The sequence below is a fragment of the Coregonus clupeaformis genome, chromosome 14, assembly GCF_020615455.1.
Source record: "Coregonus clupeaformis isolate EN_2021a chromosome 14, ASM2061545v1, whole genome shotgun sequence".
Taxonomy (NCBI): Eukaryota; Metazoa; Chordata; class Actinopteri; order Salmoniformes; family Salmonidae; genus Coregonus; species Coregonus clupeaformis.
The window spans coordinates 24,849,145-25,137,502 of NC_059205.1; the positions used below are offsets into that span (position 1 = coordinate 24,849,145).

A 288,358-nucleotide genomic window follows, 5' to 3' on the forward strand; every position below is an offset into this window, starting at 1 on the left:
ACAGAGATCCAGAGTTCTTCTGTGGAGATGGGAGAACCTTCCAGAAGGACAACCATCTCTGCAGCACCCCACCAATCAGGCCTTTATGGTAGAGTGGCCAGACGGAAGCCACTCCTCAGTAAAAGGCAAATGACAGCCCGCTTGGAGTTTGCCAAAAGGCACCTAAAGGACTCTCAGACCATGAGAAACAAGATTTCCTGGTCTGATGAAACCAAGATTCAACTATTTGGCCTGAATGCCAAGCATCACATCTGGAGGAAACCAGGCACCGCTCAACACCTGGCCAATACCATCCCATGCTGTGTGGATGTTTTTCAGTGGCAGGGACTGCGAGACTAATCTGGATTGAGGGAAAGATGAACGGAGCAAAATACAGAGAGATCCTTGATGAAAACCTGCTCCAGAGCGCTCAGGACCTCAGACTGGGCCGAAGGTTCACCTTACAACAGGACAACGACCCTAAGCACACAGCCAAGACAACGCAGGAGTGGCTTCGGGACAAGTCTGTGAATGTCCTTTAGTGGCCCAGCCAGAGCCCGGACATTAACCTGATCGAACATCTCTGGAGAGACCTGAAAATAGCTGAGCCGTGTCGCTCCCCATCCAACCTCACAGAGCTTGAGAGGATCTGCATAGAAGAATGGGAGAAACTCCCCAAATACAGGTGAGCCAAGCTTGTAACGTCATACCCAATAAGACTCGAGGCTGTAATTGCTGCCAAACGTGCTTCAACAAAGTACTGAGTAAAGGGTTTGAATTCTTATGTAAATGTGATAGTTAATTAAGCAATTAATATCCCATCATGCTTAGGGTCATCTATAAAAAAGCTGGGCAGGCCATTATTCTGGCGACCATGGCTATGCCCCCATAGGATGACAATGCCCCAATCCACATTGCATGAGTGGTCACTGAATGGTTTGATGAGCATGAAAACGATGTAACCATATGCAAGGTATTCAACACCCCTTGGCATTTTTCCTATTTTGTTGCCTTACAAATTTTATTTACACAACATGCCTACCACTTTGAAGATGCAAAATATTTTTTCTTGAGAAACAAACAACAAATAAACACAGAAAAACAGAAAACTTGAGCGTGAATAACTATTCACCCATCCATCATTCCTTCAATTCTGACCAGTTTTCCAGTCCCTGCTGATGAAAAATATCCACACAGCATGATGCTGCCACCACCATGCTTCACTGTGGGGATGGTGTTCTCGGGGTGATGAGAGGTGTTGGGTTTGCGCCAGACATAGCGTTTTCCTTGATGGCCAAAAAGCTCAGTTTTAGTCTCATCTGACCAGAGTACCTTCTTCCATTTGTTTGGGGAGTCTCCCACATGCCTTTTGGCGAACACCAAATGTGTTTGCTTATTCTTCTGTAAAGCCCAGCTCTGTGGAGTGTACGGCTTAAAGTGGTCCTATGGACAGATAATCCAATCTCCGCTGTGGAGCTTTGCAGCTCCTTCAGGGTTATCTTTGGTCTCTTTGTTGCCTCTCTGATTAATGCCCTTCTTGCCTGGTCCGTGAGTTTTGGTGGGCGGCCCTCTCTTGGCAGGTTTGTTGTGGTGCCATATTCTTTCCATTTTTAAATAATGGATTTAATGGTGCTCCGTGGGATGTTCAACATTTTGGATAATTTTTTATAACCCAACCCTGATCTGTACTTCTCCACAACTTTGTCCCTGACCTGTTTGGAGAGCTCCTTGGTCTTCATGGTGCCGCTTGCTTGGTGGTGCCCCTTGCTTATTGGTGCCCCTTGCTTAGTGGTGTTGCAGACTCTGGCACCTTTCAGAACAGGTGTATATATACTGAGATCATGTGACAGATCATGTGACACTTAGATTGCACACTGGTGGACTTTATTTAACTAATTATGTGACTTCTGAAGGTAATTGGTTGCACCAGATCTTATTTAGGGGCTTCATAGCAAAGGGGGTGAATACATATGTACACAACACTTGTCTGTTATTACTTTTTTATAATTTTTTGAAACAAGTTATTTTAAAAATATCACTTCACCAATTTGGACTATTTTGTGTATGTCCATTACATGAAATCCAAATAAAAATCCATTTAAATTACAGGTTGTAATGCAACAAAATAGGAAAAACGCCAAGGGGGATGAATACTTTTACAAGGCACTGTATGCAAGCTTTTGGAGCGGCGCCTGAGGTAGCGTTTTCCACCACCATCAACAAAATTATGGAATTTCTCATGGAAGAATGATGTCGCATCCCTCCAATAAAGTTCCAGGCACTTGTAGAATATATGCCAAGGTGCATTGAAGCTTTTCTGCCTTCTGGTGGCCCAACACCCTATTAAGACACTTTATGTTGGTGTTTCCTTTATTTTGGCAGGTACCTGTACATACACAGTGAATAAACAACAGTATCTGAACAGAATATGAGGTGACCAGCGTTCAATGTCTCTATATAATTTACATGGGGCATTTGTTTCAAGGTGCAGTGCAGAGTACCGGGCAAGTAGCCTGTTAGTGATGGCTGTTCAACAGTCTGATGGCCTGGAGATAGAAGCTGTTTCTCAGTCCCGCCTTAGATGCACCTGTACAGTAACTGTCTGCTAGACGGTAGCAGAGTGAACAAACCGTGGCTCGAGTGGCTGATGTCGTTGATCATCTTCTTGGCCTTCCTTTGACACTGAGTGCTGTAAATGTTAATTAACTGCCAGAGGGGGACTGATGGTGGAGTGGCCCTATCAAGGACAGTTCTGGGAGATGCAGGATGGCATTTACATTGGAGAGGTGTGTTGGTTCGATGTGGTGAACACCGGCCATATGAGTTTGTCATCATTTGTGGTTGCATCCTCCCCATACGCCATAATGTCATCAAATCAACACGTAAGGTAACTCCAGGGCAGACTGGGAGATTCAGGATGGCATTGACATTGGATAGGCACAATTCCTATGACATGTGAAGGACCACTAAGTTGATGGCATTTCTTGTCAATGAGGTTCAGGTTGTGTCGGTTTATTGTAGTGAACACCTGCCTTATGCGCTCCCCATATTTCCCTCATTAAAATGCAAATCAATTTATAAAATTTTTGACATGCGTTTTTCTGGATTATTTTGTTGTTATTCTGTATCTCACTGTTCAAATAAACCTACCATTAACATTATAGACTGATCATGTCTTTGTCAGTGGGCAAACGTACAAAATCAGCAAGGGATCAAATACTTTTTTCCCTCACTGTATGTCCCCTATCCTCCCGGCCGGCTCGGTCCTCCCATCCTGCTCCGTGGCTTGACGACTCATTGTGAGCTCACAGAACAGGGCTCCGGGCAGCCGAGCGGAAATTGAGGAAAACTAGACTCCCTGCGGACCTGTCATCTTTTCACTCCCTCCTCTCTACTTTTTCTTCCTCTATTTCTGCTGCTAAAGCCACTTTCTACCACTCTAAATGTCAAGCCTCTGCCTCTAACCCTAGGAATCTCTTTGCCACCTTCTCCTCCCTGCTGAATCCTCTTCCTCCTCCCCCTCCCTCCTCCCTCTCTGTGGATGACTTCGTCAACCATTTTGAAAAGAAGGTTGACGACATCCGATCCTCATTTATTAAGTCAAATGACACCGCTGGTCCTGCTCACACTGCCCTACCCTATGCTTTGACTTCTTTCTCCCCTCTCTCTCCAGATGAAATATTGCGCCTTGTGACGGCTGGCCGCCCAACAACCTGCCCGCTTGACCCTATCCCCTCCTCTCTTCTCCAGACCATTTCCGGAGACCTTCTCCCTTACCTCACCTCGCTCATCAACTCATCCTTGACCACTGGCTATGTCCCTTCCATCTTCAAGAGGGCGAGAGTTGCACCCCTCCTCAAAAAACCTACACTCGATCCCTCCGATGTCAACAACTACAGACCAGTATCCCTTCTTTCTTTTCTCTCCAAAACTCTTGAGCATGCCGTCTCTAGCCAACTCTCCTGCTATCTCTCTCAGAATGACCTTGATCCTAACCAGTCAGGTTTCAAGACTGGTCATTCAACTGAGACTGCTCTTCTCTGTGTCACGGAGGCTCTCCGCACTGCCAAAGCTAACTCTCTCTCCTCTGCTCTTATCCTTCTAGACCGATCTACTGCCTTTGATACTGTGAACCATCAGATCCTCCTCTCCACCTTCTCCGAGTTGGGCATCTCCGGCGCTGCTCACTCTTGAATTGCGTCCTACCTGACAGGTCGCTCCTACCAATGGCTTGGCAAGAATCTGTCTCCGCACCACGTGCTCTCACCACTGGTGTCCCCCAGGGCTTAGTTCTAGGCCCTCTCCTATTCTCTCTATACACCAAGTCACTTGGCTCTGTCATATCCTCACATGTTCACTCCTATCATTGCTACACAGACGACACACAATAAATCGCATCTCTGCATGTCTGGCAGACATATCAGTGTGGATGTCGGATCACCACCTCAAGCTGAACCTCGGCAAGACGGAGCTGCTCTTCCTCCCGGGGAAGGACTGCCCGTTCCATGATCTCGCCATCACGGTTGACAACTTCATTGTGTCCTCCTCCCAGAGTGCAAAGAACCTTGGCGTGACCCTGGACAACACCCTGTCGTTCTCTGCTAACATCAAAGCGGTGACCTGATCCTGCAGGTTCATGCTCTACAACATTCGCAGAGTATGACCCTACCTTACACAGAAAGCGGCACATGTCCTAATCCAGGCACTTGTCATCTCCCGTCTGGATTACTGCAACTCGCTGTTGGCTGGGCTCTCTGCCTGTGCCATTAAACCCCTACAACTCATCCAGAACGCCGCAGCCTGTCTGGTGTTCAACCTTCCCAAGTTCTCTCACGTCACCCCGCTCCTTCGCACACTCCACTGGCTTCCAGTTGAAGCTCGCATCTAATACAAAACCATGGTACTTGCCTACGGAGCTGTGAGGGGAACGGCACCTCCTTACCTTCAGGCTCTGATCAGACCCTACACCCAAACGAGGGCACTACGTTCATCCACCTCTGGCCTGCTAGCCCCCCTACCTCAACGGAAGCACAGTTCCCGCTCAGCCCAGTCAAAGCTATTCGCTGCTCTGGCACCCCAATGGTGGAACAAGCTCCCCCACGACGCCAGGACAGCGGAGTCACTGACCACCTTCCGGAGACACTTGAAACCCTACCTCTTTAAGGAATACCTGGAATAGTATAATATTAATCCTTCTACCCCCCCTTTACTACCACTGTCTTTTATCTAAACTAACACCTGACTTATTTCACCTGCTAGCACTGACTTGTTTAAAGAAATGTACTTATTGTGATCGAGATGTAGTTGTCCCTGATTGCACTGACTTTGCTCACAGCTGCTTGTTTGAAGAAGTGTACTTACTGTGATCAAGATGTGGTTGTCCCACTGGCTATCCTAAGTTGAATGCACCAATTTGTAAGTCGCTCTTTATAAGAGCGTCTGCTAAATGACTTAAATGTTAAATGTAGCAATATCAGAGCTTGCAGTATTAATTTACATGAGCTTATGTGGCCTATCCCCCTCCAGCCAGGCATTATTCTGCAATTATTGAGTTTAGGGAGTGTTTTCTTTAGAGCTGATTACAATAGCCACAATATCAAATAAAGGTGTAACTGTTTGTATTTTTGTCAGGCAGGACCACATTTGCACATTTTGAGGTTAGTGGGTGTGTCACAATATCTACAAATGTAACAACTTTTGCAGTAAAATATTGGTTGTGTTTTGTTCTACATCAGGTAGGGTTATCTCAAAAACGTAAGCCCTTTTTGAGGATTGGCCACTAGCCAAATATCCCTTAAAAGTATTTGAGAATGTTCTCAACCTTTTAAACTATAAACAGTTTAATATTTACCAAACATTTCTGACCACATTTCTGCAGTCAAGATGGCTTCCCTTTTCTTGACACACCTACTTCCTGTTTCACTCAAACCAGAAAGTCACTATGGATGTGGCTGGGAGTGACCGTGGCGGAGCCCACAGTCTATACACATCTCTAAGAAAGATTCTCAGTGGTCGAGGAGCATGTCATTTCGTTAGTAGGAAAACGGATTTGTCTTCCCGTCCTTGATAGCCACCTTTTTTATATCTGCCATGCCTCCATTGAATCAGCTGTTTTGTAGGAGGAGAAAAGCTTTAAAAATGATATGCAACTTGTTTTATCTATAAAATGTCTGCCACAACTAGCTAAATTAATTTTACCACTTTACACATATTTTGGGATTCCTCCTCTGAGGGAAGAACGGCTCATAATAATGTCCGGAATGGAGTAAATGGAATGGCATCAAACACCTGGAAAACATGTGTTTGATGTATTTGATACCATTCCACCAATTTTGCTCCAATCATTACCACGAGCCAGTTCTCGCCAATTAAGATGCCACCAACCTCCTGTGCCTCCTCTGTAAACGTAATTTGCCTGATGTGCTAGTGGACAAGGAGAGTCTCATTTCATGCAAGCACATTTGTTTCCACATTTCCTCTCCTCGCCTCCTCTCCTCAATCACTTTTGATATTTTAAAAAAAGAGGCGAGGAGAGGACGGAGGTAGGAGGAGTTAGCAAAACCAATTGAGAATCTCTTAATGAACCATGGGACTTGATGTGTTACATATTTACCTAAGGACGATTCTCTATGTTTTACTGTATACTTTTGGAGCGTTCCACATTGCAGCCGACTTTAAAGGTGAGTCAAGACTGACTGATCTAGAAATCACCTTGCATCATTAATACCTACTCAATAATATTTGTAGATCAGTCAGTCACAATTTACCCATGATACATCATGGATTTGATGCTCTCGAACACAGCCTTTATGTACGTACAGTATATACAAAAAAGGAAGTGTATGATATACAGCAGTCTGTGGCTTGGGTTTTAGGATCTCACCCCACAAGGGTTGCTTGTTGGAACCCAGGTAGAGCTCTGGAGCATGGTTACACACAAAGGTATAGTCAGCAAGTGAAGGCCATGTATGAAAAAGTAACAAATTATTAATAAATGTGGAGCAGAAAAGTGAATGGAAAAGTACATCTGTGCCCCACTTTCCGTGACATCAATACGCGGTAGCTCTTTTCCACGTTTCATTGTCTACACGAGTCAGAGTTCAATAGCTCCTCTGCATCAGTGTTCCTCATGCAGTGTGTCTCTGCTCTTAATAAGAATGAAGCACCTCTAGAAACATGCCTCTTCTCAGTCTGAAGTGTGTGTATGAGTGTGTGTGTGTGTGAGCACCGCTGTATGAATCAGGCCTTGCGCAAGCTTGACCGAGTACCACAGCAATATAACTATCTAGCTAATTCTGTTTCATTACCTTGAAGTGGGTATAAGGGGATATACAGAAGATAGCCCTATTAGGTAAAAGACCAAGTCCATATTATGGCAAGCTCAAATAAGCAAAGAGAAATGACAGTCCATCATTACTTTAAGACAACACTTTTTGGTTACTATATACAGTATGAAATATGTATGCACTCACTAACTGTAAGTCGCTCTGGATAAGAGCGTCTGTTAAATGACTCAAATGTAAAAATGTATATGATTCCATATGTGTTATTTCATAGTTTTGATGTCTTCACTTTTATTCTACAATGTAGAAAATGGTAAAAAATAAAGAAAAACCCTTAAATGAGTAGGTGTTCTAAAACTTTTGAACTGTAGTGTACATTTTTATCAGAGAGATGATTTACCCTTCACCTTCATATGAATGCATAATATAGTATGTGTGTGTGTGTGTGTGTGTGTGTGTTGTAAATCAGCTGAATAATGACTGTACTGACTCAGGGTTGAAATGCTGAGAAGTTTTTTTTACATTTCAGCATTGATTTAGTCCTACTGTACACACACAGACACACACACCACTCAACGATGCTATGAACAAAACACATGATCCTAAATGGTTGCTGACGGTGTGTATTAGTTTCATACTGATGGTATTCATAGTGATGGAATCTGTTCGGTGCCAAATCTGATCTTCTCTTACACAATTTAGACTGCAAACCAATTTGAAGGGCAACAAATGCTTAGACTTCTATCACTACAAAATGCAAATAGACCTATGTCTATGTGCTTGATGTAAAGGCATGTGGGTAAACTGAGCTCCTCTCGATCAGTGGGTTTATATTAAGATTGAAGTATCTGATCCTGTGGGAGTGTGTCCTCAGCTGTGCTACATGTAGGATACATGGTTTTGTCAGCAGGATGCTTTTGAGATGCGTCCGTCCCACAGAATTCTGTCCCAGAGGATTCCCAGACTTATAGAGGATGCATCCCAAATGACACTCTATTCCCTATATAGTGCACTACTTTTGATTAAAAAGAGTGTCAATTGGGACACACACAAAAATGTACTGCTAAGTGAGATGCTTCACAGGGCAGCTAAACTAATCAGAAAATCCATACTTCATGAGACAGACACACATATTCATCAATACATCTTGACATTTTTAACAGGGCCTAAGATGGTAAGAGTGCTTTGAAAGGAGGATAGTGTGACCATACTCCTGCTCATCCAGCACTTAAATCAATACAGACAGGAAGGAATCCTTATATGGCCGCCACAACAACAAACTCCAAGATTTGTACCATGGTAACAGGTAGGCAGGCCTATGATTCCACCAACGCATGGAACGTTCCGGGGCTAGAATTAGACAAAGACAGATAAAGAGTGATGTCATAGGCTATCATAAATGTAAATAAGAAACATGTATTCGAATTAGGCCTGCTTTGTTAGGTTAATGGGAGAGTTGTTTACTTCTAACGGTGTGCAGCGCTGAGGCTGGTTACTTATTCAGCCAACCGTTAATTGTTTGCTGGCCTCGCCTCTCCTCGGCTCACTCGCTGAATAAGGTGAATTGCATGTATGGAAATGGCGGCCCTTCTGGGCTTCACCTGTGTATATGTGGTGCTTGTCTGTGTGTCTGTGTGTCTGTGTATGTGTGTGTGAGAGAGTGAGTGAGTGAGTGAGTGAGTGGGAGAGGAGAGAGAGTGAGTGTGTGCGTGCCTGCGTGATGTTTGCTATGAAAGGAGAGTGGAGAGTTGTAACTCAAAATAACAATACATGAAACAATCAACTACAAACAGTGGGGTAAAGCCTACAGTACAGCAGAGTTACTCAACTGGGGATTCTGCATCTGTTTAAGTCAATTAGCAGTAAAACAATGAAATACAATTGCAAAACACAGTGCCTTGTTCAGTTCAGTGAGGGGACTTAAACAGCTGACTCCAGCACAAGGAATATTGTACTCCACACTCACATCAACTAGGCTAATGTGGAGTAGCTCATCACCACCATGGCACTGAGGACCAAGGGAGTTGAGACTGCCAGGGGTTTCAGAGCCTCCTGATTAGAAGGGGAATAATCTGAATGACGTCAATGATTTTTACAATAATAAACACTTGCTTGGCAATGTTGTGGTGCATTTCCCTTGTCAGGCTTTGCACCAGTGTTTGGCCCAAATATGTTGTCTTTTGTGTTTCCACCTCCAAGGCCTGGCTCAAAAAGTAACTTTTTATGTAGTGATGAGGAAACAACACTGAGCTTCTTATATGGCCCTTGACCTTACAATCCGTCAAACACCACCTGCTTATTCATTGGGGTGCAACATTGCAAAGCATTGCATATGCCTACCCCTGTGTTGCTCCTTTGCCTACAATCCCTTTCACACTAAACTTTGCATTACATCTACCATAAAGAGTACAAACAGCTGCCTTATTCTGAGTGGGCAGCACATTTCCCCCTGCTATGGCTGGGTTTGGTTACTTCTACAATAGACAGTACAGTATACAAACAGATGCTTAGCTAACTGTTTCAGTGGGCATCAGCCTTTTTACTCTGTGTGTTTTGGTTTAGTTGTGAGGGTTAAAAAACACTGTGGATGCTCAGCTTCTTCCTAAGCTCCCTTCCCTCTCCCTGGCCGCCATGCCTCTCCTCACCTGTTAAAAATGCAGCAGCAAGAGGCACCCTGCTCTGAAAGCAAGATGAATATTAAATCATGTCTGCTAACCGCATAATAAGCAGCCAAAGGGGCTCTGATTCACTCCCAGCACATCCTGCTAAATAATATACAGCGATATCTGGAGGATAGAGGACGGCCCAGGCTAGATTAATGTGTGTGTGTGTGGGGGGGGGCGGGGGGGGCTGTAAGGTGTGTGTGTACACTGCAGATATGCATGGGGGGTACTATCCAGACAGGGGGACTGTCACACTATAGTCTGATGGGCCAGGTCAGGGCAGGGAAGGGCAGGGGGAGGGGTATTAGGGATAGAGGATCGAGGATCGAGAGGGTCAGCTTAGGCATGACGCACCTTCCTGGGACAACTTAGCCCAACCAACCAACTCACTCACTCCGCCTGCCCAAATATATGCAGGCCCATGCCTTGGGGCACTCTGTCCTGAAATGGGTGAGTCATAGGTAGCATCTCAAATGGCACCCTATTCCTTATTTCGTGCACTACTTTTGACCAGGGTCAAAAGTAGTGCGCCATACAGGTAATAGGTTGCCATTTGGTACGCAGCCAGAGACTCAGAATGCAGGGCTGCTGACTGCAGAGTCATCAAATGACGTCTGCACTTCGTAAATAATTAGCTTCTCCATTTTCAAATGTGGCTGCTGGCGCCTCTACTGTAGCCTACAGTATGCGTGTGAGAGAGAAGAGAATATGAGGAGAATATGTTTTAGCAGACCACCATAGCTACATACACATTATCATCATAGTTGTGTGTGTGTGTATATAGTCACAGCATGTGGTTCTTTAGGGGTAAATGCACCGAGCTAGCACGTTATTATTCCATTGAGTTGTCATTTGAATAAGTGGTTGTGACATTTGCCGTTAGGAGGGAATGAGTGTCCAGGGCTCCGACCGGGGCAGGGGCTTATCCCTCGAAGGCAATTATGTGTTCCATGCTGGGCAGCATCAAACCATTCGGTCTTTATCACTGCAAGACTTAGGGCTGCCAAGCCTGCAACAATTCCAGCCAGCACAGCAGCAGATATATAGCCTATAGCGCGAGGCAAAGGACAAGGATCTCAAGGACACAACTTTGATGTGTAGCTAGCTAGATGGAATGTTACATTCTTCTTTGTAAAGCCTTTCTTAATTAATAATTTCTCAGTAAAAATAGACATCACTACAGAGGGGAAGAGGGGAGGGGAGAGAGAGAGTGTGTGTGTGTGTGTGATCACTATAGCTACATGATGTGTTGACATTGGTTAATAGCTGTTAATCCAATCTCTTCAGCAGTATCAATACTTGTCTACTTTAAAAATAACTACACATCTAAACTTAACTCAAACTCATCAACATCCGTGTTATGACTTCATACCATGCCATCAGAAGCATTACAGTTTGCAGGCCTTTGTCTTTTTCATATTGTAACATAGCCTACTCTAGATAAGAGGTTTTCAAACCTCCTCCCAGGGACCCCCAGACATTTCACAATTTTGTTGTAGCCCTGAACTAGCTCACCTAATTCACCTGATCAAGGGCTTGATAATTAGTTGACAAATTGGATCAGGTTTGCTAGCACTGGAATAGGTCAGCTGAGGGGCCCAGAGGAGAAGTTTGAAGGAAAAGCGGCCAACAAGTGCTCAGCATATGAGGGAACTCCTTCAAGACTGTTGGAAAAGCATTCCAGGTGAAGCTGGTTGAGAGAATGCCAAGAGTGTGCAAAGCTGTCATCAAGGCAAAGGGTGGCTATTTGAAGAATCTCAAATATAAAATATATTTTGATTTGTTTAACACTTTTTTGGTTACTACATGATTCCATATGTGTAATTTCATAGTTTTGATGTCTTCACTATTATTTTACAATGTAGAAAATAGTAAAAATAAAGAAAAACCCTTGAATGAGTAGGTGTTCTAAAACGTTTGTGTATGTGCAAGGCCTGGTTCGCCGTGTATCTCTCGGTGGACAGGACCGCCCTGGCAAGGGAGTTGGGCCTTCTCGCGGCACGATGGTAAGGCTCTGATTGTCCAAAATGTTCCAACAAGTCTTCTACTGTTGTTCTCCTCTGTAGTTGTCCGGTATCTGGTGACTTGTCTTGTAGTCTTGAACAGAACAACAGAATGGTTTTTACTTCCATTCGCTCTTGAAGTTGCTTCTTTGAAGATAGGCTAGCCAGCCGTATCGATGGTACCCAGTGGGATGATGAGAGTAGCGTCACACGATGGCTTGATCAGAGTAACAGAGGATGGTCCTACTTAAACTAGCTTTCGAAGTTCCAACCATTCTAAACGTGTAGCGGCGCTTCACGTTTTCTGGTCTGATATGTTAATTCATAACCCATCCTTTTATAAACTCCGCTCGAAAGGGCCGGTTCCGTCAGGCTGACACACTCTCTGACCTCACTCGGGGGCGTGACTACTTACTGTGCAAAGCTTATGGAAACAATTATCTCTTACAGCGTTCTCAAATCACATCCCTATCTTAACAAAAATACTTATCATTTTTCATATTACATGCACAACGCATAAGATGGAAACTTCGCATATATATGGGGTATACTTTCCAAGTTACAATATTTCCTTTATAACATTTTTAATGACATCACAAAATAACAACCCAATTGACATTAGTGTTCTATAGATCGCCTCTGACCATTCCCCACATTCTACGTTAGAAATATTGTTCCAGTATTCACTTTAGAACGTGTTAAGTGTTTCGGCCGGAAAAGTTTGTGGAAACAAAGGAACATTCCTCTGGTGAACATTGGAGAGGGAGACCTGAATCTTCTCTCCTTGATTTACAACAGGGTGTGAGGTGTCAACCCCACAACAGTTCCCTCCTCCTCCCTCTCTGCGGGTGAGAGGGGGTCTGGTTAAAGTTATTAATTGCAAACCTGATCTGACCTATTTGGATCCTCACAGGACAGTCATGACACTAAAATGGATTAAATCGTTTTTTCCCCCTTCAACCTACACACAATACCCCATTATTACAAAGCAAAAACAGGTTTTTAGATGTAAAAAAGCACCTTTGGCAGCGATTACAGCATCGAGTCTTCTTGGGTATGACGCTACAAGCTTGGCACACCTGTATTTGGGGAGTTTCTCCCATTCTTCTATGCAGATCCTCTCAAGCTCTGTGAGGTTGGATGGGGAGCGACACGGCTCAGCTATTTTCAGGTCTCTCCAGAGATGTTCGATCAGGTTAATGTCCGGGCTCTGGCTGGGCCACTAAAGGACATTCACAGACTTGTCCCGAAGCCACTCCTGCGTTGTCTTGGCTGTGTGCTTAGGGTCGTTGTCCTGTTGGAAGGTGCACCTTCGCCCCAGTCTGAGGTCCTGAGCGCTCTGGTGCAGGTTTTCATCAAGGATCTCTCTGTACTTTGTTCCGTTCATCTTTACCTCGATCCTGACTAGTCTCCCAGTCCCTGCCGCTGAAAAACCTTCCCACAGCATGATGCTGCCACCACCATGCTTCATTGTAGGGATGGTGCCAGGTTTCCTCGAGACGTGACACTTGGCATTCAGGCCAAAGCGGTCAATCTTGTTTCTCATGGTCTGACAGTCCTTTAGGTGCCTTTTAGCAAACTCCAAGCGGGCTGTCATGTGCCTTTTACTGAGGAGTGGCTTCCGTCTGGCCACTCTACCGTAAAGGCCTGATTGGTAGAGTGTTGTAGAGATGGTTGTCCTTCTGGAAGGTTCTCCCATCTCCACAGAGGATCTTTGGAGCTCTGTCAGAGTGACCATCGGGTTCTTGGTCACCTCTCGGACCAAGGCCCTTCTTCCCTGATTGCACAGTTTAGCCGGGCAGCCAGCTCTATGAAGAGTCTTGGTTGTTTCAAACGTCTTCCATTTAAGAATGATGGAGTTCACTGTGTTCTTGGGGTCCTTCAATGCTGCAGACATTTTTTGATACCCTTCCCCAGATCTGTGCCTCGACACAATCCTGTCTCTGAGCTTTACGGACAATTCCTTCGACCTCATGGCTTGGTTTTTGCTCTGACATGCACTGTCAACTTATATAGACAGGTGTGTGACTTTACAAATCATGTCCAATCAATTGAATTTCCCACAGGTGGACTCCAATCAAGTTGTAGAAACATCTCAAGGATGATCAATGGAAACAGGATGCACCTGAGCTCAATTTCAAGTCTCATAGCAAAGGGTCTGAATGTAAATAAGGTATTTCTGTTTTTAAAATGTCTAAATTTCTAAAAACCTGTTTTCGCTTTGTCATTATGGGTTATTGTGTGTAGATTGATGAGGGGAAAAAAATATTGCATCTATTTTAGAATAAGGCTGTAATGTAACAAAATGTGGAAAAAGTGAAGGGGTCTGAATACTTTCCAAATGCACTGTATATTCTGGATTCTGACATGCTCACGCTAATATATCTACTCTGGATTGTTAATTGGACTTGTTCTATCATTTCTTGTTGAGATTTTTTGTATTTGTATTGTATTTGCTAGACATTCTACTGCACTGTTGAGAGATAGTGGTCCTCTGTAGCTCAGCTGGTAGAGCACGGCGCTTGTAACGCCAAGGTAGTGGGTTCGATCCCCGGGACCACCCATACACAAAAATGTATGCACGCATGACTGTAAGTCGCTTTGGATAAAAGCGTCTGCTAAATGGCATATTATTATTATTATTATAATATTATATAGTAACATAAGCATTTCGCTGCACCTGCTATAACACAAATCTGTGAGCGAGACCAATAAATGTTGATTTGACATGTCAGGAGGTCATTCAACAGCCAAAATGCCATCTGGAAGATGATGGCGTGCATTGCCCTCATGTACCTATTTTGCTCCCACCCATGGCTGCCCATTTCCGAATGAATGACTGCACATAAAGGAAAATAATTTATACATGATAGAGTGCTTTATTATCCAACTGATATTTTCTGTCATCCTGTGACCCCTGTTCATTGCTGCTCACAGCTATATTTAATATTATTATTCATTACAGACTGGAGGAGCACTAAAGCAGAGTTCACTGATGATAACCATAGCAACCTTGTGTACTGTTCTGTATGGACAGCTTTCTGTGCACTGCGGTCTCTCTATGGAGACATTCTGTAGACATAGCTACTACGCAGAGTTCAGCATGTAGAGGCATAGACATACAGCAGCTACAGATTTCAGACTATGTTTTATGTTGACATCAAACAATCCATGACAAACACTCCAATTTGCATTCTTCTCTTCAGAATGTGGTCATCTTGGAGCATGGCCTCCATTATAATTCTAATGCAAAATCCCAAATTACACCCTATTTACCACTGTATAAAGTAGTCCCACTGTAGGGTGTTATTTGAGCCGTCATAAATCTCAAACAACGTTTGCCAAACTCTATATTTCTCTGCACAGCACTGTACATGCCCTACAGCCGAATCTACCTCCGTGAAAGGGGGTCATTGTGAGTCCCATCTCACCTGTACCATGTGTGAGCGACTCAGGAAGTCCAGGTGATTCTAATGACCTTTTAATTCCTGCCACTGTGAACATCAATTAGCTTAATGAGAGAGAGGAAGGGAAAAATAGAGGTAGAGAGAGAACAAGGGTCTCCCTCCACACATTAAAGTGCCTAATTACAAAACCTGGGGCACCGCGGCACCACCACTCCACAGGGACCACAACAAAACATGTTTACCAGCCGAGGCAGTGCGCGTGCGCGTGTCTGTGTGGGGAGCAGCAGCCACACGCATACAATACAGAAGTTATTAATACAGCAGTCTAGGCAAACAATGTAGAAGCTATTAAAGTGCTTATTTATGCAGTTGCTTAGCATGCCTGGGTTGGAGTGCCCTCAGCCTAGGTTAAAGTAATTTAAATAACAACGTAAATACTTGTAATCTTCATGTTTTCATTGTGTGATATGGAGACATGAAACCAGTGGGTAGTTCTGGTGTTGAATATATACACTTCTTCTAATCTTATTTGATATTACAAACTGGGTGGTTTGAGCCCTGAAAGCTGATTGGCTGACAGCTGTGGTATATCAGACCATATACCACAGGTATGACAAAACATACATTTTTACTGCTCTAATTAAGTCGGTAACCTGTTTATAATAGCAATAAGGCACCTCGGGGGTTTGTGGTATATGACCAATATACCACGGCTAAGGGCTGTACACATTCACTCTGTGTTGTGTCTTGCATTAGAACAGCCCTTGCCGTGGTACATTGGCCTTATTGCTTAATTGAAGCATGAAATTCAGATTTGATATTTACAGTACAACTAGTTTATATCCATGAATGTATACAAACAGTTTGGTCATATATAGCATTTATTTACAAATGTTTCTATTTACAGATCTTTGTTTCAAAATTAATTTGCTCTGTACACTTAAAATTCCAAAACACTTTCACGATCCCTCTCCACTGTATGAGATTCAAACTTTGATGTCTTAGTCAGAAGGGAAAGAGGACCAGTCTTAGTTTGGTCAGAAACATTTTAACATCTCTGAAAAGAAACAGAACAAAAGAAAGAGTAAAATACAACTCTTAAAAAAAAAGGCTTTAGGAGGCAGATCAAACATGTTGGGTCATGCCCCATGAGATTCTGACTGCAATGTCCAGTGTGTGTGTGTGTGTGTCCGAGGGCTCCAGCCAGCGGACGGACACCTGGTCATCACCGTAACCATGGTAACCCAGGGCATGTGCCTTTTACCCAAAGGGGTGTGTGTGTGTAAGGTTTGTTCGGGACATCAAACCAAGTTGAAACACATAAGGACACCAGAGAAGGCAGCTGCTAGACTTACTGATGTGTTTGCGTCCCAAATGGCACCCTATTCCCTATATCGGGCACTACTTTGACCAGGGCGCATAGGGCTCTGGTCGGAAGTAGTGCACTATATAGGGAATAGGGTGCCATTTTGGATGCAGAACACTGTCATGACTTAGCAAACACAGAGAATGAATGCGGCAACTGAATAAACCTTCTCGTTTCATTTGCAGAGAGCTTAAATTAAGGTAAAATAAATATTCATGATGATCATCTGCTATCTCTACATTAGGCACAAATTAATAGGCTCATGTAAACAGTATATAAAAAAGGGAGGAGATCTATATATATATATATATATATATATATATATTATTATTATTATATATATTTTTTAAGCTGATTCCAAATAATATATTTCGTTAAAAAAAAGTGACGAAAATGGACTTTTATCAAGTGCTGTTTTTTTCAGTTTCTAATCAGTGTGAGAATAGGATATTGGGCCTGGAACTGACATGGAGAGCAAAAATATTACCGACATGATCAAAAGAAGCCGAGGAGGTTGAAATACTGAGAGAATGAAGCTGTCCCATCCATACATTCCCAACCCACATATCATCATACACATCATTGAGGGGTTCATGCAACAATTATTGGTCTTCATCGTTACCTGACAGGATGTTTTTGATGACAAAAGTTGTACATATTATTTCAACGTCTAATTTACATTGTATATCAGCCCTCTACACAAGGGGTATACAACTCGTACCCCACGAGGTCCGGAGCCTGCTGGTTTTCTGTTCTACCTGATAATTGCACCCACCTGTTGTCCCAGGTCTAAATCAGTCCCTGATTAGAGGGGAACAATGTCCAGACTTGAGTTTGAGGGCTCTACACCAATATGGTGGTGGTAGTTGATACCTCAGGCAAAAACAAACTATCACATCTTTTGGTACATCAAATAAAAAACCCAAGCAGTCAAATTAAGGCAAATGGAGAGAGTTAATGTATTACACCCTAACATCCTCAGTCAATCAGTGTTTATGAATAGACTGAATAACGAACAAAGCTACTAGACTGGGTACAATGACCCACGCCAGCACATTAGTTTTTCCTGACCAAAAATCAAATTATGGGCCCTAGTTCTGGGCTATGAGCAGTTACTAATTGTCGTAGTCCAGGAGTTTTTCCTATACACGTAGCCTGACAAGAAAAAACAAAACTCATGGTCCTACTTCTGGGTTTTGAAAAGTAATTTCTAACCCTTTACACTCGTGGAAATTGGACTATATGGATAGGGCTAAATGTCTTACAGAAGAAATATGAAAAGCATATGCATAACCATAGTAGCAATTGAAAGGGAACAGTTAGGAGATTATGGGAAAAGTATTAAACTTGATTTTATGTGCATTCTACATTTACTGTACTTTATGCCGCATTTGTTGATAACAAAATCTGAAAATACTCTGGATATATTCAGTAACATGATAAGAACATCCCTGGAAAATGTGGGGTAGGTGCAACATAAGACAAAATAATTACAAGGGTTTGAGTGAGAGGACTAACTGGTGTCTCCTTGTGGCCACACACCTCTCTAACGTGTGCACAGTTCCTATGCCCTTTTATGACTCAAAGAAGAGTCTTCAACTATAAGGTGGCTTTCTGAGCTCTCCTAGCTGTGCCGTTGAGGAACTAGAGCAAACACACTTGTGGTTGTTTTGTTTGAAACACAACCCTGCATCCCCATCATCACACAATTACTGTTGTTGTTGACGCAATCCAAAAACGGCCCATTCATAAATCGCAATCTGGGTCAGGTGGGCATCATTTGAAAGCTTCTTCTACTGCAAACATGACTAGCTCAGTTACAAAATACGATATTACTTGCTTTCACAATGCAATTCAGGGAAACCGATCATAATCTTGGTGCGCATAGAAAGGAGTCTTGCGTGCATTCAAGTGCGTGTGCCGTGACACATTTTCTTCACAATAGACAAACATAGGCTCATTCTGTTCACTCAGTGTATGACGTCATGTCATCTTGTAACTGTATATCAAACATAGTGATCATAAACGCTGACACTATATATGATATGGAAATGTGATGTGTACATTTGGACTCATGGGTGTTTGGCTTGCTTGTATGACATCAAAGCGGTATTTGTTATAATCCTCAATGTCTCATCTTTCAGAATTTACAGCATTTCCCTCACTCAGACAACAAAAAATGTATGTATGTATTATTCTTATTTTTTACCAGGTAAATTGACTGAAAACACATTAATTTACAGCAAAGTCGCGCAAGGTGCTCAAGTTCAGAACGGCTGTCAGTCAAAACCCATAGAGCGCTGTGAAGTGCAGCGCCAGTGCTCTGACATGTATAGCATGTTACTGTACAGCCACTGCGTTCCAATTTAGTTGTTTATTAGTGGCCAAATCTGCCATTTTCATCCCGTATAAGGGTACGAGTGTAAAGGGCTACGGCCAGGAGTTTTTTTTCTGACCATGTGACCTAATTAGGAAATCTCCTGGCCTAAAAGGTGACTGCTAACTACTACATGGTGCTGTACTAATGTGTCTTACTGATAGACTGATTGAGTGAGGTAGTGAGTCCTAGGTTCAGAGATGATCGTAGGTCAGGCAGAGTCACGCAACACTCGTCCCTCCCTCAGCCAACCGACAAATATCTGACATAATACAATAGAGTTCAGAGAGTGTTGTTAGACATTATATTATTAGATCCAGCCCTGCGGACCATGTCAGAGTCCGAAAGAAACCGTCCATAATAATAACAGATACTTTCTCCCTATTAGCTAATTATTGCCTTTTATGTGAATGTGTTTCTGTTTTTAACTAAAAACCTACTTGTCTCTGGTAATTTGACCGCTTGACTTGAACTGAAAGCACGGAGCGTGGAGATGAGAGAAGAGCTCGATGCCAGCTAGGGATGACTAGAATGATGACGTGTGTGTCCTCAAAAGTGACAGATATAAACCTAGTACAGAAGGTCTCTCTCCCCCCCCCCCGACTGGAGGTCTTTCTTTTTTGGTTGGGGTCTACTTCGATGGGACAGGCATTGATGTTGTTGGAGTGTTGCACAAATGTCATTTCATCGTGAAGTACAAAGAGAAGAGGAGTCAAGAAGAACAGTCGGTTAGAACGGTACACGAAGAAGCAGCACACGCTGGTCTGCTTCCCAAATGGCACCCTACTCCCTACATAGTGCACTACTTGGGGCTATGGTCAAAAGTAATGCACTTTGTAGAGAATAGGGTGCCATTTGGGACGCAAACATTGTTTTTGTTTTAATCTACTAGTAGCAACGGTCGTGGACTGCTGAGGGACAAGAAAGTCTAGGAGGGGGTCCATCCAACCATCCGTCCTCCAGGGGGCCTCTGTCAGGGGTTCAGTAGCTAGCTGTCCAGGGGTAATGGGGGGCCACACTCATCTCTTGTAGTGGTTGGGGGCGTCAGCGAAGGCAAACTTCAGCCTGTAGGCCTCGGCCAGGAGCACGCTGACCTCCTCGTTGCCCCAGTGCATGGTGGGCAGGTTCTGCAGCAGGATCATCAGACCCTGTGGGGCAGAGAGAGAGAGAAACAACAGAATGATTTAGTGGAGCTGAAGGTAGAAAGAGAGAGAGCGAGAGAGAGAAAAAGAGGAGGAGAGGAAAGAGAGAGAGAGTGAGAGGAGTGCAGTGAGACACAGAGAAGAAGTGATATGGCCAATGAGAGAGAGAGAGAGAGAGAGAGAGAGAGAGAGAGAGAGAGAACCAAGTGAGAGAGAGAGAGAGAGAGAGAGAGAGAGAGAGAGAGAGAGAGAGAGAGAGAGAACCAAGTGAGAGAGAGAGAGAGAGAGCGAGAGAGAGAGAGAGAGAGAGAGAACCGAGAGAGAGAACCAAGTGAGAGAGAGAGAGAGAGAGAGAGAGAGAGAGACAGAGAGAGAGAGAGAGAGAGAGAGAGAGAAACAGAGAGAGAGAGAGAAACAGAGAGAGAGAGAGAGAGAGAGAGAGAGAGAGAGAGAGAGAGAGAAACAGAGAGAGAGAGAGAGAGAGAGAGAGAGAGAGAGAGAGAGAGAGAGAGAAGGGCACCACTCTGTGAACACTATAGTGTGTGAATGTGAAGGTGTCGCCAGGGGCAACAGTAGCGAGAGCATCAGCTCAGTAACGAGCGCCTCACACACACACTGCCTGCTTTATAACACCAACCAGTGAAGCACAAGCACCATCACAGCAAGAGGAACACACTTACACTTTCAATCAGCGAGTGATTCTATTTAACAATCTGCCGTGTGTAGTTTCGCTCTGAGCAGAACGACTATGTTTTTCGTTCCGTTCCACTGTTCCGACCAACATAATAAAGTTCTGAACCGGTTTGAACCAGAAAAAAGTACTGGTTTATATCATTCCTTGCTGTTCCTTTTTTAACTTTTGAAAAACAGTTTTTACATTTAGCTCATTCAATTACTCCACCAATCATTGACGATAGAGCAGCTTTCTATGGACCGGGCAAGCAAGTTGTTTGTATGCTTGATAGACAGACAAGTGTAGGGCGCGAGATGTGACTGCGGGATGGGGAGAGCGCAAGAGAGAGGAATGGACATGGAGGAGGCTTGGCTTAAAGCGCTAGGCATCATGATAAGACATTTAGTATATTAGTAGGCCTATCATTACTTCACTGAATCACATAATTATATCCTAGCAAGATATCTAGCTACGGAGAAGCGGCTAATATATGGAGGAACTTTGAACGTTGGAGAGTTGGCTCAATGCCGAGGCTAGCTCAACGCCATGGACCAGAGCTAGCTAACAAGCTTGTATGTGCAGCGGCACCAGAACTCAAATCACATCTTACCTTATTGTTGTTAATAAATCCAATGTGAAACGTGATAATTATACTATCTTTAAATAGCTTAGAAAACTAGATGGCAGGCAGACACAGGAAGGAGACGTTTCTGAGTGACAGAGTGAGTGCTTTGCATAGGCGCTTTGATTAGATTTTTTTGTGGGACTGAAAAAAATGCTTGAAACGTAAAATGTTATTAACCGGTTCCCATGATTTGGATATGAAGCGCAAAAATGCTAATATTAGGTACCACTGACAAGCATTGGATTTGTGCCATAAACGCTAAAAAGTTAGCATTTGAAACAGTGGCCAGGTAAACAAAACCGAAGCATGGGTTGCTGTAATACCTGGTCCATAGACTGCTTACAGAGTTAGAAAATCAAATCAAATCACATTTGATTTACCACATGCGCCGAATACAACAGGTGTAGACATTACAGTGAAATGCTTACTTACAAGCCCTTAATCAACAATGCAAAGTAAAAAAAAAGAAGCTAATAACTAAATAATAATAAAATAACAGTAGGGAGGTTATATACAGGGGGGTACCGGTGCAGAGTCAATGTGCGGGGGCACCGGCTAGTCAAGGTAATTGAGGTAATATGTACATGTGGGTAGAGTTAAAGTGACTATGCATAAATAATAAACAGAGTAGCAGCAGAGTAAAAAAGGGGGACGGGGTGGGGGTGGGGGGGAAAGTGCAAATAGTCCGGGTAGCCATGATTAGCTGTTCAGGAGTCTTATGGCTTGGGGGTAGAAGCTGTTGAGAAGCCTTTGGACATAGACTTGGTGCTCTGGTACCGCTTGCCGTGCGGTAGCAGAGAGAACAGTCTATGACTAGGGTGGCTGAGTCTGACAATTTTGAGGGCCTTCCTCTGACACTGCCTGGTATAGAGGTCCTGGATGGCAGGAAGCTTCGCCCCAGTGATGTACTGGGCCGTATGCACTACCCTCTGTAGTGCCTTGCGGTCGGAGGCCGAGCATTTGCCATACCAGGCGGTGATGCAACCAGTCAGAAGGCTCTCGATGGTGCAGCTGTAGAACTTTTTGAGGATCTGAGGACCCATGCCAAATCTTTTCAGTCTCCTGAGGGGGAATAGGCTTTGTCTTGCCCTCTTCACGACTGTCTTGGTGTGTTTGGACCATGATAGTTTGTTGGTGATGTGGACACGAAGGAACTTGAAGCTCTCAACCTGTTCCACTACAGCCCTGTCGATGAGAATGGGGGCGTGCTCAGTCCTGTTTTTTTTTCCTGTAGTCCACAATCATCTACTTTGTCTTGGTCACGTTGAGGGAGAGGTTGTTATTCTGGCACCACACGGCCAGGTCTCTGACCTCCTCCCTATAGGCTGTCTCATCGTTGTCGGTGATCAGGCCTACCACTGTTGTGTCGTCGGAAAACTTAAATGATGGTGTTGGAGTCGTGCCTGGCCATGCAGTCATGGGTGAACAGGGAGTACAGGAGGGAACTGAGCACGCACCCCTGAGGGGCCCCCGTGTTGAGGATCAGCGTGGCAGATGTGTTGTTATCTACCCTTACCACCTGGGGGCGGCCCGTCAGGAAGTCCAGGATCCAGTTGCAGAGGGAGGTGTTTAGTCCCAGGATCCTTAGCTTAGTGATGAGCATTGAGGGCACTATGGTGTTGCACGCTGAGCTGTAGTCAATGAATAGGATTCTCACGTAGGTGTTCCTCTTGTCCAGCTGGGAAAGGGCAGTGTGGAGTGCAATAGAGATTGCATCATCTGTGGATCCGTTGGGGCGGTATGCAAATTTGGGTGGGTCTAGGGTTTCTGGGATAATGGTGTTGATGTGAGCCATGACCAGCCTTTCAAAGCACTTCATGGCTACAGACGTCAGTGCTACGGGTCGGTAGTCATTTAGGCAGGTTATCTTAGTGTCCTTGGGCATGGGGACTATGGTGGTCTGCTTGAAACATGTTGGTATTACAGACTCAGTCAGGGACATGTTGAAAATGTCAGTGAAGACACTTGCCAGTTGGTCAGCACATGCTCGGAGTACACGTCCTGGTAATCCGTCCGCCCTGCGGCCTTGTGAATGTTGACCTGCTTAAAAGTCTTACTCACATCGGCTACGGAGAGCGTGATTACATAGTCATCCGGAACAGCTGGTGCTCTCATGCATGCTTCAGTGTTGCTTGCCTCGAAGCGAGCATAGAAGTGGTTTAGCTCGTCTGGTAGGCTTGTGTCACTGGGCAGCTTGCGGCTGTGCTTCCCTTTGCAGTCTGTAATAGTTTTCAAGCCCTGCCACATCCGACGAGCTTCAGAGCCGGTGTAGTACGATTCAATCTTAGTCCTGTATTGACTCTTTGCCTGTGATGGTTCGTCGGAGGGCATAGCGAGATTTCTTATAAGCGTCCGGGTAAGAGTCCCGCTCCTTGAAAGCGGCAGATCTAGTGCGGATGTTGCCTGTAATCCATGGCTTCTGGTTGGGGTATGTACGTACGGTCACTGTGGGGACGACGTCATCGATGCACTTATTGATGAAGCCAGTGACTGATGTGGTGTACTCCTCAATGCTATCTGAAGAATCCCGGAACATGTTCCAGTCTGTGCTAGCAAAACAGTCCTGTAGCTTAGCATCTGCGTCGTCTGACCACTTTTTTATTAACCGAGTCACTGGTGCTTCCTGCTTTAGTTTTTGCTTATAAGCAGGAAACAGGAGGATAGAGTTATGGTCAGATTTGTCAAATGGAGGGCGAGGGAGAGCTTTGTATGTGTCTCTGTGTGTGGAGTAAAGGTGGTCTAGAGTTTTTTTTCCTCTGGTTGCACATTTAACATGTTGGTAGAAATGAGGTAGAATGGATTAAAGTTTCCCTGCATTAAAGTCCCTGGCCAGTAGGAGCGCTGCCTCTGGATGAGCGTTTTCCTGTTGGCCTTATACAGCTCATTGAGTACAATCTTAATGCTAGCATTGGTTTGTGGTGGTAAATAGACAGCTATGAAAAATATAGATGAAAACTCTCTTGGTAAATAGTGTGGTCTACAGCTTATCATAAGATACTCTACCTCAGGCGAGCAAAACCTCGAGACTTCCTTAGTATTTGATTTTGTGCACCAGCTGTTGTTTACAAATATACACAGACCGCCACCCCTTGTCTTACCGGAGTCGGCCGTTCTATCCTGCCGATGTAGCATATATCCCGTCAGCTGTATGTTGTCCATGTCGTCGTTCAGCCACGACTCGGTGAAACATAAGATATTACAGTTTTTAATGTCCCGTTGGTAGGATTACCGCAATCTTAGGTCATCCACTTTATTTTCAAATGATTGAACATTGGCTAATAGGATTGATGGAAGAGGCAGTTTACTCGCTCGCCGTCGGATCCTTACAAGGCACCCCGACCTACGGCCACGATATCTCTGTCTCTTTCTCCTGCGAATGACGGGGATTTGGGCCTTGTCGGGTGTGTGTAGGATATCCTTCGCGTCCGACTCGTTGAAGAAAAAATCTTTGTCCAATACGAGGTGAGTAATCGCTGTCCTGATATCCAAAAGCGTTTTTTGGTTATAAGAGATGATGGCAGAAACATTATGTACAGAATAAATTACAAATAACGCGAAAAAACACACATTACATTTAAATTTTAGTCATTTAGCAGACGCTCTTATCCAGAGCGACTTACAGTTAGTGAATACATATGTTTTTATACTGGCCCCCCGTGGGAAACGAACCCACAACCCTGGCGTTGCAAACGCCATGCTCTATCAACTGAGCTACATCCCTGCCGGCTATTCCCTCCCCTACCCTGGACGACGCTGGGCCAATTGTGCGCCGCCCATGAGTCTCCCGGTCGCGGCCGGCTGCGACAGAGCCTGGATTCGAACCAGGATCTCTAGTGGCACAGTTAGCACTGCGATGCAGTGCCTTAGACCACTGCGCCACTCAGGAGTCACATAATAGAACAATTGGTTAGAGGGCTGTAAAACGGCAGCCATCTTCTCCGGCACCACTTCTAAATGTGTTTTGTAATTTAGGTTAACTATCCCTTTAACAATGGGTGGGATTCTTAAAACAATTTACATCTAATAGCAGAACAGCACCATCTGTTGGTCAGAACCTGGTATTATCAGGATGTAGTATGGGACATAAACCCAACAAATTCAATGACTAATTTCTCTGAACAAAAATAAATAGATTTCACTGAAAATACATTACATAGGGTGAAGAAACAACACTCTGAGCTGCAGCTCCATACTACTTATCAAACATAGAGAACTGATACTAAACTCAGCAAAAAAAGAAACATCGCTTTTTCAGGAACCTGTCTTTCAAAGATAATTAGTAAAAATCCAAATAACTTCACAGATCTTCATTGTAAAGGGTTTAAACACTGTTTCCCATGCTTGTTCAATGAGCCATAAACAATTCATGAACATGCAGTTTGAAATAAGACGGCTATGTGTGTGCGCGTACATGCTTGCTTATGTGTCTGTGTACAACGTCTCTCTCAACTGCATTCATTAGAGCAGTATGACTGCACACCATCACACCTCCTACTCCATGCTTCATGTTGGGAACCACACATGCGGAAATCATCCGTTCACCTACTATGCGTCTCACAAAGACACGGCGGTTCGAACCAAACATCTCAAATTTGGACTCGAAAGGACAGATTTCCACCAGTCTAATGTCCATTGCTCGTATTTCTTGGCCCAAGCAAGTCTCTCTCTTCTTATTGGTGTCCTTTAGTAGTGGTTTCTTTGCAGCAATTCAACCATGAAGGCCTGATTCATGCAGTCTCCTCTGAACAGTTGATGTTGAGATGTGTCTGTTACTTGAACTCCGAAGCATTTATTTGGGCTGCAATTTCTGAAGCTGGTAACTCTAATGAACTTATCTTCTGCAGTAGAAGTAACTCTGGGTCTTCCATTCCTGTGGTGGTCCTCATGAGAGCCAGTTTCATCATAGCGCTTGATGGTTTTTGTGACTGCACATTAAGAAACGTTCAAAGTTATTGACATTTTCCGGATTGACTGACCTTCATTTCTTAAAGTAATGATGGGCTGTCATTTGTCTTTGCTTATTTGAGCTGTTCTTGCCATAGTATAGACTTGGTATTTTACCAAATAAGGCTATCTTCTGTATACCACCTCTACCTTGTCACAACACAACTGATTGCCTCAAACGCATTAAGGAAAGAAATTCGACAAATTAACTTTTTACAAGGCACACCTGTTAATGTAAATGCATTCCAGGCGACTACCTCATGAAGCTGGTTGAGAGAACGCCAAGAGTGTGCAAAGCTGTCAACAAGGCAAAGGGTGGCTATTTGAAGAATCTCAAATATAAAATATGTTTTGATTTGTTTAACACTTTTTTGGTTACTACATGATTCCATATGTGTTTTTTCATAGTTTTGATGTCTTCACTATATTATACAATGTAGAAAATAGTAAAAATAAAGAAAAACCCTGGAATGAGTAGGTGTGTCCAAACTTTTGACTGGTACTGTATATAAACAGTTTAGGAGGGCTCCAGACTTAGATTTAGACTAAAGATATTTTGATGAGCTATACCTAAACCAGTGATTTGCTATAATGTTATAGGGCTTAATAATTGCCGATTTATTTTGTTCAATAGAAATGAATTCGCTTACATCTTGTTTTGTACAAATATCACACACACACACTAATTCACTTGGGGTTAATCTGAGGAAGGGGAAACTGAACCAAAACCACAAAAGCCTACTGTTCTTTTGCGCAATTTCATTTTGAATGCATTTCTCCCTTCCTCCCCTTCTATTCATCTAGGCTACATGGGAGTGCACAGGGAGAAACAGGGACAGGGCAAACACTTTCATGCAGGAATCAAGTTCTATATCGTGGAGCTCCGCCCCATAGGGGAGCTCTGCTCCTATTGGTTTACCCACTGCCCTAAGGCAGCATCAGCCTGAGACAAAATTATGCACACACCTGCAGCCAATAGGAGTACAGGTGTCCCTATAAGAGGGGGCGCTTCCCCTCAATCAGCCTCCCTTTATCTTCAGCGACTGGACTAGACTGAAGAGCCAAGAAGAGACGAAGAGAAGACTCGGGACGAGATACGGCATCGGATTTTCCAGTCATCGACATCGTCCTAGAATGAGCACACCAGGAAATGTTCCACCCCCAAAAGCTCTTTTCAGAGCTCAATGCCGCTGCACCTCCATGACGGCTGTGGACTCCCACAACTTATGTTTCGTGTGTTTGGGCTCACAGCACGCCAAGGAGGGCGTCAGCGATCCCCCTAATTGCGCCAGCTGGAGGACGTGCTGTCGGTGCTAGCCTCTGCTTCAGAGGCATCATCAGATGGCGCTGACTCCGGAGAAGACAGGGATTATAGGGAGGAGACGGATATTCCAATGGAACAATCCGACCCTCTGACCCAGACGTTCAAGACCCCCTTTCCTTTGGAAAGTGAGAGGTCTTGTAATTCCCTGGGCGATGACGACACGGGCTCTGAGAGATCAGTAGCCCTGTCCTTCGCCGCAGCCTCTCTGCGTTCGGATTTTCCTGGACTCATTGAGAGGGCTGCTCGAAGCTTGGAGATAGCACTGCCCCCCATTCCCTCCGCACCGGAAATGGATATGATGGAGGGCGGCCCCTATTTTCGGCCAAGGAGGGACGGCAGAGTCTCTGGCTCCAGCAATGCCCTCACTGGCAAAGTACGTCGAGGGCTCATGGGAGGCACCTCTGGTGGCGCGTTCGCCGGCCAAGTCGTACCTCCCATTCACCAGAGTGGAGGGAAGGCATCAGGGCTTCGCTAGAGGAATCCCCAGGCTAGAGAGCGCCCTGGCTGCGTATCTCGTGCCGGGTTCGAGTCCATGGCCCTCTTCCAAAAAGGCCACCTTGCCGACGCAAAAGGACCGCCTCACAGCGCAGCTGGTAGAGAAGTCCATTACGTTGGGAGCCCAAGCTGTAGCAGCAGCAAATAATATTGCCCTCCTAGCGGCCTCTCTGTCCCGTTTAACCACGGGTAAGACTAAGCTAGACAGGGAGGAGGAGGAAGAGGCATCCAGAATTTCTGGCGCTATTCTCCACCTAACTCAGGCGTTGGCCCTTCTGCACGGGGAGGTCCATGGCCACTTCGGTGGTTGCGGAACGACACCTGTGGTTGTCACTGACAACCATGAAGGAAGCAGACAGAGCGTCGCTCTTGAACGCCCCCCTTTCTGACGACGGACTCTTCGGAGTCGCCGTCAAGGAGGTGACGGAGCGTTTCACTAAACTTGACGAGGAGAGGAAGCAGCTCAGACAGACACCTGCCACTGGCAGGGAGGTTAGGCCACGTGACCCAGAAGCCGTCCACCTCCACCGCCCAGAGTAGACCAGGTTCTACTGCGTCGTGCCCGGCGCCAGACGGCGGCTACGAGCAGCAGGAGAGAGGGATGTGCTCGCTATTCCCCCCCACCCTTCGGTTGAGGGGATGGAGGAGAGAGGATAGAAGATGGCGCAGCGACAGAGTCGAATGTGCCCGCTATTCCCCCCCACCCTTCGGTTGAGGGTATGGAGGAGAATGTTTTTGTTGATGATATGTGTAATAAAGAGTTGGCTCCACCTGACTTTGTCAAAAAAGAGCCCTTTTCCATAATACATCCGAGAGCGTTCGACCTACCTCACTCCCTCTCGCTCTCTCCCACCACTCTGAGTGCCGCTCAGCCCACCATGGGTGCACAAATAATAATAATATTAAGAATAATATGCCATTTAGCAGACGCTTTTATCCAAAGCGACTTACAGTCATGCGTGCATAATATATATTTTTTTGTGTATGGGTGGTCCAGGGGATCGAACCCACTACCTTGGCGTTACAAGCGCCGTGCTCTACCAGCTGAGCTACAGAGGACCACGCTGAGCTATTCCCCCCCACCCTACCAATAAGGTAGGTATAAGAAAGGTATCAAGGCGCCGCCTTGTATTAACTCATAAAGACCTCACTTTACAGACTCCTAGGAGTGCTGTAGTGAGTGTCTCACATAGCAGGCTGCAGTCTCAGTCAGATAATGGCAGGATGACGCAACCGCTATTCGGGGATGGCGCGCTGTCTCAGGCTAAGGCCTCAGTCAGTGCAGTTCAGACCCGTGCTGCGTTCACGGAGGGCCGGAATACTACGGTTACGAGTTGAACCAACGTATCGGCGCCACCGTTTCTCTCAGAACGCGCTGATGTTTCCTCTCCCTTTCACGGGAGGCCCGCCTTGGGCTGTTCCACCACCTCAGTGCTGGGGAACAGCGGCGGCAAGGGCCATCGAGGAATACAGGTCCTTCCTACTGAATGTACCACAGCTTCGCGCTCGCCCGCTTTCTCTGCATTGCTGGGAGTGGCAACGAAGATGTACCCTCTCACGCTGGCTAGACCAGACGTTGCAGAAAGGTTATGCCATCCAATTTCACCGGCCCGCCCCCATTCAGGAGAGTGGTGGAGACGGTGATGAAAACGCCCGAAAAAGTGGCAGCTCTGGTATCAGAGATTACGGAACTTTTGGCGAAGGAGGCGGTCACAGTAGTTCCCCAGGAGCAAAGGAACAAAGGGCTATATTCACCCTACTTCCTGGTGCCCAATAAGACGGGGGGAATGAGGCCGATATTGGATTTACGCATTCTCAATGAGAGCGTAACCAAACGGCCCTTCCGAATGCTCACGACAAAACGTCTACTGGAATGTGTCCAGATAGGAGACTTTTGTACAAGCATAGACCTGAAGGACGCGTACTTTAATGTGCCGGTGCAGCCGCGTCACAGAAAGTTTCTGCGATTCGCCTTTCAAGGGGTGGCGTACGAATACACGAGGATGCCATTCGGGTACGCCCTGGCACCTCGCACGTTTTCCAAGTGTGTAGAGGCGGCATTGGAACCGTTGCGTCGTCAGGGAATAAGGCTACTAGCCTACCTAGACGACCTACTGGTTCTCGCCCCGTCAGCAGAGCAGGCGTTCACTCACACGACACAGACAGTGATTCATCTCACGCGTCTGGGGTTCGCTGTGAATTGGAAAAAGAGCGCGCCCTGGCCCAGTCATCAGATTGTCTACCTGGGAATACAGCTAGACACTAATGATGAGGGCTCGAATTTCGGACCCTCGAAGGGCAGCCTTGTTGCTAGCCCTGAGAAAGTGTCGTCCGAATCACACGGTAATGGCGCTGTCAGTCATGTCACTCTTGGGTCTCATGTCGTCAGCCCATTTCGTGGTTCCGCTGGGACTCCTGCGCATGCGCAGGATGCAGCGATGGTTCGCCCAACTAAGACTAGACCCAGTGCGTCAACGTCATCGGTTGGTGGTGGTTCTTCTCTCGCTCAGTGCAGAACTGAACTATTGGAGAGACCCGCGCGTTCTCACGTACGGAGTCCTGATAGGCAAAGTGTCCTCCTACATTCCAGTGTTTACAGATGCCTCTCTGACTGGATGGGGAGGGACATGTCAGACCCAAGCGATAGGAGGGGTGTGGCCTCTTTCGAGTCGCCACATCAACCTCTTGGAGCTGGAAACGGTTCGACTGGTTCTGACCCACTTCGCGTCTACCCTTCGGGGTCGCGATGTCTGGTCTGGTCAGACAACCGGACCACAGTAGCCTACATAAATCGCCAGGGAGGAGTCGGGTCTCCTGCTCTCCACCGGTCGGCGGAGGAATTGTGGCTGTGGGCTCACGAGTACCTTTGCTCATTGAGAGCAGCACACATTCCGGGCTACTTGAACGTAGGAGCAGACCTCATGTCTCGAGGGGGTCCCCGATCGCCCAGGGGCTCCATGGTTCGCGGAGATGAGTCAGATGTTGATTGCGCCAGCTTGGCCAATTCCACATCGATGGGACGCGTTGTCTCAGGCGGGAGGCTCGATAGGGCGATTGCTCATAATCGGCCAACCACTGAAGGCTTGGCTCCTGAGAGGGACAGGCTAGAGCGCCGTGGGTTATCTGATTCAGTAATCAGGACCATGCAGGGTTCACGTGCCAGTTCCACTTCCAGGGAACGTTTTTTCACAATGGTGTGTCACAGAGAATGTAGACCCCATGAACTGTCAGGTTGCGAGTGTTCTCTCTTTTCTGCAGTTTATGTTTGATAAGCAGCGCCACCATTAAGGTGTTTGCAGCTGCGATTTCAGCTTGTCACGAGGGGTTTGGCAGAGACACTGTCTTCAGCCACCCTCTAGTGAAACGTTTCTTATTAGGAACGCGGATGCTTCGGCCAATGCCTAGAGCCACGCTTCCTCAGTGGGATTTGGTTTTGGTACTCGAAGCGCTCTTTGAGTTGCCGTTCGAGCCATTGAATCAAATACCCCTCAAGATGCTGTCTATGAAGACGGCACTGTTGCTCGCTTTGACTACTGCTAAGCATGTTAGTGATTGTGTGCTCTTTCGACGAGACCCAACTGCCTTGCCATTAATGGCGATTTGAGCAGAGCGGTGTTACGTCCTAACCCGGCATTTGTGCCGAAGGTTATTAAGAGCTCATATAGATCACAGACCGTGGAGCTGTGGGCTTTTTCTCCCCCTCCTCATGGGGAGAGGAGAGAGGAAAGGCTCCATCGCCTGTACCCAGTGCGCACTTTGGCGTGTTACGTTGAGCACACAGCAGCGATTAGGTCATCGCCTCAGTTGTTTGTGTGTCACGGTGCGGCTGCACGTGGTAGACCACTTTCAAAACAGCGGCTGTCTCTTTGGCTTTGTGAAGGCATTGAGACAGCTTATGAGGCAGCGGGGCGACAATTGCCTCATGGTATAAGAGCCCACTCCACTCGTGGAGTAGCGGCTTCTACTGCCCTTTTCAGAGGAACAGGGGTAGAGGATATCTGTGCAGCGGCGTCGTGGTCGTCACCGTCTCCATTTATCCGGTTCTATCTCTTGGATATGTCTTCTAACTCTTTGGCTCAGTCTGTACTCAGCGTGGCTGAAGGGAGGACTTGACGTAAGAGAGAGGAATGCAGGACTGAAGAGACAGGTCTCTTTCAGGTGCGCTTCTGATAGAAGGACATATTTTAACATGACTCCTGACTGACATGTTCAGTACAGTAGAAGGCATGTATTGATCTGCCCACGTGTGAATAACTGGGTTGAGGCGGAATGATGAGGGATAATAGTAGTAACCTTGGTTACGGTACTATTATTAGACCGGTCATAACAATTTTGACGGAATGTGACGTCATCTATCTGCTTGTTCAGATTAGTATGAATCATGTTCTGGGATCTGCCCACTAATCTTTGGGGTTCCATTGATTGAGTGGGGCGGGCTACTGTGTACACAATGTAGAGTGACACTTTGTGTCATTCCATTAGTGGCCGGTATTGTTGAAACAGGATATTGAGGAATCATCTATCTGCTAGTACAGATTAGTATGGCCCGTATTCTGGTGATCTGCCCACTAGTCATTGGTGTTACCATTGGACTAGGTGGGGCGGGTTTGGACCGATGACGCAGTATATTGTGACACTTTGTATTGTGATACAGTGGTTACAGTACTGCGGGACTTGGTTGCAGCCATTGCTAGGCCTGACCTTTTCATTTTGATGGGAAGTGTTGGGCTCGGCAGGGAGTACATTTTAGAGCATTGCGCTCCGCCTTAAACCAATAGGAGCAGAGCTCCCCTATAGGGTGGAGCTCCACGATATAGAACGATAGTTACCGGTGTAACTCCAGTTCTATGAGTGGAGCGGAGCCCCATAGGACTTAAGGCCCTGCCATACTCTCTAGTCTCGCTGAAGATAAAGGGAGGCTGATTGAGGGGAAGCGTCCCCTCTTATAGGGACACCTGTACTCCTATTGGCTGCAGGTGTGGGCATAATTTTGTCTCAGGCTGATGCTGCCTTAGGGCAGTGGGTAAACCAATAGGAGCAGAGCTCCCCTATGGGGCTCCGCTCCACTCATAGAACTGGAGTTACACTCCGGTAACTATCGATGCTACTGTTTGACCAAATCATAGTTTTATAGCTTTCCCAAAAATATACAGTTTTGAGTAACGTGACCAGCTAGAATTTGTAGCTTGCACGGATGCGACCAAATATAAGCGTGGGAGTGTAATTTCCACCTCTACAGTTTGTCTACCAGCCTATGCTTTAGGTCTAATGCTTATTTGACGTATTACATAAGTCGCTTTATTTGATAGCATTATTTGAAAGGATTTGAGGGTTAGTTTAAGAGTTGGGGGAACAGGGCAGAGGATCATCATGAGATGCTGTTGAAGATTTTACTCACGGGCTACCATAGATAATATGCGCAGCAGTGACTGTACCGGATTGCTGTATGTTGCAAAATTAGTATTACTATGAGTCAATGATATATCATTTATAACGGTTGGATCTTGAAATTATCCTATAAACTTTATACATAAAACTAATAGCCTATCAATTTGTATTTCCCTGCCTGTTCTATTCCATTGTCTGCCAACGTTACAACGTTACAAGCACACCTGATTCAACTTGTCAATTAGTCATCAAGCCCTGAATGAGGTGTGTTTGTCCAGGGCTACAACAAAAATGTGTACTGTTGGGGGTACTGGAGGACCAGGGTTGGAAAACTGTTGTAGGTTAAACTTTTTAGAACGAACTAATTGCAATTCATATTATCCTTCTTCAATCTATAGTCTCATTTAGGGACTGAAACTGCAAATTAGGGCATGATAAAGCATGATGGTGCAATGCATCGGTCTGTTGATTAATCAATGTGTCAATGTTTTAAATAAATAGCCTACATTGTTACATTTAATTGTCAGGGAAAGATACAATGATTCAATGTTTCAATGTTTTAATTGTAGGCCCTATCTATCCCTAACAAATAAATACCTAATCATTCGGCTATTATCTACTTATCCATCTCTACTGCCTAAAACAAACTCTAAACCATCTAATAATAAAAAGTCATAATTGTTTTTGTTAAAAGCACATTGTATTTAAGCAGACTTTAACATCTCTGCACTATCAGGGAGGGAGGGAGAACCAGGAGGGTAGTTAGGTCAGGTAGGTTACCCAGCCTATCTAACGTCTCCTGCGTCCTCCTCTCCTGCAACAACTTGGGGCCGCGGCACTGTCGGACAGGGCGGCTGGTGGATGCTCTCCGTCGTCTGGGCACGGTGATTGATAGATAAGACACTTAATGACTTTTAGATGGGCCGGGGGTCCCTTTTATAGGTCTAGAGGGGGGGTCTAGTGAAGTCATAGCAGTGATAAATTATGATGCAATAATTATAGGTCGTTATCAATAAAACGTTACAATAGCGTTCGATTTGGCTGCTGGGGGGCAAGGAGACCCCAGCTCCGCTAAAACCATTGACAACTACATTACGTTTTCAAGGGATTGTTAAATAAATGTTATAACTATTTGCTTTTAATATTATTACCTCTTGAAGAGCATAGTCAGAACTACACAGTAATACAGCAAGTAACTGCATGCTTTACATGATCAGCAAACATCAATTGATCATGTATTTTGAGATACGTGAGGGTAGCCAGATCCATTTGGCATGTAGCTAGCTAGCAACACTTTGCTTACTTCATCAGAGATTAGGCTTTTGGAAAGAGCTTGACATCGGCAAGTCCTCGTCCTGGTAAAGTTATCAGTCGGACTACTGTCATCACCACTATAGATGGTAAGCAAATCAAATAATATTTGGATATAGCCATCTAGTTTATCCCCTGAAAGTTAGTTTGTTAAGTAGCCATATTGACGTTATTAACTTGCTAGCCAATTTGATGTGGTCCATCAATCAATATAGCCTGTCATGTCTGTCAGCATCAATCGTGATTAAACACTACTTAAAAACAATATTGAAAAGGGGATCATGTTACCTAACTTCAGTAGGTAGGCCTACACTCTGCACCATATTGTGACATTTTATTGACCACAACCTCTACCCCTGATGATGCAATAGTAACCGTGCCATTCCAAACACACAAAAACTGGGAAAATAAAGAAAAATGCAAAACACAGCAGAATATAAATTAGACAATAGCATGTGGGGGGACGACGCGCTTCTTTTGTGCCTAAAATGAAGAAAATCTGTCCAAAACTGTAGGAGATCCTCCTGTAGCTTATAATCCTTAGCGTATTAACTACACTGAACAAAAATATAAAATGCAACATGCAACAATTACTGAGTTACAGTTCATATAAGGAAATCAGTCAATTGAAATAAATTAATTAGACCCTAATTTATGGATTTCACATGACTAGGAATACAGACATGCATCTGTTGGTCATAGATACAGTGGGGAGAACAAGTATTTGATACACTGCCGATTTTGCAGGTTTTCCTACTTACAAAGCATGTAGAGGTCTGTAATTTTTATCATAGGTACACTTCAACTGTGAGAGACGGAATCTAAAACAAAAATCCAGAAAATCACATTGTATGATTTTTAAATAATTAATTAGCATTTTATTGCATGACATAAGTATTTGATCACCTACCAACCAGTAAGAATTCCGGCTCTCACAGAGCTGGAAGCCCTCCTGTTCTCCACTCATAACTTGTATTAACTGCACCTGTTTGAACTCATTACCTGTATAAAAGACACCTGTCCACACACTCAATCAAACAGACTCCAACCTCTCCACAATGGCCAAGACTAGAAAGCCGTGTAAGGACATCAGGGATAAAATTGTAGACCTGCATAAGGCTGGGATGGGCTACAGGACAATAGGCAAGCAGCTTGGTGAGAAGGCAACAACTGTTGGCGCAATTATTAGAAAATGGAAGAAGTTCAAGATGACGGTCAATCACCCTTGGTCTGGGGCTCCATGCAAGATCTCACCTCGTGGGGCATCAATGATCATGAGGAAGGTGAGGGATCAGCCCAGAACTACACAGCAGGACCTGGTCAATGACCTGAAGAGAGCTGGGACCACAGTCTCAAAGAAAACCATTAGTAACACACTACGCCGTCATGGATTAAAATCCTGCAGCGCACGCAAGGTCCCCCTGCTCAAGCCAGCGCATGTCCAGGCCTGTCTGAAGTTTGCCAATAACCATCTGGATGATCCAGAGGAGGAAAGGGAGAAGGTCATGTGGTCTGATGAGACAAATATAGAGATTTTGGTCTAAACTCCACTCGCCGTGTTTGGAGGAAGAAGAAGGATGAGTACAACCCCAAGAACACCATCCCAACCGTGAAGCATGGAGGTGGAAACATCATTCTTTGGGGATGCTTTTCTGCAAAGGGGACAGGACGACTGCACCGTATTGAGGGGAGGATGGATGGGGCCATGTATTGCGAGATCTTGGCCAACAACCTCCTTCCCTCAGTAAGAGCATTGAAGATGGGTCGTGGCTGGGTCTTCCAGCATGACAACGACCCGAAACACACAGCCAGGGCAACTAAGGAGTGGCTCCGTAAGAAGCATCTCAAGGTCCTGGAGTGTTCTAGCCAGTCTCCAGACCTGAACCCAATAGAAAATCTTTGGAGGGAGCTGAAAGTCCGTATTGCCCAGCGACAGCCCCGAAACCTGAAGGATCTGGAGAAGTTCTGTATGGAGGAGTGGGCCAAAATCCCTGCTGCAGTGTGTGCAAACCTGGTCAAGACCTACAGGAAACGTATGATCTCTGTAATTGCAAACAAAGGTTTCTGTACCAAATATTAAGTTCTGCTTTTCTGATGTATCAAATACTTATGTCATGCAATAAAATGCAAATTAATTACTTAAAAATCATACAATGTGATTTTCTGGATTTTTGTTTTAGATTCCGTCTCTCACAGTTGAAGTGTACCTATGATAAAAATTACAGACCTCTACATGCTTTGTAAGTAGGAAAACCTGCAAAATCGGCAGTGTATCAAATACTTGTTCTCCCCACTGTAGCTTTAAAAAAAAGTAGGGGCGTGTATCAGAAAACCAGTCAGTATCTGGTGTCATCACCATTTGTCTCATGCAGCGCGACACAGCTCCATCGCATAGAGTTGATCTGTTGTCCCACTCCTCTTCAATGGCTGTGCGAAATTTTTGGATATTGGCGGGAACTGGAACACACTGTCGTACACGTCGATCCAGAGCATCCCAAACAGGCTCAATGGGTGACATGTCTGGTGAGTATGCAGGCCATGGAAGAACTGGGATATTTTCAGCTTCCAGGAATTGTGTTCATGGCGAATGAATGGCATGACAGTGGGCCTTAGGATCTCGTCACGGTATCTCTGTGCATTCAAATTGCCATCGATAAAATGCAATTGTGTTTGTTGTCCATAGCTTATGCCTGCCCATACCATAACCCCACCATCACCATGGGACACTCTGTTCACAATGCTGACATCAGCAAACCGCTCGCCCAAACAGGAATTCATCCGTGAAGAGCACACTCTCCAGTGTGCCAGTGGGCCATCGAAGGTGAGCATTTGCTCACTTAATTCAGTTACAATGCCGAACTGCAGTCTGGTCAAGACCCTGGTGAGGACGACAAGCCCGCAGATGAGCTTCCCTGAGACGATTCTGACAGTTTGTACAGAAATTCTTCAGTTGTGCAAAGCCAAAGTTTCAACAGCTGTCTGGGTGACTGGTCTCAGACGATCCAGCAAGTGAAGAAGCCGGATGTGGAGGTCTTGGCCTGGCGTGATTACACGTGGTCTGCGGTTCTGAGGCCGGTTGGACGTACTGCCAAGTTCTCTAAAATGACGGAGGCAGCTTATGGTAGAGAAATGAACATTTAATTATCTGGCAACAGCTCTGGTGGACATTTCTGCAGTCAGCATGCCAATTGCACGCTCCCTCAAAACTTGAGACATCTGTGGCATTGTGTTGTGTGACAAAACTGCACATTGTAGAGTGGCCTTTTATTGTCTCCAGCACAAGGTTTACCTGTATAATGATCATGCTGTTTAATCAGCTTCTTGATATTTCACACGTGTCAGGTGGATGGATTATCTTGGCAAAGGAGAAATGCTCACTAACAGGGATGTAAACAAATTTGTGCACACAATTGGAGAGAAATAAGCTTTTTGTCCGTATGGAACATTTCTGGGATCTTTTATTTCAGCTCATGAAACCAACACTTTACATGTTGCGTTTATATTTTTGTTCACTATATAATATAGATGTATGTGGACACCCTTTCAAATTAGTGGATTCGGCTATTACAGCCACACCCGTTGGTGACAGGTGTATAAAATCGAGCACCCAGCCATGCAATCTCCATAGACACACATTGGCAGTAGAATGGCCCATACCGAAGAGCTGAGTGACTTTCAACGTGGCACCTTTCCAACAAGTCAGTTCGTCAAATTTCTGCCCTGCTAGAGCTAACCCGGTCAACTGTAAGTGCTATTATTGTGAAGTGGAAACGTCTAGAAGCAACAACGGCTCAGCCGCAAAGTGGTTGGCCACACAAGCTCACAGAATGGGACCACCGAGTGCTGAAGCGTGTAAAAACCGTCTGTCCTCAGTTGCAACACTCACTACCGAGTTCCAAACTGCCTCTGGAAACAACATCAGCACAAGAACTGTTCGTCGGCAGCTTCATGAAATGGGTTTCCATGGCCGAGCAGCCGCACACAAGCCTAAGACCACCATGCGCAATGCCAAGCTTTGGCTGGAGTGGTGTAAAGATTTAGGCCGACTGCGAGCCAGGCCTAAATGCCCAACATCAGTGCCCGACCTCACTAATGCTTGTGGCTGAATGGAAGCAAGTACCCGCAGCAACATACCAACATCTAGTGGAAAACCTTCCTAGAAGAGTGGAGGCTGTTATAGCAGCAAAGGGGGGACCAACTCCATATTAATGCCTATAATTTTGGAATGAGATGTTCGACGAGCAGGTGTCCACATACTTTTGTAGTGTAAGTGGGAGCATTTGAATGTACAAGGCCATGTTGTTTGTTGACTAGTTTAGTCAGAGGCACAGTGTTAGTTTCATTGTCATATATCCTAGAATCGCAAATGCGAGAAAGCTGGATATTGAGGTTGGGCACAGTGTAAAGTGCTGCATATAATGGTACATAATGGAGAATATGGCCTTCCAGAGGACCAGAGGATATTCTATAGGACAACTCATTGGTATTCAGTGTATAGAATAAGCCAGTAGTCAAACCCACCTCCCTTGTGACTGGCTAGTGAGAGTCCTTCATTAATGACTTAAACATTCTAATACATGACCAGCTGTTGACTATCATTTATATTCCACTAATGAGCTTAATAGACCTTAATTACACACATCTCACAGGCTGCTGCAGGAATCACTTTACTAACACAGGTAGGGGCACTTCAGAATGAAGGGGGGTACAATGTGTGTGTGTCTAAACCTTTTGAGTCACATTCATAACAGCATCAAAAGAGGCCCCTCAGAAGACTCAAAAACATCTGAACAATTAACAGCCTCTCTAAAGAAGCAAAGACCGTGTCAGAAATTCACAACGTTTAGAAAATGACGGGTCCATGTGTTAAAGCATCCTCTTCAGGAATTAAAAGGCTTTTCAAGCTGACCACTTACGCAAAGTACAGTGAGGGAAAAAAGTATTTGATCCCCTGCTGATTTTGTACGTTTGCCCACTGACAAAGAAATGATCAGTCTATAATTTTAATGGTAGGTTTATTTTGAACAGTGAGAGACAGAATAACAACAACAAAATCCAGAAAAATGCAGGTCAAAAATGTTATAAATTGATTTGCATTTTAATGAGGGAAATAAGTATTTGACCCCCTCTCAATCAGAAAGATTTCTGGCTCCCAGGTGTCTTTTATACAGGTAACGAGCTGAGATTAGGAGCACACTCTTAAAGGGAGTGCTCCTAATCTCAATTTGTTACCTGTATAAAAGACACCTGTTCACAGAAGCAATCAATCAATCAATCAGATTCCACACTCTCCACCATGGCCAAGACCAAAGAACTCTCCAAGGATGTCAGGGACAAGATTGTAGACCTACACAAGGCTGGAATGGGCTACAAGACCATCGCCAAGCAGCTTGGTGAGAAGGTGACAACAGTTGGTGCGATTATTCGCAAATGGAAGAAACACAAAAGTTGCAATGATCATGAGAACGGTGAGGAATCAGCCCAGAACTACACGGGAGGATCTTGTCAATGATCTCAAGGCAGCTGGGACCATAGTCACCAAGAAAACAATTGGTAACAATTGGTAACGCCGTGAAGGACTGAAATCCTGCAGCGCCCGCAAGGTCCCCCTGCTTAAGAAAGCACATATACAGGGTCGTCTGAAGTTTGCCAATGAACATCTGAATGATTCAGAGGAGAACTGGGTGAAAGTGTTGTGGTCAGATGAGACCAAAATCGAGCTCTTTGGCATCAACTTAACTCACCGTGTTTGGAGCAGGAGGAATGCTGCCTATGACCCCAAGAACACCATCCCCACCGTCAAACATGGAGGTGGAAACATTATGCTTTGGGGATGTTTTTCTGCTAAGGGGACAGGACAACTTCACCGCATCAAAGGGACGATGGACGGGGCCATGTACCGTCAAATCTTGGGTGAGAACCTCCTTCCCTCAGCCAGGGCATTGAAAATGGGTCGTGGATGGGTATTCCAGCATGACAATGACCCAAAACACACGCCCAAGGCAACAAAGGAGTGGCTCAAGAAGAAGCACATTAAGGTCCTGGAGTGGCCTAGCCAGTCTCCAGACCTTAATCCCATAGAAAATCTGTGGAGGGAGCTGAAGGTTCGAGTTGCCAAACTTCAGCCTCGAAATCTTAATGACTTGGAGAAGATCTGCAAAGAGGAGTGGGACAAAATCCCTCCTGAGATGTGTGCAAACCTGGTGGCCAACTACAAGAAACGTCTGACCTCTGTGATTGCCAACAAGGGTTTTGCCACCAAGTACTAAGTCATGTTTTGCAGAGGGGTTAAATACTTATTTCCCTCATTAAAATGCAAATTTATAACATAATTGTTTTGTTGTTATTTTGTCTCTCACTGTTCAAATAAACCTACCATTAAAATTATAGACTGATCATTTCTTTGTCAGTGGGCAAACGTACAAAATCAGCAGGGGATCAAATACTTTTTTCCCTCACTGTACAGTTCCATGGATTCAAGCACATGTACAAAGGTAAACCAAACACCCATTGACTCAATTGTACCACGACAAAATACTCTCCTCACACTGAATAGGACATTCCTGGATGGTGCTCAGAATGTATTAAGTCAAATGAAAAGCCTGGTACTTCTCAAGAGGACTCCGCTGTCTTTTCTCCTCACAGAGTTAACGAGAGATCAAAGCGGATAAATTAATAGAGGGTGGACTGTGTGTGTGTGTGTGTGCGCTTAGCGTGTGTGTGCTTAACGTACAGTGGGGAGAACAAGTATTTGATACACTGCCGATTTTGCAGGTTTTCCTACTTACAAAGCATGTAGAGGTCTGTAATTTTTATCATAGGTACACTTCAACTGTGAGAGACGGAATCTAAAACAAAAATCCAGAAAATCACATTGTATGATTTTTAAGTAATTAATTTGCATTTTATTGCATGACATAAGTATTTGATACATCAGAAAAGCAGAACTTAATATTTGGTACAGAAACCTTTGTTTGCAATTACAAAAATCATATGTTTCCTGTAGGTCTTGACCAGGTTTGCACACACTGCAGCAGGGATTTTGGCCCACTCCTCCATACAGACCTTCTCCAGATCCTTCAGGTTTCGGGGCTGTCGCTGGGCAATACGGACTTTCAGCTCCCTCCAAAGATTTTCTATTGGGTTCAGGTCTGGAGACTGGCTAGGCCACTCCAGGACCTTGAGATGCTTCTTACGGAGCCACTCCTTAGTTGCCCTGGCTGTGTGTTTCGGGTCGTTGTCATGCTGGAAGACCCAGCCACGACCCATCTTCAATGCTCTTACTGAGGGAAGGAGGTTGTTGGCCAAGATCTCGCGATACATGGCCCCATCCATCCTCCCCTCAATACAGTGCAGTCGTCCTGTCCCCTTTGCAGAAAAGCATCCCCAAAGAATGATGTTTCCACCTCCATGCTTCACGGTTGGGATGGTGTTCTTGGGGTTGTACTCATCCTTCTTCTTCCTCCAAACACGTCGAGTGGAGTTTAGACAAAAAAGCTATAATTTTGTCTCATCAGACCACATGACCTTCTCCCATTCCTCCTCTGGATCATCCAGATGGTCATTGGCAAACTTCAGACGGGCCTGGACATGCACTGGCTTGAGCAGGGGGACCTTGCGTGCGCTGTAGGATTTTAATCCATGACGGCGTAGTGTGTTACTAATGGTTTTCTTTGAGACTGTGGTCCCAGCTCTCTTCAGGTCATTGACCAGGTCCTGCTGTGTAGTTCTGGGCTGATCCCTCACCTTCCTCATGATCATTGATGCCCCACGAGGTGAGATCTTGCATGGAGCCCCAGACCGAGGGTGATTGACCGTCATCTTGAACTTCTTCCATTTTCTAATAATTGCGCCAACAGTTGTTGCCTTCTCACCAAGCTGCTTGCCTATTGTCCTGTAGCCCATCCCAGCCTTGTGCAGGTCTACAATTTTATCCCTGATGTCCTTACACAGCTCTCTGGTCTTGGCCATTGTGGAGAGGTTGGAGTCTGTTTGATTGAGTGTGTGGACAGGTGTCTTTTATACAGGTAACGAGTTCAAACAGGTGCAGTTAATACAGGTAATGAGTGGAGAACAGGAGGGCTTCTTAAAGAAAAACTAACAGGTCTGTGAGAGCCGAATTCTTACTGGTTGGTAGGTGATCAAATACTTATGTCATGCAATAAAATGCAAATTAATTACTTAAAAATCATACAATGTGGTTTTCTGGATTTTTGTTTTAGATTCCGTCTCTCACAGTTGAAGTGTACCTATGATAAAAATTACAGACCTCTACATGCTTTGTAAGTAGGAAAACCTGCAAAATAGGCAGTGTATCAAATACTTGTTCTCCCCACTGTATGTGTGTGTCTGTGTGTATGCGCATGTGTGTGTGACAGAGCTCCTGGGTATATTAATGGAGTAACACATTACGCAAGATTTTAGCTCTGGTTTAACCGAGATTAAGGCACAAGCAGAGACACAGTCACAGACCCAAAGCCAAGTCACAGACCCAGAGTAAACATCACAGACCCAGTAGAGGTAAGTTCACAACCCCATCTCTCCAAGTTGTCCTTGAGTCCCTGTCTCTCTTCCCCTAATCACCTCCTAAGATAGATTTGGCTGAGGAGCTATCTCCGCTGCTTTCTGTTTGGCTCTTATCTAAGACAATAATGACATTCATTTATTTAGCCTCTCTGAAATTAGGCGGCGGCTATGGTTATTGAGTCCGTATCGTAGGCGGCACATAGCGAAGCGGGAGCCAGAAAGACGCAGCTTAATTATTTAGCTGTGCTTTTGGCTCACTGCGGTGGGTCTGGGCCGAGCCAGACACACAAACAAACACACTGACAAACTGCAGGGCCAAAGACAAGTCTCGAATGACAGTCTGGCAGCAAGGCAGAGCGCTGTACCACAGGCCGCTGTTGTGGGGAGAGATAACTGCTTTTAGGAGATTTGTAACAGAGTAAGGATGATATAAAAACAATAGACTGAGCCCCTCGTCAGCATCAGAGCCGTGCGGCACCCCGGTGTGGTGTTTATTGATCACTGATGGAGAATGCTGGGGCAGTCACTATCATAATGCAACAAAGTCTCAACCCTTATACTGTATACTGCACTTGCACACACACACGCACCAACGCACGGACACACACTTAACTAACCACCACAGACGGGTGATTGATTACGCACGACTTCACCAACAGCTCTGTTTATCAGGAGGTCCTGGGTATTGTGGCCACACAAGTTAGCAGGAGAGAGAGACAGGCAGGGAGAGAGAGAAAGAGGGAGAGAGAGAGATGCAGGGGGAGAGAGAGAGAGAGAGCGCGATGCAGGGGGAGAGAGAGAGCGAGCGAGCGATGCAGGGGGAGAGAGAGAGAGAGCGATGCAGGGGGAGAGAGAGAGAGCGATACAGGTGGAGAGAGAGAGCGATGCAGGGGGAGAGAGAGAGCGATGCAGGGAGAGAGAGAATATACACTGGTGGGATGTTTAATTACATCCACAGCACTGTCTTCTGTTTTTTATTTTATTTTTTCCCCCTCCCTTACTCCTTTCAGTAAATGCCTCTGTGTTGAGTGGATTCATATGGCCGATGCGAGAGACTCCATTAACAGTGAATTAAAGCCAATTTTAATGGGAGGCCCTGCCTCCTGCTCTCTCTCCCTCTCTCCTCCAGTCTCTCTCGCTCCTTTTCTCTACATCTCTATCTGTCTACCTCCCTCCCTCTCTCTGTGTGAGTGTAAGTATGTGAGTGTAAGTATGTGTGTGTGTGCGTGCGTGCGTTTGCGTGTGCGTGTGTGTGTGTGTGTGTGTGTGTGTGTGTGTGTGTGTGTGTGTGTGTGTGTGTGCTACAAATACACCAAACCACTCTCGCGCGGTGATTCATCAAGCTACAGGCAGTTTAACTGAGTCTCCACTCACAGCCCAAGTTTGGGCAAAATTACAAGTTTTTCTGATGAACGGCAGGGGCATTGTATTAATCAGGCAGAAGTTTACACCTCCTCATCTCTCAGTGTAAGTGTGAGTCTTAATAGACTCATGGCCATAACTCACAACAGCCAGTAGCTAAATGACAAGCATTCGACACACTCCACACATCAATCTCTACTCCCAAAATAAATGGAATTGATGCACCTTTTTTTGTGAATTGGCACTTGCCAGATTATTATAATTTTTTTAGGGGGTTGCAGATAGATTGTAACCTCCATCAATGTAATTGTCTGCATCACTTCCAATCCCCCATATGTTTTTTTTCTCTCGCAAATACAGAGTGAGGGAAAAAAGTATTTGATCCCCTGCTGATTTTGTAAGTTTGCCCAGTGACAAAGAAATGATCAGTCTATAATTTTAATGGTAGGTTTATCTGAACAGTGATAGACAGAATAACAACAAAAAACCCAGAAAAACGCATGTCATAAATGTTATAAATTGATTTGCATTTTAATGAGGGAAATAAGTATTTGACCCCTCTGCAAAACATGACTTAGTACTTAGTGGCAAAGCCCAAAATGATATATGTACAGTGAGGGAAAAAAGTATTTGATCCCCTGTACATTTGCCCACTAACAAAGACATGATCCGTCTATAATTGTAATGGTAGGTTTATTTGAACAGTGAGAGACAAAATAACAACAAAAAAATCCAGAAAAACGCATGTAGAAAATGTTATGAATTGATTTGCATTTTAATGAGGGAAATAAGTATTTGACCCCTCTGCAAAACATGACTTAGTACTTAGTGGCAAAACCCTTGTTGGCAATCACAGAGGTCAGACGTTTCTTGTAGTTGGCCACCAGGTTTGCACACATCTCTGGAGGGATTTTGTCCCACTCCTCTTTGCAGATCTTCTCCAAGTCATTAAGGTTTCGAGGCTGACGTTTGGCAACTCGAACCTTCAGCTCCCTCCACAGATTTTCTATGGGATTAAGGTCTGGAGACTGGCTAGGCCACTCCAGGACCTTAATGTGCTTCTTCTTGAGCCACTCCTTTGTTGCCTTGGCCGTGTATTTTGGGTCATTGTCATGCTGGAATACCCATCCACGACCCATTTTCAATGCCCTGGCTGAGGGAAGGAGATTCTCACCCAAGATTTGATGGTACATGGCCCCGTCCATCGTCCCTTTGATGCGGTGAAGTTGTCCTGTCCCCTTAGCAGAAAAACACCCCCAAAGTATAATGTTTCCACCTCCATGTTTGACGGTAGGGATGGTGTTCTTGGGGTCATAGGCAGCATTCCTCCTCCTCCAAACACGGCGAGTTGAGTTGATGCCAAAGAGCTCGATTTTGGTCTCATCTGACCACAACACTTTCACCCAGTTCTCTGAATCATTCAGATGTTCATTGGCAAACTTCAGACGGGCATGTATATTTGCTATCTTGAGCAGGGGGACCTTGCGGGCGCTGCAGGATTTCAGTCCTTCACGGCGTAGTATGTTACCAATTGTTTTCTTGGTGACTATGGTCCCAGCTGCCTTGAGATCATTGACAAGATCCTCCCATGTAGTTCTGGGCTGATTCCTCACCATTCTCATGATCATTGCAACTCCACGAGGTGTAAAAAAATGTATGCACGCATGACTGTAAGTCGCTTTGGATAAAAGCGTCTGCTAAATGGCATATTATTATATTATTATATGTTGCATGGAGCCCCAGGCCGAGGGAAATTTACATTTCTTTTGTGTTTCTTCCATTTGCGAATAATCGCACCAACTGTTGTCACCTTCTCACCAAGCTGCTTCGCGATGGTCTTGTAGCCAATTCCAGCCTTGTGTAGGTCTACAATATTGTCCCTGACATCCTTGGAGAGCTCTTTGGTCTTGGCCATGGTGGAGAGTTTGGAATGTGATTGATTGATTGCTTTTGTGGCCAGGTGTCTTTTATACAGGTAAAAATTGAGATTAGGAGCACTCCCTTAAATTCTAAGTTTTGAATCCGGCGTCGTTATGCGTATCAGTTAATTAACACTATGTCATGGAATCGGTACGTCAAAGATCTCTTCCCAACTATTTTGCAATCTATATGGGACGGCTGTCAATCCTTTGGTCCTTAAATGAAACTGGTATTCTTTTTTATTTATCACAATTTTCTTTAACCAATGATGTTATTTAATGCAGGGCAGACAGACAAGTTCCTTACTTTTTTCCCCCTTCCACTTTCCTCTTCCATTTTTGCAGTAATGCTGCAATTATTTGGTTGTAATTTTGGGTAGAGCAGACATTTCCATATGTTTTTGTTAGCTGCATGTGTGACATAACTCCACCAGATATCATTTACGAAGATTATATCTTTTTTAAACATTTTTTCAAAAAAATAATGTTTTTATATAAATTAGTATATTTGAGTTTAACCACAATATTTGTTGCATTATTTTTTCTGTAGTTTCTAAAGGATTAAATTGAAATTGCAACCAACTTTCTATGGCTTGTTTTAGAAATAATGAAATAGTGATTTCCTTTTCAAATAACTGAAAGTGAGAGGTTGTAATCTGAATAAAGGGAAAAAGGTCCTTCTTGAACATTGAGAGAGACAATCTTACTAATTTGCTAAAGAACCAGTTCGGATTTAAGTATAACTTTTGTATGACTGAAGCTTTTAGTGATAGGTCTAATGCTTTAATATTTAATAATTTCTTTCTTCCGAATTAATATTAATTATATAAATAGGCCCGTTTCATTTTGTCTGGCTTGCCGTTCCAAATAAAATAGATTTTTTTTTTCTCATGTAATTTAAAAAACTGTTCGCTAGGCATAGGCAAGACCATAAGCAAATAGGTAAACTGGGATAATACTAAAGAGTTAATCAGGGTGATTTTTCCACAAATTGACAGGTATTTACCTTTCCATGGTAGCAAGATCTTATCTATTTTTGCTAACTTTGTATTAAAATGTATTGGAGTGAGATTCATTTGGGATATGTATTCAGAGTATATCCACATCACCATCAGACCATTTTATTGGTAAACTACATCGTATTGTAAAAAAAATATTTTTTAGTGATCCAATACGTAATATAGTACATTTATCATAACTTGTCGGACTTAATACGAGATGTAATCTGGAAATGTGGGGGTGGTGAGTTTGATTGAATGTAGGCTTTTGTATGTGTAAAAAATTCACAAAACAAGGAGCACGATTTCCATAATTTATTTTGGGAGCAGAGATGTGATGTGTTGGGCTGGATTTGCACCAAACATAACGCTTTGTAATCCGGACATAAATCATAAATCCTAAACTTATTAAGGCTTGCCAAAGCCATAACAAAGGGGTTGAATACTTATTGACTTGGAGCTTTTAATTTTGTATTAATTTGTTTAAAAAATAATCTAAAAACATAATTCCACTTTGACATTATGGGGTATTTTGTGTAGGCCAGTGACACAAAATCTCAATTTAATCATTTTTAAATTCAGGCTGTAACACAACAAAATGTGGAAAAAGTCAAGGGGTGTGAATACTTTCTGATGGCACTGTATACACTCAAAAGTATAGGCCTACAGACATTGAAGTAGCACTGATATTTCTATAGTATAGAGTTATACATTTAGTACACACTTTTCCGCCCTCTTATAATAGCCCAGAGTCAAAGCAAATGCATTCAACATGGACATTTAATCAGTAGAAAAGCAGTTGACATTTAAAGAGTTCCACTTTCGTCTGACAGACATTTAATTGCGCTAAAGCCGGCTGTGTAACTCCTTTCTCTCTCTTTGCTAGGAGTGTCTGTATGTGTGTCTGTGTTTGTGTGTGTGTGTATGCGCCCACGTCTCTCGTGGAGAAACACACAGTGACATTGTCGTCTTCGATTTACACCAAACTAATAGCTTTGTGTGTACATCCCAGTCAGGCCGGAATTAACTTTCCAAATGACGTTCCCAGCATTTATTCAATACCAGATAGTAATGAAATCACAGTGAAATGGCATGGCGGCTGTATCGAAGCCACTGCTATTCATGCTACATGAAACATTTGGTCCTCAATTAAATTTGATGAATTCTAGGAAAGAAACACAAGCTCTCCACTTCTGTCCCCTTGACCTTTTGTCACTAGCTGACTGGTCCAAACTTAAAGGCACCATTGAGTATAATTTGATATGATAGCCTTGACATCATCTTTGTGAATGCTCGTAATTCTTAGCAAAACATTATTGTGCGCTTTACCCCTTGATACAGCTACAGGCCAGAGGGTTGGACAGATGAGTTCTAGCATAGCGCTACTTTGAGCTACAATGAGCCAGTTAGAGCCAAAGTCATAGTCAATGTTTTTTGAGTATCTAGGGGTATGGTGGTACTGTAGAATGGCAGTGAGTGCTTCAGCCTTCTGAAAACAGCACCTCAGGCACTATGCAATTATTCCAGAACAACACATAGAGTGAGTTTGTGTGTGTGTGTGTGTGTGTGTGAGACAGACAGACAGACAGACAGACAGACAGACAGAGCGAGAGAGCGAGAGAGGAGTTGGTGTGTGTGTGAGAGAGAGAGCGCGAGTTGGTGTTGGTGCCAAGTAAGTCATTGAGGCAGACAGGGATGCCAGTTACAGTCGCAGCGATTCCCAACCACCTGAGGTGGATCAGTAGAGACCAATTTCAAATCAAATCAATTTTTATTTTCCACATGCACCGAATACAACAGGTGTAGACAATACAGTGAAATGCTTACTTACAAGCCCTTAACCAACAATGCAGTTTTTAAGAAAATAAAAAGTGTTAAGTAAAAAATAGGTAAGTAAAAAATAAAACATTATTAAAGAGCAGCAGTAAAATAAAAGAACATTAGGAAGGCTATATAGAGTTGAAGTCGGAAGTTTACATTCACTTAGGTTGGAGTCATTAAAGCTCGTTTTTCAACCACTCCACAAATTTCTTGTTAACAAACTATAGTTTTGGCAAGTCGGTTAGGACATCTACTTTGTGCATGACACAAGTAGTTTTTCCAACAATTGTTTACAGACAGATTATTTCACTTATAATTCACTGTATCACAATTCCAGTGGGTCAGAAGTTTACATACACTAAGTTGACTGTGCCTTTAAACAGCTTGGAAAATTCCAGAAAATGATGTCATGGCTTTAGAAGCTTCTGATAGGCTAATTGACATCATTTGAGTCAATTGGATGTGTACCTGTGGATGTATTTCAAGGCCTACCTTCAAACTCAGTGCCTCTTTGCTTGACATCATGGGAAAATCAAAAGAAATCAGCCAAGACCTCAGAAAAAAGATTGTAGACCTCCACAAGTCTGGTTCATCCTTGGGAGCAATTTCCAAACGCCTGAAGGTACCACGTTCATCTGTACAAACAATAGTACTCAAGTATAAACACCATGGGACCACGCAGCCGTCATACCGCTCAGGAAGGAGACGCGTTGTCTCCTAGAGATGAACATACTTTGGTGCGAAAAGTGCAAATCAATCCCAGAACAGCAGCAAAGGACCTTGTGAAGATGCTGGAGGAAACAGGTACAAAAGCATCTATATCCACAGTAAAACGAGTCCTATATCGACATAACCTGAAAGGCCGCTCAGCAATAAAGAAGCCACTGCTCCAAAACCGCCATAAAAAAGACAGACTACGGTTTGCAACTGCACATGGGGACAAAGATCGTACTTTTTGTAGAAATTTCCTCTGGTCTGATGAAACAAAAATAGAACTGTTTGGCCATAATGACCATCGTTATGTTTGGCGGAAAAATGGGGTGCCTTGCAAGCCGAAGAACACCATCCCAACCGTGAAGCATGGGGGTGGCAGCATCATGCTGTGGGGGTGCTTTGCTGCAGGAGGGACTGGTGCACACAAAATAGATGGCATCATGAGGAAGGAAAATTATGTGGATATATTGAAGCAACATCTCAAGACATCAGTCAGGAAGTTAAAGCTTGGTCGCAAATGGTTCTTCCAAATGGACCCAAGCATACTTCCAAAGTTGTGGAAAAATGGCTTAAAGACAACAAAGTCAAGGTATTGGAGTGGCCATCACAAAGCCCTGACCTCAATCCTATAGAACATTTGTGGGCAGAACTGAAAAAGTGTGTGCGAGCAAGGAGGCCTACAAACCTGACTCAGTTACACCAGCTCTGTCAGGAGGAATGGGCCAAAATTCACCCAACTTATTGTGGGAAGCTTGTGGAAGGCTACCCGAAACGTTTGACCCAAGTTAAACAATTTAAAGGCAATGCTACCAAATACTAATTGAGTGTATGTAAACTTCTGACCCACTGGGAATGTGATGAAAAAAATAAAAGCTGAAATATATCATTCTTTCTACTATTATTCTGACAATTCACATTCATAAAATAAAGTGGTGATCCTAACTGACTTAAGACAGGGAATTTTTACTAGGATTAAATGTCAGGAATTGTGAAAAACTGAGTTGAAATGTATTTGGCTAAGGTGTATGTAAACTTCCGTCACACCACCACCACGCTTGACCTTTGGTATGATGTTCTTACTGTTCTTAACGTTCTATGGACAGATGATTCAAAAATATAACTTTTTGGATTCCACAGTAAGAACATCATACCAAAGGTCAAGCATAGTGGTGGTGGTGTGATGGTTTGGGGATGCTTTGCTGCCTCAGGACCTGGACGACGTGCCTTAATAGAAGGAACCATGAATTCCGCTCTGTATCAGATAATTCTACAGGAGAATGTCAGACCATCCGTCTGTGAGCTGAAGCTGAAGCGCAGCTGGGTCATGCAGCAAGACAATGATCCAAAACACACAATCAAGTCAGCATGAAAATTGCTAAAAAGCAACAAATTGGAAGTTTTGGAATGGCCTAGTCAAAGTCCAGACCTAATCCCAATTGAGAAGTTGTGGCAGGACTTGAAACGAGCAGTTCATGCTTGAAAACCCACACGTCACTGAGTTAAAGCAGTTCTGCATGGAAGAGTGGGCCAAAATTTCTCCACAGCAACTTGAGAGACTGATCAACAACTACAGCAAGTATTTGGTTGGAGTCATTGCAGCTAAAGGTGGCACAACCAGTTATTGAGTGTAAGGGGGCAATTACTTTTTCACACAGGGGAATTGGGTGTTGCATAACTTTGTTTAGGAAATAAATGAAATAAATATGTAATTGTTGTGTTATTTGTTCACTTATGTTCCCTTTATCTAATATTAGGTTTTGGTTGAAGATATGATAACATTCAGTATCACAAATATGCAAAAGTAGAGAAAATTAGAAAGGGGGCAAAAACTTTTTCATAGCACTGTACAGTTACTTTAAATCCTATCTGCATATTTGAAGACATGGCATATGAGGTGAGGTGAAACACCCAAAACGTTTATGGCAACTGCAGTCTAATATTGGAATTAATGATACCGTGTGAGAGAGGCGTGTATTATATAATGTGATATTGTAAGTGTGAGTTAACATGCAGGTTATCACACGGCCATACATCCTCTCTTTTTAATTAAAGCCTGCACTCATGTATGATGTCGATAATGAGAGCACATAACTTCAAGTTTTCTGCTTCACACGTTTGATTGGCTGCGGGAGCTGCAGGGGCCATCTCATGCATGTGTGTGTGTGTGTGTGTATGTGTATGTGCCATTGCTCGTGACTGTAAGTGTGTGTCAGGGTAAGCGCTCCAGGTCTGTGGTGTAGAACTGTGAACAGATACAGATTACAGAACCCTGGGAGAACCATGTAACAACCCCTGCACGACAGCGTCTCAACTCAAAGCCCTCACCATTGGAGACTAAACTCGATTTAAATCAAACTGTTACAACCACACAGTGGAAGATTGATTCCATCTGTTTCTATTTTCTTTCTCCCTGACCCCATCCATCTATCCATAGTTAAACGTGTTACACAGGTTTTAGACTCAGGGGGATTGGTCACAAAGATCACAGGTGTCTTTCACCAGAGAGTAAGCCTGGACAGAGAGACAGACACACAGAGATAGAGAGGATGACAGGCAGTGTGTGAGGCCTCAGACGGTTCTGTACAGGGCTAAGCTGGGAGGAAAGGTGTGTGGGAGATGTCAGGTGAGCCAGCCCCTGGTGTATGGCAGGACAAAAACAACAGAATCTGACAGGTAATGGCCAGCTAAGAAAGCAGCTACCGCTAGATTGCTTGTAGACTGCTGACTTTAGACTGGCTAATGATGCTCTAAGGAACCTGTATGAGCATAGGAACTGCTGTTTAAGTAATGCCTGTATATAAGCCGTATAAGCACAGGTAATATCCTGCAATGAAGATATTTTCACCCCAGTGCCTTTTTTTAAATCATTTTTTGTTTTGTTGATTCAACGGAGGAGAAGAGCATCCGGCAGCATGGTAGAAAATATTGCAGTACATATTCTGCTGTTCTTTCGCGTGTGCGATGACGTCAGAGGTGAAAACATTGTTCATTGATTGCAGGAACTTCTTTGTTGTTGTAATATCTCAAACGGACATGGCAGTTTCACCAATGAAGGATTCTAGCTTTACGGTAATGTCCAGGATGCATTACAAGATGGTGGGTCTAGATTCTGCCCTGATTTGTAGACAAGTTACATTATCACATTTTCTGTGAAACCAGAGGCCAGGGGAAATGTAATAGCTAATCAGAGACGGGGAGGAAAAGGAATCTCTGGATGAATCCCAAATGGCACCCTATTCCCTATATAGTGCACAACTTTTGACCAGAGCCCTGTTCAAAAGCAGTAAAGGGAATAGGGTACCATTTTGGACTGCAGGCTTCGTGTCCATTTCATTAGCCTGAGAAAAGGCATCCTATTATGTGATCAACAAATAGATAATGAGGGCTCATTTGCTGCATATTGGCCTCAGTACATGCCAGCGGGCTCTGACATTTGGCTGTCTGTGGCGGCTCACTGCAGGGGGGCTAGGGGGGGAGAGGAGAGAAAGAGGAGAGCAGACGGCAGGCACAGTGGAGAGAGGAGTCACACAGACACACACTCATAAACACACACACACGCATGTGCACACACACACACACACACAAACGTGGTGAACTCTTCAACTCTCTGTCAACACACACACGACAAGAAAACTCTTTAATTGTGTCTGCACATGCATGTGCGCACACCCACATAAACCTGATGCACTCTGTGTCAGAAGCAGTGCTCTTGGGAGCTATAAAAAAAGTGGTCAGATGACGCAGATGCTAAGCTACAGGACTGTTTTGCTAGCACAGACTGTAACATGTTCCGGGATTCTTCAGATAGCATTGAGGAGTACACCACATCAGTCACTGGCTTCATCAATAGGTGCATCGATGACGTCGTCCCCACAGTGACCGTACGTACATACCCCAACCAGAAGCCATGGATTATAGGCAACATCCGCACTGAGCTAAAGGGGAGATCTGCCGCTTTCAAGGAGCGGGACTCTAATGCGGACGCTTATAAGAAATCCCGCTATGCCCTCCGATGAACCATCAAACAGGCAAAGAGTCAATACAGGACTAAGATTGAATCGTACTACACCGGCTCTGACGCTAATAACATCTGCTCAGTCCCCTCCTGTACTCCCTGTTCACCCATGACTGCATGGCCAGGCACGACTCCAGCACCATCATTAAGTTTGCCGACGACACAACAGTGGTAGGCCTGATCAACGACAACGATGAGACAGCCTATAGGGAGGAGGTCCGAGACCTGGCCGTGTGGTGCCAGGATAACAACCTCTCCCTCAACGTGACCAAGACAAAGGAGATGATTGTAGACTACAGGAAAAAAGAGAGGACTGAGCACACCCCCATTCTCATCGACGGGGCTGTAGTGGAACAGCTTGAGAGCTTCAAGTTCCTTTGTGTCCACATCACCAATGAACTATCATGGTCCAAACACACCAAGACAGTCGTGAAGAGGGCACGACAAAGCCTATTCCCACTCAGGAGACTGAAAATATTTGGCATGGGTCCTCAGAACCTCAAAAATCTCTACAGCTGCACCATCGAGAGCATCCTGACTGGTTGCATCACCGCCTGGTATGGCAACTGCTCGGCCTCTGACCGCAAGGCACTACAGAGAGTAGTGCGTACGCCCCAGTACATCGCTGGGGCCAAGTTTCCTGCCATCCAGGACCTCTATACCAGGCGGTGTCAGAGGAAGGCCCTCAAAATTGTCAAAGACTCCAGCCACCCTAGTCATAGACTGTTCTCTCTGCTACCGCACGGCAAGCGGTACCGGAGCGCCAAGTCTAGGTCCAAAAGGCTTCTCAACAGCTTCTACCCTCAAGCCATAAGACTCCTGAACAGCTAATCTTGGCTACCCGGACTATTTGCACTGCCCCCCCCCACCCCCACCCCATCTTTTTACGCTGCTGCTACTCTTAATTATTTATGCATAGTCATTTTAACTCTTCCCACATGTACATATTACCTCAACTACCTCAACTAGCCGGTGCCCCCGCACATTGACTCTGCACCGGTACCCCCCTGTATATAGCCTCCCTACTGTTATTTTATTGTTTTCTCAACACTTTTTTGTTGTTGTTGTTTTATTTTACTTTTTTTATTGGTTAAGGGCTGTAAGTAAGCATTTCACGGTAATGTCTACACCTGTTGTATACGGCGCATGTGGCAAATAAAATTTGATTTTGATTTATACAAATATACTCAGAGATTAGAGAGGCTGTGAACCACAATAGAAGCTGTCATTATTCTCCCCTATTCCCTTTATAGTGCACTACTTTTGACGAGGTCCATAGGGGAAAGAGAACCATTTGAGACGCAGTCAGAGAGTGCGAGCAAGAGTAGCCTGGAGCTACCAGAAGAGTACAGTACAGTGTGAGAGGAGAGCAGAAAAGTGTCAGTTAGTGTGCTCTGTACTGTCACTGCATGGTAATCACAAGACCCAGAGGAAAGGTCACTGCTGAGAGAGACTGACTGGGTGTGGGAGTAATGGAGCAGGCTCTGAGGCCTGGCCAACCTGTGGAGATGGTGCCAAGGCCTGGTGCTGGGCTGGGGTCAGGGTGGGTGGTCTGCTGGTGGGGACCAGCCCCACTGTGGGGTGGATTTACTGGGGCTATCAACTAGTCTGAGGTTGGTTTGATGGAGGCTAAGGTCAAAGCCAAAGCCACTTAATAGGGGCAAAGCCAAATACTAATGTGGGTTAGCTAGCTGTGAGCCAAAGACCCAGTCTTGGATGTGAGTTTGAAGGGAAGAAGCCCAGAGGTAGGTTTATTTTCTGGGGACCAGAGCCCTATTACTGGGGTGTGTTTGCTTGAGGCAGGTTGGCCTGAACAGCAGGCCTTGGCCTGGGGGATGGGATGATGGAAGGAGGCAAGGTCTGGGTCTGGATCTGGCTGTCTTGTGACTCCTGTCCAGCTCTAGTCCTCCCCTGCCTGGCTGCTACATAATGGACCTGAGACTGGGAGGGGAGCTCTGGTCGACTGTCAAGTTCTGGTCCTCCGCTGCCTGGCTGCCTAATTGGGTCAAACTTATTACCAGCCATTCTGCCAAGAATAGGCCTGGCCGTCAGGACATCAGTGGTCAGTACAGAGGAGGGGACAGGCTAGCTAGGGCTGCAGATGGTCAAAGAACTGTCAGAGCAGGACGCACAGAACACTGACAGGGAGAATGTCAGCCGCACACACAGAAACAGACTCGCGCACACACAGAATCACACACACACACACACACACAGCGACATTAACCGAAGTCGCATCCTGTGACACGGTCGCCGTGGTGACTCATTGTATAGCCAATCCACACCTTTAGATTGAACACTCATTTCAGTTCCCATAATCACACTTCTCTCTTTTCTCTGCCTATACCTTTCTTTTATGCCTCTCCCTCTGCAGGGTATAATCACACTTATCCCCAGAGTGAAATGCCAAACCTCCATCCCACTAAGTAAGGAGAAAAGTGCCCATGGCCCTCAGCACTATGGTCAAAAAGGTAAAGATGTTTTCATGAGGTTTCACAGTGGGTGTAAGGTAGGGGTGTAAATCAGTGGTGACTGTGGAACATACAGTGCCTTGGAAAGTATTCAGACCCCTTGACTTTCTCCAAATTTTCTTACGTTACAGCCTTATTCTAAAATGGATTAAATGAAAAGAAATCCTTAGCAATCTACACACAATACCCCATAATGACAGAGCGAAAACAGGTTTTTATACTTTTTTTTGCACATGTATTACAACTTAAAAACAGAAATATCTTATTTACATACGTATTCAGAATAAAGGGTCTGAATACTTATGTAAAGTAAACCTGTTTTTGCTTTGTCATTATGGGGTATCGTGTGTAGATTGTTGAGCAAAAAAAACATTTAAATCCATTTTAGAATAAGGCTGTAACGTAACAAAATGTGGAAAAAGTCAAGGGGTCTGAATACTTTCCGAATGCACTGTATGTTCAGCTAAAGAGAGAGAGATGGAGGGAGGGAGGGAGAGAGAGAGAGAGAGAGAGTACAAAAGAAAATGAGAAAAAGGGAGAGAAAAAGGATCAAGAAAGACGAGCGAGAGAGGAGAGGAACACTGGAGGTCTAAAGGAGAGAGAGGTAGAGAGAGTGATGAAATCAAGACAGAGAAAAAGAGAGCCACCTCTATTCCCCTCTCTCTCCTAGGGGAGGAGGAAAGGAGGATAGATGGATGCGAGTGTTAGTGCCTCTGGCGCGTCGGTGGCAGTCTGCATGCCAAGCTGTGTGTGTGTGGTGCAGCGGTGCAGCAGGGATAATACTAAATCAGTGGGCACCGTCAACACTATAAATTAACTGCGACTTACATACACACACACAAACACACAGGCGCATGCTCACACGTGTGCGCGCACACACACACACACACACACACACACACACACACACACACACACACACACTGAGCCCCTCGCGACATGCACCACTGAACCTCTGCATAGTCAACCACACACCAGTTTCAATTCAATCTGCACAGAGGAGGAAGGAAGAGAGGGAGGGACTAGGAGGGAGAGGAAAGGAGAACTTGGAAACGTGTCTTATTAAAGCTGAAGAAGCATCCATTGACCCAAAACTCTTTTCTCGATTGTGGTTGAGAGGTCTTTTTCAAGAGAGGAGAGAAGATACAACGTCAATAAGAGAAACGGAGAGAAAAGAAGAGAGGAACTAGGGGCCAGGGCCCAAAGTCTGATTCCTGCTTCATGCCAATGTCACCTTGCAGCAGCTGCTGCTGTCATCCTACTAATGCAGCCAATGTGACCCCTGATCCCTGTAGTTAATGATGAGGGTGGTGCTGGGCTGGGATGTGCTGGAGAGAAGAGGACACTGGCTGGCACACTATGCTCAGCCCTACTGGGACTCACATTCATACTTAGTGGCACAGTCTCTAATGCCACCCTATTCCCTGTATAAACAAGTGCACTACTTTTAAACAGCACCCTTTGTGGCCAAATGACCAAAGCCCAAATGACACCCTTTCTTAAATAGAGGAACATGGGAATAGTCAGAGACCTCACTCTTTCAAATAAAAAGCAATGGAATCATCACTATTAAAAGGGGGTATTTTTCTCACCCAGGACCTCAGTAAAAGGTGGTATGACAACATACATTTCCATCACTTCTCTCTCTTACCTGGAAATCTCTCTCGTCCAGAATCTCTTTCCTCCATCGTACCAGGAAAGCAGCACACACGTAGAGATGGAAGTGAGAGAATCCCTCTGGCTCAGCCTGCAGAGAGAGAGAGAGAGAGAGAGAATTACACAACTAAACAAATATTCTAACATATCCTGAGTTATTTTGACAATGAACTCAGTATTGAACAGACAGCATTAGAAAGCAGCAGTAGAGCGACAGTGAAGATAATACTGTAGCATCCTCCCAGTGCCCTCCATATCCATCTCTCCACTTAGGCCTACTCTACCTTGACATTATGTTTGATAGGAAGACTTAAATCTACTCTCAGAGTGGGAATTTGGACGCCTGGCAGAGCGAGAGAAAACGGAAAAAAAGTCACAATCAGAGAATTTACACTCGACTAGGAGCTGAAAGACAAATCCTTGTTAAATTTGCCCTTTCCTGTTTCTCCTCCCTTCTTTCAGACGCTCATTACATTTCCAGGCCCGCTTTTACAGTGCTGAATAAAGGAGAGAAATTAAAGTGAGAGAGAGAGAGAGTGTGAGATGGCCCTCGTCTATAGCCCTGGATAGCCCTCGTCTAAAGGGCTATCCAGGCGAATTAAAGCTCTTAAAACAGACTGAAGGACTAAAGGAGTGGAAATGGGACAAGATGTTCAAGTGCTTACAGTAAGACTGGTCTTCACAATGTGATGTCACGAGAGGCTGTGTCCTGGAGGGACGTTACATCCCCCTGAGATGGCTGCAAACCCAGACAGCTATGGCTCCATCTGCTGGTATGGTCGGGAACTCCAACCCTCTATGGCCAATCTTCCCACGCAGCTGAAACCAATCAGGAGGTGATGAGCTGAAGGTTTGTTGAAGGGAAGAGACACGGTCTCCAGCTGGGCTCTCTGGAGGACAAGAGTGCTGCACGTCCACTTCCATGAGGAATATAAGGATTTGGAGATACTTACCTTTGGGAAATACTCACCTTTGGATATATGCACCTGTGGAAATACGTGTGGGACATTTGGAAGGACGTTTTGCTGGGTTGGCCACTAGCTGCAACGTGGAAGACAGTAAGACTGGGGAAAAGTTATTTGAGCGAGGGAGAGTTATGATTTTGGATGTGGAAGAGACATCCCTGAACTGTTAACCCTTAAGAGCCACCAGAGAACAGTATTGTGTTATACTTTCGTTAGTTTCCCACGACCTTTAATAAAATCCTTGTTTTGGTTGAACCTGGTCTCCTTGCACTACTTGAGCAATCCCGCTGAAAGCTGTGTAGCCTCTCGTGACATCACAGATGGTGGAGAATACGGGCACGCTCAAGCGTTAATAGTGCATGTCAGAGGAGGATACCGAAGGTTTGATCACCCAGTTTTTCCCAAGTTGGCCGTAGGCTCCCCGCCGACTGAAATGGAGGACATATTGAAAGCCCTTGTTGCTGGCCAGCAAGCCCAGATGCAAGCAAACGTGGCTCTCTTGGAGGAGCAAAGAAAGCCAACCTTCTGAAGGCAGAGGAATTGCAGTTGCAGAGACAGAGGGTGGTCCAAAATACCCGCCCAATAAAGGCAAGTGACTTTATATCTAAGATGGGAGCTACCGATGACATTGAGGCATACCTGCATGCATTTGAGGCCACGGCCACTAGGGAAGCCTGGCCCAAGCAACAGTGGGTTGGTCTGTTAGCCCCCTTTCTAACCGGGGAATCAGCTGAATGCTGTCCGGGACCTGGGCCCTGACCAGGTTACTGACTATGATGCCCTGAAGTCGGAGATCCTCAGCAGATATGGACTCACAAAGTTTGGTATGGCCCAGCGCTTTCACAGCTGGACCTTCCAACCAGACCAACCTCCTCGGGCGCAGATGCATGAACTTGTCAGAATCGCGAAGGAAATGGCTGGATCCGCAGAGGAATACAGCAGCGGCGGTGGTGGAGGCCGTTGTGGTGGATCGTTACCTACGCGCCCTGCCTTATGAGGCAAAACGGTTCATCAGTCAACAGGCCTTGACCACGGCTGATCTGACCGTGGAAGCTGTGGAAAAGTACCAGGCCACAGCGGAGATGCTGAATGCTTCCCGAAAAGACCCCAGGAGTGCGGCCCCACCACAAATGGGAAGAACCCGTCCAAAGGACCCCCAAGGTCTCGAACCCAGCCACGTCAGGACTTATCCCGGCTCCAGGGGGAGCCGGAAACCAGGCGGGTCCAAGAAGAGTACACCAGGAGGGGGAAACTCGACAGTGTTACCGGTGTGGGGAGATGGGACATATCTCCTGGCAGTGTGGGGAAACCAGCCGATGAACCTATGCCCACTGCGGAGTCCTCCAGCTCAGCACCCACACACCGTGTTGCCTCGCTCTTGGGAGTCGTAGATGGCGGCCCAGATCGACCCCCCACCTGCCCGGTAACTGTGAATCACCATGATGTGGAGGCCTTACTGGATTCTGGTAGCCGGGCCACCCTGGTGCGTAAGGATTTGGTGGGCCCAACGTGTCTGACCCCGGGGAAGGTCCTCCCAGTTTCCTGTGTCCATGGGGACACCAGAGAATACCCCATTACTGAACTTACAATGACCAGCACACGGGGAACCATACACACGACGGCGGGGGTGGTTGATTCCCTCCCCGTCCCTGTCCTAATTGGGCGAGACTGCCCAGCCTTTTACCCACTCTGGAGAGAGTCTCAGGAGAGGATAACCCGAGTACCTCGGAAACGGAGAGGCAAGACTCATCCTGGGAAGGCTCCGGTGCAATCCTCCGAGTTACTCACTCCCGCCCGGGCTCTGATAGGGATGGCAGGTGCCCAGACCGACACAGAGACGGAGCTACAGAATCTGGACAAAGAACTGTCTGGTCTGAAGGGGACCGCTGAGAGGTATCGTTTGTTAAAGCAACAGTTAGACATGAAGACAGAAGAGTTAGATATCCTCCAGGCTAAACTCCAACAGAGCTCCTTCCCTAAGCAACAGGAGGAGCTGGAGAGGCTGCGCAGGACCATCGAGGAGTGTGAGGAGACCCTGCGCAGTAGTAAGGAAGTCCAGAAGAAGGCAGAGGAGAAGTACAAGGTGTTGGAGAACAAGATGAAGAATGCGGAGGCAGAGAGAGAGAAGGAACTGAAAGCTGCTCAACAGAAGCTAAACTCTGCTAAAACCAAGGCTGATGCGTTCAGTAAGAAACTCAAGGAGAGACAACAGGAGGCTGAGTCCCTGGTCCCTAGAGTTGGAGGAGTTGAAGAGAGAGCAGTCTGGCAAGCACCACGGCAATGCGGACGCCCTCTCCCGGCGTGATGCCTTCTTCGCTGCCTTTACCCCGACGAGGACGTCGGTCCCGAGGAGGGGATGTGTGATGTCACGAGAGGCTGTGTCCTGGAGGGACGTTACATCCCCTGAGATGGCTGCAAACCCAGACAGCTATGGCTCCATCTGCTGGTATGGTCGGGAACTCCAACCCTCTATGGCCAATCTTCCCACGCAGCTGAAACCAATCAGGAGGTGATGAGCTGAAGGTTTGTTGAAGGGAAGAGACACGGTCTCCAAGCTGGGCTCTCTGGAGGACAAGAGTGCTGCACGTCCACTTCCATGAGGAATATAAGGATTTGGAGATACTTACCTTTGGGAAATACTCACCTTTGGATATATGCACCTGTGGAAATACGTGTGGGACATTTGGAAGGACGTTTTGCTGGGTTGGCCACTAGCTGCAACGTGGAAGACAGTAAGACTGGGGAAAAGTTATTTGAGCGAGGGAGAGTTATGATTTTGGATGTGGAAGAGACATCCCTGAACTGTTAACCCTTAAGAGCCACCAGAGAACAGTATTGTGTTATACTTTCGTTAGTTTCCCACGACCTTTAATAAAATCCTTGTTTTGGTTGAACCTGGTCTCCTTGCACTACTTGAGCAATCCCGCTGAAAGCTGTGTAGCCTCTCGTGACATCACAACAAACTCTCAACATCCAGTCAACTCATCTGCATATGTATATTTGCATATTATCTCAGCCAAAATCCACATTCAAACAGTCTCAGAGAGAGGGAGCAAAGAGATGAGATGGAGCAGAGAGAGAGAGTGTGCATACTGGTGTGTGTGTGTGTGTGTGTGTGTGTGTGTGTATGTGTGTGCATACACGTGTGTGTCTGGGAGCGAGAGAGCAGCTCACACTAAGCAATAACCCAATAACCACATTGGGTCGGACTGGGCCAGGGACGTCTCTCACAGATGCAGCGCATTGTCAAGATCCTCTGAGGAAGGGAATTATTCCCACTTTCCTGGGAAATAGTCAGCACCAAAGCTGTTCGCACTGGAGACGAGGGGGTTGTTCGAAAATCACATTTTGGTGGCGCAGCACAGTGAAGCAAAGCACAGGGCGAGGGTGATTTCGTATTCACAGCGAGGGGTTGACGGATCGTCGTTTATGCCAGACACGGAGAGAACGTAATGAAAATCAATGGCTGTGTTCCTTCTTCATTCCAATAAACAGGCAGGACAGACAGGACAGGGATAGTGCTCTTCAAGGGTAACTAACATGGCGCTTCGGCTGTGGAAACATTCCCTTCACATTGAGTTTAAAACATATACAGGTTTGACACACTGCAGAGTGCAGACTGTTAATATGGCTATACCTGTGTAGGGTACATAGAACTTCCAACACATCTATGCTATGTACATATTATGAAGCATGAGATATGGTAGCTTCACTCTAGTTACTATCCAAGTTCCTACTCGCTAAACAGTTGCTACTCCATACAATTCCCTCATAAAGCTTCTAAAACATACGAGACAAAGGTTTGAGTCTTTTTTCAGAATCCAAACCTCTCTAACTTCATACTCTGTCATTTTCACTAAGCAGCCAGTATTAATGGTAAACTAGACTAGTGGGTGAAATTATACAGTACATGGCAGTGATGCCAGGGCACACCTTAAAGTAAAAAATACACAATATATTGATATTTCTTTCATTAGTCCACTGTTGATACGGAGTAAGATGGTGCCAACAGACATGGCAGCTCTGCTTCTAGCTCCTAAGCAACTTTGCAGTATTTTTTGTTGTTGTTATTTCTTACATTATTAGCCCATAACGTTTTTTGTGTTATTACATACAATGCCACATTGCTCGTCCTTTTATTTATATATTTCTTAAGTCCATTCTTTTACTTTTAGATTTATATGTATTTGTTGTGAATTGTTAGATACTACTGCACTGTTGGAGCTAAAGCATTTCACTACACCCGCAATAACATCTGCTAAATATGTGTATGTGACCAATACAATTTGATTTGATACAGTCCCAAAATGTTTTGCATGTCAGCAGTCAGGTTTTCAAAATATTGGACTTTCAGGAAGCAAAGTGTCACTGGCCACATCATCATGATGATGTGTTTTGCAATATCTTGAGAACTTGACTGCTGACAAAACATTTTGGGACTGTATCAACAGTGGACTAATGAAGAAAGTTTTCCTTTAAGTGTCAGTTAACTGCAGCAGCGTCTACTCATAGATCATTTTAATTGTTTCTCTCTCACCTCTCCCCGGGGGAATGGGACCATGATGGGACCTTAATTAATGACCACAATAAAATAAAAGGCACTGGATGCTCTCTTTCGCCTTCTCTCTCTATGCCTTTCCTTGTCCTTTTCTCCTTCCTACTCTGTGCCTTTGCTTTCTCTCTACACATCTTTGCACTCTCTCTCTTTCTTATCCTCTGTCTCTTTCTCTCCTCTTCTTCCCTCTCAACCACCGTCTCTTTCTTTCTCTCTCTCTCCATCCCTCTCTCAGTGGCCTGGTTTCCTCCCCATCTCAGTGTGCCAGGCCCTCTTCAGCGCAACCTGTTTAAAGATGTAAGAGGGCCACATAAAGACGCCTCACTACAAGGACACTTATCCTACACACACACACGCGCACACGCTAAAGATTAAGACGAGAGAGACCGAGACAGACAAACTGACAGACAGCGAAGGAAGAAAAACAGAGATACAGATAGATAAAGTGAGTGAGTAAGAGAGGGAAAGAGAGAGAGAGGGAGAGAGTGAAGCGTAGTGCAGAGTGAGTTATGGTCTGGCTGATGATTGCCTATTGGTCTACCCTCACAGCTTTAATCTGACCAGCTGATGGGTAGGAGTCAGTCGCGCACACACACAGACACACACACTTTATTAACAGAGGGACTTCTGGGAGTGAGACAGTGATCACCAATCGGCCCGTGATTACCTCAGCCCCATGTTCTCAACATTTCTCTGGGTCTATATCTCATCTCACTCTCTCTGTACTCTCTCTCTCTCTCTCTCTCAATATCCCTCCATTCAACTCTATCTTCCTCCCTCAGCCCTTCATACAGCCTACCTCAACCTCCATATAAGTCTTCACACTAACAGACTACAGTACACCCTCTGATAATTACTGACTTTAAGTTTCTCTATAGTGTGCCGTCAAACTTCCAGACTTCCATCTCCAAGCTCCTTCCCTATTGTTATTCCTGGTGCCAGTCCTGGTGTCAGAGACACAATATTGGAGAAGACAGGCCTGGGCTTGGCTGAGCGGGCCTGACCTGCAGACATGGTGTATAGTACTGATGTTCTCTATGTGATCAGAGGAGAGAGGTGCAGAGTCGGAGTCAGGAGCTCCAAACTGCATCGTTAGCTGTCGCTCTCATCTCAACCTTAAATTGTCCTGTTTGATGTGGGACTAAACACACACACCAGGATTCAAACCCTGAAGGTGAGAGTAGTCAGGAGAGGTGAGGTAGTGGGTGATGTGTGTGTGTGTGTGTGTGTGTGTGTGTGTGTGAGGAAAAACTCAAGCTGAGAAAAAAGCTACTAAAGGCCTGTATCCTGAGGGAGACAGAGGACACCCATGGGAAGGACGTGTGTGTGTGTGTGTGTGTGTGCGCGTGTGTGTGTGTGTGTGTGTGTGCATATGTGCGTGCGAGCGGTCAGTTCAGCAGCAACACTTCATACACAGGGGGTTAAGCACTTGCCGAAACGCTGCAGCATACTGCAGGCCAGAGCACTGTGAAAACACAGCAAGGTTTTTACTGTGTGTGTTGGGTTCTGTGTGTCAATGTGTATCATCACATGTGAAAGCTCAGTCCTGAATGGATTCCGACACAGCTTGTCAGTGTGTTTGTATGTCTACAGCATAGGAAAAGGACAGACGGATGAAGCGAACAGTGCAGTGGAGGAGAGGGATAGAGTGAAAGAGAGAACGGTGTAGTGGAGGTGAGAGGACTAGAAAGATAGAGAGCAGTGCATCAGATGAGAGGTCTAGAGAGATGGAGTGAGCGAAGCGGCAGAATTCTGTTTTTTATAGAGAGCAGAACAGATGAAGTATTGATGCTTGGGGCCGTGTGGCTGACCCTGCCTCTAACCCGGTCTGTGCCTGCTGGGGATTGGCTCTCTGTGTCACCAATCAGCCAATAATTAGGAGGCCTCTGGGGGAATGGAGGGGAGGTGTAAAGGGGCTGGGGCAAGGGGCCACATCCCTGAGGATCATTTTCCCATTCCTGTGCCCTGCAGAGGTACACACTCTTTCTCTTCCTTACTCAATCTCCCTCAATATCTCTGTTGCGCTGTCTCTCTCCATCTCTCTCATTACTTCTCTCTCTCTCTAAGCCCTGCAGTCTCCATCTGTCATTCTCGCTTTCCTTATCTCTCTCTGGATAGACATAATGTACTAAGGAAAAATATTACAGTAATCTGTGACAATATAGTCAACCAAAATAAAGGAAAATAAATAAGGAACAATCAGAACAGACAAATGTTGGCTATACCATTGTCAACGATAACACTCGCACATTTTAAGTAAAAGTAGGGCCATTGGCAGCACGTGAGTTTCAAGTTAGGGTAAGCAAAATATATATATATATATATTTTTTTAAATCTTTATGATAAGTATCTCATGCATCTATCATCGCATTTCAAATCAAATCAAACTTTATTTGTCACATGTGCCGAATACAACAAGTGTAGACCTTAGCATGAAATGCTTACTTACAAGCCCTTAACCAACAATGCAGTTCAAGAAAGAGTTAAGAAAATATTTACCAAATAAACTAAAGTCAGATAGTGTGGTCTACAGCTTATCATGAGGTACTCTACCTCAGGCGAGGAATACCTCGAGACTTCTTTAATATTAGACATTGCACACCAGCTGTTATTGACAAATAGACACACACCCCCGCCCCTCGTCTTACCAGACTTAGTTTCTCTGTCCTGCCGATGCATGGAAAATCCCGGCAGGCAGCTCTATATTATCCATGTCGTGGTTCAGCCACGACTCGGTGAAACATAAGATATTACAGTTTTTAATGTCCCGTTGGTAGGATATTCTTGATCGTAGATCATCCATTTTGTTTTCCAATGACCCGCCCCCTTTTTCTCAGTCTTTTCTTCACCCAAATAACGGGGATTTTGGCCCGTTCCCGAGAAAGACGGTAGCAGCAACATTAAGTACACAATAAGTTTAAAAAATAAGTTACAAACAACGCGAAAAAACTTACAAAATAGCACAGTTGGTTAGGAGCCCGTAAAACGGCAGCCATCCCCTCCGGTGCCATTTTTGCAGACTAATGTAAGATAGCGTTCTATTCCTAATGTGATGAGTAGATTGGATAGTCCATAAATTAGGCTAATAATATAACTGACTCACTAACTTGTTGCTTTTCTTCTCCTTTGCACACATCCAGAGCTCAGCCCCAGCTAGTGATCCGAGAAAAATCAAAAAGAAGTGTCCTTTTGTAAACATATTTCATGCAATTCTACGACACTTTACTCTCCATTACTGGAGACATTACATTTACATCATTTAGCAGACGCTCTTATCCAGTGCGACTTACAATAGCAGAATCTTTACTACCACAAAAATGACAGGGTAGGCTACTCTGCTGACACTGACAAACTGAGATAAATAAAAACGACATTGTCTTGAACGCATCCATCTAATTGAGGCCGATATAAAGGGGAGAAGCATATTGTAGGCTATGACGTCCATCTAGCCTGGAGAAGGCCATTTCCCAAAAAAAAACTTTTCACGAGCACGGACTCACCCAATGATAAAGAAGTGAATATGCGCACTCACCGGGGATATGGCTGATGCTCTCCCAATAAGCTACTGTTCGCTCAATAAATTGCCTATTTTAGATGCTTTTCACTGACAGCCGCAAATCAACAATCATCTATTTGCTATGTTACGCGAGGTGCCCAATTTGCGCACTTTCCGACTGTAGGAAATGCCCTGGCCTTGTGATTTAAAACAATACGCAGCTATTTTCTAAAAGAAGCTACTGATTATCTGTCGCAAAATCATGCTCTCTGGTGTAGTGTTTGGAAGGATTGTATTTATTTTTGTATAGACAGCAGTAATTATATACTGTAATTTTGCCAATTTACTTTAGGGGAAGATTCTATTGGACACGCCACCTATTAATAGGGCAGATATGCTGTGAACCATTCCAACAGCTAGCACAGTTCTGCCTAAACCTTTCTGATAACTATCTTCTGCCCATATGAACAAAGTTGTTTTTGGCCATATAAAGAACAGGTATGCATGGTTTCATGAAAAGCAGCAAACGGACAATATTGTTTTACATTCTTTAATAAAAGACTAAAACAGAAACAAGCAATAGGCTACAGTTCGCTTCAGTTTCTCTGCCAAATAGGCCTACATGGAAACTCAATGTATTTCAATGACGTTGAGTGAGCGGGGTACCTTCCACAAAAAGTAGGGAATCTACCTCTCTGCCTCGGGGCTCTTTTACAATGGAGCAGTGTAGCAGTAGTGATGGGGGCAAAAATGTATACAGTTACATATCGGGATATTATTTTTTACGATATAGCGTATCATTTTGACATTATCGTACCAAAACTACAGCATTTTTCTTTTATAGCTTGTTCTCCATCTTCTTTTAAATAGAGAGCCAATGTGTTTTTAGCACTTTTATCTGAGCAAAAAACTCTTTCTCATGGCTCTCTCTTGTTCCTCTGCAACAGACATATGGTGAGAAATATTTTTGGAAAATGGAATTGCAATAAAATCACAGAATTGAATCGCAATACATATAGAATCGTGATAATCGCAATACATATCGTATCGGCACCTAAATATTGTGATCGTATCGTGAGGTCCCTGGCAATTCCCAGACCTATGTAGCAGCACACATTATGCACCATGCATACTGTGTTTCTATCTTCCTGGTTACACAGAGGGGGGCTTCTGCTCCTTAACACCCCCATGCTAATGCATTCACACAGAGCCACTTGCTAATTTCATGCTCTGTGCAACAAGGATAATTTGGACACCCCTCTGTCAGGGACGAGTGGAGCTTAGAGGGAGGGAAGGATGGGAACAGTGTGAATGTGTGTGTGAGGGGTTTTAGGAACAGTGGTTTGGGTGTGTGTTTGGGGGGTGGGGGGGTGAGAAGAAGCAATGAATGAACATCCATCACATACAAACACACACTTCGTCATTCTCTCTGGCACACTCACACACACTCAATGGTAGCCCACCTTCAAAAGTCAGATTGACCCTTTTTCAGTCCAGTCAGTCATATTGCTAATACAATTGTAATTCACACATTAACTTCTCTGTGTGAACAGCTGTGGAGGGCTGCTGCGTTATGTAGCCCGTTTGACATTTCACCTGTGATGTGTGGCAGCACCACCGCCGTACTGTACAGCAGTCAGCAGCAGAAGCCCTAAGTCTGTACATGCCATGCCCTGATCCTGCCTGCATTAATGCGACACACACACACACATACAGACTGACACACATGGGAATAACCCAAGTGCTGGCTGCAGGCGTTTCCACCTCTAGTCAGGTCTGTCCACAGTAACTACCTGTGAGAGCGGATACAGGACCCAACCAATGACTACACTCTATAATAAGGCCCCAGCACACAGCATGGCTGTCATGGCATGGCTAATACCAACCTGATATAAATCGAATAATCCCACATGAACGTGGTTAGACAGTGTGAACAGGAATTAATGTAGCAGATCATTGTTATTACACGCACACAGTTTCACACACGCATATGAAAGTCGTTTAAAAAAGCAACTAAAGCAGGCAACAATAATCAATTAGAATGTCTTGTGAGTGCCCACGGACGCATGGCGTTACATATGGAGGAAGTGTTGGAGAGCAGCGTGGAGGGAGCAGATGGGCTGACTGCAGAGAGAGAATTTCAACACAGGTTAAACCCTCCCCTAGCATACTGCTGCTCTAATGGCACAATACAGCCCTGTTGAGGCTCAGCGGCTCACATAGACCAAACACACCCACACACACCAGCATAACCAATAAGTACACATTCACTGACCTTGCTTTGCACTTTTCTCTGGCTTTCATGAAAACAAGCACTAACTGTGCAACAGAACACATATGTTGCCACTCGATGGAGAACATTCTATATGTGACATTCTACAGCCTGCATTCTACAGGCTCGAAAACACACAGCCAACCTCACCGAGATCTCACCTTGACTTCACAACATACGTGTGACTCTCATGTTTGAAAGGAAGATGTGTATGAAAAATGTATGCACTCACTAAACTATAAGTCGCTCTGGATAAGAGCGTCTGCTAAATGACTAAAAATTTTAAAATTTAAAATGTGCTCCTCCTGATACAATAACCACTAGTGTAAAGAAATCCTTTCTGAACCTTGTGTGACTGAATGTACATTTGGAAGCATGTCGAGAGCAGACTTGGCAAACACAGTATAATCCTTCCCAGTCTGACGGAGAATGTAGGGGAGGCATAGAGGAAGAGAAGAGACGAGAAGAAGAGAAAGGAGAGGTCTCCAAGACAAACATCCCCCAGTGAGAGCAACAGACAAAGAGAGTGAGGTACTGCTGTGTGTTGTCACAAGGCCATTTGGCTCAGCTGGAGATTAAATATTAATGTGTGAAAGTGGGCTAATTCGGACACCGCTGAGATCTCCTTAAAGTGAGTTAAAGCGTCCGCATGCTTCCCAGCCGAAACAGTTCGATAGAGTTTGTGCATATACACTACATGACTAAAAGTATGTGGACACCTGCTTGTCCAATATTTCATTCCAAAATCATGGGCATTAATATGGAGTTGGTCCCCCCTTTGCTGCTATAACAGCCTCCACTCTTCTGGGAAGGCTTTCCACTAGACGTTGGAACATTGCTGCGGGGATTTGCTTCCATTCAACCACAAGAGCATTAGTGAGGTCAGGCACTGATGTTGGGCGATTAGGCCTGGCTCGCAGTCGGCATTCCAATTCATCCCAAAGGTGTTCGATGGGGTTTGAGTTCAGTGCCAGTCAAGTTCTTCCACACCTATCTCGACAAACCATTTCTGTATGGGCCTCGCTTTGTGCATGGGGGCATTGTCATGCTGAAACAGGAAAGGGCCTTCCCCAAACTGTTACCACAAACGCACAGAATCATCTAGAATGTCATTGTATGCTGTAGCATTAACATTTCCCTTCACTGGAACTAAGGGGCCCAGCCCGACACCATGAAAAACAGCTCCAGACCATTATTCCTCCACCAAACTTTACAGTTGGCACTATGCATTGGGGCAGGTGTCGTTCCCCTGGCATCTGCCAAACCCAGATTTGTCCGTCGGACTGCCAGATGGTGAAGCGTGATTCATCACTCTGGAGAATGCGTTTTCACTACTCCAGAGTCCAATGGCGGTGAGCTTTACACCACTACAGCTGAAGCTTGGCATTGCACATGGTGATCTTAGGCTTGAGTGCAGCTGCTCGGCCATGGAAACATATTTTTTTAAGCTCCCGACGAACAGTTCCTGTGCTGACGTTGCTTCCAGAGGCAGTTTGGAACTCGGTAGTGAGTGTTGCAATCAAGGACATTTGATTTTTACACGATACGCGCTTCAGCACTCGGCGGTCCTGTTCTGTGAGCATATGTGGCCTACCACTTCACAGCTGAGCCTGTTGCTCCCAGATGTTTCCACTTCACAATAACAGCACTTACAGTTGACAGGGGCAGCTCTAGCAGGGCAGAAATTTGACGGACTGACTTGTTGGAAAGGTGGCATCCTACGACGGTGCCATGTTGAAAGTCACTGAGCTCTTCAGTAAGGCCATTCTACTGCCAATGTTTGTCTATGGAGATTGCATTTTATACACCTGTCAGCAACGGTTGTGGCTGAAATAGCCGAATCCACTAATTCGAAGGAGTATGCACATACTTTTGTATATATAGTGTATTATGACGAGATTTTGTGAAAATTCTTTTCGTTTTAGACTTCGGTGAGGCTTTTTTCGGCTGTTCAAGCATACACTTTTTTCTGGAGGCAAGTCAAAGTTCGGAGCCGAAGTCTACGCCCCTCCATCTGTGATTGGTCAACAGTAAGGATTCTTTAATAAAGTCGTTGTTGTCATTCAACGAGAGACGACTCGTTTTCATGCAAATTTTCTCATAAAAAAAATACTGCACCAAACATCTTAGATCTCTTCGGCAAAAATGTCAAATTTAATGACAGATTTATTTTGTTTTCTTAGATTAATTCTAACTAGCGTATTTATGGACAAACAGTACTATCACTGAAGCATGCTGATGCCTTTACTGTGAATCAAACTGTCTCAGGAGGAAAGGAGGGAGGGAGGGACACAGACTGTCATAGGTCCCTCAGAGAAGGGGGGAGAGAGTGTTGTCATTCTCAACTATTTTGCAAATTTATTCAATATTAAAGGACTGGATAACATTCAATTTTTGTCTTGTGTTGAGGAAATGACACTTGAATTGAGTGTGGAATGAATCTGTTCTCTTAGTTTTAAACTCTCCTTTATGGTATACTTTTTCAAGTTGTAGAATTATTGATAATCACTTCTCCACCTTGCTACAGCAGTCTATACTTCAAAGTTAATCTCAGTGCCTAGCCTTCAATTTAGGTGCTGGGTTACTATAGAAAATATATAAACCATACAGTACCTTCAGAAAGTATTAATACCCTTGACTTATTCCACATTTTGTTTTGTTACAGCCTGACTTCAAATAGGATTAAATATACTTTCACACCCATCTACACACAATACCCTATAATAACAAAGTGAAAACATGTCTTTAGAAAATGTGACATTTTGCTAATTTATTGAAAATAAACACCCAATACTTTGTAGAAGCACCCCTGGCAGCGATTACAGCTGAGAGTCTTTGTGGGTAAGTCTTTAAGAGCTTTGTATACCTGGATTGCACAATATTTGCAAAGTATTCTTTGTAAAGGTCTTCAAGCTCTGTCAAGTTGGTTGTTGATCATTGCTAGACAGCCATCTTCAAGTCTTGCCATTAATTTTCTAACTTATTTATACTGTACAAAAATATAAATGCAGCATGTAAAATGTTGGTCCCATGTTTCATGAGCTGAAATAAAAGATCCCAGAAATGTTCCATACGCACAAATGTTGTTTATATCCCTGTTAGTGAGCATTTCTCCTTTGCCAAGATAATACATCCACCTGACAGGTGTGGTATATCAAGAAGCTGAATAAACAGCATGATCATTACACAGGAGCACTTTGTGCTGGGGACAATAAAAGGCCACTCTAAAATGTGCCGTTTTATCACACAACACAATGCCAGAGATGTCTCAGGTTTTGAGGGAGCGTGCAGTTGGCATGCTGACTGCAGGAATGTCCACCAGAGCTGTTACCAGAGAATTGAATGTTCATTTCTCTACCAACGTCATTTTAAAGAATTTGGCAATACGTCCAACCGGCCTCACAACCGCAGACCACGTGTATGGCGTCGTGTGGGCGAGCGGTTTGCTGTGAACAGAGTGCCCCTTGGTGGCGGTGGGGTTATGTTATGGGCAGAACACAATTGCATTTTATCGATTAACATTTGTTTGCACAGAGATTCCGTGACGTGATCCTGAGGCACATTGTCGTGCCATTCATCCGCCGCCATCACCTCATGTTTCAGCATGATAATGCACAGCCCCTTGTCGCAAGGATCACCTTCTACACAATTCCTGGAAGCTGAAAATGTCACCGTTCTTCCATGGCCTGCATACTCACCAGACATGTCACCCATTGTGCATGTTTAGGATGATCTGGATCGACGTGTACGACAGCGTGTTACAGTTCCCGCCAATATGCAGCAACGTCGCACAGCCATTGAAGAGGAGTGGGACAACATTCCACAGGCCACAATCAACAGCCTGATCAACTCTATGCAAAGGAAATGTGTCACGCTGAATGAGGCAAATGGTGGTCATACCAGATACTGACTGGTTTTATGATCCATGCCCCTACCTTATTTTTTAAAGGTATCTGTGACCAACATATGCATATCTGTATTCCCAGTCTTCTGAAATCCATAGATTAGGGCCTAATGGATTTATTTCAATCGACTGATTTCCTTATATGAACTGTAACTCAGTATAAAAAAAGGGTGAATTTGTCTATGACTGTCAGAAAGCAGACTGAACCAGGTTTTCCTCTATGACTTTGTCAGTGCTTAGCTCTAGTCTTGTTTATTTTTATCCTAAAAAACTCCCTTGTCGTTGTCGACAACAAGCATACCCATAAAATGATGCAGCCACCACCATGCTTGAAAATATGAAGAGTGATAGTGACGTGTTGTGTTGGATTTGCCCCAAACATTACGCTTTGTATTCAGGACACAAAGTTCATTTATTTGCCACATTTTTCATAGTATTACTTTAGTGCCTTATTGCATGTTTTGGAATATGTTTTATTCTATACAGGCTTCCTTCTTTTCACTCTGTCATTTAGGTTAGTATTGTGGATTAGTAATGTTGTTTTGTCCTATCACAGCCATTAAACTAACTGTTTTAAAGTCACCATTGCCCTCATGGTGAAATACCTGAGTGGTTTCCTTCCTATCCGGCAACTAAGTTATATCTTTGTAGTGACTGGGTGTATTGATGGACCATCCAAAGTGTAATTAATAACTTCACCATGCTCAAAGGGATATTCAATGTCTGCTTTTTATTTTATTTTGTATCTATTTAACATTAGGTGCCCTTCTTTGCAAACCATTGGAAAACCTCCCTGGTCTTGTTGGTTGAACCTGTAATTGAAATTAATTGCTGGACTGAGGGATTTACAAATAATTCTATGTGTGGGTTACAGAGATGAGGTAGTCATTAAAAAAATCACGTTAAAAACTATTATTGCACACAGAGTGAGTACAAGCAATTTATTATGTGACTTGTTAAGCACATTTTTACTCCTGAACTTATTTAGGCTTGCCAAAACAAAGATGTTGAATACGTATTGACTCAAGACATTTCAGCTTTACATTTTTTATTAATTTGTAAACATTTCTAAAAACATATTTCCACTTTGACATTATTGGGTATTGTGTGTAGGCCAGTGACACAAAATCTCAATTTAATGTATTTGAAATTGAGGCTGTAACACAACAAAATGTGGAAAAAGTCGAGGTCTGTGAATACCTTCTGAAAGCACTGTACTTTATCTTTGTGGCCAGACATAAAATGCCGCCATTTATGAGTTGATTTCCTCCTACTCCAAATTATTGGGGAAGGGGTAAATTCTACACTGTAGACCCTGCTTAGATGTAAACCCCCACTATGGCAGAACCACACATCTGAGAGCACCGCATGTAGAGGTTGTCTTTAACCATTGATACAGTATCAGACCTTTTCTCTCAATGAGAGAGAAGACACACAACTTTTTACTGTTTAGCTACATATTAGTGTTTGTGTGTGTGTGTGTGTGTGCCCGCGTGTGCCGAGTATGCGTACCATGTGTGTGCATACTGTGTGTGTGTTGGGGGGGGGTGGAGATGAAGAGCCAGATGGAGGATTGAGAGGTCCCTGTAGACAGGTTGTTGGCAGTGACCTTACGGTCATAACTGAGGGGAATAACTCAACTGAGGTTGTTAGCCCAAAGCTCAACCACTCAGGGTTTAATTCATGTCGCGGTCGCTCCCCGCAGACCCGACCATTGATTAGAAAAACTCCACTCAGTCACCCCTCAAACCTCCAAAAACTCATATCAGCAAGTATGAAGTCTAGACAGTTATTCATTATCACAAGCCATCATCGGTGGTTCTATAGTACAGGCAGTACAGACTTCATATCTGCCATGGCTTGGAGAGTCAGAAACCAGAAGTGTTTTTAGAGAAAGTAGGCTAGGCTGTGACTTTGTGATTTACTACCAATAATTCATAGGTGGAAATCTATTGAGTTTTATCTGAAGTGGACAGCAAATCATAGTGTTGAGTTCATAAAAGCTGAACTTTTGAGGCCTTCCTGACTGGGAAGCTCTCTGGGATTATGACCTGGGAACTTACCTGGGTGACTTCATAACCAGTCAGAACAGTGATCTTGAGAGTGTCAAGGGCTTCCTCTGCCTTTTTGCTTTATTGTTACGTTTCATAATGCTCTCTGACTGAATCTACAACCTTCACTTTGCCTGTGTGTGTGTTCTCTCCCAGTCAATACAGGGGGTAGAACGGTAATTGAAGGAGAACAAGTGTATATGTACACAATTACACCCCTTTACCCTCCGAGCGCCCCTCCAAGACATTGTTGCCACAGTAATTAAAGTGAGTCATCGGGAGAGGAGGGTCAGCTTCCTCTACATCCCATAATGTAGACACACACCTTTTATACTCCAACACAACGGAGAATCAATAGACGCATTAAGTAATATCCTTCTATTATTGACTCCTAGTGTTATGCTAACAAGAGAGTGTGGCCGCTGAGCCCGCACCACAACAAAGTAGCATCAAAATCAATTGCAGGGTCTGATAGTGGCAGATACAAAAGGTACAGAGGAAGCCCTCCATCTCTCCGTTCATTTCCTTCCTATCTCTTTAATGCTTTGAGGTAAACAAAAGAACAGCCACCGCCACTGTCAGACCACACACACACACAAGGGCGAACGCACAGGGCTGTTGGACATCACAGGGCTTGAGACGGCTATCTGCTCTGTGACATCCCTGTGTAGTATGGAAGCCTATAAGGTCTTCCTCTCTCCCAAAGCCCAGGAAGTCTGTGTGACTCATCGATAGGGCTGGAGAGTTTTGACCACCAGCTAAATTCTAAAGTCCTCAGATGATCTTAAGGAAGTAGCTGATTAGTAGAATCAAGTGAAAAGCCAGGGCCACCCCAGAGCTACTGTATGTGTGAGAGAGTGAGTGTGTGAGAAAGAGAAAGAAAGAGAGAAGGAGAAAGAGAAAGAGAGCGAGAGAGAGAACGAGATGGCCTGTGTGCTTAGGGTCGTTCCCACATATGCTCAGCATATGTGGGAACTCCTTCAAGACTGTTGGAAAATCATTCCAGGTGAAGCTGGTTGAGAGAATGCCGAGAGTGTGCAAAGCTGTCATCAAGGCAAAGGGTGGCTACTTTGAAGAATCTCAAATATAAAGTATATTTTGATTTGTTTAACACATTTTTGGTTACTACATGATTCCATATGTGTTATTTCATAGGTTTGATGTCCTCTATTATTGTACAATGTAGAAAATAGTAAAAATAAAGGGTTTTTCATTATTTCACACATATAGTGAGTGTACAGAACATTAAACCATGTATTTTGAGTTGCAACAGAGTTCTGCGCAATTGTCACATGGCAGTCTTTCAGAGGATAGCAAGGTCCAACACTCTGAGGGGAGGGATGGAGGGATGGGAGGAAGTAGAGCAGTGATGAAGGATGGCTTTGTTAACAAGGCTTTTGTTTAGTAATAGTTCAGTGGTGTTGAGGCAGGGGCTCATTGCTCTGAGCTGCTGACAAACAGAGAGATTGAGAAATAAAGAGCCAGGGGTAGAGGCCACAGAGGAGAGGAGATTGATGACCTCCGCTGGATAGGGCCTTATGAAGGAACACAATGGGTGAACAACACACACACGTCGCGCTGTGAGTGAGTGAGTGAAATATGACGATTTGTGTGAATGCATGTGAGTGCTTTGTGTGTGTGTATGTGTGTTCCTGCGCGTGTGTGTTAAGTATGTGTGCGTACGCACGTGTGTGTTTGTGGTGTGTGTGTACCTGGTAGGTGTCCCAGAGGCGTATAGTGCAGCGTAACGGCAGCTCTCTCATCAGCAGGTTGTTCATCCAACGGAAGGCAAACTGGAGATACTCCACTTCATACTGCTGCATGTGGACGTGCACCGTTTCTGAAACACACCCATACACACAGACTCGTTAAACACTGAAATACACACACTTCCATCAAACACTGATCCACGCACGCACACACATATGCACACACATTCCCGTCAGACACCGATGAACACACACAAGCGCCATTCACATGAACAGCTGCTGATAATCTTCTGATAATCACAGCACACACACCTTTCTTTTTCCATTGATGATGGCTGGGCGGTCACACAATACAGCAGTAATTACAGAGCCATCAGTGGACCTCTCAAAGAACATTAAAGCTACTGTAGAGCTAGGGAGGAAGACAGCATTATAACAGTGGGTGTGTGTGTTGTGTATTAGAGGTCTTCACGGGTTCAAAAAGTTGGACCCATTCGGAAATGGACCTGGGGCTTCCTCACCCGGACCCGATATGCATCAATATTTTTTCTTTTTAGATAGAGACCCGTTCCGAAAGGACCTGAGGACAACTAGACCCATTCGGTATAGACCTGGTCGGATCCAGATCCTGTCTTTTTCGAGTGAGGGAAGCAGCAGAAAAGTACTTTTTTAAGCTACTTTATTAACCAGGGCTGATAAAGAGCGAGAGGAGGGGCCGTACTGTGAGTGATTGAGACAGGGAGCAGGGAGGGAGAGACGAAAGACAGCAACCAACCAAGCCGACTCGTTTTATAGTAGACTAATAGCTGCCATAGCTAGGTTATTTATCATCAAATATGATTACCTGGTACCGGTCTTGACTGCATCAAACTGGGAGAAGATAGTTAACCTAGCTAACGTTAGCTAGCTAGGCTAAATTGAAGCTACAGTGCATGCGTTGTCTCATCCTGCAGTTACAAATAACAACAACTCCATTCAGAATATTAAGTAGCAGCCTACCTGTTGGCTCTAAATCGTTGTAGCCTATACTTCTCCTTTAACTTTACATTTTGTCATTTTAATTCCATCTTCCATTGATTGGATACAATATATATACAAAAGTATGTGAACACCCCTTCAAATGAGTGGATTCGGCTATTTCAGCCTCACCTGTTGCTGACAGGTTTTATAAAATCTAGCACACAGCCATGCAATCTCCATAGACAAACAATGGCAGTAGAATGGCCTTACTGAAAAGCTTTCAACGTGGCACCATCGTTGGATGCCACCTTTCCAACAAGTCAGTTCCTCAAATGTATGCCCCAGTCAACTGTAAGTGTTGTTATTGTGAAGTGGAAAGCTCTAAGAGCAACAACGGCTCAGCTGCGAAGAGGTAGGCCACACAAGCTTACAGAACGGGACCGGCGAGTACTGAAGCGCATAGCGAGAAAAAATTGTCTGCCCTCAATTGCAACACTCACTACCGAGTTCCAAATTGCCTCTGAAAGCAACGTCAGCTTGGTGGAGGAGGAATAATGGTCTGGGGCTGTTTTTCATCGTTCGGGCTAGGCCCCTTAGTTCCAGTGAAGGGAAATCTTAACGCTACAGCATACAATGACATTCTAGATGATTCTGTGCTTCCAAATTTGTGGCAAAAGTTTGGGGAAGGCCCTTTCAGCATGACAATGCACCCGTGCACAAAGCGAGGTCCATACAGAAATGGTTTGTCGAGATTGGTGTGGAAGAACTTCACTTGCCTGCACAGAGCCCTGACCTCAACCCCATCGAACACCTTTGGGATGAATTGGAATGCCGACTGCGAGCCAGGCCTAATCGCCCAACATCAGTGCGTGACCTCACTAATGCTCTTGTGGCTGAATGGAAGCAAGTCCCCGAAGCAATATTCCAACATCTAGTGGAAAGCCTTCCCAGAAGAGTGGAGGCTGTTTTAGCAGCAAAGGGGGGACCAAAAGTGCCCATGATTTTAGAATGAGATGTTCGACGAGCAGGTGTTCACATACTTTTGGTCACTTTTGGTAGTGTATCTCCTAACTTTTGCCACACACAGAGGCTTTATGACTGTAGGCTATTGCTGCTTTGATGACTTATGATTGGCCAACAACAAGAAGCAACACGCGCCACGCTCCACCTGTGAAAAGCAAGAGCAACAGCATAAATTATATTATTTATCTCTCTCTACTGCAGCAGTCACGTTCAGATCTGTACGGGCCCTTGCGGACAAGTCAGTTAGAATTACACATACCCGAGACAATCATATCAGATCCAACCCAGATCCGTTCCGTTATTTAGAATTCTGGATCCAGTACCGCTTGTGTCCTGGATTGGGTCTCGGGTATTTGGGTACAGGTGGATCTGTGAAGACCTCTAGTGTAGACTATTAATAAGCTCTGACACACATACAATCAGTCCTCTAACCAGTGACACGGACACTGAAATCTGCATTTTCAAAACACAGACCATCAAAACATCTGCGGTTTCAACCATTTCACTTGCAATTTATATTTAAAGACAACAGTGTTTGTTTGCTTCAATAGAGTGATCAGGGGAGTGCAACTAGTTTTTCTTCACACACAATAAATTAATGCAACACATTCGGCAGAAAATAGTTTGGTTTTCATCAGATGAAAATAGAAGTGTAACACTATTTAGCCAGCAGCCACATATAAGTACATTAGCTTACAGGGAAAAAACAAGGTATTTGTTTGCAAAAACGATGCATGGCCATCCAATTCCTCATGTTTATCATAGAAGAATGTAGCCAGCTACATTTCCTAATGTTTTGCTTGAAGTTCATCTTGCATTTTAAATTGCTACCGGAGAAATTAACGCGACCCCTGCTGTACCCACCATGATTCACTTCATTTGTCATCTGACACGTGTCAACACACACACATCAACACACGTCACATTGGTTTGTTCTCGCATGCGCACCCACACAAACACTCTCAGAGGGTAAGGTAAAGAGTGAACACTCTCTCTCTCGCTCTCGTCTCCACAGTTTAATTATCACATAGCTATGCTCCACGTAAACAACTTAGGCCTACCCTCATTAACAGTGAATAAATCACAGTGATCTATCACTTCGAAACAACTTCCCTTATAAGAGGCAACAAACACTCAGATTACCCACTTCAGAGGAGATAAAAAAATGATCTTCAAATTAAACTTCTCACATGTAGTCAGAGGAGTTGGCTTGGCTAAAGTACACTCAGATCTGGTACCAGGCTAAGACTGATGGTAAGAGGAACCATCCAACAGTGACAGCGAGAGACACAGAGAGAGAGCGAGAGAGACAGAGACAGAGAGAGAGACAGAGACAGAGAGAAACAGAGAGAAAGAGAGAGAGACAGAGAGAAAGAGAGAAAGAGAGAGAGAGAGAGAGAGCGAGAGAGAGAGAGAGAGAGAGAGAGAAAGAAACAGAGAGAGAGAGAGAGAAACAGAGAGAGAACAGAGAGAGAGAGAGAGAGAGAGAGAGAGAGAGAGAGAGAGAGAGAGAGAGAGAGAGAGAGAGAGAGAGAGAGAGAGAAAGAGAAAGAGAAAGAGTAGTCTGAGTTCCTCCTGGTCCCCTGGAAGTTAATTAGTTAGTTATTGTTTATCTGTTCTAGAGCCAGAAGGAGCGAGGAACAGCTGTTATAGCTGGGGAAGGAAGACAGAGAGAGTGAGATGATTATTAGCGTTTGCTTCAGTGCTACCACTTTTTCTGCAGTAGAGAACATTATTCTACTCCGTTACACCCCCAGGGAGGAGGGAAGCACCTACTTTCAGCTAGGAACACATCTAGAAGACTTGTCGTGGGCAATTAAGTACAGTACAGTTAACATGATTAGGCCTACAGTTAAAACAGCTGGAAAGTGACTTGGTTGAGGGTGAATTAAGTCAAGTCAGTGGTTGAAATTGTTTGCCCTAAAAAGTACTCCACCAGATCAAAATTAAAGTCAGTGGTAAGGTAACTAACTAATTCTTTTCGCGAGAAGTCAGACTATAATATGGTAAAGGGACGGTAAGTTTTAGCAGGACTGTTAGTTTAGTAGAGAGCTATGTAGAGAGTTTAGCACTCGGGAAGACTCCGGCTGGCAGCCTGCTAGGTAGATTTGGGGTGCAGGAGAACAGTTGGAGGTCACGGGTCAGAGAAAAGACAAGTGATGCTGCTGAGCATCTGCAACATCTATCAGAGGCCAGAATATAGAAATTGTAGAGGAATATAAATATCTGGGTGTCTTTTTGGACAGTAAGCTTCAGTGGAGTAAATGTACAGACCAGATCTACAAAAAGAGCCAACAGAGACTGTACTTTCTAAAAAAGTTGGGTTCTTTTAATATAGACTGTACTATATTGACTCTGTTTTACAAATCCTTTATTGAGAGTATTTTAACTTTTTGTATTGTTTGTTGGTTTGGCAATGCCACTGTCAGTCAGAGAAACATGCTGAGAAGGATTATTACCACAGCAAGTAAGGTACTTGGAGTCAAACAGACAGGCCTGGATGAGATCTTTAAGGTCAGGGCCCTCCGTAAGGCTCACAAAATCATTTTAGACCCAAGTCACCCCCTGTACCTGGACTTTGAATTACTCCCCTCTGGGCGTAGGTATAGGGCACCCCTCTGCAGGAAAAATAGAACGAGACAATCATTTGTGCCAGGTGTGATATCCCTCTTAAATAGCTCGGGCAAATGTTCCCATTGACCCCGTAAGGCCAGCAGGCTAGTCTTTGTTTTAAATGTTTTAAATGTTTTATTTCTTATTTCTTACTTTTATTGGTGCGTGACTGTTATTGAAAGTTGTATTGTCAATCTTGTTTTGTATTTAACGCCACTTTAAATGTGTACATGACACTGCAACAAAATTTCCCCATGGGGACAATAAAGTAAGTAAGTAAGTAAGTAAGAGCTGCATTCTGCTGAGCTCCACACTTCTCCCTGACTTCTGCTCTCCTCCATCTATCCCATAATCTACGCCATGACCATCTCTTTCACTTTCCTCATTCTCTCTTTCTATCTCTCCCGCTCTCGAGCGCACTCTTCGTCCCTCATCTCTCTCTCTCCTCTTTCTTTACTCAGATATTTTTCTTCAACCATCTCTTTCCCCCTCCCCCTCTCTTTACTCCCCTCTTTTCCTCCCTCTTAGCTCCCTCTTAGCTCCGTTTTCAGGGTGCTTGCCTGTCTGCATGGGTTCTCTGCTGAGCCTTTTCTATTACTTTACCAAACCTCCTGTACTCTGACAGCATGCACCCTTTAAGATAGGTCCTCTATAGAAATACTTTTCCATGACATACCAACAGCGTGTCTTTCTGTGTCTGTGACTGAGCTCTGACGTGGTCCTTGTCATGTTTCAGTGTCAGGCAAAGTTGATTACATAAGGAGATTGACAGACACACCACAACAAGCCTTCTTAGCTTTAGTGAAAACTGTGCATCCTATACTCTTGAGTGTGTGTGTGTGTCTCTACTCTATATCCCAGGATGACAGTCGACAGGGTGACTCTGTCTGTATGCTAGGCTATCAGTTATTTCTCTCTGTGCTTCTAGTGATGGCATTTGTCACAGCAGCATGAACACGTCATTCAGTGCATCCATCTTTGCACCACTTCAATCGCACACAGGGCTACAGCACTGATGATGACTATGATCTACACCATCAACCAGGGACGAGTGTCCATGATCAAAATAGAATCCAGCTATAAAGAACTCCTTCACACTCCATACTCTCACTTACAAAACTCTTACAAAACTCGTCAAAGCACAATAAACAAATATAATTTTTTGATGCCAATGAATTAATGCATATTTGAGTTGCTTTTATGGTAAACAATATAGCAATATGCATAGTGTTGCTAAGACGGTAGAGGAAAGCCAAGCTCTATGGGCCTGTGTGAACCAATAGGTTATGTGTAGGTGGATTGAGAGGTCTAGAGGAGATGAGAGGAGCTCAGAGGACAGGCAGGGAGATCAGAGGCGGGGTTACTGCAGGTTAAATCCTCACAGCAGAGAATTGATGTCAGATCAACATGAAGCTCAGCCATGGACCTGTAATCACAGTCATACTTAAGAGAAAGAGAGAGAGCGAAAGACACGCATGCACAGTCACACACACACACAAACATGCACGAACACGCACAAACACGGAATAATCGCAACAATACCTTCAAACAAAGGAAAAATAAAATAATTCTATTTATACTTCTGTCTCAACAATCGAACCATGGGAGTCTTACAGGTACATGATTCGGAGTGCAGAAACCATGCTGTTTCTCTCCCTCATTTGCATAAATAAATTCACCTTTAGTAATTTGCATGCTGATGAACCCTGAATGTATTCTGTATTCACACAGAGAGAGAGATGGATAAGAGGACAAACCTTACAGAGAGAGAGAAACTATTTTTAAATTGTTTTCTTTTTTTTTAGGGGGTAGATCAGCTTTAATATTGCAGATAGATTGTAGCTTCCGGTGAAAGTTAGCATGCCGGTAGAAATTGCATGCTTTAGTGTCACGATAAGATAATGGGGCTATCGTTTAATACTGTGTCATTAATTAGAGCGAAGCAACTGATTGTTGCTAAAAGCACCCGGCGACAGTTCTGCCTTTTGGCTCAAAAGTGGAGGGGATTAAATTAATGACATAATGAGGGGAGCAGGGGCAACCAGGGGTGGAGAGGTGGAGAGTTACACAGACTAGAGACTGCTCTGTTTTAGGTATAGAGTCAAAGGGGGAATCTCAGGGCCTCAGAGAGAAGATCAATAGGTTAGGAAGATCTCAGCATCCAGTTTAGGACTAAGTGGCTAGAGCCAAACATTTTCGACGCCGACCATACGGATCAGTTATCGCAGGCATTTTGCTGATATCGTTCATTACGATAAGTAGCCTATACTAGAGAAATGAAATAAGTTTGGTAATATGGTTGATTGTTAATGGGACAATTGATGGCTACAACCATCAAACTAGTAGTAGTAGTTTAAAGGATAATAAATAAATAAAATGTGGTGCACATTGATGTTATAAACGTATCATTCTATTTATCATTATCGCGTCAATTCAGGCAAACTTTTGGATTTTTGTCCACATTGCCCAGCTCTAACACACACACACACACACACACACACAGACACACCTAGACCACAAGAGTCATCTCACGCTATACTACCACTCAACAGCCTAATGGTCCAACTGATAGAGCAGCCTATCATAACTAATGGACATAAACCTCCATACCTGTGTGCATTTCCCAACACTTCTGGAAACCGGTGTCTCACTCACTGACCAATGTCACCTGTAACATCAACTCAAGTAGAACATTAAAAGTGAGTATAAAAGGAATATCTTTAGCTGTGGTAGGCTAAATGCATGAGAAACTACCTCCCCCCTTTTGGCTTAACCTAGGTTTTGTTCCCGTCACTCTCCTGGATTGAAGGTGACCGTTCTCTCCTCCTCACACCCTGTGCACTACCTCCTCAGTGCATTCATTTGAATTGTGAACGCACTCATCTCCATGCTTGGTTCCGTTTAAAGAGCCTGAGAGATATGATGGCGGTGTGGGCCGCGACGTATCAGGGGAACATGGGGGGGATTACAGGACGAGCTAGGGGGCTGTCATCGATCAAGAGGAGGAACAAACTCGACACACACGTGTATATGCACAGACACGCACACACACCTTATCTCTGCTTAAAAATAGGATTACAAAGGCAGATAGTTCTTGCCTCGTATAGACAAATCTCATTATATTCCATACTGTATTGCACATACACTGATGGGCGAGGACACCATCTTTCTATTCTTGACAAACTCCTCGCAGCATATTACATGTTAATACCCACACATCTAAAATCAACAGATCTATCAACTTATGAACCCTGTTCTTAAAAAGCACAAAACAAAATGTGCGATCTCGATCACCACGACAGCCGGTCAGGCAGCTAATGACAGACAGCAGTGACCGTATGGCGGCTACAGTATGGTGGGTGAACACATTGGCATGATTGACTGATTTCTAAAGCTATAGTGAGTGAACACATTGGCATGATTGACTGATTTCTAAAGCTATAGTGAGTGAACACATTGGCATGATTGACTGATTTCTAAAGCTATAGTGGGTGAACACATGGGCATGATTGACTGATTTCTAAAGCTATAGTGGGTGAACACATTGGCATGATTGACTGATTTCTAAAGCTATAGTGAGTGAACACATTGGCATGATTGACTGATTTCTAAAGCTATAGTGAGTGAACACATTGGCATGATTGACTGATTTCTAAAGCTATAGTGAGTGAACACATGGGCATGATTGACTGATTTCTAAAGCTATAGTGAGTGAACACATGGGCATGATTGACTGATTTCTAAAGCTATAGTGAGTGAACACATGGGCATGATTGACTGATTTCTAAAGCTATAGTGAGTGAACACATGGGCATGATTGACTGATTTCTAAAGCTATAGTGAGTGAACACATTGGCATGATTGACTGATTTCTAAAGCTATAGTGAGTGAACACATTGGCATGATTGACTGATTTCTAAAGCTATAGTGAGTGAACACATTGGCATGATTGACTGATTTCTAAAGCTATAGTGAGTGAACACATTGGCATGATTGACTGATTTCTAAAGCTATAGTGAGTGAACACATTGGCATGATTGACTGATTTCTAAAGCTATAGTGAGTGAACACATGGGCATGATTGACTGATTTCTAAAGCTATAGTGAGTGAACACATTGGCATGATTTCTAAAGCTATAGTGAGTGAACACATTGGCATGATTGACTGATTTCTAAAGCTATAGTGAGTGAACACATTGGCATGATTGACTGATTTCTAAAGCTATAGTGAGTGAACACATTGGCATGATTGACTGATTTCTAAAGCTATAGTGAGTGAACACATTGGCATGATTGACTGATTTCTAAAGCTATAGTGAGTGAACACATGGGCATGATTGACTGATTTCTAAAGCTATAGTGAGTGAACACATTGGCATGATTGACTGATTTCTAAAGCTATAGTGAGTGAACACATGGGCATGATTGACTGATTTCTAAAGCTATAGTGAGTGAACACATGGGCATGATTGACTGATTTCTAAAGCTATAGTGAGTGAACACATGGGCATGATTGACTGATTTCTAAAGCTATAGTGAGTGAACACATGGGCATGATTGACTGATTTCTAAAGCTATAGTGAGTGAACACATGGGCATGATTGACTGATTTCTAAAGCTATAGTGAGTGAACACATTGGCATGATTGACTGATTTCTAAAGCTATAGTGAGTGAACACATGGGCATGATTGACTGATTTCTAAAGCTATAGTGAGTGAACACATGGGCATGATTGACTGATTTCTAAAGCTATAGTGAGTGAACACATGGGCATGATTGACTGATTTCTAAAGCTATAGTGAGTGAACACATGGGCATCGACTCCTTTCTAAAGCTCCACACTGCCCAGGCCATCCATCCACAACCATCCATGGGGAGTGTATTTCTAGAGAGCAGAGAGAGGAGACGAGGGGGGTCTTTGTGTGTGATCTGATACCCACTGCTGCAATAGCCTCACACCAGCCTCTGTCTTTTAGAGAAATACAGCCCCACACAAAGGAGGAGAGGATAGAGAGGAGGAGAGATGTGTATTACTCCTGCTGTGTTGTGTGGAGAGGAGATTAGGCCCTGAGAGAGAAGGGAGGAATGCCATGTGGAGGACGGAGAGGAGATATGAGGGACCACCCTGGCTTTCCAACATACGCACGGACGGAAGGAAGGAAGGAAGGAAGGAAGGAAGGAAGGAAGGAAGGAAGGAAGGAAGGAAGGAAGGAAGGAAGGAAGGAAGGAAGGAAGGAAGGAAGGAAGGAAGGAAGGAAGGAAGGAAAGACGACAGTCCCACACACGGTTACACAGGCTACATGCAACCCCAGTCTTAATTAGAAGTGAAAAATGTACTCTTCTTATTCAGTTATAACCCTATACCCTCTTCAGCTTGAACCTATTACTCTACACACTGTAGCCTATATTTTAGATGTAATGCACACGTACAAAGGTATGAATGTCTGTATGGCATGTGATGTTCTTGTCAAACCCTTACAAGAGTAGCATGGCTGACACCAGCTCTCAAAGTCACAGCTCGCTGTGTAGTCACATGGATCGTGCGTCAGCCAGGCTATTACAAAAGCAGATCAACATATCTTTCATTCCAGCTATCGTCCTATCATCCTGGCATATCAACTATTATCCTTATACAACTATCTGTCCTTGAATATACCAAGCCTGAATGACCTCTAACACATTACAGAATTGGAGCGAAACATACAACTGCCTCAGTGGGCGTATAAAGAATAAGCTCAGTGCACTTTAGTTCAGTTTTGTTCAGGTTTCTAAAATGAACATTCTTTGAAACATTCTACGGAAGTCTGAAAGGAATAATATAGTATAAAGTCAGATATTCATTGAGCGGGTACAGCGGGTACCCTCCACTTCTCCGCCCCTACACCCCTCATCCCCTCATTCCTCCATCCTTCCACTTCTCCTCCCCCATAATAATACAGGCCTGTAATAACAGAGCTAGAGGAAGTAGGGAACTGCTACGAGAGGACAGGACCCATTGGCTCCCACTGCCTCTCTGATCTGAGCTGTACAGATGAGATGGTACTGTAGGCAGAGACCTGATTACACTAGAGTGCCGCAGATACGGTAGGATTTTGTTCCACCACACCTGACCAACTGAGCTAATTGATGAGTTCAGTGATTGATTAAATTCAACACACCTGAGCTTCCAGGTCGCTTAAATCAAAAACATGAAGTGCCTGCGGTACTGCAGGACCAGGGTTGACTACCCCTGTACTAAAAGAAGCAGGGTGGTTGTTTTTACCCCAGACGGGTCATTCACCAAAATGTGTTAGTGATTCGTCAGGGGAATATCGGGGCCTATTGAAGGTTCACTCCTCCGCTAAATTCTGCAGGGACTGGTCAGATAGCCTAGACTATGCCCTCTGCTATATAGGCTACTGTACTGTCTGGACCTAGCGCTACACAGTGGCAGAGAAAAGGGAGAGTTCTTGAGGCATCATGCCAAACAGTTATCTCTATCCACCCCTGTCGATTTCAGAGGCAAGTGTGGGGTGGTGGAGGGTCCAGGCAGGGCTGTGCTCTAACGCTCTCTCTATTCCCCTCCGTTCTCTCTCTATTCGGTCTCCCTCTCTTCTCTCTCGTTCCCTGCTCCATGTCTGTGCTTTTCTCTCTGCTCTCTCTCCTTTGCTCTCTGTTTGAGGAAGATAAAGGCAGGTGAGCTGGCAGTGTTTGGGCTGAAGGGCAGACAGAGAGAGACTGAAGGACGGACTTGAGCCGCTGACAGAGAGCAGACGAGTCACAGGGTAGAACGTGATGAAGCGTTAATGCAAATCAGACACCGGGGTGAGATCAGCACCTCTCCCCAACCTCTTCTCTCCCATACCCTCCTCTCAGTGCCTGGTGGTCAAATTGACTGTATCAGCTAAAGTATCAGGTAATACAAGACTCTGGTGTAAGTCCATATAACACAACAATACAGATCAGTTTCTGCATTATCAGCATCAGGTGGAGATCAGTTTCTCATATCATCACCGATTTTATCAGCAATTTCATCTATCAGCATCACCGCAAAGGACAATGCAAGGTGAGGTCAGCTCACCATTACACTGTTAACATGTAAAGCACCTTGAAAAAGCACCCTATAAAATGCAGTATCATTAGTCTCTAGTATCATTGCAGTGGGAAAATAGAGAATACCTCTTCATAGAGTGTACAGTCTGGGCAGATATTGTGGTTGCTGTTCAAGCATGATGTGGCTATTCAGCTGTATGACCGCAATGTGTCTTTGCTCAAGTTCATGGCATCACGAGTGAGGGACAGTTGAGGTCTCTCTATCTCTCACACCACCTCCACGCCCTCCTTCCCCTCCCATCTTTCTCTGTCGCGTCTAGTCTCTCCCCTGTGCCTACAGACATTATGTCAGGCAAGGCTGGCAGGCTGGTCGGGTTCTGTCATGTCCCTGTGGTGCTAAGCTAGCTCCTTCCTTTCTGTCACCTGACAGAGCAGAGCAGAGCCATATGGCTGAGGAGCCAGGGGAGAGCTTCAGGAGCATGTCTGAACATCAGGGCCCCGGCCCACCAAGTAGCACCAATCTGGGCAGTCCATCTCTCAGTCGTACATGTCCAGCCCTGGCTAACACACACCTTATCACATCAGAGACTGTGGTAGGGGAAACACTACGCGGTGATAATAGGATCAAATACAACCTGGCTGGTGTACCACATAGAGGAAGAGACTAAGGCTTGATATGTGTCTCTGAAGGAAGGGAATGTAGCAAGGGCACTGATCTCTCTCTTCACCACAGCTGTTGCATCTGATGCTTTATTCTCCTCTTCCCCTTTTCTTTCTCTCTCCTTCACTGGCTCCTCCTCTACCTTTCTCTTTCCCATACCCCTTTTCTCTCTTTTTTCCTTCTTGTGCCCTGCTGTTCTCTGCACATTTTGAACAGTTTCCTCTTTTCAAGGTGTAAATTCCAGTGTTGAATGGTGGTTAGGTGGTTATTTTTAAGTCACTCTGGGGCTTTGTAGGACTGTTGTTACACTGTGCTATTATCCCACAACGACCCCCTTGGAGCCATGTCCTGTGTCAGGTTTAATCAGCTAGCAGAGAGATGGCAGAGTGTTTTACATCTTCCTTGGAACAGCCCTAAAGGATCTAGTTACGCAGAGGTGGAAATCAATCCACACCAACTCATGCTCACAGACATACTCACACGCTTATACAGTTCATTCAGAAAGTATTCAGACCGCTTTACTTTTTCCACATTATGTTATGTTACAGCCTCATTGTAAAATTGATTAAATTGATTTTTTTTTAACTCATCGATCTACACACAATACCCCATAATGACCCCATAATTAGAAATTGTTGCAAATGTATAAAATAAAAAAAAAACGGAAATATCACATTTACATAAGTATTCAGATCCTTTACTCAGTACCTTGTTGAAGCACTTTATAGCCTCGAGTCTTCCTGGGTATGACGCTACAAGCTTGGCACACCTGTATTTGGGAAGTTTCTCCCATTCTTCTCTGCAGATCCTCAAGTTGGATGGGGAGTGTCACTGCACAGCTATTTTCAGGTCTCTCCAGACATGTTCGATCGGGTTCAATTCCGGGATCTGGCTGGGCCACTCCAGGACATTCAAATAAAATGTAATTTGCCACATGCGCCGAATACAACAGTGAAATGCTTATTACAAGCCCTTAACCAACAACGCAGTTAAGTTAAAAAATATATATAGATAAGTAAAAACATACAAAATAATTAAAGAGCAGCAGTAAGATTAAATGGGAGGCTATATACAGGGGGTACCGGTACAGAGTCAATGTGCGGGGGCACCGGTTAGTCGAGATAATTGAGGTAATATGTACATGTGGGTAAAGTTAAAGTGACTATGCATAGATAATAAACGCAAATAGTCCAGGTAGCCATGATTAGCTGTTCAGGATTCTTATGGCTTGGGGGTAGAAGCTGTTAAGAAGCCTTTTGGATCTAGACTTGGCACTCCGGTACCGCTTGCCGTGCGGTAGCGGAGAGAACAGTCTATGACTAGGGTGGCTGGAGTCTGACCATTTTTAGGGCCTTTCTCTGACACCGCCTGGTATAGAGGTCCTGAATGGCACGAACACTTGTCCCGAAGCCACTCCTGCGTTGTCTTGGCTGTGTGCTTAGGGTCGTTGTCCTGTTGGAAGGTGAACATTCGCCCCAGTCTGAGATCCTGAGTGCTCTGGAGCAGGTTTTCATCATGGATCTCTCTGTACTTTGCTTTCTTCATCTTTCCCTCGATCCTGACTAGTATCCCAGTCCCTGCCGCTGAAAAACATCCCCACAGCATGATGCTGCCACCACCATGCTTCACCGTAGGGATGGTGCCAGATTTCCTCCAGATGTGGCGCTTGGCATTCAGGCCAAAGAGTTCAATCTTGGTTTCATCAGAACAGAGACTATTGTTTCTCATGGTCTGAGAGTCCTTTGGGTGCCTTTTGGCAAACTCAGAGCGGGCTGTCACATGCCTTTTAATCAAGAGTGGTTTCCGTCTGGCCACTCTACCATAACGGCCTGATTGGTGGAGTGCTGCAGAGATGGTTGTCCTTCTGGAAGGTTCTCCCATTTACACAGAGAAACTCTGGAGCTCTATCAGAGTGACAATCGGGTTCTTGGTCACCTCCCTGACCAAGGCCCTTGTCCCCCGAATGCTCAGTTTGGCTGGGCAGCCAGCTTTAAGAAGAGTCTTGGTGGCTCCAAACTTCTTCCATTTGAGAATGATGGAGGCCACCTGAGTTCTTGGGGACCTTCAAAGCTGCAGAAATGTTTTGGTACCCTTCCCCAGATCTGTGCATCGACACAATCCTGTCTCGGAGCTCTACGGACAATTCCTTTGACCTCAAGGCTTGGTTTTTGCACTGACATGCACTGTCAACTGTGGGACCTTATATAGACAGGTGTGTGCCTTTCCAAATCATGCCCAATCAATTGAATTTACCACAGGTGGACTCCAATCAAGTTGTAGAAACATCTCAAGGTTATCAATGGAAACAAGATGCACCTGAGCTCAATTTCGAGTCTTAGCAAAGGGTCTGAATACGTATTAAATAAGGTATTTATGTTTTTATTATTAATAAATTAGCAAAAACGTCTAAAAACCTGTTTCACTTTGTAATTATGGGGTATTGTGTGTAGATTGAGGAGGATAAAAAAAAAAAATCCATTTTAGAATAAGGCTGTAATGTAACAAAATTTGGAAAGGTCAAGGGGTCTGAATACTTTCTGAAGGCAAACACACATAATGATATGCACACGCACCTGTATTTGATTATTTGTTATTTAAATCGTTATTTCCTGTGTATTTGAGTATTTGTGGCCCAAATCAACCACATCTATTGGAAGTATTTGAAAGTATTTTCAAATACTTTCCTATAAATAGCCTACTACTTTAAAGTATTTCAAAAACATATTTCCAAATACATTATTTAAAATACCAAAACAGACCTGGTTCAAATGCATGTACTTCCTAGATGTAGAAATAAATATAGAAGTGCAGAAATAGATGTACTTTCTAAATTATTTAAAGCTAAATCAAGCTACTTTCTAAGTTCTATCACAGACTCTGCTGGGGATCAGTCTACATGTAAGAAAAAAGACTGCTATGCATTTGGCTGGCATGCTATGGGAAGGATGAGAATAGTTATGACATTGAAAAAATATATTTAGCTGAGCCACATCTTTTGAATAGCTTATTCACTCTGGTGGAGCTGTGGTAGGAAAGAGATGTGTTGTAGCCTAGGCCTATCCGGCTATCTTTGTGTGCCGAAGCGTGCAGATGGAGCGAGTGACACAGTCAACAAGCCTCGCTGGCTGTGCGTCTTGTGATGGGTTGAAAATCATCATGGGCTGGAAAATTATAAACTGATTCGCATTTTTTCCTCATCCTCTTTTATTCTTAGGCCTAGGCTACTATATGCGGTATAGGTAGGTTGCTCATTGCTAGAATAATATGGAAATAGGCATAGGCCAACTACACATACATTACATAAGCATTCCCTCAGCTGTAGCCTAAGTTTTTGACTCCTCATTGGAATTTTCAATCTTGGTATTGTTTGCTAAAATATTTGTCATTCAAAATAAATCTGTGAATGAGAATAGCATAGACTCTGACTTTCATAATTATTCCCATTTAAAAGCTGCAACTTTAGGACATTAAACACTATAATAGTTTGGAAAATACTTTTCATAATTTGAATGCGTCTTAATGCTTTTATGATATTTTAGTTAGCAGGATTAGGCTTTTGGTTGTTTGGTTTTTCTGGCCTCACATGCATCATTTCTGTCTTATAATGCTTTGCTCAACTACAAGGTTTGTTAAAATTTCTCATTTGATTTTTATATATTGCTATTGTTTCTTCTATCTCTCTCATTATTACCTTAAGCCTCCCATGTTTTGGGGTTATTCAAAAACAACAAAACTTTGTGATAGCCTAGATCTCTTGTTAGATTCATTCATTGCTTGATCGTGAAAAAGCGTGGCAGGAGAAATCTAGCCTGAATTAAACTGAAAGAGTGGCATAATAGGCCAAGTCATATTCATATAATAATAATATAATATGCCATTTAGTAGATGTTTTTATCCAAAGCAACTTACAGTCATGCGTGCATACATTTTTGTGTATGGGTGGTCCCGGGGATCGAACCCACTACCCTGGCGTTACAAGCGCCGTGCTCTACGAGCTGAGCTACAAATGGAGAGAAAAAAACAATTTTCTTACCAGATATTTTGTGCTGCTTTGGTGAGACTCTTAGCTCTGTCTATATTGTTCTCTTGCCTTGTGTAAATATAACTTATTTATATATGTTTGTTATAGCAAATAGGAATATAGACAATTTACTCAGAATGTCAACCATGCACTGCCTGATCCAATTCTGATCAGAGTAATTGTTTGATATTGTGATTCTTTACTGAAATCTATATTCTGGTTCTCCAACAATTTTTTAAAAACTTGCCCCGGACAAGCGGACAGGCCTTAATGTTGAGCCCTGAAAAAGTTATATTAATCAATTGTTAACGTAGATCCTTCCTAGCTACGAGATGTATTCTAAGTGTTCACCAGTCTGGTTTCATGCCGGGTCATAGCACCATCTCTGCTGCAACCTTGGTGTTAAATGATGTGGTAAAGGGTATGGATAGGAGGATACTGTTGACCACTCTTTATTGATTCAAAGATTGTCTACAGTCGGCGTCATGTAATTGGTTCGAAAATTACTTGAAGGACAGGACACCGTGTTTTTTCTGATGGCGTTAAGTCAGCGTTCCTTGATATTTTACGAAAGGTGTCCCACAGGGATCTATATTAGGTCCTGTACTTTTTACTGTCCATATAAACAATGTTGTCCTATTTGTAAGTCGCTCTGGATAAGAGCGTCTGCTAAATGACGTAAATGTATATGTAAATCTGCATAATCTTTTTTTTTTACATACACCTGTTGCAGATTTATCATAATGTACTACGCTTTATTATAGGTGATGGGTTCGGTACACATCACTGCATTCAGTATCAGAATGTAGGCTGGCCCTCTGAAGTCTCGTAGATCGATGCCTTGCACTCTTTTTGTTTATAAAGCCCTCCTGCATAAACTTACGTACCTTACATTATTAACTTACAGACGTACGAGATACCAGACTCGGTCTCAGGAATGGGTAACTCTGGAGATACCTTCGATCTCCACTGAGTTTGGTAAATCTGCTTTTAGTTTTTTTTGTAGCTTACTTGTCCAAGGTTCCCTAAAATTTATGAATTGGTGCCTCTAGGGCAATTCAAAAGGCTGATTGTTTGTTTTCTATGATTGTGTTTTGCTTTTAGTGTATTGATGTGAATATTGATGTGTATTAATAACGTGTAAAGTGTATATTTATGTTTATGCAGGTCTCATCTGAGAAAGACACATTGGTCGCAGCATGACCCCTGTTGAAAAAAAAGGTTAACAAAAAAAAAAAAGTGGGAGTATTTAAATATTTGTATAAAAACTATGTATTTGAATATTTTCAAATGCATGCCAATACTTTCCAAGTGTATTTCCAAATACATTCTCATATGCAACTACTTGTGTTTTAAAATAAAAAATAAATAAAAATACTTACTTCCAAATGTCTTTGAAAGTAATTAAAATACCCTAAATAGTATTTGAACCCAGGTCTGACACACACACGCGAACAAACAAACACGCGAACGAACACCCACCCACCAATGAATACAGGAATTCAAGAGGAAGACAAATCTTAAACTAATTTCTCTCTCCTCTCACACCTAATTTATTGTGCACTCACTCTCTCTCTCTCTCTCTCTCTCTCCGCACTTTCCCTCAGTCTATCATTAGTCTGCTGCAGGACACAACATACTGACATGAAAGCAGAAAAAAATTATACTATACAACACATTCCCTTGACATGAGATCCAATCAAACCATCATAACAACTCATACAACAGAAGTGTTCACCCTAAACGGTCTCTCTCTCTGCTCTCCTCTCCCTAGCTCTTTCAAAACCACTAAAGCACCACAGCCTTCTCAAAGATAAATTGTTATATTTCATTGACTCTCATTCTCTCAGCAGCATTCTCCCCTACTTCCACATCCCAGTTGAATGTGAAGCGCAAGACATTTAGCCCCCCTGATTAGAGACAAATACAGTTCAATGTGACACGAGTGGGACTCCGGAGTCCAACAATGTGAAGGTTAGTCAAGAACAAGACTGCACTACAAAGGAGCCATTTGATAAGGGCTTCTGTTCGGTATTCATGATGAGAACAGTGAGAACGCTATTAGAGCATAACGTTAATGAGAAGCATTTGAATGACAAAGCATGGACATTATGGGGACATCAGAAGTATTTAACCACAGTCAATTAACAGATTGGCTGTGTCCCAAACAGCATGTATTCCCTATTTAGTGTGCTACATTTGACCAGGGCCTATAGGGGGCATCATTAGGGCTCTGGTCAAAAGTATTGCACTATATACAGGATAGGGTGCCATTTTAATGCCAGATGAATTAACACATTGGGATTCATAGAAGGCAGGAGACTCATTCCCGGGAGAAAACTTGTCTCTAATTACAATGAGAAACTACAGACTTTGCTTATTTACATTTGACATTTTAGTAATTTAGCAGACGCTCTTATCCAGAGCGACTTACAGTTAGTGATTACATTTTATTTTATTTTTTATACTGGCCCCCCGTGGGAATCGAACCCACAACCCTGGCGTTGCAAACGCCATGCTCTATCAACTGAGCTACATCCCTGCCGGCCATTCCCTCCCCCCTACCCTGGACGACGCTGGGCCAATTGTGCGCCGCCCATGAGTCTCCCGGTCGCGGCCGGCTGCGACAGAGCCTGGATTCGAACCAGGATCTCTAGTGGCACAGTTAGCACTGCGATGCAGTGCCTTAGACCACTGCGCCACTCAGGAGTTTGTGTTGGTTCAAACCTATGAGGAGACCTGTGTGTGTGTGTGTGTGTGTGTGTATAAGTGTGCGCGTGCATGCGTGTGTCTATAGGGTTCAAACCTTTAAGGAGCTGTGTGTTGAGTTAATGAGCGATATGTTAAATTGAAAAAAAAATAATGAAAAAAGAAAACATTTTACATTTGAGTAATTTAGCAGACGCTCTTATCCAGAGTGACTTACAGGAGCAATTAGGGTTAAATGCCTTGCTCAAGGGTACATCGGCAAATTTTTCACCTAGTCGGCTCAGGGATTCAAACCAGCGACCTTTTGGTTACTGGCCCAACGCTCTTAACCACTAGGCTACCTTCTCTGTTACAAGTCAATTGAGAAAAGGCCACCTAACAGCTGTTAAAAATGTCACAGTAATAAATGTACATTCCTGGCGAAGTATGGTTCATTTATAAGTATTTACCGGTAATTTACAGTAGACCTGTACTGTAGGATCAAGAAAATGGAGATGGCATTTCAACACCGGAAACTCAAAACTATAAAGTAAGAGAGAAAGAACTGAAGTTCTCAAGGAGGACTGGTAAAGTTCAATCTCTGTTTAAGAACAGTCTCGTTCTTACTCCAGAGTGGGTAAATCTAACATGCGACCTAAAGACATTTATCTAGTCTCAATTTCACTCCCTGCATAAATTTGGTTGTTAAATATAGATAAATAAAGTCCAAACTGAGCAGAGACGTCAGAAATGTGGAATACAAATGCCTGTTTCTGGGGCTATGGTATACAGATGGGGCATGGGGCTGGGCTGGATCTGGCAGTAGGGTATAGCGCTAGGTCTGGGGTTGAATCTGGGTCTAGAACTGGGTTGACCGCGTGCAGTGCAGGGCTCTGTCTCTGTCCCTGTTCTGTAAGAAGATGTCCACTGAATCCTGATTACACCTCTCTAATGTAAAGAAAGTATAGTTCTGGTCCTGGTCTGGCTTTCTGGCTTTGTGCACCAGTCTCCCTCCACCCTGGCCTTATCCATATTTTATACTTTTTTTGTATTATATTATTTTACCCCTTTTTCTCCCCAGTTTTTGTGGTATCCAATTGGTAGTTACAGTCTTGTCCCATCGCTACAACTCCTGTACGGACTCGGGAGAGGAGAAGGTCGAGAGCCGTGCGTCCTCTGAAACACAACCCAGCCAAGCCGCACTGCTCCTTGACACAATGCCCGCTTAAACCGGAAGCCAGCCACACCAATGTGTCGGAGGAAACACCGTACACCTGGCGACGGTGTCAGCGTGCACTGTGCCCGGCCCGCCACAGGAGTCGCTAGTGCGCGATGGGACAAGAATACCCCTGCTGGCCAAACCCTCCCCAAACCTGGATGACGCAGGGCCAATTGTGTGCCGCCCCATCCTCGAACCAGGATCTCTAGTGGCACAGCTAGCATTGCGATGCAGTGCCTTAGACCACTGCGTCACTCGGGAGGCCCCACCCTGGCCTTATCCTGCTCTGTGAGGAGATGGCGGGAGGAGCGGATGGCCAGTGAATTCTGATTACACCTCTGTAATCTAAAGTAATGAGAGGAGCTCATGCTCTGGTGGCTCCTGCTTCCCCCCGGCGGAGCAGACGCCAGCCAGCCACCGCTCTGTTAAAGGCCATACTGACCCGCCGCTGATTGAGGATGACGCACAGCAGTCAGGGTGTGTGTGTGTGTGTGTGTGTGTGTGTATGTGTGTGTGTGTGTGTGTGTGTGTGTGTGTGTGTGTGTGTGTGTGTGTGTGTGTGTGTGTGTGTGTGTGCGTGCGTGCAATCACTCTAACAGATGGACAGACTAATCGTCATTCTGACAGACAGGAAGAGAGATATGGTCAGACAGACAGATGGACAGACAAAGAGAGAGAGATATAGGAAGTAGGGGTGTGCTCAGAGACAGGATTTCCCTTCCGGAAACCACACAGATCGAAAGAGGGAGATAGAAAGAGCGAGAGCACAAGGGGAGGGAGGGGTGAGAAAGATGGAGAGGAAGAGGGAAAGTACCACAGGAGAGGAGAGGGGGGAGAAAGGGAGAGAGGACAGGAGAGCGGAGAGGAAGAGAGAGGGAGAGAGGAAGAGAGAGAGAGAGAGAGGAAGAGAGTGAGAGGAGAGGAAGAGAGAGAGAGAGAGAGAGAGGAGAGGAAGAGAGAGAGAGCAAGGACAGAGAGGAGAGAGGGAGAACTCACCATCGATCCTGCTGACCAACTCCTCCAGAGCCTTGACTTTCCTTTGGATCCCCGGCTGGGCAAATGTGTAGTTGTCCTTGATTGGAGAGATGGACAGAAAAGAAAGAAAGAAAGAGAGAGAGAGAGAGAGAGAGAGAGAGAGAGATATGAATTTCACAGCAAGGTGAGGCCTGACCTACTAGGGGTGATGGCCACACTATTAAAAACAGAGACAAGACTGTTGTACCAAACTGTTGCTTCAAACACTCATGTGCTTCAGTAAAGAAAAAGAGGATATGTGTTTGGAATAGTAATGACGACAAATGAACAAACAACTGTGTATACTAGCTGAGGGACACTGACACACAGAGCATACACATAGTCATTCAAGGGTGAGCAGCTAGCTACCACAGCTCGTGATCACCCTGTGGCCCTTTTGAAGGGAAAGGGAGGTCACACACACACACACACACACACACACACACACAGAAACAGAGAGACAGAGAGAGCGAGAACAGGAGAAGGGGAGAGAGAGAGAGAGGGAGAACAGGAGAGATCAGGAGGTGAGCTGTCATCTCAACCACTAAACACATGCTGACAGGAGATTAAATGCAACATTTACAGTCTAAATGCAAATATCAGACAGCAGGGCTTAAAGGGGGGGCTGAACTCACTGATTTTGCATCCATTTCCCTCCTCCTCATTACTACATTTGACTGTTTTGGGAATAGAATGTATGTTTATGACTACTACTGATGCCACATAGGCTGCTTTTCAACCAGGGAAGTCGTTTTTTGGTTCAGTTCCTCTTAAAGTACTGAGACCATTATGCATGCAATGATGTCACCTTTAGCCACAGTATGAATAGATGACAGTTCTTGAATAGCTAAGACCATTACGCATCCATTGATGTCACCTTTAGCCACAGTATGAATAGATGACACCTTTTGAAGAGCTAATGATGTCTCCTTATAGCATAGTAAAGAGGGTATCCATCTAATGGGGACATGTAAGATCAGTTTTATAGAACAAGCTCCATTTAGAGAGTGCTTATGGGTGTGCTAATAACATAGGCGAACAGGAATTGGAAATTGAAAAGTCACTTTTGTTTGAGGCTTGTCCTAATGTACAAACTGTCTTTGGAAGTGGACTTTACATAGTGGAGCAAGTCACGTTCATTTGACATGTACAGACAAGCCCAGTTTTATCCTAAAGTACATTTAAGTAATCAAATAATTTCTTATTTGATTAAGGGCTTCGGGGACGAAAAGCAACAGCCACACAGCAGGCCTTGGATTGATGTGGATTTTTACATGAATATGGATTTTTATCTCTGTTGCTAAACAATAATTGAATTGGTTCCACTCACTGGGTTTGTGTGTGTGTGTGAAATGGGCATCTGACCCGTGTTCTTATCTTATCAGTGACTGAAACCAGACTGTGACCCTGTGGCTCTGCTTAGGTATATCCCTGGAACGAGCCAGGGTTGAACAGAGTTCAGGCTAAACCCTCTGTCTCTCCTTGGGCGTCTTCATGGTTAATTACAGCATGACGGGGTGGGAAAGAGGGGATAGGCTTAGGTATGTTTGAGAGATTAATTGTGGACCTGCCATGTCCACAGTCAATCTCCAGGTCAAGCCAGGGTGAGCCGGGGTTGAACAGAGTTCAAACTGAACATGATTATTTTTGCATGACAGGGCTTGATTGATTTCACCACCATTGTTTCCAAACTGAATACATAGAGGAGAAGTCAGATTTCGCCACTATCATAAACTAAGGAAGTGGGCGGAGCAGTCAAGAGGTGAAAACTGGAGACAGTGGTGGTGGAACCCAATAGGGAGACAGACCACAGCACCCTCTAATGTAAAAGTTTGTGAGGGTTTTAGGTGCCAAGCCAAATTTCTTCAGCCTCCTGAGGTAGAAGAGGCGCTGTTGCGCCTTCACCACACTGTCTGTGTGGATGGACCATTTCAGTTTGTCAGTGATGTGTACACAGAGGAACTTGAAGCTTTCCACCTTCTCCACTGTGGTCCCCTTGATGTGGATAGGGGGGGTGCTCCCTCTGCTGTTTCCTGAAGTCAATGATCATCTCCTTTGTTTTGTTAATGTTGAGTGAGAGGTTATTGTCCTGGCACCACACTCCCAGAGCCCTCACCTCCTCCCTGTAGGCTGTCTCGTCATTGTTGGTAATCAAGCCTACTATTGTTGTGTCGTCTGCAAACTTGATGATTGAGTTGGAGGCGTGCTTGGCCACGCAGTCATGGGTGAACAGGGAGTACAGGAGAGGGCTGAGCACGCACCCTTGTGGGGCCCCAGTGTTGAGGATCAGCGAAGTGGAGGTATTGTTTCCTACCTTCACCACATGGGGGTGGCCCGTCAGGAAGTCCAGGACCCAGTTGCACAGGGCGGGGTTCAGACCCAGGGCATCGAGCTTAATGATGAGCTTGGAGGGTACTATGGTGATGAATGCTGAGCTATAGTCAATGAACAGCATTCTTACATAGGTACTTAAATGTAAATGTATTCCTCTTGTCCAGATGGGATAGGGCAGTGTGCAGTGTGATGGCGATTGCATCATCTGTGGGTCTAATGGGGAGGTAAGCAAATTGAAGTGGGTCTAGGGTGGCAGGTAAGGTAGAGGTGATATGATCCTTGACTAGTCTCTTAAGGCACGTAATGATGACAGAAGTGAGTGCTACCGGGCGATAGTCATTTAGTTCAGTTACCTTTGCTTTCTTGGGTACAGGGACAATAGTGGCGTCTTTAAACATGTGGGGACAGCAGACTTGGATAGGGAGAGATTGAATATGTCCGTAAACACACCAGCCAGGTGGTCTGCGCATGCTCTGAGGACGTGGCTAGGGATGCCATCTGGGCCGGCAGCCTAGCGAGGATTAACACTCTTAAATGTCTTACTCACGTCAGCCATTAGAAGGAGAGCCCACAGTCCTTGGTAGCGGGCCGTGTCGGTGGCACTGCTTGTCCAGAAGCAAGACGTCGGTGTCCGCGACGTGGCTGGTTTTCATTTTGTAGTCTGTGATTGTCTGTGGACCCTGCCACATACGTCTCGTGTCTGAGCCATTGGATTGTAAATCCACTTTTTCCCTATAATGACGTTTTGCCTGTTTGATTGCCTTGTGGAGGGAATAACTACACTGTTTGTATTCTGCCATATTCCCAGTCACCTTGCCATGGTTAAATGCGATGGTTCGCGCTTTCAGTTTTGCGCGAATGCTGCCATCTATCAACGGTTTCTGGTTAGGGTAGGTTTTAAAAGTCACAGTGAATATAACATCTCCTATACACTTCCTGATAAACTCAGTCACCGTATTAGTATATACGTTGATATTATTCTCTGAAGCTATCTGGAACATATCCCAGTCCTCGTGATCAAAACAATCTTGAAGCATGGATTCCGATTGGTCAGACCAGCGTTGAATAGTCCTTAGCACAGGTACTTCCTGTTTGAGTTTCTGCCTATAGGAAACGAGGAGCAAAATGGAGTCGTGGTCAGATTTGCCGAAAGGAGGGCGGGGGAGGGCCTTGTATGCATCCCGGAATTTGGAGTAGCAGTGGTCGAGTGTTTTAGCAGTGCGAGTACTGCAGTCGATGTGTTGATAGAATTTCGGCAACCTTTGTTAAAATCCCCAGCTACAATAAATGCAGCCTCAGGATATGTGGTTTCCAGTTTGCATAAAGTCCAGTGAAGTTCTTTGAGGGCGATCGTGGTGTTGGCTTGAGGGGGGAAATACACGGTCGGCATTTTATTGTGAGGTATTCTAGGTCGGGTGAACCAAAGGACTTGAGTTCCTGTATGTTATCACAATTACACCATGAGTCTTTAATCATAAAACATACACCTCCACCCTTCTGCTTCCAGGAGAGATATTTATTCCTGTCTGCGCGATGAACTGAGAACCCAACTGGCTGGACCGACTCAGACAGTATATCCGGAGAGAGCCATGTTTCCGTGAAACAGAGTATATTACAATCCCTGATGTCTCTCTGTAAAGAAACCCTCACCTTGAGCTTGTCAACATTACTATCCAGAGACTGAACAATAGCGAGTAATATACTCGGAAGCGGTGGGTGGTGTGCACGCCTCCGAAATCGGACTAGAAGGACGCTCCGAGTACCTCTCCTCTGGCGTTGTTTTGGGTTGGCCTCGAGAATCAGTTCAATTGCCCTGGGGGGTGCGAACAAAAGATCCACTTTGAGAAAGTCGTATTCCTGGTTGTAATGCTGGTAGTGCTGGTGAGTTACCGCCACTCTGATATCCAATAGTTCTTCCCAGCTGTATGTAATAACACAAACAATTGTCTGGGCTAATAATGTAAGAAATAATACATAAAAAAACAAAATACTGAAAAGTTTCCTAAGAGCTAGAAGCAAGGCAGCCCTCTCTGTTTGTGGCATTTTCCCCAACTTAAAAACTATAAATGATTAAATCATAGGCTGATTCTCTGTAAGTTAAAGTTACTACAAGTGTGTGTGTATGTGTGTGTGTGTGTGTGTGTGTGTGTGTGTGTGTGTATGTGTGTGTGCCTGTCTGCGTGCGTGCCTGTATTCTGAGCCATGGGAAGTACTATGGAGGGAGTGTGGCTATGCTGCTGATGGGTTGCACTTGTAGAGAGAGCTGCAAGGACAAGGCGAGAGAGAGAGAGCTCGCGAGAAACAGAGAGCAAGAGACAGAGAGCAAGAGACAGAGAGACAGAGGGAGCGAGAGACAGAGGGAGCGAGAGACAGAGAGACAGAGGGAGCGAGAGACAGAGGGAGCGAGAGACAGAAGGAGCGAGAGACAGAAGGAGCGAGAGACAGAAGGAGCGAGAGACATTAACCGATAAACAATTGCTGCCCGACCTTCAGGTTCAGCTGTGCATCCTGCAGTGAGCGTTCTGGGGCCTGAGTGTTGTGGCCATGAATACAGGAGTGGCTCTGGATACAACACACTACTGACAGGGGGGGGAGATGGAGAGAGGGTGAAAGATAGAGAGGGGGGGGAGACAGAGACAAAGAGAGAGCAAGAGAGACAGAGAGAAACCTTGGCCTACCATCACCTCTCCCTTCACTGTGACCTCCCTGTGCTACTGTACAGCCCAGCTATTAGAAGCTACTTCAAGAAAATAATACACTATGCAGAATACACAATGACAAGGATTTCACGTAGGCTGACAGATATAACTTACAGTGCTATGAAAAAGTATTTGCCCCCTTTCTAATTTTCTCTACTTTTGCATATTTGTGATACTGAATGTTATCAGATTTTCAACCAAAACCTAATATTAGATAAAGGGAACATAAGTGAACAAATAACACAACAATTACATATTTATTTAATTTATTTCCTAAACAAAGTTATGCAACACCCAATTCCCCTGTGTGAAAAAGTAATTGCCCCCTTACACTCAATAACTGGTTGTGCCACCTTTAGCTGCAATGACTCAAACCAAATGCTTCCTGTAGTTGTTGATCAGTCTCTCACGTCGCTATGGAGGAATTTTGGCCCACTCTTCCATGCAGAACTGCTTTAACTCAGTGACGTGTGGGTTTTCAAGCATGAACTGCTCGTTTCAAATCCTGGACTTTGACTAGGCCATTCCAAAACTCCCATTTTGTTGCTTTTTAGCAATTTTCATGTAGACTTGATTGTGTGTTTTGGATAATTTTCTTGCTGCATGACCCAGCGGCGCTTCAGCTTCAGCTCACAGACGGATGGTCTGACATTCTCCTGTAGAATTCTCTGATACAGAGCAGAATTCATGGTTCCTTCTATTAAGGCAAGTCGTCCAGGTCCTGAGGCAGCAAAACATCCCCAAACACCACCACCATGCTTGACCTTTGGTATGATGTTTTTACTGTGGAATGAAGATTTTGGTTTTCACCAGGCATTACTGGAACCATATACTTTTGAATCATCTGTCCATAGAACGTTCTTCCAAGAGTCTTGATGATCATCCAGGTGCTTTTTGGCAAACTTGAGTCAACTTTTTGGACGAGATGGGTCCCGTTATGCCTGGCGAAAACCAAACATTGCATTCCACAGTAAGAACATCATACCAAAGGTCAAGCATGGTGGTGGTGGTGTGATGGTTTGGGGATGCTTTGCTGCCTCAGGACCTGGACGACTTGCCTTAATATAAAGAACCATGAATTCTGCTCTGTATCAGAGAATTCTACACGAGAATGTCAGACCATCCGTCTGTGAGCTGAAGCTGAAGTGCAGCTGGGTCATGCAGCAAGACAATGATCCAAAACACACAATCAAGTCAGCATGAAAATAGCTAAAAAGCAACAAATTGGAAGTTTTGGAATGGCCTAGTCAAAGTCCAGACCTAATCCCAATTGAGATGTTGTGGCAGGATTTGAAACGAGCAGTTCATGCTTGAAAACCCACACGTCACTGAGTTAAAGCAGTTCTGCATGGAAGAGTGGGCCAAAATTCCTCCACAGTGACGTGAGACTGATCAACAACTACAGGAAGCATTTGGTTGGAGTCACTGCAGCTAAAGGTGGCACAACCAGTTATTGAGTGTAAGGGGGCAATTACTTTTTCACACAGGGGAATTGGGTGTTGCATAACTTTGTTTATGAAATAAATATGTAATTGTTGTGTTATTTGTTCACTTATGTTCCCTTTATCTAATATTAGGTTTTGGTTGAAGATCTGATAACATTCAGTATCACAAATATGCAAAAGTAGAGAAAATTAGAAAGGGGGCAAAAACTTTTTCATAGCACTGTATATTTCAATTGCTGACATGGATTCAGAAGTACACAGCAGTACCAGGTCAAGGCAAAATTGTCTAAGAGTGGAATCTGAATTCGCTGTATGCTGCTCATTTCTCAGGCCAGACTCCATTACTGTATTTAGTCATGAGTATAACAGAGTGCCATTATGACCTCCATAGCCCTCCCTTCCTGCTTGCTTATACAGTGGGGAGAACAAGTATTTGATACACTGACGATTTTGCAGGTTTTCCTACTTACAAAGCATGTAGAGGTCTGTCATTTTTATCATAGGTACACTTCAACTGTGAGAGACGGAATCTAAAACAAAAATCCAGAAAATCACATTGTATGATTTTTAAGTAATTCATTTGCATTTTATTGCATGACATAAGTATTTGATCACCTACCAACCAGTAAGAATTCCGGCTCTCACAGACCTGTTAGTTTTTCTTTAAGAAGCCTTCCTGTTCACCACTCATTACCTGTATTAACTGCACCATTTTGAACTTGTTACCTGTATAAAAGACACCTGTCCACACACTCAATCAAACAGACTCCAACCTCTCCACAATGGCCAAGACCAGAGAGCTATGTAAGGACATCAGGGATAAAATTGTAGACCTGCACAAGGCTGGGATGGGCTACAGGACAATAGGCAAGCAGCTTGGTGAGAAGGCAACAACTGTTGGCACAATTATTAGAAAATGGAAGAAGTTCAAGATGACTGTCAATCACCCTCAGTCTGGGGCTCCATGCAAGATCTCACCTCGTGGGGCATCAATGATCATGAGGAAGGTGAGGGATCAGCCCAGAACTACACGGCAGGACCTGGTCAATGACCTGAAGAGAGCTGGGACCACAGTCTCAAAGTAAACCATTAGTAACACACTACGCCGTCATGGATTAAAATCCTACAGCGCACGCAAGGTCCCCCTGCTCAAGCCAGCGCATGTCCAGGCCCGTCTGAAGTTTGCCAATGACCATCTGGATGATCCAGAGGAGGAATGGGAGAAGGTCATGTGGCCTGATGAGATAAAAATTGAGCTTTTTGGTCTAAACTCCACTCGCCGTGTTTGGAGGAAGAAGAAGGATGAGTACAACCCCAAGAACACCATCCCAACCGTGAAGCACGGAGGTGGAAACATCATTCTTTGGGGATGCGTTTCTGCAAAGGAGACAGGAAGACTGCACCGTATTGAGGGGAGGATGGATGGGGCCATGTATCGCGAGATCTTGGCCAACAACCTCCTTCCCTCAGTAAGAGCATTGAAGATGGGCCTTCCAGCATGACAACAACCCGAAACACACAGCCAGGGCAACTAAGGAGTGGCTCCGTAAGAAGCATCTCAAGGTCCTGGAGTGGCCTAGCCAGTCTCCAGACCTAAACCCAATAGAAAATCTTTGGAGGGAGCTGAAAGTCTGTATTGCCCAGCGACAGCCCCGAAACCTGAAGGATCTGGAGAAGGTCTGTATGGAGGAGTGGGCCAAAATCCCTTCTGCAGTGTGTGCAAACCTGATCAAGACCTACAGGAAACGTATGATCTCTGTAATTGCAAACAAAGGTTTCTGTACCAAATATTAAGTTCTGCTTTTCTGATGTATCAAATACTTATGTCATGCAATAAAATGCTAATGAATTACTTAAAAATCATACAATGTGATTTTCTGGATTTTTGTTTTAGATTCCGTCTCTCACAGTTGAAGTGTACATATGATAAAAATTACAGACCTCTACATGCTTTGTAAGTAGGAAAACCTGCAAAATCAGCAGTGTATGAAATACTCGTTCTCCCCACTGTATATGTACTTCTATAATTTCTTCCATCCTTTGTTTCTTCCTTATTCGTTCCCTCGTGTTACCTCTACTCCTCATCTAACTCCATTCAGCAGGAGTCAGTCCATTCTCCTATAGTAGAGCTACAGGACCAGACCAGACCAGACAGTAATCTCCCTAACCTAACCACATTAACAGTGAGTGTTCTGAATCCCCTTAGTTCACTACAGTGAGATCATATCTAGTTTGATGGTCTAAGGTCTGATGTATTAGAGAGAGAGTAGGGATTGAGACTTTCTGGCTCCATCTGCACACGAGCAGTAGCCATGTCCTCAGGTCAACAAACCATAATATGCTGTCCAGGCACAGCTCTTCTCCCAGGTTACTGCTGCCTTCCACTCTCCCTGCTCCCTCTGTGCCCTTCATCTCTCTCCCTCCCTCCCTCCCTCCCTCTTTCTCTGTGCCTAAATGCAATTACCTGTTAAGAGTGAGCAGTAGGCCAGTTTGAAGCATTCATTAAGACTAGCCCAGAGCCCGCAGCCACCAATAATTAAATCAGCTTTAAGATCCTTTGCTTTAATGAAGTAGCTACTGTACCTCTCTCTCTGGTCCACTCTAAGCGCTGCTCCATGCTTCATGCAGGGAGTCGTAAATATTTGTTCCCATAGGTCTAACAGACACATGCTCAAAATCTTAAGCAGCTGCAAATTACAGAGATATCAAAGTGTCACCAACAAAAATGTATACAATAGGCATATAGCAAATCCACCCTATGGCATTCATTTTTCACATGTACTGTATATAACACTTTTCAGTAGTGCTCAAAGCATGCTATTCCGAGAACATAATTTACTTTTAAACTTGACGCAACGAGCCCAATAATATAATAATAATATGCCATTTAGCAGACGCTTTTATCCAAAGCGACTTACAGTCATGTGCGCATACATTTTTACGTATGGGTGGTCCCGGGGATCGAACCCACTACCCTGGCGTTACAAGCGCCATGCTCTACCAATTGAGCTACAGAGGACCACCAATCAGTCCTCCATGACAACAAAATAATAAACAACAGAGTAGGCTAATAAATCCTTCGTTTTTGGGATATGCGCAGGTAAAACAATTTGGCTAATCTATAATTCCAAGTCCTATTCTTGAAGACCAAGAGGTATTAAATGAATTGGAATGACAGGAAATCTGACAGACTTTGGTTTTTAATGTAAAGATATGGCCTAATCGTATTATTATCTGCAGTATAAAGCAATGGGTTAGAAGAAGCCTACATAACCAACCCATAAAGTAAAATGAAACATCCATTTATGGCCAACTATGTAAACTCTAAACATTGATTTATCCTGAAACAGATGTTGTTCAATTAGTAATATTCATTTTTGTCTTCTTCTAATGCCGCTTAAGGGGAATGTAATCTAAAAGTAACTGAAAGTAATCCGATTATGTTACTGAGTTTGGGTAATCCAAAAGTTACCTTACTGATTACAATTGTGGACAGGTAACTAGTAACGGATTACAATTAGAAAGTAACCTACCCAACCCTGAGGCTAAGCATGCTTAACACCTGGCCTACTGCAGAGCACTAGGGAAGTAGGGAGTGAGGCCACAGTGCAAATGTAAGGGTTATGATACACTTAACACTCAGATGATACCCTGTGATCTAGACTGTCCAGCTCAGTCAGAGGTCAGTATGAACACTGTGTGATGCTGTCTCTCATCTCTGCTTCTTCCTCTCTTTCTCTCACTTTCTCTATTGCGCTCTCTCTCTCTCTCTCTCACTTTCTCTATTGCTCTCTCTCTCTCTATTGCTCTCTCTCTCTCTATTGCTCTCTCTCTCTCTCTATTGCTCTCTCTCTCTCTCTATTGCTCTCTCTCTCTCTCTCTCTCTCTCTCTATTGCGTCTCTCTCTCTCTCTCTCTCTCTATTGCGTCTCTCTCTCTCTCTCTCACTTTCTCTATTGCTCTCTCTCTCTCTATTGCGCTCTCTCTCTCTCTCTCTATTGCGCTCTCTCTCTCTCTCTCTCACTTTCTCTATTGCGCTCTCTCTCACTTTCTCTATTGCGCTCTCTCTCACTTTCTCTATTGCGCTCTCTCTCACTTTCTCTATTGCGCTCTCTCTCACTTTCTCTATTGCGCTCTCTCTCACTTTCTCTATTGCGCTCTCTCTCACTTTCTCTATTGCTCTCTCTCACTTTCTCTATTGCTCTCTCTCTCTCTCTCTCTCTGCTCTCTCTCTCTCTCTCTCTCTCTCTCTCTCTCTCTCTCTCTCTCTCTCTCTCTCTCTCTCTCTCTCTCTCTCTCTCTCTCTCTCTCTCTCTCTCTCTCTCTCTCTCTCTCTCTCTCTCTCTCTCTCTCTCTCTCTCTCTCTCTCTCTCTCTCTCTCTCTCTCTCTCTCTCTCTCTCTCTCTCTCTCTCTCTCTCTCTCTCTCTCTCTCTCTCTCTCTCTCTCTCTCCACAAAGGCACAGCTCTAGACTGTCTGTGATAAAGTACTTGACTGTAGCTTTGATCCTCTGAGGCAATGGCAGGAAATCTCAAAATTCTATACTCTGTTCTTCTTTCTTCTTTTATTTTCTCGCTGTTCTGTTATTCTCAACTAGAAACTGATCCATCGGGTCACTGTCTGTTTCAGTCACTAGCCTGTCTCTGCCCTCACCAACAATGACAACTATTCCCCTTTTCATCCCAGGAATGACAAGAATCTCACGATGGATGTAGGGCCAATTATGTTTTCAGGGCTGCCATTTCTTCCCCTTTCTATTCTGTTACTGGCTTCTTTGGAGACAAAGGCTATTTATTGTGTGTGTCGGCACCTATCAACAAAGTGAACAACAACAGAGGACAACAGAGAAAGTGTGCCTGTCTGTCTGTCTGTCCCTGGAAGCGTCTGTTAGAGATGACAGCTACAGATAACCCTGAGTCACAATAGACCTGCTGAACATCAGGCTGTCTACACACACACCCCTACAAACACACAGGAGGCGTGTTGAGGAGGACAAAGCCATATTGACGCACCTCCATCAACCATCTCTCCATCTATCTCTCCCTCTGCTGACTGGCGGATGGCTGTGTGTGTGTGTGTGTGTGTGTGTGTGTGTGTGTGTGTGTGTGTGTTCAGGGATACCTTGGCTTCTCAATGTGTGGGAACAATCAGCAATCATGGGCTTATCTGAAAAACACCTCACTCACACTGAGAACCTGTCCACTCCTCTTCTCCCCCTACCTGCCTCTCTAATTCTTGGACTCATTGATTGTGAGTGCTCTGACATATTTTAAAGAGGTCTTTGAGGTACTTAAATGTGCATGTGAATGGGGTCTTATAGTTTGAGTATGTGTTGGATGTGTCAGCGAAAGGACTGAATAGAGAGAGAGCTTGAGTGTTGGCTGTGTGTGTGTGTGTGTGTGTGTGTGTGTGTGTGTGTGTGTGTGTGTGTGTGTGTCAGAAACAAGGAGAATATGAGTGACAGGTCTCTCTATCAGCTGTGTGATTGAGTAGCTAGCGGAGCTGAAAAAGAGGCATCCAGCTGTCAATAAAAGGTAAGCGAGAGAGCCGTAGTCAGCCAGAAAAACTCCCTCTTCCTCCTGCCTCCCTATCCCTCCCTCCCTGTCTCATTCCATTCTCCCAGTCTCTCATGCCTCCCGAGTGGCGCAGTGGTCTAAGGCACTGCATCGCAGTGCTAGCTGTGCCACTAGAGATCCTGGTTCGAATCCAGGCTCTGTCGTAGCCGGCCGCGACCGGGAGACCCAAGGGGCGCCAAACAATTGGCCCAGCGTCGTCCAAGGTAGGGGAGGGAATGGCCGGCTGTAGCTCAGTTGGTAGAGCATTGTGTTTGCAACGCCAGGGTTGTGGGTTCGATTCCCACAGGGGGTATGAAAAATAAAAAAATTATGTATGCACTCACTAACTGTAAGTCGCTCTGGATAAGAGTGTCTGCTAAATGACTAAAATGTAAATGTAATGCCTCCGCCTCCCTCTCGATGTCTCCCCCCTGCCTGCCTGCCTCCCTCCCCCTCTGCATGAGTCTCCCTCCCAATGTTTCTCCTTACATCCCCATTGTCTCATTCTCCCCCCTCTCTCCAGGGCTCCAGACTGCGACCCTTTGACTTGGCTGTGCAAGTAAAATGTTGAATTGGTCGAGCTGCACATTTTTACATGTCACCTCCTATTTTTAGGAGGCTAAAACCATGATTTGGTCAAACAAAAAAGTAAATTATCCTCATGATTCTTGTAATTCTTGTTGAGTGAGCCACTCGCTCTCCTTTCTCTGGAAAAAATGCTCTAGGAGAAAGAAAGTGGTTCTGATTGTATAACATTTAAAAATCCAATAGCGGGGAAAACACTGCAATCCTGTTGTCACAGTTAAGGTGGTTCTCAGCTTTGTGTACTTTTTTTTAATCAACTCTTAATTTTGAGCTCAATAGCAACTATTTTACAACCAAGACATTTGATATGGCTTTGAGATACAGAGTGCGAGAAATGCGCATTGGCCATTGTGATTGCATAGGCCTCATTGGGTGGTAGGCTACAACTGCAACGGTTTTTGTATTTTAGACTAATACATGGCTACTAGTGGGTATTATAGTATATTTAGAGTTATTTTAACAGTAAAATATAACAACAAAAGCCTAATTGTGTCACGATTCAGACAGACGACCAGAGGACCACAATTGCGTCACACCAGAAAGTTTATTAAACTTAAGGGAAAAGGGAAGTAGGGAGTGAATGAAGGCTCCAGGGGTAACAGGGATCCCGTCCAATGCGCTGGGTCTGTGCCCCCCCCCAGTGGCAGCGATGCGTCCTATGAAGCCGGTGGTGGGTGGTCCAGAAGTCCTGGGGGGGGGAGACACAGACACAACAGGGCGGAATGAAACCAGGCAGCAGTACAGTTCAAGGGAAATCCAAAATACGTAGTAGCAAGGCAGAAGGCTGGTCAGAGTTACCGGGATTGAAGAGTAGTCAGGAGTCGTAATGGCAGAAGCAGGTCTGGATCTCCTGAGGCAGAAGAGTATCCAAAAAACAGGCAGGTCCGGGGTCACAAAACCAGGGTGAGCCAGAGCGCGAGCAAACAGGTTCCGGGTGTGAGCTTTGCAGACGATCTGACACCGGAGAGCTGAAAGACAGGGCCTTAAATACTGGGAGAGGTTAGTGGGTAATGCAGCGCAGCTGGCAGAGTAATTAGAGCCGAGCAGAGCAGGGACAGGTGGAGCTAGTTAGGCTGAGTAGAGAGAGGGAGGTGAGCAGAGTGGAAGATAGTGAAACAAATTAAGGTGGTAACCCGGTGGAGTGAGAGGGCTCATGACAGAACCCCCCCCAAGGGGACGGCCCCAGAAGTCCCAAGAGCAACACCACGCCGGGCGGGAGGAGGGGAGCCGGAGGAGGGCTAGAACTCCTCCGAACGGTCCGAGTGAACGTCCTCATCCTCGGAGGAAGCCGGAGGGCCGTGGTCGGGAGATGGGACAGGTCCCGAGACAGGATCAGGCACAGGACAGGAAGCCGAGCGGGCCGGACGGTTAGGGACCCCTCTGGGGCGGCCCCTACGGATTGCAGGTTGATCAGGATGCCGTTGGTGGAAAGCGGTGATGAGAGTCCTATCCACAATCCGACTAGCTGGCACCCAGGTCCCTTTCCTCAGGTCCATAGCCCTCCCAGTCAATGAGGTACTGGAGACCCCTACCCCTCCGTCTGGACCGAAGCAGGCGGCGGACGGTGTAAACCAGACCACCATCGACGAGCCGTGGAGGAGGAGGACCAGGCGCAGCAGGAACCAGCGGACTCTCATGGATGGGCTTAATCTTAGACACATGGAAAGTGGGGTGCACCCTCAGGGAATTAGGCAGTTGGAGCCGGACAGCAGTTGGGCTAATCACTCTTATGATAGGGAATGGGCCAATGAACCGAGGTGCCAGCTTCTGCGACTCCACCCTGAGTGGCAGGTTCTTCGATGACAACCACACCCCTTTGACCAACATGGTAGGTGGGAGCAGGAATTCTCCGACGGTTGGCCCCGGTAGTGTAGCTGGCAACGGACCTGAGGAGTGTGGCTCGGGCTTGTGACCAGGTGCGGCGACATCGACGGGCAAAAGCAAGTGCAGATGGGCAAGTAACCTCCTCCTCCTGGCTGGCAAATAGAGGAGGCTGGTATCCATAAACACATTGGAAAGGGGACATACCGATGGCAGAGCAGGTCAGAGAATTGTGTGCGTACTCCACCCATGTCAATTGCTGCGACCAGGAGTGGGGGTTGCGTGAAGTCATGCATCGCAGTGCCTTCTCGAGCTCCTGATTAGCCCGCTCTGACTGCCCATTGGATTGGGGATGGAATCCGGAAGTCAGACTGACTGTGGCTCCCAGCAGGTGACAGAACTCCTTCCAAAAGCGGAGGAGAATTGTGGACCACGGTCAGAAACAACATCCCTTGGCAGTCCGTGGATCCGGAAGACGTGTTCCAGGACCACCTGGGCGGTCTCCTTGGCGGTTGGGAGCTTGGGGAGGGGAATGAAGTGTGCCATCTTGCTGAAACGGTCAACGATGGTGAGAATGACGGTCATGCCACTTGAAGGGGGCAGCCCCGTGACAAAGTCAAGGGCGATGTGAGACCAGGGACGTCTGGGCACAGGCAGGGGCTGCAGCAATCCGGCTGGGGGCTGGCAGGACGACTTGTGTTGGTTGCAGATGGGGCAGGCTTGGACGAATTCCCGTACATCCCTCCTCAGAGAGGGCCACCAGAACCTCTGGGCGAGCAGGTTGTAAGTGCGGGTGGAGCCAGGGTGACAAGCTAGGCGGGAGTCATGTCCCCACTGAATGACCTGGGACCTCAGGTCTTCGGGGACAAAAGGCGGTCAGCTGGGCAAGTGCTGGGACCTGGCTGGTTACGGAGAGCCTCCAGCACCTGTTCCTCAACAGCCCAGGTCAGAGCTGCAACGATGCAGGGACTTGGCAGAATCGACACAGGGTCCTTGGAGGGGGTGTCATCCTTCTGGAATTGACGGGAGAGGGCGTCTGGCTTGGTGTTGCGTGATCCAGGCCGGTATGACAGAGTGAAATTAAACCTGGTGAAGAACAGGCCCAGCGGGACTGCCTGGAGTTCAACCGTTTGGCCGTGCGGATGTACTCCAAGTTCTTATGATCGGTCCAAACGAGAAATGGAATGGTGGACCCCTCCAGCCAGTGACGCCACTCCTCCAAGGCAAGCTTCACAGCCAGCAGCTCACGGTTCCCTATGTCGTAATTGCACTCAGAGGGGGACAACCGACGTGAGAAAAAGGCACAGGGATGGAGCTTCCTATCCTCCGCAGCCCACTGAGAAATCACAGCACCAACTCCCACATCCGAGGCGTCCACCTCCACAATGAATTGCCGGTCCACATCAGGCATCTGGAGGATGGGAGCGGAGGTGAACCTCACCTTGAGGGTACTGAAGGCTTTGTCGGCTGCTGGGGTCCAGGTGAAGGGTTGCTTGGTGCTGGTTAGAGCAGTGAGAGGGGCAGCAACGGTACTGTAGTTCCGGATAAACTTCCTATAGAAGTTAGCAAACCCCAGAAACTGTTGCAGCTTCTTTCTGTTCTCCGGAACTGGCCATGAAGTGACTGCTGATACTTTGGCAGGATCCATTTGGATACTTCCTTCTGCCACTATGTACCCCAGGAAGGCCACTGTCTTGACGTGAAACTCACATTTCTCTGCCTTGGCGTAGAGGGAATTCTCCAGAAGACGATGAAGGACTTGCTGGACATGGCGGGTGTGTTCAGACAGGTTTCTGGAGTAAATTAAGATGTCATCCAGGTAAACGAAGACAAACTTGTTTAACATGTCCCGCAGTACATCATTCACTAGAGCCTGGAACACAGCAGGAGCATTGGTGAGGCCAAAAGGCATAACCAGATACTCGTAGTGGCCTGTTGGTGTATTGAATGCGGTTTTCCATTCATCTCCTCCCCGGATCCGCACTAGGTGGTAAGCGTTTCTGAGATCCAACTTGGTAAAAACAGTGGCTCCCTGGAGCAACTCAAAAGCAGAGGTGAGCAGAGGCAGAGGGTAACGGTTTTTCACTGTGATGTCGTTGGAGTCCCCTGTAGTCGATGCAGGGGCGAAGAGATCCGTCCTTCTTCCCCACAAAGAAGAAGCCAGCACCAGCAGGAGATGAAGATGAACGGATTAATCCTGCGGACAGAGAGCCATTGATGTAGTCCTCCATGGACTTTCTTTCAGGAGCAGACAACGAATAAAGACGACCCCTTGGAGGAGCTGTTCCAGGGATGAGGTCGATGGCACAGTCGTACGGTCGGTGAGGGGGCAGAGATGTGGCTCTTGCTTTGTTAAACACCTCTCTGAGACCATGGTAGCATTCTGGGACATTGGAGAGGTCAGGAGCGGAGTTAGTAGGTACTGGCCGAGGGGGTAGTGCGGCAGCAAGCAGGCAGGTTCGGTGGCAGTCCTCTCCCCACTCCCTGATCACCCCGGTCACCCAGTCGAGCTGAGGGGTTGTGCCGGCGGAGCCATGGGTAACCCAGGATGAGGGGTTGGCCTGGAGAGGGAGCAGGTGAAACTGGATAGTTTCTTGATGGTTTCCCGGACAGACCCATCGAGACCGGGGCCGTGACATGAGTGACCGATCCGGTAAGTGTCCGTCCAGTGCCCGGGCAGGAATAGGAGGTGTCAAACGGAGGTTCTCCAGTCCCAGTTGGCGTGCCAGCTTGATGTCCATTATGTTGGCTTCGGGCGCCAGAATCCACCAGAGCAGCCAGGGTGTGAGTTGAGTCAGAGAGGCGGAGGTGAACTTGCAGCAGGGGTTTGCGGTCGGAGGACTGGATGGTCATTGAACTCAACCGGACTCCCCCTACGCCCGGTGAGCTTCGGCCCTTTAAAGGGCAGGTTACCACACGATGTCCATCACCTCCACAATAGAGGCAGAGGTTTGAGGTGAAGCGGCGCTGGCGCTCTGCAGGAGTGAGGGAGGCTCGCCCAATCTCCATAGGCTCAGACTGATCAAGCTGACCTGGGTGAGTGGCAGTAGATGACAGGAGCCCAGTCGGATCTCTCCGAATGCCGGTAGTAGGTGGACCTTGGCGCCCCCTCTCACGACGACGGGTCTGTATCCTTCTGTCGATCCTGACAGTCAGTGCGATGGCTTCATCAAGAGTGGAAGGCAGTTCATGGGGAGACCAACTCGTCCCTTGATATAGTCAGCCAAACTATGGAAGAACGCGTCCACCAACGATGGTGTGTTCCAAGAACTTCGTCTAGCCAGGGTTCGGAAGTCGATGGAATGGTCTGCGACTGTACGTCTGCCTTGTCGAATACTGAACAGTTCACGAGACGCCTCTGCGGTGGGTGAATCCAGGTCAAACACCTTCAGCATCTCCTCAGCAAACAGGTCGAAGGTTGCACATGCGGGGGTTTGACGTTCGAACTCTGCTGTTCCCCAGAGTCGGAGCTCGGCCCGTCAGGTGAGTGATGGCATACCCAACTTTAGCCCCCTCCGTGGCGAAGGTCCTTGGCTGCAAGGAGAACTGAAGTCGGCAGCTAGTCAGGAATGGCCGGACCTGGGTTGAATCGCCGTTGAACCGCTCGGGGTTTCCAATCTTGGGTTCGGAGCAGCGGCTGCAATGACCGGGCAGGTAACTCGGGGCTGGGCTGGTGGGCAGACTGGCTGGGGTAAGGTTGGTGAGGAGTTGAATGATCATGGCGAGTTGTTGTTGCTGCTGCTGGAACTGCTGCTCATGCTCATCGGTTTCCATGTCGGGGAAAGTGTGCGCTGAGTCCATAATGGTCAGATCGCACTGTCACGATTCAGACAGACGACCAGAGGACCACAATTGCGTCACACCAGAAAGTTTATTAAACTTAAGGGGAAAAGGGAAGTAGGGAGTGAATGAAGGCTCCAGGGGTAACAGGGATCCCGTCCAATGCGCTGGGTCTGTGCCCCCCAGTGGCAGCGATGCGTCCTATGAAGCCGGTGGTGGGTGGTCCAGAAGTCCTGGGGGAGACACAGACACAACAGGGCGGAATGAAACCAGGCAGCAGTACAGTTCAAGGGAAATCCAAAATACGTAGTAGCAAGGCAGAAGGCTGGTCAGAGTTACCGGGATTGAAGAGTAGTCAGGAGTCGTAATGGCAGAAGCAGGTCTGGATCTCCTGAGGCAGAAGAGTATCCAAAAAACAGGCAGGTCCGGGGTCACAAAACCAGGGTGAGCCAGAAGCGCGAGCAAACAGGTTCCGGGTGTGAGCTTTGCAGACGATCTGACACCGGAGAGCTGAAAGACAGGGCCTTAAATACTGGGAGAGGTTAGTGGGTAATGCAGCGCAGCTGGCAGAGTAATTAGAGCCGAGCAGAGCAGGGACAGGTGGAGCTAGTTAGGCTGAGTAGAGAGAGGGAGGTGAGCAGAGTGGAAGATAGTGGAAACAAATTAAGGTGGTAACCCGGTGGAGTGAGAGGGCTCATGACAAATTGTCTACCCAAAATAATGACAATCACGGAATTAGGTTGCATATTAGAATATTTTGAATCACAATATGAATAGATGATGAAAAAAATGTAGTCTTGAATACCATCTCAGTAACCTATTACACTTTTAATAAAGCACTGAATGACTTTATAAGATGATACAATTTTGTTCTATTGTGTGACACCGCGAAGAAAAATGGGTGCGACCAAATTATGGACTGGTGCCACCAACTGAAAATGTTTGTCTGGAGCCTAACCCCTGGCTCTCCCTCTCCTCTACTCTCATTCTCGTCCCTCTCTCCTTCTGGCTCTCCTCTTCTCCTCCCTCTCCCTCTCCATATCTCCCCCGCCTCCCTCTTGGGCACAGTTGATTCCATCTAATTGGCAGGGGTGCGCTAGGGTGAGATATTCCCCCAAACAGAGACTGGCATCACCCAGCCCTGGGCTCCAACTACAGCCACCCCCACACACAGACACACCACACACACAGGAGCAAGCTGAACCGGGCAGAAGCTATGAGTCATGGTCCTGTTTAAACATCCCTGAGCAGTAATACCAGGATAGCAACCACTGCACCTCTCACTACATCGCCTCAACAATGGTTACACCAGCAGGCTGCACCAGTCTCCCACAGCAGGGACCCTTTAGCTCACAGCTAAACCAGCAGATAGTCAAGTGTGTGTGTGTGTGTGTGTGTGTGTGTGTGTGTGTGTGTGAGTGGTCTTCCCCAGTTGCTAGTGAGACAGACATTACACAAACCTTGCTCTTAATCCAGCGCCCTAGCTATGTCAGGGATGGGCAACTGGTGGCCTTTTGAAGGCCATCGGATCAATTCATGCTTCACTCATGCTGCCAAACATGCCCTCGTAAAACTGACTATCCTACCGATCCTTGACTTCGGCGATGTCATTTACAAAATAGCCTCCAACACTCTACTCAGCAAATTGGATGTAGTCTATCACAGTGCCATCCGTTTTGTCACCAAAGCCCCATATACTACCCACCATTGTGACCTGTACGCTCTTGTTGGCTGGCCCTCACTACATATATCTCACTGGTCATCCCCAAAGCCAACACCTCCTTTGGCCGCCATTCCTTCCAGTTCTCTGCTGCCAATGACTGGAACGAATTGCAAAAATCTTGAAGCTGGAGACTCTTATCTCCCTCACTAACTTTAAGCATCAGTTGTCAGAGCAGCTTACCGATCATTGCAACTGTACACAGCCCATCTGAAATTAGCCCACCCAACTACCTCATCCCCATATTGTTATTTATTTTGCTCATTTGCACCCCAGTATCTCCATTTGCACATCATCTCTTGCACATCTATCATTCCAGTGTTAATACTAATTGTAATTATTTTGCACTATGGCCTATTTATTGCCTTACCTCCATAACTTGCTACATTTGAACACACTGTATATATATTTTCTGTTGTATTTTTGACTTTATGTTTTGTTTTACCCCATATGTAACTCTGTGTTGTTGTTTTTATCGCACTGCTTTGCTTTATCTTGGCCAGGTCGCAGTTGTAAATGAGAACTTGTTCTCAACTGGCTTACCTGGTTAAATAATGGTGAAAAAAAATAAGAATTAAAAATTAAATACAAATAATAATCACCCCAGTCGGGGTCTCAACTTACTGTTGCGAGTTAGCATAGTAGAAAACACAAGGTGCAATTTCAAAATGTTGTTGTGAGTCAGCAGTTTTTCTCTTGTTATGTCAGTCACTGATAGTCAATTAGCCCGTGTCAGCAAACATATTTTAGATTGCCAAGTTATACTGAACAAAAATATAAACATCCTATGTTTTATGAGCTGATATAAAAGATCTCAGAAATTTGCCATACGCACAAAAAGCTTCTACCTGCTAGTGAGCATTTATCCTTTGCCAATATAATCCATCCACCTCACAGGTGCAGCATATCAAGAAGCTGATTAAACAGCATGGTCATTAAAACAGGTGCACCTTGTGCTGGGGACAATAAAAAAGGCCACTGTAAATGTGCAGTTTTGTCACACAACACAATGCCACAGATGTCTCAAGTTTTGAGGGAACGCGAGGTTGGCATGCTGGCTGCAGGAATGTCCACCAGAGCTGTTGCCAGAGAATTGAATGTTAATCTCTCTACCATAAACCGCCTCCAACGTGTAACCACACCAGCCGAGGACCTTCACATCCTGCTTCCTCACCTGCAGGATCGTCTGAGACCAGCCACCCGGACAGCTGATGAAACTATGGGTTTGCAAAAACGATGATTTTCTGCACAAACTGTCAGAAACCATCTCAGGGAAGCTCATCTGCGTGCTTGTCGTCCTCACCAGAGTCTTAACCTGACCGCACCTCGGCATCGTAAACAACTTCACTGGGCAAATGCTCACCTTCGATGGCCACTGGCACACAATTCCTGGAAGCTGAAAATGTCCAGTTCTTCCATGGCCTGCATACTCACCAGACATGTCACCCATTGAGCATGTTCGGGATGCTCTGGATCAATGTGTACGACAGTGTGTTCCAGTTCCCGCCTATATCCTGTAACTTCGTAAAGCCATTGAAGAGGAGTGGGACAACATTCCACAGGCCACAATCAACAGCCTGATCAACTACATGCGAAGGAGATGTGTCGCGCTGCATGAGGCAAATGGTGGTATTGGACCTTCTTCCTGTTGGAAGGTAAACTTTCGCCCCAGTCCGAGGTCCTGAGCGCTCTGGAGCAGGTTTTCATCAAGGATCTCTGTACTTGGCTCTCTTTATCTTTCCCTCAATCCTGACTAGTCTCCCAGCCCCTGCCACTGAAAAACATCCCCACAGCATGATGCTGCCACCACCCTGCTTCACCGTAGGGATGGTGCCAGGTTACCTCCAGACGTGACGCTTGGCATTCAGGCCAAAGAGTTCAATCTTGGTTTCATCGGACCAGAGAATTTTGTTTCTCATGGTCTGAGAGTCCTTTAGGTGCCTTTTGGCAAACTCCAAGCAGGCTGTCATGTGCCTTTTACTGAGGAGTGGCTTCCGTCTGGCCAATCTAACATAAAGGCCTGATCGGTGGAGTGCTGCAGAGATGGTTGTCCTTCTGGAAGGTTATCCCATCTCCACAGAGGAACTCTGGAGCTCTGTCAGAGTGATCATAGAGTTCTTGGTCACCTCCCTGACCAAGGGCCTTCTCCACTGATTGCTCAGTTTGGCCAGGCGGCCAGCTCTTGGTTGTTCCAAACTTCTTCCATTTAAGAATGATGAAGGCCACTGAGTTCTTGGGGACCTTTAATGCTGCAGAAATGTTTTTGTACCCTTCCCCAGATCTGTGCCTCGACACAATCCTGTCTTGGAGCTCTACGGACAATTCCTTCGACCTCATGGCTTGTTTTTTGCTCTGACATGCACTGTCAACTGTGGGACCTTATATAGACAGGTGTGTGCCTTTCCAAATCATGTCCAATCAATTGAATTTACCACAGGTGGACTCCAATCAAGTTGTAGAAACATCTCAAGTATGATCAATGGAAACAGGATGCAGCTGAGCTCAATTTCGAGAATCATAGCAAAGGGTCTGAATACTTATGTAAATAATGTATTTCTGTTTTTTATTTGTTATTTTGCAAACATTTCTAAAAACCTGTTTTCGCTTTGTCATTATGGAGTATTGTGTGTAAATTGATGAGGGGGAAAAAATAATTTAATCAATTTTAAAATAAGGCTGTTCTGAATACTTTCCAATGCACTGTATGTATAACCGTAAATCCCGGGATGAGAGAAGGACGGTATGAAGATATGAAAATCTGGATACCGCCCAACCCTAGGGCTAGCTAGCCAGTGTTTAACATCTTTGTATGTTTGTGTGTCTGTCTGCATCTAGTTAAGCAGTGCAGCAGATTACTGGAAAATTGTAAACAGCTAATCCAGACAGACAAGAAGATTTCTGAAAGACTGAGACAACAGAACAAATGGCACTTTAAATGCAACCAGTTTTACACAACCATGTAAAACTAGATGCCAATACTAGTTTTATAACACAACAGAAAAGCTAAATAAAAAAAGGCCATTGTAACGATAAGTAACCTAGTTGCTGGAAAATCATTTAAGCTCCATTTAAAGGTCAAGTTGAGAGGAATGTATTAATATAATACAGAAAGAAAAGCCTTTTCAATTCCAGATCTGATTATACTCTCACAGTGGCTTTCACATTGTTTTATACCATCAATCTCTACGGGCTCTGAGGTAAATGCTTCCAATTTCCTTCTCTGTTAAGTTGGCTATAGAGCCCGTAAAAAATAGGCTAAATAAACAAGTGGCTCATTAATATCACTGAAGGTGTTTTAGCGACAAGGCCCCATAAGAGACCTATTTATTTAGGATAATTAATAAAAGCGTGCTTCGGCTCCTTTGTCCCGGCGTAAATGCTACTACATTCTGTCGACAGCAGCAGTTCCTACAGGAGCGCCGGAGAGAGGGTGTGTGTGTGTGGTTCCTGTGACCTTGTCTCTATCTAATTATGTGTGTGTGGCAGTGGGGGGGTAGGGGCACGTCGTTTTGCCCCTAATGGTTTCTAAACAATCTTTATGGGCCCGAACACCTCTAGCACCGTAATTAGCTAGTTTGTGATCTATCCTGTCCCAGCAGTAAACCTATTCTCTCAGATACCCACTACTACCATATCCACAGAGGAGACGAGGAGTGGGGGGTTAAATAGCAGACGAGTGGGGGGTCAGGAAAGCCATTACCCTCTTTGTGTGTGGGTGTTTTATGGGGTGGTTTTAAAGTATGCATGTCGGTTATTTTGTCTTGCTACTGAATAAAATAACATGATCAATTCCAAGAGAAAATCCTAGCGTTTGTAGGTGAGTGCACTTGACTAGAGCACCTTTATTGGTATTTTGGTCAAATAAACACCTTCAACTAAAAGACTCCAGCTCTGATAACCAGCTTCACAAGCAAGCTTTGCGGCCCCTTCCCTCCCTGAGAGAGCTGCTCTCCTCTCTATGACACCATACGTCTGTTTACAGATCACCTAGCCGTGCTAATCAGAGACGGGGTCTCCCAGGACCCGGCGCAGGGGTCCGAGGTCGGCGTTCAGCAGACAGCAGCGTGGTGCCGTGTCCCGCTTCGGCGATTCACAGGGGTTTAGGTTGCACCGCTCACATGTCAATCATCAAAACACAACAGCTGGTGATCTCTCACCACTTCTCTTCTCCCTGTGTGTGTGTGTGTGTGTGTGTGTGTGTGTGTGTGTGTGTGTGTGTGTGTGTGTGTGTGTGTGTGTGTGTGTGTGTGTGTGTGTGTGTGTCAGGAGTGGTCTTGTTGTGTCGTTGATTGAGTGCCATACAAAGAGCATCTAGGGAGTAGAATCAAAGCCTGTAAAGTCTCTCTCAATCTGTCTCTAAACCTAATGTTTTCAACATAAACAGCAAGAATTAAGGTAAGGCATGTTAGCTTCCACACAGGTCACTGTGACATGTAAACTGCAGTGGTGTGCGGGAGCCCAATAGAATAACAGCTAAACAGAAAATAGGGTTAGTTAGCTAGTCTCATGCTTGATTCTGTAAATAAAAGAGAATATGACAGGTGATACACATTGAGTATTGTACATTGCTATATAAAACACACACACACTTACATGAGCAAAGAACCCTTCCTGGTGATTTTATGAAGCAGTGTTTTTGTGGTGTACTGCCTTCAGGGCAGAAAGCTGTAGAAAGCTGTCTGAAAGCTGGATGTTATTGTGAACTTTACTATAGTGAGTTTTTGGAAACCAATAATTCAATAATAATGGTCTGCTTTCTAAAACTAGGAGCAATGACATCTAATGTTGTTAGCCTCATTGAGGCTGCATCGCAAATGGCACACTATTACCTATATAGTGCACTTCTTGGTCAAAGGTTGTACACTATGTAGGTACTAGGGTGCCATATGGGACTCAGTCTTAGTGTTGTTAGCCATCCTTTGTATTTTCCTTGAATGTCCAAAGATTTAGGTCAAAAAAGCAATTTGCTGTGCTACAAAATGTTGTTTACAGCTTAATGCCTATTATTATATGTTCATCACGATCTCATGTATTCTATGGAAATAGAATGTGGAGATTTAAGACTGCTCTGGCATCAGGTAATCTTCAAAGTAAGAATTCCTTTCTACTGCAATAAGAAGAGGCTCAGTTCAGCTCTGCTCCCGCCCCCCCACACACACACACACACACACACACACACACACACACACACACACACACACACACCTCTAAACACAGTGTCAAAGCGAACTATGAATGTTCCCGGGTTATAACTGGGTACTGTGAAGTTGTGAAGAAAATCATAAGTGCCTGTGAGAATCAGCTTTGTACACACAAATTATTGCGGTAATTAGGGACAAAACAGCCCAAAAGGTTGGCTGGCTGGGAGTGCATCCTAATGTACTGCTGCCTCTGAAGAGAGGTGAGTCACCAGCATACAAATGGCCCTCTCTGGAGTGGAGTGAGACGAGTGAAGGAGAGGAGAGACCGCCATCTGAATGACAGATACAAAGAGCACAGGAAAGACGACGAGGTGAGCGAGGTGAGCGAGGAGAGAGAACGAGCGAAAGAGAGCGAGAGAAAACACGAGAGCGAGCGAGAGAAAATGCGAGTGCGAGCGAGAGAGAGAGCGAGAGCGAGAGATACAGTATGTATATGATTGCCATAGCCTGAGGGACATCCCATGACCATTAATTCCCTATAATATTTACATTATATAGCGTAACCATCATCTATGTACACTTTGCTGTTTATTAATTAGCCATTCTTTCTTTTAAAATCGTATTTTTATTGAATTACATTTATCGATCGAAGATTACACAATACAACAGCAGTAGTGTTGTACCTGTATACATGATTATATGTACAATTATTATTACTACTGAAATGAACTATTTCATTTTTTTTTTTTAAGCACATTGATGAGTTAGTTAAGAAGCTGAGAATACCCCCTAAAATAAAAAGACCCCTATTTTTATTTATATATTATTAAATTAAAAAAGGACGTGAGAATAAAAATGGTCTTCTTCTATAGAAATAGGTTCTGCCTCTCGCTAAATAGTTGAAAGCAGATTATTCAGTCGAAGTTCGTATCGGTCCTAGACTATGGCGACATCATCTATATGAACGCAGCTGCCACTTCATTAAAGCCATTAGATGCAGTTTATCATAGGGCACTACGCTTTATTACGGGCGACAATTTTAGCACTCATCACTGCATTCTCTACCAGAAAGTTGGTTGGCCCTCTTTGATGTCACGTAGGTTAATGCATTGCTATGTTTTCATTTATAAAGCCCTTTTACAAAAAGTCCCACTGTACCTAACATCTTTACTAAACTTTAGACATGAGTTACCACACCAGGTCTCAGAGATGATTAACTCTGGAAATTCCTTTGATCTCTACTGAGTTTGGAAAATCAGCTTTAAGTTCTGGCACCTTATTTGAGGAACAATCTTCAAAATGTTCTTAAATGTGATGTTTTGGTGCCTCGAGGGCAATTCAGAAGGCTGATTGAGGACCTTATTACTGATGAATGTGTTTTTTATGACCGTGCTTTTCTTTCTGCTTGCATTTTGTATTGATATTGATGTGTGTATTTTCTGTAATGTATGTAATTCAGGGCTCATCTGTAAAAGAGACCTTGGTCTCAGTATGACTCCTTGCTAAAATAAAGGTTAAATAAATAAATAAATAAAAGTATCCTCATTGCATTGTACTGTATTTACTTAAATGCTGTACCACTATACTGCTTTGGATATATCTACAAATTGTATTTCATGCCAATAAAGCAATCTGAATTTGAGAGAGGGAGCGAAAGGGCGACAGAGAGAACGAAAGACGGAGAGAAAAAGAGAGAGAGAGAAAGTGTGACAGAGAAAATGAGAGAGAGTACCAGTTGAAGTAAATTAAATCCTCTTCCGCACCCTGGTGTAATTACACAACATTTCATCCCCAGCAAGTGTTTAAAAAAACAGCGAGACCAAACGGTGGCAGCTGGCACCACCTGGGAACCACGCCGGGTGTGTGGCTAGCAGCAGCACTCCGCTCTGAACACACCGCCTTGCCACCTACCTGCCTTCTTCCACTGCCTAGCTACCTCTGTGTCTGGGGCTTTTACATCAAGGCCAAACACACACACACACACTTGTGTGCTCACACATATGGGCTCACACACACACTCTGATGTTGTTATGGCTGTAAATCAATAAGCGACAAAGAGAGAGAGAAAGTGAGGAGGAGGCGGAACAGTGCCCTGGGTGATACGCTCAACGCCGCCCATCATCAGGCTGATGGGTAAAAGGCTGTATCTGGCTACGGTACAGTGCAGAGAGAGAATATTTAATTCTGAAGAGATGGAACAGAGGGGGAGAGTGGGACGGAGCGACTAACCTACACACAGGGGACTCTACTGTGACCAAACCTGTATGTATTCATGTGTGTGGCCAATTCAACACACACACACACACACACACACACACAAACACACAAACACACACAAAACAATATGCATCATAACTGCTCCCCTGGAACTACTACCCGTTCTATCCTGGGGAGGTGGTACACACACACAGGCGCACACACAGAGGTACACAGTGAATGTAAACAGCGGAAAGGAGAGGAGAATCCATGTACCTGAATGCCGTCCAACAGCTTACTCATGCACCAGAAACTGTCAGCCTCGATGTTCCGCAAAGCCTCCTCCTGCAAGCTGGACACGTCAAAGTTCTCCACCTCCTCCTCTGTACCGAGAGAAAGAGAGAGAAGGGTGAGTGAGAGAGAGAGAGTGAAAAAGAGAGTGAATTGGGTCTACCAGCATCACAGCAGAAGAAACAGAAGAGAAAGAGAGAGATGTTCTTGAGGAGAGCCTGAGGAGTCTCCTAGTGTAGTGTAGTGTAGTGTAGTGTAGTGTAGTTGGTTGTTCTCAGAGCTTCATGGAGGGTCTATTTCCTCTCCACAACTCTATTTACTCTCCACACCCATTCACACATACATTATTTACATTATGCAGACTGTTTGTTCTTACTACATCTACAACCATAGTCATTCAACTACATCTACTCTCAACAGTCATTCAAATATACAGCACTAATCTATAAAAATGTTTTATATATATATTTCCGAGATTGAAGATGGCTATCAAAAGCAATTCAAATACAGTACAGATTATGATGCTAGACATCAGCAATGAAGTCCATCCGTGGGTTAAGTGTATTAACACCTGAATGACAGTTGGAACATACCTCACTGATTGAACAATTTATTCCTCCCCACGATGAAATCATGGATCAGTCTCTGTCCGTTCGTACGTACTAGGGTTGAATGGCGGGAACCCGGTTACTGAGATTTAATTTTGAAATACACTGCTCAAAAAAATAAAGGGAACACTTAAACAACACAATGTAACTCCAAGTCAATCACACTTCTGTGAAATCAAACTGTCCACTTAGGAAGCAACACTGATTTACAATAAATGTCACATGCTGTTGTGCAAATGGAATAGACAACAGGTGGAAATTATAGGCAATTAGCAAGACACCCCCAATAAAGGACTGGTTTTGCAGGTGGTGACCACAGACCACTTCTCAGTTCCTATGCTTCCTGGCTGATGTTTTGTTCACTTTTGAATGCTGGCGGTGCTTTCACTCTAGTGGTAGCATCAGACGGAGTCTACAACCCACACAAGTGGCTCAGGTAGTGCAGCTCATCCAGGATGGCACATCAATGCGAGCTGTGGCAAGAAGGTTTGCTGTGTCTGTCAGCGTAGTGTCCAGAGCATGGAGGCGCTACCAGGAGACAGGCCAGTATATCAGGAGACGTGGAGGAGGCCGTAGGAGGGCAACAACCCAGCAGCAGGACTGCTACCTCCGCCTTTGTGCAAGGAGGAGCACTGCCAGAGCCCTGCAAAATGACCTCCAGCAGGCCACAAATGTGCATGTGTCTGCTCAAACGGTCAGAAACAGACTCCATGAGGGTGGTATGAGGGCCCGACGTCCACAGGTGGGGGTTGTGCTTACAGCCCAACACCGTGCAGGATGTTTGGCATTTGCCAGAGAACACCAAGATTGGCAAATTCGCCACTGGCGCCCTGTGCTCTTCACAGATGAAAGCAGGTTCACACTGAGCACATGTGACAGACGTGACAGAGTCTGGAGACGCCGTGGAGAACATTCTGCTGCCTGCAACATCCTCCAGCATGACCGGTTTGGCGGTGAGTCAGTCATTTCTTTGGGGGGCTGCACAGCCCTCCATGTGCTCGCCAGAGGTAGCCTGACTGCCATTAGGTACCGAGATGAGATCCTCAGACCCCTTGTGAGACCATATGCTGGTGCGGTTGGCCCTGGGTTCCTCCTAATGCAAGACAATGCTAGACCTCATGTGGCTGGAGCGTGTCAGCAGTTCCTGCAAGAGGAAGGCATTGACGCTATGGACTGGCCCGCCCGTTCCCCAGACCTGAATCCAATTGAGCCCATCTGGGACATCATGTCTCGCTCCATCCACCAACGCCACGTTGCACCACAGACTGTCCAGGAGTTGGCGGATGCTTTAGTCCAGGTCTGGGAGGAGATCCCCTCAGGAGACCATCCGCCACCTCATCAGGAGCATGCCCAGGCGTTGTAGGGAGGTCATACAGGCACGTGGAGGCCACACACTCTACTGAGCCTCATTTTGACTTGTTTTAAGGACATTACATCAAAGTTGGATCAGCCTGTAGTGTGGTTTTCCACTTTAATTTTGAGGGTGACTCCAAATCCAGACCTCCATGGGTTGATAAATTTGATTTCCATTGATAATTTTTGTGTGATTTTGTTGTCAGCACATTCAACTATGTAAAGAAAAAAGTATTTAATAAGATTATTTCATTCATTCAGATCTAGGATGTGTTTGAGGGTGTTTTTGAGCAGTGTATAATATGTCCTATTAACATCAGGTTAGCATTTTCATGCTGATCAAAGCTCTAAATCAAATCCAGACATATTTATATGCTTTATAATGCTTTGAATGACACTTCCGGTTTTGGCCTGGAAAAAATAAAAAAATAAAAAAATATGCCATTTAGCAGACGCTTTTATCCAAAGCAACTTACAGTCATGCGTGCATACATTTTTGTGTATGGGTGGTCCCGGGGATCGACCCCACTACCTTGGCGTTACAAGCGCCGTGCTCTACCAGCTGAGCTACAGAGGACCATATATATATATATATATATATATATAAATACCAGGTTACCCGGGAGAAAAGTGATTTATTCTCAGGATGGAACATTTGTAAAATACCTAGAAAATATTCAACCCTTGTACGTATATTCTTTAGTCACACACGATATCTCAGACACCACTGGCCCATTTTTGACTAAACTTTGGATGAATGACGCGTCTTGCCATAGAGACCAAGCATTTACAAAATTACATTGATTGGCGCAATAGTAATCAACTGAAATTCCAAAACTTTGAACAAACATATCTCCTGTCCCATTTGTGTTACAGTCATGGACATTTTGTACATATATATGCATCTCCTCATAAGCAACACGTTTCCCATTACGACCTACAAGCTCGGCACATTACATACAGCGAGTGAAAAAATACTTTTTTTTCTCTCTCATTAATCCACACAACATCAATTGGAATTGTTGTCACTAAGGGGGAGGGGGGGGGGTCTTCATGATTTGTTGCCTTGTTAACCATACGTCCATCTAATTACCTCTATATGTCCGTCGTGTGTCAACCTGGGTTAATTGAGACCAGGTGTAATATAATCCGTTATCACGCTGATGGGTGCCATATGGGATCATTAACATATAATCAGATTAATTAGGTGAGGCGATGGGAACATGATGAGTGTATGACAGATACGGTGTGGGCAGTAGGGAGGGCTGTATGTAGGGTTTGACATGTTCTTGACAACAGCAGCAGAGTGGAACACTAGAGTGAGATGATACTGATTAATCACACTCTACTACTCACACACACCTGACGAACCACTCTCTCTTTATACACATCACTGGCCTGCCGTCTATTAGGTGTTTGTGTCCTCAGTGGCTACTCTGGCAGGTAACACCAAGGGAGGTGAGCAGCAGCCAAGCCCTCAGGTAAATAGGGAGAAGAGAGAAGGGCCAAACTACTGAAGACGGGCTCTAATGGACAAGGAGAAGGGATGGCTGGATGGATAGATTGTTCAAAGACAGGAGAGCCTTTTCAGGAGCCCTTAATACAGGGGTCACCAACCGGTAGATTTGAATCGACTGGTTGATCTTCAAGGCATTCCTAGTCGATCGCCAAACATTTCTGTAGAAAAGCCAACGATGGCCTCCCGAGTGGCGCAGCGGTCTAAGGCACTGCGTTGCAGTGCTTGACGCATCACTACAGACCCGGGTTCGATCCCAGGCTGTGTCACAGCCGGCTGTGACCGGGAGACCCGTGAGGCAGCGCACAATTGGCCCAGCGTCGTACGGGTTAGGGGAGTGTTTGGCCGGCCGGGATTTCCTTGTCCCATCGCGCTCTAGCGACTCCTTGTGGCGGGCTGGGCGCCAGCAAGCTGACTTCGGTCGCCAGCTGGACGTGTTTCCTCCGACACATTGGTGCAGCCGGCTTCTGGGTTGAGCGAGCAGTGTGTCAAGAAGCAGTGTGTCTTGGCAGGGTCGTGTGTCGGAGGACGCATGGCTCTCGACCTTCGCCTCTCCCGAAGGGGAGTTGCAGCGATGGGACAAGACTCTAACTACCAATTGGGGAAAAAAAGTAAAAGAACACCAACGATAAAGCTTTGCGCTCCTATTTATTTATTTTTATTCGTTTTGCGCAGTTGGCTGTAGGTCCACTTGATTCAGAAGCCCTGCACCCCGGGTAGGCAAAGTCTTCCCATTTTGAACCATTTAAATGTGTCTGAAGGGAACCTACCCGGCAGAACAGGAGCTAAATCAAGTGTGCCAACTGTGCTGGCCAATCGGATAGCTCATATCAACATGCCTAAAGTTTCCATGAAACTATCAAAGAATACAGCAGAGCTGCTGTTTCTATGAGTGAGTTCTTGTTTAAGTTTTTATTCAGCACTGTCAACACTGGTTTTTTTTCAACACTTTGACAAAATATAAAACACGCTTCTCCCTACAACCAGCACTGCAGCTGCAATGAATGAAGTAGCCAAGTGTATCGATATATACACTGCTCAAAAAAATTAAAGGAACACTAAAATAACACATCCTAGATCTGAATGAATGAAATAATCTTATTAAAAACTTTTTTCTTTACATAGTTGAATGTGCTGACAACAAAATCACACAAAAATTAACAATGGAAATCAAATGTATCAACCCATGGAGGTCTGGATTTGGAGTCACCCTCAAAATTAAAGTGGAAAACCACACTACAGGCTGATCCAACTTTGATGTAATGTCCTTAAAACAAGTCAAAATGAGGCTCAGTAGCGTGTGTGGCCTCCACGTGCCTGTATGACCTCCCTACAACGCCTGGGCATGCTCCTGATGAGGTGGCGGATGGTCTCCTGAGGGATCTCCTCCCAGACCTGGACTAAAGCATCCGCCAACTCCTGGACAGTCTGTGGTGCAACGTGGCGTTGGTGGATGGAGCGAGACATGATGTCCCAGATGTGCTCAATTGGATTCAGGTCTGGGGAACGGGCGGGCCAGTCCATAGCATCAATCCCTTCCTCTTGCTAAGAACTGCTGACACACTCCAGCCACATGAGGTCTAGCATTGTCTTGCATTAGGAGGAACCCAGGGCCAACCGCACCAGCATATGGTCTCACAAGAGGTCTGAGGATCTCATCTCGGTACCTAATGGCAGTCAGGCTACCTCTGGCGAGCACATGGAGGGCTGTGCGGCCCCCCAAAGAAATGCCACCCCACACCATGACTGACCCACCGCCAAACCGGTCATGCTGGAGGATGTTGCAGGCAGCAGAACGTTCTCCACGTCATCTCCAGACTCTGTCACGTCTGTCACATGTGCTCAGTGTGAACCTGCTTTCATCTGTGAAGAACACAGGGCGCCAGTGGCGAATTTGACAATCTTGGTGTTCTCTGGCAAATGCCAAACGTCCTGCACGGTGTTGGGCTGTAAGCACAACCCCCACCTGTGGACGTCAGGCCCTCATACCACCCTCATGGAGTCTGTTTCTGACCGTTTGAGCAGACACATGCACATTTGTGGCCTGCTGGAGGTCATTTTGCAGGGCTCTGGCAGTGCTCCTCCTGCTCCTCCTTGCACAAAGGCGGAGGTAGCAGTCCTGCTGCTGGGTTGTTGCCCTCCTACGGCCTCCTCCACATCCCCTGATGTACTGGCCTTTCTCCTGGTAGCGCCTCCATGCTCTGGACACTACGCTGACAGACACAGCAAACCTTCTTGCCACAGCTCGCATTGATGTGCCATCCTGGATGAGCTGCACTACCTGAGCCACTTGTGTGGGTTGTAGACTCCGTCTCATGCTACCACTAGAGTGATAGTGACCAAAACATTCAAAAGTGACCAAAACATCAGCCAGGAAGCATAGGAACTGAGAAGTGGTCTGTGGTCACCACCTGCAAAACCAGTCCTATATTGGGGGTGTCTTGCTAATTGCCTATAATTTCCACCTGTTGTCTATTCCATTTGCACAACAGCATGTGACATTTATTGTCAATCAGTGTTGCTTCCTAAGTGGACAGTTTGATTTCACAGAAGTGTGATTGACTTGGAGTTACATTGTGCTGTTTAAGTGTTCCCTTTATTTTTTTGAGCAGTGTATAAAGTTTTTTATTATTAGCAGCTCGTCGTGTCTATTTTAATATCGAGGAACATTTCACTTTTTCTAGTCATAGGAAAAACATCAATTCAAGCATGAGGTAGAAATAATGTGGTGCAACTCGAGTTTCGCCATCAGGTGGAAGACTGTGTCCCCTCTCTCAGGTCAGTCTAACCAGAGGAAAGGATAGAGCAGGGACCGTGAGAGGCAGACACTGTGCTGCTCTCTCCTTTCCTCCGCTGAGACTGACCATCAGATGCAGGTACCATCAGTCCAGTAAAATAAGAAAGCTAATTATTTCAATTTATGCTCAGCTGTGCCTAGCAAGTGATACAACAACTAATCTGTTTTGTTATCAAAGCACAAGTTTTTAAATATAATATGGTCTGAGAAGAACAGGGGCGGCAGGTAGCTTAGTGGGTAAGAGCGTTGTGCCAGTAACCGAAAGGTCGCTGGTTCTAATCCCCGAGCCGACTAGGTGAAAAATCTGTCGATGTGCCCTTAAGCAAGGCACTTAACCCTAATTGCTCCTGTAAGTCACTCTGGATAAGAGCGTCTGCTAAATGACTAAAATGTAAATGTAAAATGTAAACAATATTGGCAGGCCAATCATAGCCAATATGCTGTGATAATATATTAGGCCTACTGCACAAACCTTATTCCTACAGAACTATTTTTATTAGTTCAATGTTGTATAGGCCTACATCTTTTAAGTCATGTTAAAAATAAAAACATCTGAGCAGTAGATCTCGGCTTGCTTTTTGACTCCCAAAGTGATCTTGACTCAGAAAAGGTTGGTGACCACTGCCTTAATACAATCAGACCCTCCCCAGGTCTTAACTGCCAGTTTAACACTGTTCTGTTCAAGTGAGGTGAGGGTAAAGGAGACACTTGTGTAGATCTGCTAGGAGTGTGTGCAAGTGTCTTGGGGGTAGGGGGGGTTGAAGTGGAATTGGGGCTAACTCAGAGCATGCATGAACAAGGGCACAAGAAAGAAGGCACTGTGTTTCTATTCCTCAAACGTCGGTACTACTTGTTCCACAAATCAACAGCTCCCCCTGAGGTCACTGGAGGAACTGAAGCCTGCTCTGACGTGAGAATTGAATTTCCATTGGGAGGGAAGCACAACAAATATGATTTCCTTTGTTATATTGGGAGATCTGAGTCACCTATACAGTGTTCTCTCTCACAGACAGTGTTCTCTGCTTTATTCAGCCACATACTCACTCTACCTCTCCCCCCAACACACCCTTTACTAAGACAAGTCACTGGGGCCACCACTTAGTTTGACATCATCAGTAGTAGCTAGAATGAGATTGCATTTCTACGAGTCGACGCGTCACCAGAGACACGCACAAACCCAGGGAGTAGGTCAGATTCATTAGTAAGAGCCTTTTGCTGAGAGGAGGAAGGTGTCAGTAAGAGTGTGTTATGGGCATTATGATTATGGCTCATGGAAATAACAGTTTTGGTGAGCAGTCAGACTATGTGGGTTAAATAGGCAGAGTGAAAAGTCACCAGGTGTACTGTTCCTAGCTCCCCACAAACACACACACACACACTCTCCCTCCCTCCCTCTCTCTAAGGGTAGGACCATGTGATCTGTCGAAGCGTATCGTCAGGAGAGAGAGGGGCTGTAGCCTGTGGTCATTCAGTCGCTACAGAGGCAAGGTGACATGGCCACTGAGCATCGCACAAACAAACAAAGAGAGAGAGAGAGAGAGAGAGGTGACAAGGCCACTATGCATCACACTGACTGGACACAGGAACCAGAGAGAAAGAGGGACAATAGAGAACAGAGGACCAGAGAGCAGGGATACAGCCATACAAGGTGAAGCCCAGGCCATGGGAGGGTGAGATAAATGTGTTTGACCATTAATAGAGGGATACAGGCATATGGATAGACACACACTAATACACACGAACAAACACACACACGCACTAGGGCTGAACCCCAATTAGTCGACTAGTCGATTGTTTGGTCTAAGACATTTGCTACTGAAATTGTATATGGTTATATTATTTAAGAACAAAGATGCAACACAAATAAAAATAATATTATTTTATAACAAATGCACTTTCTCCCGCGTTGGACAGTGGTTGCTCTTCACGGGTCTAAAACAGTGCACTTTTGAATTGGCGCCTTTTCCTAGACCATGTTGCTATGTGCATAATAGCAAAGTTACACAGCATATTGGTGTTGAGAACAAAGCGGCGGAGGCAGCGGTGGAGTTAGGAGACCAGAAAACAGCCCATGCCTTTATAGTCTAAGGAAAGTGAGAAGAGAGGAAAGCCCAACTTAATTAGGTCTATAATCAACAGCCTACCTGTTAAATGTGCCTGGCTTTAAAAATCCTCCATATACACTACCGGTCAAAAGTTTTAGAACACCTACTCATTTCAAAACTATGAAATAACACATATGGAATCACATAGTAACCAAAAAAAGTGTTAAACAAATCCAAATATATTTTGTATTTGAGATTCATCAAATAGCCACCCTTTGCCTTGATGACAACTTTGCACACTCTTGGCATTCTCTAAACCAGCTTCACCTTGAAAGCTATTACAACGGTCTTGAAGGAGTTCCACATATGCTGAGCACTTGTTGGCTGCTTTTCCTTCACTCTGCGGTCCAACTCATCCCAAACCATCTCAATTTGGTTGAGGTCGGGGGATTGTGGAGGCCAGGTCATCTGATGCAGCACTACCATGTATTTAGTCTTGTTTACACTGTTCCAAATTGCCTGGAAAATAATATTACTACTATAATACTTTGCATTCGGAAACTATTCAGAACGCTTCACTTTTTTCCAGATTTTGTTACGTTACAGCCTTTTTCTAAAATTGATTAAAATGTGTTTTTCTTCTCATCAATCTACAATCTACATAATGATAAAAGCAAAAACTGGTTTTTAGAAATGTTTGCAAATGTATAAAAAAACTAACTGAAATATCACATTTACATAAAGTATTCAGACCCTTTACTCAGTACTTTGTTGAAGAACCTTTGGCAGCGATTACAGCCTCGAGTCTTCTTGGTTATGACGCTACAAGCTTGGCACACCTGTATTTGGGGAGTTTCTCCCATTCTTCTCTGCAGATCCTCTCAAGCTCTGTCAGGTTGGATGGGGAGCGTCGCTGCACAACTATTTTCATGTCTCTCCATAAATGGTAGATTGGGTTCAAGTCTGGGCTCTGGCTGGGCCACTCAAGGACATTCAGAGACTTGTCCCGAAGCCACTCCTGTGTTGTCTTGGCGGTGTGCTTAGAGTTGTTGTCCTATTGGAAGGTGAATCTTTGCCCCAGTCTGAGGTCCTGAGTGCTCTGGAGCAGGTTTTCATCAAGGATCTCTCTGTACTTTGATCCTGACTAGTGTCCCAGTCCCTGCCGCTGAAAAACATCCCCACAGCATGATGCTGCCACCACCATGCTTCACCGTAGGGATGGTGCCAGGTTTCCTCCAGACGTGACGCTTAGCATTCAGGCCAAAGTTAAATCTAGGTTTCATCAGAACAGAGAATCTTGTTTCTCATGGTCTGATAGTCCTTTAGGTGCCTTTTGGCAAACTCCAAGCAGGCTGTCATGTGCCTTTTACTGAGGAGTGGATTCCTTCTGGCCACTCTACCATAAAGGCCTGATTGATGGAGTGCTGCAGAAACTGTTGTCCTTCTGGAAGTTTCTCCCATCTCCACAGAGGAACTCTGTCAGAGTGACCATCAGATTCTTGGTCACCTCTCTGACCAAGGCCCTTCTCCCCCGATTGCTTGGTTTGGCCAGACGGCCAGCTCTAGGAAGGGTGTTGGTGGTTCCAAACTTCTTCCATTTAAGAATAATGGAGGCCACTGTGTTCTTGGAGACCTTCAATGCAGCAGAAATGTTTTGGTACCCTTCCCCAGATCTGTGCCTCGACACAATCCTGTCTCTGAGCTCTACGGACAATTCCTTCAACCTCATGGCTTGGTTTTTGCTCTGACATGCACTGTCAACTGTGGGACCTTATATAGACAGGTGTGTGCCTTTCAAAATCATGTCCAATCAATTGGATTTACCACAAGTGGACTTCAATCAAGTTGTAGAAACATCAACGATGATCAATGGAAATAGGTTGCACCTGAGCTCAATTTCGTGTCTCATAGGAAAGGGTCTGAATACATTCGTAGATTACGTATTTCATATTTTTACAACCTGTTTTCGCTCTGTCATTATGGGGTTGTGTGCGTAGATTGATGAATCTAATCCATTTAAGAATAAGGTTGTAATGTAACAAAATGTGGAAAAAGTGAAGTGATCTGAATACTTTCCGAATGCACTGTAAGTAATGTCATTATCATTAGTAGGCTTAGTATAGCAGCCTTGTATAACCACCATTGAGCTGTATTCCTAAGAGAGCATCCTGTTTAGTCTTAATACCGTAACTTACTTAAACCTATATTTCAATACTTATATAGGCTACTGTATCAATCAATCATTAATTTATACATGTCATGATTTGAGTCATTCATGATTTGAAATGCAATCAAGCGTTTTAGAAATAAAATAAAATAATAAAGCGACTCTTGAATAATTAGTGTAAACAATAAACAAACCATTCCATTTTGGCAATTGCATTCACGAATGCATGCGACTGTTTAGTCTTTGCTGTAATAAAGGCTTTCCAAAAAAGATGTACACCGTTCAAAAGCTTGGGGTCACTTAGAAATGTCCATGTTTTTGAAAGAAAAGCAAATTTTTTGTCCATTAAAATAACATCAAATTGATCAAATTGCTATTGTAGCTGGAAACGGCAGTTTTTTAATGGAATATCTACATACAGTGGAGAGAACAACTATTTGATACACTGCCGATTTTGCAGGTTTTCCTACTTACAAAGCATGTAGAGGTCTGTCATTTTTATCATAGGTACACTTCAACTGTGAGAGACGGAATCTAAAACAAAAATCCAGAAATTTTTAAGTAATTCATTTGCATTTTATTGCATGACATAAGTATTTGATCACCTACCAACGAGTAAGAATTCCGTCTCTCAGAGACCTGTTCGTTTTTCTTTAAGAAGCCCTCCTGTTCTCCACTCATTACCTGTATTAACTGCACCTGTTTGAACTCGTTACCTGTATAAAATACACCTGTCCACACACTCAATCAAACAGCCTCCAACCTCTCCACAATGGCCAAGACCAGAGAACTGTGTAAGGACATTAGGGATAAAATTGTAGACCTGCACAAGGCTGGGATGGGCTACAGGACAATAGGCAAGCAGCTTGGTGAGAAGGCAACAACTGTTGGCGCAATTATTAGAAAATGGAAGAAGTTCAAGATGATGGTCAATCACCCTCGGTCTGGGGCTCCATGCAAGATCTCACCTCGTGGGGCATCAATGATCATGAGGAAGGTGAGGGATCAGCCCAGAACTACATGGCAGGACCTGGTCAATGACCTGAAGAGAGCTGGGACCACAGTCTCAAAGTAAACCATTAGTAACACACTACGCCGTCATGGATTAAAATCCTTCAGCGCACGCAAGGTCCCCCTGCTCAAGCCAGCGCATGTCCAGGCCCGTCTGAAGTTTGCCAATGACCATCTGGATGATCCAGAGGAGGAATGGGAGAAGGTCATGTGGTCTGATGAGACAAAAATATAGCTTTTTGGTCTAAACTCCACTCGCCGTGTTTGGAGGAAGAAGAAGGATGAGTACAACCCCAAGAACACCTTCCCAACCGTGAAGCATGGAGGTGGAAACATCATTCTTTGGGGATGCTTTTCTGCAAAGGGGACAGGACGACTGCACCGTATTGAGGGGAGGATGGATGGGGCCATGTATCGCGAGATCTTGACCAACAACCTCCTTCCCTCAGAGCATTGAAGATGGGTCGTGGCTGGGTCTTCCAGCATGACAACGACCCGAAACACACAGCCAGGGCAACTAAGGAGTGTCTCCGTAAGAAGCATCTCAAGGTCCTGGAGTGGCCTAGCCAGTCTCCAGACCTGAACCCAATAGAAAATCTTTGGAGGGGAGCTGAAAGTCCGTATTGCCCAGCGACAGCCCCCCGAAACCTGAAGGATCTGGAGAAGGTCTGTATGGAGGAGTGGGCCAAAATCCCTGCTGCAGTGTGTGCAAACCTGGTCATGACCTACAGGAAACGTATGATCTCTGTAATTGCAAACAAAGGTTTCTGTACCAAATATTAAGTTCTGCTTTTCTGATGTATCAAATACTTATGTCATGCAATAAAATGCAAATGAATTACTTAAAAATCATACAATGTGATTTTCTGGATTTTTGTTTTAGATTCCGTCTCTCACAGTTGAAGTGTACCTATGATAAAAATTACAGACCTCTACATGCTTTGTAAGTAGGAAAACCTGCAAAATCGGCAGTGTATCAAATACTTGTTCTCCCCACTGTAGGCGTACAGAGGCCCATTATCAGCAACCATCAATCCTGTGTTCCAATGGCACGTTGTGTTTGCTAATCCAAGTTTATCCTTTAAAAAGGCTAATTGATCATTAGAAAACCCTTTTGCAATTATGTTAGCACAGCTGAAAACTGTTGTGCTGATTAAAGAGGCAATTAAACTGACCTTCTTGAGACTAGTTGAGTATCTGGAGCATCAGCAATTGTGGGTTCGCTTACAGGCTCAAAATGGCCAGAAACAAATAACTTTCTTCTGAAACTCGTCAGTCTATTCTTGTTCTGAGAAATGAAGGCTATTCCATGCGAGAAATTGCCAAGAAACTGAAGATCTCGTACAACACTGTGTACTACTCCCTTCACAGAATAGCGCAAACTGGCTCAACGTCAACGTCAACAGTGAAGAGGCGACTCTGGGATGCTGACCTTCTAGGCAGAGTTGCAAAGAAAAAGCCATTTCTCAGACTGGCCAATAAAAAGAAAAGATTAAGATGGGCAAAAGAACACAGACACTGGACAGAGGAATATTGGAAAAAAGTGTTATGGACAGACAAATCAAAGTTTGAGGTGTTCAAATCACAGAGAAGAACATTTGTGAAACGCAGGCCAAATGAAAAGATGCTGGAGGAGTGCTTGAGGCCATCTGTCAAGCATGGTGGAGGCAATGTGATGGTCTGGGGGTGCTTTGGTGGTGGTAAGGTGGGAGATTTGTACAGGGTAAAAGGGATCTTGAAGAAGGAAGGCTATCACTCCATTTTGCAACGCCATGCCATGCCATACCCTGTGAACGGCGCTTGATTGGAGCCAATTTCCTCCTACAATTGGACAATGACCCAAAGCACAGCTCCAAACTATGCAAGAACTATTTAGGGAAGAAGCAGTCAGCTGGTATTCTGTCTATAATGGAGTGGCCAGCACAGTCACCAGATCTCAACCCTATTGAGCTGTTGTGGGAGCAGCTTGACCGTATGGTACGTAAGAAGTGCCCATCAAGCCAATCCGACTTGTGGGAGGTGCTTCGGGAAGCATGGGGTGAAATCTCTTCAGATTACCTCAACAAAAGACAATTAGAATGCCAAAGGTCTGCAAGGCTGTAATTGCTGCAAATGGAGGATTATTTGACCAAAGCAAAGTTTAAGGACACAATTATTATTTCTATTAAAAATCATTATTTCTAACCTTGTCAATGACTACATTTCCTATGCATTTTGCTATATTTAACTTAAATCCGAACTGGTTCTCTAGCAAATTAGTAAGATTGTCTCACCCAATGTTCAAGAATGGCCTTTTTCCCTTTATTCAGATTACAACCTCTCACTTTCAGTTATTTGAAAAGGAAATAATCTCCCAAATATCACTATTTCTAAAACAAGCCATAGAAAGATGGTTAGAGCCAATTTCAATTTAATCCTCCAGAAACGACCGAACAAATAATGCAACAAATATTGTGGTTAAACTCATATATACTAATTGACAAAAACCTATTTTTTTTGACAAAATGTTTAAAAAAGGTATAATCTTCGTAAATGATATCATTGGTAGGACTGGTGGAGTTGTCGCACATGCAGCTAACAAAAACACATGGAAATGTCTGCTCTAACCAAAATTACAACCAAATAATTGCAGCCTTACTCTTAAAAATGGAAGAGGAAAGTGGAAAGGGGGAGAAAGTAAGGAACTTGTCTGTCGGCCTTGCATTAAAGAACATAACTGGTTAAAAGAAATAAAAAGCCGTCCCATATAGATTGCAAAATAGTTGGGAAGAGATTTTTGACGTACCGATCCCATGGCATAGTGTTTATGAACTGATACACAAAACGACACCGGATTCAGAACGTAGAATCTTTCAATTTAAATTATTATATAAAATTCTTGCTACCAATAGAATGATATTTATGTGGGGGATACAAACTTCCCAGCTCTGCAGATTTTGCTGCGAAGAGATGTTTTGATACTGTCCATTTGTAGCTTGTTTTTGGACACAGGTCCAGGAATGGCTAAAGGATTGCAATATTTACCTGGAGCTAACCTTGCAGATAGCATTACTGGGTGATCTGAAAAGTCATAGTCAATCGATCAATAATATAATAATACTTTTTAGCAAAAATGTTTATTTTCAATTTACAATCTGTAGAAACAATGAGAATAGAAAGGTTCAGAACTTTTGTAAAACATCACAGTACAGTTGAAAACATATGGCAAATAGAAATCCTATATGGATGGTGTTAAGAGATAGATGGGTGGTGTTGAAGGGATGGGACTAATAACAACTAACAACAAATAATAACAAGATAACTAATAATGTAAGCATACTGTGTCCATAATAAGTATATAGGTTGTAGGTTGGGAGCTTTTGTGAAAGAGCACAGTTAGAAATATATGGCATATAGAAGCAAACCGGATGGACATCATGAAAATGATCGTGGAGGTTGAGAGAGAAGAAGATCAGGAGAAAAAAACAAACAAAATATAATTATTGTAAAATTGACTGTCCATAAAATGTATATAGTACGTATAAGCTGGAAGTAGAGGCCTAAGCATTGTTGTTCACTAGTTTACTCCAATTAGGGAAAGGGTGGTGGGGTTGGAAAGTAATAAAGGGGAATTATATATTTTTTAAAGGGTATCTATGTGTATGTATGTATGTATGTATGTATGTATGTATGTATGTATGTATGTATGTATGTGTATGTATGTGTGTATATGTGTATGTATGTATATATATGTATGTATGTGTGTATATGTGTATGTATATACAGTGGGGAAAAAAGAATTTAGTCAGCCACCAATTGTGCATGTTCTCCCACTTAAAAAGATGAGAGAGGCCTGTAATTTTCATCATAGGTACACGTCAACTATGACAGACAAAATGAGGTTTTCTTTTCCAGAAAATCACATTGTAGGATTTTTAATGAATTTATTTGCAAATTATGGTGGAAAATAAGTATTTGGTCAATAACAAAAGTTTCTCAATATTTTGTTATATACCCTTTGTTGGCAATGACACAGGTCAAACGTTTTCTGTAAGTCTTCACACGGTTTTCACACACTGTTGCTGGTATTTTTGGCCCATTCCTCCATGCAGATCTCCTCTAGAGCAGTGATGTTTTGGGGCTGTCAGCTGGGCAACACGGACTTTCAACTCCCTCCAAAGATTTTCTATGGGGTTGAGATCTGGAGACTAGCTAGGCCACTCCAGGACCTTGACATGCTTCTTTGACCGAAGCCACTCCTTCGTTGCCGGAGCGATGTGTTTGGGATCATTGTCATGCTGAAAAGACCCAGCCACGTTTCATCTTCAATGCCCTTGCTGATGGAAGGAGGTTTTCACTCAAAATCTCACAATACATGGCCCATTCATTCTTTCCTTTACACGGATCAGTCGTCCTGGTCCCTTTGCAGAAAAAACAGCCCCAAAGCATGATGTTTCCACCCCCATGCTTCACAGTAGGTATGGTGTTCTTTGGATGCAACTCAGCATTCTTTGTCCTCCAAACACGACCGAGTTGAGTTTTTACCAAAAAGTTATATTTTGGTTTCATCTGACCATATGACATTCTCCCAATCCTCTTCTGGATCATCCAAATGCACTCTAGCAAACTTCAGACGGGCCTGGACATGTACTGGCTTAAGCAGGGGGACACATCTGGCACTGCAGGATTTGGAGTCCTCGCGGCGTAGTGTGTTACTGATGGTAGGCTTTGTTACTTTGGTCCCAGCTCTCTGCAGGTCATTCACTAGGTCCCCCCCGTGTGGTTCTGGGGTTTTTGCTCACCGTTCTTGTGATCATTTTAACCCCACGGGGTGAGATCTGCGTGGAGCCCCAGATCGAGGGGAGATTATCAGTGGTCTTGTATGTCTTCCATTTCCTAATAATTGCTCCCACAGTTGATTTCTTTCAAACCAAGCTGCTTACCTATTGCAGATTCAGTCTTCCCAGCCTGGTGCAGGTCTACAATTTTGTTTCTGGTGTCCTTTGACAGCTCTTTGGTCTTGGCCATAGTGGAGTTTGGAGTGTGACTGAGGTTGTGGACAGGTGTCTTTTATACTGATAACAAGTTCAAACAGGTGCCATTAATACAGGTAACCAGTGGAGGACAGAGGAGCCTCTTAAAGAAGAAGTTACAGGTCTGTGAGAGCCAGAAAGCTTGCCTTTTTGTAGGTGACCAAATACTTATTTTCCACCATCATTTGCAAATAAATTCATTAAAAATCCTACAATGTGATTTTCTGGATTTCTTTTCCTCAATTTGTCTGTCACGTGAACCTATGATGAAAATTACAGGCCTCTCTCATCTTTTTAAGTGGGAGAACTTGCACAATTGGTGGCTGACTAAATACTTTTTTTCCCCACTGTATATATAAAACATGGGGGATTGGAAGTGATGCAGACAATTACATTGATGGAAGTTACAATCTATCTGCAATATTAAGCTGATCTATCCCCTAAAAAAATAAAAAAATAAAAGCTAAAAGCACCTGTTTAGCACAGCGCTTGTTCCTTACCTTATTTTTCTTGATCTCCGGTATTTTCCACAACTACTCAAATTTATTCCACACATCTGACTTCCCCTTTACCTCCTGAGCAACCAAACATTCCCCTGTTTCGAGTTTATTTGTCATGTCATCTGCATCCATTTTGCTGTCACATGTTTTACAGTGTTCTGTGTTTGTTATAACCAATTTATTGATGTGATTATGATATGCTATAGGTCAGACCCTATTGGTCACGTGCATGCGATGCATACATGTGTCACGTAAAGAGAGCAAGGGTTGAGGGAACAGGGAATGTTATTCCTAAACAAATGAGGGATTTCGGTAAGATAACTTTAAGTCAGAAATGGCTGTAATTATGTTGCAGCTTCAGCAACACAGACAGCGCTATAAACACTGTTAATGTTCTGTGGTGGTCGCTGCAGCAGGGAGGAGAGAGTGAGAATGGGTGCTTGTCACAGTCACTCGCTGTAAAAAAAAAATTACACAGCAAGTCTGAGTCCTGCCCGGCACAATCAAATCAATTGCGGTCGGACTCCCTCTAGTCATTTGTGTGTCTTCATTATTTAATCAAACAGTGCGCTTAAAGCATCAGACAAGCTCAGTGCATATAGTTGATATGATTAAAACACATAGGATTTGTCTATATATGGAAAAATACAAGCTAAAAAATGTTGGCCAATCGATTGGTCGAAAGAACAGACGACTCTCGGTCTACCAAGATTATTTTTTGTCAGGGACAGCCCTAACACGCACAAGTACACACACGCCATCTCTCTCTCACAAACACACACATAGGCTCTTACTCACACCGACACACACACAGACACACACAGGCTGATCCCTAGAGCCTGGTGTTGTGATTATCTGGGTTCATTAACCTTTTCTCTACAGATTAGAGAGAGAGGGATGAGATGGGTTCTGCCTGGTAAAACTAGTGCTGCAGCTCTACAGACCACAAATCCCAAAATAGAACCAGCACAGCACAGCTACTTCCATGGATGCATCCCAAATGGCACCCTATTCCCTATATAGTGTACTACTTTTGACCAGAGCCCTATAGTCCCTGGTCTAAAGTAGTACACTATCCTAAATAGGGAGCATTTTTTTGGACATCTCTCAGCGATGTTCTATCGATTCACAGGGTTATTTCATGTTTTCATGTGTATCTGAGTTTTTGCCGTTCATGCATGCAGAAATGGAGCCAATATGACGTAGCATTATGATAAAGCAGCTCTCCAACACATTTCTCCTATTCTTCTGCCTCTTCAGTCCAAGGTGCATTGCATGGTGCTGCCCAGTGGCTCAGAGAGCAGAATGGTGAGAGGCTTTATGGCAAATGTAGGAAACTGCAGTCAGAGGATGCTCGCGGAGCGGATTGCGCAATCTTGGAGGGTATGGGAAAATGCTGTGTTATGAAAACACAGTAACAGATCAAGTGATTTAGCGGGTGTATTTTCACTACAGTATATGTAAGGATGCTTGTAGATGTATTAAATGAAAGGGGCGAAATGTTCCTTTAATTTCAACTCTGTTTTCATTAGATAGAGGCCAGGGGCCATGTTTGGATGTTTGGACTGACTGCTCCATAATAATTCATTAGATTTACATGGTGATTTTCCCCACTGCTTTCCAGTGCATTTTAGCATGCAAATAGAGTGTGGAAGGGTGGATTTTTGTGTGTGCGTGTAGATGTGTGTGTGTTTTACATGAGTCTGTTTCACTATCAGCCTAACACAGATACTCCCCTCCTCTACATCTGCCAAGCCCGACTGAAGGGCTTCTTATTGGCCAGTGATACCAAGATTCCTGTCTGCCTAGTGTCCCTGTTTCCTGACGCTAGGCAAAATGCGACAAGCTATCCGGGATAGGGCCTGGCTTGGCACACAGAGAGCTGGGTTACACCTCCAGAGAAAGAGACAGTGAGACACCATGCCATCTGCTCTCAGCAGTATGGGTCTATGGGCTTTCAGTGCCACCCAGGGGAGAACGACTGACCCTCTAATTGAAGCCACGGGAGTTCAAGGCCTACTACGGTACTGCAGGCATTGTTTGCAGAAAACAGGATCCGCCATTATAATATATTAAAAATTGCAATCTTCGTGTGAATAAAACAATGTTTCGAAGACAATCATGGTACCAATAATTGCTTCTAATAGACCATATGTAAAGTGCACTCGGAAATTATTCAGACCCCTTCACTTTTTCCACATTGTTACATTACAGCCTTATTCTAAAATGGATTAAATTGTTTTTCCCCCCTCATCAATCTACACACAATAAAATCACATAAGTATTCAGCCCCTTTACTCAGTACTTTGCTGAAGCACCTTTGGCAGCGATTACAGCCTCAAATCTTCTTGGGTATGACGCTACAAGCTTGGCACACCTGTATTTGGGGAGTTTGTCCCACTCTTCTTTGCAGATCCTCTCAAGCTCTGTCAGGTTGGATGAGGAGCGTCGCTGCACAGCTATTCAGCTCTCTACAGAGATGCTCTACCGGGTTCAAGTCCGGGCTCTGGCTGGGCCACCAAGACATTCAGAGACTTGTCCCGAAGCAACTCCTGCATTGCCTTGGCTGTGTGCTTAGAAGCAACTCCTGCGTTGCCTTGGCTGTGTGCTTAGGGTCATTGTCCTGTTGGAAGGTGAACCTTTGCCTCAGTCTGAGGTACTGAGCGCTCTGGAGCAGGTTTTCTTCAAGGATCTCTCTGTACTATGCTCCGTTCATCTTTCCCTCGATCCTGACTAGTCTCCCAGTCCCTGCTGCTGAAAAACATCCCCACAGCATGATGCTGCCACCACCATGCTTCTCCGTAGGGATGGTGCCAGGTTTCCACCAAACCTGACGCTTGGCATTCAAGCCAAAGACTTCAATCTTAGTTTCATCACACCAGAGAATCTTGTTTCTCATGGTCTGAGAGTCCTTTAGGTGCCTTTTGGCAAACTCCAAGCGGGCTGTCATGTGCCTTTTAATGAGTCGCCGCTTCCGTCTGGCCACTCTAACATAAAGGCCTGATTGGTTGAGAGCTGCAGAGATGGTTGTCCTTCTGGAAGGTTCTCCCATCTCTGCAGAGGAACTCTGGAGCTCTGTCAGAGTGACCATCGGATTCTTGGTCACCTCCCTGACCAAGGGCCTTCTCCCCCGATTGCTAAGTTTGGCCGGGCAGCGAGCTGTAGGAAGTGTCTTGGTGGTTCTAAACTTCTTCCATTTAAGAATGATGGAGGCCACTGTGTTCTTGGGGACCTTCAATGCTGCAGAAATGTGTTGGTACTCTTCCCCAGATCTGTGCCTCGACACAATCCTGTCTCGGAGCTCTACGGACAATTCCTTCGACCTCATGGCTTGGTTTTTGCATTGACATGCACTGTCAACTGTGGGACCTTATATAGAGACAGGTGTGTGCCTTTCCAAATCATGTCCAATCAAGTTGTAGAAACGTCTCAAGGATGATCAATGGAAACGGGATGCACCAGAGCTTAATTTCAAGTCTCATACAAAGGGTCTGAATACTTATGTAAATAAGGTATTTCTGTTGTAAAACCTGTTTTCTCTTTGTCATTATGGGGTTTTGTGTGTAGATTGATGAGGAAAACATTTTATCCATTTTAGAATAAGGCTGTAAGGTAACAAAATGTGGAAATATTCATGAGTCTGAATACCTTCCGAATGCACTGTATGTCCTTGAACCAATTATTTTAAAATCGCACACAGAAGATGTTATAAGGATAATTTAGTTGCTAATGGTAGCCTGCAGGAGGCTGAAATTAAAATGTGTTCAGAGGAATGTAGCTTTTATGATAGGAATGTAATATTTGTACTAATTTTGTTGATACCTGTTAACGAAAATTAGCTTTATCAGGCTTTCCTAAGCTGAGAAAATTGTGTAGTAATTATTTTGGAGTCTGTGACAACTTGGATGGCATATCTACAGCCTAGACTGTGTACCCAGATTGTTCGTCTAAAAACATTTTTTGTTTTTCTCAATAAATTTTCACCCAAAAAGTGTAGCATTCACAACTGAATTTTCTTCATCAGGATTCCCTTAGCTGAAAACAATGTGGAGAGATGGTTTTGGAGTCTATGAAAGCCTGTATGGTATATCTAGATGTGTCAATATCATCTTGTATAGTCTTCACAGAGCCAAGAGTGGCCTCCAGCCACAGAAATCAGTCATTTCAATGAGATTAGCCCAACCTGACTAAAACAAGCCAATTAAGAAGATAACATCATTAAACCTAGTGTTGGTTAATGATTATCACATAAATTCCTCTAAGAAAGGTAATTGAAACACTGGATAATTAATATGAGAGTCAAATTTGGCAAAGAGAGAAACAAGTGATGCTGGGAGCGTAATTATACTGTGTGAAAGAAAGAGGAAAGAGGTGTGAATCCATCTGTGATTTATGGAAATAGACATTTGGAGGTAATGAACAAAGAGATCTGCACTCTCTCTCTGTATGTGTCTGTGTGTGTGCACGCGCACACGTCTTCCTCCTATAGTAAATGTATGATAGCCTACAGAGGTCACAAGCTACAGGATCAAAATAACTGTCTGCGGCCATAGGCTTTGCACTTGACTAGACCAGACTAGACTTCTCAACAGCTTCTACCCCCAAGCCATAAGACTCCTGAACAGCTAACCATGGCTACCCGGACTATTTGCACTGCCCCCCCACCCCATCCTTTTTACGCTGCTGCTACTCTGTTAAGTATTTATGCATAGTCACTTTAACTCTACCCACATGTACATATTACCTCAACTACCTCAACTAGCCGGTGCCCCCACATTGACTCTGCAACGGTACCCCCCTGTATATATAGCCTCCCTACTGTCACTTTTATTTTACTTCTGCTCTTTTTTTCTCAACACTTTTTTTGTTTGTTTTATTTTAACTTTTTTTTGTTTAAAATAAATGCACTGTTGGTTAAGGGCTGTAAGTAAGCATTTCACTGTAATGTCTGCACCTGTTGTATTCGGCGCATGTGACCAATAAAATTTGATTTGATTTGATTTGACTAGCACCAGCCCAGCCCACACAGTCAGCCAACATACACATACAGAGGGGAGAACAAGTATTTGATACACTGCCGATTTTGCAGGTTTTCCTACTTACAAAGCATGTAGAGGTCTGTAATTTTTATCATAGGTACACTTCAACTGTGAGAGACGGAATCTAAAACAAAAGTCAAGAAAATCACATGTATGATTTTAAGTAATTAATTTGCATTTTATTGCATGACATAATTATTTGATACATCAGAAAAGCAGAACTTCATATTTGGTACAGAAACCTTTGTTTGCAATTACAGAGATCATCGTTTCCTGTAGGTCTTGACCAGGTTTGCACACACTGCAGCAGGATTTTGGCCCACTCCTCCATACAGACCTTCTCCAGATCCTTCAGGTTTCGGGGCTGTCGCTGGGCAATACGGACTTTCAGCTCCCACCAAAGATTTTCTATTGGTTCAGGTCTGGAGACTCAACTAGGCCACTCCAGGACCTTGAGATGCTTCTTACGGAACCACTCCTTAGTTGCCCTAGCTGTGTGTTTGGAGTCGTTGGCATGCTGAAAGACCCAGCCACGACTCCATCTTCAATGCTCTTACTGAGGAAGGAGGTTGTTGGCCAAGATCTCGCGATAGATGGCCCCATCCATCCTCCCCTCAATATGGTGCAGTCGTCCTGTCCCCTTTGCAGAAAAGCATCCCCAAAGAATGATGTTTCCACCTCCATGCTTCACGGTTGGGATGGCGTTCTTGGGGTTGTACTCATCCTTTTTCTTCCTCCAAACACGGCGAGTGGAGTTTAGACCAAAAAGCTTTATTTTTGTCTCATCAGACCACATGACCTTCTCCCATTCCTCCTCTGGATCATCCAGATGGTCATTGGCAAACTTCAGACGGGCCTGGACATGTGCTGGCTTGAGCAGGGGGACCTTGCGTGCGCTGCAGGATTTTAATCCATGACGGCGTAGTGTGTTACTAATGGTTTTCTTTGAGACTGTGGTCCCAGCTCTCTTCAGGTCATTGACCAGGTCCTACCGTGTAGTTCTGGGCTGATCCCTCACCTTCCTCATGATCATTGATGCCCCACGAGGTGAGATCTTGCATGGAGCCCCAGACCGAGGGTGATTGACCGTCATCTTGAACTTCTTCCATTTTCTAATAATTGCACCAACAGTTGTTGCCTCCTCACCAAGCTGCTTGCCTATTGTCCTGTAGCCCATCCCAGCCTTGTGCAGGTCTACAATTTTATCCCTGATGTCCTTACACAGCTCTCTGGTCTTGGCCATTGTGGAGAGGTTGGAGTCTGTTTGATTGAGTGTGTGGACAGGTGTCTTTTATACTGGTAACGAGTTCAAACAGGTGCAGTTAATACAGGTAATGAGTGGAGAACAGGGAGGGCTTCTTAAAGAAAAACTAACAGGTCTGTGAGAGCCGAATTCTTACTGGTTGGTAGGTGATCAAATACTTATGTCATGCAATAAAATGCAAATTAATTACTTAAAAATCATACAATGTGATTTTCTGGATTTTTGTTTTAGATTCCGTCTCTCACAGTTGAAGTGTACCTATGATAAAAAATTATAGACCTCTACATGCTTTGTAAGTAGGAAAACCTGCAAAATCGGCAGTGTATCAAATACTTGTTCTCCCCACTGTAGCTGCCACTCCTCTCCACCCGACCAACCCAGCAGTACGGTTCACCTACCAATGTCCAACTCTTGCTCCGCAATCACGTAACCATGGCGATGGTACAGCAGCAGAGCAGAGCTGCATTTCAGATATGTTTATATGGCTCTATCTGAAATGGCACTGGTCAAAAGTAATGCACTATATACAGTAGAGAATAGTGTGCCATTAAAGATGCACAGAGATGTTGTTGCTGTTCTCTCTGTGGCCTGCTGGTTGGCTAGTGGTCCAGTACTGTATCTAGGGCTCTCACTGCCATATAGGAATACATGGAACTATATATTATAGACAGATCAATTGGACAGATGTGGGGTAGAGGTCTTCACGGATCCACCTAGACCCGATCCGAGACCCGAGCAGATCCGGATCCAGAATTCTAAATAATTTCACAGGTCTGGGTAGGAGCTGATATGATTGTCACGGGTCTCGGGTATGTGAAATTTTAACCGACTTGTCCAGAAGGGCCCATACAGATCTGAACGTGACTGCTGCAGTAGAGAGAGATAAATAATATAATTTATGCTGCTGCTCTTGCTTTTCACAGGTGGAGTGTGGAGCGTGTAGCTTGTTGTTGTTGGCCAATCATAAGCAGCAATAGGCTACAATCATAAAGCCTTGTGTGTAGCAACATTTAGGTGATATCTAATCAATGGAAGAAGGAATTAAAATGACGGAATAAAAGTTAAAGGAGAAGTATGGGCTACAACGATTTAGAGCCAACAGGTAGGCTGCTACTTAATATTCTGAATGGAGTTGTTGTTATTTGTAACTGTTGGATAAGACAGCGCATGCACTGTAGCTTCAATTTAGCCAAGCTAGCTAACGTTAGCTAGGTTAACTATCTTCTCCCGGTTTGATGCAGTCAAGACAGGTACTACGTAATCATATTTGATGATAAATAATCTAGCTATATGGCAGCTAGTCTACTATAGCACGAGTCGGCTTGGTTGGTTCCTGTCTCTCGTCTCTCCCTCCCTGCTCCCCATGTCACTTGCTCACAGTACGGCCCCTTCACCGCCTGCTAGAGCGGCACTTCTCTCTCGCTCCTCTTGCGCTGTATCAGCTCTGGTTAATAAAGTAGCTTAAAAATGTATTTACTTCTGCTTCCCTCACTCGGATCGGGATCCAACCAAGTCTATACGGAACGGGTCTAGTTGTCCACGGGTCCATTCGGAACGGGTCTCTATGTTTTAAAAATGTATTTATGAAAATCGGGTCCGGGTGGGAAAGCCACAGGTCAATTTTGGAACGGGTCCCTGAAGACCTCTAATGTTGGGAGAACTAGGCTCTAACTGTATATCTGGGAAGGCTCTTTAGTCTACACTACTATAGTCTCCACACAATGAGAACATCTTACCGCTTACTTGATTACTGCATTGTAGGGAAAGAGCTTGCAAGAAAGACATTTCACTGTACTTGTGCACGTGACAATAAAACTTGAAACTTAAAACATAACATCACAGAACACTCACACACTATCTCCACCCGACTTCACCTGTTATTGCAGACAGAGTCAGAGATGGACAGACAGTCACCACTCTAGATGAGCTGTCACTAATGGAGAAAATAGGAGGATGAGAAGAGGAAAAGAAGTGTGGGAACGTTTCTAGTGTGTGAAATATGGAAGATCATCAATCCATTAAGAAATTCATTTGCAGTCTCACAGAAATCATTAGTACAGTTAATGGGAGATATTATGCTCTCCGTCCCAAATGGCACCCTATTCCCTACATAGTGCACTACTTTTGACCAGAGCCCTATTGGACCCGGTCAAAGTAGTACTATAGGAATAGGGTGCCATTTGGGACTCATCATTGGTCTACGAGGCTGAGTGGGATGTTAATTGATAAATTGATACGCTCTGAATTACTACTAACGCAAATAAATTGACATGGGAAGAGTGGAAGATGCAACAACTCATGAAGTGGCATGGCACAGTGTGTCTCTAAAAAAAAGATGGCAATCTCAATTGCATCAAGTTAAGTGCATCGGATTTCAGCAGGGTGACAAAATGATAAAGGAGCAATTTTTCATGGCGAGAAATCTGCGCCAAAATCCAATTTATGCCTTTTTATAGTAGAGGAATTAATTTAATCCCAAAATATTAAATAACCGTGATTATTATTCATGGGAAATGTATTACTTCATGACAAGGAGTTTTTTCTGAATCATTCTCGGCTCCAGTGGATTTTATGGAATCAGGAATGATGAGAAAATGTGTGGAGAAAGTCTCAAATAAGATCTGGTGTTTCAGATCCTGGCCATTGGAATAATGAGTCAGCTTCTCCATCATTTTAAAGAACAAAATATTTCAAGACGTGATACGAACTATTCCAAGTACTGTACTTAGGATGATACTGTATATTGTATTTCAGAACAATGATTTAAAATGGAAATAAACTAGAAATATGAGTACTGTGTAATGAATAAATATAGACGAAAAGCCCAAGTTGAAAAAAAGATTCTAAATTTCCATATTTAAAAAAACTGAGCAAGAGGCAGTTTAAGTCTTCTTCAGATGCACATTTCTTTACTACTGCCAATAAGTACGATGTGTGTGCACTGTTCCCTGCCTTCCACATCTGTCTACTAGACACAAACTTGGGTCAATGAGGAACTCCACCAGAGAACGATAGAAGAGAGGGGGATGAGAGAGAGAGGAGAGGAGGAAAAACCTCCAGTGAATGCCAGTGGCCGTGCCGAGGCAATTACTTAATGGCTCGTTTGAGCAAATAAAGAACGTTAATCAGCTAAGCGTTAAAATCAGCGCCTGGCGATGGGAGACGGAGAACAAACCGATACTCATTAACTACTCAGCAACAAGACACACCCCACTGATCCCCCGCTCAATCCACAGACAGAGCAGACCACTGGCCCTCCGCTCAATCCACCGACACACATTCAGACAGAACAGACACACCCCACTGACCCTCTGCTCAATCAACAGATAGCACGACAGAGAACCAACACACCCCACTAACACTAAACGCAATCCACAGACCGAATGTCAGACAGCCCAATGACCCTCTGCTCAACCCACAGACCCCCCAACTGACCCAGTGTTGCATCCACAGACACCAGACAGACACACACACCTCTGGCCCTCCGCTCAACCCACAGCCAGACTGAACGACAGACAGTAAGCATAATCCTGACACAGTCAATACGGACCACTTACACATGGAGAAACTCATCCAGCCTGGGAGTAGCTGACAAAGTAGTTGGCTAAAGCTACAAGACTCTGCTGGAGAGAAGTGAAACAGAAGAGTGAAATTAACTGTGATTCATTACATTAAAAGTCTCCAGTTATAATCACATTGTGTAAACACACAATATAGGCCTACTCACAATCAAAGCGTGTTGACTTCAATCTCCTCTCTGCTAAGTAGGAAGGCATCATCTCTAGCTTGCTTGGAGTAGTCCAACAGGGCTGTCGTTGAAGCTCAATTTGATGTGTATTCCTCTCTAGTCTACATGGTATATCATTTAGGCTGACTGTGTATTCCTCTCCACATGGTTTTTCCCTGACTGCTCCTCCTTCCGCCTACAATCCCCTTCCCTCTGTCAGATGCTGAGAGTGACACACACAGTGTGTGTGTGTGTGTGTGTGTGTGTGTGTGGTCTTGTTCTTATATCCTCGTGGGGTCCTGAAATCCCCAAATGTCCCCAAAAGGGTAGTAAAACAAGGAACATTCTCCCTAGTGAGGACATTTCCCACATCCCCATGAGGACAAAGGCTATTTTAAGCTTAGTGGTAAGATTTAGGGTTTGGGTTACAATTAGGGTTAGGTTTATGGATAGGATTAGGGGTTAAATTCAGGGTTAAGGCTAGGATTAGGTTGAATGAAAATATGATTTTTAATGGACATACATTTTAGGTCTCCACGAGGATAAAATAACAAGTGTGTGTGTGTGTGTGGGGGGGGGGGGGTCCCCAGACACAGCAGGGGTCCTTCTCTCCTCCTCTCCTCTCAGCGCTTGGAGTTACAGTGCTCCATGTTTGATCACAGACACGACTGGCTCCATATTCATAGGGCGTCTAATGGGCAAATGGTTTCAGCACCGTTTACATTAGCGCTGTTTAGAGCATCTGTCAGAGATGCTCAGTGTCAGCTAGGTATCAGACTGTAAACCAACCAGCCATGCTAACACCTTGCTAGGATAGCACTGCTAAAAGAGCAGGCAGACTCTCTTCGCATAGCTTATTTGGCCTTCTTTCACACTGTTCTGTTGCTGTTATTAAAACCAACCTTGTCTATGTGTCGGCTTACAGAGGCTATCTGTCTGGTTTATTATTCTGAATAAAAACCTGATAAATAATGTATCTGCCACAATGTATAATTTTCTATTTCTTAAGAAATGCGCTGTTGGAGCTAGGAACACAAGCATTTCGCTACACCCGCAATAACATCTGCTAAATGTTGTGTATGTGACCAATAGAATTTGATTTGATTTAAGTAGACATATGTTGGGAGACATGGTTCACTTAAGACACAGTGAGCTCCAAAAGTATTGGGACAGAGACAGACTTTTGTGGTTTTGGCTCTGTACTCCAGCACTTTGGATTTGAAATGATACCATGACTGAGGTTAAACTACAGACTGTCAAGCTTTAATATGAGGGTATTTTCATCCATATCGCTTAGAATTTACAGCACTTTTTGTACATAGTCCACCCATTATAGGAGACTAAAAGTATTGGGACAAACTCACTTATGTGTATTAAAGTAGTAAAAAGTTAAGTATTTGGTCCCATACTCATAGCACGCAATGACTACATCAAGCTTGTGACTCTACAAATGTGTTGGATGCATTTGCTCTTTGTTTTGGTTGTGTTTCAGATTATTTTGTGCCTAATAGAAATGAATGGTAAATAATGTAGTGTCATTTTGGAGTCACTTTTATTGTAAATAAGAATAGAATGTTTCTAAACACTTCTAGATAAATGTGGATGCTATCGTAATTACAGATAATCCTGAATGAATCGTGAATAATGAATCGTGAATAGAGAATTATAGACGCGCAAATATCACACCCAAAGACATGCTAACCTCTCACCATTACAATAACAGGGGAAGTTAGCTTTGTGTGTCTGCAACTTTCTCACTCGTCATTATTCACGATTCATTCAGGATTATCCATAATCATGGTAGCAAGTATATAAGTAAAGATATAAAAAAAGGGATGTTATTAGGGAGAGTTTCTGAGAGTCACTTCACCCCAGGAAGAATAACTGCTGCTTCTTCAACAGCTAATGGGGATCCGAATAAGGGGTATTTCTCCCTCTGAGCTCCTCACTTCCATTCTCTGTCCCTCTCTCAGCCTCTCTCTTCCAATCCCTGCCTCTGCTCCTCTCTCAGCCCGTCTCAGTCACTCACTTTCCCCTCTTGGCCCCTCAGTGCCAGGACAAGCAGGCAGGATTTGAGGTAGTTGAGAGCTCTGGACAGACAGGACTGAATGCCCACCTCATTCCTCCCTTCATTATTACATTAATTCCCCTCACCTCTCCTCTCTGCCATAACTCCTTGGCCGTGACACCACTATGGTGTTCTTGCCTGCTGCCCAATGGCACACTGCCTGCTGCAGCCCCCTTTATTACTCCTGACCGGACCCCTACACTCACACAAGTTATATTATTCTTCTTCCATTCACTTTCTACTGACATCACTACTGCTCCTGTATACAGCCCAGCAGTACTATCATAGGTCATCTTCCAGGAAACACGTGTACCTTCCTTCTGACAGCGCGGAGCCTCCCTCTCCAGTCTCCACTGACAATCAGAAAAAGACCACCAGAGCTCATCTGTCCACTCCTCCAGAACTTCATCCAATCCAATAGAGGATCCATACTAGAGCTGGGCGATATAGACAAAAAGTAATATTGCGATACATGTAACTATTTTACTTTACATTAGAGGCAGGGCTCTAAACATTTTGTTTTCCCAGTGACAAGTAAGACAACTGAGATTGTAGCCTATGATTCAGAAAGTAAGTTATTTCCTCTAACATATCCAAGAAATGCATGATTGATATTTTGATGTGCAACCTGTCAAAATATGATCCATAATTAGATGTATTTTTGGCTCAGAGAATTTGCCAACATCTTTGTGCATATTGGCCTATAGGCAATTATTATTTACCACCTGAGGAAGTGGGAACTCAAAACACTTGATTGCTAACTCTAAATATGATATTGTTGCTAGATTGCCATGTAGGCTAATTGATTCATCTATCAGTAAATGTAGGCTAGTGTCCTACAAAAAATATCCTGAGCTAGGCCTATAGGCTACTTGATGTAGGCCTATTAACTGCAAATGGCATACTCTGCTCCGCAGGCGCACCAAAACCATAATAACTACAGCCTACTCCGGTTGCAAAGTGGTACCATGAACTCAATAGAGAAATACATTATATGACAGTAGTTGATTTAAAAACTGTATTTTTCTCTCAAAAGCATTTGGAGCAACGGTAATATGCTTGTGCTTCTCAGAATCCATCCGACAGCGAAACAGGGACAGGCGGATACTTTCATAGCCTACGCATTATGTTGATTCCTGCTATTACTGTTGAACAAATAATAGTATAATATAGAAAACATGGATTTATATTAAGAAGCAGAGGAAAGCAGTGTCGTTCTTGTTTGAAAAATATTTTAACTGCATGCTGTTGTTTGTTCAACGCAGAGTGAATCTCGAGCACGAGGAACTACCTGGTTGAGTGACAGGGGGCGGGGCTTGGTGTGGGGGATTTGGAAGCGGCCAAAAGCATTAGTGTGCAACTGCAGCCACCAATTCGGGGCGTTCCTGTATGGGGGCGTCCCCCCTCCCCGGAGCATCCCATTGGTTCCTGCATGAATGTCCCCCCTCCCCCCCTCGAGCAACCCAGTGGTTCCTGCATGAATGAAGTATGGATATTATGCATGTCAATATCGACATTTCAATTTTTTTTAATGTATGAATTGTGCAGCCCTACTTGGAAGCATAGATATAGAAACCTATGCGTGGAAGTAATTAATCTTGACTGTTTAAAATGAATAGATGTTTGTATCCCTACACTACAGATTGACATCAATTAATAAACAGAATCATGTCTTAGTTCTTGCATCAAAGGAAGGAAGATATAGACGTTAGTTTGAAAACTAGCAGCAACAAAGGAACAAAAATAGACCCAAAAAAACTAGCGTAGCGGCAGCAGCGATAGCTTCGCGATGTTACAGAGCGAAGGCGAGACGAGGCGAGAAGACACAGATGGAACGGCAGCCTTGATCCTGTCTGATAGACGTATTTAGATGGTGTTGATGAGAGAGAAAAACACCTAGTGCAGGTGAACATCTTAATAATGTCCCTGACAGAGGAAACTGTGATTCACATTTCACACAGCATGTCACTCAACTTCCTCATATCTTTATCACCTCTCTCTGGTGTTGCAGTGCCTTCAGAAAGCAACCCTTGACTTTTTCCACATTTTGTTGTGTTACAGCCTGAATTAAATTATTTTGTCACGGGCCTACACACAATACCCCATAACGTCCAAGTGGAATTATATGTTTTCAATATTTTTACAAATCATTAAAAAGCTGAAATGTCTTGAGTCAATAAGTATTCAACCCCTTTGTTATGGCAAGCCTAAATAAGTTCAGGGGTAATAATGTGCTTAACAAAGTCACATCATTTATTTTTATTTAACCTTTATTTAACTAGGCAAGTCAGTTAAGAACAAATTCTTATTTACAATGACGGCCGACCAAAAGGCAAAAGGCCTCCTGCGGGGATGGGGGCTGGATTAAAAAACTATTTTAAAAAACATATAGGACTAACACACATCACGACAAGAGAGACACCACAACACTACATTAAGAGAACAACAACATAGCATGGCAGCAATACATAACAAAGCATGGTAGCAACACAACATGACAACAACATGGCAGCAACACAACATGGCAGCAGCACAACATGGTAGCAGCACAAAACATAATAATAAATTGCATGGAATCACTCTGTTTTCAATAATAGTGTTTAATATGAATTTTTAAATGACTACCCCGTTTCTGTACTGCACACATACAATTATCTGTAAGGTCCCTCAGTCGAGCAGTGAATTTCAAACACAGATTCAACCACGACGACCAGGGAGGTTTTTCCAATGCCTTGCAAAGAAGGGCACATATTGGTAGATACATTTTATTTGTATTTTAAAGAAGACATTGAATATCCCTTTGAGCATGGTGAAGTTATTAATTACCCTTTGGATGGTGTATCAACACACCCAGCCACTAAAAAGACATAGGCGTCCTTCCTAACTCAGTTGCCGGAGAGTAAGGAAACCGCTCAGGGATTTCACCATGAGGCCAATGGTGACTTTAAAACAGCTACAGAATTGAATGGCTGTGATAGGAGAAAACTGAGGATGGATCAACAACATTGCAGTTACTCCACAATACTAACCTGATTGACAAAGTGAAAAGAAAGCCTGTACAGAATACAAATATTCCAAAACATGCATCCTGTTTGCAACAAGGCACTAAAGTAATACTGCAGAAAATGTGGCAAAGCAATGAACTTTGTCCTGAATGCAAAGTGCTATGTTTGGGGCAAATCCAATACAACACATTCCGGAGTACCACTCTCTATATTTTCAAGCATAGTGGTGGCTGCATCATGTTATGCGTATGCTTGTAAAGTCGTTTTCATTGCAAGTTAAAGCATACTGTTAGCTAGCTAGCTAACATTAGCTGGATCGCTAGCTAACGTTACGTGTACGATCTGTGTAGTAATTTTTTTTAGTATCTCAGAAAGCCATTTGCATTGCTAGTTATAGCCTAATGTTAGCTAGCTAGCTAACATTGAACCTAGTTGGGGGTGATTACGGTCATCTACTGGACTAGATAAAGTGTATTTTTGCTACTACTTTCACCACCGTTACTCTTGAAATCGGTTGTTTACTACACTACCTTACTCTGTTTAGCAACCTGGCCTCACATGTGAATCCTTGGGTGGGGCTAAGGCTTAAGAGGGTGTGAACGGTGCTGAATGGGTGTAGACAAAGAAGAGCTCTCCAGTAGGTGTACCAAAACATTCAAGGGCCATTGTCTCAAAAGTGGGTTTACAAGTTTATTAACTTTCGAAGCAGAATTACTTTCCTATTGTTCCTCAACTGTAGTGTACTTTTATCCAATGTAAAAAACACAATTTCAAATTTTGCTACATAGGTACGAATCGAGCTGGTCGGTCACAAATGTCAAATAAGTCAACGGGTATGAATACTTTCTGAAGATAGATTAAACAGAGACAATACTCTACTGCCTGTGGTCAGGCAGGGTGACACAGGTTAAGCAGCGTATTACAGTACACTACAAAAGCCTATAGCCAACATGCTACAGCTATGTTATGTAGGCCTACTGACTACTGCAAAGAAACTTACGCTTTTGAGAGACGTGTGTGTGTGTGTGTGTGTGTGTGTGTGCATAAGTGTGTGTGTGCGTAGCAGAGGGAAAAAAACCCTTCTGTTCTTCTATAGAGAACAATAGCAATGGCGTCTTTTTAGGCAAAGGCTATGGGCAAATGAATGGAATTTTTGGATAAACGCTGAAAATAAGGTCTGTGGCAAACACAGGCTTAGGAGATCTATACACGTTTTGTTCTATGATAATCTTCATCAGCTAACGTCACCTTTTGTGAATTAAGCATTTATGTCATGTTAAAAAGTACATAAAGCACGTAAAGGCTTCATAATTCATAAAAGGTGACGTTACCTGACTGATATCTCATAGAACAAAATGTAGATCTCCTAAGCCCTTATTTTCGGTGTTTATCCCAAAACCCTATTCTTTCCCAATCCATTTTCCCCATAGGAGCAGCTGAATGAACAAGAGGTAACTCATTTCTGGGTTTTAGGACTACAAGCTGGCAAGCTCTATAATGCATGGTACCTAACAGCAGCAGGCACAACACAGAATGCCATACTGGCCCTTCTGTTACATCCTTGTCATCATGCATCTTTAACAAACGGGGATTCAACCAGCGCAATCCAGTGAGTACAAATCACGCTATGTCTGCTACTACTGAAAACTCTGCTGAAAAACATCACACAAACAGATGCATGCACACACACACGTACACATGCAAACACACACTAACACGCACATGCACACACACACAACTCCTTTCATCCTCCTCTTCAATACTAATTTAATAAGAGACAATCAGCTAAAATAGAAAGCAGAATTGCCTTCAACAACAGCAATGTCCCGTAAGGGTTTGTACTAACGCCTTGTGAAATGCTACTGAAGAAAAAGTAATTAGGAGTGTACAAACCCATCTTTCCTTTAAAGACAGACTGATCCTGCTAGTCAGTGGAGCTTTCTGACAAGATCCAGAGACTAAAGCCAAGTCCAACAACACACAAACACACACACACAGACAAAGAGAATCTGACTCAGAGAGAGAGATGTCCTACAATATCAGCTTTGAATAATCCTGAAATCTCTAACCCTCCGACTTCTTTCTTCTCTATCCAGTGATGGAGAGTTCTTTCTTTTCTTCCCAAAGTGATAGAGCGAGGGAGAGTGAGCATCTCAGTCTGACTGAAATGAATGAAAGGGATAAAATCGAACTTTATTTAAAGAGCATTTACAATCACTCCAATGTCAGCCCTCATTCGGCCCTGTAGAATACTGGATAATAATAATGGCTGCAAGTTAGCTGTGACGCAGCACCATAAAAAAGTTTAACTGAGTGAGTGTGTGCGTTTACAGGTTAGTGTGTTTGAGCGCGGAGCTGGCACGTGAGAAAGCTTCAGACAGAAGCGTAATTAGCCTGCTTATTCCCCGGCATGAAAGCTCCAAAATCACTCTATCCCTCTCAATCTCTTTCTCTTACCCTCTCTCATAAAGATAAGTGAAAAACAACAGACAGCACATCAAACCATTGTGTTACGTGTCAGGTAGAGCACGTTTGAAGGTTTGTTGGCTTTGTAAGCTTTCAAGGCTCATCAGCAGCAGCACATGAAGATGCATAGAAACAAAGCGAAGCGGGAGACTTTGAGGATCTGACAGACCGACAGAGAGACAGGGTCTGAGTCAGAGACAAGGAAAGAGAGGTGAGTCAAAAGCAACAGAAACAACTATTTTCTGTTTCACGCTTCAGCATGGAAACTACTGCAATCCCCCCGGGTTCACAACCCACCTTCTCACCATGCCTTCAGAGCACTCCCTGGAGTGGCAGAGCAGCCATTTATTCATAATCTAGGAGCACAAACACACCAGAGTGCACGGATGCGCACGTGCATACACATACACACACACACACACACACACACACACACACACACACACACCCCCCTACCCCCACCCTCACACGTCATTTGAGATGCTTTCCTCTCTGCATATCAATGTTTCAGGCTCAGTTCAGTTTACACAGCACAAGAGAACATTAAGTCATCAATTTAATAAAACATTCATAACACAAATCATTTACACCACATAAACTCACACAGCAGGGATCCAAGCAAGCTCTATTGTGAGAGGAGAGCCTATTAAAACATTTAAACTAGTATCTCTTCATGCTTTGGTATTCCCTTGAGTGAGGGAAGCGGAGGGACTGATGTACTTGAATTCAAACACATACACTACTATCTAGTCTTTGGCGATCTATTCCAGTGATGGAAGCAAAAAAGAGGAGTATTCCCTTAAATGAGAGAAGCAGCTGGAAGAGAGCGCCTCACCCACGCACAAACACATACTATCTATTATTTGGCTTTGCCTTTGGCTCCTCCTCCTCTTTCGCTCCCCTTGAGTAAGGCAAGTGAGGAGGGAGAAAGAATAGGGAGGAAGAGGATAGAGGAAGAGGCGAGAGGAAGAGGCGGGAGGAAGAGGAGTGAGGACGAAGAGCGAGCATGAGGAGGGAGGACGATGAGGGAGGAAGAGGGAACTCACTGATGTACTCAAAGACGTAGACGACGAAGAAAGGCGTGACAAGGTCGTTGATGCCCTGCACGTAGCCGCTGGCCGGGTGGCGGATCGCCCAGATGAACAGGATACGCTCAAAGATCTGACGGGCAGACGGAGGAACACACAGTCAGCACACACACACACACACCATGTATAGAGCACAGTACATAGAGGAACATGTAAGCTACTTCTAGAATCAGTATACACGAGCTATCTTGTTTATATTTGTAAATTGAGTACAATAAGTAAGCTTGCTTGTTTTAATGTGCAAGTCAAAGTCCCTTTCAAGGACGATAAAGTCAATCTACCCATCTCTCCATCTAAGATATGCCTAAAGAGGAACAGACATACTACAGATGACAAATCCATGTAAAACAGTGAATAATGTAGATTTACTTCTGTTTTATATATTTGACTTTCTTTAACAAGATCACATGATGGTTTCAAACAAACACAGAATAGCCCCGTCCAATACCCACCAGTCAATCAATGAGCAATATCGGATTAAGTTATAAATTATGCATGTTTTAATCATTGACAAAGTTTTGATCGTGTTAGAGAAGTGAGGAAATTAGTCAGAGGCATAGGACATGCATGTGTGGTGAGCGGTGACATGGAATTGAAGCGTGTTCCAGAATGCCCAATTAATGTTCTTACAACTGAAGAACACACGACACTTCAACATCAATTTCTCATCGGCGGGTTGGACCCGTCTGTCTCTTTACTACTGCTGGACCAAGAACTTTGAACCCGCTATCAAACTTTTGTATTTTCTCCTTTCTTTCCTTCTTTCTCTAATATTTTCTGCAAGGCAAACACTTCCATCTTCGTTACAGGCTCGGTCTACGAGGGTTTTAATGTTTCACCTTGCTGCTGTCAGCCCCGAAGAATTGAAGAAGGCTTGAAGTTCAGCGCAAATCAACCACACAAATTGTTTGCGTCCCGAATGGCACACTATTCCCCCCCCAAAAAATAGTGCACTACTTTTGACCAGGGCCCATAGCGTTCTGGTCAAAAGTAGTGCACTCCAGTGGGGAAAAAAAGTATTTAGTCAGCCACCAATTGCGCAAGTTCTCCCACTTAAAAAGATGAGAGAGGCCTGTAATTTTCATCATAGGTACACGTCAACTATGACAGACAAATTGAGAAGAAAAAAAATCCAGAAAATCACATTGTAGGATTTTGAATGAATTTATTTGCAAATTATGGTGGAAAATAAGTATTTGGTCACCTACAAACAAGCAAGATTTCTGGCTCTCACAGACCTGTAACTTCTTCTTTAAGAGGCTCCTCTGTCCTCCACTCGTTACCTGTATTAATGGCACCTGTTTGAACTTGTTATCAGTATAAAAGACACCTGTCCACAACCTCAAACAGTCACACTCCAAACTCCACTATGGCCAAGACCAAAGAGCTGTCAAAGGACACCAGAAACAAAATTGTAGACCTGCACCAGCCTAGGAAGACTGAATCTGCAATAGGTAAGCAGATTGGTTTGAAGAAATCAACTGTGGGAGCAATTATTAGGAAATGGAAGACATACAAGACCACTGATAATCTCCCTCGATCTGGGGCTCCACGCAAGATCTCACCCCGTGGGGTCAAAATGATCACAAGAACGGTGAGCAAAAATCCCAGAACCACACGGGGGGACCTAGTGAATGACCTGCAGAGAGCTGGGACCAAAGTAACAAAGCCTACCATCAGTAGCACACTACGCCGCCAGGGACTCAAATCCTGCAGTGCCAGACATGTCCCCCTGCTTAAGCCAGTACATGTCCAGGCCCGTCTGAAGTTTGCTAGAGTGCATTTGGATGATCCAGAAGTGGATTGGGAGAATGTCATATGGTCAGATGAAACCAAAATATAACTTTTTGGTAAAAACTCAACTCGTCGTGTTTGGAGGACAAAGAATGCTGAGTTGCATCCAAAGAACACCATACCTACTGTGAAGCATGGGGGTGGAAACATCATGCTTTGGGGCTGTTTTTCTGCAAAGGGACCAGGACCACTGATCCGTGTAAAGGAAAGAATGAATGGGGCCATGTATTGTGAGATTGAGTGAAAACCTCCTTCCATCAGCAAGGGCATTGAAGATGAAACGTGGCTGGGTCTTTCAGCATGACAATGATCCCAAACACACCGCCCGGGCAATGAAGGAGTGGCTTCGTAAGAAGCATTTCAAGGTCCTGGAGTGGCCTAGCCAGTCTCCAGATCTCAACCCCATAGAAAATCTTTGGAGGGAGTTGAAAGTCCGTGTTGCCCAGCGACAGCCCCAAAACATCACTGCTCTAGAGGAGATATGCATGGGGGAATGGGCCAAAATACCAGCAACAGTGTGTGAAAACCTTGTGAAGACTTACAGAAAACGTTTGACCTGTGTCATTGCCAACAAAGGGTATATAACAAAGTATTGAGAAACTTTTGTTATTGACCAAATACTTATTTTCCACCATAATTTGCAAATAAATTCATTAAAAATCCTACAATGTGATTTTCTGGATTTTTTTTTCTAATTTTGTCTGTCATAGTTGACGTGTACCTATGATGAAAATTACAGGCCTCTCTCATCTTTTTAAGTGGGAGAACTTGCACAATTGGTGGCTGACTAAATACTTTTTTTCCCCACTGTATATCTAGTCTGGCCCCTGAATCTCTGTGCCTGTTTTCTGACATATCAGGCGATGCATCACACGCGATGCATTCTCGGACGCCATGTTTCTGTCATTTTTCTAAATAAACACATTTCTCAAATCGTGATCGCCCCGGCCTCCAAAAACATGTTGGTTGGCTGCCTGGGGTGCCGGCGTGTTATGCTAGCTAGTATGGATTGGCAATGTCCTTTTAAAATGCTGTTACATGGACATCTATGGGATTCACATCTCCCTACTGCTGTCCCCCTGCTTTCATCATCAAAGTTACATCTATCAAAGTGGGGCGGGGAGGAGGAGGAGGAAGGGGAGTAAAGCGGGAGTTTCTCCCTTTAACAGCCAACCCTCCCTTCTCTCCTCCTCATCTATGTCTTCCCCTTTGCCACCCCTTCCTTCCCACGCTATTGCTCTCTCCTCCTCATCCTCCTCTTTCGCTCCCCTTCTCATCACCCAACTCCCCGCTCCTCTTTTTGACCTCTCACTCCCTGAAACAAACCACGTTCTTCCTCCTCATCTTCTTCTCACCCATCTCCCCTCATCTCCCTGCAGCTAGAATTCATGGCCAGAGCTCCTACACTCCGTCAGAAGCCCATCAGAGGGTGGAAATCAGACACTAAACCAGGTGGAGGAAATCAATGGCCAGAGAGAGAGTGAGTGTGAGAGAGGGAGAGAGAAGAGGCCAATAGTGAACACATTATCAATTTATTTGCTTTGCAGACACCCTTTACCCTGACCACTCCAAGGCAGCTTCTGAGCTTCAATAGGATATTCAAGAGGCTGAAAGACCCTGCGCCTCAGGCCAAAATAATAAAATATTGTAATTAAAAATTAATGGATTAACAACAAAAAAATGTCACTCGCAGCAGCAGCAAAGTAACAGATGAGGTATGTTGACCTCATGGTGGTAACTGATTAGATGGTGGTCAGTGTGTGATCAGGAGAGGACAGGGTTGAACAGTGTCAGTGTGTGAGGGTTGGGTCCAGACATTAGTGTATTAGGTTATGGTTATGCAGTGTACAGGCTGCCCATCAAGCCACAAGCAGAGGGAATCAATGACAGTGAGTGGTCAGTAGCCTGGTACCAGATCTCCATGTTATTTTGCAATAAAATGTTGTAGTGAGGAGTTGACTTGGCTATTAGAGATCTGGGATTAGGCAAGCTTTACAATAGCGCTCTCAGATGAAAAAACATTAGTTCAAAAAGGGACAAAATACTCCAAAAAAACATAGGACTGATGAGTTATGTATGTTTTAATCCAATAGCTTGTGCATAATTCAGTGCACCATCACTGAATTATTTGAATTTGATCATGCGTAAAATCACGACTTGCTTGGATGAGCATTAGGCTTTCACCCCTCTGTCACCCTCCTCCTCCTCCTCCTCTTAATTTCACCCACGGTGCTACAAGGGAGATCATGAGAGGACAGAATTGTACGTACGGACACACATGCGCGCACAAGCAAACAAACAAACATACACGCTACTCTCTAGCTCTAGCGTCATGTCCCCATTAGCTCACTGCTAACGTGTGAACAGCATGTCTACAGCCATAGTGGTCCACCGAGGCCAAGTTTATGTCCAATGCTTTAGGTCTTTTAGGGAGAGACCTCTACCCACACGGTGTGACAGACAGATTCCATGTCTGTGCCATCGGAAAAACTAAATGTTGCATTACTCAGTAATTTACATCTCAGGAGAGTTTTTCAAAAGCCTCATAAAGAAGGGCAGTGATCAGTAGATGGGTAACAACAACAAATCAGACATTTAATACACTGCTCAAAAAAATAAAGGGAACACTTAAACAACACAATGTAACTCCAAGTCAATCACACTTCTGTGAAATCAAACTGTCCACATAGGAAGCAACACTGATTGACAATAAATGTAACATGCTGTTGTGCAAATGGAATAGACAACAGGTGGAAATTATAGGCAATTAGCAAGACACCCCCAATAAAGGACTGGTTATGCAGGTGGTGACCACAGACCACTTCTCAGTTCCTATGCTTCCTGGCTGATGTTTTGGTCACTTTTGAATGCTGGCGGTGCTTTCACTCTAGTGGTAGCATGAGACGGAGTCTACAACCCACACAAGTGGCTCAGGTAGTGCAGCTCATCCAGGATGGCACATCAATGCGAGCTGCGGCAAGAAGGTTTGCTGTGTCTGTCAGCATAGTGTCCAGAGCATGGAGGCGCTACCAGGGGACATGCCAGTACATCAGGAGACTTGGAGGAGGCTGTAGGAGGGCAACAACCCAGCAGCAGGACTGCTACCTCCGCCTTTGTGCAAGGAGGAGCAGGAGGAGCACTGCCAGAGCCCTGCAAAATGACCTCCAGCAGGCCACAAATGTGCATGTGTCTGCTCAAACGGTCAGAAACAGACTCCATGAGGGTGGTATGAGGGCCCGACGTCCACAGGTGGGGGTTGTGCTTACAGCCCAACACCGTGCAGGACGTTTGGCATTTGCCAGAGAACACCAAGATTGGCAAATTCGCCACTGGCGCCCTGTGCTCTTCACAGATGAAAGCAGGTTCACACTGAGCACGTGACAGACGTGACAGAGTCTGGAGACGCCGTGGAGAACGTTCTGCTGCCTGCAACATCCTCCAGCATGACCGGTTTGGCGGTGGGTCAGTCATGGTGTGGGGTGGCATTTCTTTGGAGGGCCGCACAGCCCTCCATGTGCTCGCCAGAGGTAGCCTGACTGCCATTAGGTACCGAGATGAGATCCTCAGACCCCTTGTGAGACCATATGCTGGTGCAGTTGGCCCTGGGTTCCTCCTAATGCAAGACAATGTTAGACCTCATGTGGCTGGAGTGTGTCAGCAGTTCCTGCAAGAGGAAGGCATTGATGCTATGGACTGGCCCGCCCGTTCCCCAGACCTGAATCCAATTGAGCACATCTGGGACATCATGTCTCGCTCCATCCACCAACGCCACGTTGCACCACAGACTGTCCAGGAGTTGGCGGATGCTTTAGTCCAGGTCTGGGAGGAGATCCCTCAGGAGACCATCCGCCACCTCATCAGGAGCATGCCCAGGCGTTGTAGGGAGGTCATACAGGCACGTGGAGGCCACACACACTACTGAGCCTCATTTTGACTTGTTTTAAGGACATTACATCAAAGTTGGATCAGCCTGTAGTGTGGTTTTCCACTTTAATTTTGAGGGTGACTCCAAATCCAGACCTCCATGGGTTGATACATTTGATTTCCATTGATAATTGTTTTGTGATTTTGTTGTCAGCACATTCAACTATGTAAAGAAAAAAGTATTTAATAAGATTATTTCATTCATTCCGATCTAGGATGTGTTATTTTAGTGTTCCCTTAATTTTTTTGAGCAGTGTATATCTTCAAGCATGGTCAAGTTAATAATGATGCTGTGGATGATGTATTACACCACCCAGACACATCAAAGATGCAGTCGTCCTTCTGAACTGAGCAGCAGGACAGGAATGAAACTGTATAGGGATGTCATTTTGAGGCCATTGGTGATTTTAAAACAGCTACTGTTAAATGGCTATGATAGGAGAAAACTGAGGATGGATCAACAACATTGTAGTGATTCCACAATAACGACATAAATGACAGAGTGAAAAGAAGAATACAAATACACAAAATAAGAATATTCCAAAACATGCATATGTATGCAACAAGGCACTAAAGTAATACTGCAAAAAAAACATAGCAAAGGAAGATACTAAGCACAGGCAAAATCTGCCTCAGTCTGCTTTACACTAGACAGAGAGAGGACTTCACCTTTCAGCTGGTCAATAACTTACAACACAAAGCCAAATCTACACTAGAGTTGCTTACCAAGAAGACAGTGAATGCTCCTGAGTGGTCAAATTACAGTTTCAATCCCACTTATAACACAATAAAATTTGAAGAAATCCAAAGGGGATATAGACTTTCTATAGGCACTGTATGTACACAGATTGTGAGAATCCGAACTAATAGAGACAGAAATGTGTGATTTTTAGACAGCTCTGCAGTCGCAAACATTACCATAACAAGGTATTTCAGGACAGAAATAACAATTATCCCAGTTTAAATTCTCTAAATATTTCAATGCAGGCCTGTGGCCAGATACACACGAAGAAAGGGAGACGGATTAGGAAAAAGAGGAGAGAGTGATGGAAAAAACAACAGTAGGAAGAAGGAAAGAGGAGAGTAGGAAGAGGAGAAGAGAGGGGGAACGACTGAGAAAAATAGGTGAGGGAGAGCGAAAGAGGCAAAGGAGTGAGTGAGAGAAAGAGAGAGAAGGGTATACGAAGAAAGAGGGAGATACCGTAAATTAAGAAAGATAGATATTGGGGTGGGTGTGTGTGAGGACGGTTGGCCCATTCATTAGTATTATTTCATAGCACGGAGGTAGTAGTGTGGCCTTGGAAGGGAACGGAGGTAGAGTAATAAAGGACTTGGAGGAAGAGGGGTGTGACTCACAATACTGAACAAACTTATCTAGGACACACAAGCAAACACACTGCATTATATCCAATGACAAAAACCATTTTTGTGTTTTCTAAAACACTCTAAAAACAGAGTGCAAACAGAGCAGCAAAACCTCACTGAAGAACCTTTCATTACACCAGATCGTTTCCACTCTTCAGTCGTCAAGAGAACGTGTGAGTGAGTATGCGTGCATGCATGGTGCAGTGTGTGTATGTATAATAAGACCAACAGGATTTCATACATTAGCTAGGTCTAGGTGAGTGACTGCCTGGGCAGGGTAGTCAGTGTGTTCTGTATATAAGGTCTCACCTCTTGGACAGAAGCTTGTTGAAAGAGAGGAATAAGGGGATTAGTTCTTGGTATGTCAATGTGAATCTGCAGAGAGAAGAGATAAAACACAAACAGAAGAGCAGCCAAGGTTATCTCATATGCCATCACAGAGAGGGAAGAGGAGGAGAGAGTGCTGGTTAGTGGATTCACTGGATTGAGGGTCCAGGGCATGTATTGATGGCAGAGAACTGAAGAGAATTGGAGCTACTGGGCTATATTTCTGAACTGGGTGGAGGGGTAGTGTGGCTCACTAGCTCTCTCCAAACCAAACCCAATTTTCTCTATAGATTTCACAGTGGGTCAGTGCAGGGCACACACACATACACCATCACATATGTGTGGAGGAGATCCTTGTCAAACCAGAGAACCACCGTCACCCAGTTCAGAACATGGAGCCTGCAGAGAGACGGACAAGCACAGACAGGGCAGACCAGACGGGAACCGGACTAGTGTCATGCTGGCGAGAGAGAGTTGGTCTGCAGCCTCTTTAACCAGTCTTACCTCTGTCACCATAGGCTGCAGCATTAGACAATCCGGACTCATCCGGGGGATGTCTATACGAATCTGGTAGTGTGGAGAAAACAGTTAACACAAACACTTTACACACACACACACACACAAACTCAGTCGTCACGCATACACACACAGACCGTGCAAAACACACCCACACATGCACACACACCAGGGAAGTAAGTTAACACACTCAATTGAACACATATCCACAGTGGAGTTTTTCCCAGCCCTAGATGTGGAGGGAAAAAAACAGCACTTTTTCATAAACAGTACATACCGCTACACACACACAACAACATTAGACAATTCAACAGGATACAGTACAGAAATGTGACTATAAAAAATACGAAGCCTCTGTTTTCGACTGAGAATCGAACATGTCAACTCTAAAAAACTACTGTAGATGTGTGAGCGAGTGCCTGATATTCCCCTCCTGAAAGTGTGGGAGGGAGTTTTTCCCTAGCCACCGTGCTTCTACATCTGCATTGCTTGCTCTTTGTGGTTTTAGGCTGGGTTTCTGTATAAGCACTTTGTGACAACCGCTGATGTAAAAAGGGCTTTATAAATACATTTGATTGATTGGTTGATAGAAAGAGAAAGTTAGAGCAAGAGGGAGAGGGCGAGAGGGAGAGATCCATGTACAAAAACAGAGAGATAGACTACTGTAGGGAGATGAGAGGGGTTACAGAAGAAAGAGACTAGGGAACAGACAGTCACAGGAGACAGACAGAGGTCTTGCACTGCCAATGTCAGGGAGTTGAGCGCTGACTCAGGAATAGCAGGGAGCCTGTGATCAGACAGAAAACCTCCTCTGCCACTGAACACAGAACTGAGATCAGTGGAGAGAAGAACGGTCTCCAGACTCCCTGCTGAGACTACATTTCTACTCAGTTTGCTGAAAGCCTAAAACTCTCCCATTTTAAAGGAAATATCAGTCATTTTCTTAAAGGCAAAGAAATGACTTTTCTAACGGGGAAATGGTTGTTTATCTCAGCATAGTTAATATTGACGCACCATAGTAAATATCATGCGTGTGTATTACTATCCTTGTGGGTACCGGTGATCCCCACAAGGATAGTAAAACAATGACAATTCTCCCTCGCAGGGACAAAGGCTATTTTAAGCTTAGGGGTTAGGTTTAGGGTTACAATTAGGGTTAGGAGTCAGAAGTGATTTCCCTGATAAACAGAGAGTGAGGGAGAGAGACTGACACCAACGGTGGGAGGGAGGGGGGTTAGAGAGAGAGAGGATTTTTGAGTGTAATGTTTACTGTAAAAAAAAAAAAATATGTTTATTTTACTTTTGTTTATTATCTATTTTACTTGCTTTGGCAATGTACACATATGTTTCCCATGCCAATAATGCCCTTAAATTGACAATTGAGAGAGAAGGAGACAGAGAGAGCGAGACAGAGACAGAGACAGAGAGAGAGAGAGAGAGAGAGAGAGAGAGAGAGAGAGAGAGAGAGAGAGAGAGAGAGAGAGAGAGAGAGAGAGAGTCATTCTTGTCTAGCCTCCATAGTGGTACTGCTATGTGTGCGAGGAGAGCAGCATGGAAAACCACTTATCACCGTATAACTGGATCTGTAATCCAGCCTCGCGGCCGCTGACAGGCAGTGGCTTGGCTAGTCTGGGCTGTGGTTGAACGATCACATCAGGGACAAAGGGAAGGGCTGGTAAGAGGGCTTGGGGATTTACACCCACAGGACAGCCCATTCTATCTGCACAAATGAATTTGTCTGCAGTCTGTCTGTCACTGAGGTGAAAGGGTCTGAACTCTAGATGGCTGAGGAGGAATTATATTTATCCACCACTGGAATGGATGAACTGTGGAGAAACTGAGCTTAGGATAGACAGACTGCTCTCAATATATGAGTGCATGGCTCAGTGGACATAGGGATACTGAAAGACAGGGGGGAGGAGGAGCGAAAGAGAGAGAGAGAGAGAGAGAGAAAGGAGTGAGAAACAGAATGTGACTGTGTGAAGTCATAGATAGCATCATTACCTGTCTGTATGTGTCTTGGTGGTGCTCGTCGTTGCGTGAATCGTAGTACTGTTCTATGAAACCAAAGTATTCCTGTCTCTTCCTCTGTAGCGTGCTCTCTCTCCTCTCTGTGTTGGCAGGAAGGTAACCCTGGGAAGAGTACACCAGAACTGTTAGGATAGCATAGGGCCCTCAAACTCAACCTCGAAGCCAGTTCCACTCCTTTTTTGTTTTATATATTTTCCTCTATTATTTTCCCCCTAACCCTACCACCCCTCCACTAATTGGAGTAAACTAATTGACAACTACACTTAGGCTTCTACTTCCAGATTATATATACTATAAACATTTTACGGACACAGTCTATTTTACATTAGTTATCTTTTGTTTGTTTTTAGTCCCATGCTTCAGCTACCCTCAACCCTTCCCAACTATCTCTGAAAACCATCCATTTTTAATTTTCTATTTGCCATATATTTTTCAACTGTGATGTTCAACAAAAGTTCTGAACCTTTCTATTCTCATAGTTTCTACAGATTGTAAATTAAAGATAAACATTTTTGGTAAGAGTTTTATTATATTATTGATCAATTGACTGACTTTTCAGATCACCCAGCAGTGCTATTTGCAGAGTTCACTAAAGGTAAATGTTACCATTCCTGAACCTGCGACCAAAAACAAGCTATATATGGATAGTACTAAAACAAATTATCTAATGATTCGGTCTCTTTGCAGCAAAATCTGTAGAGCTGGGTTGGTTGTATCCCCCATATACAGTGGGGAGAACAAGTATTTGTTACACTACCGATTTTGCAGGTTTTCCTACTTGTGTAGAGGTCTGTAATTTTTTTATCATAGGTACACTTCAACTGTGAGAGACAGAATCTAAAACAAAAATCCAGAAAATCACATTGTATGATGTTTAAGTAATTAATTTGCATTTTATTGCATGACATAAGTATTTGATACATCAGAAAAGCAGAACTTAATATTTGGTACAGAAACCTTTGTTTGCAATTACAGAGATCATACGTTTCCTGTAGGTCTTGACCAGGTTTGCACACACTGCAGCAGGGATTTTGGCCCACTCCTCCATACAGACCTTCTCCAGATCCTTCAGGTTTCGGGGCTGTCGCTGGGCAATACAGACTTTCAGCTCCCTCCAAAGATTTTCTATTGGGTTCAGGTCTGGAGACTGGCTAGGCCACTCCAGGACCTTGAGATGCTTCTTACAGAGCCACTCCTTAGTTGCTCTGGCTGTGTGTTTTGGGCCGTTGTCATGCTGGAAGACCCAGCCACGACCCATCTTCAATGCTCTTACTGAGGGAAGGAGGTTGTTGGCCAAGATCTCGCGATACATGGCCCCATCCATCCTCCCCTCAATACGGTGCAGTCGTCCTGTCCCCTTTGCAGAAAAGCATCCCCAAAGAATGATGTTTCCACCTCCATGCTTCACGGTTGGGATGGTGTTCTTGGGGTTGTACTCATCCTTCTTCTTCCTCCAAACACAGCGAGTGGTTTAGACCAAAAAGCTCTATTTTTGTCTCATCAGACCACATGACCTTCTCCCATTCCTCCTCTGGATCATCCAGATGGTCATTGGCAAACTTCAGACGGGACATGCGCTGGCTTGAGCAGGGGGACCTTGCGTGCGCTGCAGGATTTTAATCCATGACGGCGTAGTGTGTTACTAATGGTTTTCTTTGAGACTGTGGTCCCAGCTCTCTTCAGGTCATTGACCAGGTCCTGCCGTGTAGTTCTGGGCTGATCCCTCACCTTCCTCATGATCATTGATGCCCCACGAGGTGAGATCTTGCATGGAGCCCCAGACCGAGGGTGATTGACCGTCATCTTAAACTTTCGAATATTAATCTAATTATTTCTAATAATTGCGCCAACAGTTGTTGCCTTCTCACCAAGCTGCTTGCCTATTGTCCTGTAGCCCATCCCAGCCTTGTGCAGGTCTACAATTTTATCCCTGATGTCCTTACACAGCTCTCTGGTCTTGGCCATTGTGGACAGGTTGGAGTCTGTTTGATTGAGTGTGTGGACAGGTGTCTTTTATACAGGTAACGAGATCAAACAGGTGCAGTTAATACAGGTAATGAGTGGAGAACAGGAGGGCTTCTTAAAGAAAAACTAACAGGTCTGTGAGAGCCGGAATTTTTACTGGTTGGTAGGTGATCAAATACGTATGTCATGCAATAAAATGCAAATGAATTACTTAAAAATCATACAATGTGATTTTCTGGATTTTTGTTTTAGATTCCGTCTCTCACAGTTGAAGTGTACCTATGATAAAAATTACAGACCTCTACATGCTTTGTAAGTAGGAAAACCTGCAAAATCGGCAGTGTATCAAATACTTGTTCTGCCCACTGTATATAACATTATATTGGTTGCAATAATTTTGTATAATTTAAATTGAAAACTATTTAATCCGGCGTCGTTTTGTGTATCAGTTCATAAACCATGTGCCATGGAACCGGTACATCAAAAATCTCTTCCCAACTATGTTTCAATCTGTATGGCACAGTTGCCAATGTTTTGGTCCTTAAATTAAACTGGCATACTTTATTTATCATAATTTTCTTTAACCAATTTTAGTCGTTAATGCAGAGCCAACAGACATGTTCCTTACTTTCTCCCCCTTCAACTTGCCTCTTCTATTTGAGGCAAAGCTGCCATTAGCTGGTTGCAATTTTGGATAGAGCAGACATTTCCATATATTTTTCTTAGCTGCATGTGTGACATAACTCCACCAGTCCTATTTATATGTATTTTTTATCAATTAGCATATTTGAGTTTAACCATAATTTTGTTGTAATAATTGTTTCCTCTTTTCTGGTGGATTAAAGGGAAATTTCAACTTTCTATGGCTTCTTTTAAAAACACCGATATTTTGGAGATTATTTCATTTTCAAATAACCGAAAGTGAGAGGTTGTAATCTGAATAAAGGGAAAGGGCCATTCTTGAACACGGGGTGAGCCATTCTTACTGATCTGCTAGAGAACCAGTTCGGATTTCAGTATAGCTTATGTATGACTGAAGCCTTTAGTGAGAGGTCTAATGCTTTAATATTTAATTATTTCTGCCCTCCGAATTCATATTCATTCATGCCCATTTAATTTTGTCTGGCTTGACTTTCCAAATAAAAGGGAATATTTTTTGCTCATATAATTAAAAAAAACTAGTTGTTAGGTATAGGCAGGGCCATAAGCAAATAGGCAAACTGGGATATGACTAAAGAGTTAATCAGGGTGATTTTACCACAAGTAGACAGGTATTTACCTTTCCATGGTAGCAAGATCTTATCTATTTTTGCTAACTTTCTATTCAAAAGGCACTCGCACATCTGAGCTATCTTTGTTGCAGGTGTATGGTAACAATTGAATAACATGAGAAAAAATAAGAAACCCGCACACTGCTTTTGCTAGTATATCTCCTCTTTATTAAGCTTTACATATCGGCCTCAAGGCCTTCATCAGAGGTTAGAAAAACTATCTAGATCCTCTATGAGGCTATGGAGGGATCCACATTTTGGATTTCAAAGAAAACATGAATCATCAGCATACAATGAAACATTCGTGTTTGAGCCCTGGATTTCTAGCCCCTTGATATTATTGTTGGATCTGATTTTAATAGCTAACATTTCGATGGCCATAATAAATAGATATGCCGATAGTGGACAACCTTGTTTTACACCTCTTGAAAGTTAAATACTTTCTGAGAAGTAGCCAATATTTACAATTTTTCTCCTAGGGTTACTATACATAACTTTTACCCATTGTATAAGAGATTCTCCAAAATGGAAATATTACAGGCATTTATATATACAGTGGGGGAAAAAAAGTATTTAGTCAGCCACCAATTGTGCATGTTCTCCCACTTAAAAAGATGAGAGAGGCCTGTAATTTTCATCATAGGTACACGTCAACGATGACAGACAAATTGAGAGAAAAAAAATCCTGAAAATCACATTGTAGGATTTTTAATGAATTTATTTGCAAATTATGGTGGAAAATAAGTATTTGGTCACCTACAAACAAGCAAGATTTCTGGCTCTCACAGACCTGTAACTTCTTCTTTAAGAGGCTCCTCTGTCCTCCACTCGTTACCTGTATTAATGGCACCTGTTTGAACTTGTTATCAGTATTAAAGACACCTGTCCACAACCTCAAACAGTCACACTCCAAACTCCACTATGGCCAAGACCAAAGAGCTGTCAAAGGTCCTCTGTAGCTCAGCTGGTAGAGCACGGCGCTTGTAACGCCAAGGTAGTGGGTTCGATCCCCGGGACCACCCATACACAAAAAAAAATGTATGCACACATGACTGTAAGTCGCTTTGGATAAAAGCGTCTGCTAAATGGCATATAAAAAACAAAATTGTAGACCTGCACCAGGCTGGGAAGACTGAATCTGCAATAGGTAAGCAGCTTGGTTTGAAGAAATCAACTGTGGGAGCAATTATTAGGAAATGGAAGACATACAAGACCACTGATAATCTCCCTCAATCTGGGGCTCCACGCAAGATCTCACCCCGTGGGGTCAAAATGATCACAAGAACGGTGAGCAAAAATCCCAGAACCACACGGGGGGACCTAGTGAATGACCTGCAGAGAGCTGGGACCAAAGTAACAAAGCCTACCATCAGTAACACACTACGCCGCCAGGGACTCAAATCCTGCAGTGCCAGACGTGTCCCCCTGCTTAAGCCAGTACATGTCCAGGCCCGTCTCAAGTTTGCTTTTTGGATGATCCAGAAGAGGATTGGGAGAATGTCATATGGTCAGATGAAACCAAAATAGAACTTTTTGGTAAAAACTCAACTCGTCGTGTTTGGAGGATAAAGAATGCTGAGTTGCATCCAAAGAACACCATACCTACTGTGAAGCATGGGGGTGGAAACATCATGCTTTGGGGCTGTTTTTCTGCAAAGGGACCAGGACGACTGATCCGTGTAAAGGAAAGAATGAATGGGGCCATGTATCGTGAGATTTTGAGTGAAAACCTCCTTCCATCAGCAAGGGCATTGAAGATGAAACGTGGCTGGGTCTTTCAGCATGACAATGATCCCAAACACACCGCCCGGGCAACGAAGGAGTGGCTTCGTAAGAAGCATTTCAAGGTCCTGGAGTGGCCTAGCCAGTCTCCAGATCTCAACCCCATAGAAAATCTTTGGAGGGAGTTGAAAGTCCGTGTTGCCCAGCGACAGCCCCAAAACATCACTGCTCTAGAGGAGATCTGCATGGAGGAATGGGCCAAAATACCAGCAACAGTGTGTGAAAACCTTGTGAAGACTTACAGAAAACGTTTGACCTGTGTCATTGCCAACAAAGGGTATATAACAAAGTATTGAGAAACTTTTGTTATTGACCAAATACTTATTTTCCACCATAATTTGCAAATAAATTCATTAAAAATCCTACAATGTGATTTTCTGGATTTTTTTTCTTCTCATTTTGTCTGTCATAGTTGACGTGTACCTATGATGAAAATTACAGGCCTCATCTTTTTAAGTGGGAGAACTTGCACAATTGGTGGCTGACTAAATACTTTTTTTCCCCACTGTAAATTCCAGTCATACTTTATCAAAAGCCTTTTCAAAGTCAGCTATGACTACCAGGCCTGGTTTCCCAGATTGCTCATAGTGTTCTATTGTTTCCAGTACTTGTCTTATAATATCTCCAATGTATTCTCCATGTAGTTTTCCCGGACTTAAAAGGCTTTAAATTGCATCAAGAAGTTCCTCCTCCGTAATTTGGCCACAGGATGGTTTTCCCAATACCATCAATACCATTGAAACTACTTCTTTGAAGTTTTTAAATAAATGTGAATATTTATTGCTATTTTTTAAGTAAATACCTGCAGTTGTGCAATAAATTAGGAGATAAAGAAGATCACGTTCTTCATTTCACTTGTCACACACTTTTTCATTATGAAACTTACTGGTAGCAGTGGTATAAATACCTAAGTTAAAATACTTGAAAGTACTACTTAAGTAGTTTTTGGGGTATCTGTACTTTATTATTTGTATATTTTTGAAAACTTACTTTACTAGATTCCTAAAGAAAAGTATGTACTTTTTCCTCCATTTGCTTTTTACTCCATACATTTTCCCTGACACCCAAAAGTACTCGTTACAGGACAGGAAAATGATCTCATTCACACACTTATCAAGAGAACATCCCTGGTCATCCATACTGCCTCTGATCTGGCAGACTCACTAAACACATGCTTGGTTTGTAAATTATGTCTAAGTGTTGGAGCGTGCCCCTGGCTATCTGTGAATAAAAGAAAAAAGAAAATGATGCATTATGGTTTTTGGAATTTGAAATTATTTATACTTGTACTTTTACTTTTGATACTTAAGTATATTTTAGCAATGACATTTACTTTTGAAACTTAAGTATATTTCAAACCAAATACTTTGACTTTTACTCAAGTAGAATTTTACTGGGTGACTTTCCCTTTTACTTGAGTCATTTTCTATTAAGGTATCTTTATTTTTTCTCAAGTATGACAATTGGGACCGGTAGTCCCCAGTCACGTGGTGTTTGTTTACAAGCATACAACACGAGAGCCTTGTGAGCAATGTTCCCTATAAGCTGCGGACGTGCAGCTCCACGGGACTGCCGCGCAGAAGAAATATCAGCCACCTTCAGTTAACACCATCAACGTTTCCCTCTACTGTGCGAATTGTGATCGAATCAACACAATATTAGTAACTTTCAATGCAACATACCGAAACAAAACAAACTAAGCAAGAGATTTTATTGTAGGCAATGCGCATTGGAGTAGGATTCTATTGCTGGCACAACTCAGGCCCATACTCTACACAGACCGGCACCATAACCAATCAGAGCGGCAGTATCCCTATATGCAAATAGACCATTGCCATATATGGATCTGTGCCATTCACTTTGAACTGGACTGTGTTTACAGCATGAGTGGTTGCGAGTAGATGCATTTACATTTACATTTTACATTTTAGTCATTTAGCAGACGCTCTTATCCAGAGCGACTTACAGTTAGTGAGTGCATACATTTTCATACTGGCCCCCCATTTGTTTTGCGATCAAACCAACAGCTGCATGTAGCCAGGTGTGTTCATATTCTTTGTTAGTAAGTGAGTTATTAGCACAGTTATAGCTAATTTCTAATCAGCAATGGGGGTGTGGTTGCTTCCTACAAAAGCACAAAACATGTGCATTTTTAGCCATCTTTGAATAGCAAGTCAGGTAAATACCTTTTTTCAGCAAGGGGCAGTGTTGTATTTTGAGACAGGTTTGTATAAGCTAAGTAGCCAATAGGCAAAGGGTAGCATAATTTGCCTGATTCTCTAATAATGGTATGGGAATAATAATGCATTTCATTTTGTAAAGTGGTTTCTTGCATCAAACAACATTTTCAGTCACCTCCTTGTCCGAAAGACAAGTGGATAAAACAGGTTAATATCAATCCCAAAATTGTTATCAAAAGTCTCATGGAACGTAGGCCTACATCGAACGCCACACATTGGCTTCTACTGTAGGCTGAAATATAGAACAGCTATTTCCATGTTGAAATGTTATGTGATGCATTTTCGCCATTGTTTTCATGGTAGGCCACTGATAGGCCTACATTATGATCAAATAGCCACAGTAGCCTACTTGGCCACTGTTATACCTATAACTTAAAGCGGGTACAGCGTCAGTGTTCACAGTAAACTCAGCGGACCTGAAATTAGCTCAGTGCCAAATATTTTTGTGGGAACATTGCTTGTGAGTCACTCACTGTTGTGCAGCACATACCAGGTGATCTAGTTACATACAGTATGGAATTCATAACTAAGTGTTTGCCAGCTAGATATCTTATAACTATTAAGTTAACTGTCTAAAATGTGCTAAATGCTCTGCAGTTGTGCATTTGGTTTGCCAATTTAGTAGCTAGTTAGATATCTAGCTAAGTGGTTAGCTTCTTCCAAAATCAAGCTTCACTTGGTAACAGCAGAGAAACCCCTCCTGGATCAAGAGCCTTGCTGTCTAATATTTGTTCTGTGTGTAACCGGTGTGAAATGGCTAGCTAGTTAGCGGTGAGCACTAGTAGCGTTTCAATCGGTGACGTCACTCGCTCTGAGACCTTGAAGTAGTTGTTTCCCTTGCTCTGCAAGGGCCGCGGCTTTTGTGGAGCGACGGGTAACGGTGCTTCGAGGGTGACTGTTGTCGATGTGTGCAGAGGGTCCCTGGTTCAAGCCCAGGTAGGGGCGAGGAGAGGGACGGAAGCAACACTGTTACATTGATGCTGTTGACCCGGATCACTGGTTGCTGCGGAAAAGGAGGAGGTCAAAAGGGGGGTGAGTGTAACCGGTGTGAAATGGCTAGCTAGTTAGCGGTGCGCACTAGTAGCGTTTCAAATCGGTGACATCACTCGCTCTGAGACCTTGAAGTAGTTGTTTCCCTTGCTCTGCAAGGACCGCGGCTTTTGTGGAGCGACGGGTAACGGTGCTTCGAGGGTGACTGTTGTCGATGTGTGCAGAGGGTCCCTGGTTCAAGCCCAGGTAGGGGCGAGGAGAGGGACGGAAGCAACACTGTTACATGTGCATGCCAAAAACTGTGAGTAGCATTTTTTAGTTGCTTGTATACTTGTACAGTTTAGGTCAGAGACTGTATAAAATGTTCGCAATGCACTCGTTAGCATTTAGTTCTCATTCTCTATGGGTTTTTACTAGGGCTGTCAAAAATAGCGCGTTAACGACGTTAATTAGTTGTTTGCTGTTAATTACGTCAATTTTTTTAACGCATTTCACGCATGCGCAGTGTGACAAATTATTCAGGTCAGGAAAGTGGTTGGGAGCTAGAGGCGAGATGGAGCAAGGTGAGCAAAGTGGGCCTATTGACGGATTCAAATATAAAAAGAATGATGATGGTACAGTTAACAAGTACAAGGTTATTTGCAAGATTTGTAAGAAGGAGTTTCAATTTCACCGGAGCTGTTCAAGCTTGAAGTACCATGTCAACGCCAAACATGCGTTTGCTGGGCCGTCAGATTCAGCAAGTGGTTTGCGCCAGACCACGCTGAATGTTTGCAGGCAATTAACAAAATCAACCTCAGATAATTTGACCAACACAATAGCAAAATGGATTGCAAAGGATTGTAGACCCATTAGCATTGTAGAAGACTCAGGTTTCCTTGATGTTTTGCAAGTGGCGTCTCAAGACTCATTCTATAAGCCACCGTCAAGAGCCACAGTTATGAAGAAAATCCACGAGCTCTATGAAAACGAAAAAGAAAAAAGGAAAGAGGTCTTGGCTCAAGTAAATCATATCTTTATTTATCTTTTGGTATGCATTTCAGAAAAAAAATGGTTAGGATTCAGGTGTAATTGCAAATAGTGATTAATCATGATTAATCCACTGAAAATTCTGATTAATTTGATAAAAATTTTTAATCATTTGACAGCCCTAGTTTTTACATGTACTTGTTAGCATTGCTAACCTTCGGATTACAGAGCCTCAGTGCGGTTTGAAAACAGCTCCCCTTGTGTACAGTGCCGGTAATACAAAATGTCCCGGTATGGCACAAGGTCTGCATGAAGGTATGACAATCTGGATACCACCCAAGCATAATAACTAGACTTTGAATCAAACATACTGATTTTTTTATTTTATTTATTTCACCTTTATTTAACCAGGTAAGTCAGTTGAGAACAAGTTCTCATTTACAACTGCGACCAGGCCAAGATAAAGGAAAGCAGTGCAATAAAAACAACAACAGAGTTACATATGGGGTAAAACAAAACATAAAGTCAAAAATACAACAGAATATATATATACAGTGTGTGCAAATGTAGCAAGTTATGGAGGTAAGGCAATAAATAGGCCATAGTGCAAAATAATTACAATTAGTATTAACACTGGAATGATAGATGTGCAAGAGATGATGTGCAAATAGAGATACTGGGGTGCAAATGAGCAAAATAAATAACAATATGGGGATGAGGTAGTTGGGTGGGCTAATTTCAGATGGGCTGTGTACAGGTGCAGTGATCGGTAAGGTGCTCTGACAACTGATGCTTAAAGTTAGTGAGGGAGATAAGATTATCCAGTTTCAGAGATTTTTGCAGTTCGTTCCAGCCATTGGCAGCAGAGAACTGGAAGGAATGGCGGCCAAAGGAGGTGTTGGCTTTGGGGATGACCAGTGAGATATACCTGCTGGAGCGCATACTACGGGTGGGTGTTGCTATGGTGACCAATGAGCTAAGATAAGGAGGGGATTTGCCTAGCAGTGATTTATAGATGGCCTGGAGCCAGTGGGTTTGGCGACGAATATGTAGTGAGGACCAGCCAAAAATAGCGTACAGGTCACAGTGGTGGATAGTATATGGGGCTTTGGTGACAAAACGGATGGCACTGTGATAGACTACATCCAATTTGGTGAGTAGAGTGTTGGAGGCTATTTTGTAAATGACATCGCCGAAGTCAAGGATCGGTAGGATAGTTTTACGAGGGCATGTTTGGCAGCATGAGTGAAGGAGGCTTTGTTGCGAAATAGGAAGCCGATTCTAGATTTAACTTTGGATTGGAGATGCTTAATGTGAGTCTGGAAGGAGAGTTTACGGTCTAACCAGACACCTAGGTATTTGTAGTTGTCCACATACTCTAGGTCAGACCCGTCGAGAGTAGTGATTCTAGTCGGGTGGGCGGGTGCCAGCAGCATTCGATTGAAGAGCATGCATTTAGTTTTACTTGTGTTTAAGAGCAGTTGGAGGCTACGGAAGGAGTGTTGTATGGCATTGAAGCTCGTTTGGAGGTTTGTTAACACAGTGTCCAATGAAGGGCCAGATGTATACAAAATGGTGTCGTCTGCGTAGAGGTGGATCTGAGAGTCACCAGCAGCAAAAGCGACATCATTGATATACACAGAGAAAAGAGTCGGCCAAAGAATTGCACCCTGTGGCACCCCCATAGAGACTGCCATAGGTCCAGACAACAGGACCTCCGATTTAACACATTGAAATCTGAGTAGTTGGTGAACCAGGCGAGGCAGTCATTTGAGAAACCAAGGCTATTTAGTCTGCCAATAAGAATGCTGTGGTTGACAGAGTCAAAAGCCTTGGCCAGGTCGATGAAGACGGCTGTACAGTACTGTCTATTATCGATTGCGGTTATAATATCGTTTAGGACCTTGAGCGTGGCTGAGGTGCACCCATGACCAGCTCGGAAACCGGATTGCATAGCGGAGAAGGTACGGTGTGATTCGAAATGGTCGGTGATCTGTTTGTTAATTTGGCTTTCAAAAACTTTCGAAGGGCAGGGCAGGATGGATATAGGTCTGTAACAGTTTGGATCTAGAGTGTCACCCCCTTTGAAGAGGGGGATGACCGCGGCAGCTTTCCAATCTTTGGGGATCTCAGACGTTATGAAAGAGGTTGAACAGGCTAGTAATAGTGGTTGCGACAATTTCGGCGGCTAATTTTATAAAGAAAGGGTCCAGATTGTCTAGCCCAGATGATTTGCAGGGGTCCAGATTTTGCAGCTCTTTCAGAACATCAGCTGTCTGAATTTGTGTGAAGGAGAAGCGGGGGGGGCATGGGCAAGTTACAGCGGAGGGTGCAGAGCTGGTGACCGGGGTAGTGGTAGCCAGGTGGAAAGCATGGCCAGCCGTAGCAAAATGCTTGTAGATTTATCGGTGGTGATAGTGTTTCCTAGCCTCAGTGCAGTGGGCAGCTGGGAGGAGGTGCTCTTATTCTCCATGGACTTTACAGTGTCCCAAAACCTTTTTGAGTTAGTGCTACAGGATGCAAATTTCTGTTTGAAAAAGCTAGCCTTTGCTTTCCTAACTGCTTGTGTATATTGATTCCTAACTTCCCTGAAAAGTAGCATATCGTGGGGGCTATTCGATGCTAATGCAGTACGCCACAGGATGTTTTTGTGCTGGTCAAGGGCAGTCAAGTCTGAGGAGAACCAAGGGCTATATCTGTTCTTAGTTCTGACTTTTTTGAATGGGGCATGCTTATTTAAGATTGAGAGGAAAGCACTTTTAAAGAACAACCAGGCATCCTCTACTGACGGAATGAGATCAATATCCATCCAGGATACCTGTGCCAGCTCAATTAGGAAGGCCTGCTCGCTAAAGTGTTTTAGGGAGCGTTTGACAGTGATGAGGGGTGGTCGTTTGACCGCGGACCCGTTACGTACGCAGGCAATAAGGCAGTGATCGCTGAGATCCTGGTTGAAGACAGCGGAGGTGTATTTAGAGGGTAAATTAGTCAGGATGATATCTATAAGGGTGCCCATGTTTACGGATTTAGGGTTGTACCTGGTAGGTTCCTTGATAATTTATGTGAGATTGAGGGCATCTAGTTTGTATTGTAGGATGGCCGGGGTGTTAAGCATATCCCAGTTTAGCTCACCAAGCAGTATCAACTCTGAGGATAGATGGGGGGCAATCAATTCACATATGATGTCCAGGGCACAGCTGAGGGCTGAGGTGGGTCTGTAGCAAGCGGCAACAGTGAGAGACTTTTCTGGAAAGGTGGATTTTTAGAAGTAGGAGCTCAAACTGTTTGGGCACAGACCTGGATAGTATGATAGAGCTCTGCAGGCTATCTCTACAGTAGATTACAACTCTACCCCCTTTGGCAGTTCTATCTAGATGGAAAATGATGTAGTTGGGGATGGACATTTCTGAATTTTTGGTGGCCTTCCTAAGCCAGGATTCAGACACTGCTAGAACATCAGGGTTGGCGGAGTGTGCTAACGCAGTGAATAACTCAAACTTAGGGAGGAGGCTTCGGATGTTAATATGCAAAAAAGCAATGCTTTTACGGTTACAGAAGTCAACAAATGATAGCTCCTGGGGAGTAGGAGTGATACTGGGGGCTGCAGGGCCTGGGTTAGCCTCTACATCACCAGAGGAACAGAGGAGGACTAGAATAAGGATATGGTTAAAGGCTTTAAGAAATGGTCTTCTAGTGCGTTGGGTACAGAGAGTAAAGGGGGCAGATTTCCGGGCGTTGTAGAATAGATTCAGGGCATTATGTACAGACAAGGATATGGAAGGATATGAGTACAGTGGAGGTAAACCTAAGCGTTGGGTAACAATGAAAGAGATAGCATCACTGGAGGCACCGATTGAGCCGGTCTCAGCGTGTATGGGGGGGTGGAACAAAGGCGCTATTTGAGGCAGTTTGAGAGGGACTTGGGGCTTTACAGTGAAATTGTATAATAAGAACTAACTGGAACAGCAATAGGCAAGGCATATTGACATGGGAGAGAGGCATAAAGCAATCACAGGTGTTATTCGAGAGAGCTAAGACAACAACTGGTAATGGCGATGAATGTTTGGGCTGAGGCTAAACAGATAAACAGGACAGGGTACCGTGTAAAGGAACAGTCCAGCAGGCATCAGCTGTGTAGCTGAGTGATCATAAGGTCCAGTGAACAGCAATGTGAGTCCAAGAGCAGTTCGAACTGGTGTTACAGCACAGGCTAGCAGGAAGCATGGCTGCTGTTTGCGTGTGCTAGCGGGCCGGGGCTAGCAGATGGATCTTCGTGGTCGTCGCAACGGGAAGGTAGATAGCCGGGAGATGGGCCTGACTCGAGGCTAGCTCAAGGCTGATTAGCCAACAACAACATCCATTTGGTTGCAGCTAGCTAGTTGCGATGATCCGGAGTTAAAGGTCCAATGATTCAGTGATTCCGGCAGAAATACCGATATGTTCTGGGTCGATAAAGCGCTGTGCAGACAGTGCAGACTGGCCGATAATAGTCCAGGCTAGAGCTGGCTGGTAGGTAGTGCAGGCCATGGACAATGGTGAAAAACTGCTAACGGTGGCTAATAGCAAGTTAGCTGGCTACTCCCGTCCGGTAGACAGAGGTAGATAGCCGGGATATGGGCCTTGCTCGAGGCTAGCTCAAGGCTAACTGGTGCCTGCTTCGGGGGCAGTGGTGATTAGCCAACAGCAACATCCATTCGGTTGCGGCTAGCTAGTTGCGATCCGGTGTTAATGTCCAGTGATTCAGTTATTCTGGCAGAAAATCCGATGTTCTGGGTGAAAACCGCTAACGGTGGCTAATAGCAAGTAGCTAGTTAGCTGGCAAGCTAGTTTCAACTGGAGATTCTAGATAAAAGGTAAGTCAATAATAGAATCCGTTCCACACTGAGTGAGGCGGGTTGCAGGAAAGTATATTTAGTAGAAGGATGAAAAGTGTGATAGGGAAATATGTACGAAAAACACAAAAAATACAAAAACAGGCTATTTACACGAACACACACAGAGTACACGACCACACTGCAACGCCATCTTGGATGATTAGAATCAATTCACTTGGAGAAAAAAAAAACAGCCCACGCTAGGGCATGCTAGCCTTGTGTGTAGTCAAGTATGACTTATCACAAGCCCAGCATACACACTAGTCCAGTCTAGGCTAGACACGCACCCACACAGTACACACACATCGTGGGAACTATGTTAGGGATACAGTAACTTCCAATCACTTTAAATCTGCTAAATGGACTGCGCTCCAGTGGGCCTCATGCTGGGCAAAGGTAGTGCACTACTCTATGTAGGGATGATGGGGCCATTTGTGATGCAGACTAAAGCACTTTCCTACTGACACACTTCCACTGCACAAGCAAATATTTCAGTATGCCAGTGGAACTTGAAAAGGGAACTGTTCAGGTTGTTGGCCATATGAAGAGAATAATATCAACCCACATTCAATAACAGATGGGCAGAGATGAATGCAAAGAGGGTCGAGGGCCTAAGTTGTATAACATTGAAAACAGACTCGCACACACAGGATACAAACACACAACACACCTCTCCTCCAGTGAGAATGTATCTAGCTACAGTATACACCATATGTCTGGTCCAGAAAAGGCAAGTCCTGGTGGTGTAGACTAGGCCTATCGTGATACAGTAATTGATTGCCTGGAAATCTACAGACCCAGAAAACCATTAATCTCTGGAGCAGTTGAGGCTTGTGCCCATTCTTCACTCCCACGGCCCAACAAATAGCTCTTATAACAAGACGTATGTGTGCCAGGCAGCCCCCTGAGCACTGGCTGCAAGGGTCATTACCATATGTCCATGTAATCACGCTGACTTGATAATGTGCTGTAAAGGGAGGGGATGAGTGTTGGTATTCTAGTGTTGGTGACAGAGGAAGGGCAAGTATTTGAAGAAACTCCTAAGTATTATCCGAGCGCTACTGCTGTGACATATGCAGTGGATAACTAGGTTGGGTGGGGTCAAATCCTTTTGAAAACTCCATTAAATCAGGATGTGAGTGGAAGTTTGATTCATGAATCGAGAGAAGAGAAATGGGTTACTTTATTGATGGAACATGTTGGACTTCACCAACCTTTAGAAAGTAAAAAGGAGTGAGTCCTTTGACAGTTTGAAACTCCTCCATCAACACAGTTTGAGTGCGTCACACACTGGTTATAGTATTTTGGAGGTGGGCTGGCAGCGTGGTTTGCTGGATACAGTAGAGAGCACATAAAACATTATATTTTTATAGGTGAAGGAGAAAAATCGATGTCAACCGTAATAAAACCTTGAACAGCGCGAGCAGTTATTTCCAAGTAGGTTCAGGAGGATTGCCTCTTCCTTTGGAGTCAGGACTGTCATAGTTGTGAGCAGATGTGCTCTACAGCCAGGCAGGCACACAAACCACAGTTAAGTAAATGAAAGTGTCATTCCTAAAATGAGGTGCCCTCCTGTCCAATTCAAAATTGACCCCTAATCCTACCTTGTAACACCACTAGTGAAGATGGGAGAGGATTGGAGAGGAGAATGGTCAAATCCAAGTAAATCATCAAACTGTTTTTTCGAACTATAAAGTGTGAACTTCCTCTGCTCATTTTTATTTTGTGAGTCTGTTTGTATACAGTTCTGAAAAGAATAGATAAGCCTGTGAGATGAGCTGGAGCACCTTGCTCTGTCTCCCCAGCTGTTGCCAGACTTTACATAATGAAGGGTAGAGAAAGTTTCCTCCACCAAGGTTAATGGAGGGTATACTGAGGGTCAACAAGGGAGAACACACACACACAGCAGAGGGAGGCACTGCACTTTATCAGGGTTTTTATAGGCCTGTAAATGTCTTCTACAGCATGCCAGTGATCCATACTGTTCCGGAATAGAACCGTTATTTTTAAAAGCATGGGAACCGGTTAACAACGTTATTTTACGTTCCAGGCATTTATACTTCTTCTAGTCCCACAACAAAGCACCTATGCAAAGCCTTCACTCTGTCACTCAGAAACGTATTCCAGTGTCTGCCCCTCCGAAGCATAAACTACTGTATTGACGTTACAAGCTTGATTCAGAAGATAGGGAGAGATTTTTTATTAGCTAAAGAAGAATGGATTATCTTTTTCAATGCTAGTTAAGGATACTATAGGCCTACTGTAGTTCACATTGGATTTAGTAATAACAAAAAGGTAAGATGTGTTTTTAATTCTGGTGTCGCTCTGCAAACACTAGCTTGTTAGCTAACTCAAAGGACATTCAAAGCCACTCCTCCTAGGTATAATACTGTGGACGTAATTCAGATAATGCATGCCATAACAAGATGCCCAGCGCTTCAAAGCCTCCTTCTCAACCCTCGCTGGCTCTCTCTCCATCCGCAAAATGTCTGTCGCATCTTGCGCCATAGGCTACACTTGTCTGTCCATCACGAATGTAAACAACTGGCTTGCCCGCTCTATCCGCACTGATTGGTGAAGTCATTTAATGAGCTAAATGTAAAGAAATGTTGATTTCACCGGTTAAAAAATGAATTATATAAACCGGTACTTTTTGGGGGTTCGAACCGGTTCAGAACTTTATTTTCCTGGTAGGAACAGTGGAACAAAACGAAAAAAGTGGTTCTGTTCAGAACGAAACGATTAGAAAATAATTTAGGTTCCAACCCCTGGTTCATGCATAATACTGCAGTCCACTCTGGGATTCGTTAGAACGCTCAGTCACTGTGCGATTCAAACTAACATCCATCCGCCACACTTACAGATTCAATCAAATATATTGGCACAGTTGCACTTTACTATGGAGTAGAATGTTCTGTTTTTCTTTTCAAAACTGGTTGAATAGCTATTTTTACTCATGTGGGTGCCTGCAACTTACCAGGTGAGATAAATTAGACAGCAAACGACAATCATTGCCTCCAACCAACTTAATATGAATATTCAATAATTTAGTCAAAGCCATTTTTTTTCTTCAAAGTGAAAAACCTAAATTCCAGTTTTCTTTTTAGGTCCTGTGCAGTTGTAAATCAAACAAATACACGTGCAAACACCACATTTTTTAAACTTAAAATAAATAGTGAATCATGCAAGGGTGCCAATATATTTGACTGCATCTGTACTTCAGAAAATTAGAAGAATCAATAGCCTTGCCCTTGTGAAAGTTTTGGAAGAGGAGAGAGTAAAAATATAAGCCGCTGACAGTCAGTCACAGCTGGCCAGCTTAGATACATCTAAAGACCCCTTTAACTTGCTGGTGATCCCTTTCTCTACTAATCGCTCTGTGAATCCATGGGCTGGCACCTGACACAAACACACACAATCTGTTCTCCCAGCGCTCTCCCTTCGGAAAAAGAAGCTTAAGGAATCAATTTGGGGAGTAAATGAAATCTTTATTTTATAGCGAGGAACTGACAAACAAACAAAAATGTCTACTTAGTAGAATGCTAGAGAGGGTTGCTGAAGTCTGAACAGTGTGTGTGGGTGTGTGTGTGTGTGTGTGTGTGCGTGTGTAGTAGGTTGTGTGAAGTCAGCAGGATGAAGATCATTGATTTTGCATTAAAACAGCAGCGCCTCAAACGGTGACGGCAGCCCCCTCTGCTCCCACAGAGGTCTGACGAGTCATCGGTCTTGTTTAAAGATGATTCCCTGCTGTTTTAATTCTTATGTCAAGATCACAGACACACAAACACAGGACTAGATGCAGAAAGACATGTCCATACACAGAAGAGGGATACCAAGAACACAAGAGCACAGACAGAAACACACATACCAACCCTCACCACACAGAGGGTTCAATAGCGTGGATCGATGTGGAGTGATTGAGTGGAGCTCCAGCTCTGGGTCTGAGTCTGAGGATAACAGACGAGCCAGCCATAGGCAGATGAAGGTCAGACAGGTAAACTACACATGGCGTGTGTGTGTGTGTGTGTGTGTGTGTGTGTGTGTGTGTGTGTGTGTGTGTCAGTGTTTCCGGTGCAGTCATTTAATTGTGACACTGCAATATCATTTTCGCCACACCCTACCTCAAAATCATTATTTGGAGTGAAGAAAAAAAATCATGGGATGACATTTTTAGTCGAGTGGCAACCAGGGAAAGTTTTGGGACATAAAATTCATAAATAGGATGCTAACTAGTTAAAGTTTGGGATATAGCTAATGATTAGCCCAATAGGGTAAAAGCAAATAGGCAACCCCACGCTTCAGCCTATTTATTTATAGCCACTATGCTGCATCAGTTGGGCTACAGGTGATAATGCTTATTGCTAACAGCATACCTGATAATAAGGACCATGCATAGGCTATACAGTGAGGGGGGAAAAGTATTTGATCCCCTGCTGATTTTGTACGTTTGCCCAATGACAAAGAATGACATGGAAAGGGCATCCAATGACATCGTCCCTTTGATGCGGTGAAGTTGTCCTGTTCCCTTAGCAGAAAAACACCCCCAAAGCATAATGTTTCCACCTGCATGTTTGACGGTGGGGATGGTGTTCTTGGGGTCATAGGCAGCATTCCTCCTCCTCCAAACACGGCGAGTTGAGTTGATGCCAAAGAGCTCAATTTTGGTCTCATCTGACCACAACACTTTCACCCAGTTCTCCTCTGAATCATTCAGATGTTCATTGGCAAACTTCAGACGGCCCTGTATATGTGCTTTCTTGAGCAGGGGGACTTGCGGGAGCTGCAGGATTTCAGTCCTTCACGGCGTAATGTGTTACCAATTGTTTTCTTGGTGACTATGGTCCCAGCTGCCTTGAGATCATTGACAAGATCCTCCCGTGTAGTTCTGGGCTGATTCCTCACCTTTCTCATGATCATTGCAACTCCACGAGGTGAGATCTTGCATGGAGCCCCAGGCCGAGGGAGATTGACAGTTCTTTTGTGGGTCATTAAATATGAAATCAATCGATTAAAAAATGGCTTTGGAAAAAGGCCCTTGATTTGATATAGAATGACCCATAGGTCTAGATGCTATAGCTAACATGCTGTGCTGACTATGGGCCCTACACTAGGCTATATATCACATCTGGCCTTGCAGCCACATCAATATAACAAATCAGTTAGCTGCTACTTTACCAGCACTTAACATTTAACAATTCCGCTCCAGTAAGAAAGTGTACACATTACCACGGGCGGCTCAGCCATTTTTAACACAGAGAATCCACTTAATTGACTTCCTCCAGGCACTGGAGCCCAAGTGGACGATTCTTCTTTAAAAGGTTCTTTATTATTCCAGAAACGCTCATTATTTTTCACAAAGCTGGAAGCTGAAGTGTCCTCTGTGTCTTATGGTACAGACAGAGACGAGTCTAAACATAACTCTAGCGTAGCTAAGCGTATAGAGACATCACCCAGGGAGAGTTAGAAGGATGAGAACATAAAAGGCTCATTCACTGTTTTCATACCTTATAATTCCCCCCGTCTCCTAACAATGATTGAGACGGTTATGTATCATCTGTGCAGCCAGGTGTTAAAATGCAACTGGGGGGGATAGGATGGATGGTGATGCAGCATTAAAATGTATTAACAATCTAGAAAAAAATGCCTGCTTGTCTCTTTCGGTGGAGGAACTACAGCTAGCCCTAACAAACCTCTGGAAAGGAACAAATTGAATATCCACGGCACGGTCGGGAGCAGAGAAGGTCACAGGGGACGCGTTGAGAGTGACGTTTTATTATGTGGCTCTGAGTTTATGGAATAGCGGTAGAGGGTGGAGAATAGATTCTCAGAGCCTCTCCGGTCTATCGCAGACCGCATCTTGACAGAGAGGATTTAAAGGTCAGAGGAGTGTTCCGACATCCCAGGATCCTTCAGGGGAGGATAGGGATAGAATGTGGCATCTCTTTCTGTCTCCACCCTTTCCATTTATTTTTTTTACCACACTCTTGCATCTCTCATATGTGTCTGTTGCAGTATAGGCCTATATTCAACATTCTGTGGGACAAGTCTGGTGGTCTAAGGGAACCTATCAAATGTCCCAGAAAACCAAGCCGTTGAGAGCCAGCAGCACAACCTGATAGGGTGATATAGAATTCAGGTATTGTTGACTAATCTGAATCTGATAGCCATAATGTATCGTTGCGCTACCATCATCAGCAAAAGACAAGGTGATTCCATTGAGAGGCAAAGCCCAGATAGAGTGCAATGTAGTTCCGTGTAGCTCAGTTGGTAGAGCATGGCGTTTGCAACACCAGGGTTGTGGGTTCGATTCCCACAGGGGGCCAGTATGAAAATGTATGCACTCACTAACTGTAAGTCGCTCTGGATAAGAGCGTCTGCTAAATGACTAAAATGTAAATGTACTGTAACCCATTACTTACCTAAAGTTTCTATTACACCCCATTTTCCTTTCCTGCTAAGCATTCAAAATGTATCGAGTACTTTTGGGTGTCAGGGAAAATGTATGGAAGTAAAAGTAAAAGTTGTCAAAAATAGAAATAGTAAAGTAAAGTACAGACACCCCAAAAAACTACTTAAGTAGTAGTTTAAAGTATTTTTACTTAAGTACTTTACACCACTGCATCTCAGCACCTCAGACAGAACTGGGGACCTCTGACACTCATTTGTGTTGACAACTAAATCTTTGCCGTACCCCTAGGCAATTTAATGAGCTCTTGTCTGTGGGACATTAACTATACACAGCAATTCATGTGAAAGTCACACCACTCAAAGTAATGCTCCACACACTGAAGTGATCACCAGACTGAAGTCACTCACTACTTGGGTCACTGTAAACTGCAACAATAGCTTAATGAGTAAACATTCTGTCTTGTGAATACGTTATTTGTGCCTGGCAATTCATTTCTAAATGGAGGTAAAGAGCGTTATTCATCTCCATGAATCACAGGGAGAGGGGGTGACAGAGAGAGGGAGACAGACAGACAGAGACAGAGACAGAGAGACAGAGAGACAGAGAGAGAGAGAGAGAGAGAGAGAGAGAGAGAGAGAGAGAGAGAGAGAGAGAGAGAGAGAGAGAGAGAGAGAGAGAGAGAGAGAGAGAGAGAGAGAGAGAGAGAGAGAGAGAGAGAGAGAGAGAGAGAGAGACAGCGCAAGCGGGAGAGAAAGAGTGGGAGAGAGTGAGCGCAGGAGAGAGAGAAGCTGGGAGAAAACTGACAAGATGGTTTTAGGGTGTCTTCAAACTTGGTCCCCTTCAGACAATTTTTGTTAACTAACTGTTTTGTCGCTTTCAGACTATTTTTCTTTACTAAAATGTTTTGTGCAATGTGAACACTCCAAAGGAACTCAAAAGAGCCCCCGAAGTGAACCGAACTGAGACCATCTCGAGAGGTGGTCTCAGTTCGGATCGCTTGAATTACGCGGTCCTGTCACCTTTTTTAGGGCAAGGTGAACACAAAGCTCCCCAGGTTCTCTTGTCATTATTCCAGACTCGACTACCGCAACACCGTTTCCCCTGCCATAACCCCTCACATTGGTGCCACAAAAGAGAGAAGATGATGTGCAGGTTCACGGAAGAAACGTGTGCTGTTTTTGAATATATTAGCGATTAGAGATTAGCGATTGTCAAGGATTCCAAAATATGTGTGGAGTTTTGTACTGACACAATGTTCAGATTATTTGTTTACAATATGTGATCTATAGGCTGAGAGCTTCATAAACTGTTTATTTGATTGTGGGGTTTGAATAGTGTGAGAAGACAACATATTTGGTGAGAATCACAACAACCGCAGGGCTCTCAAGAGGGTGGTGCGGTCTGCACAACGCATCACCGGGGGCAAACTACCTGCCCTCCAGGACACATACAGCACCCAAGGATCATATCACCTCTACCTTACCTGTCACCCTAGACCCACTCCAATTTGCATACCGCCCCAATAGATCCACAGACGATGCAATCGCCATCACACTACACTGCCCTATCCCATCTGGACAAGAGGAATACCTATGTAAGAATGCTGTTCATTAACTATAGCTCCGCATTCAACACCATAGTACCCTCCAAGCTCATCATTAAGCTTGAGGCCCTGGGTCTGAACCCCGCCCTGTGCAACTGGGTTCTGGACTTCCTGACGGGCCGCCCCAGGTGGTGAAGGTAGGAAACAACATCTCCACTTCGCTGATCCTCAACACTGGGGCCCCACAAGGGTGCGTGCTCAGCCCCCTCCTGTACTCCCTGTTCACCCATGACTGCATGGCCAAGCACGCCTCCAACTCAATCATCAAGTTTGCAGACGACACAACAGTCGTAGGCTTGATTACCAACAATGACGAGACCGCCAGGGAGGAGGTGAGGGCTCTGGGAGTGTGGTGCCAGGAAAATAACCTCTCACTCAACATTAACAAAACAAAGGAGATGATCGTGGACTTCAGGAAACAGCAGAGGGTGCACCCCCCTATCCTCATCGACGGGACCGCAGTGGAGAAGGTGGAAAGCTTCAAGTTCCTTGGCGTACATATCACCGACAAACTGAAATGGTCCACCCACGCAGACAGTGTGGTGAAGAAGGCGCAACAGAGCCTCTTCAACCTCAGGAGGCTGAAGAAATTCGGCTTAGCACCTAAAACCCTCACAAACTTTTACAGATGCACAATTGAGAGCATCCTGTCGGGCTGTATCACTGCCTGGTACGGCAACTGCACAGCCCACAACCGCAGGGCTCTCCAGAGGGTGGTGCGGTCTGCCGAACGCATTACCGGGGGCAAACTACCCGCCCTCCATGACACATACAGCACCCGGTGTCACAGGAAGGCCAAAAAGATAATCAAGGACATCAACCACCCGAGCCACTGCCTGTTCACTCCGCTATCATCCAGAAGGCGAGGTCAGTACAGGTGCATCAAAGCTGGGACTGATAGAATGAAAAACAGCTTCTATCTCAAGGCCATCAGACTGTTAAATAGCCATCACTAGCACATTAGAGGCTGCTGCTACCTATTGAAATCACTGGCCACTTTAAGAAATGGAACACTAGTCACTTTAATAATGTTTACATATCTTGCACTACTCATCTCATATGTATATACTGCATTCTATTCTATAATATACTACTGTATCTTAGTCCATGCCGCTCTGTCATTGCTTGTCCATATATGTATATATTCTTAAATCCCATTCCTTACTAGTTTTGTGTGTATATGTTGTGAAATTGTTAGATATTACTTGTTAGATATTACTGCACTGTCGGAGCTAGAAGCACAAGCATTTCGCTACACCCGCTATAACATCTGCTAACACGTGTATGTGACAAATACAATTTTGATTTGATTTGTGTATGTGACCAATACATTTGATTTGATATGGCACAAAATCAATGCTAGCTCTTAAAGGGGCAGTAGCCTACATTGGGTGTTACATTTTCAATTACAGCATTATTTCATTAAGCAATAATACATGAGGCCACAACAGCCATGATAAAAATGTCGTAACACATGGACTCGAGTGTAGAATTGCTTTTATACAACAGGTTACTAGCATTAAAAAGCAAGATTATTTCCCAAACCATAAATTGTTCAACAAAACGTAATGCTACATTCACTAACACTAGCTGTCAAGTGCAATTGATTGTCATGTAAAGCTAAACTACCCAAGTGCTGGTTGATAGTTCCAGAACTTTGCAGGTTGCTATGGCAAACAAAAATGGTTGATATGGAGGCTCTTCCCCCCTTGCTAGCTAGCCAACTACACAGCTAACACAATCACTTTAGACTGAAGCTGGAAAGACAGCAAAGTAGCTGCATTTTGTTTCACCTGTTTTTTTATTGACATTTCTTTGTACACATCCATAAAAACTATGCCGATTCATGATTTCGACTGGCTGAGAAAAAGGTGTCTGTCTGGCTCGTCCAGACTCCCGACACCTTCATTATTATAGGCCAGTGGAGATTGAATTTCAATGTTGCAAATGTCTGAGAATGTCTAGATGCTTTTTACAGTGGAGATCAAGTTTATAAGTAGCATGGCTGGGCAGTTGAGAAAGTGGATCTGTAAAAGTAGTAGTAGTGCGTTGCTAGGTAACGACGTAAACAATGGCACTTTTTATGAATGTGTCCATGTGTATGTTGTCTTGGATATCATGGGCAGGACAGGCTCTAACAATGGGAATTCCAAACGACCTGTTGTGTGTTATGACATTTTTATCATGGCTGTGATGTGGTCATAGCCACGAGGCGAAGATAATTAAAGAAGACTGAGATGGGTTCTTTTGGGGTATTTTCGCATATAGTCCTCTTTAAATGAACCGATCTCAGTCCTCTTTAAAGTGAACTCCGGGGTAAAAACTCAGTTCTCTTTGTATTCCCTTCCTTTTGAATGAAAACTCAACTCTTTTGCCAGTTCACAGCCCTCTTTGCGTTCACATTGTTATGTTTAGAAAGGAACCAAGATCTTTCCCCAACATGCACTCTGGGTTTTTACAAAGTGATTGGACACCTCTCGAGATGGTCTCAGTTCGGTTCGCTTCGGGGGCTCTTTTGAGGGGTCTGAGTTCTTTTGAAGTGTTCACACTGCACAAAAAATTTACCGAGTTCACAAAAATTGTCTGAAAGGGAACAAGTGTGAAAACACCCTTAAAGACAACTGAGATCGTTCTTTTAAAAAAGAGGACTATATGTGAAAACACCCTTACTTACCGAAAGGAGCTTCCACGTGATTGGACGAACCTGGCGCGGAATTCCAGACCAGCTCAACTTTCGTAATTCCTCTGAAAAGGGAACAGACAGAGAATTACATTATGACACACAATATACAAGACCACTGAAATTCTTTGCCTGAAGAAAGCAAAAGAAAATAGAATAATTAAATGAACACAAAATGTAAACAATTCCATATTGCACTACGAAGCCTTAGGATACAGATAAGCCTACAGCATCACCCTAATGCATTTATCATGTTTGCTTCGGGGGAAAACATATTTCCTGGAAAGACAGCGACATGCATATTTACTGTACAGCCTATTTCCCCCAAATACTCAGAATTCCCTGTTATGCAACACATACAGAGTCCATGATGCCAGAAGTTGAACCCAAAACATATGTTTGCTCTAGAGGAAAGAATGTGGTGTATATTTTTCCCAAATTCCCTGATATCCAACACATACAGGCATTGGGGTTGCAGGAAATGAATTCCAAACCCAAAGCTTCTCCTCACTGCTCTGACATCCATAACATTAGCATTTGATAGGTTTAAAGAGGTTTCCCACCACATGGTCAGGAGGCCAGGTTCAGGGGCCCACGAGCATTAATGTGAATAAATCTCAGAGAGAGGTGCAAATTGGACTTTTAAATTAGAAAAGAGGAGCTCTCCCCGGGTCTATAAAACCACCAGAAAATATGGTTTATGCTGGATTCTTCAGATTGACTGTGTCCCAATTGGCAACCTATACCCTATGTTGTGCACTTTGACCAGGGCCCATTAGTGCTCTGGTCAAAAGCAATGTCCTACTGTATATAAGAAATAGGGTCCCATTTGGGACGCAACCATGATTTAATGCTGGATTCTTTCACATTATTTCCACTGCTTACTTCAAACTCTGCGAGAGTGGACCGTACTAAGATGGGCATAAAAACACCCCTATTTGAAGAGGAAAGGTTTTTATTTCCATTTCCTGTTGACCACACGTACAACTGTGCTGGGTACTCTACCCATTGATTACTGTAGCAACAAAAATACTGACTGAGGAAACTGGCTGAGTACATAGCAGAGGAACCTTTACATATTCAGAAAAGGACATTCAGAAATGAGCTAGATACCCTTCCTATCTCAATAAAATGATGACACTGATTGGGGACTTGCTAGCTGAATAGTTTCGCTTTGTACATAACTTTATAGTTCTATGGTTTGTGCACAACAGAACAACATGAACAATTTCTCTTCACTTGATGAAAGTCCTTGAAAATACATGTATAGCAGTGAATGAACATGAGGTACAGAATTACCCTTGGTTGCATTAGTCTGTGCACTAAACTATAGAAACCTTTAGATAGAGATATGACATTGAACCATCTCTCAACTCAGAGAGCGCTTGTATATACATAGAGATGTGGAGATCCTATTGAAATGCAGTTAATTCTCAGTATTGCTATAGTTTGCAATGAGCCGAGGGCTTTTCAACTTGTCCTGACTAGAGAGCAATAAAAAGGTGTGCGTCCCACGTGTAGGCAACTATATTCAGCTGTGGAACGATCTTTGTCGGAGTGGATGGTCGGGGGGCTGGAACATACTTATAATTGTTATTTTCAAATACAATCTCTTTTTAGGCTTAGTTGTGGTCAATTTGCAGTGTATAAATTATTATAATTACGTTCCACCATCCACTCCAAAAAAAAATCATCCCACAGCTGAATATAGTTGCTTACCCGTGGGATGCACACTCCTGCCCTGTAAAGTACCCTACTTTTAGCCAGAGCCCTATAGACCATGGTAAAAAGTAGTGCACTATAAATTGAATAATAGGGTGCCATTTGGGACGCACTCAACGCCTTCACCTGTGTCATTCATCCATAATTCACAAATGGCAATGCATCTAGCTTCGCTTCAGCCTAACTAAAGTTTAGGACTGCATCATTAACATTCCGCTTGCCTATTCCAATCCAAATTCCACACAAATTCAACAAGAATCTCTTCAGTGTAATTGCATATTGTGCATTGTCTCACTCATGTTAGGAGAGCGGGGGAAACTGATTTGAGTGTAAATGAGATGACACCGGCAGGCAAAACAGCGCAACACCGCTTCCTCTCCCCATCTCGCTCTCCCCCTCGCTCTCCCTCCATCCCTCCCACTCTACCTCCCTCCATGTAAAAACAGATGCATCTCCGATTTAGGCCTAAACCCCACCTTGACTCTTGTTCAGAGCGCTGGTGTGAAATTGGTACAACACAGCAGACATATTGATTAGTTCCAAATTACTTTGCCCGGCAGTTCTAAAACAAACGTAATAGAGTATTGTGTTAGTGACAGATATTGCAATGGGAAATGTTGGCCTGTTCTAAACAGGAAGCGCAGGATTAGTCCATTGGCTAAATCGAGTGTCCACTTATACAACTACTAATACGTTGTATAGCCTATCACTAATGCGTTGTATACCATCGCCACTTACGCTAGGCTACATTCTGAGCATGTTTGTTTTCCATCTATGTATGGAGATTCAAAACCCTTTTTCAGAAGACAGCAAGAAATCAAGCATTCATTATAATTGATATACCATATAAAATCAACAACACAGTGCCACGGTAGGCATAGGATAAAGGCTAGCCTACAGGATATAGCTATTTCTGCTGACGTACATAGATTCCATAGTGAATCACAGCCCACTACAATCGCGTCCAAATAATCTCTCCTTCCTCCTGAAGTGTGCAGTCGTTCACTACTCCACACAAGTTTAAAAGCATTGAATTGGTGTAGGCATGGGCAACAGTGAGTTTGCCTAGAAGGTCAGCACCAGTCAATTCGTCAACAGTGAAGAGGCGACTCCGGGATGCTGACCTTCTAGGCAGAGTTGCAAAGAAAAAGCCATATCTCAGACTGGCCAATAAAAAGAAAAGATTAAGATGAGCAGTCTGAGATATAGCTTTTTCTTTGCAACTCTGCATAGAAGGTCAGCATCCCGGAGACGTCTCTTCACTGTTGACGTTGAGACTGGTGTTTTACAAGTACTATTTAATGAAGCTGCCAGTTGAGGACCTGTGAGGCGTCTGTTTCTCAAACTAGACACTCAAATGTATTTGTCCTCTTGCTCAGTTGTGCACCGGGGCCTCCCACTCCTCTTTCTATTCTGGTTAGAGCCAGTTTGTGCTGTTCTGTGAAGGGAGTAGTGCACAGCGTTGTACGAGATCTTCAGTTTCTTGGCAATTTCTCGCATGGAATAGCCTTAATTTCTCAGAACAAGAATAGACTGACTGAGTTTCAGAAGAAAGTTATTTGTTTCTGGCCATTTTGAGCCTGTAATCAAACCCACAATTGCTGATGCTCCAGATACTCAACTAGTCTCAAGAAGGCCAGTTTTATTGCTTCTTTAAATCAGCACAACAGTTTTCAGCTGTGCTAACATAATTGCAAAAGGGTTTTCTAATGATCAATTATTCTTTTAAAATGATAAACTTGGATTAGCAAACACAACGTGCCATTGGAACACAGGACTGATGGTTGCTGATAATATACACACACACACACACACACACACACACAGTATTTATATTCCGGACTCCGACATTGCTCGCCCTAATATTATATACTTCTTAATTCCATTCTTGTACTTTTAGATGTGTGTGTATTGTTGTGACTTGTTAGATATTAATGCACTGTTGGAGCTAGGAACACAAGCATTTCACTACAGCCGCAATAACATCTGCTAAATATGTGTATGCGACCAATAACATTTGATTTGAATGAGATTATTAAAATGGCATGGGCTTGGTAATTAACCCAAACCTAACCTTCTAGAGCCACAGGGCAGCTGGTGGGAAGGAGAGGAGAGGCATGGTGAAATGGTGCAGAAGAAAGAGGGACAGAGTGCAAAGAAAGGAGAAGGTCAGGAGCAGAGAGCAGGAGAGATAGGGAGGAGGGTAGAGAAAGAGGTAGATAGACGACAGTGGAGGGGAGGGAGAACCACACCACATTCACAGTTACACTGAGGGAGCAGCTTTAATGAACCAAGGCTTTACAGGGTGGGAAGAGACTATAGGTAAAGGAATCCACTCAATTCATTAAATACAGAGCTACTTAAGGGTGTCTCTCCTCAGTCCGCACTCTGCACCTTCGAACCCTCATTTGCGCCGTCAGCCGCAGAAATTGGTCAATGAATCTTACTAGCCGTTAATTAAACTATCTGTTATATTTTCCCCAACTGACATTAATCTCACAGTGGGGAGATAGAGTCAGACACAGACTTATACACTTTGTCTCCCCAGGCACTGATGACCTCCAAAGAGGACGTTCTCATGGCCATGCGTGCGTGTGCACGCTGGTTGAAGGCTTCTGTGTTTGGGAGGGTTGGAAGTCAGATATTTCCCTGGCACCATCTGGCCAGCAGAGTGAAAGCATCTGCCTGCTGCAGCCATACATCACAGATTGAACATCACAGAACATGATGGAACACACCCTCTGTGCTCGCTGCATTCTAAACACTGCTCGAAACTGACAAAGATGGCAAGATGACCGCAGCTGGGAAGAAGGCCGCAGCTGGAAAAATCTCAAATTACATTCTATTCACACATAGGGATTAGGTCAAAAGTACTGCGCTACATGGGTGCCTTTGGTTGAAAGTAGTGCACTAATGGTTGAAAATGAGTGCACTATAATGGTAATAGAATGTTATTTAAGATGTGGTCTGCATGTCCCTTTAACATTGTCTCCCTAGCTGACTCAGTCAGCTAACTGATGAGGAAATTCCATCCGGAGCTCCTGCTACATGGAAAAGGAAACAACACGACCTTGCTCCGTTTCGTAGAGCCAGCTCTTAAATTGCAAATGCTGTTTCATTAGTCGCCGTAGCTGTCATGTTTCTCAGAAAACACGTATTCTTCAAGAATATATCACTTGTGCATTATAATAAAATAGTGAAGCATGAAACGGTAGTTGTACAAGGTCCCTGGGGACGTGGACCCAGAGCTAAATCAAATCAGAAGTCTCAGAGCCCTAAATGAGATTATGAGGGAAAGCACAGTGTGAAGCACACAGTCAGTCAGCATTGTGTCTGTGAGCTATGAGGCTAATCTAAGAGAAACAGAGGAAAGGCATATCCTAGACAGGGTGACACAGGCCAAGTTAAAAAATTAAAGCCGAATGCCAACTAAATGAAAATGCCAGCACAGACCACTAATGACAAATAGAATATAGTGTAGGCCTATTTCTTCTAAAGAGAAGGGGGGGAGACTCGGTCAGGCTTCGACCCCTGGAATCATATAAACACACATAGCTAAGACATGGAAAAATGTGTAGAATTGCAGGAAATGAGCTTTAAAAACAGCAAAACAATATTCTGCCCCATGTAAAATGTGTAGAATTGCTGAAAATTAGCTTCCCCCCCACACTAACATTTACACCGCTGCTGAAAAATCCTAGGGAAAACACTGTGTTGTGTCAGAGAATCTCTCTCCCTGAGGTCACTTCCTATCCCAGACACCTTGTCCTTAGACTACTGAGTTAATGGTTTATTCATGAGCTCACACCGGATTGGCCTTTGCTACAGTAGTTTCGCTTGTGGCCACTCAGGTACTTTGTAACATTGTGTACCTCCTGTTTAAGCATCGCAACAGCTGTATCCCTATGGGAGAAGTTGAAGTAATGGATGCTAAGTATCTTAAATATTGCAATGTTTATAATGTACGGTAGAATCCCAACACAGATTGTGTCGTTTCATTCTCCAGATGGAGAGTCAAGTGCTTGGATTTGAGTCCAAATCCTGTGTGTGTGTGTGTGTGTGTGTGTGTGTGTGTGTGTGTGTGTGTGTGTGTGTGTGTGTGTGTGTGTGTGTGTGTGAAAGAGTGAAATATAAAATAAAAAAAGGCAGAGAAAGAGGCCATTTATCAGGAAAAATGAGAGCTGTCAGTCTGTGTGCTGCCTGAGTGAGGTAGTGATGGCAGAGGGAGGCAGACAGTTGGCAGGCCGGAGTCATGCACTATTCAGACACTACTCAGATGGAGAGGGGGCAATGGGGCGGACAGACAGCCAAGAGGTCCTCACACACACACAGCTCACAGACACACACACACAACCAAAAACACCGAAAATACTGATCAATAAACAAACACCTCACTCAACTTCTCCTGACTGACTACCTTGCTGCCACGAATCCACTCCAGCCCACTACTTAACAAATACCAAAACACAGCCCTCTTTTGAATAGAAGCATGTCACCAATATAAAACAAACACTTCCTTGTCTATCTCAGATATACAGTTGAAGTCGGAAGTTTACATACACTTAGGTTGGAGTCATTAAAACTTGTTTTTCAACCACTCCACAAATTTCTTGTTAACAAACTATAGTTTTGGCAAGTCGGTTAGGACATCTACTTTGTGCATGACACAAGTCATTTTTCCAACAATTGTTTACAGACAGATTATTTCACTTATAATTCACTGTATCACAATTCCAGTGGGTCAGAAGTTTACATACACTAAGTTGACTGTGCCTTTAAACAGCTTGGAAAATTCCAGAAAATTATGTCATGGCTTTAGAAGCTTCTGAATCGGCTAATTTACATAATTTCAGTCAATTGGAGCTGTACCTGTGGATGTATTTCAAGGCCTACCTTCAAACTCAGTGCCTCTTTGCTTGACATCATGGGAAAATCAAAAGAAATCAGCCAAGACCTCAGAAAAGAATTGTAGACCTCCACAAGTCTGGTTCATCCTTGGGAGCAATTTCCAAATGCCTGAATGTACCACGTTCATCTGTACAAACAATAGTATGCAAGTATAAACACCATGGGACCACGCAGCCGTCATACCGCTCAGGAAGGAGACACATTCTGTCTCCTAGAGATGAACGTACTTTGGTGCGAAAAGTGCAAATCAATCCCAGAACAACAGCAAAGGACCTTGTGAAGATGCTGGAGGAAACAGGTACAAAAGTATCTATATCCACAGTAAAATGAGTCCTATATTGACATAACCTGAAAGGCCGCTCAGCAAGGAAGAAGCCACTGCTCCAAAACTGCCATAAAAAAGCCAGACTACGGTTTGCAACTGCACATGGGGACAAAGATCGTACTTTTTTGAGAAATGTCCTCTGGTCTGATGAAACAAAAATAGATCTGTTTGGACATAATGACGTCGTTATGTTTGGAGGAAAATGGTGGTGCTTGCAAGCCGAAGAACACCATCCCAACGTGAAGCACGGGGGTGGCAGCATCATGCTGTGGGGGTGCTTTACTGCAGGAGGGACTGGTGCACTACACAAAACAGATGGATATATTGAACTAACATCTCAAGACATCAGTCAGGAAGTTAAAGCTTGGTTGCAAATGGGTCTTCCAAATGGACAATGACCCCAAGCATACTTCCAAAGTTGTGGCAAAATGGCTTAAGGACAACAAAGTCAAGGTATTGGAGTGGCCATCACAAAGCCCTGACCTCAATCCTATAGAACATTTGTGGGCAGAACTGAAAAGGCGTGTGCGAGCAAGGAGGCCTATAAACCTGACTCAGTTACACCAGCTCTGTCAAGAGGAATGGGCCAAAATTCACCCGACTTATTGTGGGAAGCTTGTGGAAGGCTATCCAAAACGTTTGACCCAAGTTAAACAATTTAAAGGCAATGCTACCAAATACTAATTGAGTGTGTGTAAACTTCTGACCCACTGGGAATGTGATGAAAGAAATAAAAGCTGAAATAAATAATTCTCTACTATTGTTCTGACATTTCACATTCTTAAAATAAAGTGGTGGTCCTAACTGACCTAAGAAAGGGATTTTTACTAGGATTAAATGTCAGGAATTGTAAAAAAAAACTGAGTTTAAATATATTTGGCTAAGGTGTATGTAAACCTCAGACTTCAACTGTAGGCCTAGAAAAACCCTAAAGTGATAGGCTATAATCTCAGATAGTGACAGCAGATCCCGTAGGCCTATTTCTATCATGGCTGACAACAACCCGATAAAGAAATCAGGCCTAAGCCTAACTCCACATCCCCAGCAACATCCCCCTGCACTGTCTATGTCCGATGTAGGCCTGTAAAACTAACGTGGACAGGCTCCAATCTCAGTGGCACGCAGATCCCCATTTCTTGAAACACAGGGGCCCAAGACAACATCCCCAGCAGACAACCTAGGGCCTCCCTCCACATCATCACTATCATGGCTAACAAGGATGTCATCCGGCCTGACGCATTTATTCGGCGCTGTAAAAGTTTTAGCTGGTGCTCTAAACCTTCAGCACCGTGTCTGTCTGTGTGAGAGAGAGTACAGTGCTAACTCAGGTAAAGGATGAAGAGACAAGCAGCAGGTGAGGACAGGCTCATAAACTAATGGGAGTGTTGTAAAAAGATACTCCTCCGTATTACCACCTGGCTTCTGGACAATGAAATGTAGTCTACGTCCCAATTGGCACCCTATTCCCTATAAAGTGCACTACTTTTGACCCAAGCATATATAGTGCACTAGACCTATATAGGCAATAGGGTGCCATTTGGGATGCAGCCATGGTGAGATATAGTGTAGGTGACTGGGGAGTGAACGGTACAGTAAGGACCCTGTCAACTCCCCCTAGCCCGGCATCTCAAAGTCACCGCAGAGAGAGGTGGTCGGTTTCTTAAACTGATTGCATTATAAATTCCCCTACTTCTTATAAATGATCCTACTTCTCTCGTTAAGTTTTTAACAACGTACAATATTCTAATTTCAGAAGACACATTTCAAAACCAACTTATTAAAACTTTTCCCTAAAGTCTCTTAAGTGTGTGTGATGCCAGCTTTTTAATGAGGTTGAGTAAAAATAAAATGTTTCAGGGCCTAAAATGCCAGTTGTGAGGCAGGGATTATGAGGAAGCCGCCAGATCTCTATATTGGTTGTGATTTGGTTCACGGAGAGTTCACAGTCATAGTCTTTGTCCTACTGTGGGAAGCCAAGTTCTGCCTGGCTACCACTGAACCACACTGTAATCTAGTGAGTCATAATACCACTGTTAAGGCATCCACATGCTTCCAAGCCGAAACAATTCGGAAGAGTTTGTGCATATATTATGATGACATTTTGGTTCGTTTTGGACTTCGGTAAGGGTCCTTGCGGCTGTGCGGGCACACAAAAACATATTGAGGCAAGCCGAAGTCGGTAGCCGAAGTCTATTTCCCTTTGTCTGTGATTGGTCAACAGTAGGGATTCTTCAATAAAGTCTTTGTTGCCATTCAATGAGAGATGACTGGTTTTCATGCAAACTTTTTCATTGAGAGATACTACACCAAACATCTTAGTTAGATGTAAAATTGCGCGACTAAGATCTGCTCTGCAAAAATGTCAAAATGAATGACATTTCTAGAGTAATCTTAGACTAATTCCGACTATTTTGAGGAAGTGTATGTATACGGCGTCTCAAAATGGACAAACAGTACTATTGCCGCTTTTTTCTCGTTTTTCAAGCGAAGGTCTTTTAAGGGAGTATGCGAGCACACTCGTTCGGTTAGGCGCCAGCCGAATTTAAGCATGCTGACGCCTTTAGACACACTTTCCTAAGAGGCTCATCAGCCACTGAGTACCACTGATTACAGCATACGTTCACTGGGGAAAAAGTCCATCTTTGGTAGCCGGAGGCCTTTCAAGTCTGGATTCCTCCAATTTGAGGCAGATAAAGTCAAAAGTACACAAACACACAACAAGCAACTCAAGTTGGTACTCTACAGCAGTTAGCTACTTCAGAGTAGCCTTAACATATCACTGGCCTGGACAGGCAAAAACACCTGGTATTGGTGACCAAACACCTGACTTTGTGTGTTAAGTAATTACGCACAAAGAAATTAGCAATCAGAAGAGGGAGACAACTGGCACTTGAGGGCTTGCCTGGTGAGACCTGCCATAGTAGAGCAGCATTAGGCCTAGGGCATCGCCATGAGCGACATCATCATCACAGTAGTTGTCATTTAGACTCTGGTCTCAAATTAACACAGAGGTCTGTGAAATACTGTACCACACCAAACAGAAACTTGAGCTACCATAGTGGTTCAACTCTCCAAAATGGAGATGCTGTTGATGTTTTTGGGGGGTTGAGTGTCTTATGCTCCAACTCTACCTTCCACTCTCCAGGGGGGTATTCATCATTGGATGATCTCGTCTTAAGAGACAACGTAACTAGCCATCTGGTGCTTTACCTGGAAATTCTACTCTTGACTAAACCCTGAGCCTATTTCCTAGAAAACCAATTTTCATACACAATGGAGAAATACCTCAGAAATTCCATTCCCCGTACAGATTCTACAAAATGTCAAAATTGATTTCAATTGAATTAGACGCACATTTTGAGTTCTGACGTCAACTATTAACTACAGAATGTCGTGGCTGCGATGGTAAGCCTATAATATTGGGAAATTGCTGTGCAACAGGATTGTCAGCTGTAACTGTGGTGTGACAGGCAGCAGTAACAGGGAGAGAGAGAGGCAAAGACAGGCAGAGGGAGAGAGAGAGAGAGAGAGAGAAAGAGAGAGAGAGAGAGAGAGAGAGAGAGAGAGAGAGAGAGAGAGAGAGAGAGAGAGAGAGAGAGAGAGAGAGAGAGAGAGGCGTAAGAAGAGAGAGGCAGAGAGTGAGAGGCGTAAGAAGAGAGAGGCAGGGAGTGAGAGGCGTAAGAAGAGAGAGGCAGAGAGTGAGAGGCGTAAGAAGAGAGAGGCAGAGAGTGAGAGGCGTAAGAAGAGAGAGGCAGAGAGTGAGAGGCGTAAGAAGAGAGTGGCAGAGAGACGAGAAGTAGCAGCAGCATTTAGAGGCTGCAGCAAGAGAGGAGATGAGTTCCATAGACCAGCAGCTCCCCCAACTGTAACAGGCAGAGAGAGGCAGATGGAGAGAGACCCAGCAGAAAGAGAAGCGGTAGAGAGAGAGAGACTAACAACAAGAGGAAGAAAGAGGGAACGCAAAAGAAAGAAGAGAGAAGGGGAAGAGAGTAAAAATGGGAGTGTATATGTGCGTAGGGGGGTTCAGTGTCCAGGGAAGATTGCCAGGGATGACGTGAGGGAACGGAGGGAGGAGAGAGAGAGAGAAAGTCAAAGCAAGGCCTAATCAGAGGAAAGAGCATCGCCATGGAAACGTCTATGTTGCCACCATCAGAGAGGGAGGTAATTGGCTGATGCTCGCCGCTCTTAGTCTCTCAAAATAACAAACTGTAAAAGCTGACCCTGTGACTGGGGAAATCCAGCTCACACAACTACACAGTGGTATCTATGCTATGGTTTCTGAAAACACTCATTAAAAAAGCAGAAGGACAGGGATAAAATATACACGGTTTCAAATGGTGCAGGTCAAATGTTTCAGTCAGAAACAAGCCTAACTTTCCTCTTTCAAAGTGGTTATATTTTATCACAAAAAAAAGGGAGGTTAGATTAAGATCATGATTCATGTCTGTGTATGGAAAGGCAGCCTGTTTGTCATAGGCCTATATTCCACAACTTTTGACCAGGTGCCATTTCAGGCGCAGCCCATGTATAGTATCTTTAACAGTTACCAATCATTGCTTAACTAGACCCCTGCCTGAGGCCAGGGATGTTCAGCTGGGTAAACTACAAAACAGGATCAATGAGTTAGCCAGCTAACTTTGATAAGAAAGCTAACCTTAGATATGCGTTTTAAGCTGTTGAGTCAATTAGTCCAGGGGTTACCAACCTTTTTTTCCCCAGGGACCCCTTTTTCATGTTTGAAAAATGTCACGCACTCCCAGCTTTTTTTATTTTTTTTTTTTATTGAGATAGCCTTTATTAAATATACCACCAGCTTGATTTTGTTGAATTTGAGGGACCTAGTTTTGAAGCTAATTTAATGCAATTATATGTAGTTTAACAAGACTCATGATTTATTTTAGGTAGGCTATATCCTTTTTTTTAGGTAGGCATTATAATTATAATGGATAAGAAAAATAAAGTGCAGACCAGATTTACCCCAAAAAAAATTCTGCCACCAAATATGTTTAATGATCATTTATATTAACCCTCAATTTAACTATACATATTCTGTTTTACAGAAAGTGAATAGATCAATTGATAGCGACAGAGTCACACATTGTATAACATTACTTCCCAAGCAAAGTCAATTTGTTTTTACTCCTCCACTTCAGAAGGTCGTAGCTCAGCTTCTGAATGTCAGAGACAAACCAAAAGATATTCCCATGTGCATCAGAGTCAAGTTTTCCTCGGGCAAATCAAGGAATGTCACACACAAAACCACAAAACATTGGTGCCCCCTAGGTTGGGAACCCCTGAATTAGACCAAGCCCACCCATTTCAAGCTTACATTTCGAAAACAAAAACAAAATATTTAGGCAAGTTAGCTGGCTAACTCATGGACTCTGCTATGTAGTATACCCCACTGGTTCAGCTGAAACCTAGCCTGTGGACTTATTTGATCTATTTTCAATTCTAACTTTGCATTCAACCTATTATGTAAAACACAGGGTTCATACACATTTTGACAGATAGAATTTCATGACTTTTCCATGACTCCATTACTTTTAACCGAATTTCCAAGACCAACCATTGGCGGCGTCTCTATGTAGGTATACATTACTTATTTTATTTTATTTAGTAGACTCTCTTATCCAGAGTGAATTACAGTAGTGAGTGCATACATGTTCATACTTTTTTCGTACCCACAACCTGGCGTTGCAAGCGCCATGCTCTACCAACTGAGCCACGAGGGACTACAAAAAAGTTTGCATTCATGTGGTATCGATACTGGGAGGCTGATCTCTGATCACATGTAGCCTACTGTCATTGTGCACTTAACCCCACACAAAGTAAAATACCTGTAAGCCAACTGTATAAAACACATGTTCAACACTTGGTCTGGAAAGCTACTGGGTGTGCAGGCTTTTGATCTAGCCCTACTCAAACGTCAGAGTCAGTTTATCAAGGTCAGTTTGAGCAGCTCATTTCTAAAATGGGGTTTGTTAGAGGGGGACTGGAACAAAAGCATACACACCCAATAGCTCTCCTGGAGGATGGTTGACCACCCTTGATGAAAACATCGTGACATTTTATAAAACAATTCACTCATTCAATATGTGAGGCACCGACTCATAGTTGGGAAAAAGCCAAAATGAAACGACAATCTGATTTAGGTTGTTTTGGATACTTTAAACCCTTTATTGTAATGTAAAAATATTGTATGATTACTTAAGGAAAATAATATATTTTCAAGGTTTTTCTATATTAGCCAGCATGCCCAATTTGAATACGCTAGCTCCAACTTCCCTGACCTGAGAAGTGTCGCAGCTGACTTGGCCCATTCAATATAACGTGCAACAGATCCATGAAATCAGACTGGTTTAGACAAAGAATAATTAGCTAGCTAGTTAGTAATGTAGTAGTATAACGTTTTCATTTACAATCAACAATGTAGTTATGAATAGAAGTGGCACCTTGTGTTGGGGACAATAAAAGGCCACTCTAAAATGTGCAGTTTTGTCACACAACACAAAGCCACATCTCAAGTTGAGGGAGCGTGCAATTGGCATGCTGACTACAGGAATGTCCACCTGAGCTGTTGCCAGATTATTTAATGTTAATTTCACTACCATAAGCCGCCTCTCCAATGTTGTTTTAGAGAATCTGGCAGTACGTCCAACGCCTCACAACCGCAGACCACGTGTAACCACGCCAGCCCAGGACCTCCACATCCGGCTTTTTCACCTGCGGGATCGTCTGAGACCAGCCACCCGGACAGCTGATGAAACTGAGGAGTATTTCTGTCTGTAATAAAGCCCTTTTGTGGAGATTTTTTTTTCCTGATTGGCTGATCCTGGCTCCCCAGTGGGTGGGCCTATGCCCTCCCAGGCCCACCCATGGCTGTGCCCCTGCACAGTCATGTGAAATCCATAGATTAGGGCCTAATGAATTTATTTCAATTGACTGATTTCCTTATATGAACTGTAACTCAGTAAAATCTTTTAAATTGGTGCGTTTATATTTTTGTTCAGTATATACAGTGCCTTCGGAAAGTATTCAGACCCCTTTACTTTTTCCACATTTTGTTACATTACAGCCTTATTCTAAAATACACACAATATCCCATAATGACAAAGCAACAGGTTTTTATACATCTTTGCTAATTTATAAAAAAAACTAAAACAGAAATATCACATTTACATAAGTATTCAGACCATTTACTCAGTACTTTGTTGAAACACCTTTGGTAGCGATTACAGCATCGAGTCTTCTTGTGTATGACACTACAAGCTTGCCTAAAACCTGTATTTGGGGAGTTTCTCCCATTCTTCTCTGCAGATCCTCTCAAGCTCTGTCAGGTTGGATGGGGAGCGTCGCTGCACAGCTGTTTTCAGGTCTCTCCAGAGATGTTCGATCGGTTCAAGTCCGGGCTCGGGCTGGGCCACTCAAGGACATTCAGAGACTTGTCCCGAAGCCACTTCTGCGTTGTCTTGGCTATGTGCTTAGGGTCGTTGTCCTGTTGGAAAGTGAACCTTCACCCCAGTCTGAGGTCCTGAGTGCTCTAGAGCAGGTTTTCATCAAGGATCTCTCTGTACTTTGCTCCGTTCATCTTTGCCTCGATCCTGACTGGTCTCCCAGTCCCTGCCGCTGAAAAACATCCCCACAGCATGATGCTGCCACCACCTTGCTTCACCGTAGTGATGGTACGAGGTTTCCTCCAGACGTGACATTTGGCATTCAGGCCAAAAAGTTCAATCTTGGTTTCATGAGACCAGACAATCTTGTTTATAATTGTCTGAGAGTCTTTAGGTGCCTTTTAGCAAACTCCAAGCAGGCTGTCATGTGCCTTTTACTGAGGAGTGGCTTCCGTCTGGCCAGTCTACCATAAAGGCCTGATTGGTGGAGTGCTGCAGAGATGGTTGTCCTTCTGGATGGTTCTCCCATCTCCACAGAGGAACTCTGGAGCTCTGTGAGAGTGACAATCAAGTTGAAGAAACATCTCAAGGACGATCAATGGAAACAGGATGCATCTGAGCTTAATTTCGAGTCTGATAGCAAAGGGTCTGAATACTTATTTACATAAGGTATTTCTGTTTTTAATTATGGGGTAGTGTGTGTAGATTGCTGAGGAAATGGTTTTATTTAATCCATTTTAGAATAAGGCTGTAACGTAACTAAATGTGGAAAAAGTCAAGGGGTCTGAATACTTTCCGAAGGCACTGTATATCAAAGATCAAACGACTGTTAGGCTACAAATCTTTTTATACAGCTGAAGCAAGTCACACAAATTTTTTTCAGGAAATATATATTTTCTAGTTCAGTCATATTTATCTTAGGTGTTTACTTTGCAGGCTGACTAGCACCTATTAAGTTGCAATGCCACATAATCCAAAATAAATGTTACATCTAATCTCTTTTCCAAAAATTACTGTAACGCGATTTACAAATGATAATTTTGATTCCCTTGATTGAACAGAATTCCCACTATTACAATGGCGAAGTGAATTGTTTGTTTCGCCAAAAATAATTGTTTAAATGAATTAGGGCTGTCCCTGACAAAAAAATATTGTTCAACCGAGAGTCGTCTGTACTTTCAACCAATCGATTGGTCGAGAGTTAAGATATATCAACTATTGTATTAACTTGGTCCAGCCCGAAGCTTGTGCTAGCAAACTTGTAAGGTTGTATAATATATTCTGGGTCCTCAGTGTTTCCTGCGCCAGTGAGCTCTGGAGAGACAGACAGCGGTAGGCTATTTTGCGCAAGGGATAGGAAGTAATCAGGTAGACCTATTTTATGACGTTTCCACCGGATCAGGACATTTTTTTCCCCCTTTCATGCTAAGTAGTAATAGAAAGGAAGAGAGCTGGAAAGATTTTTCAAATAGGCTACGTTGAGGAATTATTGCCATTCTCAATGGATGTAAAAACAGACTTAGTTTAGTTGCTGTTTGAGGCGAAGAAAACATTAATATGAGAAGCTCCACAGTGCTTGTGAGTTAAGACTATCAGAAATATTATCAGATCCCCAAATGGGCACACTTATAGGCCTACATTTGCGCGCAGGCAAATGTGTAATCCATATGTGTAATCAGGTGCGTGTCCTTACTCAAGATTGACAGCAGCACTCCAAACAAAAGAAAATGAATACATTTACAACTCATAAATGGAATGAAATAAACCCAAACTATTTTCTCACAAGTGTAGCCTAGGTTCTGCGCTCTGCAAGCAATGTGTCCACTCCTACAATGCCAAAGGTAAGACTGTAATAATAATATATTGAATGCATTAACAGAAATTACGTAACCAAACAAGCATTGTAGATTCGAAATTATGTGAATTTACTACTGGTGATACTGGTGAGCCATTCCCACGGCCTCCACAATGGATTAGTCCACTCAGACAGGCGTGAATCAGACAGGTGTCTCATGTGACACATATTCTTTTAGATAAATATATTTGCCACTTCTCCGTTTAAAAAATCTGTCGACCAACAGCCTCCCGACCAAACAATCGACCAGTCGACTAAATGAGAGAGAGATAGAGACAGCCAAAGGGAGAGAGAGGGGAGACAGAGGTAAAACTAAAGATGAGAGAGGATTTGAATGAGATCCAGTCATTCTCGCTCTCAGTGATGATAAATGGGTTTTGCCTGCTCTTGCCATGATCTATGTGGCCTAGCACTGTGAAGCCTGCTCTGTTCCGCTCTGTCAGATGCCTACCTCTGCCAGGTTCACTGCTCTGTCTGGAGAAACCCAGAAACCCTGACATAGACAGACTGCACTAATGCTCAAAATCAAAAAACACACCCACTCACAAACACAGATGGCTGATGATTGTTTGAATTAGATACAAAAACTGTAAATATTGCATCTGGAAAAACTAAAGTACCTGAATGTCACAAATATTTTGTAAAGAAAATTAAGAACTGGGAATGACAAGAAAAAGAGTGATTCATTTTTTAGGCCTAAGGGTTTGAGCCTTGCTCCAGCCCATGCCTCATCTTCTAATTGTTAAACAGGTGAGAGCAGAGAGTGGAGCAGTCAGCCAGTTGTTCACACACACACACACCTCTGGAGACAAATCCCAACATGGAGGGCTAGACCCACAAATGAGGCTGCAATCCATCAGGCTGAAGAAAGAAAGAATGAAGCGCACGCACACACCTTCCCCGACACACACAAACACACACTTCCCCCAACATCAAGGACAAGAGTCAGAGCTGTCGTTCTACACTAGAGGGCAGCGTCTCCCCCGATAGATAGCTGTGTGATTGAGAGAGGGATGAGTAGGTGAGGTGTGAGTGAGAAAGAGCGACAGAGCGAGAGCAATGGAGGTTTGAGCGAGCGTTGTTGGTGGTGAAAGGACTGATCAATGGCTATGTAGTGCTACAGATGCTGTGATGTCACAGAGAGGAGACCAAGGCAAAAACCAACCTCAACCACAGGACAACACAACCATCCATCTCTGTCACTCACTCCCTCTAGGCTCTCTCTTTCTCTCTGTCAATCCATCCGTCTCCCTCACCCGATCTCCCTCTCCCTCGCTGTCTGTTTTAAGTTAATAGTTCATTGCTGGCACCATGTGTCTGGCTAGTCAGTTTGGATATGTAATAAAGCAGCGACAACTCCATTTAAAAAGCAGGTCCTGACTGCTGTAATCACTGTTGACAGGCTTAGAATCACTGATTGTACCCTGCTGCCCGACCCGGCCTCCACCCCTCTCTCTCTCTCTCTCTCTTTCTCTGTCATCCTCCTCCCCAGGACTCTAGAATAATACACAGATGACAGATGTAGACATGTACTGGTATATGGATGGCTTTAAATCCTCTTATAACCTCACAAGATGGTGCCGCACTGGATGGCTGCAGTTTTGAAAGCTTCGGCCCAACTTTGCTATTTTGTTGATTATTTTGTTGTTTATTTTTACTCTATTTTCAAGAAATGTATCCGCTATTATTTCTTATAACCGACAATAACTCAGGAACATCAGATCAGCAGTTACTTACCCAATTCCAGTTCTACTTCGACTCATCTGCCCTGGGCTCTCTCTGTAATTCCAACCCAATTTTCGGGCTACCCGAAGGGGAAACGCCAGCGTTACAGAGGCAAGAGAGGGGGGATCCTGGTGAGATTAACGCAAAGGGAAAACCGGCTACCCCTTCCCTCCATTCTACTGGCTAATGTACAGTCACTTGATAATAAGATGGATGACCTCCGATCGCAGATTTGCTACCAACAGGACTCTCGGCCCTTACAAAAATTGACCATGCTACCACTATGAAACTTTCATTCATACTATGGTACTACTATGATACTTTCACTTATACCATGGTATAGTCTGAATCATGGAAATGTACCACGGTTTTAGCTTTGAAGTATGATGGTACGGCCATGATCCTAAATAATACCCTGGTATTGCCTTATTTATACCATGGTATTGATCTGGATAATGGAAATGGCATGGTTTTAAACTGCATTAAACATTCAACCATGGTAATGCACAATTATGATAAATGGTACCAAAAATGATCATATGGTACCTCCTTTATTAATTGTGCGTTATCGTAGTATAATGCTTTTAATAAATTAACCACCCAAGGTCAAAAGAGGTTGGTTGGCATTATATTGATTAATTTATATACAAGTATGGGCAAGTTTCTGATAAACTCAGAGGCAGGCTACTATTGTTGGTCCTAGTTGGTCTGTAATATCAAAGAAAAAGACAAACAGTTGCTGTGAAAATGGGGAAATACTTTCTGTATTAATAGTACAGTTTTTCTGCTCATGTTTGGGTTCCCCGTGTTGCCAACCTGAAATGTGGGAGAATGTAAGATATATGGTAGCCTAATCTTTGGCATTTTGTAATCATTTACAGTATTTAAAGTCAAGGGGTGTTGTGCTTGTTTCGGTCCACAGAGGGAGCCGCTCGCTGAAGTGGTTGCTTCTTGCGCTAGACTGCCTAGTCAGTGAGAGAGCCAACTGAAAACTGAAGAGAACCACCAGATAAACAAAATATTTTTTAAACATTACCATCACGGTGAGCGAGTTATAAAGCATTGGATATGAAACACCAAGTTAAGCGGAGTGTAATGATATAGCTAATTATTATTTTTTGATGATGTTTTGATAGTTTAATTAATTTATAAAAGTCTGTTAGCATAGAAGCTAACGTTAGCTCCAGTCAAGCTAGCCTGTCGTAGTCATGGCGACAGGACCAACGAACAATCACACAGAGTGTAAACAAAGGGAAACTTCAATTCAGCCATAAGAGCTTTAGTGAGGTCGGGCACTGATGTTGGGTGATTAGGCCTGGCTCGGAGTCAGCGTTCCAATTCCTCCCAAAGGTGTTCGATGGGGTTGAGGTCAGGGCTCTGTGCAGACCAGTCAAGTTCTTCCACACCGATCTCAACAAACCATTTCTGTACGGAACTCGCTTCGTGCAATGGGGAATTGTCATGCTGAAACAGGAAAGGGCCTTCCACAAACTGTTGCCACAAAGTTGGAAGCACAGAATCATCTAGAATTTCATTGTATGCTGTAAGATTTCCCATCACTGGAACTAAGGGCCTAGACCGAACCATGAAAAACAGCCCCAGACCATTATTCCTCCTTTACCAAACTTGACAGTTGACACTATACATTCAGGTAGGTAGCGTTCACCTAGCATCCACCAAACCCAGATTTGTCTGTTGGACTGCTAGATGGTAAAGCATGATTCATCACTCCAGAGAATGCGTTTCCACTGCTCCAGAGTCCAATGGCAGCAAGCTTTACACCACTCCAGCCAACACTTGTCATTGCGAATAGTGATCTTAGGCTTGCCATTAATTTTTTTCATTGTACTACCATGGTACATTTTTGTAAAGGGGAACTGCAATATTCTTTGCTTTTCAGAAACATGTCTCTCGGACAAGATACCCCCCACGGCTATCCAACTCGATGGATTCTCCATTTACCGGGCGGACAGGACAGAGGAGTCGGGGAAATCGAGGGGGGGAGGGGTTTGCCTCTTCATCAAGTCCAACTGGTGTGCTGATTCCAGCCCGGTGGAAGTGTCGACCCACCATTCACCAGTCTTGGAATACCTGATGGTCAAATATGCCAACCCTTCTACCTCCCAAGGGAGTTTTCAGCTGTTATTGTGACTGCTGTATACATTCCACCTCAGGACAATAAAAAGAACAAGTTGGCCCTTAACTAATTGTACAAGGCAATAAACAAGCAGGAAAACCTACACCCAGAGGCTGCCTTTGTGGTTGCCGGCGATTTTAATTTGGCGTCACTAAGACACGTGATGCCCAACTTCCATCAACACGTCTCAAACGCCACTTTGGGCGATAAAGTCCTAGACCACTGCTATTCTACCAACAAGCAAGCATAGAAGGCCCTCCCTCGTAAGCCATTTTTCAAATCAGATCACGACTCTGTACTCTTGCTTCCTGTTTACAAGCAGAAGCTGAAACATGAAGTAACTCCTTTGAGAAATGGTCACCAGAATCAGAGGTTATGCTACAGGACTGCTTTGCTAGCGCTGATTGGAATATGTTTCAAGACTCCGATAACATTGATGAGCTAACCACCTCTGTCATCGGCTTCATTAGAAAATGCATCGGCGACGTTGTACCCACGGTGAGGGTTCGCTGCTTCCCCAATCAAAAGCACTGGATTAACACAGAGGTTGCCGCTAAACTAAAGAGCAGGGCTACCACACACAGAGCTATCGTAGACAACCCTGATGTTATGGCCGAAGACAGGAATAAGTAATTGGGTGATCTCGCTCTCTGAGGCTGACGGGAGAAGGGTCTTTAATCAGGTCAACACCCGCAAGGCCGCGGGCCCCGGCGGTATTCCAGGGCGCGTTCTCAGAGCATCTGCAGAACAGCTGGCAGGCACATTCACAGTAATTTTCAACCCCGGCGATGATGAGTCAGCCTACAGGGAGGAGGTCAGTGACCTGGCAGTGTGATGTCAGAGCAACAACCTCTCCCACAACGTCAGCAAGACCAAGGAGCTGATCGTGGACTACAGGAAACCGGGGGGTGAGCATGCCCCCATCCACATCGACGGGGCGGCAGTGGAGCAGGTAGACAGCTTCAAGTTCCTCTGTGTCCAAATCACTAAAGATTTCAAATGGTCCAAACACACACGCACAGTCGTGAAGAAGGCACGACAGCGCCTCTTCCCCCTCATGAGGTTGAAAAAGTCTGGCATGGGCCCTCAAATCCTCAAAAGGTTTTACAGCTGTACCATTGAGAACATCTTGACTGGCTGCACCACTGCTTGGTATGGCAATAGCACCGCCCTCGATCACATGGCTCTACAGAGGGTTGTGTGGACAGCCCAGTACATTACTGGGACCGAGCTCCTTGCCATCCAGGACCTCTATACCAGGCGGTATGAATAGTAAACCCGGGAAATCGTCAAAGACTCCAACCACCCGAGTCTGACACCAACAGGCTCCTGAACAGCTTCTCTCCCTAAGCAATATGACTGATAAATAGCTACACGGACTATCTGAGTTAACCTTGTATCTATATTGACCTTTTATTTCAATCTTCCACTGTCTCTATGCACACTCACAGGGCCCTACACACTAACTCACACACAAACACTCACTGCTCATTCACACATAATATGCACATACATTTTTACTGACTCTACACACCCGCACACCCACTCACAAACAAGCTGCTGCTACTCTGTTTATCTTATATCCTGTTGCCTAGTCACCTTACCCCTACAAATATCTACCTCCATCACTCCAGTATCCCTGCACATGTAAATATGGTATTGGAACTTACTTTTTAAATATTTCCTTTACGTAGTGTGCTTACTTTGTGTATTTCATATTTCCTCTTCTAATTTCTTGTGTTTTTTTCTAGTAATATATTGTTATTGATTATTGCATTGTTGGGTTTTGAGCTTGCAAGAAAGGCATTTCACTGTACTTGTGCATGTGACATTAAAACTTGAAGAAAAAAAAAAAACTCGCCACAGGTTGTGTATCAACTGAGTCCCTTCTTTGGTCATGAGTTGTCCCGGTTACATGTGTCTATTGAAAATGGAATGGGTGGCTAAAAAGGTGAACCTGTTATGGTCTTTGCCTTTCAAATCGGACGTGGTCTTCTTTGACATTCAGCACCTCACTTACCCCACTCCTACTCCCTCATATGTCTCGGCACGACCCTGAACCACCTCATGACTTATAGCTCACCTCAGGTTGTATAGACCAGACAGACAGTCAGTGACACTAAGCCTCACAAAATGATACAGCCACTGGGCTGAATCAGCGCTATCACAATGACTCAAACAATAGCATTGACTCCCTCACAGGTATAACCTCACTAAGACACCTTCACCTCTGGCTCAGGCACAACGACGGAAGCTGGAATCATTGAGGCGGAACAGACCACACACACACACAATCACACAGCACAATCAAAGGATATTCAGAGCATTACAAAAGCCGACTGCAGGGAAAATCATCAAGGGTACAAAAGGGCTAAGAGCGAGTCTAACAACACTTACACACATGCGCGCGCACACACACCTGAGCAGCTCCAATGCAACTCATTACCAATCTGCCCCCACGCCTTTCCAGGACGGAGCTGATAAGACAGACAGATGCTGCAGGATTTGGGGACTGACAAAGAACAAGACCTTGAAACTTACAGGAGAACAAGTGGGAGTCAAAGCGTGAATAGAATCCTTCAAATCGCCCATTGAACTTTAAATCCTCCATAGAATAGCCGGTAGAAGTTGAAAGCATAACCCATAAAACTTTACAATCGGCCATACAAATGCCCATAGAAGAACTATACCAAAGCTACTGCTGTTACATCATTATGGCCTTGGATCACAAGTTAAAGCACCATCTAATCTCAAAGGAGTCCAGTAGAAGTAAAGCTATAGAGCGAGCAAGTAAAAACTAAAAGCATCATTTGAGTCTCTTGGATTATGCACGGTGGCCACTGGCCAGATGGCAGAGTTTAGTTCCCCATCAGCTATTCATATGGCGTCGTTAGAACAACACCGCAGATGTTTCACTGCCTGTTTTCTCAGATGGAGTTCATTACCACAGAGCTGTGAACTGTGTTTTCAATTTTTTTTAAAGAGGATGTCTTTATTTTAGCAAGGTGAGACAGGGGAGTGTTGTAACCCAAAGCAATGATACAGGGTCAGATATCTTTCCCACTAAATGGTTTAGTTCAGGATTGGGGTGCACCTATGTGGTTGAGTGGTAACATTCCTACACAAATCACATATCAGAGCTTCAAAGGTTGTGGGTTCAATGATCCCTACGACCACCATTCCTACAGGCGTCTGATCTTAGATCTGTAATTAATATCCAGCAACATACCAAGGTCAGTGTTGGGTCCAGCCAGAACCTGTTTGAACTTGTCCAGGCGGGAGGCCTCTCTCTCTGTCATGACTGGGGTCCCGGAGGTGTTCTGGTCAGCCATACGAGCCACCATGGGGATAGTGGGCCGGTGGGGCAGGGACTGCTGTCTGTGGAGCGACACTCTCTCTCCGGCCGCATCTGGGTAAACAGAGAGAGGGGAGAGATACTGAGAACAATTAACACGCAGACACACACACACACACACACACACAGATGCACACACTTGGTCACACGCAAAAACACACAGACAAACACGCACACCTGTTGCAAGCACCTTTCCTCCGAGCACACCCATTGAATACACACATCACACAAACGACACACAAACACTGTGTAACCCAACCACCTTTCTCCACTCCAGCAACAGCAAACCCCCATTACAGACAATTACAGGGCAGAGTAGAGGTTGTTCCCAGCAGCAGAAGGTAGAGGACAGTGGAGGACACCCAGAGAGGGTGTAGAGTGCTGCAGGGCTGCGGTCAGGCCACTCTCTGTCTGTCTGTCTGTCTGTCTGTCTGTCTGTCCATTAGCAGAGAGCAGCCTGGGTGCTGATGCCTAATGATAGCCTTGCAGTGGGCCATTATCTAATGTAGGACCAGGCAGCTGGGTCCACAGACAGACCACAGCAGCAGACAACAACACATCAGAAGGCAGGGAGGAAGAGAAGAGAGAGCGTGGAGGGAGGGGAGTGCCAGGTTAGACAGACGGGAGAGGAGAGAAGGGGCTAGAGAGGAGCTACCAGACAGACACAACAAGATTATAGTGATGTGACTAAAGGAAAATGAACACCAAGGTTGCAAAGGGGAGTGTGTGAGTGCTATCACTTCGTGCAGGCAAAGAACAAGAAGAGAGGGGGTAGCTATAGAGGCACTGCATTATCACCATGATTGATCATTTACCCAAACACTACAGTAGACTCAATAATAGAGAGCAGAACAATGAGAAATAATATGTGGTCTCACCCAGCAGGAAGGGGAGAGTGTGAGCAGGGGGCAGTGTGTGTGTGTGCGTCGGACGTGCGCGTCTGTCTTCGTGTGTGTGTGCGCGTGTGTACTGAACAACACAGATGAATGGAGCAGACACGAGACAGTATCTGCTCTGCCAGTGTCTCCTCCATGGAGATAACTACTGGGGTTAGGGCTGCTACAGGCTGCTGTCTTATCTCCGGCACCACCACAGACAGACAGCAGGCAGCTGTTCCCTACTGCACAACACAACACAAACCCCACCCTCTGCTGCTGCTGCTGTTACCACACTAACGAATGAACATGAACAGCCTAGCAGGCTCATAGCAGAGGCAGGGGGAGAGGAAATATTGTGTATAGAAGGAGTGGGTGGAGACTGGAGACAGAGGAGAGAATGGGTCCTATGGAGTGGGATTCCTCCTTTCAAGATTCCTTCCTTGTTAGGCAGTTGTTCCTCACATCTGTCACCTCACCTGACGATTACATTTGTTTGTCTATTTGTTGATTGATGGATGGATAGAGAGAGAGAGACAGAGAGAGGGAGAGAGAGACCGAGAAGAGAGAAACGTGCGACAGATACAGTGGGGAGAACAAGTATTTGATACACTGCCGATTTTGCAGGTTTTCCTACTTACAAAGCATGTAGAGGTCTGTAATTTTTATCATAGGTACACTTCAACTGTGAGAGACGGAATCTAAAACAAAAATCCAGAAAATCACATTGTATGATTTTTAAGTAATTAATTTGCATTTTATTGCATGATATAAGTATTTGATAACCTACCAACCAGTAAGAATTCCGGCTCTCACAGACCTGTTAGTTTTTCTTTAAGAAGCCCTCCTGTTCTCCACTCATTACCTGTATTAACTGCACCTGTTTGAACTCGTTACCTGTATAAAAGACACCTGTCCACACACTCAATCAAACAGACTCCAACCTCTCCACAATGGCCAAGACCAGAGAGCTGTGTAAGGATATCAGGGATAAAATTGTAGACCTGCACAAGGCTGGGATGGGCTACAGGACAATAGGCAAGCAGCTTGGTGAGAAGGCAACAACTTTTGGCGCAATTATTAGAAAATGGAAGAAGTTCAAGATGACGATCAATCACCCTCGGTCTGGGGCTCCATGCAAGATCTCACCTAGTGGGGCATCAATGATCATGAGGAAGGTGAGGGATCAGCCCAGAACTACACGGCAGGACCTGGTCAATGACCTGAAGAGAGCTGGGACCACAGTCTCAAAGAAAACCATTAGTAACACACTACGCCGTCATGGATTAAAATCCTGCAGCGTACGCAAGGTCCCCCTGCTCAAGCCAGCGCATGTCCAGGCCCGTCTGAAGTTTGCCAATGACCATCTGGATGATCCAGAGGAGGAATGGGAGAAGGTCATGTGGTCTGATGAGACAAAAATAGAGCTTTTTGGTCTAAACTCCACTCGCCGTGTTTGGAGGAAGAAGAAGGGTACAACCCCAAGAACACCATCCCAACCGTGAAGCATGGAGGTGGAAACATCATTATTTGGGGATGCTTTTCTGCAAAGGGGACAGGATGACTGCACCGTATTGAGGGGAGGATGGATGGGGCCATGTATCGCGAGATCTTGGCCAACAACCTCCTTCCCTCAGTAAGAGCATTGAAGATGGGTCGTGGCTGGGTCTTCCAGCATGACAACGACCCGAAACACACAGCCAGGGTAACTAAGGAGTGGCTCCGTAAGAAGCATCTCAAGGTCCTGGAGTGGCCTAGCCAGTCTCCAGACCTGAACCCAATAGAAAATCTTTGGAGGGAGCTGAAAGTCCGTATTGCCCAGCGACAGCGCCGAAACCTGAAGGATCTGGAGAAGGTCTGTATGGAGGAGTGGGCCAAAATCCCTGCTACAGTGTGTGCAAACCTGGTCAAGTCCTACAGGAAACGTATGATCTCTGTAATTGCAAACAAAGGTTTCTGTACCAAATATTAAGTTCTGCTTTTCTGATATATCAAATACTTATGTCATGCAATAAAATGCAAATTAATTACTTAAATATCATACAATGTGATTTTCTGGATTTTTGTTTTAGATTCCGTCTCTCACAGTTGAAGTGTACCTATGATAAAAATTACAGACCTCTACATGCTTTGTAAGTAGGAAAACCTGCAAAATCGGCAGTGTATCAAATACTTGTTCTCCCCACTGTATCTACTTACCCTTAGGTGATCCAATGGGGGCCTCACTCAGTGACTTCATCAGTCTGCCATCGCTGAGCGGGCTGGGCTCAGAGGCAAACGACACCTCGGGGGTCGATTCCTCCCCTTCCTCCCCCTGCTCTTCCTCTTCTTCCACCTCTTCCTCATGCGCCTCCTCTTCCTCTCTCTCCTCCAGCTCTGACGCGTCGGCATCGTCCTGTCTCTGCTTCTCCTGCTGCTTGCTGTGGTTCTCAATCACCTGCATAATGAGAATAACAAGATTTCTTTTTTTTACTCCTTAAAAACAGCTTAATGTATTATAAGGGCTTATAAGTTAATATAAAAAGGGCTTATGAGTGCATAATAAGCGTATTTGAAACACCCAAGGACGACTGACTGCATTGTATGATCACATCATAGAAATCACCTTGTTGGCGGTTTCCATGACGACCTCAATGTTGAGGTTCTGTGCGGCCATGGCGAGCAGTTCGTCGTCATCGTCCCCCACCTCCCAGGCATCGCTGGTGATGCTCTCAAACTCCTGGAAGGTGGTGGCTTTCTTTGGCTTCCCTCCCGGTGTCGTCTGGGGCTTGTTGCCCGCTTTGATTAGACTGAGAGGGAGAAACATATGGAGAAGTTTAGGGTACAAGAAGTCAGCCAAAACATTAAAGACCACATCAAAAGCCCAAAATGATATATGTACAGTGAGGGAAAAAAGTATTTGATCCCCTGCGGATTTTGTACGTTTGCCCACTAACAAAGACATGATCTGTCTATAATTGTAATGGTAGGTTTATTTGAACAGTGAGAGACAAAATAACAACAAAAAAATCCAGAAAAACGCATCTCAAAAATGTTATATATTGATTTGCATTTTAATGAGGGAAATAAGTATTTGACCCCTCTGCAAAAAATGACTTAGTACTTGGTGGCAAAACCCTTGTTGGCAATCACAGAGGTCAGACGTTTCTTGTAGTTGGCCACCAGGTTTGCACACATCTCAGGAGGGATTTTGTCCCACTCCTCTTTGCAGATGTTCTCCAAGTCATTAAGGTTTCGAGCCTGACATTTGGCAACTCGAACCTTCAGCTCCCTCCACAGATTTTCTATGGGATTAAGGTCTGGAGACTGGCTAGGCCACTCCAGGACCTTAATGTGCTTCTTCTTGAGCCACTCCTTTGTTGCCTTGGCCGTGTGTTTTGGGTCATTGTCATGCTGGAATACCCATCCATGACCCATTTTCAATGCCCTGGCTGAGGGAAGGAGGTTCTCACCCAAGATTTGACGGTACATGGCCCCGTCCATCGTCCCTTTGATGCAGGGAAGTTGTCCTGTCCCCTTAGCAGAAAAACACCCCCAAAGCATAATGTTTCCACCTCCATGTTTGACGGTGGGGATGGTGTTCTTGGGGTCATAGGCAGCATTCCTCCTCCTCCAAACACGGCGAGTTGAGTTGATGCCAAAGAGCTCGATTTTGGTCTCATCTGACCACAACACTTTCACCCAGTTCTCCTCTGAATCATTCAGAGGTTCATTGGCAAACTTCAGACGGGCCTGTGTATGTGCTTTCTTGAGCAGGGGGACCTTGCGGGCGCTGCAGGATTTCAGTCCTTCACGGCGTAGTGTGTTACCAATTGTTTTCTTGGTGACTATGGTCCCAGCTGCCTTGAGATCATTGACAAGATCCTCCCGTGTAGTTCTGGGCTGATTCCTCACCGTTCTCATGATCATTGCAACTCTATGAGGTGAGATCTTGCATGGAGCCCCAGGCCGAGGGAGATTGACAGTTATTTTGTGTTTCTTCCATTTGCGAATAATCGCACCAACTGTTGTCACCTTCTCACCAAGCTGCTTGGCAATGTTCTTGTAGCCCATTCCAGCCTTGGGAAGGTCTACAATCCAGCCATTCCAGCCTTGTGTAGCTCCTTGGAGAGCTCTTTGGTCTTGGCCATGGTGGAGAGTTTGGAATCTGATTGATTGATTGCTTCTGTGGACAGGTCTTTTATACAGGTAACAAGCTGAGATTAGGAGCACTCCATTTAAGAGTGTGCTCCTAATCTCAGCTCATTACCTGTATAAAAGACACCAGGGAGCCAGAAATCTTTCTGATTGAGAGGGGGTCAAATACTTATTTCCCTCATTAAAATGCAAATCAATTTCTAACATTTCTGACATGCGTTTTTCTGGATTTTGTTGTTGTTATTCTGTCTCTCACTGTTCAAATAAACCTACCATTAAAATTATAGACTGATCATTTCTTTGTCAGTGGGCAAACGAACAAAATCAGCAGGGGATCAAATACTTTTTTCCCTCACTGTATTTTCAATTGTTCAACATTTTCATGTTATTTTTAGCATAAGGTGGAAGAGGTTGGTAATAATGGTGAATTGAAGGACGGGTGAAAAACTTAGAAAGGATGAACAGAAGGGCCATGAAAGATTAGGCCTGGGAGCCAAATTCACTCTGGAAGGGCAACTTCACAAACATCCCTCAAGTGTTCATTAGATGGCATTAATATTCAAATGCCAAATACGGTTTGTCAAAAAGTGCCTACTTCATCCAAAAAACATACCCTTGTACTAAATTAAAAAATGCACGGCCGTTTTTGTTCCATTTGCTCAATTGAGGGTCTTTAAGTTATATTAGTAAAAGACTGCAGCTGTGCCCTTGATATCTACAGGCTACAGATGGATATTCTCACATTGACGCAGCGAGCCAATGTTGAAAAGAACTGACTGACGATAATGTTGGAAAAAAAACTGAATGACGATAATGAAAGAAATTACACAATCACAAAAATATTCCACAAGGACAATAAATGAGTCAGCATCTATTACAATTATTTCAAAAAGGTTCTTGTAAAAGGTACACAATCATAGTGCAGATTAAATCAATTAAAAATACATTTTCTCACAAAAAACCTTCCTTTGTGTATGAGAGACGTTTTCTTCAGTGGGAAAAATGTAATAAAAAGCCAATTTAATTTATCCTTTTTCCTCTCATGTCCATGAGACTCTTGTGTGCACCAGAAATTGAAAAGCAGCGCGGGTGGAAGGAGAGAAGGAGAGGGGACCCTTTCCATCTCATTATTTTCATTCAAAACCAAGCATTAGCATAACAAAAACAAAGCCAAGTTCAATATGACTACCTGTGACTAGCCCACTCCTGACAGGTGATAAAACTATGGAAGTCAGCCTAACAATAACAAGTAAATGAAATATACTCCTCTGTGGACATCAGCCACATGATTAGACTTGCTACACTTTAATCTCAACCGCAAAGCAACAAAAGCCTACTACTGAAGATCAGCTGCTTCATGTGTTTCCACTCCCTCCTTGTAAACCCACAACCAACAGTTGGGAGAATATACTTCGTATACTGGTATGTGAGCAGCTGTGTAGCGTTTCAGAACTGTGCTGGACTGTGCTGCACAAGAGAGCCAGTAAAGAGAATATTATACTGTTACCTATATAGAGTATTTGATTAGGCCTAGCTTGGGTCTGTGTGAGTTAATCTAACAAAATGTCAAATGGGGATAGGACAGATCATAAACAAATATATAGTGGGTGCCAGGCAGCCTGAGAAGTAAGCCCTTCTAGGTGCCAGTGTCTCTGCTTTAGGGCATTTCCATCGAAAAGGACCCATGAGCACCAACATGTGAAGTTCATAGGCGCATATATACAGTGGGGGAAAAAAAGTATTTAGTCAGCCACCAATTGTGCAAGTTCTCCCACTTAAAAAGATGAGAGAGGCCTGTCATTTTCATCATAGGTACACGTCAACTATGACAGACAAATTGAGAAAAAAAATTCCAGAAAATCACATTGTAGGATTTTTTATGAATTTATTTGCAAATTATGGTGGAAAAAAAGTATTTGGTCAATAACAAAAGTTTCTCAATACTTTGTTATATACCCTTTGTTGGCAATGACACAGGTCAAACGTTTTCTGTAAGTCTTCACAAGGTTTTCACACACTGTTGCTGGTATTTTGGCCCATTCCTCCATGCAGATCTCCTCTAGAGCAGTGATGTTTTGGGGCTGTCGCTGGGCAACACGGACTTTCAACTCCCTCCAAAGATTTTCTATGGGGTTGAGATCTGGAGACTGGCTAGGCCACTCCAGGACCTTGAAATGCTTCTTACGAAGCCACTCCTTCGTTGCCCGGGCGGTGTGTTTGGGATCATTGTCATGCTGAAAGACCCAGCCACGTTTCATCTTCAATGCCCTTGCTGATGGAAGGAGGTTTTCACTCAAAATCTCATGATACATGGCCCCATTCATTCTTTCCTTTACACGGATCAGTCGTCCTGGTCCCTTTGTAGAAAAACAGCCCCAAAGCATGATGTTTCCACCCCCATGCTTCACAGTAGGTATGGTGTTCTTTGGATGCAACTCAGCATTCTTTGTCCTCCAAACACGACGACTTGAGTTTTTACCAAAAAGTTCTATTTTGGTTTTATCTGACCATATGACATTCTCCCAATCCTCTTCTGGATCATCCAAAAAGCAAACTTCAGACGGGCCTGGACATGTCCTGGCTTAAGCAGGGGGACACGTCTGGCACTGCAGGATGAGTCCCTGGCGGCGTAGTGTGTTACTGATGGTAGGCTTTGTTACTTTGGTCCCAGCTCTCTGCAGGTCATTCACTAGGTCCCCCCGTGTGGTTCTGGGATTTTTGCTCACCGTTCTTGTGATCATTTTGACCCCACGGGGTGAGATCTTGCGTGGAGCCCCAGATCGAGGGAGATTATCAGTGGTCTTGTATGTCTTCCATTTCCTAATAATTGCTCCCACAGTTGATTTCTTCAAACCAAGCTGCTTACCTATTGCAGATTCAGTCTTCCCAGCCTGGTGCAGGTCTACAATTTAGTTTCTGGTGTCCTTTGACAGCTCTTTGGTCTTGGCCATAGTGGAGTTTGGAGTGTGACTGTTTGAGGTTGTGGACAGGTGTCTTTTATACTGATAACAAGTTCAAACAGGTGCCATTAATACAGGTAACGAGTGGAGGACAGAGGAGCCTCTTAAAGAAGAAGTTACAGGTCTGTGAGAGCCAGAAATCTTGCTTGTTTGTAGGTGACCAAATACTTATTTTCCACCATAATTTGCAAATAAATTCATAAAAAATCCTACAATATGATTTTCTGGAGAAAAAAAATCTCAATTTGTCTGTCATAGTTGACGTGTACCTATGATGAAAATGACAGGCCTCTCTCATCTTTTTGAGTGGGAGAACTTGCACAATTGGTGGCAGACTAAATACTTTTTTTCCCCACTGTAATTGTGTCAAATGAAAGCTAAGAGTATATATTTTGGGGGAATTAAGGCATAGATACATTTTTCAACCATTTTCCATCTTAAAAATTAGGCTTTGATTTCTGGATAAACAAATGGAAAAGGAGTCTTAGAAAACATCTACCAGAAAGTCTTAAATGGTATTAGAAATACATCAAAACTAAATAATGTTGACGTAAAGACCCCTTCCAACTAATATCAACACATATACACTGCTCAAAAAAATAAAGGGAACACTTAAACAACACATCCTAGATCTGAATGAATGAAATCATCTTATTAAATACTTTTTTCTTTACATAGTTGAATGTGCTGACAACAAAATCACACACAAAAATTATCAATGGAAATCAAATTTATCAACCCATGGAGGTCTGGATTTGGAGTCACCCTCAAAATTAAAGTGGAAAACCACACTACAGGCTGATCCAACTTTGATGTAATGTCCTTAAAACAAGTAAAAATGAGGCTCAGTAGTGTGTGTGGCCTCCACGTGCCTGTATGACCTCCCTACAACGCCTGGGCATGCTCCTGATGAAGTGGCGGATGGTCTCCTGAGGGATCTCCTCCCAGACCTGGACTAAAGCATCCGCCAACTCCTGGACAGTCTGTGGTGCAACGTTGCGTTGGTGGATGGAGCGAGACATGATGTCCCAGATGTGCTCAATTGGATTCAGGTCTGGGGAACGGGCGGGCCAGTCCATAGCATCAATGCCTTCCTCTTGCAGGAAATGCTGACACACTCCAGCCACATGAGGTCTAGCATTGTCTTGCATTAGGAGGAACCCAGGGCCAACCGCACCAGCATATGGTCTCACAAGGGGTCTGAGGATCTCATCTCGGTACCTAATGGCAGTCAGGCTACCTCTGGCGAGCACATGGAGGGCTGTGCGACCCCCCAAATAAATGCCACCCCACACCATGACTGACCCACCGCCAAACCGGTCATGCTGGAGGATGTTGCAGGCAGCAGAACGTTCTCCACGGCGTCTCCAGACTCTGTCACGTCTGTCACATGTGCTCAGTGTGAACCTGCTTTCATCTGTGAAGAGCACAGGACACCAGTGGCGAATTTGCCAATGTTGGTGTTCTCTGGCAAATGCCAAACGTCCTGCACGGTGTTGGGCTGTAAGCACAACCCCCACCTGTGGACGTCGGGCCCTCATACCACCCTCATGGAGTCTGTTTCTGACCGTTTGAGCAGACACATGCACATTTGTGGCCTGCTGGAGGTCATTTTACAGGGCTCTGGCAGTGTTCCTCCTGCTCCTCCTTGCACAAAGGCGGAGGTAGTGGTCCTGCTGCTGGGTTGTTGCCCTCCTACGGCCTCCTCCACGTCTCCTGATGTACTGGCCTGTCTCCTGGTAGCGCCTCCATGCTCTGGACAGACACAGCAAACCTTCTTGCCACAGCTCGCATTGATGTGCCATCCTGGATGAGCTGCACTACCTGAGCCACTTGTGTGGGTTGTAGACTCCGTCTCATGCTACCACTAGAGTGAAAGCACTGCCAGCATTCAAAAGTGACCAAAACATCAGCCAGGAAGCATAGGAACTGAGAAGTGGTCTGTGGTTACCACCTGTAGAACCACTTCTTTATTGGGGGTGTCTTGCTAATTGCCTATAATTTCCACCTGTTGTCTATTCCATTTGCACAACAGCATGTGAAATTTTTTGTCAATCAGTGTTGCTTCCTAAGTGGACAGTTTGATTTCACAGAAGTGTGATTGACTTGGAGTTACATTGTGTTGTTTTAGTGTTCCCTTTATTTTTTTGAGCAGTGTATTTAGTATTGGAGAAATTGTTTACCTTCTGTAAGTTTAAGAAATATTGTCTTGTGCCTTGTAATTCTGTTACCAAAAACGGACATAGCTTTAAGATATTTCCTAATTTCTCTCCCTCATGAGGGAGGATAATGAAAGTTCACAGAAGTAACAAGTAATGGTAGACCTACCAATTAATTACAGTGATTTTACTGATATCAATTTTGTTTACGAATTGTTAAGTGATTAAAACTCGTAATCCATTACCAAATTGGTAACGGAATCACCCAAACAAAATCAGTAACGGAATTACTGCAACGGAATTGGCTACAATGGGAAATAATAAGTCACAATCCACAGTTGAGTCACCTTATATTGTCCTCCCTTCCACTGGCACACTGTTATGTTCAGCTCATAACTGATTTCTTTGTATTTCTGTTGTCTGGCAGTCAAACCAAGAGTGTTAAAACAGTCTGAGTCCCAGTTAATGTCATCTCTTCCAGCTCTTACTGACACCTACCCATGAGCCCCCTCTCTTTCCATTTACTTGACCAGCATCCTCACCCACTGAGCACCAACCAACACCGGACGTTCATGGACATTGAAAAGTAGTTCACATTTGGGCAGGCCACCCTGGCTTTGATGTTAACATCCACAGACAAAACGGACTTGACCAAATCATAGACCTAAGTTTGGATAGCACAGTGCAGTACAGTACAGTGAGTAGAGCACAGCACAATGCAGTACAGTGAGTAGAGTACAGTACAGCCCAATACAATAGTACAGTATACTATAGGACAGTACAATACAGCACTATACTTTACGGAACTCTACTCTGCTGTATTGTAATGCACTGTCCTCTGCTGCACTGTGATGTTCAAACTTGTAAAATATGAGGAGAATGACATTCATATATCCATAATTATGCATTTCTGTGTAGTACAGATCAGGGACCCATGTTGTAATGTTATTACCATAATTATGTTACCGGGTGTAAATCCACTTCACTTACTGTAGTTCAATAACCAAAATAAAAAATGTTTAACTCAAAGTGCCATGTCATAGCTGACACCCCATTCTTTCTGCAGACATCTTTGAATCTTAATTCGGAGCAGATATTTATCAGAGTTTTTGGAAAATGTGGTCTCATAACCTGAGTGAGATTTTACTGTAATTCCGTTACCAAAGTCATTGTGCATAGATTTTTATGGTTTGGTCAACTTTGAAATCAATGTTATTTTGTTTGGCATACATTTGAAAGTGAAAAAACTAAGTGAAAGCATAATTTTGTTCCCGTGGAATTGCCCTTTAGCCAATTTGCTGTTGTCTTGGCAAGGCAACGATGTAGCTAGTGTTGATTAGCCAGGCTACAATGGAGCGGCCATAATTCCTTATCCTCAATCAAGTCAAACGGGTGCTTAAAAAGGACAGTCAAACAAGAACATGCAGTGTTTCTGTAATCACAATAGCCCTAACGCATCAATCACACCGACAGCGTCATTGCGCAAAATGGCATGAAGCATCATCTGGATATGTGTGCAACAAAAGTTCAACATTCACCTTCTGCTACCATTTTGCCACACAATTTGATGCATACGTTTGATAAATACAATGTATGCACAACACAGAATGCACTGCAACTGTCTCAGCAACGCAATGCTGCAAGAAAAATGCAGTATTCCTTTGGAAATGAATGTACTTCTGCTGTACAAAAACGCAATGTCGCTGTCGGTGTGTTTGAGGCGTAAGGAAGTTATAATAGCATTACATTTTTTGCCTCAGCATTTCCTGAAAGTTATAAAAACACCCAGTTTATTGACTGGATTTTCAGATCAGTTCACTACTCCAACCTGAATGGCCATCTTAAATCTCCTATCAAAGGACCAAAGCTACCTACAGTTGGAATCGGAAGTTTACATACACCTTAGCCAAATACATTTAAACTCAGTTTTTCACAATTCCTGACATTTAATCCTAGCAAAAATTCCCTGTTTTAGGTCAGTTAGGATCACCACTTTATTTTAAGAATGTGAAACGTAAGAATAATAGTAGAGAGAATTATTTATTTCAGCTTTTATTTCTTTCATCACATTCCCAGTGGGTCAGAAGTTTACATACACTCAATTAGTATTTGGTAGCATTGCCTTTAAATTGTTTAACTTGGGTCAAACGTTCTGGATAGCCTTCCACAAGCTTCCCACAATAAATTGGGTGAATTCTGGTCCATTCCTACCGACAGAGCTGGTGTAACGGTTTGTAGGCCTCTTTGCTCGCACACGCTTTTTCAGTTCTGCCTGACTGATGTCTTGAGATGTTACTTCAATAGATCCACATAATTGTCCTTCCTCATGATGCCATCTATTTTGTGAAATACACCAGTCCCTCCTGCAGCAAATGATGCTGCCACCCCTGTGCTTCACGGTTGGGATGGTGTTCTTCGGCTTGCAAGCACTACCTTTTTCCTCCAAACATAACGACGTCATTATGGCCAAACAGATCTATTTTTGTTTCATCAGACCAGAGGACATTTCTCCAAAAAGTACGATCTTTGTCCCCATGTGCAGTTACAAACCGTAGTCTGGCTTTTTTATGGCAGATTTGGAGCAGTGGCTTCTTCCTTGCTGAGCGGCCTTTCAGGTTATGTCAATATAGGACTCATTCTACTGTGGATATATATACTTTTGTACCTGTTTCCTCCAGCATCTTCACAAGGTGCTTTGCTGTTGTTCTGGAATTGATTTGCACTTTTCGCGCCAAAGTACGTTCATCTCTAGGAGACAGAACGCGTCTCCTTCCTGAGCGGTATGACGGCTGCGTGGTCCCATGGTGTTTATACTTGTGTACTATTGTTTGTACAGATGAATGTTGTACCTTCAGGCATTTGAAATTGCTCCCAAGGATGAACCAGACTTGTGGAGGTCTACAATTTCTGAGGTCTTGGCTGATTTCTTTTGATTTTCCCATGATGTCAAGCAAAGAGGCACTGAGTTTGAAGGTAGGCCTTGAAATACATCCACAGGTACACCTCCAATTGACTCAAATTATGTCAATTAGCCTATCAGAAGCTTCTAAAGCCATGACATCATTTTCTGGAATTTTCCAAGCTGTTTAAAGGCACAGTCAACTTAGTTTATGTAAACCTCTGACCCACTGGAATTGTGATACAGTGAATTATAAGTGAAATAATCTGTCTGTAAACAATTGTTGGAAAAATTACTTGTGTCATGCACAAAGTAGATGTCCTAACCAACTTGCCAAAACCATAGTTTGTTAACAAGAAATGTGTGGAATGGTTGAAAAACAAGTTTTAATAACTCCAACCTAAGTGTATGTAAACTTCCGTCTTCAACTGTACATACCAGAGAGCAGAGAGTCACCATTCATTAATTATAGAATATGTCCCCTATATTGTGCACTACTAGAAGGAAATGGGGTGCCATTTGGGACTCAAACATACTGTTGGGCCTATACAGTACAACTAATCAGACACTTACTTAGTATGTAGAAGAGGGTCGAAAGGTGGATGTTGAGCACCATACACATGTTGTATGCTGTGGAGAGGAAAGAAAACACAATGACCTATTGCTATGTTTTGACAACAAATCTACTGAATGAATGTATTACAGTGTGTTATAGTTTAAAGTGGATAACATGTCAGTCAACTAATGCCTTGATACAGTTAAAGTGCATACATATCAGAAAGAAGTTCAATAAGTCGTCTTGTTATTTCGTTGTTGGTGTGTTTACAATACGCTCTGACAAAGAGTCAGTTCAATCAGAAAAGGCTTCTAGCTAGCTTAATGAAAACCCTAGCAAGTTAGCGAACTGGATAGTTAGGAATGTTATGATGAGCTAGCTGGTTAGCTAAGCTAGCTGTTTACCTATCCGACTAACTTATACTAGCCTTTAGCTAGCAAATGGCTGCTGATATGTTCTCTGCACTCACTGTCGTAAGAGTATGCGCACGTTTGACAAAAGTATGACATAAAGCAAAAAATCATTATTGATATGTGAAAAATAAAATGTTAATGTTACAGTCAGTGTGAACTGTATTGTCGGATTCAATAGTGCAACGTAGCTAGCTAACAAGCAGTGAGCAAATGTAGCTAGCTAGAAGGAACACGTCACTAACCTGCCAGGGACCTTAGCTGTGTTTCTTTTCCAGAATTGTTTCTTGTTTCCGTCAGTTGACATTTTCTTTCCCAGGTACAATATGTCATATACACAAAAATTCGAGTGTTGTTAGCTATAGTTTTAAAAAACGTCTAACGTGTGTTTATTTACACCCAGTTCCCACCTCCAAAACTCAGAAAGCCGCCATGTTGGATCTGCATTCCTCTGAGCAAGCGCTGTAGGGATTGGTCCGTTTCACATTGCCTAGCCATCGCCCAATCACAAGTACGATCTACAGTAAGTGATTTGAGACGCGGATGACGTCAGCTTCCACTGGTGTCAGTTGCTGCGTTCATGTGCTAGTCAGAACTAGAAACTCTGAAATGTCCGACTTGATAACTTGTTGTAGTTATATACGAGCCGCGTTCGACGAATCAGCAAGTCGGAAATGTCCAAGTTTCATAGTTCCGACTAGCTTTGTGAACGTGGCAAGTGTCGTGGAGATATAATGCCGCGTTATGTCCTAGTCGGAACTAGGAAACTCAGAAATGTCCGACTTCATTGAACGCAGCACGTGATTAAATACAACCAGTTAGCAAGTCGCACATTTCCGAGTTTCCTAGTTCAGACTAGCACATGTACGTGGTATAATATGAACGGTCAGTGTGGCTGATAGATGTACATGGCGGCAGGTAGTCTTGTGGTAAAGAGCGTTGGGCCAATAATTGAAAAGTCGCTGGTTCGAGTCCCCGTGCCAACTAGGTGAAAAATGTCAATGTGCCCTTGAGCAAGGCACTTAAACATAATTGCTCCTGTAAATCGCTCTGAATAAGAGCGTCTGCTAAATGACTAAAATATATAGATAAAATGATCAAAAGCAGCAATAAACATGTAAGATCAGTACAGGGCTGGTTCCTGACATAAGTGGGTACTTAGGGCCCCTGACCCAAAATATATATATTGTGGGGGATTTATTATTCTCATAATTGATGGGATGACTAACTTAGAAAGAATGCATTCTTGACTGTGCTGATGTGGGTTGTGTCACCTGGCAAGCTGTGATTGATGTGAAGAGCTGTTTTAGGTGGTAAAATGAGATAAGAATTTGTGTCTCCAAATACTAGACTATACTGGTCCTTTGTGATCTGTGAACCTTCCTTGGACGTAGGAATGGTGTCTAGGGGAGCTGGCTCTTCTCACCATATGACAGGTTGTTATGATAAGAACTTATGCCTGGCAACAGGGATGCGCTAAGGGGCTGGGACCAGCCCGTGCGTCAACGGATAGGCTGAGTAAGTCTAAACCATGCTCAGCCTCTACTCTGATTGGCCAGCAGAGAGCGGGAACTGAGAACTGTCAAGAGTATTTGAAGAACAATCTGAAACAATGGATTAGTTCTCTGTCTGCCCTGCGAGGTATTTCAGGGTGCCCGTATATACGAACATCATATTTACCATTGAAGGTTTTACATTAATTAAAATACTAGTATATCTTAGAAGTCGTGTTGACCTCTTTTGTTCCTAATACCAGATTTGAATTGACGCAACTTTGATAATATATATCCACCATTCATTGTTTACATTTTAGCAGACGCTCTTATCCAGAGCGACTTACAGTTAGTGCATACAATTATTATTATTTTCATACTGGCCCCCCGTGGGAATCGAACCCACAACCCTGCCGTTGCAAACTCCATGCTCTACCAACTGAGCTACATCCCTGCTGGCCATTCCCTCCCCTACACTGGATGACGATGGGCCAATTGTGCGCCGCCCCATGAGTCTCCCAGTCGCGGCCGGCTACAATAGAGCCTGGATTCGAACCAGGATCTCTAGTGGCACAGCTAGCACTGCGATGCAGTGCCTTAGACCAATCCTTGTGGATTTTAGAAACACATCAAATAAGGGCTGTGTTTTGTGAAAACTTACCCTGGTGTGACATTTTGTTAACTGTGAAAAAGACCACATCCAAACGGAGAGCCCCTTGAATGAGTGAGGAAACTAATCAATTAAAGAGAAATTGCAGAAAGGCAGAGCGGAAGTGGAGAAAGTCAAATTTGCAGGTCCATTATGATATTCTGAGAGAGCAACTTGGCAAATATAACAAGGCAATTAGAAATGCCAGACGGGCTAATTTTTTTAACTTGATCACTATTAATCAGAATAATTTGAGAGTGCTCTTCTCGACCATTGATGGCCTGATAAATCCTACCCCCGCAAACCTATGTGAACTTTCCTCCACATCTAAATGTGATGAGATGCGGCATATTTCAGAGATAAGATACCCAGCCTAATGTTGGTTATCAGTCAAGCAAGACCTGATGAGAAGTTTGATATGTGCCCTAGCCTACCTTGAAAAGGCACTATGGATTTATTTTCCCTGGTTGACACAGACATGTTCAGGAAAGTGATATCACAACTTTAGCCTTCAACCTGCCTCCTCGATCCTATCCCCACCACCTTCTTCAAAACTGTTTTTAATTGCATATCTGAAGAAGTGCAAGCTATTGTTAATCACTCCCTGTTCACAGGCACCTTCCTCACCACACTAAAAACTGCTATGGTGAAACCCCTTCTGAAGAAAAGTAATCTAGGTTCTTCAGCTCTTAGCAATCTTCGGCCAATCTCCAACCTTCCATTCTTAAGCCAAATTCTGGAGAAATTGGTGTTCAAACAGTTAAATGCTAATTGTATTTTTGAAAAATTCCAAATCTGGTTCTCGTGCCCAGCACAAATTTGTAAATGATCTTAGAGCCAAAACAGATGCCAAACAGCTCTCTGTCTTTGTACTCTTAGATTTAAGTGCTGCCTTCGACACTGTTGACCATGATGTCCTTCTGGACAGACTGGAGAGGTGTGTTGGCCTCTCCAGTCCAGTTCTACATTGGTTTACGACCTATTTAACCGGTCAATCGTTTTTTTTTTGTCACCCTAGGTGAACATAACTCAGAGAAAATAGATATCACATGTCGCATTCCACAAGGTTCGATTTTGGGTCCGGTACTATTCAGTTTATATATGTTATATACATGCACAGCATTGATTTCACTGCTACGTAGACGATACACAGCTTTACAATTTTGTGTCATCAGAGGATTTTAGCTCCACGGATAACTTATTAGACTGTATTAGTGATTTAAATACTTGGATGGATCACAAATTCCTCCAGCTAAATCAAGACAAGACCAAGGTACTTATTGTTTGAGCCAAAGCACAGAGAGAGAATCTAGCCGCACATTTTAATTCACAGGCAATAAAGTTAAAACACCAGGTAAAAAACCTAGGTGTTATTTTTAGATTCTAAACTAAATTTCGAATCAAACATTAGGAATGTGACCAAAATAGCTTTTTACCACCTGAAGAACATTGCCAAGGTGCAGCCGTTTCTCTCTCAGGCTGATAGAGAGAGACTCATCCATGTTTTTATTATTAGCAGGCTTGACTACTGTAATACTCTCCTGTCTGGTCTACCCAAGAAAGCCATTGGTCAACAGCGAAGCATACAGAATGCTGCAGCACGGGTACTAACCAAGACCAGACGGAGAGCACACATTACACCGGTTTTAAGGTCTCTGCACTGGCTGCCTGTGAGTTTTAGAATTAATTTTAAAAAAAATCTATTGTTTTTCAAATCAATCCACGTTTGTGCACTCCAATACATGTCAGACATGCTTTTAAGTTATGTACTCAGTAGGTCCCTCAGGTCCTCTGGCACTGGCCTTTAAACTATCCCACAGCCTAGGACCAAGAGGCATGGAGAGGCAACCTTTAGTTATTATGCCCCCAGCCTCTGGAATAGCCTGCCAGTGAACCTGATGGGGGCTGAAACTGTGGACATATTTAAAAGAGATCTTAAAACACATATTTTTTGCTTTGCTTTTCCTTAGGGTGCTTTTTAGTTGTTCAATTTGTGTCATTCTTTTGTTTTTTATCTTATCTTTGTGTAGTAAACATTTCAGCTTTTATTGTCTTTGTTTTTATAAATGTTTTCCTGTAAAGCGCATTCCATGTCTGAAATGTGCTGTATAAATAAAGCTTGACTTGATTTAAAGGTCCAATGCAGCTGTTTTTATCTCAATATCAAATCATTTCTGGGTTAAAATTGTCAAAAATAAACAAAAATGGCTTCTTAGCAAAGAGCATGTTCTCAAGCAAGAATTTTGCTAGGACTGTCTGGGAGTGGTCTGAGTGGGGAGGAGAAAACAGAAAATGTGCTGTTATTGGCAGAGGGGTTTGGAATGCTCTTTCTTATAAGTCTATTAACTAATTTACCACATGGTGATGTCACCATGGAAGGCCAAAACTCCATCCCACCAAAACAGGCTGAAATTTCAAGCCCTCGCTTAGTGCCCCCAAAAGGCTAGAGCCAGCCCTGGATCAGTAGCATCAGACTAAAATACCTACATGTGTAGCCTACATGTTTCAGTTGCACTCATAGGTTTAAGGCCTATATAAAATCCTTAAGTCTATTGAGGCACCCGTGCGTCAATCTAATTAACATTTAAAAAATCCCCATCACAATCTGTCAATTTAAGTTAGAGATATCTCTAGCATGGGCTGCATTTCAATCCACAACATCTGCCTATGTCAACCTTCCGCATCTGCGGTGGAAAGTGGCAGCGATACAGCGCTGTTTGTCGGACTAGGACACATCCCGAAAATCACTTTTCTCACTAAAATGTCTGTAGCGTCTGCTGATGTGAAAACTTCTGTCTGTACCATCCAAACCTTTTGGGCTACAAACATATGACCCCACTATGGAAAGGGGAGACTCCATTTTGCTATATGACCCCCACAAGTGTCACTGGACTCGTCTGAAGGTAACCCATACAAATTAATGGAAGTATTCAATCTGTTTCTATGGGCTATAGTCCTGAAAGCCAAAGTCTCGGCTTAGACTGAGGTTAAAAGTCAACGCAACCAGCTTGAATCATGGACCGGCAAGTGTCCTTCCTCTACTTACTTATTCAAGGCCTAGCATTTTAAAGCAGACTAAATCAGGACGTATCTACACTTGACACTTACATGGGACTTCTGCTATCAGAATACGAAGATCTCATTGAAAAAACGGGTCTAGACACACAAAAGTCGCATTGTGGTCTGATTGTGTTCAGATCAGGCTGACCATTTCAGAAGGTGGTCAGGTATGCATTGTGTGCTGATTTTTTTGCTTTCTTGAGTAAGGCAGCTCCAAAATGCAGGTGTTTCAGCCTAGCTCAGTGCTTGCTGTGGTGGTGGTAGCCAGCAGAAAATACGGAGCGTAGGGTTTGGTAATGCTCTCTAGTTGCGCCATGATTGGCTCAGTGTTCTGTCACTCATGGGGACACTACGTCACCGCAAAATCTACGGGGAGAGCTCGAAAATTCAAGACCCTTGGGTGCTGCCATAGATTTACATTAGAGGTGCCCATCCAAGAAGGCTCAAGGTCATTGGCCACAGGTAAAATGACATCAAACCACGATATATCTACGGTAGCTTTGATTGGACTGATCATGTCAACGTCATACTTTCAAAATCTTAGCTAGCACGCTAGACATGCAGTCATCATGAATCAAAATGACAATCTACTGGCAAATCCTTTTCAATCCTTGTCATATGAAGAGAAATTATAGATAAAACGTATCGGTGCTCATCGGCCATTGGACAAACATTACACAACAAGTTGGAAATCACAAATTCAACAATGAGCGGTTTGGAAGGAATCAGTGGCTTACTGCAATCACAAGCCTGCTATTCAGTGGAGTGGGTGTGTGGTCCAAGTCTGGGTTTAAGGGTCTCTTTTCCAAGTTTAAAAGTTTAAACATTCACATGCCATGGGCCAGAAAAGGTTGAATAAATTGGCCATGCTGTCAATCCAGCATGCCTTCTGCCGTGTTCGAAACAAGTGGAAACTCAGAACTGGGAAATCTCAGACTTCAGTGACTTCCAGACAACTGGGAATGAGCTTCGATGGGGAAAATACGTTTTGAACGGTCATCCAACTCGGAATTGCAAGTCGGGAAATCAGGCCTCTTTCTAGAGCTCTGACCAAAAGATCACTGACGTCATGATTCAAACTTGTTTTTTTTCCGAGTTCCCAGTTGTCTTGAAAGCATCATAAATCCAGAGGATGCCAGACATTGACAAAAGTTTGATGACAATATTTGCCCACAAGAAGGACCGCCGCGCCACCTTCCTGTTCAAGTAAGCACAGCACAACAAGGTGAGTACAAAAATGTATTGTATGCTGCTTAATAAATGACGGAATATGCAAGGGAGATATATACAGTGAGGGAAGAAAGTATTTGATCCCCTGCTGATTTTGTACGTTTGTCCACTGGCAAAGACATGATCAGTCTATATTTTTAATGGTAGGTTTATTTGAACAGTGAGAGACAGAATAACAACAACAAAAATCCAGAAAAACGCATGTCAAAAATGTTATAAATTGATTTGCATTTTAATGACGGAAATAAGTATTTGACCCCTCTGCAAAACATGACTTAGTACTTGGTGGCAAAACCCTTGTTGGCAATCACAGAGGTCAGACGTTTCTTGTAATTTGCCACCAGGTTTGCACACATCTCAGGAGGGATTTTGTTCCACTCCTCTTTGCAGATCTTCTCCAAGTCATTAAGGTTTTGAGGCTGACGTTGGGCAACTCGAACCTAAACCTCCCTCCACAGATTTTCTATGGGATTAAGGTCTGGAGACTGGCTAGGCCACTCCAGGACCTTAATGTCCTCTTCTTGAGCCACTCCTTTGTTGCCTTGGCTGTGTGTTTTGGGTCATTGTCATGCTGGAATACCCATCCACGACCCATTTTCAATGCCCTGGCTGAGGGAAGGAGGTTCTCACCCAAGATTTGACGGTACATGGCCCCGTCCATCGTCCCTTTGATGCGGGGAAGTCGTCCTGTCCCCTTAGCAGCAAAACACCCCCAAAGCATAATGTTTCCACCTCCATGTTTGATGGTGGGGATGGTGTTCTTGGGGTCATAGGCAGCATTCCTCCTCCTCCAAACACAGCGAGTTGAGTTGATGCCAAAGAGCTCCATTTTGGTCTCATCTGACCACAACACTTTCACCCAGTTCTCCTCAGAATCATTCAGATGTTCATTGGCACATTTCAGACGAGCCTGTATATGTGCTTTCTTGAGCAGGGGGACCTTGCGGGCGCTGCAGGATTTCAGTTCTTCACGGCGTAGTGTGTTACCAATTGTTTTCTTGGTGACTATGGTCCCAGTTGCCTTGAGATCATTGACAAGATCCTCCCGTGTAGTTCTGGGCTGATTCCTCACCATTCTCATGATCATTGCAACTCCACTGGGTGAGATCTTGCATGGAGCCCCATGCCGAGGGTTCTTTTGTGTTTCTTCCATTTGCGAATAATCACACCAACTGTTGTCACCTTCTCACCAAGCTGCTTGGCGATGGTCTTGTAACCCATTCCAGCCTTGTCTACAATCTTGTTCCTGACATCCTTGGAGAGCTCTTTGGTCTTGGCCATGGTGGAGTGTTTGGAATCTGATTGATTGATTGCTTCTGTGGACAGGTGTCTTTTATACAGGTAACAAACTGAGATTAGGAGCACTCCCTTTAAGAGTGTGCTTCTAATCTCAGCTCGTTACCTGTATAAAAGACACCTGGGAGCCATAAATCTTTCTGATTGAGAGGGGGTCAAATACTTATTTCCCTTATTAAAATGCAAATCAATTTATAACATTTTTGACATGCGTTTTTCTGGATTTTTTTGTTGTTATTCTGTCTCTCGCTGTTCAAATAAACCTACCATTAAAATTATAGACAAATCATTTCTTTGTCAGTGGGCAAACTAACAAAATCAGCAGGGGATCAAATACCTTTTTCCATCACTGTATACTGTAGCTAAGAAAAGTTTCAGGGGAAGAGGGTGGATCTGATCTCCATCACCTTGGCATACAGTTGAAGTCTGAAGTTTACATACACTTAGGTTGGAGTCATTAAAACTCATTTTTCAACCACTCCACAAATTTCTTGTTAACAAACTACAGTTTTGGTAAGTCAGTTAGGACATCTACTTTGTGCATGACACAAGTACTTTTTCCAACAATTGTTTACAGACAGACCATTTCACTTATAATTCACTGTATCACAATTCCAGTGGGTCAGAAGTTTACATACACTAGGTTGACTGTGCCTTTAAACAACTTGGGAAATTCCATAAAATGATGTCATGGCGTTAGAAGCTTCTGATAGGCTAATTGACATAATTTGACTCAATTGGAGTTGTACCTGTGGATGTATTTCAAGGCCTACCTTCAAACTCAGTGCCTCTTTGCTTGACATCATGGGAAAAATCAAAAGGCAAAAAATTGTAGACCTCCACAAGTCTGATTCATCCTTGGGAGAAATTTCCAAACGCCTGAAGGTACCACGTTCATCTGTACAAACAATAGTACGCAAGTATAAACACCATGGGACCACGCAGCCGTCATACCGCTCAGGAAGGAGACGCATTCTGTCTCCTAGAGATGAACGTACTTTGGTGCGAAAAGTGCAAATCAATCCCAGAACAACAGCAAAGGACCTTGTGAAGATGCTGGAGGAAACAGATACAAAAGTATATATATCCACAGTAAAACGAGTCCGATATCGACATAACCTGAAAGGCCGCTCAGCAAGGAAGAAAGCACTGCTCCAAAACCGCCATAAAAAAGCCAGACTACGGTTTGCAACTGCACATGGGGACAAAGATCGTACTTTTTGGAGAAATGTCCTCTGGTCTGATGAAACAAAAATAGAACTGTTTGGCCATAATGACCATCGTTATGTTTGGAGGAAAAAGGGGAAAGCTTGCAAGCCGAAGAACACCAACCGTGAAGCAGGGGGTAGCAGCATCATGCTGTGGGGGTGCTTTGCTGCAGGAGGAACTGGTGCACTTCACAAAATAGATGGCATCATAAGGAAGGAAAATTATGTGGATATATTAAACATCAAGACATCAGTCAGGAAGTTAAAGCTTGGTCGCAAATGGGTCTTCCAAAGGGACAATGACCCCAAGCATACTTCCAAAGTTGTGGCAAAATGGCTTAAGGACAACAAAGTCAAGGTATTGGAGTGGCCATCACAAAGCCCTGACCTCAATCAAATCAAATCAAATTTTATTGGTCACATGCGCCGAATACAACAGGTGCAGACATTACAGTGAAATGCTTACTTACAGCCCTTAACCAACAGTGCATTCATTTTTAACAAAAAAAGTACAAATAAAACAACAACAAAAAAAGTGTTGAGAAAAAAAAGAGCAGAAGTAAAATAAAGTAACAGTAGGGAGGCTATATATACAGGGGGGTACCGGTGCAGAGTCAATGTGCGGGGGCACCGGCTAGTTGAGGTAGTTGAAGTAATATGTACATGTGGGTAGAGTTAAAGTGACTATGCATAAATCATTAACAGAGTAGCAGCAGCGTAAAAAGGATGGGGTGGGGGGGCAGTGCAAATAGTCTGGGTAGCCATGATTAGCTGTTCAGGAGTCTTATGGCTTGGGGGTAGAAGCTGTTGAGAAGTCTTTTGGACCTAGACTTGGCACTACGGTACCGCTTGCCGTGCGGTAGCAGAGAGAACAGTCTATGACTAGGGTGGCTGGAGTCTTTGACAATTTTGAGGGCCTTCCTCTGACACCGCCTGGTATAGAGGTCCTGGATGGCAGGAAGCTTGGCCCCAGTGATGTACTGGGCCGTAAGCACTACCCTCTGTAGTGCCTTGCGGTCGGAGGCCAAGCAGTTGCCATACCAGGCGGTGATGCAACCAGTCAGGATGCTCTCGATGGTGCAGCTGTAGAATTTTTTGAGGATCTGAGGACCAATGCCAAATCTTTTCAGTCTCCTGAGGGGGCTTTGTCGTGCCCTCTTCACAACTGTCTTGGTGTGTTTGGACCATGATAGTTCGTTGGTGATGTGGACACCAAAGAACTTGAAGCTCTCAACCTGTTCCACTACAGCCCCGTCGATGAGAATGGGGGCGTGCTCAGTCCTCTTTTTTTCCCTGTAGTCCACAATCATCTCCTTTGTCTTGGTCACCTTCCCAAGTTCTCTCACGTCACCCCGCTCCTCCGCACACTCCACTGGCTTCCAGTTGAAGCTCGCATCTGTTACAAGACCATGGTGCTTGCCTATGGAGCTGTGAGGGGAACGGCACCTCCGTACCTTCAGGCTCTGATCAGTCCCTACACCCAAACGAGGGCATTGCGTTCATCCACCTCTGGCCTGCTGGCTCCCCTTCCTCTGCGGAAGCATAGTTCCCGCTCAGCCCAGTCAAAACTGTTCGCTGCTCTGGCACCCCAATGGTGGAACAAGCTCCCTCACGACGCCAGGACAGCGGAGTCACTCACCACCTTCCGGAGACATTTGAAACCCCACCTCTTTAAGGAATACCTGGGATAGGATAAAGTAATCATTCTCCCCCCCCCATCCCCCCCTAAAAAAATATAATATAAAAAAATTAAATAAAATTGTCAAGTGGTTATCCCACTGGCTATAGGGTGAATGCACCAATTTGTAAGTCGCTCTGGATAAGAGCGTCTGCTAAATGACGTAAATGTAAATGTAAATGTAAATGTTGTTGTCCTGGCACCACACGGCCAGGTCTCTGACCTCCTCCCTATAGGCTGTCTCATCGTTGTCGGTGATCAGGCCTACCACTGTTGTGTCGTCGGCAAACTTAATGATGGTGTTGGAGTCGTGCCTGGCCATGCAGTCATGGGTGAACAGAGAGTACAGGAGGGGACTGAGCACGCACCCCTGAGGGGCCCCCGTGTTGAGGATCAGTGTGGCAGATGTGTTGTTACCTACCCTTACCACCTGGGGCGGCCCGTCAGGAAGTCCAGGATCCAGTTGCAGAGGGAGGTGTTTAGTCCCAGGATCCTTAGCTTAGTGATGAGCTTAGAGGGCACTATGGTGTTGAATGCTGAGCTGTAGTCAATGAATAGCATTCTCACGTAGGTGTTCCTCTTGTCCAGGTGGGAAAGGGCAGTGTGGAGTGCAATAGAGATTGCATCATCTGTGGATCTGTTGGGGCGGTATGCAAATTGGAGTGGGTCTAGGGTTTCTGGGATAATGCTGTTGATGTGAGCCATGACCAGCCTTTCAAAGCACTTCATGGCTACAGACGTCAGTGCTACGGGTCGGTAGTCATTTAGGCAGGTTATCTTAGAGTCCTTGGGCACGGGGACTATGGTGGTCTGCTTGAAACATGTTGGTATTACAGACTCAGTCAGGGACATGTTGAAAATGTCAGTGAAGACACTTGCCAGTTGGTCAGCACATGCTCGGAGTACACGTCCTGGTAATCCGTCTGGCCCTGCGGCCTTGTGAATGTTGACCTGCTTAAAAGTCTTACTCACATCGGCTACGGAGAGCGTGATCACATAGTCATCCGGAACAGCTAGTGCTCTCATGCATGCTTCAGTGTTGCTTGCCTCGAAGCGAGCATAGAAGTGGTTTAGCTCATCAGGTAGGCTTGTGTCACTGGGCAGCTCGCGGCTGTGCTTCCCTTTGTAGTCTGTAATAGTTTTCAAGCCCTGCCACATCCGACGAGCATCAGAGCCAGTGTAGTACGATTCAATCTTAGTCCTGTATTGACTCTTTGCCTGTTTGATGGTTCGTCGGAGGTCATAGCTGGATTTCTTATAAGCGTCCGGGTTAGAGTCCCATTCCTTGAAAGCGGCAGCTCTACCCTTTTAGCTCAGTGCGGATGTTTCCTGTAATCCATGGCTTCTGGTTGGGGTATGTACGTACGGTCACTGTGGGGACGACATCATCGATGCACTTATTGATGAAGCCAGTGACTGATATGGTGTACTCCTCAATGCTGTCTGAAGAATCCCGGAACATGTTCCAGTCTGTGCTAGCAAAACAGTCCTGTAGCTTAGCATCTGCGTCATCTGACCACTTTTTTATTAACCGAAGTCACTGGTGCTTCCTGCTTTAGTTTTTGCTTATAAGCAGGAATCAGGAGGATAGAGTTATGGTCAGATTTGCCAAATGGAGGGCGAGGGGAGAGCTTTGTATGCGTCTCTGTGTGTGGAGTAAAGGTGGTCTAGAGTTTTTTTTCCTCTGGTTGCACATTTAACATGCTGGTAGAAATTAGGTAGAACGGATTTAAGTTTCCCTGCATTAAAGTCCCCGGCCACTAGGAGCGCTGCATCTGGATGAGCGTTTTCCTGTTGATTTATGGCCTTGTACAACTCATTCAGTGCAATCTTAATGCCAGCATTGGTTTGTGGTGGTAAATAGACAGCTATGAAAAATATAGATGAAAACTCTCTTGGTAAATAGTGTGGTCTACAGCTTATCATAAGATACTCTACCTCAGGCGAGCAAAACCTCGAGACTTCCTTAGTATTTGATTTTGTGCACCAGCTGTTGTTTACAAATATACACAGACCGCCACCCCTTGTCTTACCGGAGTCAGCCGTTCTATCCTGCCGATGTAGCGTATAGCCCGCTAGCTGTATGATATTCATGTCGTTGTTCAGCCACGACTCGGTGAAACATAAGATATTACAGTTTTTAATGTCCCGTTGGTAGGATAACCGTAATCTTAGGTCATCCAATTTATTTTCAAATGATTGAACGTTGGCTAATAGGATTGATGGAAGAGGCAGTTTACTCGCTCGCCGTCGGATCCTTACAAGGCACCCCGATCTACGTCCACGATATCTCCGTCTCTTCCTCACGCGAATGACGGGGATTTGGGCCTTGTCGGGTGTCTGTATGATATCCTTCGCGGCCGCCTCGTTGAAGAAAAAATCTTCGTCCAATACAAGGTGAGTAATCGCTGTCCTGATATCCAGAAGCTCTTTTTGGTTATAAGAGACGATGGCAGAAACATTATGTACAAAATAAATTACAAATAACGCGGAAAAACACACATAATAGTACAATTGGTTAGAGGGCTGTAAAACGGCAGCCATCTTCTCCGGCGCCCAAATAATACTATAGAACATTTGTGTGCAGAACTGAAAAAGCGTGTGCAAGCAAGGAGGCCTACAAACCTGACTCAGTTACACCAGCTCTGTCAGGAGGAATGGGCCAAAATTCACCCAACTTATTGTGGGAAGCTTGTGGAAGGCTACCCGAAACGTTTGACCCAAGTTAAACAATTTAAAGGCAATGCTACCAAATATTAATTGAGTGTATGTAAACTTCTGACCCACTGGGAATGTGATGAAAGAAATAAAAGCTGAAATAAATCATTCTCTCTACTATTATTCTGACATTTCACATTCTTAAAATAAAGTGGTGATCCTAATTGACCTAAAACAGGGAATTTTTGCTCGGATTAAATGTCAGGAATTGTGAAGGTGTATGTAAACTTTCGACTTCAACTGTGTATGTATGTATGTATATACAGTGGGGGAAAAAAGTATTTAGTAAGCCACCAATTGTGCAAGTTCTCCCACTTAAAAAGATGAGAGAGGCCTGTCATTTTCATCATAGGTACACGTCAACTATGACAGACAAAATGAGGGAAAAAAATCCAGAAAATCACATCGTAGGATTTTTAATGAATTTATTTGCAAATTATGGTGGAGAAAAAGTATTTGGTCAATTACAAAAGTTTCTCAATACTTTGTTATATACCCTTTGTTGGCAATGACACAGGTCAAACGTTTTCTGTAAGTCTTCACAAGGTTTTCACACACTGTTGCTGGTATTTTGGCCCATTCCTCCATGCAGATCTCCTCTAGAGCAGTGATGTTTTGGGGCTGTCGCTGGGCAACACGGACTTTCAACTCCCTCCAAAGATTTTCTATGGGGTTGAGATCTGGAGACTGGCTAGGCCACTCCAGGACCTTGAAATGCTTCTTACGAAGCCACTCCTTCGTTGCCCGGGCGGTGTGTTTGGGATCATTGTCATGCTGAAAGACCCAGCCACGTTTCATCTTCAATGCCCTTGCTGATGGAAGGAGGTTTTCACTCAAAATCTCACGATACATAGCCCCATTCATTCTTTCCTTTACACGGATCAGTCGTCCTGGCAGGGGCGGTGTGTTCATTAGGGCGATATGGGCGACGCACTGCCAAACGGGAAAAGCAAGGGATTTTTTTTCTAATCAATTATATCACGGCAACAGTAGTTATCAGTGTTCTAATCTAGACGTCTGATCTGCCACTAAATGTCCAATCAGGCTAAAGTCGTGCTTCAAATGGCCCCGCCCGTTTTGGGGCGATTTCAGTCAGGTTGAAAATCGCCCAGAAGTCTCTCATAGCCTCTCATGTAAAATCTTTTTTTTTCAAATATCAGAGCTTTCAATACAATCTCTATGGGTTTCTGAGGGCTTGCACTTACGCGCTTTCGTCATACGTAACATAACCATGAACGTAACTAAGAAAAGAGCGGGTAGCAGCGTCAATCAATTCACGTACTACTATCAAGATGGCTATAGCGTTCAGTGCAACTCGATTGTCTCTTTGAAAGAAGTTCACATCAAAGACCATTCAAAACGAGCTACTGGAGTGTATGCTAGCGGTCATGAGGGAACATATTGTGGAGGAGGTGAAGTCGGCGAACTTCGTAGCTATCCAAGCTGACGAGACCACGGACGTTTCTACACATACACAGCTGGTGCTGAGGTACATAGATAGCAACCACAGAGTGCAGGAGCGCTTTTTGAGTTCCTTCCCATCTCGGAATCAACCTCAGTCTCAATCGCCAGTGTGCTTTTGGAGAGACTGAAACTGAGAGTCAAACTCATTGCGCAAGCTTACGATGGAGCCAGTGTGATGAGGGGAGAGAAGGCTGGTGTGCAGCAAAAGGTACGTGAGCATTTCAAGAATGCCCATTACGTGCATTGCTATGTGCATCAGCTGAATTTTATGCCTGATTTCAATGAGAAAGTCATTGACCGCTTTGCTGCATTGAAAGAGAGAAGAGAACAGTTTCAGTACAAGTAATGTAGCCTCTCTCTCTCTTTGTCCCTCCCTGTCTGTCTCTTTAACACACACACGCCCAAATCAGTTCACAGTTGATGTTGTTTAAAATAGTTATTTTTCATTAAAAAAAAGTAAAACTTTTTTTTTACAAATCTATACAATTGGCCAGAATATGGTTGTTCATATTTACAAATCTATACAATTGGCCAGAATATGGTTGTTCATTTTTACAAAGCCATACAGATAGCTGTGTTTACCTTTTCTAGAAATTATTTTCAAATTCTGTTTTCAGGCAAAATGTCTATCACTGTTCATTTTCACAAATCTATACAAGAGGGCAGAATATGGAAGTGTATAAACATTTCCTATTACCAATAACTTGCATCAATGTTTTCAGTAGCCTCTATCAAAAGCTCCTGCTTGCTTGTTGTGAATTATGCTCAGGTGCACATATTTCCAATTCAACCATGAGGCCTTTTTGAAGCAAGTAATGTGTATATCAGTATTGACTTATATGCTGCCCCTGTCTTCATGTTGTTCCTGGACATATCTTTTTTAAAATGTGTGTAGGTCACCTAAATCATCAGAAAAATTGCCCCCCCTGAGAATTTTTTCAGGAGCCGCCACTGCGTCCTGGTCCCTTTGCAGAAAAACAGCCCCAAAGCATGATGTTTCCACCCCCATGCTTCACAGTAGGTATGGTGTTCTTTGGATGCAACTCAGCATTCTTTGTCCTCCAAACACGACGAGTTGAGTTTTTACCAAAAAGTTATATTTTGGTTTCATCTGACCATATGACATTCTCCCAATCCTCTTCTGGATCATCCAAATGCACTCTAGCAAACTTCAGACGGGCCTGGACATGTACTGGCTTAAGCAGGGGGGACACGTCTGGCACTGCAGGATTTGAGTCCCTGGCGGCGTAGTGTGTTACTGATGGTAGGCTTTGTTACTTTGGTCCCAGCTCTCTGCAGGTCATTCACTAGGTCCCCCCCGTGTGGTTCTGGGATTTTTGCTCACCGTTCTTGTGATCATTTTGACCCCACGGGGTGAGAACTTGCGTGGAGCCCCAGATCGAGGGAGATTATCAGTGGTCTTGTATGTCTTCCATTTCCTAATAATTGCTCCCACAGTTGATTTCTTCAAACCAAGCTGCTTACCTATTGCAGATTCAGTCTTCCCAGCCTGGTGCCGGTCTACAATTTTGTTTCTGGTGTCCTTTGACAGCTCTTTGGTCTTGGCCATAGTGGAGTTTGGAGTGTGACTGTTTGAGGTTGTGGACAGGTGTCTTTTATACTGATAACAAGTTCAAACAGGTGCCATTAATACAGGTAACGAGTGGAGGACAGAGGAGCCTCTTAAAGAAGAAGTTACAGGTCTGTGAGAGCCAGAAATCTTGCTTGTTTGTAGGTGACCAAATACTTATTTTCCACCATAATTTGCAAATAAATTCATAAAAAATCCTACAATGTGATTTTCTGGAGAAAAAAAAATCTCAATTTGTCTGTCATAGTTGACATGTACCTATGATGAAAATTACAGGCCTCTCTCATCTTTTTAAGTGGGAGAACTTGCACAATTGGTGGCTGACTAAATACTTTTTTTCCCCACTGTATATATATTTTATTTTTTTTGCGAGAGGAAAACAAACATATGGGGGATTGGAAGTGATGCAGACAATTACATTGATGGAATTTACAATCTAAAAAGAAAAATGGTGCCTCACCCTAATAATTTGGTCCCTTTCCACCTCATAACTTAGCCTACTGTTCTGACTTGGTGGTTGACATGTAGCCTGTAACCTGTTTTAGAGAAATGTAATCATTGAATATTGTACGTGCTTTCATTGTCTGTTTACACTGCCTTCGGAAAGTATTCAGACCCCTTGACTTTTTCCACATTTTGTTACGTTACAGCCTTATTCTAAAATTGATTAAATTATATTTTTCCCTCATCAATCTACACACAATACTCCATAATGACAAAGTGAAAACAGGTTTTTAGAAATGTTTGCAAATTTATAAAAAATGTTTTTTTTAAATACCCTATTTACATAAGTATTCTGACCCTTTGCTATGAGACTCGAAATTGAGCTCAGGTGCATCCTGTTTCCATTGATCATCAACTTGATTGGAGTCCACCTGTGGTAAATTCAATCGATTGGACATGATTTGGAAAGGCACACACCTATCTATATAAGGTCCCACAGTTGACAATGCATGTCAAAGCAAAAGCAAAAACCAAGCCATGAGGTCGAAGGAATTGTCCATAGAGCTCCGAGACAGGATTGTGTGGAGGCACAGATCTGGAGAAGGGTACCAAAAAATGTCTGCAGCATTGAAGGTCCCCAAGAACACAGTGGCCTCCATCATTCTTAAATGGAAGAAGTTTGGAACCACCAGAGCTGGCCCCCCAGCCAAACTGAGCAATCGGGGGAGAAGGCCCTTGGTCAGGGAGGTGACCAATAGTCAATCTGACAGAGCTCCAGAGTTCCTCTGTGGAGATGGGAGAACCTTCCAGAAGGACAACCATCTCTGCAGCACTCCACCAATCAGGCCTTTATGGTAGAGTGGCCAGACGGAAGCCACTCCTCAGTAAAAGGCACATGACAGCCCGCTTGGAGTTTGCCAAAAGGCACCTAAAGGACTCTCATACCATGAGAAAAAGATTCTCTGGTCTGATGAAACCAAGATTGAACTTTTTGGCCTGAATGTCCTGCGTCATGTCTGGAGGAAACCTTGCACCATCCCTACAGTGAAGCATGGTGGTGGCAGCATCATGCTTTGGGTATGTTTTTCAGCAGCAGGGATTGGGAAACTAGTCAGGATCAAGGGAAAGATGAACGGAGCAAAGTACAGAGAGATCCTTGATGAAAACCTGCTCCAGAGTGCTCAGGAGCTCAGACTGGGGCAAAGGTTCACCTTCCAACAGGACAATGACCCTAAGCACACAGCCAAGACAACGCAGGAGTGGCTTTGGGACAAGTCTCTGAATGTCCTTGAGTGGCCCAGCCAGAGCCCAGACTTGAACCTGATCGAACATCTCTGGAGAGACCTGAACATAGCTGTGCAGCGACGCTCCCCAGCCAACCTGACAGAGCTTGAGAGGATCTGCAGAGAAGAATGGGAGAAAGTCCCCAAATACTGGTGTGCCAAGCTTGTAGCGTCATACCCAAGAAGACTCGAGGCTGTAATCTCTGGCAAAGGTGCTTCAAAAAAGTAATGAGTAAAGGGTCTGAATACTTATGTAAATGTGATTTCATTTTTATTTGTTATAAATTAGCAAAATGTTCTAAAAACCTGTTTTTGCTTAGTCATTATGGTGTATTGTGTGTAGATTTAGATTAAGGCTGTAACAAAATGTGGAAAAAGTCAAGTGGTCTGAAAACTTTCCGAATGCACTGTATATGCCCCCTTTATTTATCCTACGGTTCTGACTTTGTGTACAGGGAGAATACTGTAAGAACGGCCCATGTTCTGAATGCTGCCGCTGTACATTTCAAAAGTGCTGAACAAATAGTTATATTGACTACGTCCGTCGTAGCTTGCTCATTAATGTCTTAATCGAAATAACAGATTGCCGCTCGTCGTTCCCTTATGCCATAGTTCGTACATCTCAATTGTCAGTAGAAACCACATTTGTTTAAGCAAGTCAGCCATATCAGCTACGTTTTTTAAAAAGGCAGTAATTGAGGCTCAATTAACTGTTTCGCTGCCAGACAAGGCTCCGATGATAGCCAGGTGTATCAGTGATAAGGATTCACTCCATTGTGCTGAGAAGAAAGCTCTGCTGTTGGTACAGATTTATGTAGGCTCTAACAGTTTGTGGGCACCTTTGTCACCTTTATAGTGCAATTAATGTATTGTTTAGGGTTATGTAGTGGCTTTGCTGGCATTCATCTAAAATATTTTGGGGGAGTTTGCATGCTAAAATCGCCACTGAACAATAGTTTTAATTTTCCCAAAACTAAAATATGTTATGAACAGTGGACTAAGTTTTGTAGATATTACCTTTTACCAAAGTTTTTTGTTGTTGTTGTTGTTTAGTAGTGCAAGGGCGAATTGCGTTATTGCGCAGATGCACTTCAGAGTAGGCGTTCCCTAACGGAAATATGCAAATACATGCTAGAATACACCAATAGGATCTCGCTAGCTCGTGCTTGTCTCGGCCCACCTCCTTGTTCTGCCCACTATGACTCATATGTTCCCATTGGTTATAGAAATCTTTGGCTACAGTGTTTGAGATTGGGCACGTTCGAGTGGATCACTTTTGTGAAGTCTTTCAAGGTATGTTGCATTATTGGGATTAAACATTGTCAACTGCATGGGGCGGGTTTGAGTGGTAAGGTGAAAGCAAACGTGTGTAGATTTAAGTCGAGGAGTGAATTCAGGGGATGTGCATCTGCCACAGCCAAAAGTTGGACACTGTAGTGGTTTTCCAACAGCAAGGCTCAGATCAACATGGCAGTAGTAACAGTTTATATAAGTTTGTCTGTATAAATGTCAAATTTAACTTTTCTATACACCCATATCACACACAAACTGGAAACATAACGTGTGTACAATTCATTAGTTAGAGAGAGGTCTCAAATCAGTTCATTTGTTTCCCCTGTAGCATTAACATTTTGCAAAGTTGGTTCCTGTTTCAGTCATGTATTTGGCCACATTCGCCAAACAAAAACATCCTAATGATTGACAAATAGTGCCTCCCACAATGGAGGTGGTGCAGTTGGTGAGAAGCAACTGCAGCGACTTGAAGGCGACTTTGTAAAAATCTGCATGACCTTAATCACAATTTGTCATTCATGCAGTCGACATGTAGTTGCAAGTCAGACAATTTCTAAAACCATAATACAACACACTTTGAAAGAAGGTATCCAACAGTGGTCAATGACTTGACAAAGTGAACCGCTCGAACGCGCCCGCTATCTCCCTTTGCTGCCAGCAAAACGCTGATGAGCAATGACGTGCTGAAGCAACGCACTTACTTCGGTTTGTGTGTACAGTAAACACTACACATTACAATTGCGGTGCCGACAGAACTGCAGCATTGTAAAAATGCTTATAAGCGAATTCTTCATTATGGTAAATCAAACAACGTTATTGTCATCGCAACTTTTTTACAAGAACAGGGTTGTAGAAGTGACTGAACCGCATTTTGTTGGGATTTTGGAAGGAGATTGAGACGAGTAGAAAACGCTCTGCCAGCATAAATTGTAACGTTATTTCAAAAGATGGTAAGTAAATGAAACGCTATTATTATCAGGTCAAGCTTTTAGACATAGACCAGCCGTTTCATTGGCCAGTGTCCAGTTGAATAGCCGGAGTAACAGCAAAGTTATTTTTGCAGTTACAAATTCAGTGGTGGAAAAAGTACCCAGTTGTCATACTTGAGTAAAAGTAAAGATACCTTAATACAGGGGTGTCAACCTAATTCACTTGGAGGGCCTAGTGTCTGCAGGTATTTCCTTTCAATTAAGCCCTAGACAAGCAGGTGTGGGGAGTTCCTTACTAATTAGTGACCTCATCAATCAGGTACAAGGGAGGAGCGAAAACCCGCAAACACTTGGCGCTCCATGGAATGAGTTTGACACCTCTGCCTTAATAGAAAATTAAGTAAAGTCACCCAGTAAAATACTACTTGAGTAAAAGTCTAGAAGAATTTGGTTTTAAATATACTTAAGTATCAAAAGTATATGTAATTGCTATAATATACTTAAGTATCAAAAGTAAAAGTTTTAGTATAAATCATTTCAAATTCCTTATATTAAGCAAACCAGATGACACCATTGTCTTTTTTTAATTTACTGATAGCCAGCAGTGCACTCCAATACTCAGACATAATTTATGAACGAAGCATTTGTGTAGTGAGTCTGCCAGATCAGAGGCAGTAGGGATGACCAGGGATGTTCTGTTGATAAGTACCTGACTTGGACAATTTTCCTGTCCTGGTAAGCATTCAAAATCTATGTATGGTGTAAAAAGTACATTATTTTCTTTAGGAATGTAGTGAAGTAAATGTCAAAGTTGTCAAAAATATAAATAGTAAAGTACAGATACACCAGAAAACTACATAAGTAGTACTTTAAAGTATTTTTACTTAAGTACTTTACGCCACTGTACAAGTTAAATAGTGGGGTATTTACAATAAACAGGAAAATATCTGAAATCGATACTGAACAAAAATATAAATGAAACATGTAAAGTGTTGGTCCCATGTTTCATGAGCTGAAATAAAAGATCCCAGAAATGTTCCATACGCACAAAAAGCGTATTTCTCTCAGATTTTGTGCACAAATTTGTTTACATCCCTGTTAGTGAGCATTTCTCCTTTGCCAAGATAATCCGTCCACCTGACAGGTGTGGCATATCAAGACGTTGATTAAACAGCATGATCTAAGACAGGCCACCCGGCAAGCTGATGAAACTGTGGGTTTGCACCTTGTGCTGGGGACAATAAAAGGCCACTCTAAAATGTGCAGTTTTGTCACACAACATAATGCCACAGATGTCTCAAGTTTTGAGGGAGCGTGCAATTGGCATGCTGACTGAAGGAATGTCCACCAGAGCTGTTGCCAGATAATCACATGTAAATTTCTCTACCATAAGCCGCCTCCAACATCGTTTTAGAGCATTTGGCAGTACGTCCAACCGGCCTCATAACCGCAGACCACATGTAACCACGTCAGCCCAGGACCTCCACATCCGGCTTCTTCACCTGCGGGATCGTCTAAGACAGGCCACCCGGAGAGCTGATGAAACTGTGGGTTTGCACAACTGAAGAATTTCTGCACAAACTTTCAGAAACTGTCTCAGGGAAGCTCATCTGCGTGCTCATCATCCTCACCAGGGTCTTGACCTGACTGCGGTGTCGTAACCGACTTCAGTGGGCAGATGCTCACCTTCGATGGTCACTGGAATGCTGGAGAAGTGTCCTCTTCACAGATGAATCCTAGTTTCAACTGTACCGGGCAGATGGCAGACAGCGTGTATGGCGTTGTGTGGGCGAGCGGTTTGCTGATGTTAACGTTGTGCCCCATGGTGGCGGTGGGGTTATGGTATGGGCAGGCATAAAATACGGACAACGAACAAAAATGCATTTTATCGATGGCAATTTGAATGCACAAATAGATACCGTGACAAGATCCTGAGGCCCATTGTCATGCCATTCATCCACTGCCATCACCTCATGTTTCAGCATGCTGATGCACGGCTACATGTTGCAAGGATCTGTACACAATTCCTGGAAGCAGAAAATGTCTCAGTTCTTCCATGGCCTGCGTACTCACCAGACATTGAGCATGTTTGGGATGCTCTGGATAGATGTGTACGACATCGTGTTCCAGTTCCCGCCAATATCCAGTAACTTCATACAGCCATTGAAGAGGAGTGGGACAACATTCCACAGGCCACAATCAACAGCCTGATCAACTCTATGCGAAGGAGATGTGTCACGCTGCCTGAGGCAAATGGTGGTCACACCAGATACTGACTGGTTTTATGATCCACGCCCCTACCTTTTTTTTAAAGGTATCTGTGACCAACAGATGCATATCTGTATTCCCAGTCATGTGAAATCCATAGATTAGGGCCTAATGAATTTATTTCAATTGACTGACTTCCTTATATGAACTGTAACTCAGTAAAATCTTTGAAATTGTTGCATGTTGTGTTTTTTATATTTTTGTTCAGTGTATTTACTCTATGATATTAAAAATATATATTGAATAGTTATCTTCACCATATGGCCTTTATCAAAACCATGCAGGAGTAAATTAAGTGTTTGTTAGTATGTCAGTCTAATGTAGCAAGGGTCTGGCTGCATTCAACAACATGTAAAACTTAGCAACTGCCCTATAAGATAGTAAAACTGCTCATCCTCTAGTTATGAAATGTCATTCTATCTAAAGAAAAACATAAAGCACTAGTATCTGACATGTAAGTAGGTGTTCTTCTATCGGCCAATGTTTTCTACCTCCTGGGCTTTGTTTATTCAAGTGAATGAGGTCCTTAACATCCTATTACACCAGTAAGTACAGTGATTATCATCAACACTGAACATTGCACACTGCCATTGGCCTTTCTCTAAGTAGAACCAAATGTCCTCTAAAGCTCTCAGGTCAATGTTCACCCATGGCAGCAATATCAAACACACACACCCAACCTCGACCAGCACACTGACGACAAGGGTCACTTTCCTTGTCTGTAAACTGAACAAGGGCCTGGGGAGGCAGGGTGTTAACCTGGCTAATAACTCATTAGGGCATTTCCATCGAAAAGGACTCATGAGCACCAACATATGAAGTTCATAGGAGCATATCAAATTGTGTGTCAAATGAAAGCTAAGAGTCTGTATTGTTGGGAAATAAAGGCATAGATACATTTTTCAACCATTTTACATCCAATAAAACTAGGCATATCAAATACTTTTTTTTCCCTCACTGTGTGCATATATATATAGATATAGATCTATATATATAGATCAAGTATTTGATACACTGCCGATTTTGCAGGTTTTCCTACTTACAAAGCACGTAGAGGTCTGTAATATTTATCATAGGTACACTTCAACTGTGAGAGACGGAATCTAAAACAAAAATCCAGAAAATCACATTGTATGATTTTTAAGTAATTAATTTGCATTTTATTGCATGACATAAGTATTTGATCACCTACCAACCAGTAAGAATTCCGGCTCTCACAGACCTGTTCGTTTTTCTTTAAGAAGCTCTCCTATTCTCCACTCATTACCTGTATTAACTGCACCTGTTTGAACTCGTTACCTGTATAAAAGACACCTGTCCACACACTCAATCAAACAGACTCCAACCTCTCCACAATGGCCAAGTCCAGAGAGCTGTGTAAGGACATCAGGGATGAAATTGTAGACCTGCACAAGGCTGGGATGGGCTACAGGACAATAGGCAAGCAGCTTGGTGAGAAGGCAACAACTGTTGGCGCAATTATTAGAAAATGGAAGAAGTTCAAGATGACGGTCAATCACCGTCGGTCTGGGGCTCCATGCAAGATCTCACCTCGTGGAGTTGCAATGATCATGAGAACGGTGAGGAATCAGCCCAGAACTACACGGGAGGATCTTGTCAATTATCTCAAGGCAGCTAACCATAGTCACAAAGAAAAGTGGCCTAGCCAGTCTCCAGAAAATCTGTGGAGGGAGCTGAAAGTTCGAGTTGCCAAACGTCAGCCTCGAAACCTTAATGACTTGGAGAAGATCTGCAAGGAGGAGTGGGACAAAATCCCTCCTGAGATGTGTGCAAACCTGGTGGCCAACTACAAGAAATGTTTGTTTGTTGGATTGTTGGAGGGTTAGCTGTTCTTACAGGATACGTCTTTGAGCTGTGAGTTTGGCCTCTTGGCCTATGTATATAGGGGTAGATCTTGGAGCGCGAAGGAGAATCCAAAACAATACAGTATGTTCTGTTTGTGCATACAGTACAGAGCAGGAATCCTGTCTGTCAGGATGCCACCTGACGACATTATGGGAGACTGCGGGCAAAGGTTATTACATTTACATTAGGGCTGTTATGGTGACTGTATTACCGCCACACCGGCGAACATGAGTCATGACTGCAGTCAAATTCCACGTGACCGGTTAGTCATGGTAACTAAGCTTCTCCAAGCTCTGATGTTGCTGTCATTAGTATCCTACTAAACTTGCTAACTGCCTTGCTAACTGCACTCTATTGTCCCTCTAATCACTCTGACATCAATGCAAATGTTATTTCGAAAATATAATCAAACACTTAATGAGAGCTCGTTGCACAACAATTCTGTAGGCTATGCAATTGCATTGGCCTCTATTAAAAAGAAGATTCCATCAGCTTTCTATAGGCTAGGCCTACTATATTTATTTATTTATTAATCAACTTTCCTAATATTAAGCAGATTGCTTCACTTTACAACAGGAGTATAGCCTACCTGGCATGAAAATGAACCACGGGAAAAGCGTTCTTCATTCGCTATTTAAGTGCATAGATGACATGTATTTTTTCCCCCATGCCCCTGTTATAATGATAATGGTCCATTCTAAATTAAAACAAATTTCACACATATTATTTAGTATATGTAAAGACAGGATTAAATTAAGAATAGTCTGATGGTTGACAATATTAGCCTATCACCAGCGTGTGCAGTAAGGCAAGAAACAGCGCATGCCTTTTTTGCAACTTTTTCAAATCATAGTTGCACACCTCATGTAGCCTAGCCCATAGGCCTATATGTTTTGATAAGGTTTGTATCACAACTAAAGTGGCCAAATAACTTCTTAAAATTAAGCACATTAATCCGCTTTACAACCGGTGTAGAGCCTAACTGGCATACATAGGCGGCACCTGAGTTTCAAGTTTGGGGAAGACAATTTTCACCATAAAATGCACCTTTATAATAAAGCATTACATGCATAATCGCATCTGCGGTCATTTTTGAGAACAGTGTTTTCCCGCTAATTTATTGCATTTTCGCTCTTATAACCTACTGCCGTGTGTGCATTGCTGCGCTTATAATGTGAAGAAATAGTTTATCAAATAGTTTATCAACATTTTAAGCTAAACGTTCTGATCTGTTGCGTCAGTGCCATTGCTTTTAAACGTTTTTTTTGTGTGAGTGGTTGTATTAATTTGGGATCTATCGCATCCCACAACTGTCCCAGAGTATGTTTGGAATATTTATTTATTGCAGAGAAGGACAAGTTGGCCAATAGAATAGGTCAACTTTTGTGCTATTGGGGATAGTAGATCGGCATAGGATAGTGATTTTGCTGTTCGTTAGGCCTACTCATCTTGTTGGCTGACGAAAAGTAGGCTAAATGTGGACCGTTCTACATCTTCAATATGTGCCTCGGAATTCGATAAGAGGGACTTGCGCAGTTGCGTCCCCGATATGTATGTCTTCACTTGTAGCCTACTTCTTAGCTGAGATGCCTGTGAGAAGGACCCGATCACGTGCCGGGCATTGGCTAATTAGAATTTAGATATCTGAGAGAGCCATGTGAGTGAGAGGTGCCTCGGAGCACAGCAGCCGGGAGAAGGGAATTATAATTATTATATTCAACCCAAGGGCACAACGGCCACTTTGGCCGCAAAAGGCATGGATTTTTTTAGGGGACATTATGGCCGCACAAGGGGGATGCCGCCGGGAAATTCAAGGCCTGGTGAGAATATTATCAGGTGCTTGTCAAATTCTGAATGAGAGACTGATGAAGGGTGTGCAGCCTGCACAAGAAGCAAATCAGATCTCATGCCTTTCATGCAACTTTTTTCAAATCATCATTAGTCGCATCATGCTGCCTTAGAATGTATTAAAAATCTAAACATATAGCCCAACGTTTGTATCACAACTAAAGTTGCTTAATTAACTCTAAATTAAGGACCTGTTTCTTTGTTAACCGCTCAACACAGAATATGCGCATTTGCACACTTCCTTAGAAATCGTTTGGAGAAAATATCCTGTCTATTTTATTCAGCTATGTTCAATTGTATTCTTTATACTATATTATCAAAAAAAAATGCCACGGAATCCTAAGCAAATCTTGTCTGCTAAATGAACTAGTGTAGGCCACAGCCATATGGTATAGCCATATCAGGGCATAACATAAGGAAAACTCAGGGTATGCTATTTTGTTCTTCTGAAATAGACTACATTTTCTTCATATGTTTCTTTAGACCCGTGTAAAATAAATAATGGATTTCTTTTGATGGTGTAGGCTATATTAAATGGATTTATTCAACTTTTTTAAATGTAGATGTTCCAAAGGTCTGCATCAGTGGTTTGTAGGCTATGTGTGGAAGCCAGGAGATGCTCAACGTGTTTGTTAATTAATGGTCAATTACCGTGAGACCGGCAGTTATTTGCTTGGCAATCACCGGATGACAACATTTCATGACCGCCACAGCCCTAATTTACATTACAATTTATTCATTTAGCAGATGCTCTTCTCCAGAGCGACTTACAGTTAGTGCATTCATCTTAAAATAGCTAGGTGAGACAACAACACATCACAATTGTACGTCGCTCTGTGTCATGTACATTTTCCCTCAACAAAGTATTTATCAGCAAAGTCGGTGCTAGTGGGAAAAGAGAAGTACCTTTTTTTGGGATGGGTGGTTGGGGGCACCGTGAAGGTTATTTAAGATACTCTTCAAAGAAGTAGGGTTTGAGATGTTTTCGAAAGATGGGCAGGGACACCGCTGTCCTGACTTTAGGGGGAAGCTTGCCTTGTTCCGCTGTTGGGGTGCCAGGACAGAGAAGAGCTTTGACTGGGCTGAGCAGAAGCTGCCCTCACGTGGGGGTGGGAGGGCCAAAAGACCAGAGGTGGCGGAACAGAGTTCTCAAGTTGGAATGGAGGGTTTGCGTATAGCCCATCAGGTAGGCAAGCACCAGGGTCTTGAAGATGATTCAAGCTTTGACTGGAAGCCAGTGGAGTGTGCGGAGGAGTGGGGTGACATGGGAGATTTTAGGAAGGTTATCATTTAGAAATGGTACGTTTCCATTATCAGACCAAGTAGCAATGGGTTTGAGGTTAAAACCGCTGAGTAGGTACTTTATAAAACCCCCATGCTTTGCTTTACACAGCTCACCTTTCTATGGATTTTTTTATATATATTGTAGCTGGAGGACTGCCAATTCCCTCTTTGGGGTGTTTGTATAATCCAGATATTATGATATAATATTCACACTTCTTCCCTTAGTTATATCTGACTGTACTCACTAGGACCAAGTTGTTTTTCCTGACCATATGAACTGACTATAAAAACTCTGGGTCCCAGTTAGGTCATGTTGTCAATATAATCTCAAGCCCTGTGCATTCTATACACAGTAGTTGTTAGACAACTTCTCTTGGTTATAGCTGTGCCAGACCAGTGAATTGTGTGTGAAAAAGCTCCTGTGTTTTCTAACCTGTGTCACACCATCAGGTCAGGTCACATACTGTCCAGCAACAGTAATTGGGTTGTGTGTTCAGCGTGGTAGGTGAGTAAGCTGTGCAAGCCAGTGATTCAAGTCAGTGCTTACTTAGCCACCGGCTTTAGAGGCTTTACGCAAATTGGGTCTGCTCTATAATCATCAGCTTCTAATACTGACGTATCTTGAAGAGGACGACCCAATCCCAGATGACTGAGGCCCAGCAATGCACACATGACACTGTAGTTTACTTTCTGACCAGTTTTTCTTCCAGATTTTTTGTTTTTAGGCGCTATGCCATGTAAAGGCAGAGCATCTTTGGGTCCGTTGGAATGTCAGCCATTGTTCCAGCGAACTTCCACTTGCCCAGTTTAGTGAGGGTTGTTGTCTTCATACTGGGGTGCCCCAGGGATGGCCTGACTGCTTCTCGGGTAACTCTCTTATTTGACCCAGTTGAACAAAAATAGGAGCCTAGCATAGTGTGTGATCAATGTATTTAATTATATTTTTATTGGAGTGAATCAAAGTTTGGTGCATTCCATCATGCCATACATACAGCCATAGCGTCACAGTGATATAACAGATTAAGCCCTTTTGATTATGACGGGCTGTAAACCTGGAGTCACCCGTCCCATCTCTCTGCTATCACTAATCAGACAGTCCATATGTGACTAAAGAATAACCCCTCCTGTTGATATGCTGTCGCTAATATACTGGAGAATGTACAAGGAATAACGCCCTTCTCGTTGTTCAGCATTTCCAGTACTGGAATGTTTCCAAAGCTCCATTGTTCTTTATGTTGAGAATAATATGTGATATTATGACTAAATATAGAACCAATGGTTATGCTTGACCGAGCTGGTGTAAGTTGGCTGACTGCCCATGTCACTGCACAAATGCCTATAGGGCAGGGATCATCAACTAGATTCTTGAGAGGATGTTCAGGGGGCCGGAACATATTTCCAAATAATTTGTAACTGCAAATTGACCACAAGTAGCCCAAACATTAGACTAAAACAATGATTTCAAACCTTGCTTACATTTGTATACGATCACATAAACTCTGAAAAAAAATAACGTCCTCTCACTGTCAACTGCGTTTATTTTCAACAAACTTAACGTGTAAATATTTGTATGAACATAACAAGATTCAACAACTGAGACATAAACTGAACAGGGGGGGTGGGTCAAAATCAAAAGTAACAGTCAGTATCTGGTGTGGCCACCAGCTGCATTAAGTACTGCAGTGCTGCAGATTTGCCAGTTCTTGCTGTGAGATGTTACCCCACTCTTCCACCAAGGCACCTGCAAGTTCCCGGACATTTCTGGGATGAATGGCCCTAGCCCTCACCCTCCGATCCAACAGGTCCCAGACGTGCTCAATGGGATTGAGATCCGGGCTCTTCGGTGGCCATGGCAGAACACTGACATTCCTGTCTTGCAGGAAATCATGCACAGAACGAGCAGTATGGCTGGTGGCATTGTCATGCTGGAGGGTCATGTCAGGATTTTTATTTATTTTATTTAACCTTTATTTAACCAGGAAGGGCTCATTGAGATTTAAAATCTCTTTTTCAAGAGCGTCCTGGCCAAGATAGGCAGCACCATGTCATTACAAAAAATTACAGACAGACAACATGAAAAACTACAAGTAATCTAGTAAAAACCATTCATGAATTCACAAGAGTATAACAATATCAAAAACAGCAAATTAAAGACATTGACAGGTCAGGGAATCAGCCTCAAAATCCTTCATCAGAGATTTAAAAACACCAATCGGGACAAGTTCTTCCAGTTTAAAATTATTTTGTAAGGTGTTCCAAGACGATGGCGCAGAGTACATAAAAGACCTTTTACCAAATTCAGTTCGGACATTTGGAACAGTTAGCAGGATAAAGTCCAGTGAACGAAGAGAGTACCCACCACATTTCTGAACAATAAAAATGCCCAAATAAAAAGGTAGTAAACCCAAAATGGCTTTGTAAATAAAAGTATACCAGTGACTGAGCCTACAAGTGACTAGAGAAGGCCAGCCAACCCTGGTATACAAAGTACAGTGGTGCGTAAGGGGTTTTGCAGTTTAAAATAAATCTCAAAGTACCATGATAAAGAGTGTCAATTGATCTCAAACACTGAGCGGAAGCATTCATATATAAAATATCCCCATAGTCTAGTAAAGGCATAAATGTAGCTGATACTAGCCTCCTTCTGGCTTCAAAAGAAAAACAGGCCTTATTCCTAAAATAAAATCCCAATTTCAGCTTCAATTTTTTTGTAAGTTGTTGAATATGCAATTTAAAAAGAGAGGCCGTCATCAATTAGAATTCCAAGATATTTATATGAGGTTACAACCTCAATCTCCTTGCCCTGACAGGTAGTAACAGGTGAAAGGTTCAGAGGTCTATTTCTTGCATTAGAAAACACCATTAGTTTAGTTTTGTCAGTATTGAGGATAAGCTTCAATTGACACAAGGTATGTTGAACAGTATAAAAAAGCAGTTTGCAAGTTCTGGAAAGCTTTTGTAAGAGATGAGGCACAACAGTAAATAACAGTATCATCAGCATAAAAATGAAGTTGTGCATTTTGGACATTTTGTCTAAATCATTAATATAAATAGTGAATAAGAGAGGACCAAGTACAGAGCCCTGGGGCACACCATTCAGGACAGACAATTTAACAGACATAAGCCCATCAAATTGAGTGCACTGAGTTCTATCAGACAGATAGTTAGCAAACCATGCAACTGCATGCTCCGAAAGACCTACACTCAACAATCTCTGCCTTAGTATAGCATGATCAACTGTATCAAAAGCCTTAGAGAGATCAATAAAAAGTGAGACACAGTGCTGTTTTTTGTCAAGGGCTTCAGTGATATCATTTAAAACCTTCATGGCTGCTGTAATTGTGCTATGCTTCTTCCTGAAGCCCGATTGATACATTGATAAAATAGAGTTAGTAAATAAAAACTCTTTTAGCTGTTCACTTACAAGGGTTTCAAGTATTTTCACCAGGGGTGACAGCTTTGAGATTGGCCTATAATTATTTAAAAGAGTTGGATCTCCCCCCTTTAAAAGTGGTAGGACAAATGCTGATTTCCAGATCTTTGGAATTTCATTACATTCCAGGGTTAGATTGAACAGATATGTAAGTGGTTCAGCTATGAAATCAGCTGCCAGATTTAAAAAGCAGGGATCCAAAAGATCAGGACCTGCAGGCTTTCTTTGATCTAAGGATTTCAGGGCTTTATGTACCACCTGCACTGAGAATGGCAGAAAACTAAAAGTTTGACCAGCTCTCACTGGTTCATCCACACAGGGTTGTACAGAGACAGAGGACACTGGTTCATCCACACAGGGTTGTACAGAGACAGAGGACACTGAATCAAACAGCCTACCAGATGATACAAAGTGCTCATTGAAACAATTCAGCATTTCAGTTTTGTCATATATAGCAACAGAGTCCTTCAAAACACATGACGGTAATTCATTAACATTACTGTTACCAGACATAGACTTAATAGCATTCCAAAACTTTCTAGGGTCATTCAGGTTATCAGTGGTAACAGACATAAAATATTCAGACTTGGCCTTCCTGAGAAGAAAAGAACACTTGTTTCTTAACTGCCTAAAAATAAGCCAATCAGCATCAGAACAAGATTTCCTTGCTTTAGCCCAGGCTAGATTACGGTCGTGAATAATACAAGACAGCTCAGAAGAAAACCATGGATTATCCCGCCCTTTAACCCTGAACCTGCGGAATGGTGCATGTTTGTTTACTATTTGGAAAAAACCATCATGAAAGAATATCCAGGCAGTTTCCACATCAGGGATAAGCTCAATCTTGCTCCAGTCAAAATAAAACAAATCATGAAAGAAAGCCTGCTCATTGAAACACTTCAAATTTCTCTTACGAATAAAACGTGGATTTGTCTTTGGAACCTTAGTATTTCTAACAGCAACAACAGCACAATGGTCACTTAAATCATTACAAAAAACACCAACCGCAGAATATTTATGTGGAACATTTGTCAATATCAAATCAATCAGGGTAGATTTATCAGGGCATTTAAGATTTGGGCGAGTGGGTGAATTAATCAACTGGGTAAGATTCATAGAATTACAAAACATTTTTAAATCATCAGACACCGGCTTTAACCAACACCAGTTGAGATCACCAATCAAGATCATTTCACTGTAAAGAAGTTTAGACATAAGGTGCGTCAAAGAAGAAAAATGCATCACCAAGAGCAGAGGGGGTCTATAACAGCCAATCACAGTTATAGAGAGGCCCTTTGAAACCTCAATATTCAAAGCAAGAAATTCCAACTGTTTACAAATAGTTTCAGACTTTGCCACACTTACATGGAATTTAGATTTTACATATATAGCCACACCCCCACCTTTCTTAACCCGATCTGCACGATAAACATTGTAACCACTTATACAAATATCCTTATCAAAAATAGACTTGCTGAGCCAGGTTTCCGAAAACACAATTACATCAGCATCAGTTGATTTAGCCCAAATCCTAACCCCATCAATTTTTGACAACAGGCTGCGTACATTTAAATGAAAAATACCAAAACCAGATCTTGATTTAAAATCAGAGGGGGGTTTGGAGACATTGCATATCAGGGCCAGGGTTAGGTTGCACATTACCTGATATCAACAACAGAAGAATAACTAGGCACCTCTGTTTAATAACCTTGCACGGCTTCTCTTTTTTAAGAGACCTACTGCAAGCGAATTCTACAAGTGAGTTTCCAGACAATACAAAACAGTCATTTAAAACCATTAGACTTTGGTAGTGACACAAATTCGTACTGTTCACATCATGCCACAAATGCATCGGCACTTGGACGAGTGGACCGAGTGAAAAAGAGCGAGTTCCTGCAGACAAAAGGCAAAGATAGGATGAGCCTGCAGGAAGGGTACTACATGAGGGAGGAGGAAGTCATCCCTGTAACGCACAGCGTTGAGATTGCCTGCAATGACAACAAGCTCAGTCCGATGATGCTGTGACACACCGCCCCAGACCATGACCCTCCAGAGTACAGACCTCGGTGTAACGCTCATTCCTTCGACGATAAACGCAAATCCGACCATCACCACTGGTGAGACAAAACCGCGACTCGTCAGTGAAAGAGCACTTTTTGCCAGTCCTGTGGTTAGTGTATATGACTATGAGGTAGATCATTAACGTCACCTAGTGCCTAGTCTAAACACTCCACTCCCTTGAACAAAGCCATAATCACTCTGAGACTGTCACCCTACTCCCAGTACGTCACAGTCACATGAGATATTTACAGTGATGCAAGCTGTAGTGCCCACAGCCTGTTAATAGGAAAGTCAACAAAACAGGAAGGCCCATTCCAAGCATTCACATGGTCCCAAGACAGAAATAATGTTCCTTGATTTCATTCATGCAACCACTGGGAATATGACTCTAAAAAGACGCCCATTCAAGTAAAGTTAACCCCAGGTTATCTTTGCCTTTTAATAGCGTATCTCTATTATCATTGAATTGTAAATCCTGACCGCAGGTTAAACTGTCCTTTGTGTAATTGCTGTGTTGTTATGGGACACTAAACTGTTGTTCTGTGTTGTTTCTTAATGTTTACAGCAGACCACCATTTTCTCCTGGTGTCTGAGATAGTTGGTGCCAGAGAGACTGAAGAAGAAGACAGAACAAACAAAGATGGTAGAAGGAAGCAAGTTCTGTTGTATCCGTAGGCATCACAGGTAGGGGAGGGTTACATAATCTGGCATGGGATGGTTTGTGGAGGCAGACAACGTCTTTGTTTTGTTTCATCTACCCTAACAAGCCAGGAATAGTGTCCTTCTTGACTTTTCACAGTTTTTCTGTCTTTGTTATCTCTTTCTCTATTTCTCTCTCTCCCTCTCTCACCTTTTTCTAAATATAGTGTCCTACACGGACAGGACCAAACATCACTGCTGGCGGTGTAAAGACATCATCTTCCATTGCTTAGACGAGGCACAGCGTCAACAGTGGGTCCAGACCATCAACAACCAGCTCTCACTACTCAGTATGTCCTTTTCAATGCAGACTGTTTTACTGGCCCTACTTTAAACAAACAGCAACTTTAAAGGTTCATAATTTGAGAAACATCTATGAAGGCCTAACCCTTTAAATGTGTTGTCTGTGTAAAGTGGGACCATTTTACCAACCATTAACACACTATTTAGCATCTTACAAAGAATAACTTTGTGCTCATCTAGCCTTCAATATCCCAACAATTTATTCTAGAGAACATTTAAGAGAATCAGTCAGAGGATGTCAGTTTGATGATGACGGAGCATTTCTGTAAAGTTTTGTTGGTTAATGAAAAGTTAACAGACAGTCAAACTCTACCGTCCGGTAAACTAAATGTTGTCCTCCATTTTAATGACCAAACCAGACTCTCCTTCACTTTGCAGGCAGCCGACCGAAACGCTTGCTAGTGTACATCAATCCCTACAGTGGAAAACAAAGCGTGAAGCGGATTTACGAGCAGAGAGTAGCCTCACTTTTCTTCCGAGCCTCCATCTCCACCGACATGATCGGTGAGTTCCTGTCAGAGGGCCTACATTAATATTTAAATAAAAAATGAGCTTTTATGGCCGGCAAATATTTATTTGTTGACTTGGCAAACAGCCTATACCCGCCAACCACTCCCAAGAATATGATTTTATTTATAGCACCGTCCATCAAGGGAACACTGTAATGGAAGCTGTGATAGTCGATACACATGGGAATCCATTCCAAACACATCTATGATTCATGGGAAGACCATGGATCGTCTAGGGCAGGAGTACTCAACTCTTACCCTACGAGGTCCGGAGGCTGCTGATTTTCTGTTCTACCTGATAATTAATTGCACCCACTTGGTGTGCCAGGTCTAAATCAGAACCCTGATTAGAGGGGACAATGAAAACGAGGACTGGAACTGGCTTTCGAGGTCCAGAGTTGAGTTTGAGGGGTCTAGGGTATTGGCAGGGGTAGGCATCACATAGGTTTGGAAGATCATGGATCATCTAGGGCAGGGATGGGCAACGCCAGTCCTCGGGTGCCAGAGTGGTGTTTAACTTCTTCCCCATCCCTAGCAAACACAGCTGATTTAAATTAATTGCCTTCTAAACTGAAGATCATGATTATTGGAGTCAGGTGTGTTAGCTGGGGCTGGGGCAAAAGTGTGACAACAAGCAGGCCCCAGAGAACTGGAGTTGCCAATCCCTTGTCTAGGTTATTGGCCACTTGCGACCATAGAACAGTCATGGGCTTAAGGCTGGACCCAGCCCCATAGCTCGAGGTGTTTAAATTGGTGTTGGCATTTCACCATTCGTTGGAACACTTTTATGGTCAAAAATATTGTTTTTTCCTTTTAGACAATGGGAGGAGCAATACTGTGTGAAGGATTCTATTATTTTTATTATTATTATTTTTATGGGGGGGGGGAGTTTGGGAATATTGCAGATAGATTGTAACTTTCATCAATGTAATTGTCTGCATCACTTCCAATCCCCCATATGTTTTTTTTATCTCGCATATACAGTGGGGAGAACAAGTATTTGATACACTGCCGATTTTGCAGGTTTTCCTACTTACAAAGCATGTAGAGGTCTGTAATTTTTATCATAGGTACACTTCAACTGTGAGAGACGGAATCTAAAACAAAAATCCAGAACATCACATTGTATGATTTTAAGTAATTAATTTGCATTTTATTGCATGACATAAGTATTTGATACATCAGAAAAGCAGAACTTAATATTTAGTACAGAAACCTTTGTTTGCAATTACAGGGATCATACGTTTCTTGTAGGTCTTGACCAGGTTTGCACACACTGCAGCAGGGATTTTGGCCCACTCCTCCATACAGACCTTCTCCAGATCCTTCAGGTTTCGGGGCTGTCGCTGGGCAATACGGACTTTCAGCTCCCTCCAAAGATTTTCTATTGGGTTCAGGTCTGGAGACTGGCTAGGCCACTCCAGGACCTTGAGATGCTTCTTACGGAGCCACTCCTTAGTTGCCCTGGCTGTGTGTTTCGGGTCGTTGTCATGCTGGAAGACCCAGCCACAACCCATCTTCAATGCTCTTACTGAGGGAAGGAGGTTGTTGGCCAAGATCTCGCAATACATAGCCCCATCCATCCTCCCCTCAATGCGGTGCAGTCGTCCTGTCCCCTTTGCAGAAAAGCATCCCCAAAGAATGATGTTTCCACCTCCATGCTTCACGGTTGGTATGGTGTTCTTGGGGTTGTACTCATCCTTCTTCTTCCTCCAAACACGGCGAGTGGAGTTTAGACCAAAAAGCTATATTTTTGTCTCATCAGACCACATGACCTTCTCCCATTCCTCCTCTGGATCATCCAGATGGTCATTGGCAAACTTCAGACGGGCCTGGACATGCGCTGGCTTGAGCAGGGGGACCTTGCGTGCGCTGCAGGATTTTAATCCATGACGGCGTAGTGTGTTACTAATGGTTTTCTTTGAGACTGTGGTCCCAGCTCTCTTCAGGTCATTGACCAGGTCCTGCCGTGTAGTTCTGGGCTGATCCCTCACCTTCCTCATTATCATTGATGCCCCACGAGGTGAGATCTTGCATGGAGCCCCGGACCGAGGGTGATTGACTGTCATCTTGAACTTCTTCCATTTTCTAATAATTGCGCCAACAGTTGTTGCCTTCTCACCAAGCTGCTTGCCTATTGTCCTGTAGCCCATCCCAGCCTTGTGCAGGTCTACAATTTTATCCCTGATGTCCTTACACAGCTCTCTGGTCTTGGCCATTGTGGAGAGGTTGGAGTCTGTTTGATTGAGTGTGTGGACAGGTGTCTTTTATACAGGTAACGAGTTCAAACAGGTGCAGTTAATACAGGTAATGAGTGGAGAACAGGAGGGCTTCTTAAAGACAAACTAACAGGTCTGTGATAGCCGGAATTCTTACTGGTTGGTAGGTGATCAAATACTTATGTCATGCAATAAAATGCAAATTAATTACTTAAAAATCATACAATGTGGTTTTCTGGATTTTTGTTTTAGATTCCGTCTCTCACAGTTGAAGTGTACCTATGATAAAAATTACAGACCTCTACATGCTTTGTAAGTAGGAAAACCTGCAAAATTGGCAGTGTATCAAATACTTGTTCTCCCCACTGTATATACACACATACATACAAATACATACATATAAATGCATATCCTTTTAAACAAATATTTCCCTTTATTACTTTCCAACCCCACCACCCCTTCCCTAATTGGAGTAAACTAGTGAACAACAATGCTTAGGCCTCTACTTCCAGCTTATACATACTATATACATTTTATGGACACAGTCAATTTTATAATAATTCTATTTTGTTTGTTTTTACTCCTGAACTTCCTCAACCTCTCCGATCATTTTCATGATGTTCATCCGGTTTGCTTCTATATGCAATATCTTTCTAACTGTGCTCTTTCACAAAAGCTCTCAACCTATAACCTATATACTTATTATGGACACAGTATGCTTTACATTAGTTATCTTGTTGTTATTAGTTGTTGTTAGTTGTTATTAGTCCCATCCTTCAGCTCCATTCAACACCTCCCATCTACTGTATCTCTTAACACCATCCATATTGGATTTATATTTGCCATATATTTTTCAACCGTGATGTTTCACAAAAGTTCTGAACCCTTCTATTGTCATTGTTTCTACAGATTGAAAATTAAAATTTTTGCTAAAAGTATTATTATATTATTGATCGATTGACTATGACTTTTCAGATCACCCAGTAGTGCTATCTGCAGGGTTAGCTCCAGGTAAATATTGCAATCCTTCAGCCATTCCTGGACCTGTGTCCAAAAACAAGCTACAAATGGACAGTACCAAAACAAATGATCTAATGATTCTGTCTCTTCGCAGCAAAATCTGCAGAGCTGGGAAGATTGTATCCCCCATATAAATAACATTCTATTGGTAGCAAGAATTTTGTATAATACTTTAAATTGAACAAATCTAAGTTTTGAATCCGGCTTTGTGTTGCGTATCAGTTTATAAACACTATACCATGGAATCGGTACGTCAAAAATCTCTTCCCAACTATTTTGCAGTCTATATGGGACGGCTGTCAATCCTTTGGTCCTTAAATTTAAACTGGTATACTTTTTTATTTATCACCATTTTCTTTAACCAATTATGTTCTTTAATGCAGGGCCGACAGATAAGTTCCTTACTTTTTCCCGCTTCCACTTTAAATGTTTGCGGTAATGCTGCAATTATTTGGTTGTAATTTTGGGTAGAGTAGACATTTCCATATGTTTTTGTTAGCTGTGTGCAGGATTCTTGGCTTAACTATTGTGTGCAATGTCTTGACAAGCTTGTGACATATTCGTCATGGGTTTTTAATACTGACAAAATAACTTGTTTCCATAGTTACGGAGAGTGCCAATCATGCCAGGGATCACTTGAAGACTGAGGTAGATTTGAAGCAATGTGACTGGTGAGTTTTAGACCCAGCAGGAAGACACTTCAATCACCTGGCATAGACTTTATTATCTCAGTCAGAAATTACTTTGTTGGTGCAAAAGACTAAGTGAAGATTTTCGTACAAAGTCCATGTCCAACCACAATGCATTCATGTCTGAGGGAAGGGGACTGCTGAGAGCAAAGTGGACATTAATGGAAGTATCAATGCAACAACATTTTACATTTTAGTCAGTTAGCAGATGCTCTTATCCAGAGCGACTTACAGTTAGTGAGTGCATACATTTCTCATACTGGTCCCCCGTGGGAAACGAACCCACAACCCTGGCGCCATGCTCTACCAACTGAGCTTCAACAACATTAACATGAACGCTTAGGGGGGCAGAGTGTCTGCAGATTTTTACTCCTCCCTTGTACAGTCGTGGTCAAACGTTTTGAGAATGACACAAATACTAATTTTCACAAAGTCTGCTAACTCAGTTTTGGTGATGGCAATTTGCATATACTCCAGAATGTCATGAAGAGTGATCAGATGTCCCTCTTTGCCATGAAAAACATTTCCACTGCATTTCAGCCCTGCCACAAAAGGACCAGCTGCCATCATGTCAGTGATTCTCTCGTTAACACAGGTGAGAGTGTTGACGAGGACAAGGCTGGAGATCACTCTGTCATGCTGATTGAGTTAGAATAACAGACTGGAAGCTTTAAAAAGAGGGTGGTGCTTGAAATTATTGTTCTTCCTCTGTTAACCATGGTTACCTGCGGAAGCATAGTTCCCGCTCAGCCCAGTCAAAACTGTTCGCTGCTCTGGCACCCCAATGGTGGAACAAGCTCCCTCACGACGCCAGGACAGCGGAGTCACTCACCACCTTCCGAAGACATTTGAAACCCCAACACTTTCAGGAATACCTGGGATAGGATAAAGTAATCCTTCTACCCCCCCCTTACCCCAACTCACCCCCCCCCCCAAAAAAATAAAATAAGAATGCACCAATTTGTAAGTCGGTCTGGATAAGAGCGTCTGCTAAATGACGTAAATGTAAATGTTACCTGCAAGGAAACACGTGCCGTCATCATTGCTTTGCACAAAAAGGGCTTCGCAGGCAAGGATATTGCTGCTAGTAAGATTGCACCTATATCAACAATTTATTGGATCATCAAGAACTTCAAGGAGATAGGTTCAATTGTTGTGAAGAAGGCGTCAGGGCGCCCAAGAAAGTCCAGCAAGCGCCAGGACCGTCTCCTAAAGTTGATTCAGCTGCGGGATCGGGGCACCACCAGTGCAGAGCTTGCTCAGGAATGGCAGCAGGCAGGTGCGAGTGCATCTGCATGCACAGTGAGGCGAAGACTTTTGGAGGATGGCCTGGTGTCAAGAAGGGCAGCAAAGAAGCCACTTCTCTCCAGGAAAAACATCAGGGACAGACTGATATTTTGCAAAAGGTACAGGGATTGGACTGGGGTAAAATCATTTTCTCTGATGAATCCCCTTTCTGATTGTTTGGGGCATCCGGAAAACACATTTTCCGTAAAAGACCAGGTGAGCGCTACCATCAGTCCTGTGTCATGCCAACAGTAAAGCATCCTGAGACCATTCATGTGTGGGGTTGCTTCTCAGCCAAGGGAATGGGCTCACTCACAATTTTGCCTAAGAACACAGCCATGAATAAAGAATGGTACCAACACATCCTCCGAGAGCAACTTCTCCCAACCATCCAAGAACAGTTTGGTGATGACCAATGCCTTTTCCAGCATGATGGAGCACCTTGCCATAAGGCAAAAGTGATAACTAAGTGGCTCGGGGAACAAAACATCGACATTTTGGGTCCTTGGCCAGGAAACTCTCCAGACCTTAATCCCATTGAGAACTCACATTTACATTTTAGTCATTTAGCAGACGCTCTTATCCAGAGCGACTTACAGTTAGTGAATACATATTTTTTTTATACTGGCCCCCCGTGGGAATTGAACCCACAACCCTGGCGTTGCAAACGCCATGCTCTATCAACTGAGCTACATCCCTGCCGGCCATTCCCTCCCCTACCCTGGACGACGCTGGGCCAATTGTGCGCTGCCCATGAGTCTCCCGGTCGCGGCCGGGAGACTGAGCTTGTGGTCGATCCTCAAGAGGCGGGTGGACAAACAAAAACCCACAAATTCTGACAAACTCCAAGCTCAGTCAGGATGTGGCCCAGAAGTTAATTGACAGCATGCCAGGGCGGATTGCAGAGGTCTTGAAAAAGAAGGGTCAACACTGCAAATATTGACTCTTTGCATAAACTTAATGTGATTGTCAATAAAAGCCTCTGACACTTATGGAATGCTTGTAATTATACTTCAGTATAGCATAGTAACTAACATCTGTTGTCCCACTGGCTATCATAAGTTGAATGCACCAATTTGTAAGTCGCTCTGGATAAGAGCGTCTGCTAAATGATGTAAATGTAAATCTGACAAAAATATATCATAACACTGAAGCAGCGAACTTTGAAGACCAATACTTGTGTCATTCTCATAACTTTTGACCACGACTGTACTTGATTTATCAATTAAGGTCACTGATTAGTTAGGAAATCCCTCACCGGGTTGTCTAGGTCTTAATTGGACACATTGAAAGGAAATAACACAAACCAGCAGACACTCTAAGGCTGGTCTCAAAGGAGTGTTTACATGCATCGTTGGTGTGTGTCCCTGTTCAAGGTGGTGTGTGTGGGAGAGGACGGGATGTTCAGCGAGGTTGTCCATGGCCTGGTGTCTAGGACCCAGAGTGATTCCAGAGTGGACCAGAACCAACCAAACCAGGACCTGGTTCCATGTGCGCTCCACATCGAAATCATCCCTGTAGGTGAGAGAGGAGGGGTGGGGAGAGGAGAGGGGAAGGGAGGAGAGAAGCAAAGGAGAGAAATGGAGGAGAGGTTAAAGAAGGGGAGAAGGTAAGGTAAAGGCCAGTTATAGCCCAGTTATAGCCCATAGAGTAGGACTGTGTTATACCTCCTCTGTTAGTGGCCATGGCTATGATTGACTCCCACGGTGGCTAACCTTAGCCCCCATGTTCTGTTATCTGGCTGTTGCTGAGTTACGAGTAGGAATCTCTATAGCAACAGGGCTTGGGGTCCCACATGGTGTTGTGAAGAGTCTATCACTCAAAACTCCATTAGAGGGGGCCTGTTGTGCTGCGTGACAGTTTTTAAAAAATCATGCATTTCACCACCGTGAAATCAATTTCTTCACAATACGTAAGGTTGAAGATGGAGGAGGAGAATCAAATCACAGCTGGTTAGGCCTATAGCTTCAGTGATTCTGCAGGTTAATACTACTTAGCATTGAGTGCCTGCTGCTGCTGGGGTCCAGAATTACAGCCTTTTTCCGGTCAGTCAGATGAAGATGAAATTATTTTTTGTCACCAAACTATAAGCCAGTTGACACTGTATCTAGAGAAAAGGACTCACAGTATCACCGTTTTTGTTGTGCCTTGGTTGGTTTCCCACTGACAGGTTTCATGAGGTCAAGTATGGCATTTTCTGCTGCCACTGCTTAGCCTGTATAAAACTTTAAAAAATTGTTACCTGTCAATCAATCATTACATAATTTTGAGGCTGATAAGTGATAGTGAACCTCTCAGTATCAAATAGACTTTCAGTGAATAATATGAGTGTTTACAAAGTCAACACAGCACACATACAGCCTTGGTGAGAGTATCCAGTTTTATCAGGTAACCTACCTAGATACCTAGTGGCTGTGTGTAATTCAACACATTCACATTGTCTTATCACATATTTTCTAGGTACTATGTTTAGTTAAATGACTGAACCTTGACTGTTATTCTATTAGTTAGGCAGACAGGGATAGTGAGAGAAGCTTTGGAAGGATTCAAATGAGGAAGTGAGTCTCAACTGCAGAAAATATATTCTAGATAAGAATCTGGAAATTCACGGAGGGATATTTTTAGCTGAGAGAGTAGCTAGTTTCTTCTCTTCTGTGAATATTTTGACTGGGTGTGGGTGTTAAGATTTGTTGTTTGAAAATGACTACATGCTTGGCTCACACAGTCACACACCCAAGTCAGCCAGACTTCCTTCACACAGATATCTTCAGTCTTCAGTAAGAAATAAGGAAGTGTAAACCAGTCTGTAAGTTTTCATTTAAATTCAGAAACTTTTCAAAAAGTATTGGAGTGTCACGATCGTTACAGGAAGCGGACCAAGGCGCAGCGTTGAAAGCGAACATATTTATTATATCAATGATCACACGATCAAAACAACAAAACGAAGACGTGACAGTCAATGGTCATACACAAACCAAATACGAACAAAATCCCACAAACCCGAATGAAAAACAGACAGTTTAAATATGGCTCCCAATCAGAGACAACCAACGAACAGCTGACACTCGTTGCCTCTGATTGGGAGTCACTAAGGCAAACATAGAAAACAACAAACCAGAACCCCCAACATAGAAACACACCACATAGAACAAACACACCCTGGCTCAACAACTAGAGTCCCATAGCCAGGGTGTGACAGTACCCCCCCCTAAAGGCGCGGACTGCGACCGCGCCTCAAAAAGAGCAAAACAGGGGAGGGCTGGGTGGGCATACCTCCTCGGCGGCGGTTCTGGCTCCGGGCTTGACCCCCACTCCTTCTCTAACCCCCCAAAGTACCCCTGGTCCGGTCTGGCCCTGCTGGCCGGAGCTGGACTGAACACTGGTGGAGCGGATTGCTCTAGCTCCGACGTGAAGCCTCTGACCGGTGCCGGACCAGCCACCGGTGGAACAGGCACGGGCCGTGCCGGACTGACCGACGCACACCACTGGCTTGGTGTGGGAAGCAGGAGCGGGCCGAGCCGGGCTGTCGGGCGCACCCCTGACTTGGTGCGGGAACAGGCACGGGCCGTGCCGGACTGACGACGCACACCACTGGCTTGGTGTGGGGAGCAGGAGCGGGCCGAGCCGGGCTGTCGAAGCGCACCCCTGACTTGGTGCGGGGAACAGGCACGGGCCGTGCCGGACTGACGACGCACACCACTGGCTTGGTGTGGGGAGCAGGAGCGGGCCGAGCCGGGCTGTCGAAGCGCACCCCTGACTTGGTGCGGGGAGCAGGAACGGGCCGAGCCGGGCTGACGAAACGCACCACTGACTTGGTGCGGGGAGCAGGAATGGGCCGGACCGGGCTGACGACGCGCACCACTGACTTGGTGCGGGGAGCAGGAACAGGCCGGACCGTACTGGGAACACACACCACTGGCCCTACGTGGGGATCAGGAACAGGCCGGACCGGACTGGCAACACACGCCAGTACCTCTCGCCGTGCCTCTACAACCTCCTTCCCCCTGGTGACCAGTGACTCCCGTAACCTGGCGTCCTCCTCTGCCAATCCGCTGGGCCACTCTGCCGCGGTCTCCTGCTGGCCCGTCGTCCACGGCGTTAGCCCCCCCCTAAAAAATTTCTGGGCGTCTCCCCTACCCGTGGACCAGGTCTCCATGTCCCTCGCCAGCCTTTCGCCCTTCTGCCACAAGGTCAAGCCCTTCTCCTCCTCACTCGGCTTGACCCAGTCGAGGAGGCGAAGGAGATCTGTTAGGGATCTCCCTGGCGATGGCTCCTGGACACGCTGCTTGGTCACATCTTGGTGGGATTTTCTGTCACGATCGTTACAGGAAGCGGACCAAGGCGCAGCGTTGAAAGCGAACATATTTATTATATCAATGATCACACGATCAAAACAACAAAACGAAGACGTGACAGTCAATGGTCATACACAAACCAAATACGAACAAAATCCCACAAACCCGAATGAAAAACAGACAGTTTAAATATGGCTCCCAATCAGAGACAACCAACGAACAGCTGACACTCGTTGCCTCTGATTGGGAGTCACTAAGGCAAACAGAAAACAACAAACCAGAACCCCCAACATAGAAACACACCACATAGAACAAACACACCCTGGCTCAACAACTAGAGTCCCATAGCCAGGGTGTGACATGGAGAAGCAAACCAGTCAGCCCTTGTCACCATTTTACTCTCTGCTGTGTCATTGTCAGAGATTCTTCATAAGCGCAATCTGGAAAGAGAGGAGTGTGATTACTAAGCAATGATGAAGAGAACTCATCTTCGTACTCATCTCTGTGTCCATCTGTAAACGGCAGGTCTGATTTCCCAGGCTGCTCTCTGTTCTGTCATGGTTCCCTGAGTCAGCTGAAAACATCTAGCTTGCTTCCCAAATAGCACCCTATTCCCTATATAGTGCAATACTTTTGATCAGGGCCTATTAGGGAATAGGGTGCCATTTGGGAAGCATCCCTAGCATCAGTCTGCTATCTAGCTGTAGAGATGGAAATAGGAAATAAGTCTGTCTCCTCACCGGTCTGTCTTGGTGTCATTGGTGCGTCTCAACAGATAGTAAATTATCAAACTGTGACAGATATGCCTGAAATTACTGTCCCCCGGCTGAACGGTAGAGCACGGTCGATAGAGACCTATTACCATAATATCAAATCAGAGATTTCGAAGTCAAATTGAACATTTCTCTCAAGTCCCAGGCAGGGTCTGCGTCTCGCTTTCCCCTCATTTACTGTAGTTTGTGCTGATTGCCCAGACCCAGACAGACCCATTGGCTATGATATCTTACTTTGGCACTGATACATATCACCTCTTTTCTGCCTAATAAAACTACTTAAACTGTTTTTCTAACTCCGTCTCAAAACTATTTTCTTCAAAAACGTTTATGGTCATTGATGATTCAATAAAACAATATTTAAACAATGAAAACTCCCCGTGCTGTTTTCCTGGATACAGACAAAGGGCTAAAAAGCCATTTCAATAGAGATTTTACATTGAACATGCTTTTTAGTCCAGGACTAGGGTTAATCTGTTTCTGGGAAAATGGCCCCCACAGTTGGTGGTTTGGGATTTGTCCTGAGACTCAAGGTACTATTACATGACTGACATGTGGCCTGTATCTCTCCTATCCAACAGGTTCGACTGACTGTATCTGCTATGCTACAACAGGCACCAACGATCCAGTGACTTCAGCCCTGCACATCATCATGGGTAAGTAGCCATACACAGACACATACAGTGACCTGTATAAAAGACACCTGTCCACAGACGCAATCAATCAATCAGATTCCAAACTCTCCACCATGGCCAAGACCAAAGAGCTCTCCAAGGATGTCAGGGACAAGATTGTAGACCTACAAAAGGCTGGAATGGGCAGTACCCCCCCCCTTGACGCGCGGCTCCAGCCGTGCGCCGCCCCCGGCCTCGGGGACGACCAGGAGGACGCGGAGCAGGGCGCGTAGGATGACCACGATGGAATTCGGTCAGAAGGGACGGGTCCAGGATGTCCCTCCTCGGCACCCAGCACCGCTCCTCCGGGCCGTACCCCTCCCACTCCACGAGATATTGGAGACCCCCCATCCGGCGTCTCGAATCTAGGATGGCCCGAACCAGAGGTGTGGACTCGAGTCATGTGACTTGGACTCGAGTCAGACTCGAGTCATGAATTTGATGACTTCAGACTCGACTCGACAAAATGTACAAAGACTTGCAACTCGACTTGGACTTTAACATCAATGACTCGTGACTTCACTTGGACTTGCGCCTTATGACTCGAGAAGACTTGCTACTTCCCATGAAAACTGGGGAAAAAAAATTTCACACGGCCGCGCCGCTCTCCGTTTATCTGCATCTGTGAAAAAAATGTGCACCATCCACCTGTATGCATACAGAGAGCGCGCGCTGCCTGCACGTTATCCAATCACTGTAGTCCCACGTTGTTTTGATTCGACAGCATCTAAGCAGGCACATTGCAAGACAACCAATGAAGCACATCAAGCAACAACGCGCCAGTTGTCAAAATGATACCGAAGATAGTTTGGTTTGGCTATAAAAATTACGAGGTAGTCGACAAAAAACGAGTTGCAATCTGCAAAACATGCGGATCGAAGATTACAGACGGAGCTGCCACAACGTCCAACTTTGTTCGACACCTGAAGTTGCACAAAGAAAGGTAAGTTTTGAACGAATGCTACGCACCTTATCGGATGTACCGTAACTTACTAGCTAGCTGCTGCATATTTACTGTATCAACGAGACAAACGCACGTCTCCCTTGCTGGTTCATGCTTACAAAAATATGGATTTTTGAACTGCTATTATATGGACATTCTAAAACGCTTTCGTGAAAAACGCTTAACGTTCTTTAATGTACTAAGACAGTGTTATTAAAAGACCAAACTCTGTAAATATCATATTAATAAAGTATACTATGTACAAAACATCAGATGAGCCCAGAATATGAACGCAAACACGTTTAATAACACGTTGCGTTTTCCTCCCATAGAAAACTATTATAAGAAAAGGCTTAACGTGTCTTAATATACTGAGACAGTAATATTAAAAGACCAAACTATAAATATCATATTAATAAAGTATACTAAATGTACAAAACATCAGATGAGGCCAGAATATGAACGCAAACACGTTTAACAACACGTTAAGTGTTTTCCTCCCATAGAAAACCATTATAAGAAAAGGCTTAACATGTCTTATGTAGGCTACTATGTATTCTGGGCTCATCTGATGTTTTGTACATAGTATACTTTATTGATATGATATTTACTTAGTTTGGTCTTTTAATAACACTGTCTTAGTACATAAGACACGTTAAGCCTTTTCTTATAATGGTTTTCTATGGGAGGAAAACGCAACGTGTTATTAAACGTGTTTTGCTCATATTCTGGGCTCATCTGATGTTTTGTACATAGTATGCTTTATTAATATGATATTTGCAGAGTTTGGTCTTATAATATTACTGTCTTAGTATATTAAGCATTAAGCAACGTTAAGCGTTTTTCACGTTAAGCGTTTTAGAATTCAGTTTCAGAGTTGCTGGTGTGCTGCCTCATTGAGGTCGTTTATGTAATTTTGGTTAATCACAACTAAGCAGAACTGTCGCTGAAGACAAAATATCACAATTAAACAATGAATGCACCCCCTTTCACAACTCGGATGTAGTTGGTGCATCCCTAAACCCATCCAAGTACAACAGGAAACATAGTAAGACGTATACATTGTAAAGAGGAAAATGATAACACAGTCACAGTAGATCCACCATTAGCCTTCCCTTTTCATATCATGCCCAAACAGCAGACAGCGCATGGACAGAGTGCTACCGTAGTCTACAGTAGGTCTGTGAGGCAGCGCACCACTGGGATATATACAGTATATAATAAAATAATAACGATTATAGTAGTAATGTTCAGAGATGCAATAGATTATTATAGTGCAGTTCTTAACTAATGGGAATATTGTTTAGCTTATTTTTGGTTTAATTTGGTTTACTTTAGTTATTTAATTTATTCAATTATTTTGTTTTTCTATACTTTTCATGCCAACTTGCCATGGCCCCCCTAGAACCCCCTCGCGGCACCCAAGGGTCCCCGTCCCCACTTTGAAAACCACTGCTATAAAGCATATGACTTCAGTTTCTTGAGGGAAAGGGCTTTCTTATGAATTTTGAAGCAGTGAAAATATTCTTAATATTGCATACACTGAAACTGAAATGTATTATCGTAAACCGTAGTGTACAATAGGCAATGAATATTAACACAACAACATTGATATGAGTAAAGAGTAGTTGTGTGGCTGTAAAGGATTTTCTGACATCTGTTTCATATTCTTCTCTGTTACAGGTATGAAGAATACCAGATGAACAAAATCATCGTAGATGAACCACAACAGCCTTCAATCTCACAATTCCTTGACACTCGTGTAGGGCGTTACAGCCTGACCCACCCACAGCAGAAGGCCATCTCCAATGCGATACTGTCTGACTTGATTATTGATTGCAATTTCCCTCTGTCTATTGTGGAAAATAAGAGCTTTCGTCACTTTCTGGCTGTGCTGGACAGCAAGTATACCCCAGTATGTCGCCGAACGCTGACCACAAAAACAGAGAGCCTTGCTGAGGAGAGACGGTCAAAGTTAAAAACTCAATTGAGCAACACTGACCATGTTTCAGTCACTGTGGACATTTGGTCTGATCGAAAGATGAGGGGATTCCTTGGTGTCACTGTGCACTGGATGGAGCGAGATGCAGAGAGGGTACAGCTAAAGACTAATCTCTTGGCCTGCAACCGCTTCAAAGGCTCTCACACAGCAGAGCGAATCTGTGACCAATTTGAGGCAATATGTGATGAATACAACATCAAAGCTAAATTGGACTATATAATTAGTGACAATGCTGCTAACATGCGCAAGGCATTTACAGTCTGCTTCCCCAGCGAACAGGAGGAAGATGAAGATGCTGGAGATAATCTTGATGATCCTGAGCTATGGCATGACTTAACCCAAGAAGACCAGCAAACCGTCGATGCTGCTATGGCAAAGAAACAGCGCCTGCAGTGTTTTGCACACACATTGCAGCTGGTTGTGGGAGACGGTTTGAAAGAAACAAAAGCGGCATGTCCTTCTCTCTCCAAGTTATCAAAACTTAGCTCCCTGCTCCACACAAGCACAACGTTTAAAGACATCTTCGATGGTGAATTTGGGGAGCACAGAGGCATCCCTGCTGCAGTGAGCACGAGGTGGAATTCCACACTGCGGCAGGTAAAAGCAGTCCTTCATTGTGATCAGCAAAAGCTCTGCGCAGTTCTTGAGAAGGCCGGGCATAAAGAACTGTCATTCACACCACGAGAGTGGAATCTGCTGAAGGAGTTGGTGGACATCTTAAAACCGTTCGGAGAAGCAACTGATTTGACACAGGGGGAGAAAGTCATTACAATCAGTGCAGTTGTTCCATCCATCTTGTCCCTCAATCACCATCTTGAGAAGCTGAAGCCTCAAGTTCGTTTCCTGAGTGGCCTGGTCAGAGGTCTGCAGGCATCCCTGAAAAAAAGATTTCTTGGGATCTTCATTAATGTAAAAATGGCCCAGTCTCAAGAAGGGATCACTGCCCCCTTTTCAGACACAGTCTACCTGAAAGCAGCTGCCTTGGATCCAGCCTTTTGTCTGCTGTGGATTGAGCCCCATGTGCTGGTCAACCGTGACATCAAGGCAGAGGTGGCACAACGAGTTAAAGGTAAATATTATTGACTTGCAATGCAACTTAAATGCAACGTACAATAATTTGATCTTAATCTGATATAGGATCTAATGTGATATTAATCTGACTTTAATCTTTAACAATAATAAAAAATTTCAGTCTTGAACAGTATCATCAACATCAGAAATAAGGGCTCTTTTGTTTCTGCTGTTGTGACACGTTTTTATTTTTATTTTTAGAATTGATCCTGCAAGATGCTGCAGAGACAGAGCAGCCTGTGCCGGTGCCTGCTGAAGAAGAACTAGAGGACATGGAAGGAGAAGGGCTGTTTGCTGCATACCATAAGAGGCAGAAAAGGGATGTTGGGACCCCACCAGCAGTACAGCTAAGTCACTACATTGACATGGCAGAAGGACAGAATGCCCTTTTGTTCTGGGCACTGAACAGTAAGACTCTTCCTTCACTCTTTCAAGTAGCCATCCGAGTCTTGGCAGTGCCTGCTTCTAGTGCTCCAGTGGAGCGAGTTTTCAGCCATGGTGGCATCATTCTGCGTCCCCATCGTGCACAAATGACTGACAGACTTTTGGCCAATTTGATCTTTTGCAAATGCAATGCAGTATAGGGGCCTCCCTCCACCTGTCCACAGCACGCATGCGCGCACACACACTCACTCTCTGCTCATCACCTGTCCACACAGCTCTCTCTCTCCTGTGGTAGGAGTTTCACATGGAGTAAGATCTGTTCATTTGCAGTGCAGGTTCCCACACTGTTTTTACTTCCAGAGCTTTGGTGTTTGTCCTTCCCCGTAAACCATTTTCTCTCTCTCTCTCTCTCTCTCTCTCTCTCTCTCTCTCTCTCTCTCTCTCTCTCTCTCTCTCTCTCTCTCTCTCTCTCTCTCTCTCTCTCTCTCTGCATTGTTCTAGTGCAATATGCTGTTCAAATACAAGCATTTTTTTTGTGAAAATTAAATGTTATGTTTTTTGCTGTATTTGATTAATGTTATTGTATAAAAAGGTTTAAATAAATACAAATCTTACAGACATACATGATTTGTATACATTTTATTTCTGTGGTAAGAGGACTTGAAATGACTCGAAACTAAAATGGTAGGACTTTGGACTCGACTTGAGACTTGATGGCTTTGACTTTTGACTCGACTTGGGACTTGCCTCATCTTTGACTCGACTTGACTCGGGACTCGAGGGCAAAGACTTGAGACTTACTTGTGACTTGCATAACAATGACTTTGTCCCACCTCTGGCCCGAACAGTGTACGCCGGAGCCCCCTCGATGTCCAACGGGGGCGGAGGAGTCTCTTCTATCTCAAAGTCCTGGAGTGGACCAGCTACCACCGGCCTGAGGAGAGACACATGGAACGAGGGGTTAATATTTTTGTAATCAATGGGCAGTTGTAACCTGTAACACACCTCGTTCAATCTCCTCAGGACTTTAAAAGGCCCCACAAACCGCCGACCCAGCTTCCGGCAGGGCAGGCGGAGGGGCAGGTTTCTGGTTGAGAGCCAGACTCGATCTCCAGGTGCGTACACTGGCCCCTCACTGCGGTGGAGGTCGGCGCTCGTCTTCTGTCTGCAGATGGACGTGTGCAGCGTTCCACGTCTCCTCCGAGCGTCGCACCCACTCATCCACAGCAGGGGCCTCGATCTGGCTCTCATGCCAAGGTGCCAGAACCGGCTGGTACCCTAACACACACTGGAAAGGGGTTAGTTTAGTGGAGGAGTGGCGGAGAGAGTTCTGTGCCATCTCGGCCCAGGGCACATATCTCGCCCACTCCTCCGGCCGGCCCTGACAATATGACCTCAGAAACCTACCCACATCGTGGTTGACACGTTCGACCTGCCCATTACTCTCCGGGTGGTAACCCGAGGTAAGGCTCACCGAAACCCCCAACCGTTCCATAAACGCTCTCCAGACTCTGGAGGTAAACTGGGGGCCTCGATCAGACACTATATCCTCGGGTACCCCGTAATGCCGGAAGACGTGAGTAAATAGAGCCTCAGCGGTCTGTAGGGCAGTAGGAAGACCCGGCATGGGAAGGAGACGACAGGCCTTCGAGAACCGATCCACAACGACCAGGATGGTGGTATTCCCCTGTGAGGAGGGAAGGTCGGTAACAAAACCCACCGAGAGGTGAGACCAGGGTCGTTGTGGAACGGGCAGGGGTTGTAATTTACCCCTGGGCAAGTGTCTGGGCGCCTTACACTGGGCACACACTGAGCAGGAGGAGACATAAATCCTCACATCCCTGGCTAACGTTGGCCACCAGTACTTTGTACTAAGGCAGTGCACTGTCCGGCCAATACCTGGATGTCCAGAGGAGGGTGACGTGTGAGCCCAATAAATAAGCCGATCCCGGACCTCGAGCGGGACGTACGTCCGACCCACCGGACACTGTGGAGGGCTAGGGTCGGTGCGTAATGCCCGCTCGATCTCCGCATCGACCTCCCATACCACCGGTGCAACCAGACAAGACTCAGGTAGTATGGGAGTGGGCTCCACGCACCTCTCCTCTGTGTCATACCGCCGAGACAGGGCATCTGCCTTCCCGTTCTGGGACCCAGGGATGTAAGTGATCTTAAACACAAACCGGGCGAGAAACATAGTCCATCGAGCCTGGCGAGGATTCAGTCTCCTAGCTGCCCGAATGTATTCCAGGTTACGGTGGTCAGTTAGAATGAGAAAAGGGTGTTGAGCCCCCTCAAGCCAATGCCTCCACACCTTTAGGGCCTGTACTACGGCTAACAGCTCCCTGTCCCCTACGTCATAATTCCGCTCCGCCGGACTGAGCTTCTTAGAATAAAAGGCACAGGGGCGGAGTTTAGGTGGTGTGCCGGACCGTTGTGAAAGAACAGCCCCGATACCGGCTTCAGACGCGTCCACCTCCACTTGGAATGGTAAGGTGGGATCCGGGTGCGCCAGCACTGGAGCCGAGGTAAACAGGTCCTTCAGTCTCCCAAAAGCCCTGTCCGCCCCAGCTGACCACCGCAAGCGCACAGGACCCCCCTTCAGAAGGGACGTTATGGGAGCTGCCACCTGTCCAAAACCCCGGATAAACCTCCGGTAGTAATTCGCAAAACCCAAGAACTGCTGCACCTCTTTAACCGTAGTTGGGGTTTGCCAATTACGCACGGCAGACACACGGTCAACCTCCATCCTCACCCCTGACGCAGACAACTGATAACCCAAAAAGGAAACCGACTCCTGAAAGAACAGACATTTCTCGGCTTTGACATACAGGTCATGCTCCAACAGTCTCCTCAATACCCTGCGCACCAGGGCTACATGCTCGGCCCGAGTAGAACTGTACACCAGAATATCGTCTATGTACACCACTACTCCCTGCGCCTGCATGTCCCGGAAAATCTCATCTACAAAAGATTGGAAGACTGATGGAGCATTCATTAACCCGTATGGCATGACGAGATACTCGTAATGACCGGAGGTAGTACTAAATGCTGTCTTCCACTCATCGCCCTCTCTAATGCGCACCAAGTTATATGCGCTCCTGAGGTCCAATTTTGTGAAGAACCGTGCCCCGTGTAAGGACTCCGTCATGGTCACAATCAGCGGGAGTGGATAACTATATTTCACAGTCACCTGATTGAGACCGCGGTAATCAATACACGGACGCAAACCTCCATCCTTTTTCTTCACAAAAAAGAAGCTCGAGGACGCGGGAGAAGTGGAGGGCCGTATGTATCCCTGTCTCAGAGACTCGGCAATGTATGTCTCCATTGCCCTCTTCTCCTCCTGTGACAAAGGATACACATGGCTCCGCGGGAGCGCAGCTCCTGCCTGGAGGTCTATCGCACAATCCCCCTGTCTATGAGGCGGCAACCGTGCCGCTCTTGTCTTGCTAAACACGAGTGCCAAATCCTCATACTCAGGTGGAATGTGCAGTGCTGGCATCTGGTTCGGACTCTCCACCGAAGTCGCCCCTACGGAAACACCCAGACATAGCCCCTCACACTGAGCAGACCACCCTTTAAGAGCCTTCTCTCGCCACGAAATCGTAGGATCATGGGTAATCAACCAGGGAAGCCCCAGTACCACCGGATACGCAGGAGAGTCGATCAGATAGAGTTGAATCGTCTCCTCATGACCCCCCTGCGTCTTCATCCTAAGTGGCGCTGTGACCTCCCTAATCAACCCAGATCCTAACGGACTGACTATCTAGGGCATGTACAGGGAAAGGATTATCAACCGGAAGGAGGGGAATCCCTAACTCAACACAGAATTTACGATCTACAAAATTCCCAGCTGCGCCTGAATCTACTAGCGCCTTATGCTGGGAACGAGGTGCAACCTGTGGAAAACAAACAGGTATAGTTATGTGTACGACAGAAAGCTCTGGGTAAGTGGGGCGCCTACTCACCTGGGAGGACTCCCCAATGTGTGGCCTGCCGTCTCCTCCACCAGGGGACCCTCCCCAGCACCTAGCCGCGGTGTGCCCTCCACGGCCACAGTTGGTGCAGGGGACGGCCCCCTCGGGCTCCTTCTTCTCCCTCCTCTAGCGCCCAGCACCTCCGAGCTCCATCGGGCTCGGCTCGGGAGGCGCTGGAGGGTGGAATGGGCGGCCCCCACCTGGGACGTCCGCGGGTAGCGAGCAGGGTGTCCAGCCGAATGGCCATGTCCACCAACTGGTCAAATGAGAGTGTAGTATCCCTGCACGCCAACTCTCTGCGGACGTCCTCCCGGAGGCTGCAACGAAAGTGGTCTATGAGGGCCCGCTCATTCCACCCTGCATCTGCCGCTAGAGTC

At 44.1% G+C, this 288,358-nt stretch overlaps 1 protein-coding gene and 1 long non-coding RNA gene across 4 annotated transcripts; one reads left to right on the forward strand and one right to left on the reverse strand.

Annotated features, from left to right (window-relative positions):
- Positions 1 to 18,851: 18,851 nt before the first annotated feature.
- LOC121581256 (TBC1 domain family member 22B-like) lies at positions 18,852 to 234,481 on the reverse strand. Of its 3 annotated transcripts, XM_045224754.1 has the most exons (15): positions 234,283 to 234,481; positions 233,645 to 233,701; positions 223,522 to 223,705; positions 223,116 to 223,353; positions 219,916 to 220,095; positions 196,612 to 196,682; positions 171,808 to 171,936; positions 169,792 to 169,854; positions 169,270 to 169,335; positions 161,836 to 161,950; positions 126,197 to 126,303; positions 98,629 to 98,704; positions 77,418 to 77,545; positions 58,458 to 58,553; positions 18,852 to 20,226 (listed from the first exon to the last, which is right to left on the reverse strand). In XM_045224754.1, the coding sequence occupies exons 1-15, from the start codon at positions 234,342 to 234,344 to the stop codon at positions 20,098 to 20,100; spliced, it is 1,701 nt and encodes a 566-aa protein (XP_045080689.1). In that variant the 5' UTR covers positions 234,345 to 234,481; the 3' UTR covers positions 18,852 to 20,097. The 3 variants fall into 3 exon arrangements, with proteins under 3 accessions (XP_045080689.1, XP_045080690.1, XP_045080691.1); XM_045224755.1 differs by lacking the exon at positions 169,792 to 169,854; XM_045224756.1 differs by lacking the exon at positions 169,270 to 169,335.
- A 38,005-nt stretch (positions 234,482 to 272,486) lies between these two features.
- LOC121581587 lies at positions 272,487 to 279,591 on the forward strand. Its single transcript, XR_006661755.1, has 3 exons — positions 272,487 to 272,554; positions 275,236 to 275,380; positions 279,509 to 279,591. It is a non-coding gene; the product is annotated as an uncharacterized LOC121581587 (long non-coding RNA).
- The last annotated feature ends 8,767 nt before the right edge of the window (positions 279,592 to 288,358 follow it).

Coding starts and splice junctions, on each gene's coding strand:
- LOC121581256 (XM_045224754.1), bottom strand. CDS start 234,344: ATGTCAACTGACGGAAACAAGAAACAATTCTGGAAAAGAAACACAGCT. Junction 196,683..219,915: donor TGGACCCAACACTGACCTTG/GTATGTTGCTGG, acceptor TTCCCTTTTCAG/AGGAATTACGAAAGTTGAGC. Junction 77,546..98,628: donor GTTGGTCAGCAGGATCGATG/GTGAGTTCTCCC, acceptor GGTGTGTTTCAG/AAACGGTGCACGTCCACATG.